This window comes from Aethalodelphis obliquidens, unplaced genomic scaffold (genome assembly GCF_003676395.1).
Source record: "Aethalodelphis obliquidens isolate GAN/ISIS:26980383/991018 unplaced genomic scaffold, ASM367639v1 scaffold6, whole genome shotgun sequence".
NCBI lineage: Eukaryota > Metazoa > Chordata > Mammalia > Artiodactyla > Delphinidae > Aethalodelphis > Aethalodelphis obliquidens.
This window is the reverse complement of record NW_020837950.1, coordinates 26,815,650-27,104,007: the sequence shown is the minus strand read 5'-3', so window position 1 is coordinate 27,104,007 and position 288,358 is coordinate 26,815,650. Positions and strand designations below refer to the sequence as shown.

At 39.3% G+C, this 288,358-nt stretch overlaps 1 protein-coding gene, 1 non-coding gene and 1 pseudogene across 3 annotated transcripts; 2 read left to right on the top strand and 1 right to left on the bottom strand.

Moving 5' to 3' along the window:
- Window positions 1-67,592: 67,592 nt before the first annotated feature.
- On the bottom strand, window positions 67,593-186,085 carry ADGRA3 (adhesion G protein-coupled receptor A3). 2 transcript variants are annotated; one of them, XM_027103237.1, is made up of 20 exons: window positions 185,582-186,049; window positions 153,939-154,010; window positions 139,747-139,818; window positions 135,595-135,666; window positions 128,551-128,622; window positions 126,453-126,613; window positions 124,603-124,816; window positions 117,677-117,841; window positions 114,542-114,743; window positions 113,454-113,609; window positions 103,247-103,408; window positions 100,460-100,663; window positions 95,864-95,926; window positions 91,711-91,924; window positions 91,292-91,500; window positions 81,733-81,857; window positions 80,554-80,677; window positions 72,594-72,739; window positions 69,352-69,447; window positions 67,593-69,210 (listed from the first exon to the last, which is right to left on the bottom strand). In XM_027103237.1, the coding sequence occupies exons 1-20, from the start codon at window positions 185,821-185,823 to the stop codon at window positions 67,968-67,970; spliced, it is 4,014 nt and encodes a 1,337-aa protein (XP_026959038.1). In that variant the 5' UTR covers window positions 185,824-186,049; the 3' UTR covers window positions 67,593-67,967. The 2 variants fall into 2 exon arrangements, with proteins under 2 accessions (XP_026959038.1, XP_026959040.1); XM_027103239.1 differs by lacking the exon at window positions 95,864-95,926 and having other exon boundaries at window positions 185,582-186,085.
- On the top strand, window positions 132,949-135,578 carry LOC113618901 (60S ribosomal protein L35a pseudogene; annotated as a pseudogene).
- On the top strand, window positions 141,778-141,903 carry LOC113619343 (U6atac minor spliceosomal RNA). The gene has a single exon (XR_003432369.1). It is a non-coding gene; the product is annotated as a U6atac minor spliceosomal RNA (small nuclear RNA).
- Window positions 186,086-288,358: the final 102,273 nt, after the last annotated feature.

The window sequence follows — 288,358 nt, the reverse complement described above, 5'->3', positions numbered from 1 at the left end:
TAGGAAGCAGGTGTATTTGGAATCAAAGGGAAAACCAGTGTGGGAGAAAAGATGCGCATTGTCATCTATCTTTTCCATCAGGCTGCTCTGACACTAAATTCGGAGTTTTCAACGACCTTTTTATATTCTACATTTAAGCTCCTGTTCATAAACAGCAATGAATTTAAAATATAAAAGATAATACCCAAAGATTCCTACATTTAAAATCCTGCAAGAATTCCTGGTTCCAGATTTCAATATAGTCTACGCCTGTGGAGACTCCTGGGTGCTTATGTTTAACCAAATCGTATTTTATCTTTGGATTCTCTTCTGCTACAGGTAGAAGAGCTTAACTAAGGCAGTTGCAGCCACCTTTTTATCCAAGTGGGTGCTATTCTAAATTCTAAGATTATGTACAGACAAAGCAATGAGGATTGGTCCTCAATGTTCCCTTGACTGTTATTCCTTCTGAGTGCCAAAGGGAGTCGGGGAGCTAAAAGGCTGTCAGGGACACTCTCTTTAAAACCAGTAACATATCAAGTGCCTCAAATATCTCCTGCTTTCAGCCAATTCCTTTGGCAGACAGCGCAAGTGCTACTGTCACTTGAATTTCTCTGACGGAAGCAAGGAAAGGGCCAGCTAGGTTTTCTTGCATCCGTGACCACGTGGAAACATTGTCATTACCTGTGCTTCCTCCACTGGATTTGGCAGCTGTTCAAGCTACAACAGCCAGACCTAATTTTTGCTCAGTTCAAGTTAGGTTGTTTTTGTCATTCTTTTTATTATCACAACATGGGGAGCAAGTGGGATTTAAGAAGAAAAGGACATGCATCTTTATATTCAGCTACTTTCTCTTTTCTCTGAGAGGTTCTCTGTTCTCTTTCTCAGAGTTCTGAGAATCTTTCTGTTCTGGTTCAGGAAACCAGAGCTAAAACCAATAGGAAATATGTTTCAATCTCTGCAACAGCACTTCCTGCCATTCTTTTTCCACACTAATCACGATGCACTGAGAATGACAATATCAACTCTCCCCATTATCCCTTCCATATAGTGTATAAATCCCAAATCACCAATTCATTCTTGCAATAATATCCTTTAAGCCCTGTCAGGATTAGCACTGTCTTCTAGGGATATAAAGGTAGATGGAATATGGTTCCCCGCCCAGTAGGAGCCCCAGATTCATGAAGAGGACCGTGGAGAACCAATAAAAGGTGCAATGCTAGGAAGGCTGTGTATGGGAGCACAGAAGGGTAGCACCTGGCCCAGCGTGGAGAAATGAGAAAGGTCTTCCTAGAGGAAGTGACACACCAGCTGAGTCATAAATGAGTAGGAGACATCCAGCTAAGAGGAGAAGGGAATAAGAACAGACCGGACAGAGGGAATGAGAAGCACTAATGCAGGATTTCTCAATCTCAGCATCACTAACATTTTGGGACAGATAATTCTTTTCTGGTTGGGGGGAGGGCTTGTCCTGTCCAGTTCAAGATGTTTAGCAGCAGCATCCCTGGATTCTATTCATTAGATGACAGTAGCATCCCCTTCCTCAACTGTGACATTCATTAATGTCTCCAGATAATGTCAGATTTTACCCCTGGAGGATGAAATTGCCCCCAGTTGAGAGTCATCGCACTAAGCGTGGAAGGAAGAACTAGAAGCAGCTTGGTATAGCTGGAGCGTAAATCTTGAGACAGAGAGTGACTGGCGTTGGAGATAAGCAAAAGTCAGATCTTCAAAGGTCTTTATGCCTTTCAGCTCCAGGAAAGTTACTTAACCAAATAAGAGTATTTCCTCTTTTGACAAATGGGAATGGCAATACTTTTCCCTGAGGAATGTGGCGAGGGCTAAATCAGATCGCATATGTAAAGAACTTAGTACAGTGCTTGTCATACATAAAAAGATTTGTTCCCTCTCTCCTGCTTGGCTCTGCTGTCCGGACTGGGAGTTAGGGTGATGAATTGAAGGGCAGTCAGAGGCTGGAGGGAGCGGTGGGCAGGGCCTCGGAGTCAGGAAGAATTAAGCCACAGGCAGAGCTGATGACTGCAGAGCTGGATGTGCTCCCACCTGGCCAGTGGAAGCGTGAAGTCCTCCATCCCCACACATTGCCCTTACCCAGGGTTTATCTTTCCAGAACACCTGGCTCACGTGTGTTAGTCAGACACACTTCCTTGTCTAATATTTATCTTAACCCAGCAAACAGCTGCAGTGTTCCCTACATAGACACGCCAGGTCATGGAAAAGAGGGGAGCAGACATGATAACAGACAGAAATTTTAGCCTCCAGGACTTTCATCTCAGGGCTAAGGAAAATAGCATCCCTGCTCCTTTTGTCAGCAAAAGCTCCCTGTCTCTTAGCCAACAAGGTGAGGTCCAGCTCAGGCAACCATTCCTCTCAGAAGCCTGTCCTGGTGGCTACCCTGCCCCCGTCAGAGCTGGCGCTTCCTTTCTCTAAGCGAATCACAGCACTCGCAAAACCCCTCTGTCGGAGCCCTCGGCACCTTGCCCTACAACTGAACTGTTGGTTGGTTTGTTCACTAGTCAATGACTTAAGTCACTTGAAGGTAGATTCTGTATTTCTCAAATGAGGATTGAATTCATGCACCAAGACACAGAGCTCTGATAAAGCATCTTTCAAGACCCTGTGAATGCAAGCAAGGAGACATTTTAAAAATAGGGCATCTTTGCCCTCTCCACAGGCCAATGCTTGCATGTGAATTACATCCTAGCTAGCACACAACTTGTTTTCATTTCTTTGTCTCAGAGTTTTAACCGCCTGTATTAGTTATCTAGGGCTGCCGTTAACATATTGCAAAATTAAAACAATCTTGGTGACTTAAATTAACAGAAATTTACTCTCTCACAGTTCTGGAGGCCAGAAGTCTGAAATCAGTATAACAGGGCTGAAATCAAGATGTTGGCAGAGTCGTGATGCCCCAGAGGCTCTAGGAACCTTCCAGTCCTTTTGCCTCTTCTAGCTTCTGGTGGTGGCCGTGGGCATTTCTGGGCTTGGGGACTGCATGACTCCAATCTCTGTCTCCGTGGTCACACTGCCTCCTTCTTTTCTTTGTGTGTAACTCCTCTGTCTCTTATAAGGACCCTTGTCATTAGATTTAGGGCTTGGATAATCTAGGATGATCTTTTCATCTCAAGATCCTTATCTTAATGACATCGGCTAAGACCCTTTTCCAAATAAGGGTGCACTTACGTGTTCTGGGCATTAGTCATGGACATACCTTTTTGGAGGCTGCAACTCAAGCCACTATCCCATCCTGTACCCATGATGCAGCATTTAGAAACCCAACTGGCTGTGGCCACATCCTGCATCCGTTTAGCCTGTTGGGATCCAGATTCATATAGTTAGAATTAAACAGATAATGTGGGTTCTTTTGAGCATACTTATATATAGTTACATTATATAACATGTGCTTTTTATAGGTATCTCTCTTTGCTTGAGCCCATTGAAAGATTACTGTGCTCTGAGTTAAGCACATGAGAATGGAGTCCTGAGTTTGTACATTATAAACAAGTCAGCTGCATTTTCTCAGTTGTAAACTGAGGGACTTGGATGAGTTCATGTTTTTGTTTTTGTTTTTTTCACCTTGTTATCCGTATCTTCTTTCATTTATTCTTCCTAAGAAGCCTACAGGGTGGGAAGTATTGCAATACTGTTTCTTAGAAATCAGGAAACTGCAGTTTAATATATTTAAGCAATTTGCCCATGATCACAAAGCATGTCAGTCTAAAGCGTGGTCTGTCCTTTGAACCCAGTTTTTGCTCAACTCCAAAATCTCTCCTTTCCATTAACCATGATATCCATTTTGTCAAGCATATCTGGGACAGGAAGTTCTCTATTTTATCCTGAGTTGCTCTAATATAGGATTTCATCAGAGATCCAAACCCAAAGTATTTACTACACACACACACTCTATCTGTAAGAGTCTATGAATAATTAAAAATGAGCTTTGACAATCAGTAAAGTTGCTGCCAAACTGCACACATTAAAAAAAAATCAGTTTTCATCCACTCGATACAAAGTGTTGATGGCCCTGAACAGGGCCTGTGTCAGCATTCTACAGAGGCTTTGCCGGTACTTGACAACTGCTTGCAGCTAAACTAATCCCTGTCAAGAAGGCTAGGTTTGGCATAAAAGTTTCTGCAAAGGAAAAATCTCTTCTCCTGGATTGTCAACCCAGCCTCAACAAAGAAGTGATCCTGTGATGACTGTCTTCTCGTCAGTGCCGGCCTTTATTCTGATACCGTGGTATGGCAGACAAATAGCCAACACCATTCGAGGGCGAAAGCTGCAGGGAGCAAAGAAAGAGCACAGTCATAAGAGCTGTAAACTGAAAAGGAAGCTGCCTTCCTCGGATACATGGGTATTCCCTCCAAAGAACATGTTTTGAAATATTTGGTCCTCCATATTGTACTTGCAAAGTTATAACTCATCATTTTTATTAATTGCAGATCCAAGTAAATACCAGAGATTCTAATCAGCAAGAGTTCATCAGTATTTTCATTCTGAGTTAATGTACTTTTACCCAAAAAGTTCCAACTCGTAGCTCCAACGTCTAATACAGTCCTAGGCCTCAACATCTCAGAGGATGAGAAAGTCAGAATATTAAGGGGTGGGACGGGGTTGGTGAGACAAGGAAGTGGCGGGAAAAGGAAATCTTGAGCTCCCTTTAGAGACTGGAGTGCCAACCCCTCACGCGTGGGGCTCACAGATGGAAAACCACCATATTACGGGGAATGGACATCATTCTGGAGAAGGGCCTGCACTGATGGCTCATGCTGACTGCAGGTAGGTGAACTGTCAGGAGGAAGCTTGTGACTACCCTAAGGCAAAGCTAGTGTGTCACTGAGAAAGGACAGGTTACACTTTTAATTTTCTCGAGTCTGATAAGGCCAAGATTATGGGACCAAACTGTACATAGAACCCTTCCCTCTGACTTTGCCCAGGACCACAGGCAACCCTGAGTCTCCTAGGCCAGGCATCTAAGATCACTCAGCCTCCGGGTCACATGACCACCACTACCCATCAACACACAGGGTGCATTCCCTTGCTTCCAAGTCTTTGTTCAACTATCACCTTCTCAGTGACACTTGTACTGATCACTCTATTTTAAATTACCACCTCCCATGCCCACCAAGGCACACCTGATGCTTCTTACACTTCTTTCTTTTTCTTGTATCTGCAGTAATGATCAGCTTCTAATAAATCCTATAGCTTACTTATATGCTCTATTTATTTTCCATTTTCTATCTCCCCTGGTATAATATGAGATCCATTAGGCCAGGGATCTTTGTCAGTTTTACTCCTGATGGAATCCAAGCACCTAAAATTGTCTGGCATATTGTAATCACTCAGTAAAAAACATATTGAATAACTGAATGCAAGCATCAGCACAAAATGTGAAACATAGATTATCCTGACATAGAGAAATGGTGAATGGTAGAAGAGTTATGCTCAGAGGCTGATCTTTTTCTGTTTTTTAGGGTGAAGTCGCTTTTATTTATTTATTTATTTGGCTCCGTTGGGTCTTCGTTGCTGTGCACAGGCTTTTTCTCTAGTTGTGGTGAAGGGGGGCTACTCTTCGTTGCGGTGCACAGGCTTCTTATTGTGGTGGCTTCTCGTTGCAGAGCATGGGCTCTAGGCACGTGGGTTTCAGTAGCTGCAGCACACAGGCTCAGTAGTTGCGGAACACAGGCCCTAGAGCGCGCGGCTTCATTCGTTGCAGTGAGTGGGCTCAGTAGTTGTGGTGCACGGGCTTAGTTGCTCTGCGGCATGTGGGATCTTCCCAGATCAGGAGTCGAACCCATGTCCCCTGCATTGGCAGGCAGATTCTTAACCACTGTGCCACCAGGAAGTCCTATTTATTTATTTCTTGTCACAGAAGTGACTGTCAGTAACTCAGGAACCAGATATATGGGGTGAGAAAAAAATTAGAATAGTCCATGGTAAGGCCAGGGTACACCCTACTTTTGTAGACTGCTAGTTTAGAGCCCAAACCTTAGAGTCAGTTTCCAAAGATTCAGGTCCTGAATCTACCACTTTCCTTACCTTGTGCTTGATACCTAAACTCTCTACACCTCAGTGCTCCATTTATAAAATGAGGGTAATCATAATACCAGATTTAACTAAGATAGTCCATGGAAAAGCCTAGAACTCTGCCTGGTATATAGCAATCACCATTATTATTATTATTTATTTAAACTAAATTCTAAAACATTCTCAGTCCATCTTGACCTGATAAACTTTCAGCCCATAGAACATACCCACATATATATTAACAAGTAAAAACTACAACAAACACCCACCCCTGCACACAGTGATTTCCTGGAACCCTCCTAAATTATAGCCAGCTCATTCCTGAATCTGTTGCACCATGGTCCCAGTTCTTAAGTCCAATTCTTATTGATGATCATGTTCTATCACTTTGCTTTCTAGCTCTTAATGCTGCCTCAGAGAATTTGACTCAAATCAACTTCATCAGCTCTCCCAACTTAGACCAAGTAATTAAGATATGCAGCCAAAATAGCACATCAAGATCTGAGTCTTGGGCTGTTGGGCTTAACTCTGGCCTAGCCAACCCACCTCATTCTCCTTGGCCAGAAGATTTGAACATTCTCAAGCTTAAAACTTGAATGTTGAATCCACCACTTACTTTCTTTGATGTTATACAAGCTATTAACTCAATCATTCATTCACTCAGTGTCTATGGTGCATTGTTCTACGTGTCTATGTACTGATATTGACACTGGGATAAAAAAAACTTAATATATAAAACCAAAATACACTGTGTAAATTATTCCGAAGACTTGTAGTATATTCAATGACATGCAATGTATTTTTCTAGCATAGTCAATAGAAACTGGGTGACTATACATCTTTCTACCTGTGAATCACAGTAATAAACTATCAAAGCAAAAGGCAGATATACTAATTCAGATCAATAGAGCTTAAGGTTGCTGCAACTTATTAAATGCCAGGCCACCGCTGCCTGTCTCATGAAGGAAGAATTGCCTAAGGAATATTACTAAATTTCCGAAATGAAAAATATTATAGAACGCCATACCTAACTAAGACATATATCATTCCTTTTACAATTCCGATTTTCAAATGCATAAATGGGACAATCACTTTTAGGGAAGCTGTTCAACATGCAATGGCTTCAGCTCTTGCTCCCAGCATTCTCTGTTAGCTACAGTATCATTAACGCAAGTCCAAAGAATTGAGCTCTATTTTGACCTTTGGGAAAAATCCAATTTTAGAACAGCAAAAATGAATTACTCTCTCCTTTTACCATTACCATATATATATGTATGCATACATGTATATAGATATACACGTCTTTGATTTGATATGATTAAATGGCAATCCTCGTTTTGTTATTACTTTTGCTCCTCTCAAATTGGATTTTCCTAAGGGACTCATTCTTTGTGAAATGCTAGTCATGGCAGTGCCGCTTGGTGCCCAGAGAGCTTTAAGAGTGTTCCTTTCAGCACTCTGATGACATACACTCATGTGGACAAGACTGCAGAAGCAAATGACTGAGTCTGCAGGCTTGGAGATAAAGGCATTTAGTTATAGTTTTAGTTCAGAGTCTGTATTTCTTGGGGCACATCCAAGGTTTCTGTCTCAGTGTGGGCACCTATAAAACAGGTAAAGCACAATCTTCACCTATCTTCTCACATGAAAATTATTTATTTTTTAACTTATTTTTTCAACATCTTTATTGGAGTATAACTGCTTTATATTGTTGTGTTACTTTCTGCTGTATAACAATGTGAATCAGCTATACGTATACATATATCCCCATATCCCCTCCCTTTTATGTCTCCCTCCCACCCTCCCTATCCCACGCCTCTAGGTGGTCACAAAGCACCGAGCTGATCTCCCTGTGCTATGCAGCTGCTTCCCACTAGTTACTTTACATTTGGTAGTATATATAAGTCCATGACACTCTCTCACTTCATCCCAACTTACCCTTCCCCCTCCCCATGTCCTTAAGTCCGTTCTCTACGTCAGCATCTTTATTCCTGTCCTGCCCCTAGGTTCTTCAGAACCTTTTTTTTTTTTTTTTTAGATTGCATATATATGTGTTAGCATACGGTATTTGTTTTTCTCTTTTTGACTTACTTCACTCTGTATGACAGATTCTAGGTCCATCCACCTCACTACAAAATAACTCAATTTCATTTCTTTTTATGGTCACAAGAAAATTATTACCCACATCAATTCCTATTCAGAAGTCCTGGCTCTTGCAAGGCCAGTTAGGTGGGAATAACAGTTTTTAAAATACAGTTTGATATCTGGTTGTGAAATACGCCAAATTAAACTGTCATGATTATTAAATGTAGAGAAAAGACAATAGAATTAAGACAAGAGTAATAATGGGCACCATGCATTGAACACATTGCAAATTTGAGGCATTCTGCCAGTTGCTTTACGTACATCCTTGGAAATCCTCACTGTCAAATTGTGAAATAAGTATTCTTATTCTCACCTTTTCAGACAGATGAGCCAACCGAGATTTATAGTATTTATAGATATCAAATACTTTGGCCAAGTTCCCACATGGAACAAGTAGCAAAGCCTGTGATTGAACCCAGCTTCACCTCTGACTCTTACAAACAAGCTATAGCTAGGTAATCAATTGCCATAAGATTTAGAAGAATTTAGATGACAGAGGCGGGCTTCCATGCATCTTGCAGGTATCTGAACATCTCAAGTGATCAGGAATGTGCGTGTGTCTGTCTGTTTGTAAAACACCAACTCACATGCTCCCTTCTTCCTTTTTAATCGTTTCCTAAACCATGGCAAATCTTCAGCCACCTTTGGGCTCTTCCACAAAAGATGGAACTACTTAGTTCACTGGTCTTATGCATTGCTCCTTTTTTTACATTGAGGTATAATTGACATATAACATTATATTAGTTTCAGATGTACAACATAATGATTCTATATTTGCATATATTGAGAAATGATCTCCACAGTGTCAGGTTAACATCTGCCGGTGGGACAGCTCTTCTTATATGTTCAACAGTTATTATCGCTACCCTTCTACGCCACAGTTCCAAAGTCTCTGGTAGCCATAACTCTCCAAAAGCAATGGAAATAACCATTTCTGAGGCCATGGTGTCCATATTTGATTTTTTAACTTGTACTAAAATCTCCTGTTGGAGAATGAGCAGTTAGGCCACTTGTCATTCTCCCCAACACACAGCACCCTTTGTTAGCTCTAGACTTTCAACCAGGCTGTTTTCTCTATCTGAAGTGTCTTTTCCCTTTCTCTATCTGGTGAAATTACATAGACTGTATTCATTCTTCATGGCCAAGGTCAAATACCACAGCTTCTAGAAAGCTTTCTCTAAACTTCTCAGATAAAATTAATCAATTTCTTTTCTGTGTTTCTATTAATATATTGTGTGGTCAAAAGGTTTGTTCATTTTTTTCCGTAAGATGACTCTAAAAGCACTTAGTTGTCTTTAACTTCATTCGAAACCATTTTGTTAGATTGTATGTGACAGCTGTCATATCAGCATGCATTTAAAAAAAGACTTATCAAAATTGGTGAATTTTTGTGTAGCCATTTTAATATTGAAGATGGAAGAAAAAAAGCAACATTTCAGCATATTATGCTTTGTTATTTCGAGAAAGGTAAAAATGCAACTGAAATGCATAAAAAGATTTGTGCAGTGTATGGAGAAGGTGCTGTGACTAATCGAACACGTCAAAAGTGGTTTGCAACGTTTCATGCTGGAGATTTCTCACCGGACGATGCTCCATGGTTGGGTAGACCAGTTGAAGCTGATAGCGATCAAATCGAGACATTGAGAACAATCAACATTATACCACGCGGGAGACGGCCAACATACTAAAAATATCCAAATCAAGCGATGAAAGTCATTTGCACCAGCTTGGTTATGTTAATTGCTTTAATGATTGGGTTCCACATAAGTTAAGCGAAAAAACCTTCTTGACCATAATTCCACATGTGATTCTCTACTTAAACGTAAAAAAAGTTCTGTTTTTAAAACAAATTGTGATGGGCGATGAAAAGTGGATACTGTACAATAATGTGGAACGGAAGAGATCATGAGGCAAGCGAAATGAACCACCACCAACCACACCAAAGGCCGGTCTTCATCCAAAGAAGGTGATGTTGTGTATATGGTGGGATTGGAAGGGAGTACTCTATTATCAGCTCCTTCTGGAAAACCAAACGATTAATTCCAACAAGTACTGCTCCCAATTAGACCAACTGAAAGCAGCACTCGACGAAAAGCATCCAGAATTAGTCAACAGAAAATGCATAATTTTCCATGAGGATAACGTAAGACTGCATGTTTCTTTGATGACCAGGCAAAAACTGTTACAGCTTAGCTGGGAAGTTCTGATTCATCCGCCATATTCACCAGACATTGCACCTTCGGATTTCCATTTATTTCGGTCTTTACAAAATTCTCTTAATGGAAAAAATTTCAATTCCCTGGAAGACTGTAAAAGGAACCTGGAACAGTTCTTTGCTCAAAAAGATAAAAAGTTTTGGGAAGATGGAATTATGAAGTTGCCTGAAAAATGGGAGAACGCAGTGGAACAAAAAGGTGAGTACATTGTTCAATAAAGTTCCTGGTGAAAATAAAAAATGTGTCTTTTATTTTTCCTTAAAAAAACCAAAGGCACTTTTTGGCCAACCCAGTACTTTAATATGAACGCTTAGCATCTGAGTAGAATCAGTAGAATCATCTCCTCTATTGTACCTCATCCCTGTATTCTCTGCACCTAATACAGGGCTTTGCACATAATAGCAACTCATAAGCATTCACTGAGTTGCACTGACAAATGATTTCATATTTGCAAATGTTTAGAGATTGCAAGGATGGTTTGTCAATGATCATACTGGATACACTGAAAAGGATACCTTGGGGAGTAAACACTGAAGTTGCAACTTCCATGTAAGGATTATCTGGAGATAAAATTCTGAAGAGATTGAAGAAAGAGAAACAGAGACAACTTGCACTGGGGTGAGCAGAAGCAAAGGTAGCGCAGTGAGGCAAAGATACGGAGATGCCATGCATGCAATGTAAAAGTCAGCTTTGCATCAACGTTCTCATCTGTAGTCTTTGACTACATATTTGTAGAATGCTGGGCAGTTCACAAAATGTATATTAAAAGAATCGTCTGATGCAAAAAGTATGACTCCCCTTGGATAACCAAAAACACTGAGTCTCAGAAAACTGATTAAAGGTCACAGGTCAAAGGTGATATAATTACTCAGAGACTGAGCTCAAACTAGAACTTAGGTGTTTTCCTTTTTTTTTTTTACGCCCAACTCTGTGCTCTTTGCCTTACAGCGTATACTGTCAGGCAGCAACTTTCAGTTGGCAGTTGGCCTCAGCTCACTCTTCTTCATTATCCTTTTGTATCTGTTTTTCCAGTTCCCTTCACTTTTCTCCTTGAAATCCCTGCACAGACTCTGAGATTGTCACTGTGAAGAAAGAGTGCTGTAAACAATGCCAGGTGTTGTGCCTCACCTTAAATCACTAAACCCAGAGTCTGCAGCAGGAAAGTGACTAGTGGCAGCAAATTGGTCTTTTCAGATACACCTGTTCACACAAAGAACTGTCACTCATTGGAGAACCATTCTAAAATATTGACTCTTCTACTTTCAGTGTTCTCCAAGGTACTGCCATTTAACGCACTTGGAAAAAAAAGTTCAGTTTGCTAATAGTATTTCATGTCTACTGCTCCATAGCTCCACAAATTTCAAGTCAACAAAAGTATATTGAGCATTTAATATGGGTCATGCTCTGTTTGAACACTGAAGAGTCTTCAGGTTAAATGAAACATGGTCCCTGTCATCCCTGTGGCCCTAATGATAATAAGTCATAATACAATGCAGGGTCAAGTTATGCATCACGAACTGAGCAGAATGGTACCACTGCCAGTTTATGGTTTCCTTCAGTCCTTTCAAAGCCACTAACCTACCCAGCCACTGTCTGTCTCTTTCTAGGCTACTTCCCTTTCTTTCTTTTTTTTTTTTTTTTTTTTGTGGTACGCGGGCCTCTCACTGTTGTGGCCTCTCCCATTGCGGAGCACAGGCTCCGGACGTGCAGGCTCAGCGGCCATGGCTCACGGGCCATGGCTCTCCGCGGCATGTGGGATCTTCCCAGACCGGGGCACGCACCCGTGTCCCCTGCATCAGCAGGCGGACTCTCAACCACTGCGCTACCAGGGGAGCCCTACTTCCCTTTCTTTTGTGCCAACAGTTCAAACCTTCACTCTCCCCGAGTTTCTTATCTAACACCTTGGTCCAAAAATCTTGTCTATTACCTCTTAGAGAAAGTTCAAAAGTCTCTCAGCCTTCTAAGCACTGCTACCCCATCCACTATGCCAGCACGGACTTACCTGCATCCTCTTTCCTCTTTATCTTCTGATCTCCCACCTCAGTGGAAGGGGTTTCTCCTTCCACTGGCATCCCAGGTCCTCTTGCTTCTCCAAGACGGACATCAAACAGCCTTCCTCTGTCCCATCTATCCAACATTTTCACCACCACTGGTTCTTTGCTCTTAGCAGACAAACAGATGCAAGTCTCTTCCATCTTCCGGTACCCAAGTCAGAAACATAATAGTCATCCGTGTCTCCTCGACTTCCACATATTGAGTTGGCCAAAAATTTCATTCAGGTTTTTCCATAACAGCTTACAGAAAACCCAAATGAAATTTTTGGCCAACCCAATACAATCAGCCACCATATTTATAGACTCAAACACCTAAGGTGGACCTCTTACATCCACTCCCTTGTCCCAACTCATTGCTACTGCCTCAGTTCAAGCCAGCATCCTCTCTTACAAGGATTATTCCAGTAGCCTCATGACTAGTCCTCTCTTGTTCCATTCTTACTTCTTTCCAATACAGTGGCCACCATACTTTCAGTGAGCTTTCTAAAATCTGAAACTAATCATGTTACTCCTCTGCTTCACATCATTTCATGGCTTCCTTTTGCCTATAGAATAAAATTAGACTTCTTTGCATAATGCAGAAGTGTTTCCAGAGCTGCCTCTGAACTACCTGGCCAGGTATTCCACGTCTCACACTTGGCGTCCCAGCCTCCGGAAACTTCTTTCCTCCCACACCTATCTTTTTGTTCATGTTCTCCCTCTGCCTAAAATGCATCACCCTTCCCATATTATAGCCTTGACAAGTCCTCTCCCTTCAAAAATCCTTCAGGAAGGTTTTGCTGATTTCTGTTAGGTCCCTCCCACATGCTCAAACACACTCTGACAGGGTGGTCAGTAGTGTCAAATGTTCAAGGAAAAGGAAAATAATTTCACCTGTTAAAATACTGTTTGTTTTAGGTACGTTATCTAAACAGTTTCAGTCCATGTACTATTTGGGCCTGCTTCTTTGAACATCTAGCACTAAATTATTACACCCTCTACTCATTTGCCTTTTTGATGTGGAACTTCTGTTTGTATGAAACCTAATTTTCATGTCAGGAGGGGCTGCTTTTTGGAAATTTCAGTTGCAAAGCACAGCAGATGCAGATGGCTTTGGGAAAAGCACAGTCAAAGGCAGTTAATCATGAGTTCCTGCTTTTCTGTAAGCAGAGCCAAATGCTATCTTTGTAGGTCAGTGACAGGTAAACTGCAAATAAAGTAAATTATCACACAGGCCACATCAGGTATCAAAGCCTTTACTGAGGTTGAAGTTCTTCATTCTTCAGTAGAAAACACATACCTCTTTTCCATCGGAAGTGAATAAAGACATAATAAAGACATATCAGTCTTCTGTCTGGATCAGAAATCACACAATCGACCTACAACACTGTGCTAGCTCCTGTTGACAACATGGTGATTCAATAGGTCTGTACATTTCAGAATGATCACCACTATAAACCTAGTTGCCATCTGTCACCATACAAAGATATTATATAATCATTGTTATATTCCCCATTGAATATTCCCTGTACATTTCATACCCATGACTCATTTATTTTGCAACTGGAAGTTTGTACCTCTTAATTTCCCTCACCTATTTCTCTCCTCCCCCCACCTCCTTCCCCTCCGGCAACCACCTGTTTGTTCTCTGTATCTATAATTCTGTTTCTTTTTTGTTATGTTTGTTTGTTTTGTTTTTTTAGATTCCACATATAAGTGAAACACACAGTATTTCTTTCTCTGCCTGACTTACTTCACTAAACATAATACCCTCTTGGTGCATACATGTTGTCACAAATGGTAAGATTGCATTATTTTTTAAGGCTGAGTAGTATTCCATTGTGTGTGTATTATATATATATATATAAATATATATATAAATATATATATATATATATATATATATATATATATAAAACATATCTTCTTTATCCATTCATCTGTTGATAGACAACTAGGTCATTTCCATATTTTGGCTATTGTAAATAAGATTGTAAATCATGCTGCTATGAACATAGGGGTACATATATCTTTTCAATTAGTGTTTTCATTTCCTTCCGATAAATACCCAGGAGTGGAATTGCTGGGTCATATGTACACCTTATACAGTGCTGTATGTCAATTATATCTTGATAAAACTAGAAGAAAAAAATAAAAATAAAATATTAAAAAAATTTTTAAAAAACCTCCCAATCATATATAATCAGTCCACTGGTAGCCCCCGTCCTAAGGACAGATTCTGATTGCTACCAACGTGAGTTGCAATGGCACACAGCATAGCTCGTGGCCTGAGGAATCCATTTGCCTGGACTTAAACCCTGGCTCAGCTACTTACTGGCCGCACAGCACGAGCATGTTTCTTGATCTCTCAGTGCTCCAGTCTGCTCATCTGTAAGAGACGAATAAGAAAGATAAGATTTACTTCACAAAGTTGCTGCAAAGATTTAACATGCAAAATTCCTGACACATGTTAAATGTCTAATAAATGTTAATAGTTACCTTACTGTTAAATGACAAAATCTAACAAAATCTCTTAGGAGGGAAGTATTCTTATTTTGAAAGTTTTGCTCACATTTCACCCCTATCCTAAAATTTACCTCTAACCATTGTTCTTTATAGCGGAGCTTCATTAGGGCCCTTGGTTGAAGAGGGCTTTGAACTGATGCAGTCAATTTTACCACCGAGATTTTTTTTTAAATCCCAACATTTATTCAACGATTTTAATTTTAAGTGGGAGATCTCAAGTCCCTGACTATACACTTCAGGAAAAGATCTCAGCCCAAGATTTGGTTTGCTTCCTGTTGGAAGATGGCTGGTCAACAGTGCACCGGTGTTTCACACCATCACTCTGGGCACTTGAGTCATGGAGGAATGTCTTTACAAAGATTAATGTTGCTCAGCCTGTGAATAAAGGAAAATGCCCAGCAATCGTCAGATGTTGACGTCAGCAGAACTTACCTTGGCACTTACTTTAAAAACTTCATTGTGGCCCTTTGTACCTAAAACAAAATTTTAAGTTCATCAAAACTGTGTAAGATATTCCAAAGTTACAGGAAGAAATGTTTTGATATCTGGTCACTTCAAAAACAAAACAAAACAAAACAAAAAACAAGCAAGGACGAAGAGGAAGAGAAGGAGGAGATTTCAACTTTTTGTTTACAAAATGTTGATTTTTACATATTTACATATCAGTTGCTAAAAAGTCTACCACTAATTAAAATACATGAACAAATACAGACAAATGCAGTCTGAGATATGAATGGAAAGAGAGATACAGACATATAGGTACACATAGACATATATAGGTACACATAGACATAGTATTTAGGATGGGATGACATCAGAGGAAACATATTCTAGTTCCTTTTTGCAAGGCTTTGAATGATTTTTGAACATGTACAATCGGATCTGCTACACTGTGTTTCGTATTTCCCGCTTTTTTGTTTTCTCAGGTTTGTTTCATCATATTCTCTTAAAGAATAGCCTATGAGTTCGTGAATTCAGAGAAAATTGTGAAGAGGGTGAGTAGCATCTTGTGTAGAAACCAGGGACTGGGTTCAATGCCTCACATACACAACCCCAATTAACCCTAATGTAAGGGAAAATGGCTATTATCCACATTTTATAGGTACAAATGAAATAAGACAGCCAAGAATAGGCATGTCTCGTGTCACAGAGCTGCCTCATTCTATAACATTCTTATCTCTAATTTCACAACATCAACTGTGACCTTTTCTTCTCTTAGCACGTATTTTCCATTCCCTTTATGGGTTTCAGTGTTTTTCTCTGAGACTGTCCTATAGTCTTCAGGTCTATCCAGAACTTTAGTACCTGTCTGTCTGTCTCTCACATGCATGGGTGTACACACACACACACACACACACACACACACACACAAACACACACGTGTGCATGCGTTTGAGTATAGACCTAGAATTCCTCATTCATTTAACAAACCTATATTGAGCACCTACTATGCTGCAGGCTCTATTCCAGGCATGTGGGACACAAGAAGGCTTCCTGAAGCTTGTACTTTGCAGGAGTAACAGATATTAAAGAAACATGGGAAACAAAAAATTATTTTATTATAGTTGTAGTAAATGCTAGAGTAGAACACAGTGTGAACTGACAGCTCCTAACATGGGGACCTAACCCTAAGATTGAGAAGAAGAGAACTAAAATATCATCTTTGTTAAGAACATATTGCAGTGATCGCTCTGTGGGCAGATCTGCCTGCTTCCTGACGGTGGGAACTAGTTCCCCTCCCCCTTGCTTTCCACCTGCCTGAAGCAACTGTACAATCTTGCTCTGTGATATTTTGTCCTCCATGCCAGACCAAAGGTAACAGAAATCTCGAAGCTTTTGAGCTTTTTGAGGTGACTGGATTCTGACTGTCATGAGTCATCCTCCTACACGAGTTTTTTTAAACATATATATGGTGTGGTTTCTATTTTAACTCATGGATAGGTAGCATTGGATTTGAGATTCTACCCTAGGTATTTCTTTCTCTTAATTACCCTTACTTGTTAAATGAGCACTATAAAAACTGACAGAGGACGGTTTTCACTGTAACTTGCGAGTCTCTCTCAGCTCTTATTCATTCATTCTCTGAATCACAAGATATATATTGGACACCTGTTATGGGCCAGGCATTGTGTTACCCACAGGATACATAGCTGGGAACAGAATAGGCATGACCCCAGCCCTCATGGAGCTTATATACTAGACTGATTCTTTGTTGCTGTGTTTACTAACATTTAAAAAAAATGTTTAGCACTGTGGAAGATGCAGAGGTTGCAGAACATAACATCTTTGCCCTGCAGAATTCATGTTCTTATGAGGGAGACAAGATCCAGGCACACAAAGCAACACATGAGAATATACGGTCAAAAAAGAAATGAATATAGAGTTTAGTGTCCAGGGAAGACTTCCTTGAAAAGATGAGGTTTGAAAAGTGACTTGAAGGAAAAGTAAACTTGGAAAAGTGATTGGAAGAGAGTAGATCATCCAAGGTGAAAAATGACACAGGATCATCTGAAAAGGTCAGGGAGAGGACAGCAAAGAGATGTGATTGTCTAGATTGCAAGCTTACCAAAAATAAGGGAAGGTGGGGCCTTCAGAGCTAAGATGTGTTGTTAAAAATTGTCTTGACAGGTAATGCAAAGCTCTCCTTTTCGTGGTAAGTGAAGAGTTCTTGGATCCTTTTCTATCATTTTTTTTTTTTTTTTTTTTTTTTTGCGGTTTGCGGGGCCCTCCCTTTTTTGGCCTCTCCCCTTTCCGGAGCACAGGCTCCGGACGCGCAGGCTCAGCAGCCATGACTCACGGGCCCAGCCTCTCCGCGGCACGTGGGATCTTCCCGGACTGGGGTACGAACCCGTGTCCCCTGCATCAGCAGGTGGACTGTCAACCACTGTGCCACCAGGGAAGCCCCTTTTCTATCATTTTTATGCTGCTAATACTATTTCTGAAAATGTATCTGGATTTGAAGGGCAAAGGAATAAGAGGCAGGGAGACAGATGGGGACATTAATGACTTGATTTACGTGTGATGATGTCTGTACAAATGTGTACCCAATGGGACTAGAAGAAACAAATCTAAGAGATAATATATAAGACTGTGCTACAGTCTGAAACAGAAGGGATGAGGAAATGATGGAAGGGAATATAGGAGAGGGAGTGTAGGGGATGAGGGAGTGAAAGATAGACACAAGTGTGTGGCAGAGTAGCCTTGGTTAAGTTGGGTTTGTTGAATTTTATACAGTGGTTGAGCTTTTGCATGAAAATATCCTGGGATCATTTAAAGCCTGGTGCTTGGGTAAGAAGTCTAGCCTGGAAATCAGGATGTCACTGGGACAGAAGTGATTGTATAGCTCTGAAACCAGATGAGCTCTGTGGATGGAGGGGATGCAGAGACAAATCCAAACTCCCAGAAACCAAAAATGTTAGCAATAGCTAGTTATCTACTAGAAAAAAGAAAATAGAATAATTAGACTTCAGATGATAAGAATGTCTATGCCATTATCAGACATTTATTATGGTTATATAAATTTCTTGGGAAAATATAAATGCTAATTGGAAGAAAAAAAATCTCTTCATTAAGTCATCCACATTCTAATTTTGTGGTTTCTAGAGAGGTCAACACTTTGGACTTCGAAGAGGCCAGATTCCATAATTACCTGACAAATGCTCACGATTCCTGGGAAATGGGTAAACTCCCCATAAAGACAATGAGAAGACAGAAGCTGATTTATTTCCAATAGCTCCATAAATCATAATAAACTTGAAAGATTCAATTAAGAACAGGAATGGCCCCCTGAAAATGTAATAAAGGTGGTGGGGTTTTTTGCAGATTCTTGTCACTGTTAGCTCAAGTCTCCCTACGTTAAAAGCTTTTGTGACAGATTATTAAATGAGCTTTTATTTCCGAGACTCTTGCAAATGATTTGTGATTTTGTCACTGAATATGTTCGGTATATGCCAGATTTGCCAATAAACTCTCACGACCCCTCTTCTCAATCATGCACACATACAAAAACCCCATAAAAGTATTTAAATTTTAAATTGCAATTTCACCTTTAAAAATACCAGAGAGTGACAGTATAATTGGAAAGATATAAACCACGTGTTAACTCCTGAGTGTAGACCCCAGTTCTGACACCCCAAATTTTTTAAAAATGAAAACATGTTCCAAGGGTACTCTGTCTTAGTCTGTCCGGCTGCACAGAGCGAAGCTTATTTCAATCCATACCATGCCTGCTTATCAGAAAGTTATTCCCAATTGGAATGTGAGCCATGATATTGCCAGTTCCTTACGTTTACATTTCTCTCTCACGAGGCAATTTGGGAACAAACGATAGCTTATAGTTTTAAATGCACACTCCACCCTCTTGATCTAATAAGAGTTTACCTAGCTCTAATATCATTTTGCTTATGAAATCATTCATTCCACGAATATCTAATGCTAAGTGCTTACCTAGTGCTAAGAGGCCCTTGATCACATTTGAGTGTGTGTGTAGAGGGCAAAGGTAAGGAGGGATTGGGAAGGAAACAGAAAGAAATGATATACCAAGATAATTTCAGATATAGGAAAGTGTTGTGAAGAATTAAAAAGAGTGAGTTGATAGCGAGTGAGGACGTAACTTCTGGGCTGAGATCTGCAAGTAAACAAGGAGCCATCCATGGGCATATCTGGGGGAAAAGAGTTTCATTCAGAAAGTCTGAGGTGAGAGCAAGCTAGACATAGTTAAAAACAGAAAGAGGGTTGATGTCCACAGCCGCATTAATATAACTTGTAGCAACCAAGATGGTGCACTGTTCATACATTTCACCACTATTATAAAGTGGAACTGAGCAGAAAAGGGAAGGAAGTGAAGAAGGAAAAGAAGGCTTGGGATAAATCATGCTGGACCTTGTAGGTCAAAGTCCAATGTTGGGTTGAATTTTAAATGTAACGGGAAGCCACTGAAGGACCTTAGGCAGTAGAATGACATAACTTGATTTACATGTTTACATATCCTGTTTACGGCTGTGCGGAGAATGCATTGTAGGGTGGCAAAGATGGAAGCAGGGAGACAAAGGAAATTGGTAAATTGAAGAGGACCAGAGGAGATATGATGGGAGCTGGAATTTGAGGGGTAACAGTGGGGAGACAGAAGTCTTGGCAGGCTTAAAATACAGCTTAGGGAAAGGTTTGGCTGGACCAGCTGGTGGATTGAATGTGGGAGATTAAGGAAAGGGCCGATTCATGGCCGATGCCTAGATTTTTGGCTTCACCAACTGGGAACACCCAGGGAGAACAGGTTGTTTGGAAGAAGCAGGAAATCAAGAGATTCCTCCCCAACTTTCTCTTCTATATCTGTAGTAGCCTCCTCAATACCTTAAACACACCTTTGTTGCTGTGCCTCCCGTGATTTATTGTAATTTGTATGTTTAATGGATTTTGAGTCCCGGGAGAGTAAGGATCTTGTTTTATTCATCTCTCAGATACTACCAAAGTGTCAGGCACACAGTAGGTGCCCAAAATATACTTATTTAATACACGTACGAACTGAAGTAAAATATTTCAAGTCCAGCTGCTTGCATTTTTGGAAAATTAGCATCTTGCATAATTGAATATATCCTTCTACTCTGATTTATGAAGTATCTTATTCACCCTGGGAAATACATGCCATATAAAATAAAAAGAGCTATGATTGCAATTTGGATGTTCCATAATTAAAAGAAACCTCTATTTATATGTAAAACAGATTGTATTTCATGTAGAGAAGAAAGGAAATAAGTTGTTTATGAACAGGAAATCTTTGGAGCCCTGTAGGGGTTTAAATTAGTCCCTCTGAATTTAGTAGTGTTTCAATATAAATTTATTTAATAAATGGAATTGAATGCAATAGAGTATTTTACCTAAAAGTCTCCATTGGTCTATAAAAATTATATATGAGCAGAGTACTTTGGAATAAACCATGAAAATATCGGGAGGATTTGAATTTAATATACTGGGAGAGAGTCATTGATATTTAAAGGAATCAGTCACTTCTCATGTGAATTGGCCACTGGAGATTGTACAGCATGTTATTTCAATATGGTATTCATCTGTGTAACTTACTGTTTGTGTTGTTGTTGTTTCACTAAATCTCATACTTACAGGAAAATGAAATGTTTAAACCCCAAAATCCCAGGTGGTTCAGCTGACAGGTACAAAAGGCAACGTGCTACTGAAATAAAACATTAAGTCAGTTTTTGATTAATGGGAGGAGAAGTTTTGATGTAGCATGCAGCCTTGATTCTTTTTCTCTTTCCTGAGTCACAGTGTTCTATAAAATTCCCACCCACACAACTACTACCAAAAAGCACAGAGAGAAAGAATTCTCTGCAGTAGGGAACACATTTGAAAAAATACTGGTCCTTCTCCAGTGTCAGCATCGCAGTAGCTAATGGACAAGAAACTATAGAAACACAAGAGCCAAGATGGAGGAATAGGACTGATGACAACTCTGTGGTTAAGAGCTGGAAACTTGAGTAAATGCAGGCTGTGAATTCTACCTTTCCTGTCTACCAGGACCTGACCAATCTACCACACAGTAGGGTGGGCCACAGAAAAAGATGATGTTAAAAAGAACAACAAAGTAATAAACCATAGCGTTATTCATGAAATCTTTGTATAAATTTGAGCTCTGTGACACACATCACCATAAGTTTCAAATTTCTTATCACCCATTCTCACAATCATCCCATAAGGTAAAGTTATTTTCCCCACTTTTAACTGTAGAAACTGCAATTCAAAAATGGTGGATAGGGCTTCCCTGGTGGCGCAGTGGTTGGGAGTCCGCCTGCCCATGCAGGGGACACGGGTTCGTGCCCCGGTCCGGGAGGATCCCACATGCCACAGAGCGGCTGGGCCCGTGAGCCATGGCCGCTGAACCTGCGCGTCCAGAGCCTGTGCTCCGCAACGGGAGAGGCCAAACAGTGAGAGGCCCGTGTAGCGCAAAAAAAAAAAAAAAAAAAAAAAAAATGGTGGATAAACTTATTCAAAACTATATTTCTAGTAAGAAGTAGGCCCGAATCCAAACTTAAACACACCTGGATCCAAATGCACCACCCAAGTAGTGAATGATGCAGAAACAGGTGACATGTGAGGGCCCAGGCAAGAATCAGAATAGAAACGCCTCCCTTAGCCACCGCTGTTAAGGGTTTTTTACCAGTTCCTAGGAGTACACCATCCTGATAGCGAGCATATGACAGAGTACTTGTTATGTTTCATGTATTTATTTAGTGAATACAGCTTCTTTCTAGGTTTAGGTTCAGTTTTCCGCAACTAATCCTTGCTCTCTTTCTAAGGTACCAAGTAAATCAACATCTGGGGTATTACTGAGAAATGTACCTGAAATGAACTAACCCAACTGATCACAGCAGTTGGGGTTCTCCTTCCCAGAGGGGCGGACCAGGTAAGCAGACCCCCTCAGTGTAACAGAGTCCATTGTTACCTCTGTGCCACGTGCTTGAATAGATAACATTATTCTCCCTCCTCCCACCCCCCAAAATGACTAAATGTCTGTAGCATTTAGCACCTATGTATACACGTTCACACCAAAATCGTTTCTATGGGAATGTATTCCCTGAGCCTATTTCTGGTTCATTTTCAGGTACTCTCGTTGTATGAGCACCATCAAGTTCAGCATTTATGGTAGTTCAACAACCATAATTTTACGGGCCTTTCTAACCCTGAAAACTTATGATCATAAATTACTAACTCTGTATTCATTAACTCTCTAGGTACCCTGGAGTTTATGAGAAGTTTTTCTTAGAGAGTTACAATCATGCTAGTGAGTAAAGGCTAATTTTAAAAACTATACAGCACAGGGAAACATAGCCATTATTTTATAATAACTTTAAATAGAATATAACCTATAAAAATACTGAATCGCTGTGTTGTGCATCTGAAACTTATATTAGTTTCTTTTTTTACTTTAATGAAAAATGAAAAACTACATTCTTTGACAAGAGAAGGGAATATCGGAGTTTAAAGAAGTGGGGAAAGGAGCTGGCATTATCAGAGAAGAAAGGATTTGTGAAAGCAGTAAGGATCACCTTGGCTGTGAAAATTATGTAGGGATCATGATGTTACAAAGATGTCAACACTTACTAAGCAGTTATTATGTACCTAGCACCTTTCTAATTGCTTCACGTAATTTCACTTTGTCAGATCTCACAAGGTAGTTATTACTATTCCATCTGACAGAAGTTGTGGAGAATTATGACCATGGCCAATTGTCATATAACAATAACAGGCACTCCAATATTCAGACTCAAATCTGGATATCTGAAAATCCTGTGCCATTCTCAGTGTGCCAGTAAAGGGAGCACCATATCATGGCCAGGGTTAGCTAACAATATCCTGGAGCTTCTCTCTGTTCTCAGGTGTGCCCCCCTTTGTAGTGTGTCCTTGGCTAGCAGAGTCTTCTTCCTACTTTTCCCTTGGCTAATGTCTAACTTGCCTTTCACGTTTCAGCTTAAACATCAATTCATCAAGAAGTGAAACATGGAAAAACTGTGGAGAGTCAGAATGTTCCCTGAACTCCAAAGTGGATTAACCTGCCCCCCGCCCCCATAGCCACCTGTACCTTCACCATGCATTAGTAGGCTTAGCTAAAAGCTCTGCCCTTTGATTTGCTGGTCTCTGATTAGGCGTGGCGGAGAAGGCAGCTTCCTAAATCTGATGTTTGCTTCAGGCCTGTCTCACCTTGCCTTCCAGAGATTTCAATATGACATTGTGGGAGAAGGTTAGGGACGCCAGTCCTACTGAGTAAACTCTTTAGAGCCACCCGTCAACTGTTTCCATTGGGGTGCGGAGCTCTGCTGCACCTCACATGATTTAACTCTGTCATTCAGGATTTAATCTGAAGTAAGAGAGCCTCCATCCGCGCAGAGGTCTGTTCCCTCCCTGCTGTACTCGCAGGCTGGCTAGCTCTGGTCTCAGTGCATTGCTCTCTCGTAGGGCTTTGCTGGAATGACCAATAAGAACGCACACCAGCATTCTCAATGTTTTTCTTTTCCCTAAAGCTGCAGGCTTAGTCAGCGCGTGGTCAGCTTTCCAGGGTATCACAAGGAAATGTTATACCCACGCTTCACCACAACGCACGAGGGTCACCAGCTTTCCAGCCCGCACACCTGTACCCTCCCTTCACAGCCTCACTGCTAAGCCAATGTCGCATTTTTAGGTTAAGTCCAGGGATCCCATTCAAAGTGTGCAACTCTGGATAAGGAGTATGTTGGGGAGGAGTATTATGGAAAGCAATTAAACCAAATTTCTCACCTTAAATCTGTTATTAGGTACTGTGAATACGCTAAATTTTAAGTTCTTATGCAAAACAGTCCTTAACAATAATGAAAACCACCATTCAGCATGCTTACTCATGAACTTCCAACATTTTTTTCTATCATTATCAAAAGTCCTTCCATACATTTTGTATATTTTCCCTTAGATCACAAACCGCAAGCATGTTTCCTGCTAACAAATGACAACACCCCCAGGAGATGAGCCTGTGAAATGTCCTCATTCCTAGGTGCAGTGTCCCTCCACCCCTCTGCTTAACCTGGCTAGTAGCCTTGAGTTTAAAACCCAAATTAGGTAAAACCTAACTTTTCACTTGGGTCTCAGGAGTGACCTCAGGTCTTTATGAATGCGTGTGTCTGCGTGTGCTCCTCTGACATCATACTGAAAAGTGATATATCCGTGTGTGTGTGTGTTTATTGACATGCAGCACTTAATATCTGTTGGCAGAATAATGAATCTCTTAATTCCAGCTTGGATACCAAAGGAACAGCTTTCAGGATTTGACCCATTTCTTCTTGTTCCAGATAATGTGGGTTTGACTTTGTCTTTTCATAGATAGATAGACAGATAATAGATTGACAGATAACAGATAGAGAGAGAGAGAGGCGTGTAAGTGTGTGATCTGGTTGACTCTAAATCTGGATTGGGTCATCCAGAATGAACACCTATTTTGGTGCTGAAGCTCCGGAGAACGTTTCTTCTCTCACCTCTGGGTCCCTTTGAGCCATCTGACTCTGGTCTGCTTTCTTTCACTGCAAAGCAGCAGGCAGCGGTAGCAGCTCCTCTGGAAACTTTGGCCTGCTGTTTCCTGCACTAATTTATCCTCTCTCTGATTTCACCCCAGCTGTTTCCCCACCTCGTGCTCCCTGACTCACTGCCATAACAGCAGAGGTCCAGGGCATTCTGTGAAGTCTGCTCTCAGAAGGCACGGCAGGCCCCTAAATTCCCCCAGGCCCTGCCTTAAGCTTGGAGAGTGCAGCAGACAGCACTGCAAATGCCAACTGACAGGTGAGTTTTCTTTCTGTGCAAGGCCTGTCATCTTTGCCCCTTCCCACCACGCAATGTGTGCCATCACTTCCGAAAGACATCAAGCAGGGGTCCTGACGCTGATGAGCCTGTGGGTTCTGGAGTAAACAATGGGAAAATACACTGAACCACCAGCTACGACCCCTGACCCAGAACAGACTCGTAGGTGCAGGCAATGTGTCAGGAATTCTCTTCCTCCCAGGGCTGGATGGTACATCAATTAGAGACTTTTTTTTTTTTTTTTGCTATGTGGTAGATATTTCCAAATCTGTTTAGGCAAAAAGAGACTTATTCTTATTGACAAGCGCCTTAGTGAGAACTCTATATTCAATTGAGTTCTATTCAATAACTAAACATAGTTATCTTCATTTTCATGGAAGCAAGGGATATTGTTTAAGGGGAAAAGAAGAAAACATTTGGGGCACATGGGGTATTTGAGGAAGAAAGTTTAAGTCCTGGGTAAAACTACTATAGTACCTTATCAGGGAATGTGGGAAATAGGGATGCAGACCCTCTCAGTCTTGGTGCAAAAGCTCCAGGACTCAGAGAGGGTGGCGAGAGAAAGGGGATCATGTCCTTCCACCGTCACTACACGTTTTTTTTTTAATCAAATAAACCTCATTTTTCATTTCTCATTATTTCTGTTCAGATTCTTCCTTACCCCATTCAGGCCTCTCCAGCCTCCCTGATGTCCGTGCCCCCTTCCATCCCAGACATGCCACCTGCTTTTGCAACAGGTCACCATGTAGCTCACCTCTCACCCTTTCAAGTCTTTACACAAATGTCACCTTCTCGTGAGGCCTTCATTATCCCACCGCCCCCCACCTCCAAAAATTCCTGAGGCTCTTTCCTAACTTATTTTTTGCTTTATCACTCAGTGCCCTCTAACATACATTTTACATATTTTACTTACTTGTAAACAGACTTTCATCTGTTTTGCTCTCCTCTGTAGCCCCAGAGCCTGGAGAAGTTTCCAGCCAAAGCACTTTTTGCTTGTCCTACTGCTTGTTGACAGACTGCATGAATGAATGCACGAATGATGGCCTGGCTGTCAACAGGGAACCCATACCAGAACTTGACCCATTCCCTCTCCCTTCAGATGATGTGGTTTGATTTTTTCTTTTTTTCTGTTGATCAGAAGCAAAAATCAACATCTTGATCACCTATTTCTAAAACAAAAGAAGGTGTCACTTTCCCTAGAATCTCAGTATTATACTAGACACATCGAGTGAAGATAAGGTTGTAGAGAAGGGTTTGTCAGCCTGGGCACATGACAGATTCCACAGCCAGCAAGGATGAAGTCTTGAAGTCACCTGCAGGCTGGATTTTAGATGCCAGAGGCCTCCTGAGATGCCTGCTGCTCCTAAAACCCTGGTCGATATCACAGGTGTGGAGGAGAGAGAATGGAGGACTGGAATAACAGTGGTTGCTTGCTGGCAACACTGCAGGGCCCAGAGTCACCTGTGCAGTTTCTGCACCTGACACCCACCTGCCAGGATTCTGATTTCCTCCTTTGAAAGATGCTGAGCGGCAACTTCGATACCCAAACAGGACTGAGACCCAGGGGTTTAGGGAAATAATACATCCCTATTCTTTACTTTGTCTGCAGTTCCTCCAGATCAGCTCTTCAGCTTAAGAATCGGCGTAGTTTCGGATTTCCTTCCCATTTAGGTCACCACAGAGCATTGAGTAGAGTTCCCTGTGCTATACAGCAGGTTCTTATTAATTATCTATTTATACATATTAGTGTATATATGTCCATCCCAATCTCCCAATTCATCCCACCTCCCCTTTCCCCCTCTTGGTGTCCATATGTCTGTTCTCTACATCTGTGTCTCTATTTCTGCCTTGCGAACAGGTTCATCTGTACCGTTTTTCTAGATTTCACATATAAGCGTTAATATATGATATTTGACCGAAATGGGAAGGAAATCCAAAAAAGAGGGGATATATGTATACATATAGCTGATTCACTTCGCTGTACAGCAGAAACTAACACAAACATTGGAAAGCAACTATACCCCAAATAAAAAAAAAAAATTGGCGTAATTTCTCCGTGCGCAGGTGTGCGCATGGATAGATGTGCTGGGCACATGAAGCACAGTCTGTGACCACTGCAGGGTTAACCACTAAGGGTAACTGCCAGACTTTTCAGAATTTTGCTTAGAGTGGGCCCAGTGCCCAGGAAAGTGGGTTACACCACTGACAACATTCCCTTTATGGGAAAAGACACTCTCATTTCTAAACAACAAGGTCACAAAATAAATTTTGAAAGAAAATTGATTTTTAATTTGGGAGTTGCCTATAATAGAGATTTACAGTTTTAAACACAAGCCCAATCAGAGGTCAAACTGGCAGAGACATGTTCTGAAAGGTATACTAATTTATGAACTGTTTACATTGGTTTTAGTGGAATATGTGCAGAAGGGATGGCTTACAGCTTGTGTATCCCAAAGCACAGTAAGAACTTAAGCAATAGGCCAAAAACTGTAGTTAACGTCTGATGTGAAAAATCTAAGACACCGTGGTGGTTTTTAGAAACTGAACTTTATAAAGATCTGCAAATTGTTGCCCCTTTTAGTTACTTAAGCGTAAGGAACTATTTTTTCCCCCTATGCTCTCAATTTCTTGTCTGGCCCTAAATGTGCTCTCCTGTGAATCTGTACTTCTCATCCTCATTTCTGAAGGAACTCCCTGCTCAGGCGCTCTGAGGATCCAGGTGTGTTACCTGCACTGGAGGCAGAGGTCTTCTCAATGGTCTTCAAGCCTTCAGCCATAACTGACACGTCATACACTGGTCTTGCAGCCTACTTCTGGTGTTGGAGGCACGCCCCCACTAAGAAGTGGTCAGGTGCAGAATCACTAAAAAAGAATCAGGAGAATTATTGCTATGAATGATCTCTGTTTTCACTCTTCTTTCCTCCTCAGTGGATGTATATGCTTTACCATCATCATAGATCTCCAAAGGCCTTTCTCAATTTATGAATCTATGAATTTATGAAGAACTTCCCCCTTCTCTGGTCCCTGCATCTCTGTTGTGTATATGTCCTTGGATATGTATGTATCCTGATAAGATTACAGGGGTTGATTCATATGAATATATGGTCTTACCTTATATAAATTGTATCGACCTATAAATCTGGTTCTCTTTATTATTTTCCACTCAACAATACACTTTCAAGATGTATATAGCTACCTACATGTCACACCCTGATTATTCCTTCTAAATGCTACACAAAAGGGAAGGGTAAGCTGGGACTAAGTGAGAGAGTAGCATTGACATATACACACTACCAAATGTAAAATAGATAGCTAGTGGGAAGCAGCCGCATAGCACAGGGAGATCAGCTCGGTGCTTTGTGACCACCTAGAGGGGTGGGATAGGGAGGGTGGGAGGGAGACGCAAGAGGGAGGAGATATGGGGATATACGTATATGAATAGCTGATTCACTTTGTTATACAGCAGAAACTAACACCTCATTGTAAAGCAATTATACTCCAATAAAGATGTTTAAAAAAAAAAAAAGTCCTCGTGTGCATCGGCCTCATTTTACCTATTCTTTCCCCAGTGACAGGTTCCTCCAGTTTCTCACCACCACAAACAGGGATGCAGGAAACATCCTTAGACATGTGGAAGAGGAGTCGGTAACCAATAGCAGGGTTGCAGGAGTGTTAGAGTATACACGTATGTTATTTCATGAGGTATTGCCAGATTTCTCTCCCCAAGGTTTCTACCAAATTCTACTCTCTCCAGCAGAGTATAAGGGTTCCCATTTCATTACCACCACCAGTGTTTGCTAGCAGCCTAATTTCTAATTACCAAGCTGAGGAGTTTAAAGGATTGTATCAATATTATATTACCAATCTGAAAAGTATAAAGGATTACATAAATTTTTTTTTTTTTTTTTTTTTTGCGGTACACAGGCCTCTCACTGCTGTGGCCTCTCCCGTTGTGGAGCACAGGCTCCGGACGCCCAGGCTCAGCGGCCATGGCTCACGGGCCCAGCCGTTCCGCGGCATGTGGGATCTTCCCGGACCAGGGCACGAACCCATGTCCCCTGCATCGGCAGGCGGACTCTCAACCACTGCGCCACCAGGGAAGCCCCGGATTACATAATTTTTAATTTATATTTATGTGATTATTAGTGAGGGTAAGAATCTATTATAAGACATTCAGGCTTCCCCGTTTATGAATTGTCAACTCACATCCATTGATTATTTTCAATTTTATCTTAACTGCAGATCAACAGACATTTCTATTATATTCTAGATAATAATCCCTTGGTTTCTGGTGTTGCAAATATGGTTCTCAGTTCCCAGTTTATCAGCTGTTTGTTACCTTCAGTGTCCTTCACTTACAAAAAAAACCCTTAATTTAGATGTAGTCAATTCAACCCACTTTTTTTCTGAGATCTGTAATTTTTTTCACATTTATACATTTACTTCATGGAAATATGTTCATAACAAATTGTTAAAGAAAAAGGTAAGTTATAAAACAGCATGTATACTATGTTCCTATTTATATAAAATGATTCACAATATCAGTCTTCTTCATCAGTTTGGGTATAAAAAGAGTCATATTTCTTTTATTGTTCAAATTATAAAAACCCCAATCTTATTCTGTTCAATTTAGGGAAAAATACAATTTTCCTTTTTGGGTCTCCTGCCCCAAGATTCCTCAGGGACATTCCTCAATGTCAGTTTTGTTGACCTTTTCACAGAACCAACTCTTGGTTTTGTTGATTTTTTTCCTACTGTTTTTCTATTCTCTATTTCATTTATCTCTGTTTTAATCATTATTTTCTTCCCTCTGCTAGCTTTTCCCAATCAACTTTTGACCTTTAGGGTATGTGAATTAGGGTTTTGTCTAAAAAATCATATTTATAAAATTTAGCTTTCTATTGGTGTAGATTTTAAAAATATCAATGTACATTTTTCCTATATAAAAAGCCAATTTCTTCAACAAGTTTAATTAAAAAGCCCTTCTGTTTCCCATGATTTGTGGTGAAATTTATAGCATTTAATAAGGATTAGATTCTGGGATATCCATTATATTTAATTGGTCCTTTTGAATTCATTTATTCTATTATCCATTAATGTACTTAAGAAATATTTATTGAGCACCTATTATAACCCAGACATTATTTTATGTCCTGGGGAAACAGACAAAAGTTTCTGAATACCACAGAGCTTATCTTAGGATAGGGAGATAGTGTAGAGCCTTAAAGGTCATTATAAAAATTTGGGCATTTACTAAAATAACAGTAACTGCTGACACATATCTTGCATTACTATTTGTCAGGCACTGTTAGAAGGGTTTTATCTAATCCTCTCAACAACCCTGTGAGATACTAACTACTAGTATCCCCCACTTTACAGATGAAGACACCATGGCACATACAGCTTAAGTAATTTGCCAAAGGTCAGGCAATTGATGAGTGACAAAGCTGGGATTCCAACCCAGTCAGCCTAATTCTGGAGCCTCTGCTCTTACACACTGTCCTGCACCACCTTTGAGTGGGATGGAAAACCATAGGAGAAGAACCATGACTGACCCACTTGTCAGGTTTACTTAGGCTACTGTGTTGCAATTAGGTGGTAGGTGGGGCAAGAGTAGAAAAGAGAGACCAGTTAGGGCCTATTTCAACAGTGTAAATGAGAGATGATGGTGATTTGGATGATTTAGTAGCAATGGAGGAGGTAAGGAGGAGTCAGATTCTGGATTCGTTGACAAATGGGCAGTGGAGTCTGGGAAAGAAGGAAGGATCATTGACGATTTCAAAGTTTTTATCCTGAATGACTTAAAGGACAGAGTTGCCACTTACTGAATGCAGAAGACTACTTAAAGAACAAATTAAGGAAAAAACTCCCTTAATCTTTTAGATGTCTTCTAAAAAAGGGATCTAAAGCGTCATTTTAGATGTCATTAGACACTCAAATGAGATTGGAATAGACAGTTGTATATGTGAGTCTGGAGTTCAGAGGCAAAATCTGTCTACAAGATATAAATTTGAGCAACATTACCATATAAGCTTAAAAGACTATAATAAATCACCAAGGAAAAGAGAAAAGGGGAAAAAAGAAGTCCTAGGACTGATCCTGGTGTACTCCAACATCACTCCAGAGATGCAGAGGAAATGAACAAATATTAAGAAGGGTGGCCGGTGAAGGTGGAGTAAACCTGGAAGGTTACAAGTTTGTAGAAGCCAAGTGAATAGAAGTTTAGGGGAAGTAATCTACTTTGTCAAATACTAATGATAGGTCAAGTTAGAAAAGATCTGAGAAACCATTACTGGATTCACAACATAGAAGTCAGTAATCATCATGGAAAGAATGGTAAAAGATTGTTGGTTCAAGAGACAAAGACGGGAGAGCAATTGGAGATAGCAAGAACAGGCAACTCTTTCAAGTTTTGCTCTTAAGTGTAACAACGAAATGGGATGGGAGTCAGAGGTGGATGTGCAACCAACAAACAGAGGACTATTAAGATGTGAGAACTTGTAGAATGTTTGGGTGCTGATGGGAAATATTCCAGAATGAATAAAAAATGGAGAGTTGTAATCTGTTTGAATAAGTGAGAGAGATTAGAATCTGGTTCTGAAGTGGTCACGAAGCACAAATACTTCATCCACAGTTAGAGAAGGCAATGGACATGAGCACAGGTGTGTTTAGCACTATTATTTGCTTTGTAAACTGATCATGTATTCAGCAACATTGCTACAAGATCTTATTCGTTATGATAATTGGGCTGTTGGTTTTCTTGTATTTCTTGTTGGTTTATGTAAATACTCTTAAATCTACAAAGAAAGACAGTTTTGTGTCTTGTCTTCTTTTTCAATTAATATGTTTCTGTGATAGTCATTAGTAACATCCACCAATATTTCCGTATCTTCCCTTTCTGGGTCCACGTTAGGATTTTAATTCCTGGGTCTTCTATTCTTGAGTGGAGCCATGTGACTATTTCTCACCAACTGAGTTTTGAGACAAGTGACATGTATCACTTTGGAACCAGAGCATTTAATTGTGGATACTAGACCCTGCCAAGTTGCCATGTTCCCTTGGATACAATAACTGGCAATGTTTAAGATGGCGGCTATTCCACCAGTCTGCCTCTCCGAGTGTTAATGAGCCCAGCCCTTCTGCCAACCCATAAAGAACATTAAGCATGAACAAGATGTAAACTCTTGTGGTTTATATAATCTAGCCCATCCTGATTAATATGTCTCTTGTTTGTTTATCTTCCCTGGTTGCATTGGTCAGTACTTCCAATACCATGATGAAGAGTAATGATGGAAGTGGAGATTTTTGTATTATTAAACACCACTAAGTAATGTTCGCAGTAGATTTTTATTGAGTTAAGTAATTTTCCATTTATTTCTAGTGGTCCAGATTTTTTAAAATCACAAATAGTAATTGGATACTACGAAATACATTTTCTACTTCTATTCGGGTAATGTGATTTTTCTTCTTTAATCCATTAGTGTAGTAAATCTTTGTTATTAAATCATATTTGAATTCCTGGAATAAACCCTACTTTATCATGATATGTTACATTGTTAGACCTAATTCATATCTTATTTGCATTATAGCACTTATATTTCTAAGTGCAAGAGGCCTAAAATTTTCTTTTTCATATCATTTTCATGTTTGGAAGAATGGTTTTTCTAGCCAATTATACTATGAATTGAGCATATGTCTCTCTGTTTTCTGGAAAAAAAATTAGTGGAGTAGGAATTATCTGTTCCTTGATAATCAGATAAAGCTCAACAGAAAAATTATTTATTTTAGTATTTTTTAATGGTTATTTAAACTTTTGGTTTGATTAATGTTCTCTACTATTTTTACCCAATTTCATTGATTTCTGCAGTTGTCTTTATTATTGTGGATCAACTGAGTTAAACATTAATTAAATGCCTGGGTCAATGTTACATATAAAAATTACTGTCATAATTTTAATTTTCTTCTTTATTTCTTACTTGGGCTTAACTCTTTTGTACATTGTTAATTCTTTTTATAGGTGAACAATCAGTTCATTTGACTTTCGTTTTTACTGTAGTAAATGTTTTAAAGCTATAAATTTTCCACTGAATACCACCTTTAACTACATTCCATAAATTTTGTCATGTAACAATTTTATATATTTGTTCTAGTTATGAAGTTATTGCTAATGATTTATGAATAATACTTCATAGTTATTCTAATTATGAAATATCGACACAAGGGTATTTAATAGTATGATTTTAGCTTCTAAACGTGTGCCAATTTTTTAGCTTTCCTTTTGTTATTGACTTCTAATCTGATTGAATTATTTTGTGTAGTGTTGATTTTTTATTTATTGAAACTTCTTTGTCACATAGTATTTATACAGTTTTGTGAATGTTTTATGAGCATTCAACAATACTAAAAATTTTCCATGTATATTTTATATTTCTATTTCTGTATAAATCTATTATCCTGGGTATATTAACTATGTTGTTCAAATCTTTCCTAATGCAATGTATATTCCACAATGATTCACATTCAGTGGGTCACGGTCAAACTCCAATAGGTATAGAAAGGCCTGGAAAGTGACTAAACAAAGTATTGAATAAATTTGTCTAGTACCTACTCACCCCATAGCATCTTCAGATTTGAGTTCAGGGTAGGAAGCCAGCAGCAGCACACGGAGTTCATCCATTTGTCAATAACAACACTCAGCAAGTCCTTGTTACTTGTCACCTGTTTCAGAGTAAGGATTGTCTTTAGTGCAATACCATGCCATTTCTCCACTCTGGGGCTTTGCTCCATTAATTATCCCCCTTTTTTTCTTTGCATCATAATTCTCTCTACTGGCTTCATCTCTTCAGCCAAAAAACAAGTTCAATATCCCTCCATCCACCTTTTTTGTTCCTTTCCTTTCCTCTGGCACTTCATTAAATGATTTTTAATGACTGACTCCACCACGTCACCTCTAGTACCTCGTATGTGGGCTACAGCCATGAGATGGGGCAATGACAAAACAAGGGTAGAATCAGCCTCTAATGAGATACTGCAATAGTCCAGGTGGAAGTGAAAGGGAATTGGGATTGATATGGTAGCAGTGAGGATGGAGGAAAGGCTTAAAGGTCAGAAGAATTAGAATTTAGACAGTGGAAAGAAAGGTGTGAAATACTCATCTCAGAAAGAGCATTGCTGAAGACAGCGAAATAGGATTTTGCAGCAGTGTTGTGTACCCACTCGAGTTTGACGAACATGAATTTATCAATATAGCAATCTGCCCCGTTGTATGATTTCCTCTAAAAATCTCAAATGCATGGATACTGTCAATCATGAAATTAGTAAATGATTTGGGAACCCATGATTTGCTAGCCATCTCTTGTAGACTGATCTTCTTAAATTAGTGTTGGATTTACTTATTTCTTTGCAGAAATATGTGCAACGGTTATCTATCCATTGCCTACAAAATAAAATCTACATATCTCTTAGCCAGGCATTCAAGTTCTCTCCATAATCTGACCAAAATAAAAATGTTCAGCTTTACCTTCTCTAAAATTGTCTGTGCACTTGACTTGTTAGTTAGTCAATATATCACATGGTAATATAGGGACAAGGGATCTTTTGTTTTGCTTTATTTTCTTCCAGAGTTCATCATCTCCCTTTCTTTTAGCAACTGCACTTAGATTTTCCTTTGGGAAATGACTTCTTCTAGACTTTTAATCCATACAGTTCCGGAAGAGCACCCTTTTGGTGAGAGGGATGCATAAATAACCGAGACCAGCACACAGTAATTGGCTCAGGAAGCAAATATGTCACTAAAGTCATGAAAATTAGAATCCATGAGCATCAATCCTGAACTGTTTCTGGAAACACGGAGGACAACCTCCTAACTGGTGGTGGTAAATGGGCAGAATGTAATTCTGAAACTTCTAGGGGCAATCTGGCCCACGTGAAGAGGACCTTGCTGAGAATTAAGCCAACAGAAGAAGGCAATTCCAGAATAAAGAAGGGAATATTCTTGATAACATCATTTGCATTCTGTGACAGCCATGCCAAAAGGTGAACTCTTGGGTTTTTAAATTATGTCACTAACGAACCCCCTTTGTTTCTGTAAGTTTGGGTTTGATATTTGAATCCTAAACGTTCTATAACCTGTACAAGTAGCCACCTGCAAAACTGTCTCCCAGCTCCAGGCCTCTGAGGCAACCACTGTGTATAGCACTATTTCAATATTTAGGACAAAGTGGGTTATATGGTCATTTACATGGTTATGGACATTTCCCGCCTCTCCATCTAATAGCAGGTTATTTGAGGGCAGTTTATTGCAGAACCTAAATCCAGACTTCCTATGATTTAAATCATGGCTCTGCCTCTTACTGGCTGAGTGACACTGAGTAAGTGTTTCACCTTTTTGTGTTTCTGATTCATCATCCGTAAGATGGGAATTTGAACAGTAACACCTGAAAAACAAAACAAGCAAACAAGTAAAAGAATGGAAGCACCACAGAGTTGTCGTAAGCAGTTAATATATGGAAAGCCCTCAGAAAAGTATCTGGCACATAACAAGTAAGCTCTACGAGAGTGTGAGCTATTTTTGTTACTATTATTTTCACAATGATGATGATGATCACTATTATTATTTGCAACCCCGTTGCCTACTGCAGTGCCCTTCAATTATAAAGAGTGTATCATTCTTAATTATTGTATAAGTGGATTTTAATGTAGTATTTGTTTGCCTGATCCTGCAGTTTTAACATGGATCAAACTACCAGTGCATCAGAAGGCAGCCCCTGTCATCTCAGCTCAGAATACTGTAAAAGTCCAAATCTTCCTGCCTCATTCCTGCTACTTGCAGCACCTTCCCCTCCATCCCTGCCTATACTCAGTTCCTGCCCTTTTAGTTTCATCTTTCTTGCCCAGCATCCAATAGGTGCTAGAACTTGATGATAGATAGATTTCTCCTTGGTCATTTTTGGGTATCAATCCTCTGTCTTCCATCTGATTCTCCATCTTACAGTGGTTTCTCTGCATTACCACACCCTGGCCTTCTACCTGGAGGATCAGCTAACACTTAACAAAGAACAGCCACTCCACTTTAAGGCTTTAGAACATACTCTAATCAGGATTCAGTATACAATCCCCAAGACACAGGAAGTAGCTAATACTATGTATTTCAAAGGGTTAAGTATAAAAATATATCTTCTCTTCACCTAAAAATTCCCAAGTCTCTTTCCCTACAAGTTAAAGGAGAATTTCTAGGTTAGGGAGCTCCATTCCATGTCAGCAGTAGTCAGTCTCATAAGTAGGATTAGAATGAAGATGGGGTCACACTGGTCACTTCCAACCTAAGGGTAGGAAGCCAGCAGCAGCACACGGAGTTCATCCATTTGTCAATAACAACACTCAGCAAGTCCTTGTTACTTGTCACCTGTTTCAGACAGGAAGGAAGGAAGAGGGGCCAGTGAGTTTGCAGATCATGAGGACTACTGAGTCTACTTAAAGAATGCAAGACATATTTATGACCTGGCCATTTTGAGATTTCAACACCATCGCCAGCCTGGATGCAGAAGAAACTGTCATCATTCAGAATGTTACCTGAAGCAAAGTGTGGGGTAAATTAGCAAAAGGCACAAAACCCATAAAAAACACCTATGATTTAAACATGAGATGTTTCCAATGTACTAAATTTGAAATGATGTGCTTATCCGTGGTCCTGCTGGAGGAAATAAAATGTTTAGCTTGGGAAATGAAGAAAGGAAACATATCAATGTTTTGTTCATCATGCTGGAAGAAATGGAATTATCTGAACCATGTAAATTCAAAATGTACCCACTTTAAAAAAGCACATTTGCTATATTTGGAATACAATTTGAGAACTCAGAATTTCAAACTCCTAGAAATTCAATAGTGAAAATTTTAAGGCAATTTCTAGTTTTCATACAACAAATATCTATAAGTTGCACTTTTGTACGTGAACACACTCAGTAGAAAACTTTTACATGGCTCGCTACAAAAATTATCACAGGTCAAATCAAATCTCGTGAAAAGTTATATGATAACAGAGGGTGTCCTAACATGACACTGCATGTAATGTTGGTTGATTTTTCTCCCACCTAAAATAAAGTAAGAAGGCACATATACCATGTTAAATATTGAAAAGAAACTAATATTTATTTTAAAGGGAAATATTAGCATGTTCGTTAGATTTTAATGTAGCATTTTTCCTACGTTATTTTCCCTAGAAGCTGATCCTGAAATGAAAGTTCATATGTAAGTGATGTATCAAGGAAATCTCATTAGCAAAACCAATAAAAGACTGAAGGAGGCAAGACAGTGAAGGGAACGAAGCCAAATGAGGGTGTGATCTCAAACAAAGTCCCACACAGGGTAGCTTCAGCTTGATCCCAAGGAAAACTCTGGAGAGGAAATTACCCCTCAGAGTTATCTGAGTCCAGGGAGCTGGGCTTTCAAACTCCCACATCCATTGGAAAAGGGTCATCAATATAGGATCAGCCCAGAAGGCCATAATTTCCCATGTGTTCAGTCAAAGAAGGCTCCAGTAGACTGAAGAACCTTCTCCCCAAAATTGCCATAGTCGATGGAATGATGGGAATAAAAGCATATTAGAGTCTGGGGATACACAGGAACAGGAAAAGAGATATTAGGGAATATGGATATAGCTCTGACATTTACTACTTGGTTCTTTAATAATGTTCATTTATATAAGTAATACTTCATACCATTATTAACTTTATTATTTTAAAATACAGAAAGACACACTTTGCACAACTCAAACAAAGATACCTTCCCAATATGAATGGATACAGTTAATTGCTATATAGGTCAACTCAAACGAACAAGTCTTCATTCTGTGATATACCATTTTTATTTACACAGTCATTCAAAAGTATTCATTTATTGGCCACCATGGAGAGAGCCCATTTAACGTTGTTGTTAATAACTTTGCAGTCACAAAGAACTTGCTTTGAATCCTGGCTCTACTGGTTACCAACTCCATGATTTGGAGCAAATGACTAAGTTCTCTAAGTCCCTGTTTACACATGTGTAAACTGGGGACAATCATATTCAAGGATTAAGTGAGATAATGCATGTAACTGATTTTGCATCGTGTCTGGTATGTGGTAAGTGCTCAATGTTACTTAATATAACAATGAAAATTGTGATGATAATGTACAGGCAGGGTGATAACATCTGTGTATGGGATAGTATACTTGAAAGAAAAATAAGATATGGTTCCTGCCTTAAAGAGCTTAAGATCTTAGAAGGCAAGTCATGAACAAATATTTAGCATAGAAAAGATAATATGAGAGAACGACATATGATTGATACTGATAACTTAAAAAAAGACGCCCCACCTCTACTCTCCCCTCCTCCCTAATGTGTTCTCCACACTGACACTGGAGTTCTCTAATACACAGCTTTAATCATGACACTCTCTCTCCTTTAATTGTCAGACTCCCTTTTACCTACATAAAACCAGGCAGGTTCCATAGCATTAACCTATGATCTGTGCATTCCCCATCCCCTGCAATCTACTACAGTTCAAATCTTTCACTTCATCCTACTGTTCATTCTTCATCCGAGAACTATTAAGAAGATGTAGTATTTTTCTACATCTGTGTCACCACTCAAGTAGTTTCATCCATGTGGAATATCTTAACTTCTTAGTGTTGAAATTTCTCCATCCTTAGATGTCCAACCCAAGTGTCACCTCCTGTATAAAGCTTTCCCATCTGTCCAATTTAAATTACTTCTACCCTGTCCATGTTCTTTTAGTAGATAGTTTTACTACTTAATGGTTTTTACACTTAATCATGTACTAGTAGATTATATAAAGGAAAATGGCTGGGGAGAAGATGTTATGCACTGACACTGGGTCAGCCACTCAGCAATGACCACCAGAATGTTGGTCTTTGCACTAGAGTATAAGTTACTTGAGGCCATGGATGACCTCTAAGATGTCACAGAGGAGCTACAAAGAAAGGAAGAAAATCATCGTGGAAATAAAGTAGTGGAAATACACAATGTAGTGCAAATAAAGGGAAGATAATTTCAAGAAAGTATACAAGGGAATTGGTGTCAAATATTTCTGAGAAGTCAAGGAAAACAATGAATGAAAGAGACTTGCACAGGTTAGGGCTTAGTTAATTTGGAAAATGCAATTCTCCAAACAAACCATACTTATATAATATATAAATATAATATACATATTTAATTTATATAATTTATATATTAAATTTATGTCTATGTATAGATATAGGAGGGAATAAATAGTGAAAATATGGAACTAGCAGTGTACTTTTATCCACATACAAATAAAAGCTATGAGACATGGTAGCTGGTGGTGGGAGGTTGACATTTATGTCATGAGAAAGAAATTTGTGAGTTTTTTTAAAAACTGTTTTTGTTAAAGGATAAGGGGAAATGATTCATTTAAGAGGGAAATATTAAAAGTGCTAGAAAGAAGAATAATTTGAGAAGGAACTGTTTTTTTTTTTTAACTCCAAATTTTACTCTATAATTAATTGGTGTATCTGCCTAATTCTTATAATTCTACAATACGGAAATTAAAAACTCCAGCTTGACCTTTTTGCACTGTATCATTTTTCCATTACGTAGGTAGATTCATGTATTTGAATTGTAACAGCAATTCTTTGTCCACTGCTCCATTCTTAGGGATATTCCCAACTGGTTCAATACAGAACTAACTGGGTCTGCAAGGCTGATGTTCTCCGTTCAAGCACCTAAGCCCACACAAGGTGGCCAGATTCCCCAGCCTGTTAGCAGAAACTTCTGGGTGTTCAGGGCTGCTGGAGAGCAGCTTGGCTCTCCATGGGAGGTGAGTCGGCAGGTGTCCACACTGGGTGGTGTGCTTACTGGGAGTCATTTCCAGATCAAGGGCCTTTCCTTTCCCTCCCACTCTGGGGATCTTAGTCTCTTCCTCCAGTTCTTTCCCTCCAGAGTCACCACTCTGCCCTTCTTTTACCTCTCCCCAGCCCCAAGGCCTCAATCTTCTGATCTATAATAAAAAATTGACCCACGAATCTTTGTTTAGCATTCAAGTTAGTGGTTACTTTTAATCTTTTTTCAGCATTGGTGTGGGCTGAAGGGGGAAAAAAGAACCCTCAAAAGACACAGAGAACAGATTGCTGGTTGCCAGAGGAGGGGATGGGGGATGAGCAAAATGGATGAAGGGGGTCAAAAGGTACAAATTTGCAGTTACAGAATGAATAAGCCATGGGGATGTAATGTACCACATGGTGACTATCCTTAATACTACTGTTTGCATATCTGAAAGTAGCTTGGAGAGCAGCTCTTGTAAGTTCTCATCACAAGGAAAAATTCTGTTAACTATGGATGGTGACAGACGTGAACTGGACTTATTGTGATCATTTTGCAATATATACAAATATCAAATCATTACATTGTACATCTGAAATCAATATAATGTTATGTCATTTATACCTCAATAATTAAAAAAAAAGAACACTCAAGATACTAGAGAGACCAAAAGAGTAGGAAAATATATTAAAAACAGATTAATGACCTGAAGCATCATTTTGACATGTCATCACATAGATTAATAATAATAATATAATGTCTAACTTTATTGAGTGCTACTGGTCTTATATATAAGACTTATGTAATCATAAGCCTTGGGCAAATCAATGAGAGAAGTGCAATTATTTTTTCTATTTTATAGGTAAGAAAACCGAAGCACAGAGAAGTTAAATATTCTGCCCAAGGTTACTCAGTGAAGAAGTGTTAGAACTGGAATTTTGAGTCTAGACTGTCTAGTTCCGGAGTCTATACTGTCAATCATCCCACCATCCTTCAGGGATATATTAGTTTTGCTGAAGTACGGTTTCTCCTAACACAATACTTTTGTATATTTCAAATATATATATATATATATATATATATATATATATATATATATATATATATATATAAAATTTGGGCTTCTCTGGTGGCGCAGTGGTTAAGAATCCGCCTGCCAATGCAGGAGACGTGGGTTCAAGCCCTGGTCCGGGAAGATCCCACATGCCACGGAGCAACTAAGCGCGTGCACCACAACTACTGAGCCTGCACTCTAGAGCCCACATGCCACAACTACTGAGCATGTGTGCCACAATTACTGAAGCCCACGCGCCTAGAGCCTGTGCTCCACAACAAGAGAAGCCACTGCAATGAGAAGCCTGTGCACCGCAAGGAACAGTAGCCCCAGCTTGCAGCGACTAGAGAAAGCCTGTGAGCAGCAAAGAAGACCCAATGCAGCAAAAAATAAAAATAAATTTAAAAAAATTTTAAATACATATAATTTTATATTATTACTTTGTAGACAAAGATTATTTCATACAAGTCAGTGAATTAAAAATTAAGATTTTTGGTTCCTATATTGGTCCAGCTACAAAAGTACACAGTATAATTGTTGCTGTCTAGTGAATGTAATCACATAGAGAATATTTTCTGTAAGATTCTGAGTGGAGCAACACTAACTAGTATATTAATTACTCTGATTTACATTAATGATTTATAAAACCACATATAACGTGCCATGGAAGTGTGTAGGGGGTTTAGATGTATGGAGAAATGTGGGAACTGACAAAATAGACTTGTCTCAGTTGTATGATTTCAATTTAGCTTTTAAATAAGTGCTTTCCACATTGCTTGAGTAATTAGAAAACCACCTGCAGATATATAGTGTAGTTCTGTCATATAGGTTCTCAGGTAGGTAATTATAGTTTACCTCCATACACATATTGTGAATATTCTCAACATCAAAGTGAAGCCTTCCTAAGAAAATCATTTATGGATACAAATAGAAGAGTTCCTATGGAAATATTAAAAACTGGTAATTATCTCTTGGTTTCCCAAAGAATTTCTGTATAGAATTCATTCCCCTTAATGTTGGCAGAATATAAAACAGTAGTTCTCAGTCTCTTGTTTGCTCATTCAAAGCAGCTTATTGTGTCTTCAAAATGTAGATTTCTGAACACTCCCAGAGATTCTGATTCATTATATCTTGTGGGGCAGAGGGGGGAGGTTTAGAGTCTGTACGTTAAACAAGCCCCCTCTGGGAATTCTGATGCACATGATCAGCCCACCATACTCTGAGAAACACAGATCAAAGGATGTCACAGCAACGTATGGCTGTGTCCTGACATGGATGCTTTGCTCAGGGAGCACCTGTACAGAAGGCCATGTACCCAGTTCTGCCTACTAGGCAGATCAGCCACTTACTGATGGGTGAGTTTGTGAGTACAGAGTTGAGGCACCTCCCTCAACCACTGCTGAAGGATTCAATGACAAGATTTTGGAAACCAACACAAAAATTAGTTAAGAAGGACTGAACCTGGAATATAGAATGAACTACTTGCTATTTATTCAACAGTTAATGTAAGAAAACATGTATACAGCAGATTTTAGGAGCTGTCATTAATTCCTATCCTTCCTCATTCAAGGACTAATGAAAATTGTATCCAGGTGAGGTTGGGGTCATGTTTTTGTCCTATTACTGCATAAATCATCCCCTTTGTCTTGCTATCATGGAATCTGCCGATTCCCATCTTGTCTCCTAGGTGTTAATGTTGATTCTGCCATTTGCTAATGTAAAAATACTTTTAGACTATCTTAATTGTTCATTAAGGTCCTCACCAACTATGTATCTGTAACTCTGGTTATTCATATTTTTCTTAGCTACTGCACAGATCTGTGTAGAATCAAAATGTGTTTATCTTTCAACTTGGTGAACATGTTAGCCATGTCCAGTTGTGACAGCCTGGGAACAGGTATAATCTTTGTTATGACAAAGTGAGGATGATAGAAACAGCTTCACCTTCTCACAGGAAAAGAAAGGCTGCTAAACTGAGTGATGTCTGAAACAGTTTCCATCAATGGACAGAAAGTTTCTACTTTAGTATGTGGCAATTCAATGCCCAACTGGATGCTGCCATTTAAACTTAGCATTCCCTCCTCCTGTGGGTTTTATGAGCTGCGTTAACGTTACCATGTTGGTTCTTTTGTGACACAGAGTTGCATCAAAATCTGCTTGTTGGGGTTGCCGTTTGTGATGGAAAAGATGTTTTTAGTGTTTTAGGAGAGTTGGGATTTTACATATTAGATTTTTTAGGTGGGGACATACCATCATATAGGTGAAGTTTTCAACATACCGAGACCTGCAGAGACACAGTGGATATTTTCAATCATTTTTTCCAGTAATAATTTAATTTCCTAGGAAAATAATCACAGGAAAAAAATCTTTCTCTATATCCTTCATTGTATAGTTTTTAATGCTAAAAATTTTAATTCATAAATGGTGCTAAAAGGAAGAGTCAGATAGTTACACTTGTGCATCTACCACAGGCATCGAGTGTCCAAGGCACGTCAGGTAAATTGTGCCCAGAGGAGGACCCTTAAGTAACCTGTATCGCAGGAACTGCAGTGTGTGTGATGGGGCACGAGGTAAAAAATCTGCACCTGAAAGCCTCTCTGGGAAGTTTCTGCTGCCAATCAAAGAACTGCCGAGTTTCAGAAAGGACAGCCTTTTCAATAAGTGGTGCTGGGAAAACTGCACAGGTACATGTAAAAGTATGAGATTAGATCACCCCCTAACACCATACACAAAAATAAGCTCAAAATGGATTAAAGATCTAAATGTAAGGCCAGAAACTATCAAACTCTTAGAGGAAAACATAGGCAGAACACTGTATGACGTAAATCACAGCAAGATCCTTTTTGATCCACCTCCTAGAGAAATGGAAATAAAAACAAAAATAAACAAAGGGACCTAATGAAACTTCAAAGATTTTGCACAGCAAAGGAAACCATAAACAAGACCAAAAGACAAGCCTCAAAATTGGAGAAAATATTTGCAAATGAAGCAACTGACAAAGGATTAATCTCCAAAATTTACAAGCAGCTCATGCAGCTCAATAACAAACACAAACAACCCCATCCAAAAATGGGCAGAAGACCTAAATAGACATTTCTCCAAAGATATACAGACTGCCAACAAACACATGAAAGAATGCTCAACGTCATTAATCATCAGAGAAATGCAAATCAAAACTACAATGAGATATCATCTCACACCAGTCAGAATGGCCATCATCAAAAAAATCTCGAAACAATAAATGCTGGAGAGGGTGTGGAGAAAAGGCAACACTCCTGCACTGCTGGTGGGAATGTGAATTGGTACAGCCACTATGGAGAACAGTATGGAGGTTCCTTAAAAAATTACAAATAGAACTAGCATATGACCCAGCAATCCCACTACTGGGCATATACCCAGAGAAAACCATAATTCAAAAAGAGTCATGTACCAAAATGTTCATTGCAGCTCTATTTACAATAGCCGGGAGATGGAAACAACCGTTCATCATCGGATGAATGGTTAAAGAAGATGTGGCACATATATACAATGGAATATTACTCAGCCATAAAAAGAAAAGAAATTGAGCTATTTGTAATGAGGTGGATGACCTAGAGTCTGTCATACAGAGTGAAGTAAGTCAGAAAGAGAAAGACAAATACCGTATGCTAACACATATATATGGAATTTAAGAAAAATTGGACCTAATGAAACTTCAAAGATTTTGCACAGCAAAGGAAACCATAGTCACGAAGAACCTAGGTGTAAGACAGTCATAAAGACACAGACTTACTAGAGAAAGGACTTGAGGATATTGGGAGGGGGAAGGGTAAGCTGTGACAAAGTGAGAGAGTGGCATGGACATATATACACTACCAAACGTAAGGTAGATAGCTAGTGGGAAGCAGCCGCATAGCACAGGGAGATCAGCTAGGTGCTTTGTGACCACCTAGAGGGATGGGATAGGGAGGGTGGGAGGGAGGGAGATGCCAGAGGGAAGAGATATGGGAACATATGTATATGTATAACTGATTCACTCTGTTATAAAGCAGAAACTAACACACCATTGTAAAGCAATTATACTCCAATAAAGATGTTAAAAAAAAAAAAAGTAGGGGGAGAAATCTGCCATCCTAAGCACAAAGAAAGCAAAATAAAATCTGGCTTCCCCATGAAGGTTAAGTTTTTTAACAAGCAAAAAATAGGAGAAGAGCAACTCTCTGCATTCTGCTTTAACATAAGTTCATTCTAGTTACATTCTGGTGACAGAACTTCAGAAGCAGCTGTCTTGCTTCTTTTTTTGTTGCTGTTTTTTCCCCTCTGATATATATCATCATTTCTTATGTTCTTCACAGTCTCCATTTTTGAGGTATCTACGAATTCTCAAGATTCTAAAGCTTTTGTCCTGCCCACTTGGGTGAAATCTGGGGGGTAAGTTTTTGCTTTTTCCTCAAAATTTCTTTGCCCAGTTAAAACTCTAAGAAGCAACCAGCATTTGCATTTTTTTTTTTTTTTTGCAGTACGCGGGCCTCTCACCGTTGTGGCCTCTCCTGTTGCGGAGCACAGTCTCCAGACACGCAGGCTCAGCGGCCATTGCTCACGGGCCCAGCCGCTCCGCGGCACATGGGATCCTTCCCAGACCGGGGCACGAACCCGTGTCCCCTGCATCGGCAGGTGGACTCGCAACCACTGCGCCACCAGGGAAGCCCCAGCATTTGCATTTTTAATAGTTACTTTCAATACAAAGAAACGTGTCAGCTTGATTAAACTAAAGACAAAGTTGAAAGTTTTTCCAAAAAAATAAGTTTGAAAGGTCAATGGGATATTGGTTCATTAATTGGAACAAATACCATAGTAATGTTAAGATATTAACACAAAGGAGAACTGGGTGTGGGTATAAAGGTACTCTCTGTACTATCCTTGAAATTTGTCTTAAATCTAAAATTATTCTCACAAAATATATGTTTTTAAAAAACTCAGTGGTCACAAAGAGCAGAGAGGTAAGAATTGTGAGACTTACAGATTATCTAGTCCAACCAACTGCTAAGCACTGAACCCTTTTTATCAACATCACCTATAAAGGTTCATCCAGCCTAAATACAACTGAATTGCATTTTAATCAGAAATCTCTCTAAGCCAAGGGAATTCAAAAAGGATATTTTTGGAGACCGCTTAGAGAAAGTTCTTCCCTTTACTGAGTCTAAGGTTGTCTCTCTGCACCTTCCGTTTTGGAGCTTTCTTTGGGGTCCTCATAGGCCACTAGGTCAAGGACAGGGGCTCCTCCATCTCATACTCTCAGCTCAATGCTTGTTGAATATAAAACAAATCTAACCCCTTGTATTAGTTTTCTAGCTACCATAACAAAATACCACACACTAGGTGGCTGTAACAACAGCAATATATTTTCTCACAGTTCTGGAGGCTGGGGTTCAAGATCAAGGTGTTGGCAGGTTTGGTTTCTCCTGAGACCTCTCTCCTGGGTTTGCAGAGGCAACCTTCTTGCTGTGTCCTTTTCTCTGTGTACACACCCCCAGAGTCTCTTCTTATAAAGACACCAGTTCTACTGGCTTAGAGCCCCATCCTATGACCTCACTTCACATTCATTACCTCTTTAAAGGCCTATTTCCAAACACAGTCACTTTGGAGGTTAGGGCTTCACCATATGAATTTGGGGGGAAAACCATTCAGTCCATAATACTCCATTTAAGTGTTAAAGCCCTTCAAGTATTGGAAAATTTCAATGAGGTACCACAGGATACTAGTTAGGAGTGTGGACCAGTTAGTCCACCTGGGTTCAAATCTCAGTTCAGGCACTACTTAGTAACATGGCTAACCTTGGGCAGCCATTTAATCTCAGGGAGTCTTCATTGTCTTACATGGAAAATGAGAATAATAATGGCAATTACTCAATTAGTATTGTGAAGCTTGCATTCACAGTTCATGTATAGCACTTAACAGTATCTAGCACATGGTAGGGCTTTACTTAATACTAACAATGATAATAATCTCTCTTGATCTTCCTGTGAACCAAGAAACACTTACTTTCTATTTGATGTGGTTTCAGTCCCCTTAACCCTAACTGTGTATCCTCCAAGGGATCGCCTAGTTGTCCCTGTACATGGGTTAGACTAAGCCTATCATTTCCAGGGGGTTGCGAACAATATCCTGATACTAGAAGCTAAGAGCCCATTTACTCTTTTGGCACTTAGATCACAATACATTCATATAAAGGTGTCCAGTAAAACCCTCGAGTTTTGTTGACTCCTGAGTCTTTTTCTTTGGAGATTTCTGCCAAACCAGGTCTCACTCTCACCTATTTGGAAAGGTCACTTCCCCCTGACAAAAGTCATAATTATATATTCATTCATATTAAATTTTACCTTGTTAGCATCTATATCTTTAGCTCATTACCTTTGTGTTTACAAATCATCTCACCTTTTTTTTTGGCAGTACGCGGGCCTCTCACTGTTGTGGCCTCTCCCGTTGCAGAGCACAGGCTCCAGACGCGCAGGCTCAGCGGCCATGGCTCACGGGCCCAGCCGCTCCGCGGCATGTGGGATCCTCCCGGACCGGGGCACGAACCCATGTCCCCTGCATCGGCAGGCGGACGCTCAACCACCGTGCCACCAGGGAAGCCCTCATCTCACTTCTTATAAATAATATGTTTAAGATTTTTCTCTAGATCCATCCAAGTTTATTGATTTGTGTAGAGAAACAGCTCTGCCCTGGTGACCCTGCAAGTACCTGTATAAGCAAAGCTTGAACTGCAGCTTACCTGAGTCCTGGCAGAACACCGTCCTGGAATGGAGAGAGGTTTGCAGGTCTCTAAGGAGCTGCTATGATGCCATCTCCCACTTCCCTCCTTACCTCCCTGAAAGGATGCTATCAGACAGATTCTCATCATCTCCTAGGTTCTGACGAAGCACAGGCAACTTAGCAATGTGACATCCCACAACTAATGTTGGAATCATTGCCCCCTCCTATTTTTGGTGCATGGGACAAGGACTCGGGAGCCAGCACCCTGCCTTACTACTCTTCTCTCCACTGTCTGTAACAGATTAGCTAAACCTCATTGTATCTCAACTGTTTGATTAGTCAGATCTTGGCTTTGCCTTGTCTTCTACGTGTGGGTGAGCTTGACAGTGTGTGGAAGCTTCTCATTTTTTAAATATCAGAAATAAACTTACCCAACTCAGATTCTTCCTGAATCTTCTATTCCTCATAATTCCTCAAACAGCAGTTTGATGGTTTCACTTGCAATTTTTCAGTAGCCTGCGTTGCAAGTCACTGCGGCCAGGATGCTATAATTTATATCAGCTGGTGGTTGCTAGTTGCTTCCTTATCTTTTCATCCATTTGAACTTCATTTCACTCTTATCCAAGTTCATTTCACACCATATAGCCTTTGTTGCCTATGCAAACTTCACCTGCCATTATTCCACCGAATATTTTAACTCTAGAGTTTCCCAACCTATGACTCCTGGATAAGCTTTTTTACACTGAGGTACACATTCATTCTTTTATCCAGACACTCACCAAGTGGTGACTAATAAGGGACACTAGGGCACCAAGTAAGGGGTTAACACTTACCTAAGGTCCTTAATAGGTGTCAGTTCTTTATGTATATGAACCTTTTTGAACTTCACTACAGGCTTATTTAGTATGTTCCATTATTGTTGTGTCCATTTTTATAGATCATTAAAATGACACTGCAAAAGGTTAAATATCTTCTAGTTATTACAAGATGCACAAAGCACGATTCCAGAGCTTCAGGGACTTACAGTCCAGTTACTGTTGAGCCTGTGACATGTAGGTCACTGGTCCAGATGACCTTAACTGACATAGTAGTGAAGAGCTTCCTGAACTGGAGGCTAACAGGAGCAGAGGAAATGGTGCAACTGTGGGGAAACAGGAAAAAAAAAAAAAGATGATGAAAAATAGAGGAAGGGGACAAGAAATGTACCAATGAACAAAGGGCAACATCCGTGGTTATGGATTGAATTATGTCCCCCAACGAGACATGTTCAAGTCCTAACTCACCATACCTGTGAATATAACCTTAGGTGGAAATGCAAAAGGAGCTTTGCAGGTGTAATCAAGTTAAGATGAGGTCATACTTAATTAAAGTGAGCCCCAATCCCGTATGACTGGTGTCCTTATAAGACGAGAAAACACAGAGGAAGGAGAATGCCATGCGAAGACAGACACATAGGGAGAAGAGGGCCATGTGAAGACGGAGGCAGAAATTGGAGTTGTGCTGCCACAAGCCAAGGAGTGCAGGCTACCGGGAGTTGGAAGAGCCAGGAAAGATCTCCTCTCAGAGGCTTCAGAGGGACTCTGGTCCTGACGACACCTTGATTTTCAGGCTTCTAGTCTCCAAGCTGTGAGAGAACAGACGTCTGTTCAAACCAAACAAAAACAAACACCTTAGAGACTTCCCTGGTGGTCCAGTGGTAAAGAATCTGCCTTACAATGCAGGGGACCCGGTTCTGATCCCTGGTCAGGGAACTAAGATCCCACACACTGCAGGGCAACTAAGTCCATGTGCGACAACTACTGAGCTCACACACCTCAACTAAGAAACCCACAAGTAGAGAGAAGCCCGTGTACCACAATGAAAGATTAGACAAATTTATCCAGAAAAGTAAGTTTCTAAAAGCCATGTAAACCAAGAATTAATGAGTGCCCCAAATATAACCAAGTTCAGCCTTTAAAAAATGATGAAAATCAATGACATTATTATAAGATACGTGGACAACAGAAAAAAATGTTTTGTCAAGCTCAGAAGAGCGAAATCACATACATTCTCAACAATTATGCTTCCTCAAACAATCTAATGATCCTTTATTATACAGTTTTGTCTCATTAACTGAAAAACATTCTTAATAGCAACTGAGACTTCCGTTTATGAATAGGAAATGCCTGTTGAGTAGTTTCATACACCTTAGTTACTTCTGGAGGAAATTTTTAAAACACATAATAAGTTCTCTTAAAATCTAATGTAGTGGGGTCTTCACTTCTAGCTATGCTAGAGTAACTGGGATCATACTTGTCCACCATGATAAAGACCTACAAAAATGGACAAAATATATGAAACAACTGTTTTTGGACATTAGAAAACATGCAGCAAGAACTATGATTCCCCAAGAGAGGAAAAAACAATCAAAGTGAGCACTACAGTCACCCCAGTTTTCTGCCTGGAGGCACATTACAGACCATGCTGGAACAGAAAACCCAAGTACAACTCAGGAGTGTCACTGAGTTCATGAGGGAAGACTGGAATTCAGGGGAGCCCATGTGGTTGGAATTTGTGGTAAAGAACCAGAGTGGAGGGAGCTATACAAAGAAAAAGCACCAGGAATCTGCATAGGAATCTGCTCCAGACTACAACTGAATACTCAGTTGTGCACTCATAGGGTGAAATTTCACAAAATCAGGAAAGAACAACTGAGAAACAATCAGAGCTTAAGTAGGGCTGAGAGATGTTTGAGTGTAGCCAGCCAGGGTGGACAGGCCTCTTTGCCCACTGAGAGTAGAGACCTGAGAGTGTCACTGCTAAGTGGTAGGGGTAAAACAGCCTTACAGTGAAGGCTACACTAGACAAGCCCTTACAAACAAGCCTCTAAAGAATCAGACAAACCCACAAGTAATTTAACTGCCTTAAGACAGAAGCAGCAAACACTCAATGGCAAAGAATCACAGTTCACAGCCTTCAGTTAAAATTAATAGACTGAGAAGCTGAAAATTGTGGTCCAACAACTTTGAAAAAAAGCAGTCAGTAGATGATAAGTAGAAATGAGTTATATGATGGAATTACAAACAGGGACTTAGAAGAGGTATTATAAATACATTCAATATTTTAAAGAAAAACATACACATAATGAAAAATACAAAGAAGAACTAAATTAAATCCTGGAGATAAAATATACAATATCTGAAATAAATAATCCAATGGATGAGTTTAAGAGAGATTAGACACTTTGGAAGAAAAGACCAGTGAAAAGAACAGAAACTATCTAAACTGAAGAACAGAGAGAAAACAGATAGAAAATGAACAGAACTTTGATGATTTGGGGGTAACTGTGGGCTAACTTATGTGTAAGACAAAGAAAAATATTCAAAGGGATAAGGTTGTGGGTTTTATGAATTTTATGAAAACAATAAACACAGAGATCCAAGAAATATACACACAACAAAAACCACACCAAACACATAATGAAATTTCTGAAAACCAATGATAGAGGAAAGTCTTAAAAGTAATCAGAAAAAGACAAATATTTTATAATAAATTAATTCATCAAAGGACATAACAATCTTAAGTTTGTATGTACCTAATTACAGAGTTTCAAATCCACTAGGAATAAAATAACAAAAAAGAAGCAGACAAATCCAAAATTATGGCCAGAGACTTCAATAACGCTCTCTCAGCAAGTGAGAGAACAATTAGACAGAAATCAATAATATAGACATCTCAAACACCACCATCAATCTAACTAACCTAATTTACATTTATAGAATGCTCTATCCAACAACAGTAGAATGCACATTCTTTACACATGCTCATAAAACATTTAAAAAGATAGATCATATACTGAGTATAAAATAAGTCAAATTTGAAAAGACTGAAGACATACAAAGCATGTTCTCTGATGACAAAGGAATTCAATTAGGAATCAGTAACAATAAATATACCTGGAAAATCTCCCAACACACTTCTAACGAACACATGATCAAAGAAGAAATGATGAGGAAAGTTTAAAAATATTTTTAAATGACTGAAAATGAAATAAAACATAAAAATTGTGGGGAACAAGCTAAAGCACAATTTAGAAGAAATTTTATAGCTCTAAATGCTTATGCTAAGAAAGAAGAAAAATCTAATATCGAACAAAATTTCCACCTTAAGAATAGAAGGGAACAGCCTCAACTTGATAAAGGGCATCTATAAAAACTCTATACCTAATTCATATTTAATAGTGAAAGACTAAATGCTTTTCCTTTAATATTAGAAATGAGGAAAGAGAAAGAAAACACATACAAATTAGAACTAAAACTGTCTTTGTAGGCAACATGATCACCTAAAGAATCTCAAGAAAGTTACTTTAATTTTTAAGTAAATTTAGCAAGTTGCAGATCTATATATGTGTGTGTGTATATATATATATATGTATATATGCACACATAGTTTTTCTATGTTATCAATGAAAGTATTCCTTCTTTCCTTGCCTGTTAACCCTGTTTTGCTTTGTTCCACTGACAGTTCTCTGCTGTTAATTTGTTATCCAGCCTTCACACGTACTATATACAAAACAAAACCCTCAGTTAATCATCACTCAGGAAAAGCCTCACACTGCTGTAGATTACAAAAATGGCCACAAACTCTTCCCATCTTGTATGCACACTCCTTTGAAATATGACATTATCCTTCTTGCTCTTCCCATCAAGAAGGGTAGTCTATTCTTTACCCCTTGAATTTGGACTTGGCCATGTGGCTTACCTTAGTGGATGGGACATTAGTAAATGTGTCAGAAGGAAAGGCTTAAAAAGTGCTTCTACAGTGAAGGTTACTTTCTCTTAATGCTCTTTGAACTCTGCAATCACTCTATGAAGAATCCAAAGTTAGTCCACTAATAGGAAAGAACATGTGGTCAAACAAATCATCTCAACTGAGGTCTTCCTACACCATCCAGCCACACACAGAGCTGCCAGCTGACCACAGAGATAAGCCAAGCTGTCTCAAACCAAAAGAAATTCCCACCCAACCCACAAAATTGTGAAAAATAATGCTTGTTAAGCTGTTATATTCTGCGGTGGTTTATTACACAGTAATAGCTACCTGATACATGCTACTTCTGTTTTCATTTCAGTAGTGAAAACAAATCACATGCCCACAACTCACTTCAATGACCAGCATATCCAGCAGGTTTGGGAAGCGAGATCCTAACAGATAGTAATGATTACGCCTCAATGGTTAGGTTATAAGTCACCTTTATTCTTCAGAGATGTAGATGTTTAGAAGTAAAGATCATATGATGTCGAAGTTTGGTATAAAATAGTCTTCACAGAATGAGCAGACGGGAGGAGGGGGACAAAAAGGAGAGAATAGATGAAGGAAGCATGACATGTCGATGATAATTGATCACAGGATATGGATGAAGGGTGTATTCATCTGCTTGGGCTGCCATAACGAAACACTACAGATGTAGTGGGGGCTTAAACAACAGATGTTTTCTCACAAGTCTGGAGGCTGGAAGTCTGAGACCAGTGTGCCAGCATGGTAGACCTCTGGTGAGAGCTCTCTTCCTGGCTTGCAGGTGGCCGTCTTCTGTGTCCTCACATGACCTTCCTCGGTGTGTACATGTGGGGGGAGAGAGAGAGAGAGAGAGAGAAGGATGGCTCTCTCTCTTCCTGTAAGTCCAGCAATCCTAAGAGATTAGGACTTCATACTTATGACCTCATTTAACCTTAATTACCTCCTAAAAACCCTATTTTCACAGAGTCACACTGGGGTTAGGGCTTCAACATATGAATTTGAGGTGGGGGGCACACAAGTCAGTTCATTACAGAGGGGAATTCATACTACTATTTCCAATTTTTTACATGTTTGGAAGCTTTCCTAAAATTTAAAAGTGTTCCTGTATTTTGTCCCCTATTGTCTGTTCATACATTATTCAGTGAGAGACAAAAATATTCCCTGAGAGAAAATTCTGGAAAGTTCTACAGTCCCTTTATACCATTAACAATTCTTGATTAAGTAGTTAGAAAGTCCAGTTCAAGATAATAAAGCTGTGAATCTGCTTTGGTATCCAATCTTCTACTCTCTTCTAGGTTGTTGTAACTACAATAGTTCCAAGGCAGCAACAGGAAAGGCATGGAGACCACCTTCTCCATTTCCACTGCTTATCTCCCCCATCTACCTGAAGGCCACTTTAGCTTCTATCAGAAATGACACGTTGGGGAAAGGGACAAGAAAAATTTTAACTGGAACTGTCATTCATTGGCCTTGACCTCTCTGGGCCCTACTCTGCTACAGTTTTGTTGACATAGATAGATGCGCATGGTCATTTGAAATTCCTTCTTTAACAGGAAGTCAATGGCTCCAGACTCTTCCTGCGGAGACCTCCCTGCTCCTACAGAGGGCACTGCTGGATAAACCTGATGAAAACCCCATACCGGGTCTCTCTCCTGTGAGGTCCACAGCTAGCCCATGGGAAATATTCACCCATCTTTCTCCCCATATTCTGTGCCTGCTAACCTACCTCACAGCAGCAGCACTCTCTGAACTCTGTCACCAAAGCAGCACTCTGTGTGTTAGTTTCCTATTGTCACAAATTCATGATTTTACTGTTCTGGAGGTCAGATGTTCAAAATCAGTTTCACTGGGTAAAATCAAGGTGCTGGTAGGATTATGTTACTTCTGAAGGCTCAGAAACCATTTCTTGCCTCTTCCAGCTTCTGGAGGTTACCTGCATTCCTTGGCTCGTGCCACACTACTCCCATCATCACACCTCCTCTGACTCTCCTGCCTCCCTTTCAGAAGAATCCTTTTAATTACACTGGGCTCACATGGATTATCCAGGATAACTTCCCTATCTCAAGATCCTTAATCACATTTGCAAAGTGCTGTTTGCCATGTAAGGTAACATGTTCACTGGTTCCGGGGATTAGGATGTAGACATCTTTGGGGGGGACCATTATTTTGCCTCATCCTGTCTACTACATTTCTTAGAGGTAGGGGTGTGTGTGTTGGACCCTAATTCAATATGCCTCAATTTCAAAGAACACATAAGCAGCCTTTCCGGGTTTCCTCATGGAAGTCCCTCCCACTAGGCTTGAGGTAAACAAGGTAGCACACTACACTCCTCGCCCAAGGATGGCAACTGGTCCTCCAAAGATCTCTTCTCCAGTCTCTTCACAAAAGCCTATCTGACCTCTTCTTTGATCCTTACAACTGTCAGATGGATATAGTTGTGGAATGCGTTCCTTTACAGTTCTTTAATAAAATTTACACGTGATGCTTTCAGTCCATTTGGCATCCTGATATTGCCAATACTTCAAATTGGCACCTTAGTTGAAACGGAGGCAGGGAGCGTTCCATTCTAACATCCTGTACATAACTATTTTCCTAAAGTAGAAATATGAAGTAGATCTTCAGGAATTGTTAAATTCTTCAAGCATGTCTTATTTTGTGACAGAATAATGTATTTGATGAGTCAAAAGGAACTTCATTATTCAAAGGTGATTTCTAAATGAACAACATTCTGTCGAATGCAAAAATATTTTTAGGAGAGTATTTTTGCTTCTGAATAGCTTTTCAGTTAGTTATGCTGTTCCTTCTTGAATTAAGAACTATCACTCAGCCAATCTTCTGTTCATGTGAAAAAGAATAATTTTAGCTGGAGAGCAAATCTCACCTGAAAAATATTAAACGTGCTACGTGATGTTGGCATACTCTATTTTGCTTAAAGAAATGTATTTTTTCATTCTTAAACCTCTTTCTATTAGTGTAATGGCTAAACTCATTTATAAAAATCCACAAAATAATGGTGCCAAAAATTACATTCACATTATTTTTAGGCATTTTTACTCAAATGATGAAAATGAATTAGTGTGTCTATCCAAAGATGTAATTGCAGCTTTCACTTGTCAGATCTGGAATATTTCTTCCATCAAATATTTCATTAAAATAAAGATGTCTAACCTTTGAGATCACACCAAAAAATGAGACGGAGTCTCTACTGGTATATTCGCTTGAACTCACTGGGGATATAGGTAACAGAAATCAAATATAGTTTCAATTAAAAAAAAAAAAAGGTGGTGGGAGGGGACCCAGTGGTAGAAAAATTCAGTGATAGAAGGTATGTCACAGAGCTCACAGGTAGGGAATGCAGCTGACTTTAGGATAACTCTAAACCCAGGAACTCAAAAGCCTTTGGGACTCTCTTTTGTTGCCACTCCCTCTGGTTATCTGCATCATTCTCTCTCGCTGCAGGGTTACATGTCAGAATGTATGACAACCAAAGGATCCTGAGTCATCAAATTATCAATCAAGTGACTAGGAGAGACTTCTCAGTTCAAATTCCCAGGGAAGAGACTGCCTGCCCTGGCTTGGGCCATGTACCTGTTCCTGGAATAATTAACTATAGCCCGACGTGACACTGCATAAAGATGGTATTGATGAAATGGAGGGGTGCAAGAAAGACAACTATAGCAGGTCATTCCAAAAGTGTTTGGATAGACTGATGCTGAATACCCAAGAGACAGCTCAGACCTGTGCACATAAATCCCATAGGCTGTTGAGTGTATACTTTCCATATTGCATTATGTTTGCTTCTTCCATCTGTGGAAGTGGCATCTAGCAAGGCCACGTTTTATGCTACCATCTTTGGTTGGGGATAAGCACACAAGGATGCAAGAAATAAAAATGTGAACACCAAACCCATGTGGCTATAAACTTGCAGAGGCAACAAACCAGAGCCCAGGTCATTACTGATAAAACTCCCCTGTTCTCTGTCCCTAAATGTAGGTAGGATTTCTTCCTGCAGATGTAGCACATTGAAGGGCTCAGTTTCATGTGGTCATCTTGGCTACAAACCCCTGTCTCTCCAAGCACCAGGCTTTCAGTCCTGTCCCTATATGAATGTCAAGAGCCAAGCCCTTTACTCAACAAAACCTGCCAAACCTTCCAGGCCTGTCTTGGTACCAGGTTGCCAGTTTAACCCTGAAGGCAGTAAAATGTATGGAAATCTCATATGAAAACCATTTATCAAACACAGTTTGCATTCAATGTTAGGAATGCTTAAGTTGTAATGAAAAATCCATTTATCTGACTCAAACCAGTCTTTTAGTTTCCTTTTGTTGTTGATTATAATAATTCTAAAGTTACAGGGTTTTCTTCAGCTTTTCATAAAGCTAAACTATTTTGGGGAATAGTCTATGTGAGAAGATGATCTAAATGTCTTAGAAGCACTGTTAGAATTGCTCTACGGCAAGATATTCTCTTTAGTGTCCTGCCTACACTGAGGAGACGCCCATGCAACGTATCTTCAAATGGGAGCACGTTCAGGCAACTGTATCTCACAATTCACACCCAGAAATTTCTAATGGCATGGAAGAAAAACTACTAAAACAAGCAGTTATGAAATTTAAGCAGGTAAGGGGATCCTAGGTGGGAAGGTTAAAAACAGAAATAATGAATAAACTTTAAACAGTACAGTAGTTTCTCACTATACTCTAGGGTAAACAGAAATAGCGTATTATTTTCTTCAAAATAAACAAAAAAGAAAACAATATGAAGATTTTTAAATATAGTTTATAACGTTTAGATGGATAATCTTATGGTCCTCATTGTTTCTAAACAACATTCAGAGGGAAATATACAGCTCTAAATGTATATTACAGGAAAAAAAAAGGATTAACCCCATTTAAAAAGCTAGAGAAAGAACAGCAATGCAAACCCCAAAAAACATGGGAAAAAGGAAATAACGAAGAGCAAAAGGCAATGAAAGTAGAAAGCAAACACACACCGGAGAAAATGAACAATACCAGAGTTGATTTTCTGAAAAGGTTAATACAAGTGACAAACCTCTAGGAATACTGAATTTTTTAAATGGAGAAAACACAAAATAGCATTATCAGGAATGAAAAAGGCGAAATTAGTACATACCTTAAAGGTTGAGAAGATATTAGGAAGTACTTTATGACAGTAAGTGTGTCAACTTACATGAAATGAACAGATACCTTAAGAAAATTATACGACTTACCACAACTGAACAAGAAGATACAGAAAATCTTTAATGACTCAGTATCTTTCAGAAAATTTAATGTGTAGTTTAAAACTACCCATGAAAGGAAAACTGATGCCCAGATAACTTCCTTGAAAATTCTTCCAAATTAAGATGTAAAACTAATACCAATCTTATAAAAACTCCTTCAGAGAATAGAGAATAACTAAAGTAGCACCATTCATCTTAAGAGGCTGGTATAGTATTAATCTAAAACCTAGTAAGGATTATTAAAAGAAAATATGGACCAATTTCTCTAATAAACATAAATGCAAAAATCTAAAAATGCATATGCAAATAAAACCCAGTAATATATTGAAAGGATAATATTTTATGATCAAATAGTATTTATTCCAGAAATGCAGTCAGTGTACTTGACTATAATATCAGAATAAAGGAGAAAACCATTCAAACATTTCAACAAATATTGAAAAGGCACTTGATAAAATCCAAATCTCATTCATGGTAAAACTCAGCTAATTCAGCTGAGGTAAAACTCAGCTAACTCATGGTAAAAAACAAAACTTTCTTAATATCATAAAAGCTATTTACAAAACACCTAAATCTAATGTCATATCAAAAGATGAAATACTAGAGGACTATGAGTGTAAAAATCTTCAATAAAATAATAGCAAAAAAAAATTCAACAGCACATTAAAAGGATTATATACCATGATCAAGTAGGATTTATTCCTGGAGTGAAAGTATGATTCAATACATGAAAGTCAATCAATGTACTATACCACATTTACAAAATAAAGGGGGAAAAAACCCATGAGCACCTCAACTGATGCAGGAAAAGCACTGATAAAATTTAGTACCCTTTCATAACAAAAACATTCAACAAACTAGGAATAAAAGAAAACTACTTCAACATAACAAAAACCATATATGAAAAGCCCACAGCTAACATCACACTCAATGGTGAAAAACTGAAAGTTTTTCCTCTGAGATCAGGAACAAGATGAAAACACTAATTTGAAAAGATATATGCACCCCAATACTCACAGCAGCATTATTTACAATAGCCAAGATATGGAAGCAACCTAAGTGCCCATCAACAGATGAATGGATAAAGAAAATGTGAGAGAGAGAGAGACAGATAATGGAATATTACTCATCCATAACAATGAATGGAATTTCACCATTTGCAACAACATGGTCAAATCTGGAGGGTATTATGCTTAGTGAAGTAAGTCAGACAAAGAGAGATGAATACTGCATGTTTTCACTTATACGTGGAATCTAAAAAATAAACAAATGAATATAGCAAAACAGAAACAGACTCACAGATACAGAGAACAAAACTAGTGGTTACCAGTGGGGAGAGGGGTGGGGGGAAGGGCAAGATAGGGGAAGGGGATTAAGAGGTACCAACTACTAGGTATAAGATAAGATACAAGGATGTAATATACAGCACAGGATGTAATGTATGAGAATATAGTCAATATTTTACAATAATTTTAAAAGTAGTATAAACTATAAAAACATCGAATCACTATACTGTACACCTAAAACTAATATAATATTGTAAATCAACCATACTACAATTTGAAAAAAATTTTTTAAAGACAAAGATACTTTCATCGCTTCTATTCAACATAGTACGGGAAGTCCTAGCCAAAGCAGTTAGACAAGAAAAAGAAACAAAATTTACCCAAATTGGAAAGGAAGAAATAAAATTATCTCTGTTCAAAAATGACATGATCTTACATAAGGAAAATTTAAACATTGAAAACAAACTGTTAGAATAGACAAATTCAGCAGTTACAAGGTACAATATCAAGTCACAAAAATAAGTTGTGTTTCCACTAACAGTGAACAATCCAAGCAATGAAATTAAGAAGACAATTCCTTTTATAATATTATCAAAAATAAATAAAATACAGTTGACCCGTGAACAACACAGCACAGGCTTAAACTGTGCAGGGTTCACTTATACATGGAGTTTTTTTCAATAAATGTGTACTACTGTAACTACTACTATAACTACTACATGTCCTATAATAAACATGTTGTAATGTCAATATGACCCAAAGAAACCTACAGATTTAGCTCAATCCCTTATCAAAATCCAAAACATGTTTTTTGCAGAAATAGAAAAACCCATCCTAAAATTCATTTGGAATCTCAAATAATCCCAAATAACCAAAGTAATCATTATGTGCGTTATTATGTCCCCCAGAACTCCTATGTTGAAGCTCTGACCCCTAGTAGCTCAGAATGTGACCGTATTTGGAGACAGGACCTTTAAAGAGGTGACTGGGGTGGGCCCTAATCCAATCTGACTGGTGTTCTTAAAAGAGGAAATTTTGATACATTAGAGAGACGTCTAGGATGTACATAAAGAAGGGCCATGTGAGAACGGAGAGAGAAGGTGGCCATCTGAAAGTAATGAGAGAGGCCTCATAAGGAACCAAACCTGTCAATACCTTGATCTTGGACTTGTAGCATCCAGAACTGTGAGAAAATAAAAGTCTGCTGTTTAAACCACCCAATCAGTGGTATTTTATTATGGTAGCCCTAGCAAACTAAAACTACACTCTTGAAAAAGGAAAACAAAGTTGGAGGTCTCACACTTCCTGATCTCAAAACTTATTACAAAGCTACAGTAATTAAGAGTGTGGTACTGACATAAAGAGAGACACATAGGGCTTCCCTGGTGGCGCAGTGGTTGAGAGTCCGCCTGCCGATGCAGGGGACACGGGGTTCATGCCCCGGTCTGGGAAGATCCCACATGCCACGAAGCGGCTAGGCCCGTGAGCCATGGCTGCTGGGCCTGTGTGTCCGGAGCCTGTGCTCCGCAACGGGAGAGGCCACAACAAGTGAGAGGCCCGTGAACCGCCAAAAAAAAAAAAAAAAAAAAAAAAAGGAGAGACATATAGATCGATAGAATAGAGTAGAGAGCCCAGGAACAAGCCCTCAGAAACAGGATCAAATGATTTTCAACAAGGGTGGCAAGACCATTCAATGGAGAAAGGACTGTCTCTTCAACAAATGATGCTGGGAAAACTGAATATTCACAGGCAAAAGAATGAAGCTGCATCCTTACTTTAACATAAAATGTATCAAAGACCTAAATGTAAGACTTAAAACTACAAAACTCTTAGAAGAAAACATAGGGGAAAAGCTTTATGACACTGGATTGGCAAAGATTTCTTGAATATGATACCAAAGCATAGGGAACAAAAGTAAATATAAACTGGACACCAAATTACAAACTTCTGTGTGTCAAAGGACACAATGAATAGAATTAAAAATAAATCAATGAAATGGAAGAAAATATTTGCAAATCACATATCTGATAAGGAGTTAATATTCAGAATAGATAAAGCACCTACAATTCAACAACAAATAACTCAATTAAAAAATGGACAAAGGATGTGAACACACATTTCTCCAAAGAAGATACACAAATGGCCAACAAACATGTGAAAAGATGCTTGATATCACTTACCATTAGTGAAATGAAAATCAAAACCAAAATGAGATATCACCTCACATCTAATCAGGTAAGCTACTACCAAAAAAAGGAAAGAAACAAACAAAACCCCAGAAAATAAGTCTTGGCAAGGATGTGGAGAAACTGGATCCCCTGTGCACTGTTGGTGAGAAAGTAGGATGGTGCTGCCCCTAGGAAAAGCAGTACAGTGGTTCCTCAAAAATTTTAAAGTAGAATTACCATATGATCCAGTAATTCCCTTCTGGACCTAAACCCAAAAGAACTGAAAATAGGGACTAGAAGAGATCTCTGTACACTCATTTTCATAGCAGCACTATTCACAAAAGACAAAAGGTAGAAACAACCCAAATGTCCACTGGCGAATGAACGGATAAAGAAAATGTGGAATATACGTGCCACCTTAAAAAGGAAATAAATTCTGACATATGCTTACAACATGAATGAACCCTGAGGACATAATGCTAAATGAAATAAACCAGTCAGAAAAAGACAAATACTGTATGATTCCACTTACATGAGGTGTAGAGCGTACTCAAATTTACAGAAACAAACTAGAATGATGATAGCCAGAGGCTGGGGGCGGGGAGTGGGGAGTTGTTTAATGGGTATAGAGTTTCCATTTTGCAAGACCAAAAAGTTCTAGGGATTGACTGCAAAACAACTGTGTATATATTTAACCTTTAGGAAATGAACCTTCCAATATAATCATTTTTATATGAGAATATGAAGGACATAGTTTAGCAAAATGGATACTGAATTTCTAGTGAATTCTTTTCAAAATTGACCATCACATAATTTGCAAACTGACCTAAAACCTAGCATTTTTGTTTGGAACTCATAAAGGATCAGTGCTTAAAAGTAAGATTTTAAAAAAGGTAATGAAGGGCTTCCCTGGTGGCACAGTGGTTGAGAGTCTGCCTGCCGATGCAGGGGACACTGGTTCGTGCCCTGGTCCGGGAAGATCCCACATGCTGCGGAGCGGCTAGGCCCGTGAGCCATGGCCGCTGAACCTGCGTGTCCGGAGCCTGTGCTCTGCAACTGGAGAGGCCACAACAGTGAGAGGCCCGCATACCGCAAAAAAAAAAATGGTAATGAAGACTAGGTGGGAATAAAGCTCACTGTTGAACATACCAGGAATTTATCCCTGTGACAATCTGATTAATTGCTCACTAAGCCATCTCCCTTTCCTCCCTGGACACACACCTAGACTACATTTCCTGGATTCTGTGTAGTTAGGTGTGGCCACAACTGTGTTTTGGCCAATGGATTGTGGGTAGAAAAAATATACGCCATCTCCAGGCCTGATCCATAAAACCCTCCCATGTGCCATCCTCCATCCTCTGAGGAAGTACCAAGAGAAGGGCAGAAACCTGGGTGAGAACTCCTGGGGAGAGGTGCCATGCTAGGAACGTACATGCCAGACTATTTCAGCAAGAAACTTTCATTGCGTTAAGCCTCTAAAATGTTGACTTTTTAAAAAAGTTTACCCAGACTCAACATGAAAGTTAAAAAAAAACTAAGCGGTAAAAATTTGTTAACCATGGTTGTGGCCACCAAATTGACGTTTTTACACAGTTTCATAAAGGAATTGACACTGATAACAAAAAATACCTGTTTAGAACTGGAGTTCATTACTTTCATACGGAGTATCTTCCTAGACACAATCTTCAACCTGAGTTGGTACACATGACTAGACCTGGCTTTGCAAGCAATCATAACTTGCATATAATTGCTCATCTGAACACTCAATTTTTCTGTACAAGCAAAACATCAATATTATATGCCAAGACAGAATGAACACAATTATTGCAAAATTGAAAATATGATTAGCTGAATTCTTTACATTGTTGCAACAATCCCATTAAGGAATGCATCTGAAGAGCCCTCTGAAAATATTTTGAACTTTTTGAATATACTTAGAAAAGTCTTGTAAACAAAAGCCTTCATCAGATAGGCTCAAACTAGATGGCAGCAGCATACAATGGAATTTAACTTTTTCCTTCTACCATTTTAAATACATGACACAGAAGGACAGTACATGTTTCAAACAGAATGAAGCAAAACTTTGTTAAACAAGTTCTAAGCTAATTCTAAGCATCCAACTCTATAAGCAAATGTAGTGGTCCATTGCTGACTATATAAATGGGGGTTCCTTAATATTAATATTATGGTCCTGTAAGTTCACACTCAGTATCCACCTATGAATCAGTGACATCCATGGTGAAAAGATGCTGAAAAAAAGCTATGACCAGAGGCTGCCTGAGACTTCATCCCACACAGAGCTGGGTACGCCAGGGAAGGTAGAAAGACAGGACTCATTAACCTACAATAATTAAGTTAATACTCAACTTGTGTTTCTCAATTGATGCCTCCAGTATTCCAGTATTACCACTGGCTATGAGCCTCTAATGGCCAATATAAGACATGGTTCTAGACTGGAGACCCATAGGTAGGTTGGGAAGAAAATTCAATTAATACCAAAACTTAAAAAAAATCTTATTGATTGCTATTTCATCTTTGTCTAAAACCAAGCAACATACAGTCAAAGATTTTTATTACTGACAAATTTATAAAGTTACAAATTTCTCCTTGAGGAGTTTGCTTTATTTATACAAATAAATCTATTGGTTTTATTATTACTTATATTTCAGTGGGAAAAAAAGTGAGTTGATCCATGTGACAGTATTAATATAAATTTAGGGAAAGTACAGCAAAATTGGCGTAAGTGATAAAATGACTTAAGTTCGGGAAATATAAGTAGTTATAAATAATCAAATCATTTCTTAGCTAAGAGCACTGAAGTGAATATTAAAGTAATTGAATGATTCTGGGAATGTGAAAGGAAAAACAAAATTAATGTTTGTTTTAAATTTCGGATTGCTATTGTATGCAACACTTAACTTGATGATTTAGTTTAATTCCTGCATCAAATGTATTCAGTTAATTTTTTTTTTTTTTTTTTTTTTGCGGTATGCGGGCCTCTCACTGTTGTGACCTCTCCTGTTGCGGAGCACAGGCTCCGGATGCGCAGGCTCAGCGGCCATGGCTCACGGGCCCAGCTGCTCCACAGCATGTGGGATCCTCCTGGACCGGGGCACGGACCCGTGTCCCCTGCATCGGCAGGCGGACTCTCAACCACTGCGCCACCAGGGAAGCCTTCATTCAGTTAATTTTTTTACTTCCTCTTTTTTTATGGTCTCAACCAACTTCAGTTTGGGTATTTGAACTCAATGCCTGAAATACACAGGCCTAAATGTTTTAACATTGTTACTTCTCAATAATAAACACAATCTAAACCTTAGCATCTACACATAAATTGCCATCTGTTTATATTATACCTATTTATATAAATAGTGAACATGGAGTTACATTAAGTTACACGTGCAAAACAGCCTGAGATTTAGAAATTAGTTGCCACCTATTTACAACCTGAAATATTAACATACTTTTACACATGTATATAAATCACAAAAAATACTCATACACAAACCTAATTTCTAATTGTTACCTAAAAATAGATTAGTATATAACATCATTATATACGTATAAAGTGTGCATATTACACACATTACATAGTATATAACAGCTTGATTTAAAGAAAAACTTTCATGGAATAAATCATGTGTGTTTCCTTAAGTAGATACAACCAATTATACCTCATTATGAAATTAAAACTCAAAATAGGGACTTCCCTGGTGGCACAGTGGTTAGGAGTCCGCCTGCCAATGCAGCGAACACGGGTTGGATCCCTGGTCTGGGAAGATCCCACATGCCGCGGAGCAACTGGACCCATGCACCACAACTACTGAGCCTGCTCTCTGGAGGCCACGTACCACAACCACTGAGCCCACGTGCCACAACTGCTGAAGCCTGAGCGCCTAGAGCCCATGCTCCGCAACGAGAGAAGCCACCGCAATGGGAGGCTGGCACACTCAACAAAAAGTGGCCCCTGATCTCCGCAACTGGAGAAAGCCCACGTGCAGCAACAAAGACCCAACACGGCCAAAAATAAATAAATAAATGAAATTTAAAACAAAACTCAAAATAACCAGGATGAGAAAGTTTAGTAAAATTACAGATAATAGACACTGTGAAGAGCACAGGTGCTTGCCTTCAGAGAAGCAATCAAAGCACAGCGGACGTGGCATCAGAGAACATGGACCTGGTCCTGGATGTGGCATAACCTGCTGGTACTTCAGCAGGTAAGAAACTCTTTGAGCCTCAGTTGCTGAAAATTTAAAATGAGGAAAATGAATGAGCCAATTTTTAAGACAACTGAAGCATACCTTAAGAGTTTATGATTCTATGAAAAACAGAGAAACCTCAACTAGCAACAAGCCATAGATTATAAAAGACAAATATGGGAAGGATGCAATGTTTATTGCATGTTTATTGCATGTTTATTGCATTGCATGTTATATGCAATGTTTATTCACAAACATGAAATTTCAATTCAAATACTAAGAATATAATGCATCAAGTCATCACTCATCAACTATGCTTTGTGTATCAAAACACTCTGAATATTTTTAGTGGAATCTTCATTTTATTCCAAATATTTGATTTCTTTCCAGTCCCCAACTCTACCAGTCCCAGGCTTCTCTTCCTTCTGTTACCTACAAGAAGCTCTGTTTAAATTAATAAATGCTTACTGAAGGGTGAACATTTCCAAGAAGGGAAAGCCCTCATTTCCTGTGGAAGTAGGAAAAAGCAGAAGAACAAAGTTCTTTTTCTATTTGACCTACGGGTCAAATAAACAGATTAAACGTTGGAGTGATATACTGAAAAATAACAGAGAAAAATTTAAATAACAGTAACAATTTAAAAAAAGAATTATTTACTCCATTCCTTATTAGTTTGTCTTGGTCATTTCTAAACATCATCCTGCACATATATATCAACTTACCTGGAGACCCTAGGCTAGGCAGTAGTTAAAGGGACAGGTGCCAGATCTATCTACTTAATTGCCTTGTTTCCTCCATCAAAAAGAATGCCTTTAAAACAACACCTAACAAAAGGCTTAAATAGAACCACCAGTTTTATTATTGTGCAGCAAAATAATTTCTAATGCAGTAACCCAATGCAAAATGAACACTTAACACTATAACGCGTGATCACCTGGTATCATCTCTGAGAATTACTCTAAGTAAGCAGTAAATTGCTCAGATTTTGAGGTTTATCAAGCTTGACTTTAGCATTTCTTGGATATATATTTTGAATCTGATCTGATTCAAACCTTGAGACTAGTGCCAAAAACAGATCTAAGCTGTGCCAATCTTTTCAGGCGTTGACTTGCATATCGGAGAGAAGTGAATGCACAAAGGAGCCAGGGCAGACCCGATCTAACTTTCCCGGAAAGGACCCCAGTGAGCCTGGAGACAGGAGATAGATAAGGACTGCAGTGCATCACTGACCAACGATAACTTTTGCATCAGACCTGTGTTTGCCCTTAGAGAGGAATTTAAAAATTAGAACTTTAGCATGAACCTGAGGAACTTTATCTGTTTAAGAACAAAGTAACAGCCAACAGATAGGAGCCAATATTGAAGAATCCAAAGTAAGTGAACGTGAACCTTGTATGACACCTTTTCATTTACGTTCATATATGGGAAGGGGATGAAGAGGCAAACTTCCAGTTATAAAATAATTAAGTCGTGGGGATGCGACATACAGCATAGGGAATAGAGTCAACAATATTTTAAGAACTTTGTATAATGACGGATGGTAACCAGACTTACCGTGGTGATTACTATCTTCATAATGTATAAAAATATCAAATCACTATGTGGTACACCTGAAACTAATATAATAAGTCAATTATATTTCAATTAAAAAGAAATAACATGTGCTGGGGAAAAAAAAGAATGAATAGGAAAACCAAATATAAACCACTGAAAAGCCACAAAAATATCAAAAATAGTATTAATAAGATGGGCAAAAGTAATGCAATTTAGGAAAAACTTTTTAGGCATCTCCGTTTTCGAAAAAAATTCTGTGAGATTTAAAAAAAAAACTTGTAGCATATAAAAAACTGTATTTATAAAATACAACAATCCAAAAGCTCTTTGATTTATATGCCATCAGTGGAGCTAATCATGTAAAAATCTGATAACTGATACGTGTATAATTCTCATTAAACTATCCCAATGCACAAACTTCATTAAAATAGCACTAAATGCTCCTAAAATGTAAAAATATAAGATTGACACAATGACAAACACCTATTTATTGTATTACATACAAGCCTGAAATGTTAAGTAGATATTACAGATCCCAAGAAAATTACATTTCAGATTCTCAAAATGTCCTGCTGGTGCTCTGACAACTAAAACAAGCCACCAGCGGGTTTTTAGAGGGTTGTTTTTTTTTTAAGAGGGTTTTTTTTTTTTTTTCAAAATTCATAAAAAAGCAACACGTGGGGGATATAAAATACATAAAATACAAAACTTAGAAGTTTATTCAAAATTCTTTTGAATCCCTAAGGTGGCTGTAAACAGTCGGTTTTTACATGTTCATAGCTTAAAGGAATTTGAGTATCACAGTTTATATGGATTTCTGCCCAGGAAGCCCACCAATGCTACACAGTAGTTTCGTGTTTCCATAATCCAGTCCTCACATTGCCAGTGCTATCCATACTCAGCAAGGGTCCATCCTGCCCAGTGCTTTTGATTGGTCCGTTCTGAATGGCTAAGTTGAGGCCATAAGATTTCTGCTGACTTTCAAGTTCAACTACAGTTGGCTTCCTTAATGCATCTTTCTTACTACTAGTTGAAACAGGCTTTTCAAAATTCCTGCTGCTTTTGGGAAGTGTGCTACAAGCATCACTGCTATCTTGTTGAGGCGGGTTGTACTGTCTCTCTCTGTAGGCTAAGTAAGCCCTTCGACTCCGAGAGTGTCCTTCATTACTGCCCGGCCGGCTTTTCGACAGGCCATTCTGCACGCTGCCTTCCACGCTCGTGGGGACGTCATAGGCATATTCTCTGAGGACTGTGAGTCTGCTGGCCCGGTGCCCTTTACTTCTGTTTTTATGATGGCGGCTTGGGTGTACGTTTGTTCGAAATGGAACTTCTAAAGGCGCCACGTGCATTTTAATATCATTGTCCATCGAATGCTCCGTGAGACTATTGTCAAGCTGAGGCGTGGCGTTCAAAGGTAGAGAGTTGGTATGGCACTGAGCTGCAGCAGCCTGCAAGTTTGTTAATTTGCAGCCCTGGGAGGAGTTTTTGAAGCTCGAGGCACTCTTGTTTGTGCATGAAGATTCTGTGCTGCTGTTGGTGCACTTGGGGGCCTCCCCGCTCGGCCCACTGGAGCTGGGGGGCTGCACGTTGACCTGGACCGAGTACGCGCTCCGGCCCGGGCAGCAGGTCATGATCCATGCGAGCCGGACGTCCTCCCTGTTGACACAATGGTGAACCACGATGAATGCACTGAGGCTCAAACACGTGGCTCCGAAAAAGAAGCTAAAAACCAAGTCCAAAGGGTAATACAAAGAAACAGCCAAGGCCCCAAACATCCACAAAGCGACATATAAGAGCAGGGTGAGGCTGGCTCCCAAAAGTTGAGAGTGGAAAGTATGCTCATTTTCCAGGGCTGATGTCGAGATGAGCGAGAGAGACAGGGAATCCTGATGATTTACTTCGCCATTTTCATTGGCTGCCAGCCTCTGCTGCTCCTCACTGGGTTCCTTCAGCTCGTATTTGCGCTCAGGATGTCTTTTCAACTGAATAAATATGCTTAGAAAGTACATACAGTTTACAAAAGTGATGAAGCTGGCAGGCCCGTAGAAGGCTCCCAAGGAGGGTTCCCATGCCATCCAGCAGCTAGGAAAGAAAATGGGGAACCAGCTCAGTTGCTACACATGTCAACACACCGTGTAAGAAACTGCAGTAAACTTTAGTGCTTAGGAAACAGTTAGAAGAGAAGCAATCGACTCGGGTACGCAGAGGACACTAAATACTCACTAGGGCGCGTTTGGCCGACTACCGTAATTCTTGATGTTTGCCGCCGCTGTTATGCCACAAACTATCACGGGTATACCGCCACCGATCAGGTAAAACCTAGAAAGGGCAGTGATGGAAATAAGAGCACATCAATCCAATTCATTAAGGTGGATACATCACAGTATCTCAGTACTGCAGAAGTTATTCCTTAAAGAGTCATTACTATTCCAATAATGCATTGAAGGTTAACACTTAAAGCCTGCTGTGTTAACAATAACATTTTTTAAAGTTTTTATTTACTGTGGATTTCTTTTTTTTTAAAAAAGCGTATAAGGTTTCTGAGTTAAGGAAAGCTGATCAGCTCCTGCCACCCTGTGGACAGGCAAAGTAACAGTAAGCTACTACAGGTAGAGCTTCAGTTTATACTTTTTTCTTTTGGGGGAATGGGGCTTCTTTTAGATTCAGCTGATGAAGCAGAAAGTTAGTCCACTACATAATGGACTTTAAGATCTTACTGCGCCACAGGTCAGACTAAATATGTGATGACGTTATTTATTTATTAATGTCCGGCTAAACCTGCATATTCCAGGATGTTCTACTGCTGTGTGTGCTTATCTTCAGTCAGCTGAGATTGGGACAAGAAAGATACCTGGATCCCAGCAACGTCCTGCAGCACTCAGGCCCTTCGTGACCCCTTTCCCATAGACTAGCTGGTGCAGGAAGAAATGAGGGAGACAGAGTGGCTGGTCCTATGAAGAACAACTTTTTGCGGGGAGGTACAGCTTCTTTGAGTTCTCTGAAAAGAGAACAGGGAACGTCCTACCCCGGCTAGCTACCCCTGGGTACAGCCAATCTTAATTCTGTATTTGCCAGGTCCAAAGACACAGTCCAAATGCTAACTGGCTGGATAAAGGCAATACTCGTAACACATTTTCCATACATTTTTTCTTAGTCATGCTCACAGGTACTAAAATCCTTCAATATGATATCATTGCTGAAAAAGACAGCTAATTACCCTATAAAACTATAACCCTGTCTTCTAATTTCACAGATTAGAGGCAGGCCAACATCCGTGGCCCTGCCCTTCTTCCTGCTATGCTAATTCATAGCTGCTTCTTACCTGAAAAGAAGGCATCAGTTCACCCAAATTTATCTCGGGCTCCACATTCCTCTCTCTCTGCCACTCCTTCCCCACCCGACTCTGGGACTGCCTGTTACCAAATAACCCTTATTTTGCAGCTGTAAATCTTCTTCTCCACGGCATATTCCTTCCAGCCTATACGTCTATTCACGTTTTCCCTATCTTCTAAAACTTTCCTTCAACCAGCACCTTCTTTCTTGCTCCCTTTGGTGACAAACCCCTGGAAACAATAGCACCATCAAGTGCCTCACCTTTGTCACCTTATTGTGAGATGAGGCCACTTCCACCTACCATGCTACTGAAACCGCCCTCTCTGAGGCCAGCAGACTCAAGGCAAGCCCCACATGCACCCTCCAGGCAGCCGCGATGCTGGGGTTTCTTTAAGCTCAGGGACATGGGGGAAGGAGAGCATCCTAAAGGGTGCGCCTGCAGTGTCTACAGCAAAGTGGGTGCCTGCAGGTCACTAGGGACTGCACAGTCTTTGCAGCCCAAGCCGCCTTTTTGTTTTTAATCACCTAACAGAAAGGAAACCTAACAGAAACCTAACAGAAAGCTGCATGAGGATAGGTAGGATTCCTATCTCTTAGCCAAACGCCATCCCTCAGTTCCTTTAATACCACTGACAGGGGTGTCAAATCACATCCTGCAATCTGACCATGGCCCAGCACTCCTGCTGCCCCTTCCCACCCATGGAACCGCTCTCCCCCGAATCTTCAATGTTCTCTTTCAATTCTTCCCTTTATCTGCTATGGCCCACTGATACGGCCCAGGGATCATTCTTAACTAACTTTTCTCTAGGAGAGGTTGCTCGTTATCAGTGCTTCAACAAATACACGTGAAGACATCTCCTGTCCTGTCCAGAGTACACGTAGCTCGATTTCTCTGCTGAGCACCAGACTCCCAAAATGTAAACTTTCCACGACAGAGTACTGGTGAGCCCACCTCCCCTGCGTTTACCCTCCCGGAGTCCCCGCATCTGCTTTTCCTCTGTGATTTTCTCAGTTGATGGACGCACCATCTGCAGAGGGGCCTTAGCGAACTGGAGTAAACACTCCACAGCCACCTTCGAATCCTGGCACACACCCTCAAATCCAGCTGGCCATCAATCCTGGAGAAACTGCCTCAAGTGTCTGAACACGTATCCTCTCTAATCTCCATGCCACTGTTCTAGCTGCAGTCCTCACGGGGACCCCCGAATGACCTCAGTGGAATTATTAAATATGCCCCCTACCCTCCAGCATTCCAATGTATAGCCCACATTTTAACCTGGCCCCCCACCAAGGCCTGAAACGCAGTTTTCACTCTGAGTCCTACTACTGTACACTGTATACCCTAGGTTCCTGCCTCAGCCAAACTGCACTTCTCAAATTTGCTCAGCTCGCCACGGGATCCTGTATCTGTAGTGCGACCTCCATCCTTTGTGCCGGTGGTCAAGCAACTCCTAATAGCCTACCATCCCCCCGCAGAATTAATGGCTCCTTTGTTGATACTTTCAAATAACACATCTCCACTCCAGCTCTTACACAGCTGCAGCGGGTTCTTCTTTCAGATTGTCTCCTCAGACTGTAAACCCCTCAAGGGCAGGAGGTTTTCCTTCAGTCCCTGGCCCAGGGCAAGGTACACATCCAGCATTCAACACACTCAGAGACACTGATCGACTGACTTCTACTCATCCAGCACAAGAATCCATTGACAACGGATTCAGATTGTAATGGTAGGAACAGCATGACCCCAAAACTGTTTTGTCTTTTGTAGAGAATAACCACATGGATATGTACTTGACTAGGTTAAAATCTATCCCATGACCTCAAGGAAATAGAAACAGCTCATATTTTCACAGAGCTTACTCTGTGGCCAGTACCATCTTAAGTGCTTTACAAAGTCAGTCGCTTATTCCTCACAACAACTCTGTGAAGGAGAATCATTCCCACTTTGTATGAGATAGAAAGGCATAGAGAGGATACATAACTTCACAAAGCACTCCCAGTTGCAAGGCTACTTACAAGTCCATTTTTTTTACTTTCCAAAATTCACTGAGCAATTTTCTGTTATGACCATGCTTCATTAAATTTAAGATGTAATGGACATTTAACATAAAACAGTACACAAAGATATTAGATACCTGAGCATTGGTCTTGGTGGAGGTGGCAGCTCGTCAGGATCCTGGCATCTTTTAGCTTTTCTAGTGACTTGTTTGTAGATATTTCGAGCTGTCACTCCCACCCAGAGAACTGTAGCAAGGGTGGAATAATGAAGAATTATTCCAACCTAGAAAGAAGATTGAAGAATACATGAACTAAAACAAACAAAATTCCCCTTTACAATCATAAAGTACAGTAGCTGCCAGTAAACTTTATCAAAAAGATTGGTAAGTTACTTTTGAAAATCTGACTCAAGAACAGTATGAAGGTGTATTCTAATGATCAATTCCTTCGCCTGCTGATAAAACAAAGAAAGCACTCTAACAGATGTATAATAGAGGATCAAATCAACAGCTGGACCTAGGAGGCCCACAGACTACAACTTATACCCAAGATGACTCTAAATATATCACGGAATTCGCTCCTGGACAGCAATAAGCCAAAGACATGTTACTCATAGATGCTATGTTATAAATTAGAGTTGAGTTCCTACAGCCCATTTTAAGGAGGAATATAGAAGTCAAGGGTAACTAGAGGGTGGAAGTCACAGCACACAGAGTCAGAGACCTGAGTAGTTCTAATTCAGAGCTTTTATATATCCAAATGGTAAGTGAGCAATATAACAGATTGATTATTTTAAGTGAGTGAGCTCTGAAATCAACAAGTTTGCCTGGTTTTAAAACAAGAATCCCTTATGACACCTTAGCAAGCTTGCATAACATTTCAAGCATTGTTTTCCTCATCTGTAAACTGAGAATATAAAACTACCATGAGGCTTTGAAAAAGACAGTCTATACAAAACATTTAGCACATCGCCTGGTCCCTGATAAGCAATTAAAAATACAGCAACATTTTTATTATTACTTATTAGGAGTATGGTTTTAAGAAAATAATGTCAACCTTTCCGAAATTAATGTTTCTCATTTGAACAGTGGAAGGATTATCAATAACCATCTCTAGGGATTTTGTAGGGACTGAATGGGCACAAGACCTGAGACATAATAAGTGCTTGATAAATGATGGATAATTGAAATATATGTAAATGACGCCAAGTTTCTTCCCAGAGGGGTGATGAGGGGCATGTTTATCATGTAACCTGTGTTTGAAGCAACACCAGTTAAAGATAAAATTCTAGATGAAGATATGTATGGGGCTAAGAGAGGTTTAAAATCTGTTTTAAAAAAAATAAGTACATGGGTCATTGGAGCAGAAAGGACATAGTTCAGCTTTCTTATCTAACTACTTACTATCTTTTTGATTCTTTCTTCTTATACAATGATTACAGGTAAAATCCTATTAATGAAAAGCTCCAAGGGGAAAAAACATTTGTTTTTAAAGGATGGCTCTCCAATTTCAAGAAAATCAAACTGACTGACATTATCAAACCTAGGTCAGTAACAGAAGCATTTAGACTGCTGCCTAAGGCCCATTTTAATGAGAACCGATCTGCAGTTAAACGTGGTGACATAAAAGCTCAGGTATTATTTTGCAGGGCAAGATACTAGGGTGGTCACTGTCCTCTTAATGACTGGAAGGACTAGGAGGGTGGATCCAGCCCGGCCAAACCAGAGCGGTCGGAGTATCTTCTTATTAAGAAGAAAAGTGGCTCCTTGGTTCTCGTTAGTTTTACTGACTGCACTATAAAAGCGAAATTTACAGATATAAGTGGAACAAATAGCATAAAATAACCCTTTGAGCTACCTGGAGTCACACGAAATATTGTAAATAAAAATAGTATCCTTGGATTTGGTGCATAGAAACCAAACATTCAAAACAAATCACTGATATTGACTCAAAATGGTATACTCTACCGTTGCTAGTTTTCTCTGACACAGAGGTCAAAAGAATGAGACAGGGCTGTAAATAAGTTTAAAAACAGAAGTTAAAAATACTTTCAACGGAGGTACAAGATGGAGAATTTTCTTGTTTTAGATCTAAGAGGTAAAACTCAACCTTTAGATTTTGAAGTGTTTCTTATGGCATTTCAAAACATGCAGAAGAAGTTTGCACACCTGAAAGATACTGAAGTCTTCTAGTTAAACAATTATTACCAATAGTGGAATTTCAGAAGTCTGATGTCACCTGCTAACAGTCACATAAGCAAATCACCGAATATTCCACAAGAACCAGAATAAAGTAGTAGGCACTGAGAACTAGCAGAGAGGGTGTCCCTGTCTTTTGAAAGGAGGGAGGTGCTTCCTATTTTATTCTCCATCAGACACTTGGGCTATACTTGAAATATAACCTCACTGTCACAATTTCTTCCAAATAAACAAGAAATACATGTGGGAAATCTGTAAACAGTTTGGAAATAAATAATCTAATTCATTAGGGCATGTAGACAATTCATTAAATGCAACAGATTAGAACTTAAGAAAGTCACCTTACCTCAGGGACGTCAACATCCAAAGTTGCAAAATGGATACAAAATACTTATCCTGAACAGTCGCACTTTATATACTCGTTACCTAACCATAAACTGCTCACATACCAGAGACCAGACATTGTAACAATTGGATTTTTAACCACCAATAAAACTACAATAGTACAGCATGCACAGCCAAGTGTGCAAAAAATGATCTTTAATACTCAGTCAGATATGAATATATATAAAAATTAAGAGCTTCCACTTGTGAACGCCTGCTATGTATCCCAAAATGTATCAGACAATTTTGTGCATGCTTCTATTTCATCCTCTTAGCATCCCCATTCATTTAGCGTTACAGACAAGGAGGCTGAGGCTGAAAGAAGTTAAATCATCCACCGGAGGTCACATGGTCAGTGGCAGGGCTGCAACTCACAGTAGACCCCTCTACTCTGCGGGTCCTCTCTCAACAGGCAAGCACAGTTATTGGGGTGGGGTGGGGGACAGGACACACAGAGTCAAAGAGACTGTCGTCTGAATCAGGCCTCTGCCACCCAAAGGGCCTAGTGACTTGGGGCAAGTTTTTTCAATTCTCTAAGACTCAATTTCTGTACTAATAAAATCTGTGAGTAAGAAATACTTCCTAGGGTTAATATGAAATTTAAGATGACAAACTTGCAGTAGTTGGCAAGTAGAAAGCTCTTAATATCCACGGGTTGAATCTTTCCCGATGCATTTCACATGCCACTGCAGCGGTCCTCTGGATAAAAGACATCAGAGAACACCTGAGAAGGTCAGCTGGCACAATATTTAATAGATTAAATCATGAAGTGGTAGAGCAACAAGGTAACTTAAATAAGATCCAGCCAAATCCTTTCACTGCAGAGCTAAGGAAACCAAGGACCGGAAAATTAACGCTCAAGCAGTTATTCGGCAGCCCGGCACGACCCAGAACCCAGATCCTTTCCCACCTTGAGTCAACAGCCCCTTCTACTCTATCACTCAGCTTCTCCGTTCTCCTTTGGCTCCTCTTGCAAAAAGAGAGTTCAAGGCTATAGAATGTGTCCACGGCACCACCCAGAACGGATGACAAAAGCAGCAGAGGGGGAAGTACCTGGCCGGTGGGGCATTTAATAACCTCAACCAATCACTTCGGGGAGGAACCTGTATTAGAACCTGTCCACACTGTTCATAAAATACGTGAGCTCTGAAACGGAGAGAAGCCAAATCTACACCGATCATGTGCACATACAAAAACTGCCTGTGAAAGGTGGACACTTTAGGGTTCAGTTTTAGAGGTGGAAGAAGAGCCCAAGAAACATGAAGCCCCTACTAAGGTTAGGCAACTAGTCATACGGGCTGTTCTGGCAGACACAGCTGGCTACTAACTGAATTAAGTATTAGAATAACAAAGTGAAGTAAGTCATGTCTGGGTCAGAAATAACAAGAATGATGTTATGTCTTTCACAGAGGAAGGAAAGAACACTGTTAAAAAGAAAAAAAAGAACAGAAGAAAACAACATATAAAACCTGTCCATCCCCCACCCTAGCTTTTCTGGGTAAATCCTTAACTAACAGACATCTGTTATTGAGACTCTAATAACTCAGTGCAATTCCTGCCCTTTTCATTCTAGAAATGGTACAAAATACCATTTAGGATGATGAAAGGCAGTCATCTTTACTATGGCCTCTTTCTGTTCATTTCCTTAGTGAAATAAATTTGTCTATTGCAAGAAATCAATGAATATTTTTTAGATAGAACTGAGACTATTACTACCATTGTGTGCTGAATACACTCCTAATTGTTCATGCTCAAAACAGCTCCAGGTGGAATGATTTCTACTATTAGCAAACAGAGGCCTTTTTTGTTCATTTATCCAATATCTGCTGAGCACCTACTATGCGTCAGGTCTTACACTGATTCTTGGATAAACACTGGTGAATCGAATCAATATAATTCCTGCTCCTGTAGAGCTCTGAGTCCAGAGACAACAAACAGGTAAACAACAGTCAGTCACAAAGTTTTGTAGGCACCATGGAATTTTAATAAGCACCAGAGGATAATGAGGGGAGGGGGGTGGAGGGACTGCATCTCTGAAACAGTGACAGTAAACTGAGACCTACAAAGTAAGTGGGAGTGGGCCAGGTAAAGAAGGGGAGAAAGACTGAGAAAAGAGAAGCACTGTTTTTTGTACATGTATTAAGTTGGTCCGAGATCCATTACCTAACTTCTCATAGGCTCCCTAACAAATTTGTTTTCAGATGCATAGTAATGGCCTGAAACAGGGAAATACTCTGCACTGCTAAGAGGTAATTATATCAATAACAATAGTAGTAATAGCTAGCGTCTAACTGAGCATTTACTGTATGCCAGGCACTCCTGAGTCATTTAATCCACTCAATTCTTATGTGCGCGCACGCACGCGCGCATACATACTTTCAATTGGATCTCATGAATACAATATTGGATGAATCATCAGCCTTAGGTTAATGACCATCCTAATGATTGGGCCAAGCACAAAAGCATAGCCTGCCTTTATTTAGTTATTTAATTACCTATTGCTAATAATAGGTGTCCAAGAATCTTTCAATAAGACAAAAAGTAAGATCTTGACAAAAGCCTGTATCAAACCATACGGTCCCCTTCACCCAAGGTAATCATCACCCTGTATCCTGTGTTTATCATCCCTTTGCTTTCCTTTTTTATACAGTTTTGTTGCACTTATATATTTTCATTAAAAGTGTGCTGTTTCATTTTAGTTACATTCACCTTTATTTTAAAAAAAGATTGCAGGGTGAATGTCACTTACGGGACTTAATTTTTCACTTATATTCCTGAGATTGACTCACACTGCTATGCCTTGTTGTAATTCATTAATTTTGACTCTTGTGTAATATCACCGTTTATTCATTCACCCTCTCAGTGATCGACACTGGGGTTGCTTCCAGGTTTCTGCTACTGTGTAGAGTGCTGCTATGAATATTCACAGGCACACGCCTGTTCCACGTGTGTCAGCTCACTCTGAGCCCAGGAGTGGGACTGTGGGTCCAGGGTGTGTGAATGCTTACCTTTAGAAGGTAAAAGCCTCCTGGAGTCATCCGCTTACATTCCCACCATGTATAAATAAAACATGTGGATCCACATGTTCTTCAATACTTGGCATTGTCAGGATTAATTTTTCTGACAGAAAAACGCATAGTATGGTAGCTATCTGAATTTGCATCTCTGTGACCACCAATGCCATGGAACATCTCTTCAGGCGTACCCTGGCCCTGTGTTTACTCTGCTGTCTGTCATTCTCGCCACTTTTCCTACGGTGCTGTGTGTGGCATTCTCACTGATTACAGTTTTTAACATATATATATATATATATTTTTTTTTATTCTAATGCTCTGTCAGTGGTTATGTATTGGGAATAGTTTCTTCTAATTTGAAACTTGTCTTTTCACTTTCCTTAGGAATCTTAATTTTTCAAAAAGATCTTATTTTTAATTTAGTTCAATGTATGTCCTTTCTAGTCATATTTAAGAAATCCCTCCTTATCCCAAGGATTATGCTATTTTCTAATATAAATGTTCACTCTTTGGTTTGGACTTATGTAAGTTTTTAACCTACCCAAAGTTGACTTTTTAAAAATGGCTTGAAGTATAGATCCATTTTAATCTTTTTCCAGATGGATTTCCCCAGGTCCCTTAACTGTACAGTGGTCTGTCTTTACCCAACTGATGAGGCAAGTAACCTCTGTCTTGTACCAAAGCTCTGCGTGGGTCTGCTTCCAAGCTTGCTCTTCTGTGTTGGTCAATTTATCCATCCCTACACCAAACACTACAGTTTTAACTACAACAGCCTCAAAAGTTTGGATCATTAGAAGTCTTCCTATTCTACTATTTTCCAGAAGTGTCCTAGCTATCTTTGGTTCTTCTTTACTTTCATATAGATTCAAAGACCATTTTATTGAGTTTCATGAAAAATTCTCTTATCTATAGGTTAATTTAGGAGGAACTGCCACCTTTCTGATTTTAATTCTTCCTATTCTTGGACCTAATGTATCTTTCCATTTATTTAGGTCTTCTTTAATATATAATAAATTTTTACCTGCAAATCTTGAACACTTTTTATTATTTCGAAGTACTTGCTATTTTTTGATACTATATAAATGATACCTTCTCATTAATTGTTTTCCCATAGTTGCATTTCTGCATACTAGCAGCAAAATTTTGTACATTAAACTACATTTTAAAAAAACTACATTCACTTTTGCTAAACTTTCCTATTTTTTTCAAATAATTTACCTGGAAATTATTTTAGCTTTTTTAATATAAATAATCACATCATCTGACAACAACTCGATTATTATTCCCAATTTACAGGTGAGAAAACTGAGACACAAAAATGTTACATATTGAAATCGGGATCTAGAAAAGATAATTGTATTCCTATGTTCACTGCAGTGTTACAACATCCAAAAGTTGGAAACAATCTAAATGTCTATCGATAAAGAAAATGTGATGTATACATACAACGGAATATTTACTCAGCCATAAAAAAGGAAATCCTGTCGCATACTACAACATGGATGAACCTTGAGGACATTATGCTAAATGAAATAAGGCAGTCACAGAAGGAAAAATACTGCATCATTCCACTTATATGGGGTATTTACATAGTCAAGCTCACAGAGACAGGAAGTAGAACGGTGGCTGCCAGGAGCTGAGGGGAGGGGGAAATTGAAGGTTGCTGATCCGTGGGTATAATTTCAGTCATGCAAGATGAAAAAGTTCTAAAGATCTGCTGTACAACATTGTCCTTATAGTTAATAACTGTACTACACACTTAAAAATTTGTTAAGAGGGTAGATCTCATTATGTGCTTTTCTGCAATTAAAAAAAGTTAAATAAATTGCCCATAGAAACACTGGAAACAGTAGAGCTGAGATCCAAATCTAGGTAGTCTGAACTCAATACTCTGTGACACTGCTTGCTATCATGTACATAGAAAAGAGTATGCAAATAAATAAAATTTTACATATTTCCTATTCACATATTAGTTTTGATTTTTTATACTTACACTGCAAAAATACTGTTTACTAAGGCTACATATGTAATAATTTATTTGAAATTAAGAGTTGACCATATTTTTAAATTCTTTATATGTACCACAGGTAAAAAGTTTCTCATTTTTACATCTTACAGTTAAAATTTTTTCTAATTCCTACTATTTTCATAAATACATAAAATAATTTTTAAAATCCTACTGTCGGAAAATGTCACTTCTCTTTCAATCATAGTCAGGATTTTATAAATTTTTTTAATTAAATGTTTGGCATTATAACAGGCATGACAAGTAGCACAGAATTCCCCAAGACAAAAAGACAAGCTCCATAAGTCATATATTCAGTTGTGAAACGATAATTCAGAATTTGAAGTATACTGGTAAACTGTTTAACTGACATACAGTTTGACTTTAATTAGCTAAAGAAAAAAGCTTTAAAGAAACAATTTTCCTTTTATAGTTAATGAAACATGACATTTCTAATAGCAAATTTTTTTCATTTCAGTTTTTTACTTTGACTTACTGCTTGGCAGACGCTGGCATTTCTGGTTTGAGTTACTCCTCCCACAAAGATCACACATGTCAGAAAAATATGAAAGCATAAGTTCACAAGCATGTGCCAGCCTTTGAGACTGATTCTAATCAAACTGTTAAAAGAAAAGGGAAAAAATAAGACCCAGGTTAGTATACTTGAAGCTGGACATCTTCAAGTTAACATTTCCAACTCATAACAGGCCAGATGTAAACGTTTAAACATTTTATTAAAACATACTATCAGACACACACACACACACACACAGGGTTTGAGAAATCACTCAATACAGTTTCTTAACATTTAACTTTGCAGTACAGTAAAAAAGACAAGTCAAATGGAACTACTACATCCACTAAAGGCTAAACAAAATCTCCATAATAAGAAATATGTGAGCTTTTGTTAGTTACAATGTCTTATGACAGATGGATTACTTGTTTGCTTCCCAGAGATTTCTGCAAGGTGCCAAGCTCTATTTTTCCTGACTTACTAGGATAACATGGTCTAAATGCCCAGTGCATTTCTTCCTGGCCTTTCATAATGAAATGCTGAAGTCTCTCTTTTTTACATCAAAATCTCCTTGTTTCTTAACTAAATATCAGGAAATGTCACATATGTCCAGCTTAAAGAGGAAAATACATTCTAGCAAAACCTCTTGTAAAGTGAATTTCTGCTTAGAAAATCCTTTCAGCTCATTATTTCTCACCATAAAATAAAAATTTCTGTAGCTTTGCCTCCAATTAACAAAAACCATATCCCACACTTAAATTCCACAAACATTCTTAAATGCTGTCTATAAAAAAGAATATCACAACAGGCAAGAATTTACAAAACAGAAATAATACTCTGGTTCTGGGAGACACATCTGCAGGTAACCAGGCTCCACCTTATCTCCCCCCCATGCCCCACCCCCCAGCCACCAACACAGACTTCCCAGATTCTTTCCCAGGTACAAACCCAGCAAAGTGACTGAGTGCTGTAGAAGATGAATTCACCATCAAAGGCACTAATTATTTATGTCTTGAATTGCATGAAGTGAAGAAGGCCTGTAGGTATTCTGAAGTAATCGTCCTTACTTTGGAAGGATAGCATGGTATTAAACTCAGTTTTATCCTAATTAAATGTGAAATAAACTCCACAGACCTCTATTCACCAAGTGTTATTTCTTACCTGTGATGGTATATGTAACTGACGATGACCACTAAGAGGCAGAAGAGAAGAATGACAGCCGTGGTATAGACCACAGGGTGCAAGAGATTGGCTGCCTGGGTATAGAGTTCAGATCCCGTCAAATCCTAAGGGGGGGAAATGAAAGCATTATTCTAGGAGCACTTCTCTGGACATCTAGTTACTGAGATTTTCTCAGTGACTAAAACCTACTGATAAACAGAACTCTGGCCCTTACATCTCTTCATTTTATTCAAGGACTATGGTTCACGCTATTTTCCTCACACATTACTTTGCCCTCCTAACTCCCATGTGTTAACTACTCATGCAGTGTGTGTATACACATACACACACTCTCTTGTCTTACCATAGACCATCTGCTTTACAAATCTGAATACTGACTCTCCTATGAGGGTAATGGAGAGAGAACAGCAGTGATTCAGAAGGGCAACCACAGACCTCATCCTTTTTGATGCCCTTTCACCCACTTATCACTCTGTGCATTCACCAGCTGATAAAGCACAAAGCAGCAGCATCTTCAAGTCAATAAAGCCTAAACAGATCTCTCTAACCTCCCACAGTCAAGTTCAACAAATATGAATGAACCAGACATGGTGCAAAGCACAGGGACAGAGTGGTAAACCGTGGTTCTTGCCCTTGAAGAGCTGAAAGTCACAGGGCACTAAGATGCACAATCAGATCACAGTAATGTTTGATGAACAAGAGAGCAGCCCGGTGATGGGAGCAAAGAGGTCAAAGATCAGTTAACAGTAAATAATAATAGCAAATCACTTACATAGCATTTACTATAATCCAGGCACGGTGCCAGCACCTTACACAGAGTAACCCTATGAGCTGGGTATATTGTTAGCCCATTTCATAGCCTGAAAAACTGAGGCACAAAGAGGTTAAGTGCTGGGAAGGAGGATTAGATCCAAAAGAGCTTGGTTACCAAGGTTGTGATCCCAAAACCAAGGCAGACAGTGCCTTCCTAAAATGAAAACAGTGGATAGCTTAATGCTTCCTTCCTTATAAAGGACCAAAGCAGGCTGGGAGGACGCCTGCACCCAGGCCGGACAACCAGGGTTTCAGGGTCAAAGCTGTAGATTTACCAGATCCTAGCACTAAACTCTCTTTCTAAACTGATTCTGAAAGCTGCAAAATGGTCAGCTGGATGTGAGAAGGCGTTCATAATGGGTGCACCACCAATCCGGAAGTTCTTGAGACAATTCCGGAAACTAGAAAAACTAGATGAAAGACAGGAGGGAATGGGTGACAGACAAGGACACTGAAGACGGGCTCAACGGAGTAGGGAAGGAAGCAGCACATTTTCCCATAGAAGAATCAGAGACTGACTGTATAATTACAGATCCAAAAAGATCCTATTAGAACACCTTAACAAGCCCCTCACCGTAACAAATTACGAACAGAGGCCACGGAGCCTGACAAAAATCAGAGTTAATGGGCAACTGTGAGATACCACACAGAAAACTGCATTCCAGCCCAGGCACTCGACCCCACTGTGATGAGTCTCGAACATACAGTCCTTCTCTTTATTCGATAAATGTTAACTGGGTACCCACCATGGCAAGGCGCTACGCTAAGCACTGGGCATCAGCTAAATGCAGGACCCTCCAGGGCTGACAGTCTATAAACTAAGACTCGAAAAGGAAAATACAAGACAAAAGCCTACCGCCACCATTCTGAACCTGCCCTTGTGAGATGCCCGCGGGATCGGTCTATGGTAAACAGCTTCAAGGTACTTGCATTCTGCTAAAAGTCCAGAATATTAGAGGAGAAATTCAAAAACTACTAGGGCAACTGGAACCAGTTAAACGCTAGCTGGAGTGCACACATTTCCCCTCGCTTCTATGAAAAGCTCCTCTTCCCATGTAGACTAAATAATTGAGGATAAACTTTCAGTGTCCAGAATGTGGTCTCTAGACTCTTTCCGTGCGCTGCCTGCTTTCCATTTCCTCCAGGAAATGTTCAAGAATACGTCACCACTTACTAGCTGTATGATTTGGGGCAGTTACTGAGATGGAGATACCACAATTATCTCATCTGGCAGGATCTGAGGAAGGGGCAGAAGGTGTGTACGCATGTCTTCCACCAGCCTTTGCAGAGAATAACAAGACACAGGCGGCTGGATATTATCTAATAAAACATCAAAGTGCCAGCTCAGTTCTCAAAATATGTCATATACAATATTTACATTTAAAAGAAATTAGGGCTTCCCTGGTGGCGCAGTGGTTGGGAGTCCGCCTGCCGATGCAGGGGACACGGGTTCATGCCCCGGTCCGGGAGGATCCCACATGCCGCGGAGTGGCTGGGCCTGTGAGCCATGGCCGCTGAGCCTGCGCGTCCGGAGCCTGTGCTCCGCGACGGGAGAGGCCACAACAGTGAGAGGCCCGCATACCACAAAAAAATAAAAAAGAAATCAGTCGTTTTTCAAAAGCCAAATGTGATATAGTATGAGAAAGAAGCTAGATGTTGACACAGAGGACCCAGACTCTTAAAATTCCAAGGTAGGACTGCAGGAAGGAGCAAGTACTATTGACTGGTCACACAGAGCACTGCTTCTGCAGGGGCATTTTTGTTGTCACAACAAACTGAGCTTCCCAAGTGAAAGAGAACCTCTACTGAGAAAATGACCTTTGGAAAGGTGTGAAGAGCCAGAGAGTAAAACGGTTTAAGGCTTTGCGGGCCAAGAGCAAATTGAGGCTATTATGCAGGTACTTGTTAACCACTTAAAATATAAGCATTAAAAAATTAAAAACCACTCCTAGCTTTCCAGCATTTAGAACATCAAGCAAACAAACAAATGGCAGCTGACTGGAACAGGCCTGTGGGTCAAATGTCTGCCAGGGTTTGCAGACCCGCTGCCCAGTATAAAGGAAACAGATCAAGTTAAGAAAAACCTCCTATCTTGATGACAAAAATACAAGAGAATACTATTTAAAATAACTGCGAAGATCGGGATAGGAAAGAAGAGAAGTTAAAGATTAAAACAAAAGAGGTAAAGTAGAAATCCGAATCAAAATGATTTTCAATTACATCAGTCAACAATATAGGCTTTGTGATACTATAACGAAAACATTGGTGAATGGGGTCAAAAGGTACAGATTTCCAGTTATAAAATAAAGTCCTGGCAATACAGCGTGCAGTATGGGGATTATACTTAATAATACTATATTGCATATTTGAAAGCTGCCAAAAGAGTAGATCTTAAAAGTTTTCATCACAAGAGAAAAAAATTGTAACTGTATGGTGATGGATGCTAACTAGGCTTACTGTGGTGATCATTTTGCAATATACACAAATATCAAATCGTTACACTGTATACCCGAAACTAATACAATGCTGTATGCCAATTATACCTCTACTTTAAAAAATTCAGTATCTACCTGTACAGGGAGAGGAGGTGACATCTCAAATACCCTCAAATCCTATAATTTCACTGCTACCTATGATTCTTCATTCAGTTTGCAATACAGTGATATATAAGATAGGAAAAGTCTGTGCCTCTGGTGCTTACTCAACAGTCCATCACTAAATGGTGATCCTAGTCACTCTCTTTTATATGGTGCAAAGTTTAAGAAAATAGGCCAGAAAACGGAAAGTAAAGTTTTCCACCAAAATAAACTGCATCAATTCAGAGAATATTAGAATACCAGAAAGTATGTTAAAAACTGCAAAGATAGTTATTATTAAGGAACTGAATAAATGGAAGAAGAGTTTTTGAAATTCTTTGTTTACTTGACAGAGATTCACACATTTACAAGGGTTTACTTTTAGCCTAAGAATTACTAAATATGAAATTACTGGCAGTTTTAAATAATTCGTTATCATCATATCAATAATAAGAATAATTATAAATCAGTAATTGTTTAAACTCACCAGGATCTGAATAATGGAAGGAAGTCCAAAGAAAAACATCTCAGGGTACCCTCTGTTTGTCAGAGTATAAGTATTTTGAAGAGTTTGACAATAAAATAAAATTTTAAAATAGATCTGAAATCAAAAATGTAAAAAAACCCACAAAAAAACAAAAAAAACCCCCAAGACTATGACGTCTACGTTGCTTTTAATTTTTCCCCTAAGAAACAAAGCATAACTTAAAGATTTTAATCCTCCTACCATACACCATACACAAAAGTCAAGTCCAATTAAATCACAGACCTAAATGTGAAAGGTAAAACACACTTAAAGCTTCTTAAGGCAAACAAAGGAAAATATCTTCATGATTTGGGGGTAAGCAAAGATTTCTTAAATAGGACATAAAAAAGTACTACTAAAAAAATTTAGAAAAATTAGAAACTCTGCTCATAAAAAGACAACATTAAAAGAAAAAGGCATGTGTATAGACTGAATGTGTCCCCCTCACAAAATTCGTATGTTGAAATCTAACCTCCAATGTGACGTTATTTGGAGATGCTGCCTTTGAGAGGCGATTAGGTCATAGGATGGAGCCCTTATGAACAGGATTAGTGTCCTTTTATAAAAGAGATACCAGAGAGTTCCCCTGCCCCTTCCACCATGAGAGGACACAGAGAGAAGACAGCATCTATGATCAGGAAGCCAGCCCTCATTAGATACTGAATCTGCTAGCTTCTTGATCTTGGACTTAATTAAGCCTCCAAAACTGTGAAAAAAAAATTTCCGCTGTTTGTAAACCATCTACTCTGTGGTATTCTGTTCTGGCAGTTGAACTGATTAAAACAGGCATGAACTGAGAGAAGACATTTGCAACACATAAATCCAACAAAGAGCTCCTATTCAGAACTCATGAAGAATTCCTATAAACCAGTAAGAAAACAACAGACAACCAAATTAAAACTGGCAAGACTTGAGCAATAACTTCACAAAAGGGCATACCCAAACTGCCAATATGAAAATGAAGAGGTACTCAACATGATTAGTCACCAAAGAAAGGCAGATTAAAACCACAATGATCAATCACAACACAACCACTAGAAGGCAAAAACTAAAGATTGACAATATCAAGCATTGACAAGGATGTGGAGCAATTAAAACTCATTACTGGTGAGACTGTAAACCAATAAAACCACTTTGGTCAATTGCATGGCATTACCTACCAAAGCGTATGGGTGCCTAGAACCTAGCAATTCCACTCCTGAATGCACACGTCCATCAAAAAACATGTGCATGCATATATACAATGGAATATTACTCAGCCATAAAAAGAAACGAAATTGAACTATTTGTAAACAGGTGGTTGGACCTAGAGTCTGTCATACAGAGTGAAGTAAGTCAGAAAGAGAAAGACAAATACCATATGCTAACACATACATATGGAATTTAAGAAAAAAAAAATGTCATGAAGAACCTAGGGGTAAGACAGAAATAAAGACACAGACCTACTACAGAATGGACTTGAGGATATGGGGAGGAGGAAGGGTAAGCTGTGACAAAGCGAGAGAGTGGCATGGACATATATACACTACCAAATGTAAGGTAGATAGCTAGTGGGAAGCAGCCGCATAGCACAGGGAGAACAGCTCGGTGCTTTGTGACCGCCTGGAGGGGTGGGATAGGGAGGGTGGGAGGGAGGGAGACGCAAGAGGGAAGAGATATGGGAACATATGTATATGTATAACTGACTCACTTTGTTATAAAGCAGAAACTAACACACCATTGTAAAGCAATTATACCCCAATAAAGATGTTAAAAAATTTTAAAAAAAACAACAAAAAACATGTGCATGAATATTTACAGCAGCTTTTTCTTGATACCAGATCCTTGCAACAACCAAAATACCCATCAACAGTAGAATGCACAAATTTTGATATCTTTGCACAATGGACTACTATGCAGCAAAAAAAAAAAGAATAACCTGCTGCCACATGAAAAAACGAAGATGAATCTCACAGATGTAATGATGGGAAAGAAACCAGACACAAAGAGTGCATGCTATACATTTCCACTTATATGGAACTGGAAAAACTTATCTACAGTGATAGACATCAGAAGGGTTATCTCTTGAGATGACAGTGGAAATTAACTAGAAAGAAACATACCAGAGCCTGTGAGTACTCAAGTAAAAGTCTTTATCTTGATGGCAGCTAAATATGTGTTCACAGATAAAAATATCAAGCTATATAGTTAAGATCTGTGCACATTGCTCAATTAGCTCAAGTTAACGAAAAAAGGAAAGTGTTGGTCCCCCTTTGATTACCAATTCTACTTCATATAATTTATCCTGCACATTTTCTAATGTGTAAAATAATTTTGTACACGGAAATTATTGGAAACAAATAAAATTGAGGAATATGCAAATAAATTACGGTGAGATCATAAAATAATATTCAGAGGTGGAAAAGAATGAGAAAGCTTTTTAATACTGATATGGAAACTTTCAGAAAGGAAATTTAGTAGTGGGATTAAGAAGACATTTCTGGAGCCTGAATTCCAATTCCAACACTAACTACCTTTGAAAACTTGGTCATGGTCCTTAGCCTCTCTATGCCTTGGTTCCTCCACCTGTAAACTGGGGGTAATAATAGTAGCAGTATACTTCATGATGTGGTCATGACGACCAAATAGGTTAATGCACATAAAGACTTGAGAGCACCTAGTATATAAATGCTTAATGAAAATTAGCCACTGCCATCACCACCCTCATATCATCCTAAAAATACCACCTTCATAAGATATCAGCAGCAGCATAAGATATATTGTTCCATGGACATCATTATCATTGTCATAAGATATACTGCTTCCCAGAAAAAAGCATGGTTTAGAACGTTTATAGCATGCAACCTTCGTGTAAAAAAGGAAGAAAATAGGACCATGTATTCATTTTGTTGTAATATACATGAAAATCTCTTCAATAATCTGTAAAAAAACTAATCAGGGGTTACCTATTTTGTGGAGAAGAGGTGATAAGACAGAGGGTTGGGAGTTCAACTTTTCACTGTACATCAGTGTTAGAAATAACTGAAACATTTGATCCATGTGAATGTAGTACCTACCTAAGAATTATATAAATAAAAACATTGCTAGCATTCACGTTCAATTATAGAGTAAATGAAACCAAAGTTCACTTTCATTCAGCAAGTTTTATATAAACAAAGTTTAAAAACTAGACGTGTAAAAACAAACGAGTGCGCTCTGGTTTCATGTATTTCTAGGTGAATACAATAACAAAAGGGGAATCAAGGTATAGTGATTATTTTATCTTCACTACCATTACCAATTAAGTAGTAAGTACTATCATAAATAGTTTGGCCCTACTCATTCAGTTTTTTTGTTCCCTACTGACCCCAGCTCCTAGAAAGTTTCCTGCTCAATTGGCTATTTCCAATCGTATCATTCAAACAAACCCAGTTTCTGCTTAACTTTTTTCCTTGAGAACTTGGGATATAAATGGCTATCGCAGGATGTCTACTGAACCAAACTATGGTATCTCTTCGAGATTTACAAACAAATACATTCTTTTGTATCATTTTTTAAATACAAAATTATTTAAAACCAGAGCAGGAAAAGTTTTATGGGCTAGCTGCCAAAACAGGAATTTAGATGTGCTATATAAAACCCAATATTAAGGCAGTTTTCAAGAAAAATAGCATTTTACCTATTGTTCATAGTGTCAGGCAAGGAAAAACAGATGTTGACTTCTAATTTTTTAAAGCTATTTCTTCTATCTTAGGCATGACTTATTTAAGAGTATGTATGATTTCATTAACTTTGCCTTCATGTTTCATTAGCAACTCCAAAAATCCCATATACTAACTTTATTACAATTTTGTCAACAATTTCAGATACATCTCACCTTGCTGCCTCTAGGTGGCATAGCTATATTTAAGAAAAGCGAAAGGATATTCTTTGAAAATAGAAAAAAATCTTGGTGCTATTTCTTAGTTTTAAAGAATTGTGCATCACATTTTTTAAAAGATTAAAAGTATGAAAGATAAAAGACTGGCTTATTCCTTCAAGAAAAGGATTATACTAATTTAAATTGTTGAACAGCTAGGAAGTTCAAAAATAGATGTTTTAAACTGGTATTAAATTAAATAAAAATAAAAGTTTCACATGGTACAGTGTCATGTCTTTAACAATGAAGTTTATAAAATGCCTTTTGTGTGTGTCTGCGTTTCATTTTTCTTGCCCAACTTTTTCTAGTTAACTACTAAAAAAACTTCAGATGCTGCTGCATCTCTCTTCTCCTTCAGTACTTCTCAGTTTCATGTTACTTTATAATCAAAACCTGAATGAGAAAACACTTTCAAAGTGAAAGAGAAAATGCTTCGTATTTTAATTACTACTTCAAGCTTTCTTTGAAAGGTGACTACAAAACAATAGAATGTGAACTTACAGAAACCAGACTCAGACTTACAGAAATCAAACATCTATTTGTGAAGAGAGTCCTAAACTATCAACACTAACTTTAAGCCCAAAAGGACAGATGACTGATACAAACACAGCTGAGTCTTTGCTAGTGTAGACTTTACCCACTGTCAGCTGGGCTGAGTAACACACACATTAATCCTTCTGCCCTGCCAGATAATCTACTTACTCCTCTGCCTGTTTGGGACACTAGGTAATGTATCCTAAGTTGAGGAGCAAAGAGAAAACTAAAACACAGAATTGAGGAAAATCTACTCTAATTCAAGCTTGCTTCAAGATCATTTCCAGTGGTAGACGCTCTTTTGTCTTTTTAAGAAAATAATACTTCACCTAAAGTAAAATATATCACGTTTCAAGATTATTTGGTGCTTTGATAAAATACTGTCTAGATGAGCTGGAGGCAGAAATCAGAATGCAGGCGTCCTCACTCCCAGGCTAGCCTCAAGCCATTGCTGGGAAATGTCCTTCACAGTCATCAGTAATTCCTTATGCTCTGAATGCATGTATACATACTCCAGGATGTTAGTATCTTATAATAACCACAATATGAAATAAAAACTAGCATGGCTAATTTCATAATTATCAACTCAGGAATCAGATTCACTTAAATGACTCATTAATAAAAAGATCTGTTCCTATACATTAATAACTGGTTATTCTACCAAAGATTAATAGACATGTAAAATGGTAAATAACACAAGACATTAACACTGAAGATATTTGGGTCAATACTGTCACTTGCAGCAACTAAACTGAAATTATCACCATTACTCTAAATTCAAAAGGAGTCTAAAAATTATGATGTGTAGTGGGATAAGGCACTAGATGGCAAAGAAGGAAAACGTCTCACTGTTCACTGTGCATCTTTGGGCAAAACGAGTCACGCTTTCTGGGTTGAGAGTTGGACTGCATACACCCAAGATGTTTCCAAATTTTAAGGTCAAGGTCTAGTTGAATGGATTTGCTTACAAATGTTACTGAAAATTCCTATGCCAAATTCAATCCCATACATTTCACTTCGTAGTAACTCAATTTCCCTTTAAACTCAGAATTACACCAAAAGTCGCCTCTTACTTAAAGAGAGCAATTATGTCAAAAGTTTTAAAAAAACATTCTTCATTTGAGGTTAACTACGCATAGGGAAAAATGAGAATACTTAAGTGTTTATGCATAACGTTAATGACTGCCGTACCATTAAAACCGCATAGTTACTAAGGGAGTAGCACTGAATGGTGGTGATATTTTCATCTGAGCAGAGTATACGGCACCCATCTGACGTCCAGCCTCCTTGTCCGTTCAGCAAATCAAAATCCCACTGGGCGGCCACAGGATCTGCTCCGTGCGCAATACGACGCAGTGTCACATTAACAGGGATGTGGTGGGTATCGATGTTCACACCATCTGGAGGATATGGGAAATAAAAATATTTCTGAAACAAACTTCATAAACAATTAAATGTCAACTTATCCACGAATGGGAACTCTGCAAATACCTTTTCTTCACTAGTGACTCATTAAAACGAGAAGGAACAAAAATAAGCATCTTTAGGGACAGGGCATGATAAAGTCGTATTGTCCAGTGACTACAGGATGACATATGCCACAGACAAACCTATTTTGGTGAGAATCACTGGGGTAACCACTGTACGCCGTTTTCCATCATCGGCCAAATTCGTCGAATTCCCGGTGGCTGGAAAAAGCTTTCCATTGCGGAATGCGATGAGTTGAAGCTTATAGAGAGAGTCATCACTTGGTCTGACTTCTCTTTTTTGCTTTGGTGAGAAAAGGGAAGGAGGAAGCTGAATAGAAGCCTCTACAATAGTATTCTGAAAATATATTAAAAAAAAAAACAAAACAGAAACAAAGAAGAGTTGTCATATTAGTAGGTAAAAACCAGGAGTATTTTAGATAGTTATGAATGTTGTCTAGTTATATGCTGAATATAGTTTTTAAAGGTAGGTATGTGAAATTTAATAGTTAGAACAATTTATCCGTTAAGTAAACATCATATAATAGCATAGAACAAAAGAAGTATAAAATGAAGAGAAAAGCAAACTCTATTTCAGAGCGCTAAAGTAGTGAACAAGGGATTATTTCAAGCTATAAAGTGAATTTTCCCGACAATGTACATTGCTGAAGTAGATAGCATTAAACAGAACAGGGATCCCAGTGACCACTCTTCACATGAATTTTACAATGACAAAATATGGTAAATGAGCACAAAGGGAGCATATCACAAATGTGAGTATAATTAATTTGGGTTTCTGAAACTTTAAGGTGATGTATGATGGATTCCAACTGTCAAACGACAGAAGAAAGAAATTATACACAAACATAATAGAAGTTTAGATTCAGCAAACTTATTTTAGCAGAAGACTAAGAAACACATCACGTTTAGGAAAACACAGTAACAAAGAGGAACAAGTGAAAATTCTGGCTGGGCACTGAGTGTTCTTCAGATTTCTTTATTAGGGATTTTAAAATTATAAATTATTCAGCATTTCATAAAAAATGAATCTGTACACCAGGGAGGCAAATAATTATCTAAAAACGTCCTTATTTTAAAGACATCACAAAGCCGCTTTCTTGGCACTCACTTCTCTCTCCAATCCAACACACACGATGCCAACAGAATTTCCTCTTCAACAAATCTGTTGTTATTTCAGTTCAAATAACACCTTGGTTCCCAAATGTTTAGAAACTATGGCCAAAAAATCCTAAGTATGCCATATAATTTGGCTAATTTCCTTGTCCCAAATTCATCCCCTAACTCTCCCTACACCACAAGACTGGGCCACACTGAGTTTATCACTTTTTGAAATCTCCTTCTTTTTAAATGCCACTGTGCACGTGTCAGCATCTCCGGCTGAAATGCTCCATGGTTCTTTTATCTGGTAAGCTCACACGGGTCAGATTTGATTTTCAGTAAGTTAATTCTGCTGGCAATGCAAAGGACAGAGGATCGGGACGAGAAAGGCTGGCAGCCAAGAGAAGGACGCTGCAAAGTTCTATAAATAGGGCTTTTGGTTGGGGGGGATGATTAATTACACGACTCGTCCAGATACTGCTTTTACAGGTAGGTGCTCCCTCCTCTAGACTCATGCAGCATTCTGTACACAGCTCCATGATAACTAATACTTAAAAGCAGCACTGTGGATCTCACTGTCTGCTCCTCTTAACTAGAGTAAGAGAATTTTTGAATGCAGATAATCTCATTTATTTTTGGATAGCCTATGTTAATAATAGTTCCTGGCACTAGTATTTGATAAAATAGCCCATTGTTTATGAAATTAATGAAAGTCTGTGTGGCATTTTTTTAAAAGGTTCTACTGAAGCAAATGATTGACTTCAGATTTAGTTTTTAACTGCCGTGCTTAGAACAATGTTGTAACACAGCAAATAACCATAAATATCTGTTGGAAAAAAGTATTTCAGAAGTTTGAATATTGACAGTTGGATATTACTTTTAAGTTGAGGATGCCAAGAAAATATTCAGTAGAAATATTTCACCTAAGAAAACATATGAAAAGGTTTCTACTATTCTCACAAATATAACTTGATAGGAAAACAAAGTTTATTATAAATTCATTCACTAATATAGTATATTTGTATCAAGTATATAAATTTCTCCTAAGTATATAAGGATGCATGTAAAAAAGGAAAAACATCAGTAGACTGATTTAATTAGAAGGTCAAAATCCTGAGGAACTGTTACATACCAGACATTTATTAAGCTTAAGTACTTTAAAATTCATAAAATAATTCTGTTGTGAACACAAAATAACTTGAAAACAAAGTGTAGCTCTCTGGAAAAGTTTTATAATAAATCAAATTAATTAAAAAAAAGAGGTCATACTTTACTTTCTAAAAGAGCTGAAAAAGGAAATGACAACTATACTTTCTAGAAGTATAAGCTTTTTTCTACACAAATTCAAACTTGTAAAACCATCCCGACAACAACAAATGAAAAACCTCAGGTGTACTGAGATTCCTGAGAGATGGGAGCTAAAAATTCAAGGCTGTTAGACACTTAGATTTCTAAAACATCTTTCAAAGTCCAATAAAGGATATTACTAAATAATAATTATAGGTCCCCTGGGGTGGCCTGGGGTGCTGGAAAAGCAAACTTCACCTATATCAATAATATTTAATTTTTATAGTAAAAAAGTAACACCTGCATATTTAATCTCCTTAAAAGATGTACTGATCATTTATTCCAGAAAGGTTGTAAATGTAATGAAAAAAATCACTAAGGAACACATCTGTCACATTTACTGTGACTATACTTTTTGCCAGTTAGCCTTAAGACAAGAACACAAAGGTAATAATTTCATTTAACCATATATTCATTTTTGAACATATGGATTACAGCAATGGAAATAGATATAAAACATACAAATTATAGCTAATAAATCAGAAAAATCTCTCCTAAAAACCTCTGGGGAACCCTCGTACACTGTTGGTGGGAATGTAAGTTGGTGCAGGCACTACGGAAAACAGTATGGAGGTTTCTTAAAAAACAAAACATAGAGCTGCCATATGATCCAGCAATCCCACTCCTGGGTATGTATCTGACAAAACTGTAATTCAAAAAGACAACCTGCACCCCCATGTTCATATTCATAGCAGCACTATTCACAATAGCCAAGATATGGAAACAACCTAAATGTTCTTCAACAGATGAATGAATAAAGATGTGGTACATATATACGATGGAATACCACTCAGTCATAAAAAAGAATGAAATAATGCCATTTGCAGCAGTATGGATGGAACTAGAGATTATCACACAAGAAGGAAGTCAGAAAGAGAAAGACAAATACCATATGATATCACTTATATGTGGAATCTAAAATATGACACAAATGAACTTATCTATGAAACAGAAACATAGAGAACATACTTGTGGTTGCCAAGGAGGAGGGAGAGTGGGGAGGGATGGACTGGGAGTTTGGGGTTAGCAGAAGCAAACCGTCATATATAGAATAGATAAACAACAAGGTCCTACTGTAAAGCACAAGGAAGTACATTCAATAACCTGTAATAAACCATAATGGAAAAGAATATAAAAAAGAATGTATATACAGGTATAACTGAATCATTTTGCTGTACAGCAAAAATTAACATAACATTGTAAATCAACTATATTTCAATTAAAAAAAAAAACTTTCGGAAAGACATGTTTTTGTTGTCTAACATCTATTATTGAAGACCATGTGCCACCCATAGGGAGAGGAACATGGGATCTGAAAGAAGAAACCAGAATTTGGATCCCAGCTTCACCATGTGGTAGCTGCTTAACACTGCACAACTTTGTCTGCCCTGTGAGTTGCATCTGTCACGTGCAGCTAATGATCTTCCTAACAAATGATTATGAGGACCAAAGGAGATCATGACCATGACAAGCACAAAAGGCTATGGAACTGGGGGTAGTATTTTTATTATTATTTCAGGCATACCTCGTTTTATTGCACTTCACAGATAACTGCATTTTGGGGGGCAGGAGGTGGGTTTTTTTTGTTTTTTTTTTTTTAACAAACTGAAGGTTTGTGGCAACCCTGTGTTGTCAGACAGTTAGCATTTTTTAGCAATAAAGTATTTTTTAATTTAAGGTTTGTACACTGTATTTTAGGCATAATGCAACTGCACACTTAATAGACTACAGTATAGTATAAACATAACTTTTACATGCACTGGGAAACCACAAACTTGTATGACTCGCTTTATTACAATATTTGCTTTACTACAGTTATCTGGAACCGAACCTGCAATATCTCCGAGGTCTGCCTGTACTGCCACAGCGTGGCAGGTCGTTCGTTATCTGGAGGCTGGGGAGAGAGAAAAATGCCTTAAAGTAATTGACTTACCAACAAGTATCTAAAACCTCGTCCTGTTTTGACTTTTACAACTCAGCTTTAGTTTTAACTTCAATACTAAAAAATTGACAAACTATACACACATGAAATATGTTATCATAGAGCTCTAATCATGAATTTATTTGCTGAATTCATGCATATTTTCTTATTTAGAATGACACTAAGAAGAAAATGATAAGTATCATAACAGATGTTAACTCAAATATTTTCACTAGATTTTAACATCATTCCTTATTAAATAATCTGCACTTCTGACACTACATAATTAATAAATCAAAATTTTCTGAAATCCTAATTTTGTTTAAGTCTCTAGAATTCTAACAATAAAATTAGAATGGGTCAAAGAGCCAGCTGATTAAAAACAGTAATTTGTTCATGTCTCCTTGACTATCGACTCACTAGATTTTAAACAGATAGATGTTATGATACATCCTAATTATTTTCTTGTGTATAATTAGTTATCAACTTCATTCCACCTTTTGATTATCTCACTGTTGAAGATTAACAGGGATTATGTTTGCCTTTAGAATTTTTTTTTAACTGACTTTCTTTGCGAATTAAGTTTGGCTGTTAATTTTTGTTCAACGGCATTTATTGGATGTTTCATTCCTCCATGCATGGCACTGTGCAGAATCTAGAGATATACAATGAAATAAGCCATGGTCCTTGCCCTCAAATATTAAAAATCTAGCAAGGAAAAGACAACAACAATAATAAAACCATAAGAGCTAACATTTATTAAGTGCTAACCCTGTGCCAGGCACTGCTATAAATGTCTACATATTTGCCTCATTAAACCCTCTCAATAAACCTTTGAGTTTAGTACCACTTCATGATCCCTATGGAACAGAAAGGAACTGACATTCAGAGAGGTTAAAATACTTGCCCAAGTTTGCATAGCTTTTAAGTGGGGGAGCCGAACAGGAACACATTTAGGTAACCATACCCTCTGGCCTCTCACTATAACTCAACTCACCAGCATACCAGCTTCTCATTATTCTAGACAGTGAACAAAGCACTATAGGGCTAACAGGCAATGATGAATTCTGTCTGAGGAAGAGAAGGAAGCTGCCAACCGAATGGAGTCTTAGAAGACAGTAGCAGGGATCTTCCCAAGCAGGGGGGACACTGAGGGCAGGAAAAAGGGCACAAATGAAGGCAGGAAGTGTGACAATGTATACGACTGGCTTGGAAATGAAAAGGACTTCAGGTGGGCTAAAGCCCTAGATGGGATGAGAGAAATATGGGATGCATAAAGAAAACGTGATTTCTAAATTCCAGTCAAGAAAAATTTTAAAGAACCAATTCTTTCTGGCTACATTAACAGCTGTATTCAAAACACCAACAGCTACTAAAAGCTCTTAGCAGTTAATTGAAAATAGGTAATATTTTGGATGCTAACAAATCTGAATTATGGTAGCAACAGTGGAAGGAAGCATTTGGTTAGGAAAAAAATTAGATTAGGTGCTGTAAGGGTCAGATGACAGGTAATTCAATCTCCAACTGGCTGAATGACTGAGACCAGGCACTGGATTTCATCAATGAATCAAGCACTAGCTCTGACCTCGAGTAACCCTCAGTCCAACGCAGGAGTTGTAAGAAACCCATTTGGCTCCTGTGTGTAACATGCAATGCCAGAGATGAGCAGAGTGTTATGGGCAAAGCGAGGAAGAGAGATTAAGATGAGGATGGAAGAGATGAGGACAGACCAAATGGTATTAGGTAAGATTCTTGAAGTTGACATTTCTTCTGTGTGTTATCATAAAACCAAGGAGCTGGGGAGGGGAGAGGAGAAGCAGGGTTTCTAGTAGAAGACTGAGCATGAGCCTGGCCTAAGAATGGCCAGTACTTGGAAGAGACAACAAGGGAAGTTTTCTGTTACTAGACAAGGGCAGATAAATGAGGAAGTTAACTGACAGCCAGCCTCCAGAGGGACACCAAGCCTCCACGGGACACCATTTATCGTGGGATCTGCAAGGTCCATTTCCACGTCGGGTCGATGCAGGGATAACGTTCACAATATTAACAATCTGAGCAGCTTCCGCAGAGGGGAAGTCTCGTACAGGACCTCTGCTCTGTAGGTGCCAGCCCTTCAGTTGCTAAAGGGTGGACAGACGGGGTCGTGTTCCTGAAAGAAGGACCAGGATGCCAGCTGAGGAGACTCAGGGGACTGGGGCAGCAGCTATTCGCTAAAGGGTAAGGAAGTACTTCAATATTTTACTAATTGGTATGGTTGGATTGGTACGTGTTGGCTGAAGACTGCCTTAGGCAGACCAATCTGTATGAAAAGGATGAATTTTTAAGAAGAGCCTGGAGACACAGAGACTAAATAGGAGCTCACGATGGCGTGGGCAATGCAAAACGGAAGTCCAGTCTGGGCTGTGAAGGTAATAAAGACAGGACAATAGAGATTCAAGAAATATGTAGAAGGCAACTCAAGCTAGGCTCCTACTGCTAAGGACTGTCTTTTTATGGGTTTAACTTCTTACGCTAGCATGTTCTCCCATCCAAGGGTAATGCAATTATGAGATGTTCAAGGTGTCTAGTTAGTATATTCAAGGCATTAAAAAAAAAAAACAGGCAAAAAGAGTAAAAATTGCCGTAGTATACAGTCTACAATGTAAGTTTCCTGTTAAAATGCTAAGGCATTTGGTACTCTCAACATTAAAATTTTTAACTAATTTTGTGTCATGAAGGATATGTTCCATTTTCACTAGGTTTAAGCATGTCCACCTATAAAGCATGAATAATAATGTGATGTGTCCCTGGTTTCTGGCCACCAAGATGATCTTAAAATGATAGAACAGTAAGAAATTAACAAATTTGAGAGTATTCATTAAAAGCTTTCTACTTCAGCAGGTAGAAACTCTCCTCACCCAAAGGGATAGGTTGTAAACTTGATGAAACGTTGGGTTTCATCATTTTTAATTTCTCTCAGACGATCATCTAAGATAGAAGGGTTCATCAATTTTAAATATTCCTAAAAGACATACACTTCTCATGGGCTTGTGTGTGATGCTGTTTTGATGCCTTTTGTGGTATGTTTTTACCAATAAAAAATACTCTAAGGAAAGGAGCAGGCATTAAGGAGTAGCATCGCTCGGTGCGTCAAATACTCTCATACAGCCAAGAGCAACAAATCTTGCCAATTTTCGTCTGAATATATGGTGTCAAGTAAATATGTTATCATTAGACATTCTGACATAGTTGAGATTGTCTTGGGCAGTGGGGGAAGTTGGACTATTATTAAATTAGGCAAACTGGCTCTCCTTATGGAGGTCACCAGGGTCAAATATGACAAAATATATTAATTCTTCATTCATTCATTCATTCAATATTTGAGCCTCCACAGTGTACCAAGATACCTAACACCTATTTCATTGATTATTCTGCAGGCATAAAATGACTGGAATACTGTTTGCGACATAATTCAGGAACAAATCAGAAACACAGAAAGCACTGTGTAATTATAAACTACCAAACACATAGTTACACGTGGCCACACAAAGCTCAACAAAAAATCGTGACTCCAGGGTGTTGAAATTGCACTTTCACCGTTTGCTTCAATGCAGTTTAATGAAACACGCCTGAACCGCAAATTTTAAAAATCAATAAAAATGCTTTTAAATTTTGCGTACTGCAATAAAACACACAATTTGTGAACACATGTCACACGCTTGCACTTCTGTGCTAAAAATCTTGATCTACAGCTTGCCTGATTAAATGGCCTGGATTTTCCCATTAGGCCCAGAGCCAAGGGCACACAATACTTTTAGGAGGTCTACGAAAACATTTTTCTTTAAAATCAGAAGCATAAAAATGAACTTTAAAGTCAAAGAAAATGTCTTAATATGTAATATTAATATATTCATCTTTTTACCACTGCAGTTGTAAAATATAATTTTGACATATTTGTGTGGAGAAAGGAGTCCAGAGGGCAAAAATGTCTAGGCCCATGAAAATCAGGATGTGTCCCTTCTTGGTCTAAGTTTCTTTCAAAACAACAGCAAAGGCAATACCAATATCCCCTCCCTCCAAATAACTTTTAGTATGGTTACCTCTGCAAAGCAAAACATTCTGAGTACAGTCATCCTCCACATCCACAGAGGACTGACTCCAGGACCCCCTCGGATACCAAAACCTACGGATGCTCAAGTCTCTCACGTTAACATGCCATAACAGCTGCATATAACTAAGCATACCTTCCAGTATACTTACTTTAAATCATCTCTAGATTACTTATAATACCTAATGCAGATGCGATGTAAATAACTGAAAATACAATGTAAATCCTACGTAAATAGTTGCCAGCATGCAGCAAATTTAAGTTTTGCTGTTTGGAACTTTCTGGGATTTTTTGTTTTTGACTGAATATTTTCAATCTGCAGTTGGTCGAATCTGCAGATGCAGAACCTACGTATACGGAGGGTCGACTGTATTCTAATCTAACTGTAGAGCCTTAAATGATTACAGAATATAACGTACCTTCAGAGCCAGACTTGAAAACGTATTTGAAACGTTGCACTTAAAGCTCAGCTGTTTATCCAGGTTTCCATCCGGATCCCGCCTCCCATAGTCAGAAAAGCCTGTCCGGTCAGTAGCTGCCACTTTCTGGAACACGGTACATGTCATCCCAGTGAAGCCAGCAGCCTTGATGACATAAGCCTCCAGAGCAATATTGGGTGAATACTTCAAAAGTCAATCAAACAGGAGTTACAAAAGATGTATAAGATGGGAAAAAAGCACTTTCAAAGAGTTTCAAACACAAAACACTATACATAAGCTAGAAGAGAAAGCTCACATTCTTACTAAACAAAGACACTGTAGATAACTGGCAGAATGAAAAAAGACGCTGGAAACAAAAGGATGTCCTAAAATAGAAAGATACCCATGCAGAGGAAGAGCAAGTCCCAAAGTATGGAAGATCAGATACAAATGAGAGGTCAGTTTACAATAATTTGAAGAGTACACTGCAGGAAACTATGAGATGAAGATGGAAGTGTCTTACTAAAAAAAAAAAAAAAAACAAAAAACCCCACCAAGCTAGAAAAATCAGTAGACACCCTTAATGATCATAATACACTTAAAAGTCGCTTCATTCAACACTTCATGCCATCTTCACTTTTTTCTTTCATGGGGACAACAACTCTCAGCATTAAGTTTCACCAATAAAATCTTTATACAGAGTCGCTCCAAAGCTGTTTCGTCAGAAAAGGAAGGGAGGTGCTAGGCCAGACAGAAATGAACAGATTTTAAAAGCAAATTAGGCCAGAAAATCCCCTAAAAAAGATGGCACGTGCCCCAACAATTTTAAGGAATGCCAAGAGTGAGACTGAACTCGAGGGTCCACCAAAATGTACGGCCTGCCGATACAAACAGCCACCAAGCCCATGTCCGGAGGACTGCTGCCACCACTCCCTCTGTGAGAACCACGACAGAGAGGGCATGAGAAGTGACAGGCTGACGGGTCTCTTTCACATCCATCAAGATGACAGCATGTGCTGTAAATTTCAGGGACAAGATGACATCTCCCTCCTTCAAGGATGATTCATTCTATGCCTACTATAGAGGGAAGGCATCATTCTAAGTACCATATGTGGACGAAGTCCTCTTTTAAAAAATTTTTTTAAACATAGGACTTCCATGCGAGGCATCTAAAATCTATTGGGAAAATTAAAATTTTAAAATATAAGAAGGCAGAATTTTCCAAGTACCATATGCACAGTAGAAAATAACTGGTGGCTTCCTAAATTTTTAAGACTAAGGAATCTTTGCATTAGCTTTTGTCCCACAGATGACACATTGCAAAAAATCTTACTAAATTCAATTATATTTAGCAAATTATATTCGAAATTTTTTTGTCAATCAAAGACATATATAATCATGATAAACATGTGAAACCTCAGTTGAAAGAAAGAAAACTGCCATTTTGAGATGGCCTTGAAGCCATATCGTAAGTAGATATATAGTTTCTCAGAAACCTTTTTATACTTTGAAATGCTGTGCAAATACCCACTATACTGCCCCCTATTATATCCTTGGGTTCTCAGAAGAACGAAGGAAGTTCTCTGTGCTGAGTAATAAGCAAGGCTGAAGCACAGGATTGAAAATGGATCTAAATGACCTGGAGGACCAAGTGTGGCCCTAAAACTGGCAAGCTCATTTCAAGTAAGATCATATGCCTGAGAGGGCAACTACCCTGAACTATGTTGTCAAGATGGGAGTCATGGGCTTCCCTGGTGGCGCAGTGGTTGAGAGTCCGCCTGCCGATGCAGGGGACACGGGTTCGTGCCCCGGTCCGGGAGGATCCCACGTGCCGCAGAGCGGCTGGACCCGTGAGTCATGGCCGCTGAGCGCCTGCGGGTCCGGAGCCTGTGCTCCGCGACGGGAGAGGCCACGGCTGTGAGAGGCCCGCGTACCACAAAAAAAAAAAAAAAAAAAGATAGGAGTCATGCTAAGCCTCCATTTTGTTTATTATTCAGGAAAGCAGTCCTAAACTTAACTGAGCAAAAGGACCAATAAAACACAGTCTCATCAAAAAGGTTCCACTGATCAATGGAAAGACAGCAATCTTGAATTGTGTAAAATCACAGGAGGAGGTATAGAACATTCGATGAATCCATTAAAATAGTTAGAAAATGAAAATCATGGGTCAGATCAGAATATGACTGCTAAAAGAATAAAGCATTATTTATTATATTTACGTTTGTCATATTTACCACATTTTAGAACAAAAAAAGGAAGCAGTACACCAAGAAATTTAGGACAAATAAAACAATACTATTTAATGCAGTGACTATTACATATAAATAACTCATTATCCCAAGAGTGAAATTGACTGAAAAATGCCCATATGTTCAGAAGGGTTGGGGATTGGAATCCTTGTTCCCTTTTGAAATTGAAACCTGGGCAAGAAATCAAGCACTGTTTCAAAACATCCTTCAGGGACGGGAATAGAATACCAGCTAGGGTGGACAGTGGGTATGTGACAGGAGGGCAATTCTATAGTGCTGTTATTTGTGTTGTAGCAAGTTTCAGAGGATGAGACAGTGCTAACCGTTCAAATTACAAATTAAGATAGCACTTTCCAGTTACCAAGGACACAGACTATTCAGAGGCAAAATTCTCTCTTAAAATGTCTAAGAACAGGAAATTCTGTAATAATCAGCAATAACAAAATACCCCATAATGGGGAACAGACTTATCTCTTTTGAGCTAGAGCTGCTTTACATGAACCTTTTCGTTAGAATTCTAGGCTAACGTTGCACTTACTGTTGAATAAACATGAGCTCCGTTTGCTAGCCGGTACGTGGCGATGCGCTGTAGACACTGAACGATCCTACTGCAGGCTTTAGCTTCCCTCTGCGCCAGCCCCAGGACACGATCGTCAGCCAACATGATGTTACTTGCAATGTCAACCATCACATCACCGAGCTAGCAGGCGTGCAGGAGAGAAAAGGAAGCTCTTTAAAGCCAACGCAGGCGGCTTAACACCATCAAAATCCTAATGAGACACCAAGATGGGCCTTCAGTCTACATTTTCACGTGAAAACCCAACAGGCATTTGACTTGCTTCTCATTAAAACATCTCCAGATGGGAAGAGCACAGTCAGTTATAACCATTTGGTAATATTTAGCTCAAAACAGTACACGTAAGTAACCATCAAATCATTGGTGAAAAGACTGACATGCAGTACTGAAACTGATGAAGGATGCGGGCGAGGGGGAGAAAGGCGATTAGATTAATCAAGGGGAGGGAAAAGACGTCACGTGATTCTCGGAATAAAAAGATCTCGACTCTGTCTGGAAAAATACTTATCTTCCTTTTGCGTGTTACTTAACATTTTTATTAAGAAATATTTGCCACACATTGTCAATCAACTATACTTCAACTTAAAAAAATTTTTTTAATTAAAAAAGAGAAAGAAACTTACACTGGCTCCCTCTTTAGTATCCTGTCATGTTCAAAACTCTAGGTATGTCCAACTACTGCAAGTTCCCCATATGCGCTGGGCCATCACACGTGTCTATGTACATGTGGTTACCTCTACCTCGCATGAGCTGCTTCTTGCTTTCCTCCCAACTCAAGGGATGGTTTAAGACCCAGTGCCACGAAATAAATGGATCCTAAGAAGTGTCCACTTTTCCACCGCTTGTTTCGTTTCATTTACTCAGTTCTTTTCATTAGCTCAGTTCATAATTTACAGACGTAAACATCTGTCGGGCAATGCCAGTGGAATGTCAATTGGCCGTTGTTGATGGTGACTTGTGTGTCCCATATCAGAGAAGTGCACTGAACAGTCCAGGCTAAGGAGGCAGCCTGTTGTCAAAGGGGTTTGCTACTGAGCAAAATATCCACAAGAGGGAGAGCCATGGCAGAAAGAACACAAGCATTCCAGAGGTAGCACCGGAGGATTTACAAACTGGCAGGTCCTCTAGCCAAGAAAGAAGCATCAAAAGCCCCAAAGCCAAGCCAGAAAGCCAAGGCCGTTTCAGCAGACCTTTAGATCATCCCAGAAGATCCCAGCTGAGCTTGTCAACCCTGTTCTGCCTCCAATACTCTTGCCAGAGCGTATAACTATGACAGCTGAGAGGGGTTTGGAAAAAGGTCAGTCCTTTCCACCCATGGTGCACTTCAGGAACAAGACAAGCCTGCAGAAATCCACCAGATCCCACCCCCGGAGCCTTGGAGTGAAGCAACTGCAGTAAGAACAGGGGAAAGAACAGAACCGCAGATCCTGACCGCGAGCAGGGCAGGCACCTCCCATACCTTCCTTTATTTGTGAAATAAGGATAATAACCATCCTGTCTTTTCTGCATGTTGTAAAGATTAAGTTCCACTAATAACTATAAGACTCCTGGGCTTCCCCAGTGGCGCAGTGGTTGAGAGTCCGCCTGCCGATGCAGGGGACACGGGTTCGTGCCCGGGTCCGGGAAGATCCCACATGCTGCGGAGCGGCTGGGTCCATGAGCCATGGCCACTGAGCCTGCGCGTCCGGAGCCTATGCTCCGCAATGGCAGAGGCCATAACAGCGAGAGGCCCGCGTACCGCAAAAAAAAAAAAAAAGACTCCTGAAACCATGCCTGGCACATGGCAGGTACTCAAAACATAGCTCTTCTTGTTATTTTTATTGTTTTTTATTTTCATTTCAATCCCAGAGTAGGTCTATTTGAGGATGACAGGCTCTAGAAGAAGTGTTAAGAGGGGTACATTTTTAAAGTCTATATGTTCATACATATAAAGAGGAACCATACATCCAGCAAAACTGCCACTTCCTCCTCTGGAAAGCCCCACCGCCTCACCCAATTAAAATATAGTTAACTGACTTCATACTGACCTTACCACCGTGTGTCACAATTCTGTCCTTATTTTAATTCCAATGTAAACATCTTGGGGGCAGGGACAGCACAACATCCTATTTATATCCACACCCTTACTCATTAGTGTAATAACTCTTCGTATAAAAGCCAATAGCTGTACAATATCCATTCACTCCCTGACTAAATATTTATTGAGGACCAAGGTGAACTAGACACTGTCCCAAGCAATGGAGATTCAGCAGTTAAAGAAACATAAAAGATCTGTTTTGGAGTTTATACCTAGTAAAGAAAATATATAACAAGTAAATACATTTTTAAAAAGTGACTAGGTTGTGATACCTGCAATAAAGGAAATAAGCAGAGTAGTATATGATAGACAGTAATGGAATATAATTCAAAAACCCTATTCCAATAGACTCACATGTTCTCAAGAGGCATTTCACCCAAACCCAAGACATTAACAAGATCAAACTCTGTAGAATCCTGAGTCTGTTCACTTGACACAATTTTTGAAAACATCAACACCTCGGAACATATTCCCAAAAACAACAGGTATGAGGGTAAATTTCATTTTAACAGAAGCCCTTATTTCTGGAGTTATGAAGACGGGTAGTGACTCCTGAATATGTCAATCAGCCATTTATACAGCAACTGAAATAATAACTGCCACCTCTTGATGGGAATTCAGAGTAGCTGGACTAATTTGGTTATGTTTTTATCTCTTATTCTTAACTTTTATTTCAAATTTGTACGTGAAAATAAATAAAAAAGAGATGATGTGGTAAAATATACCTACTGCAGTGGTCCCCAACCTTCTTGGCACCAGGGACTGGTTTCCTGGAAGACAATTTTTCCACGGACGGGGTGGGGGGGGGGGGGGGGGGGGGGGGCGGGGAGCGACGGGGAGGGACGGGGAGGAACGGGGAGGGACGGGGAGGGACAGGGAGGGACGGGGAGGGACGCGGAGGGACGGGGAGGGACGGGGGAGTGATGGGGAGGGACGGGGGAGCGACGGGGAGCGACGGGATGGGACGGGGTGGGACGGGGAGGGACGGGGAGGGACGGGGAGGGATGCGGAGGGATGGGGAGCGACGGGGAGCCGCAAATGAAGCTTTGCTCACCTCCTGCTGTGCAGCCCGGTTCCTAACAGGTCTCAGACCGGTACCGGTAAGCTGCCCAGGGATTGGGGACCCCTGCTCTATAGCTATAAGAAAAGAAATGACCACTGGCTGCAAAAACTTAGAAGATAAAATACAGGAAAATACCAATTCTCCTCTGAGGCACTACTCAAATATTTCTGTAGTGTTTAAAAAAATAAGCACAAGTACAAGTAGTTTCATAATTTCTTTAAAAGTTTTACATGTATGGACTTTATGAAAATCCAACATGAGACCTGACTGATACATCATCTCTTCTGAAAAACTATGTTTTGATCAAAGAACTACAGCTATGGGTCACTAGATAATGCCGGTAAAGGAATTTAACATGTGTTAATAATTGTAAAGAAGAGAAATATCTCTAAGAATGTACAGAGCTAATATGAGTGGTTGCCTTAGCTGAGAACAAGCTATTTTTCTCATTATTTCATTACAAATGGCTAAGAACTAAGGAAAGGGATTTGTTGCCAATATATTCCCTAGGGCAGGTAATCACGAAATGCTACACGCTTCTGTAGCTTGGTTACGGAAGTAGTTCTGAATCCTTCACAGTGGCAAAAAAGGACACAGAAAGGATAACAGTGCATGAAGAATTACACTGGATTTAAAAAGTATTCCTGAAATCTGACACACAGATATAGTTTAATAACTGCAACCAGCGTTAGGAAGCACTGCCTTCTCTCTCTGACCGCATTCCCTGAAGGCCACGCCAGCCGCAAAAGGGTCAGAAGGAATCATGCACCTGCTCTTCCACCTGTCACACTAAACAGTGAGGATCAAATGCAAACACTCTGAACACACTTTATCCAAGATAAAAGGATAAAGAAACGAAAATGCCACATTAATAACAATGAAATTGTTAAATGTCATCTGCTGTAAGAGACAGAATATTTCATATTCTTTTCTGTATTCATGTTCAGAACCCTGGGCAAAATTAGTTCAAAAATCGTCCGTAAATTCCATGAATTTCTGATGTTAGTTCATGAAACACACAAGATAATACATAGACTAAACTTGATGATATTTAATTTTAATGTAATAGAAGCATAAAATAACACTGCAGCTAGAATATTTATGTGCCTTGGAGTTAAGTACTCCTGGGTTAAGATTTCAACTGTCCTGTACATGTTAAATGCCCATAGCAGATTATTTAGCGTCTCCAAGACTCAGTTTGCCCATCTGTAAAATGAGACCAAGAACCCTATAAGAAGTGCCCAGAATGTCTCATTTCATAGTAAATTAAGGACCAAAAAAAAAAAAAAAACCCAGAAGGCAAATATCTTCATTAAGTAATTCATGCAGTTTGAGAAAAGTCAAGAGATCCAGGCCCCTCCCCACATTTATGTTTTCAAGCACGAATCAGCAGGGGGTACCCTCAGCAATTCTATAATCCAGAGAAGCAAAAATTACAGACACATGTATCAGCAGGGCAGTATGCTGGGCAGTTGTTTGGGGACAGCCATGATGGAGATGGGAAGTGCAGAACTGACATGTAGTCCAAACCTGACTAAATAATGACAAGAGCAGTTGATATCATTATTTAAGTTCAAGCAGTCTTCATGGTTTTCTCCTAATTACAATCTATTATATTGAGATCATAGCTATCTCAAGGTATGTTATGTTGCCCTGATTACTTTTAATGAAGGAATTGCTCTGTTGTGAGAGTCAAGTTTTAAGAGTGTTATTTATGTCACTGTTAACTGGCTTCAGCATCCTGGGGGGCCTGGGGACCCCACTGAACGTGTCTCAGCTTGTTTAGTTAAGTAGTCAATATTCAGTGAGAGGTCTAATTGTGATGACCATGAGGACTGTGGCAAAGGTGAAAGCTCTGACGTCACTGTGGTACAGAAGTAAAGAGGATGATGATGGGGAAATAGGTGGGAAGGGAAGAGGAGAAAAAGACTGAAAATAATGTCACATGGAATAAATGTTGCATTTATTCTCAATTTCTTTACAGAAAGGATTTGAAGCAGCCTAACACAATTAAAAAGGTTATTTATCTTTTAATTTAAAAAGAATTAAGAGTGAGAAATACAGACTTGAAGAGACACAGATAAGTCAAAAATACACGTCAATGCAAATACCATATCATAACACTTATATGTGGAAACTAAAATATGACACAAATGAACTGTGTATGAAGCAGAAACAGACTCATAGAGAACAGATTTATGGTTGCCAAGGGAGAGGGGAGGAGGGGGAGGGATGGACTGGGACTTTGGGGTTAGCAGATGCAAACTACTACATATAGAAAGGATGGACAACAGGTCCTACTGTAGAGCACAGGGAACTATATTCAATATTCTGTGACAAACCATAATGGAAAAGAATATAAAAAGGAATGTCCATATATGTGTGTGTGTGTGTGTGTGTGTGTGTATAACTGAATCACAAATTAATGCAACATTGTAAATCAACTATACTTCAATAAAAAAATAAAAAATTACATGTCAATGGCAGAGCTGCTGGGACTGGGGAAAAATTGATGCTTACTAGGTTTCTAGTCAAGGCAATAAAGACAAATTTACAATTCACAGAAAGAAGAACATTTCCTCCAGGTAGACAAACTTGCTTTTATAAAAAAAATTCTTAGAACACGTGAAGAACACTATTCAAGGGCGGCAGAGCATAATGGGCAACACCCTCAGCCATACGTTCACAACAAATGGAAAAGCTGAACTTCCAAGATTCCTCCAGTTCTCCCGATGGAAGCAGATTCTGTTTTTTTCTGATTACAGAAACATTATGTGCATCTCGTCTTCTGGAAGTATGAAGGTCTAAGTACTCTGGACAATTCTTATAAAAGTGAAAAATGCTAAAGGAAAAAAGTTACCTTTTAAACGCACCACTGGTCAGTGAGAAAATAAAGGCTCCACCAGAGACTAACAGCAAAACAACAGGAATCCAAGGAGCTCTGAGGGTGAACTCAGCTGATCACCGACTATGTTTTGACTTCCACGCAGGGCCTAGGCCCCGCCAACACAGGCCTAACAGGAGAAGACCACTGCGTAAAGCTGATAACACAAAGGAGACACCCCCAGGGTCAGTACAAACCAGCATTAAATTAGCCTCAAGGAAGGAAGGGAATGGCAAGGAGACTTGAAACTTCCCTGTCTTGACCCTGGCATGAGGTGGGAGGTGAAAAAATCTCTTCCCTGACAATCTGTCAACACAAATCAACCTTCACACAGGACTGAAAGCAGAGTTCACCTTTTTTCTGTGGTCTGTAAAACCTCAAGCGAACAACTAATTTCAAAGTGACCCCCTTACCCCGCTATTGCCCCTCGGCTCTTAGCAGCAGCACATAAATATCACGCTTAATAATGATACATTAGAGCATTCTCATTAAGACTGCTCATCACCAACATGAATCAGCACTGTTCTGGAGGTCCTCACCAACGTATATACAACCAGAAAAAAAGAAGGATGTATTTTATATAGGAACAGAGAAACCAGCTGTTCTTTCCTGGTGACATAATTGTCTACAAAATCCCACATAACCAACTACAAAATTATATGAATGAATGCCCAGACACGAGGTCCACATGTTTTTAAAAAAAACCATAATCAAGGAAAACTGAACATGGACTAGATATTTTATGATATTAAGGACTTAGAATTCATTTGGGTGATATAATGACAGTATCATGGTTCTATTTTAAAATTCCTTATAATTAAAAAAAATTATGGATGAAATGTGACATCTAAAATTTGCTATTAAATGTTCCAGCAATGAAAAAGACAGAAAGATACAGAGAGTGAGACAGAGAGACAGAGGTGGGAGGGATAGAAGACAAAGGAGATGAGTGGATAGGAGAGATGAAACAAGATTGGTAAATACTGAAAATTGTTGAAGCTTTGTGAAAGGTATTTTTAAAAAGTATTAATAATAACATTCCTTCTCCTATGTTTTTGGCATTTTCCAATTAAAAAAAAGTTTCTGGAAAGTTTTTAAAAAGTTAAACGCAAAGAGAACTTTTTTAAAAAAGCAAGATAAGGATGGAAAATGAAGATTCTACACTGGTTCTCAGAGCCTGTGCCAAAGACTTGTTGCCCAGCATCACCTGGAATTTGTAGAAATGCCAATTCTCAGACTCCCTCACAGACCTGCTGAATAAGAACCTCAGGGCATGGGGCCTACCAGTCTGTGTTTAACAGACCTTCCAGGTGATCATGACACACACACATTTGAGAAACCATGTGGTGGAAGGATCAAATGGCCAGAAGCTGGCTCTTTGAAAATCTTTACAGAAAAGTCTGACAAGTAAGATGAAGGAATAAAACATTAAAAATACCGAAAATGAAAAGGAAACATAACCATCAATACTGAAGTGATTATGTCTTAAAATGAATAAATGAAAGAACTTTACATTTTTAAAAATCTGTACATAAAAATGCAGTAAATTAGCATTAAGGTGCATGCCTCACTCACATATTTAAAATGAGAGCACAGGAAGGAGACTATACCATGTAACCAACTCTAATCTTCATAGACTTTCTCATCTTCTGAAATGGATGTACATTTGTTTTCACGAGAGAAATCACTATCGTAAATATGGAACAGACACTGCCTGACAGACAACCTTCAGCTCTTTTTAAAAGACCCCAGGAAACAAATCACTTAGATCTGGCAGTTTGATAGCTTCCAGCACCCACCTAAGACCATAGAGTACCACCCTGTGTTGGCTGGATTCAATCACAGGTTATTTTAGTTATAACAAAATCCACAGCAGAATAACTTTTTGGACATAATAGAAAAATCAATTTAATTGTCCAATTATGCTATATGCATTTAAGGATACCTCAGCACAATTTTATGCAGTGGTAATTAACTTAAAATGAAGCCCTTAAAATGAAGCCTCATGATTGCCTCTTAATATAGTAATAGACAGTGAAAGCAATGGCCTGTAGTCTAAGTTTCCAAAGAATCAGATATCTGTCACTGCATCATAGGTAATATTACATTTATACCTCAATTGTTCAATCCTGAATCATTTTCCTGTTTCTTCTATTTATACTTAATAAGTTGCCATCATTTGTTTCCAAAGATGATTAAAATTTTACCTCCTATGTTAGCCAGTGAAAGTGACAGCAATCTCCTTCAAACTAAGTTTATAGATAAGTAACTAAAGCAGTCTCGTGATTTTTTTTTTAAGGACCTCTTTCGTAGTCTCTGAGATCATAATAATGTTAAATTTCCCAACCCTATAAAAAGTATATCCTAGCTTTGCAATGATTCTGCAAAATAGTTTCACCTATATTTCTCACTTGCACACACAAACTTTGCACGTTACACAGGGCAAGTATCATCCCCCATTTTAAAAACAAAGGGCCCATGGTTAATAACTCACGAACCAGGTCCACTTCCAGTCCTCAACAAGATGCTTCCCCCTAAGAACATACTAAAGCAGCAGACCATTTTTTCCACACACCAGCAAACATGGTGGAATGTACCGCATTGCTCTTCCCAAGTTGGGAGGTGTGCAGAAGTCCCTCACACCAAAACAGGGCAGCATGGGCATAAACATCTATTACATGATGGCAAAATCTTTCTCCAGGTCCACATTCCAAATGTCATTCCAATTACTCTAGTGACCACCTTCCATGAATGACTTCTAATCATGTGGGCAGCTAACCTGTGATTATAATCAACAAGGGAGAGCAGTATTACCACAGAAGCAGAATTCACACGGCTCCTCCCAGGGCTAGAAAAATTTACCATGCGAAGCAGGCTGTGGCCCAAAGACACAATCAAGCAAGAGAACAGTTCATTAGGAAACTGTGGTCTGAAGTTCAGATAACAACACAGAAATGCTAACTCATCGTCAAGTGGTCCGTTGACCTGAATCCTATCTACATACATGTCACTATTTTCTTTCCTTTAACAGTTACATCACATCAAGTAAAGTACCTAATGTACTAGGGCTGCAGTTTCAAAACTTACCACCAAAATGCAAGATATTAATAGATACTATACAAAAAAAATTCCTTGGTTAAATGATTTAAGGAAAAAGGCATATTACTTACCTTTTTGCACATTAATGAATCTGAGATGTCCCACATAAAGAAATAAATTAGACTTTGTTTAGTCTTTTCCCCACAGTACTTTTGGAATACAATGGGCAACACTGTACTAGAAAGTAAATGTTATACAGCAGAAACTTCTGAATTAGACAGCCAAGGTTCTTGGGTTCTGTTTTCAGCCCTGCCCTAACCTAGCTGAAAAACCTTAGGCAAATCATTTAATTTTTCTCTGGGCTTCAGTGTATGACCTAATCTAAGTTTCTTCTACCTCTAAAATTCATTTTTATGTAAGTGATTTCATCACAAGAGAAACAGTTTGTATAAAGCTCTCACCTAGCTGGAAACTTAAAGTTTAAGAATATGTTAATCTGCATCTAAAAACTTATTCAAAACATTATTTGCTGCTCATTCATTCTGAAAACCATGGTTTGTTGAAGTTTTCCCTTAAAGGATATCATGTGGACAAGCATATCACAGTTTTAACGTGGCCCCTTTTCAAAGCTATTAAATTTTCATAACTTGTGTATTTTAATCACATGGAATTTTTTTTTTAAGTTCCTAAAGTAGTCTTTCACTTCTCTAGGACATTCCAAAATCAGTTAAGCAATTTAACACAAGATCTGGGGGCCTAAAACTCTCACTAAGAAGGATGGACACCTGACAGTGTGGAGAAGAGAAATCCCAGGCAGCCTGAGAGAAGCAGCCAGGCTGACCTACAACGTGGATGCAGGACGTTGCTTTCTCACAGGCTGGCTGTGCCCCATCACGGTAATTTCCGAGAACTGACAGTTCACCTCTACTCTTCCCAACAAGTCACTATAATGGAGCATAGGTTTTTCAATGACAATTTTAGAAGTTAAAAGGTATATTTAGTTCAAACACAGCAAACATAAACAGCCTTTCAAAATACAGATTCAACCCTATCACATGACCATTTGCTGATATGCTATATGCTACAAATCTGAACCAGAAAATACCTCTTTTGATTTTTCCTCTTTAGTAAATCTTCCAAATTTCTCTATCATTTCAGCCACAAATATAACATCCATCTTGTCAGAAAAGTTGGCTGCTTCCACAGTGTAAGCCAATAATTGTCGGGCTGTGGCCACAGCGTTGGTAAGGTTGAGGGGCATCTATATTAAAAAGGCAAAAAGAAGCACTTAGCAAAATGATGGACAAAATTTTGACATCCTACCTTTGCATTTCAAAACATGGCAATGAATTCAAATTTTTTATCATCTACTCACTATGACCTTCTTAAAGTGCTTTTCCAAAACTGAGAAGACTGAAATATTATTGGAAACTTACCTGAAGGAATTATTTTTAACTTGGAATGGGATATAACAGTACATAAATGGGCTGCACCATCTCTACCTAGCCAAATTCTATATATACTCAATTCCAATTGCCTAGTAACACCTTTCCCGAGTATTCCAGCCAGGAAGGATCAATATCTGGCCTGGAACTCCTGCCACATGGGAGCATGAATCACTCATTTGCCTCTTATCTGTACTGTCATGCACTGCCAGCCATGCTTCCCATTTGTTTATTTATTGACTTAAACACGACTCAGCACCAACCATTACAAAAAGGGTATATCAGGTGCAGAGGAACATAAGAAAATGTGTAAGACACAGAAAGCACCTGCCAGCAGCTTATAATCTGCTATGGTTTAAAAAAAGACACACAGAAGCAGAGATAAGGAAAAGCATACGAATAGTACAAGTGCAACAAGGGATCACTTGTGACAAAGGATTTATAAAAGGAACTAAAGGGTAGCTTCCCAGGTGCGTTTGAAGGATGGTTGGGATTTTGCCTGGAGATACAGATGATGAAGGTATTCAGGCAAAGGCACAGAGTCAGGTCGTAACTGGAAAGGAAGAGTGATGCCAGAGATGCCCTTCTCTGGTTGAGAAGGACAGGTCTGATCCCAAAGACACAGTCCACTGAAGTATAAACACCAAATCCTATGCTTTACTAGCAATAAAAAAAAAAATCTTATGTATTTGGTGTGAGTACCACGTTTTATTAGCACCCTCGGCCGATCTGAAGACTTTCCAGTTACCTGATTAAACATATAAAGAACTCTAGTGACATCATTTGCATACTGGCAGCGAGAATAATCATCATCCGCCCAAAAGCCACCTCGATCACATCTGCGCCAGGCCTTTCTCTCATCCTGGGCGTTTCCGGGATAGATCCCACCGCTGTGGGTATTCCGAGTACACTGCAGATGTGCGGTAATGCCTGCCAGCGTTCTGGGCCACCTAGAGAGACGAAGACAAAATGGCTTAAGAGAACCTACGCTGACACTAGTAACAGCAGAGGAAAATCAAGGTTTAGAACATGTCACACAGAATCAGACAAAAATCAAGAAGAAACAAAACTCCTTGAATAATAAGGACCCCCAAAAAATTTCTTTAAGTTAAAATGGACTAAACCGTTTTAAGCTATCAGCCAAGTGTATTTTATTACCCTAACAGAATATTTTCCTAAAATATTCTAAATATAAACAGACAGGGAAATTGTACCTTACCCAGTAGAAAAGAAAAATGGTACACCAAATGGTCCTGCGTTTCTTTTTAATTACTGTTACTGTATTGCTGGCTTATATAACCATTAGTTACATAAGGTCAGAATCTTATCCAATATAAATAGAATTTGCCCTGTCACAGAAGGAGAGTTAGGATATGTGTAGAAAAGAGCTACTATAGCAGGCCCAAGACTGCTCTCCTTAGAAAGGCCTGCTTGCAATGCCAGTCCTTTGGTGGCACCTAGGAACTTGGGGCTTGGAGTGTTCCCATGAACAGTTAACTGGTAAAGGTGATTCACTGTACCTAGACTGTCTGGACAAGCAATATGGTGTATGCTAAGCACCTGCTTTCTTCCTGGGGGTCTGAAATTTTGGTATCAGGTAGGCAGAGGATGCCTACATGACCAGCCCCCAACAAGAACTTTGGGTGCTGTGTCTCCAGTGGGCTTCCCTGGGCAGAAACACTCTACAGAGGCTGCTGTCTTTTCAAGGCTGGAGGAGTAGTGAGCTCCGTGTGACCTTCCTGGGAGGCAGAGATAATCAAGAACCTTACACGTGGATCTCTCCAGAACCCACCTGTGTCTTTTTCCCTTATTATCCAGCTATGTATATTACTGGATCACTATATCTTAAGATGTCACTACAGCTATACGCTGAATCTCATAAGTCCTTTTAGCAAACTTCTGCACTTGGCTGGGATGGCGGGGGGTGGGTCTTGGAGATGTCCAATACCATATACAACCGAATTTATCTGGGTGAAGCCCAGATTAATTGTACAGTCACGGTGCAAGTGAAGTGACTACACTGACCTGCTGGTATGAATCAGCACTAACTGGATTGAGAGAAATCTTTGTTATTTGAGCTTTATTTCTCCAAAACTGGGAATGAAAATAATATATTTGATAATATGTTATATGTCATATTTATATATTATATATATGAGTCAGTTATAGCTGACTCATAACATATGAACTGCTAAATTATAATATCAGCCACACCAAAACAGAATGCATTATGAAAAACTATATAAAAGATGAAGCAAGACTAAACTAAATCTTATTAATGCAGTGGAAGTTGTAACTGTATAATATCTTACAGAATGTCAAAAGATAAATAATTCATTAATCAGTTAAATGATTAGACTCTACTTCTATTTTTAAAAATGGAAAACCCTCCAAAACTATGAGTAAAAACAGAAAATCCACCATAAGCAGAAAACATACTATGACTATTTAATGAAGATGTTGAATTTAACAAAATTAACAAATGTTATATATTACAGTTTAACGTATACTTTAAATATTTAAATATTATAGATTAACAGTTAATCCACATAAAAAACTTATCCATTGGCAATAATAAATTATGATTTCCACACATTCATGTCAAGGAGAATTTTAAAAGGGGGAGGGGGAGGAGGACAAAAGACAATTTTTAAAAAATCAGTGGAGAAGTAGCTGAGGTAAAGATGTTATTGCTTCTTTACCTTTGACTTGAAAGATTAACACCAAAGGGTTTTTTTTCTTATCCTTAAAAATCAGACTTACAGCCACAAGGCAGCAATACCACCAATCATAAGACAGCTATAAACTGGGTATTCAACAATCTTTATGCTGCTTTGCAGAGCTACATATTTCCCTTCATTTATATTAACTATGTAACTCATTGCTAAAATTCTAAACATAAAGAACTTTAGGTAAATAACATATTTAAAGATAATGTTTTAAAGCAACTTTGAAAGTAAGGAGAGTCTAAGGTAAAAGTTTTTAGCTCTCACAAATTCTAAACTTTCTACTAAAAAAATAGCAAACAAATCACAGTATTTAATCCATTCTGATCATCTTAACAGAGTCCAACACTAGTGGCTCCCCAGCTTTCAGACCACCCAACAGCCTTCCTTTCTCAAAGTCCCTCTTGCTTAATTGCCAGAAGAACCAAAAGGGAGGAAAAATGGTTATGTGTTTCTGCTAATTATGATGTCCACTTAACTGCCTACGGTTAAAAGTCAATTAGCACCACAAAACCTTCCAAAGGTCATCCAAAAAGAGCCCTTAAAAAAAAAACAGGAAAAAAAAAAAGAAAACAGGAAATGCTATTAGCACACTATTTTAGTAGAATTTCCAAACTGTTTCCTAAAGTAGTGGTTCTTAACTTTTACAATAAAACCACCTGATAAAAATGAACACTTCTCGGGCTTCCCTGGTGGTACAGTGGTTGAGAGTCCGCCTGCCGATGCAGGGGACACGGGCTCGTGCCCTGGTCCGGGAAGATCCCACACGCCTCGGAGCGGCTGGACCCATAAGCCAGGGCTGCTGAGCCTGTGTGTCCAGAGCCTGTGCTCTGCAACGGGAGAGGCCACAACACAGTGAGAGGCCCAGGTACCCCAAAAAAAAAAAAAAAGAACACTTCTGGCTCAACTTTCAGAGACTTATAAATCAATAGATCTCAGATAAAGTTCAGGCACCTCTTTTTACTTTTAATCTCCATAAATGATTCTGAAATCACTTATGGGTAGTCCTTAGATATATAAGGATATATATGTGAATACACATACATTGCTCAAATTTTCTTTCTGATGACAGGAGACTGGTCACATATGTCTATGCCTTTGAGAATAAAAAGACGAGGGGCCAGTCAGCCCTTTCCAGCACTCTCCATGTCACTGACCTGAAATCCCCTTTATTGTTTACCACCCTCTCGGGAGGACAGTACTGTGCAGAGCTTTCTAAGACCACAATATCGACGGTTCTCGTATTGTTCCCACGTTTGGACTGGACATGGCAGCCCCAATTTCCAGTCGATCCAGCCTGAATATTAGAAATGGTTAGGGCACTGCATGAAGAAAGAGTTTAAAGAGAGAGAAAATATGGTTAGGCAAGAAGGAAGACAACATGTGCTTCGATCATTCTTTGAGCAAACATGAATGTATGCTGTAGGACAAGCGCTTGCTTGCTAGATTAATAATAATAATAAAAAAATAACCCCTCCATTTAAGTACTTCAGCAGCAAGTCAAGACAGGCAGGTAAAGGGAGACCTAAAATACTACGGTAAAAGCTATAGCATAAGAATGAATGGAGTGGCACTGAGACTTCTCCCTCCAAGAAAAGGGAGGGCAGGCCACCACAGGGAGCAGAAACCAAGTGCCAAGGCAGAAATATCATGGCACTTCCTTCAGCAAAACTAAAGGAAAGTCAATTTCTGTTTTGTATATAAGTTCACTTGTAACCTTTTTTTTAGGTTACACATACAAGCAATAAAAACAGAAACAGACCCACAGACATAGAAAACAAACTTATGGTTGCCAAAGGGGAAAAGGAGGAGGAGGGATAAATTAGGTGTCTGGGATCAGTATACACACACTCCTATATATAAAATAGTAACCAGCAGGGAACTTCACTCGGTATTCTGGAATAACCTATAAGGGAGAAGAATGTGAAATAGATACATGCATACACGTATAACTGAATCACTTTGCTGTACAACTGAAACTAACACATTATAAATAAACTATACTTCAATAAATAAAGAAAAAAATCAAAAACAAAATGATAATTAAAAAAAAACTAATAGTTTCCAAGTTATATCTACCTTTTCAGATCCATACTCAAGCATGAAGAAGACTACTATTATGAAGTGTGTAATTAATATTTAAGATGAAATATTTTGTGGAAAAGGAGTTAAAACCTGTTAAGTCTCTAAAAAGATTTAATAAATTACCAATTAATGCTTTAACAAAAGTAGCTTTCCATTTAAAAGTACACTTCAACTTATAGTAACAGCTATATTTCTAAATAGCTGTCAGGAAATTCAACTTTCAAGATGAAATCATAATTCTCTAATATAAAACCTATTAATTAAAGAGCAAATGTCAGAACCTTCAATTAAACTTTATTCCCCCCACATGATCTACTATACTTTGCTTTCATGTAGAAACAAATAAATCATTAGACATAAAGCATGTATAATTTTAATTAACTTAACAAAATAATGCCTTGAAATTAAAAGACATTTTTCTAGCTTCCTAAAATCATTAATGGCTATACAACAACAAATGTTCTAATAAAGACTTTGAGGCACTGTGATTCTGAACCAAAGAAAATATTTATCATCTTTACTAAGTTAGTAAACAAACTAAAACATTGAAATAAATATATTCAAGGTAAAATGACACAGAAGAGTTTGACATTAAATTTAAATAACCAGAAAGCCTGTCAAACATTATACTTTGCATAACTCTATCGAACTAGGAAGTGTATAAAAATTTTTGGCAATAAAAAGCATTCCCTAATCCAGAGATCCCCAAATTTTCTTGGTTCATGGTTCCTTCACTAGATAACTTCCACAATGCCCCTAGCCTCAAAGAAACACCTAGGGTGAAAGCAATCTACAGATTCAATGCAATCCCTATCAAACTACCACTGGCATTTTTCACAGAACTAGAACAAAAAATTTTACAGTTTGTATGGAAACAAAAAAAGACCCCAAATAGCCAAAGTAATCTTGAGAAAGAAAAATGAAGCTGGAGGAATGAGGCTCCCTGACTTTAGACTATACTACAAAGCTACAGTAATCAAGACAGTATGGTACTGCACAAAAACAGAAATGTACATCAATGGAACAGGATAGGAAGCCCAGAGATAAACCCATGCACATATGGTCACCTTATCTTTGATAAAGGAGGCAGGAATGTACAGTGGAGAAAGGACAGCCTCTTCAATAAGTGGTGCTGGGAAAACTGGACAGGTACATGTAAAAGAATGAAATTAGAACACTCCCTAACACCATACACAAAAATAAACTCAAAATGGATTAAAGACCTAAATGTAAGGCCAGACACTATCAAACTCTTCGAGGAAAACATAGGCAGAACACCCTATGACATAAATCACAGCAAGATCCTTTTTGACCCACCTCCTAGAGAAATGGAAATAAAAACAAAAATAAACAAATGGGACCTAATGAAACTTCAAAGCTTTTGCACAGCAAAGGAAACCATAAACAAGATGAAAAGACAACCCTCAGAATGGGAGAAAATATTTGCAAATGAAGCAACTGACAAAGGATTAATCTCCAAATTTTACAAGCAGCTCATGCAGCTCAATAGCAAAAAACAAACAACTTAATCCAAAAATGGGCAGAAGACCTAAATACACATTTCTCCAAAGAAGAGATACAGACTGCCAACAAACACATGAAAGGATGCTCAACATCACTAATCATTAGAGAAATGCAAATCAAAACTACAATGAGGTATCACTTCACACCGGTCAGAATGGCCATCATCAAAAAAATCTACAAACAATAAATGCTGGAGAGGGTGTGGAGAAAAGGGAACCCTCTTGTACTGTTGGTGGGAATGTAAATTGATACAGCCACTATGGAGAACAGTACGTAGGTTCCTTAAAAAACTAAAAGTAGAACTACCATACGACCCAGCAATCCCACTTCTGGGCATATACCCCGAGAAAAACAATTCAAAAAGAGTCACGTACCACAATGTTCACTGCAGCACTATTTACAATAGCCAGGACATGGAAGCAACCTAAGTGTCCATTGACAGATGAATGGATAAAGAGGATGTGGCACATATATACAACGGAATATTTCTCAGCCATAAAAAGAAATGAAACTGAGTTATTTGTAGTGAGGTGGATGGACCTAGAGAGTCAGTAAGCCAGTCAGAATGCAGTAAGCCAGAAAGAGAAAAATAAATACCGTATGCTAACACATATATATGGAATCTAAAAAAAAAAAAAATGGTTCTGATGAACCTAGGGGCAGGAGAGGAATAAAGACGCAGACGTAGAAAATGGACTGGAGGACACGGTGCAGGGGAGGGTAAGCTGGGATGAGTGAGAGAGTAGCATTGACATATACACACTACCAAATGTAAAACAGATAGCTAGTGGGAAGCAGCCGCATAGCACAGGGAGATCAGCCCGGTGCTTTGTGACCACCTAGAGGGGTGGAATAGGGAGGGTGGGAGGGAGATGCAAGAAGAAGGGGGTATGGGGTTATATGTATACGTAGAGTTGATTCACCTTGTTATACAGCAGAAACTAACACAACATTGTAAAGCAATTATACGCCAATAAAGATGTTAAAAAAAATGCAATTGACTATAACAGAATAAAATAGAAAAACAAAAAAAAACACCTAGGGTGGTTCCAATGACTAAATGCAATCCTAAAACTGTGTATATATGTCCTAATAACTTAGTAGCCATTTGAAAAAAAACACACATCAATTAAAATAAGTATTTCATTCTTAACCACAACTACTTCCTAATGGGTTGTGCATGCCTATTGGGCACTCCAAAATTAATCAAACATTAGATACAGATCAAACAATGATATCCATATTCCTTGTTCCAAAAGTATTTTCACACACTACTTGCTTTGCACCATAGTAACTGTCAAAATCCCATTATCTAAAGTATGGCACCAGCAAAAGAGATGCAGCATCATGTAAATTCAACACCCTAACTGCCTGGAGCTGGTAGCTGTGTCGTGTCTCACTAATGTCCAGTATCACTATGCTCAAACACTTATAATACCACACAGCACCTCCGTTAACACACTGTGGCACCCCAGGACACATTAGCATACCCTCTGGGGAAAACGGTCCTAACCCAACTTTCAGCAATACCTTCAATGTCTAAAACCAATTATCGGAACAAATTTTCCAGGAATCCTCAACACGACATATTAGGAGATTTAAGGAGAAGGAGGTAGCTTCAATTTCAGTGTCTAGGAAAAATACAAACTCTGATTCTTACTAATGAAGTATCAACGACATGAGGAGACCAATGAAGAATCAAGAGCTGTATGAGGTAAACCAGTCCAATAACCACATATTTCCTTTTCCTACAACTTCTTTATTATTCTGGGATTAACTCTGTGTAAAGGACTTCTCAGTCTTCATATGAAAGATTTTCACTTTGGTAAGTGTCCCTACCAACAAAAGAATGTTAGGTGAAGTTGCTATCCTTAGAATTAATTTTTTTGTAATGCTAAAGGAATTTAGATTAATTTAAACATGACTTACAGAAATAAATTTATAAAGTAAATCTAGTTACTTTATAGCTACAAAATTTAAGAGTTAAATTAAAGCTCTTGGAACTATATTCAATATCCTGTGATAAACAATAATGGAAAAGAATATGAAGAAGAATAATATACATATAATTCAGTCACTTTGCTGTAGAGCAGAAATTAACACAACACTGTAAATCAACTATACTTTTCAATAAAATTTTAAAAAATAAGGCTCTTTTATTCAGAAAAGGGTTCTATTACATTTTTAAAGCTTTATTATTGTATTATATGTCAATTATTGTCTACTCAGAAAATAAACTGCTTAAAATATACAATTTGGGGACTTCCCTGGTGGCACAGTGGTTAAGAATCTGCCTGCCAATGCAGGGGACACAGGTTCTATCCCTGGTCCGGGAAGATCCCACATCCCGCGGAGCAACTAAGCCCGTGCGCCACAACTACTGAGCCCATGGGTCTGCGTGCCGCAACTACTGAAGCCGAGCGCCTAGAGCCTGTGCTCCGCAACAAGGGAAGCCACTGCAATGAGAAGCCCACGCACCGCAACGAAGAGCAGCCCCTGCTCGCCGCAGCTAGAGAAAGCCCGCACGCGGCAACCAAGACCCAACACAGCCCAAAAAATACATATATATACAATTTGGTAAGTTTTGACGTATGTATACACTTGTGAAATTATCACACAGTAAAAATAATGTAACAATTAGAATCTTCTCACTGGAACTTAATATTAAGTGCAAAGAACATATAAAAAACTTTCCTAACAATCTTATCCCCAATAAAAGAACTCTGCTTCTGGTAATAGCAGAGTGGTTCCTATCAAACCACCCTCCCCGCAATTAACAGTTAGTTATAAGCTGTGAACAAAACTACAATATGATAACTATCTGAACACATGGAGAGTGATCCAAAGCAAGCAGAAACCGAAGAGGACCTGACAGTAGGAAGAAGGGAATGGCAGTGGGGAGTAACCAGGAAATTTTTTTAATGGCTTTTGCCCAAGGGCAGGCATTATTCAAATAGAAACTCAAAATCTTACCGGTTGAAAAATCAGAGGACAGAGGGAGAAAGGAGCCTGGCTGGAAGCCCAAACTTCTGCATATAAAATCCACCCAGCTCTTTAACTGACCCTGACCCTGACCCATGCAGACAGGGCAAACACCAAGCAGATTTCAGTGGCTGCCTAATACAGAAAAGCCAGATCTAGGAGTCTGAATTTAACCAAGGTAACTTCAATGAAACAAAACTAGCTGTCTTGAGAAGAATACAAAGGAATCCAGAGTCAGGGATCAGCAAACTTCTTCTCTGAAGGCCAGACAGTAAATACTTTAGGCTTTGCTGACCAAGAAGCAACGCTGAGAATATTATGTAGGTACTTTTATAACCATTTGAAATGTAACCATTTAAAACTATAAAAAAACATTCATAGGCCAGATTTGTCCCATAAGCTGTACTCTGTCTACTTTTCTATAGCAAATTATTCACAATGTCCAGGATACAATCCAACATTACCAGACATATAAACAATATTTTTTAAATAGGGAAATATAAACCATATTTATAAGAAAAATAGTAAAGGTGACGATCCCAAGATGACCCAGATACTGGAATATGAAAGCAAGGATTTAAGGGTATCTACTATAAAAGTTGAAAGACACAAATGAAAATATGCTTCTAACAAACAGTTAGGAAATCTCAGAAGAGAAAGAGATATTATAAAATAGAATATTCGAACCTCAAAATGCCCAAACCTGAGTCTAAACTCAGACAGCTTTTAGTTTCTTGGTAATTTTTTCATGATGCTTTTGTAATACTACCCTAAAGTGCCCCAGGAGAGAGCTAAGAAACTACAGATCTACTCTTCAATATTCAAGCTGAGGTCTATCTTTATGAAATTGGTAGGAAGGAAAGACAGAGACAGAAAAAGGCTTGGAGAGATACACAGAGACAGAAAGAGAGGCAGAGAGAAGGAAAGAGAAAATTCAATACCTACAGATTAAGATTTTACCAAAATAAAACATGATAAGTGATAACATCATATTTATTTTTATCCTGTTTTTTGTACTTTAAGTTCATTCGAATTAACTATTGCTATGCTTGCACCAATCGTGGGTTGACACGTGTTATATTCTTTTATACTAGTGGGGTGAAAAAAGGAAGTATCTTAAAATGTTACATTAATCTTAAGACAGTGAAAATTAGGTGATTCCCAAAAGTGAAATTCTAAGCTTATTAGTAGCAGGAAATTATTAGAAATTAAGTTTGGCACTAAAAGTTTACATTTTTTCCTCGAGACTTTAAACAAAAAGTCTCTCACTTTTAAACAGTGTTTCCCTTTTATCCTATGCTTTTTTCCTCCAAAACTGGATGGAAAAGATAGTTATTTAATTTTAGAAGATAAGTAACAATCAGGAAAAGAAATGTCAAAAGTTTGCTTTTTTAAATGCAAGAAGGTAAAATATTCATTCAAATTCTAACTAAACAGTACAATTCTGAAATGATAAAATCCAGAGACAATTTCTCATCTAAAAAAAGTTTACCTTGCAATCAACGAGCAGTTGTGAATCATGTTCTTTTCAACAAAGATACCTTGGGATTCATCAGTTTCGACTATTCGCCCATCCTGATACCATAACACTTGCATGTCTTGATCAATATATGAAGCCATACACTGGAAAGGAAGGCTGTCTCCTTCAAACACAACTTGACGATGAGATGGAGTCATGTAGAAAGATGGTAATTCAAGGGGAGGATCTAGAGACAGTAAAATAAAGACTCAGTTAACAAATACAATACTATATTCACACTCCAAAATTTAAAATTATAGAAATTCTAATTGAAATTTTAAAAATGGAAAAACAAATTTCTCAGTAATCAGCATTCTAATGTTAGTATCAACAAAGCTATTACTGAATTAAGAGGGTCCAAGATAAAAACACCGTTAAGTAAAATTAAAATGAAACCATTTCATATCAACTTTTACAAAGCTGATATATTTCCTTCCAGTAAGAAAAATAAAAGAGAAATTTTAACTACATATGCAAAAATGTACACAAATCTTTTGGCTCATTAAAAGCCTTTAAAATATTTAGTTCCTTTGTCTAACACAATAATTCTACTTTTAGTAGTATTCTATCCTAAATAGCTAATATGTAAAGATGTACACAAGGAAATTAATCCTTTTAATGTTTATAGAGTGAGAAATTATTAACCTAAATCTGCAGTAATAAGGAAATTGCTATGGCTACATCTCTGTAATGAAAAAATAAAAGTTATGGCCACATCTGTATAATGGAGTGGTATGCATCTTTTATATGATGAGGAAACAAGTTTACACCATTTCCAGTTACAAAAGGTTACAAAATAACATTAGAGTATGATATTTTGGACAAAACATAATAAAAAGGTATAGAAGATGATACACCAAGGTATCCTTGACATTAGCTACCTATGAGTGATAAGAATGTAAGTACGGGTTTTGTTTTTTTCTTCTTTTAGTTTTTCATTTTCCCCCCAGCTTTATGGAGGTATAACTGACAAAATTATAAGTTATTTAAAGTGTACACCAAGGTAATTTGATATATGTACACATTATTTCTTTTCATAAATCTTTAATCCAATGAGCATATTTTACATGTGAAACAATAATGATAATAAAAATAAATGGAAAAAACAGATACGGTTGTCTATTTTCAAACACAAAGACTAACCTAGAACCTACCTCTATCATTTTAAGGACTGTGTTTGGTTTTCTGTTTGTTTTCCGTTTAGCACATGGTAAATGTGTTATTTCCCTCAAGCCTTCAGATATTCTTAAAATTCATGATTTTCAACAGCTGCATACTATCTCACTGAATTGAGGTACCATAATTAAACCAATGCCCTATTTTTGAGAATTTAGGATATGTTCACAAAGTCTGAAGACTTACACACACAGCTGATGATTTCTTAAGAATCAACCCCTACATGCAGAATTACTATACGAAGTTGTATCAATTCTTTAAGAACACCAATACATATTGCCAAACTATCCTTCAAAAAGGCTGTATCAATTCACACCCCACCAACAAAAAGTGTGATTGTATCCTGAGATTTTATTACTATCAACAAATTCCTGATTTGCTGTTAGAAAATCTGAAGATCTATACTATTTATTGAAACTGGATTTCATAAAGAAAGCTGTTCAGAACCTAAGAACTTTAAACACCCATCGAAAAAATGTTTTTTAATCCAGCTGACTTAACTATCAGCAAAAACTAAATATTATCAAATCCATGAAGACTGACAGTTGTAATCAGTCCCAATGTGTAAACAGAACTCCGCAGTTTGTCAGGCAAAACAAGATAGCAAGTAAAATACAGTTAACCCTTTCTCAGTTTGTCTTCCTTACCGCACGTCAACAACTCCTGCTTCACACCTGTGACTGGCTGGGCCTGAAGAGACTTAGGATAAACACACCGTGTGTCCCGTACCGTGATGTTTCTCTCCTTTACCCAGCGATGCATCCACAGTATGTTACAATCACACAGCAGATACTCAGTCTGAAATTCTCTGTAGCATACAAAATGCAATTTAGAGGTTATGGTGAATGAATTAAATCGCATTTTTGCTTTATGTTGGCTTTACCCTTTGGGTGGCAAGCACATTCCTGCTCACTCTTACCATGCTACGGCACATACTGTACCATCAACTGGTTATGGTCTCCTTTCCCTTGAGATGACGCCAAATGCCTGACCCCAGCTCCCTTCCCCACTGATTCGGGGAGTGACTCCAGTTTCAATCAAAGTTGGCACGTGAACAAAATCTATTCCTCATCTATGTAACAAACTCCTGAAGCCCAGGGTACTGGAATACCACATCCCCATCCTTTGTGTCTATCAAACTGTTACCCTTTCATCAAGTCTGTGGTACAAATACTGGATCCTGAAGCCTTCCCCAATTTTTCCAGCATCACTGCCATGTTCTTGGCTTAAATACCTGCAAACTCTGTTAGTTCTGGCAACATAAAGCAATATATGACTGTTTCACATGGTTATATTCTGTTTATCTGACTAGGATGACTGGCTGACTTCTAATTCCTAAGCACCACCTTCTGGTCAGTTTCCAGCACGATCAGTTATAAACACTGGCAATTTTGCCCAATTTTTGGATGAAAGTACTTCCTACATTGCTGCTATCCAGGGTCTCAAAAGCCAGATTATTTTTACAGCCTTTATTTCCTAAACTTCACAGAAATGGCTGACATGAGCCCACTAAAAGGAGATGTTTTCACTAAAAAGCAGTTTTCTGGATAAGAACCGTAGCAGTACCAAAAAGACCAGAGAGAGTTTGATGCCGTGTGATTCTAGAAGTACATACGTATGTCTGCCATGGGGAGAAGCACCGTGAGCACCTAACCTATCAGCTACATCCCAGTGAAAACTGCTAAATGAGATTGAAATGATAAATTTAGAAAACGAAAGATGAGGAGGAGGGAAGGGAAAAAAGGGAAGAAGTCAGCATACATCAAACAGAGACATCTGGCAGAGAAGACATTTGTCACTGGAAAAAGAGACTCAAGCCCATATGTTATATACCATAAAAATTTGAAAAACATTATATTTAACTGTAATTCCAACAGAAGTCATTATAACTTATACTTTGAAATATATTAAGGTTTATCTGAAAATACAGTTAGCTTCAAAAGTAACTCCTGTACAATCTCGCACTTAATAAAACTGTATTTTGGGGGGAAAAAATCAGCCAGTTCTAAAGCTACAGAGAATTATGTAAATATGACCTTACGCTGACTTCATAAAGCAGGCATTCTATGTAAGCATGCCTAGAAATGTCAGTAATAAGTTGTGAAATCAGTTTGGGGGATGGAGTTACAGGATAAAATTAAATCGCTAAAGCATAACATAGTCTTAACTATAAATTCTTTTTTTTTCTTTTTTTTTTTTCTGCGGTACGTGGGCCTCTCACTGTTGTGGCCTCTCCCGTTGCAGAGCACAGGCTCCGGACGTGCAGGCTCAGCGGCCATGGCTCACGGGCCCAGCCGCCCTGCAGCATGTGGGATCTTCCCGGACCGGGGCATGAACCTGTGTTCCCTGCATCGGCAGGCGGACTCTCAACCACTGCGCCACCAGGGAAGCCCTATAAATTCTTCATAGGGAGGGAGGCATATTTTATACTTTGGGAATTTAATTAGCTGAACAAAATATTTTCTGATTTGGAAATACAAAGAGAAAAAATTACCAATTTATTTACTTTAAATATAAATTAGAGAGATAGAGTAGTATTCTAAGGAGAAAATGGCTGTCCCAGCCTGAGACACATTATTAAGGTTTATGGTATGTTTTTCAATGTGAATGCAAGTTCTCAAGTGAGATTCTAATTATTGCAAAATCACAAGCTTTTCCTATGAAGTCTCTTAAGCCATATAATAACTTTTTAATTTTAAAACACTAAAATATATCTACTAAAACAGGAGAAAAATTCTTACTTACAAAGATCGTAATGAGCCAAGATAATCAAAAGTTCCTTGAGATAATGATGAAAACAAATTCCCTGAAAGGTTCCTGGAAAAAAGGAAATAATTACACTTTAAGCAATGCTAACAATTATATACCGTTCTATCTATTTTATATTTCCTAAAATGTCCTATCATTAACTACTGTTATAAAGAATTTATGAAAGTTGTTTTAAATCTTATGAAGAGAAACATCTAGTAAATATTTTCTCCAAAGCTGAAGAAGAAAATTGTTCTTAACCTTATATAAGGCAGTAAACAGAATTATTTAAAATTACTGCTGGATAAGGATTTTTCTATCAAATATCATGTGAACCTCCAAGTTGACTTCCTGAACTAGATCTTCAGTCATACTCTCATTGAAACAAGAATTATTCTTCATGTGTTCACTCAGTATCACATAAGAAAGCAAAAATTTAAAAAAACATGGAAAAGGAGGGTCTGAAGGGCCAGCAACAGCTAACAGTAACCCAGTAAAATACGTTGGCAGAGTGAAATGAGTCCAGGGTTTAAGACGAAAGACTTGGGATAGAATTCCGTGTTGGCTTTGGGCCAATTACTTAACCTCTCTCGTTTCCCCCTGTATCATGGCTTTAATACCTAAACACTTGCAGAATTTTGTATGAACTGCAGAACAACTTATGCTACAATGTGAGTAGTTTGTTACACCCATCATGCTTTGACCAAATCATTTTTTGTGATTTCTTCCATGCTTGACTATAAGCTCCAGGAGAGGAAGGACTTTTGTGTCTTATTTACTGGGGTACCTCTGTCAGCTAGTAACAAACTGGGGTATATAGTAGGTGCTCAATTGTGGTGGCTGACTGTTCAGACCCCACCTTTAGGAGGCGCTAGCAAGGACTCTGGGAAAATGGCAGCATGGTCCAACCATCACAAGATCTTTTCTGTGCCTATTGTAGTAACAAGAATGATAAAATTTTGGGACTTCCCTTGTGGCACAGTGGTTAAGAATCCGCCTGCCAGTGCAGGGGACACGGGTTCGAGCCCTGGTCCAGGAATATCCCACATGCCACAGAGCAACTACACCCGGGCACCACAACTACTGAGCCTGTGCTCTAGAGCCCGTGAGCCACAACTACTGAGCCCTCGTGCCACAGCACACCTAGAGCCCGGGCTCCGTAAAAGAGAAGCCACTGCAATGAGAAGCCTGCGCACCACAATGAAGAGTAGCCCCTGCTCGCCGAGTAGCCCCTGCTCGCTGCAACTAGAGAAAGCCCACATGCAACAACGAAGACCCAATGCAGCCAAAAATAAATTTAAAAAAATAATTTAAAAAAAAAAAGAATGATAATATTTGGACCTAGAGTTCTCAAGGAAGAAGTCCTGAGACCTGCAAGGAGGCCTGCCTCTCCTCCAGAGTCTGAGTTTCATCCTTCAAGTGTGGAAGAAAGTGACAATTGGGTAGATGGATTCTCCAGTGAGGAGAGGAAAGAGAATTGATGGGGGAGAGGTCAGCTGTTACCATGACACCTGCAGCAATGTATTCCTGGATGGGAAGACAATATTATACAAACACCAATCCCTCACAAATTAATATACTGATATAATGGATTTCAGTAAGAACATCACTAGATTCATTTTTATTGCCTTAGGATTTTTTTGATAGAAAAAAGGCTGGATAAAATAATTTTGATCTTCATAAAAGAATTGCCTAGGAACTTAAAAAACAAAAAGAATACTTGCAAATCAAAAGAACCATGAAAGCGATGCCCTTTTCTTTTTTGGCCTATCAGAGTGAATACTGAATGTGGATTTCGAAAAGGGTACAGCTGATGGAGTATAAATCACTGTAACATTTTAAGAAAGTAACCTAGATGCAATTAAAATGAACAACTATACTTTTATGAAGGTACCCTATGTGAAATTATATGACTTCTGGGATTTACTTTAAAATATACGCAGGAAGACAAGAGATGTGAGGTGTAACTAAAACAAGACTGGCTATGAGTTACTAAGTGTTGAAACTGATTGATGGGTCCATGGAGATTCCTTATACAATTACCTGTAATATTTTTTTCGATGTTCTGAAAGAGTCCATAGTAGTAAGTTGGAAATAAAAATACATTCTACAAATATAGGATTTAAGTATAAACAAGATAATTGCAGCTTACAGGGACCATTAGATTCTAATTACTATGTGACTTTATTCTAATTATTAGGTATTATAATTTTTTTTTCCCTTGGAAATCACAGAGGAGGCAATCACATTGGAGACAGACATGCCATCCTCTCAGTAAGTACCAACACAAACCAATTCTTCCTCCAGTGTTGGAACAGACTGCTACTTGTTTGGCTGAACACCTATGAAGTAATTGGCTTCGGCTAGTGGCCATAAAAACCTACACATACTTTAAAACATTAAAATCCCATTCCAGCTCTGAGGTGCTTACACCAAAAGAAGCATAAGGAAACTGAGAATGACAACCTTCACAGCAAAGACACCGCTCTTGTGTCCTAATGTAGTTTACTGAATGGGGTGGTAGGTGAATTACCCACCTACTCCCACTCATGTTGTTTCTTACTCTGTCAATTTTTCTTTACTTACTTTTTGCTACACAGATATATTTGTATTCCTATAAGTTAAGTGTGTATGATGCAGCACCTGTGTATATACAGGAATGTTTACCAGGGCAGATTTGTTAAAGGAGGAGGAAAGGAATCAGATAGTATCTACATTAACAGAGGAATAATTGACTAACTTATGATCTGTTCTATACTTGGAATGTTCTATAGCTATTCACATGAACTAAATCAATATGTATTCTCCTGAAAAGATATTAAGGATACGTCAGTAAAAAATGTTTTAAGTAAAATGTCAAGTAGAGCACATCTTTAAAGCCCTATGTGAAAGCCTGCACATTTCGGGGGGGGGCGCGGGGAACGACAGAAAAATCTGAGAATATATACACCAGTTAGTACATGCTATCTCAGAAGGGTGTGTCTGAAGTGATGAAGGGGAGATTTAACTCTTGTTTCATATCTCTCTATATGGTTTATTACTTAACAGCACCAATAATTTTTAATTGTAAAAAGGAAGTTCTTATAAATATCACTCACCTACTATTTCTGATAGAAAAATATTAAAGGTATAATTTTCTTAGGGGAAAATAGGCTTTAAACTGACCAAAATTCATAAAGAAAAAAAAGGAAATCTTTGCTTTTTTTGATCTCCTGACAATTTCTCTGTCAATTAACTTCCTAAGTGAAGGACAGAGACTTCACTGAAGTCCATTATTGGGTCCCATCTTTGTCTGTCAGTTACTCCTAGGGTTACAATGGGAATCTCTGGGAGGATGGTTTCACTTCCCAGAATTTCTCCATCAATAAAGGCAGAGATCAATACATAGAATTAATCAATTTTACCCACCACACCCAAGTCCACTGAATCCTCTGACATATTTTTAAAAAGCCATTTTTGAATTTTTACACTGAATCGCCAAAGCCAAGATGTTTCGATATGATAAGAAGTATGGGTGAGAATGCAACAGGGTGTCTGCCAAGGTTTCCAGCCCCTTTGGCTAAGAGGCCAAGTCAGTCTGAGATCCCAAGTTCCAGGGTAAGCCAGAAAGTTCAGCTGAAGAGGTAGCTGAGGAAATAGCTAGAACAGTGATCCACTCTAGACTGATTTCTTTTGTACACTTACTCTTTGGGGTGGGAAATAGTAATTAGGGAGCTTCTCTGATTCCTAACCTAAAAAATGTACTACATGCAGTGGATGGACCTAGAGTCTGTCATAAAGAGTGAAGTAAGTGAGAAAGAGAAAAACAAATACTGTATGCTAATACATATATATGGAATCTAAAAAAAAAAAAAAGGTCATGAAGAACCTAGGGACAAGACGGGAATAGAGACGCAGACATAGAGAATGGACTTGAGGACACGGGGAGGGGGAAGGGTAAGCTGGGACAAAGCGAGAGAGTGGCATGGACATATATACACTACCAAATGTAAAATAGATAGCTAGTGGGAAGCAGCCACATAGCACAGGGAGATCAGCTCGGTGCTTTGTGACCACCTAGAGGGGTGAGATAGGGAGGGTGGGAGGGAGGGAGACGCAAGAGGGAAGAGATATGGGGACATATGTATAGGTATAACTGATTCACTTTGTTATAAACCAGAAACTAACACACCATTGTAAAGCAATTATACTCCAATAAAGATGTTAAAGGGCTTCCCTGGTGGCGCAGTGGTTGACAGTCCACCTGCCAATGCAGGGGACACGGGTTCGTGCCCCCGTCCGGGAAGATCCCACATGCCGCGGAGCGGCTGGGCCCGTGAGCCATGGCCGCTGAACCTGCGCGTCCGGAGCCTGTGCTCCGCAACGGGAGAGGCCACAACAGTGAGAGGCCCGCATACCGCAAAAAAAAAAAAAAAAAAAAAAGATGTTAAAAAAAAAATGTACTACATGTCCCTTAACTAATCAGATTCTCTTTTCCACCTGTTAGACTGAGAAAATGCTATTCTCCATGTCTGAAATATAAATTGTTATCAGCCTTCACAACCGGCATACAGCCTGGCTTAGAGAGCAGCCCACACAGAACACCCATTCAAAGTTTCCTGATCCACAGCTCTAGAACTATGTCAACCCAAATTATCACAAGCAACTCCACTGCAATGCATTCTTCAATGTTAAGAAGCTACCTCAATTACCAATTTTTCTTAGAACAGTATTTAAAGGATATGTCAGGTATAGTTCTATATATGCCATACTGTTGCATTTAAAAGAGCCACCATCACCCTTTCTATTTCAGCCTTCTTGGACCCTGTGGAAGCCTGCTGGGAACAGGACTTCTAACAGGACAAATATGTCTGGAAGGCTGTGGTCCAAGGCCATTTTTGCTGGCTATAAGCGGGATCTACGAAACCAGAGGGAGCAAATGGCTCTCCTGAAAACTGAAGGTGTATATGCTCAAGGTGAAACAATTCTATCTAGGCAGGAGATGTGCTTATGTGCGCAAAACAAAGAACAACACAGTAACTCCTGGTGGAAAACCTAACAAAACCAGAGTAATCTGGGAAAAGATAACTTATGCTTATGGAAACAGTGGCATCATGGTTCATTCTAAATTCCAAAGCAACCTCCTTGCTAAGGCCATTGGACAGAGAATCCGAGTGACGGTATACCCTTCATGGATTTAAACTTAATGAAAAGTAAATATATAAAACTGTGGACTTGTTTTCTTAAAACAAAGAAAAAAAGAGCCACCATCATCTATTATTGCATGAGCTACAAAATCATCTCAATCAATCTCAAAGTAGGAAACGTGGTAGTGCTATTTCTATGTTTTAATGATTCACCTGGATATATGTCCACTGTGTTCCATGACCTGTAAATTTTCACAAGTATCAGAGAATTGGTAAAAATGTAAGATACAACCCAAGCTCTAAAACTTCCAAAAATGTTTGCTTTTAAGGCAGGAGGCAAATAATAATAATGATAGTAAGCATATAGTAACTTGCCTTAATGTAAGCACTGTCCCACACAGCTCTTTTGCCTAAAGAACATTTGCTGATGGGTCAAAAATCTCTAGACCAAAGCTACATATCCATCTGAAACTAAAGTCAAGAAAATGGTCAAAAAACTTCAGACTCCCTTTTTCATTATTTGATTCATAGCTACCCAAAAGTATAACAAATTTTCTCCATAAACGCCTCAATTTGCCAATTCTTATACATTCCTTAAAACGAAAAATACAAAACTCTCGAGATAATGAAAGCACTGAAATGAAATTGTTTGTAATCCAGCTACAAAAAGGGAAACCGTAATTGATTTAATTAATTTCTCGCTATGAGTAAAGCTGTACACCAAATCAATCTTTTGTTTAAAAACATAAACTTGGCCAACTATCTTTCCTCCAGAATTAAAGGGCACACTGAAAAATACAAATTTGCTGACTAAGAAGCAGGAGTAACTTTATTCTGTTCTGGCAAGTGATTTGGAGACCCTCCCTTACTGTATAGATGAAATGATCGCACTACTTAAGCCGCTATAGCTTTTTCAAAGTTAACTTGAACGAAACAGAAGAAACATTCTAAAAAGCTACAAAGAGAAAGAAGCAGGCATAGGTGATCTCAATACTAAAACTTCTACCCCTAAATCCTGCATTTCACCCTGCACCCTATTTCTAGATTGCTCTTCTCTAAATCATGATTTTATGCCATTTTCCCACATCAATGTCTTTCAGTGGCTTCCTAGGGTTGAATGAGTTCTAAGCTTCAGTCTGCTTTTCATATGGTCTTGTATAAAGCTCTATTATAGATAACTGAACTTACTTCTACTTACTCTCAGAGTCTATTTTAAAAATAAAATTAAAATATATTTGATGGCATATACAAAGTTCTGCACTTATATTAGATACAAATTATAAGATACAGGTATAGATAATTCAAATGCTAATTAATCCTTATAATAACTTTGAGGTATTATTAATCTTACTTTATTTATTATTTACGTTACTTACTTACTTTATTAATCTACTTTTTCATCTGAAAAAGAGAAAAGCTAAACAACTCACCTATAATCACAAGGTCAGAGGTGTGATTCAGATGGTCATTTTACTCATAAGTCCAACGGCCTTCACCTTGACAAACTGGCCTCACTCTTATTTCTACCTCCTTTTATCATTTGCTTGACTTCTTTTCCTTTCTAACGATCTGGACCATCAGCTCAAGTTTCATCTCTTCCAAGAAATTTTCCCAAAGTGGCAAAGCTTTGATCATGTCTCTCAATGTGGACATGTTCCCTGGGGTATATACTACATCGTGTGTGTGTGTGTGTGTGCGTGCGTGCTGTGTGCGTGTTTGGGACGGAGGATATAATGCATTGTTATGTTCTGATGACATTATATCTCCATGATTAAATTGCCAGCTCCTTATATCCTACCACTTCTGTAACCTCTACAGTTGTTATTTTAATATTAAACATATAGGTGGTCATAAAAATTTGGGTACTGGTTCAAATGCTTCCTTGTATTATAATACAAAAGAAAGAGGTACTTACAGCCTAACGAGATTGGTGAGTCCTCGGAATATGTCTGCATTCAGACACCCTATTCGATTGTTTGTCAGATCCCTAGAGAGAAAGGGAAAAAGTGTCTTCAATTAGTTCTCTTGGTTAATGAAGGTTTCATACATTCGATATTCAAGAATGGCACCCAGGTATCACACAAGTCCTATCTCTTAAGCATCTATCTATCTCTTAAGCATCTCTGTGCAGCACTATCTCAAGTGCAGCACTGAGAGAAGAAATAATCCTTGCTTTCACTTACTTCTGGCACATACAGGCTAAACGCTGTTTAATTACAGTGCCCTTGATATTTCAAGCATTTACTCCTGTCAAATGACTCAAGATAAAACCGAAGTAGTAAAAATGAGACTCCATCTTATTGTCTGTGATGATCTACACAGCTAATCATGCTAGGTTAAGTTAGGGAACAGAGCCTGATCTCAGGCAACATCCAACGGACAATGGGTAAAAGGGCAAATTACCAAAATGCTGAAACTTTTATTTCCTCAAGAACATCTGAAACTTAATGCTTTCTAATTTCATTCCTTAAATACTCAGAAGTTTTGACTGTAATGAAAAAAACAACTGAGTTAGCTTTTACTTTACAGATCTGTCATTTATGCTCCAAGTCAAATTACTTTATAACTGTATCTAGGTAACGGCCCATTTTTTCCAGTCACTCCTAACTTCTTACATTTCCTATCAAATGTTACTTTCTATCCATTTTTTTCTTCTCCTCAAGCCATGAAACTTTTTTCCTTTTAACTGTGTGATAATTTTAGTAAGTATTTTGTTCTATCTTTCTACACTATTTTTCTTCACACCAAGCACAGTGAATACAATTTTACATTTCAATCAGATTACATTTTAATTGGGAGGTAACTGACAATTTCTTCAAATGAGACAGCATGGCTTGCAACATTTTCCATCAGTGGATTTAGTATGAAAGCCCTAAAACAATTAATCTTAATTTTTCTCGGTTGTTAGATTTGAAATTATTGATCATTCTGAATTTCAATAAAAGAACTAAAACAAACTTTCTAAACCGAATTTTAAAAATATTTTTATCATATTTTCTTCAATGCCCATATTATTCTCTGTAATAGAAAAGCATATATTCTTTGAATTTCACTCTGAGTTACTCTTTAAAGACTTGTACCACCCATTTCTAAATTAAAACTGATTCTAAATTGTATACCTGGTAATGGGGAAAAAAATGTATTAGTCCGAGAGAAATTACAAAGACTTTGCATTTGAATCCGGTACCTACTCATTAACTTTTTCCTCTAGATATTTCAAAAGCTAGTTTAGGTAATCCTGGTTTCCAAAAATTTCATAGCACTGCCTTCCCTTTCTTATGGAAACTTTTGATTAAAAAAAAAAAATCTTAAGCAATGAAAGTCTTTATCTGCATTCGCTGTGCTCCAGCTCCTCAGAATATTAACGCTAAGTATTTTTAATCGTGTGGGACTTTTTTAAAATTCCAGCTGATTTTCCTCTATTTCTGGGCTTTACTGTTTAAGAAAATTAGGCATCATCTTGTGAAGTGTTGCTTAAACAAGCATTTCTGTGCTCTATTCATTATCTTGTCTCAATTCTGAGCTTTAAATGGTGCAACTACCACTGATTCTTTGGGAAACAATTTCATTATAGCTATACCTATTTAAAATGGAATTTAGGTATTGGTAATGGGTTTTAATTTGAATTGAGAATCAGCTTGAATTTGTTGATAAAGCAAAGGAGAAACTGAATGGGTCTAGGTTTTACCTACTTCTGGTAGTTTACTCTTCAGAAAGCCACTTAATCTTCCTGATCCAAATTATCTATAAAATAAAGGCAAAGGCATGGGACACTTACAAAAATACTTTACATGTGGCTGCCGAGTGAGATGCACAATTGAAATGAATGAATGATTGAAGGCCTCATAAGAAAAACTGCCTATAACCTAGAAGCAACTAGCAGAATATCTTTATATCTCATTGAGTTTATGTATAGGACTCTCTCAGCTTACAAGCTGTATACCATAAGTTCAATTACAAGTTAGCTGTTTGGAATTAAGAATGAATTTTCTATGGGAAGAACATTATAAATGACAATTACCTCCCTAGGCAAGAACACAAGAGACTACTTAATGTGTAATGCAATGAAAAAATGCTAAGGCAACATCTGGGACAATAATAGTAATTAAGTGCTACTGAACAAGAATTATATTTATTTTGGATAGCAGTACTTGAAAAATTATTTACTGAAGGATAAAGAACTGGATGGAGAACCTAAGATATTCTACAGTATCCTTGAAACATCCTGATGAACCTGCTTTTTATTAACAGTCAAGTTTCATTCAATCTCTACCTTGACATGGAGATATTATCAGTATTAATCTCCCTATTACCAGAAAACAGAACACAGTGGTGTGGATCACAGAAGGAGAAAATGAGTGGACTTGTCTGGCCATATGATGCCACACTCCTCCCTCCTTTTGGAAAAACAAGTTGGAAGGAAAAATATTCTAGAAGTTCTCTAACTTCAGCATCAAAATCACTAGGAGGGACTGTGGAAACAAAGGTGGTTTAGCCTCAGCCCCAGAGTTTGATAGGATAGGTCTAGCACCTACACTCCTGTTCCCCACATGAGGACTCACATTCCATCCAAACATGATGTCAGTTTGCCCCAGTAAGAAACAAGAAAATGACTCATTGTTATACATCAAACTCAGTTAGCTGCTGGCCCTCCACTTCCTAATGACTGTTTCTGGAGATGCACGTAGCCTACTGATGGCCGTGTTCCGTGCCCCTGCCTGTGTCAGTATGGCTGAGTCCTAACAGCTTCAAAGACTCTTAGCAGCTGAACTCCAGCTACTGCTCCATCTCTCCGGAAGTATATTCCAATTCCATATTCAGGCTCTTGGTTGGTATATAACGATTCCACTGAACTGCAAACCTTCCAAGCAGTTCCTGAGTTCCCTTTGTATCTCTAGAGCCTGGCTCACTACTGGGCACACAGGATAGAATCAATGAATTTTTTTGTAACTGAATTGATGCTGATCTCTGTCTTCCCACTTCGATTACATTGCTATACCTGGTTGATACATTACTTTTACTGAACTCTAAACCCAGCTTGATCCACTGCAACTCTGACGCCACAAATCTCATCACATCCAACTCCACAATGAAAAAGTTCTGCCAGTCCCTACTGTCTAACAAATAGATTCGAAATTCTTCAACGTGGCAGGAAAGCATCAAAAGCCTAGTTCCCCCCTGACCAGCTTATCTCCCAACGTTTTTTCCCCCTTTCTACTTGAAGCTCTGGCCGAAGGACATGTTCTTTCACACCTATGTCCACTCTGCTTAGGATGCTCGTTCTGTTATTCTTCAATATGTATTCACCCCTCAGGGGCAAGGTCAAATATAACAGCTGGCCGCTCTCAAGGCAGGTCATTCCCCTCTAAGGTGGTCCCCCTCCTTTCCCTGGCAGACTACTATCATTATTATTTAGGATGTGTTTGCATCATCTATTTGCCCCCAAGAGTCTGTGTGCTCTTCCAGAGAAGTCAGAGCATAAGTAAGTAGCCCACACTTAATAAATACATTTAGAAGGAATAAAGGGTGGTGGGACAGTCCACATGGCTTGAGCACAGGGTGACCTCTCAAATATGAGCATGTTCACACAGCAACCGTGACATGAGCACAGTAAGGGGAGCAGGGGTGTTTAGCTTCAGAAATAATAAAAACTGGTCTTTAGGTTTTGAAATGATAATACATAGAGAAAATATATGGAAAAATGGCAAGATTTTAAATCATTAATAGAAAGGGGCCTCAATTTTTAGGGCATTTACAAGAGACTGTTTAAACGTATTCATAACCTGAAAATCATCTACAGATTATGGCAGCTGGCAAAGCCAACCATCATGATTTCATTACCGTAAGAGGGATGCAACCATCTATCACCAAACAAATCATATTACTGTAAAAATAAACTGCCTTCTAAGCTACTTACATTAAACACTCTGTTTCTCTATCTGGGACCTGGCTAGATGAACTTCTAAAAATTATTAAAAAGCCACTTTTTTATCGTGTTAAAGTTTAAAGTAGGTTAACAGTTACTTATAACGGTTCAAATTCATAAGTCAGCAATTCAAACACTTACAATCGTTTTAGCGATGACAGTCCCCAAAAGGCACCTGGATCTATACTACTAATAAGATTGTTTCGGAGGTCCCTGTTAAAAATAAAATAAAAGTTATTTATATCTTGACACTGCAGGAAATATTTAGGCACACTGCACCTATCTGTTATACAGAAAACAACAGTAACAATAATAATAATGGGAGGAAACTGAAGCCAAAAAGGTTAGGCCAAAGTCATCCCAGCAGTAGAGCCAGAATTCAAAATCAAGAAATCTGTTTCTGAAGCCATTTGTTTTGGTCAATATAAGAATAAAGGTATATGTCAAAAAGATATGTGTCCTAATATTATTCCAATTCAACGTTATGACTAAACTACAATCTTACACATTATTTCTACAATCTCTTCCTTAGTATGCTACATTTCAGTTATCAAAATAAATCAGACTATATTTGTCACAAGCATAATTAAATTTTTTAAACCATTTTCAAAAACATACACTCTAAAATTCATGGCATTTGCTTATTCATATTTTTTCCTCCCCAGGCTTCTATGGCTAGGTTCTCTATAAAACAACATGTTCATTCACAAAATACAGCTCAAAGCAATGATCCACCAGCTCCCTATACAATGGCATCTGATAGCAGTCACAACTGACAGCAGTCCCCTGCTTATCCATGGGGGATACATTCCAAGACCCCCAGTGGATGCCTCAAACTGAAAATAGTACCAAACCCTACATATACTGTTTTTTTCCCTATACATACCTATGGTAAAGTTTAATTTATAAATTAGGCACAGTAAGAGATCAACAATAGAACAATTATAACAATATATTGTAATAAAAGTTATATAAAATTGGTCTCTCTCTCAAAGTATCTTATTATATAAATGTATTGTCTTCTCCATCTTAACTAAGGGTTTAACACACACTGTGGCCATAACTTTTGCCAAGTGAGGTATGACGACAAAACTAGTACAAATTTTCTTCCTTTTTCAAAATTTCACGGAGAGAAGATTCATTCTTACCATGAATCTAATCAACCTCAGCATACAATTTTTTTCCTCTCCTTATTCAAGTCAAGAACTTTCACCTTCCACCTAAGGTGCTTCACTTAAAGGAAGCACCTTACAGCTTCTCTTAACACATCCAAACTGTCAGCATCAGTATTCTCATGCTTTGGGGACACTATTAAGTAAACCAAGGGTGACTTGAACACAAGCACTGTGAAACCTCAACAGTGGATCTGATACCCGGGACAGCTACTAAGTGACTCGTGGGCAGGATATGCTGGACAAAAGGTTGATTCACATCCTGGGTGGGATGGCGCAAGATTTCATCACGCTACTCGGAAGAGTGTGTAATTTAAAACGTAGGCATTGTTTATTTCTGGAATTTTCTGTTTAATATTCTCTGACTGTGGTTGACCATAGGTAAATGAAACCACGCACAGCAGAGCCTCGGATGGGGTGGGGTGTCTTTTGTATCCCCGTTCTTCTCCAGTGCTCGGCTCTTCCATGCCAGCACACTACCACTGGGGGCACCAGTGAGCGTCACAGCCAGATCCCTCCTCCAAGGTGGATGTGGACCACCCGCTAAGGCGCTGCTGTCCTCTGGGTGCCTGGGCTCTGCTGAGACTCCCCAGTTGCCCCACACAAGTGTCCAGCTAACCTCTGTAGAGAGCTGACCATCAGCCACAGGAGTGCTGAGAAGCAGAACAGTAGCCCACTTCCCACATGCCTGCCAGTGGCTGGCCCACAGTTCAACTCTGCTAGACACCCGAGGTAGGCCCATTCATCAGGACTCACTCATAACCTTGCCCAATGGAGGCCTGAGTGGCCTCTGGTCATCTCTCAGAATGCCTCAGGTCAGACTGTGAACAGAAACTCCAATTTCTCTTCTTCTGGGAGTCTTTCTGGAACAATGGCAACACTGCCTCCTCCGTGTGTGAGCTTCTGACGCCAATCCTCGTAATTATCCATCACTGTCTTCATAATTATTCAGCTTAGGGATACACATGGAGTTGGTGAAACAATACAGAAATGCAGAGCAGTGTTGTGTGAAAGGAGAGGAGGTTAGCACTCCCCTTGACAAGGATGGAAGAGGCCTTCGGGCCTGACAACATGCATACGGTTAAGGCATTGCCACCTACTTCGTGGCATCTAACCACTGTTTTTGTCATACAGAGTGAAGTAAGTCAGAAAGAGAAGAACAAATACCGTATGCTAACACATATATACAGAATCTTAAAAAAAAAAAAAGGTTCTGAAGAACCTAGCGGCAAGACAGGAATAAAGACACAGATGTAGAGAATGGACTTGAGGACACGGGGAGGGGGAAGGGTAAGCCGGGACAAAGTGAGAGAGTGGCATGGACATATATACACTACCAAATGTAAAATAGATAGCTAGTGGGAAGCAGCCACATAGCACAGGGAGATCAGCTAGGTGCTTTGTGACCACCTAGAGGGGTGGGATATGGAGGGTGGGAGGGAGACGCAAGAGGGAGGAGCTATGGGGACATATGTATATGTATAGCTGATTCACTTTGTTATAAAGCAGAAACTAACACACCATTGTAAAGCAATTATACCCCAATAAAGATGTTAAAAAAAAAGAAATGCAGAGCAAAGCGCAATGCAAACCCAGGGTGGCAGGTACCTCCCCGGGTACCTCACTTAAGTTGAGAATTAAAAGGCCTTTCTGAAAGTAGTTCCTAAACCACGGGTGCCGCCTGTTATCACAACACTGAGGTGATGTGTCTCAGGATCTTTTATAATTATTGCCCCATCATGGCCATTCTAGCCTGTGAGAAGCAGCCTAAATTCTCAATAGAAAATCCTCAGTTTGCTTTCTCAAGCATCCAACTTGTCTACTTGTGCTTAAGAAAAGGACACTGAGGAAGGCTGACTGCAGTGAGCACAGATCCACATGTTTCCTCCCAGTAATGAGGGAGGCACATTCAATTTTACTGACACCAGCTAATGAAAACTAACCATTGTATGGCCTGCTTCATAACTTGCTATTTTTTTTCTAATGGCTCATTCTAACTACATCTAACTAATACAGACAAGCTACAGAGTTAGGGCTGGTTTCTGGACAGGTTTCCTGGCAATTTCACAAAAGCATCCTGAGGAAACTGGCCCTCTGGCCCTCACAGTGCTGGTAAGTCACTGCTGTAAACCCAGCATTCTCGATGAGCCATCAACCACGGCTTCCAGCACTATCCATGCTGTTTCATACAGGGTGACAGAGGCTGACCAGAAATTCTCGAGAACTCTCCTCTGGAAGCACAACCACAAACAGTGACTCCTGTGCACGTAAACGTCATACCCACCAGCAAACCCTGTCCTGCCTTTTCCGTGTCTCACTCCCACCCTAACACATCATTCTTCCCTAGCTGGACACAGAATTGCAATTGCACTCCCGATCCTCCAAATCAGAGCCAGGTTCTTCTAAATAAAACTGAACCCTCGGGTACCTTGAAATTCTTTAAATAAAGGAAATGACTATTAAACATAGTATAAAATCTATGCTCTGGTTATCATTACTAAATTAGTATTTCATTGACCCAAACTCAGATTTTATGTTCCACAAAGATGGGGCCTTTGGGAGGTGAACAGGTCATTAGAGCAGGGACTTCATGAATGAGGTTAACGCCTTCGTAAAAGAGACCCAGAGAGCTCCCGCATGCCCTTCCGCCAGTTGAGTGAGGCTGCAGCAAAAAGACAGCCAACTAGGAAGTGGGCCCTCACCAGACACCGAATCTGCTGGTGCCCTGATCTTGGACTTCCCAGCCTCCAGGACTGTGAGAAATAAAGTTTTGTTGTCGATAAGCCACCCAGCTTATGGTATCTTATTACAGCAGCCAGAATGAGCTTAGACAGATGATAAGTGGATGAAAAAGTAAACCATGGCTGAGAAACAGAATTACATTACCTGACCTTAATGATAAAAATCTTTTTAGTAAGAGTTAGCCACAGAATTATTAGGATATTCATAGTCAGACAATGTAGAGACCGCTGCATCTCATTCATAACCACTTACATTTCTCAATAAAGGTAGAGGGTCATGATGCAATTGACCTTCAAATAATTCAGAAAACGTGTACATGTAGGCATGTTCCAATATAAAGGGAAAAACTAATGGCATGTTGTTACTAATTACTGGGTAAGTAAATTTTTGATATGGGAGATTACTATAGGAGATTATTCTTTCAATGTTTCTGTATGTTGAAAATTTTAATTAAAAAGTTGGGAACAAAAATATTTTTAAGTCCCAGGAATTACAACGAATCATCAGGCCCAACTTATTAGTTCCCATCTCCCCTCCCCAACCAACCCCAATCCTACACCTCAAAGAGATAAGATGATTTTAGGAGAAAATTCAATCAATATGTTTTTGACCTATATTACACAAGCAAAAAAGTGCTGCAAAAAGAAATATATAATGTCAGTTCCATTTTTTCAAAACATGTTTCCCTTTTCAGATTTTAAATAGTATCTACAACAGGAAGTGATTTAGATAAAGCAGTACATAAGTCTGTGGTCAGTGATGTACTGCATGTGTTTCTACAAAATATCTCTCATGAATAACAGAGGACTATAATATGATTTAAACATAAACTTTTTCTTCAATAATAAAGAATCCTAGACACATTATATAATATTTAATAATAGCCATATTAATCAGGTATTGCCAAAAGATATTTATAGTCAGATTCTTTAACATCTCCCACTACCCTTCACCAACCCACAGCTTCCCTAGTGAACACGAGTCTAACTTTAGGATCTATGGCTAAATCTGAATATGCTGCATCATTAAAATATAAATGAAAAGGCGCACAAGAATTGCTTAAACAAAATTAAAGGAATATCTTAACTGTTGTTAAAAGAGCTAAGTCCTTTAGGAAAGAATGCACGGTGTATCAGATAAGATGCTTTTTAGCTGCAAGTATCAGAAACCTTTACTTCAAAAGGCTTTAACAATAAAACAATAATTCTCACGGGGCTTCCCTGGTGGCACAGTGGTTGAGGGTCTGCCTGCCGATGCAGGGGACACAGGTTCGTGCCCCGGTCCAGGAAGATCCCACATGCCGCAGAGCGGCTGGGCCCATGAGCCATGGCCGCTGAGCCTGCGCGTCCAGAGCCTGTGCTCCGCAACAGGAGAGGCCACAACAGTGAGAGGCCCGCGTACCGCCAAAACAATAATAATAAATAAATAATAAAATAAAATAATTCTCAGGCATTACAAGAAATCAACAAGTAAAGCAGCTTAAATGGGTGGTTCCATCCATCTCTCAGATCCACCCTTCTCAGAATGCCAAGTTTGCCTCCAGGCTGACCCTTAATCAGGGTGTGACATCCAGGTCCAGAAATCACCTCCAAGCACAGAGTCATGAAAAAGAATGGACACTCTCCTTTTATCTTCTTAGGAGCCAAGAAATCTTCCTCCAAGCCTCACAGTTAACTACTCTTCATCTCTTATTGGCAATGCCTCTATCAACCCCTAGAGAAAGAGATGCTGTGGTGACCTAGAGCCATCATTTGGTGTGGAACGAAGGCTGGAAAGTCAAACACATTGGCCACTAAGCAATTCTAGAGTCAGGAATTAAGAGTATATAGGGGAGGTGTGTCACTAAATACTGGCAAATATATAACACAACCCAAGAATAACAATAAAAAATGAAGAGGGAGGTGGGAGAGAGGAAGGATAAATGGGTCGATGGATGAATTGATGGACAAGGTTAGAGACTGTAAACCACGTTTGGTTCCCTTGAGCAATGCCTAAGACACAGTAGTCTCAAAGGCTCTCTGTTCAATAAAGGATCCTCACCTTATTTATCTGATCAGCAACAACTGAGGCTTGACCCACACCCACCTCTCACTCCTCACACACTATACTTTCTCTGAGGCAATCTCATCACTACCTTGTCTCTAGACTCAAATTTGTATCTCTAGCCCAAACTTACCACTCCTGTGAGTTCCCTATCACATACACAGCTATCTAACTCAACATCTACATCTGGACATCTCACAGCCACCTCAAAAATCAGCATAGCCCAAGTTCAATGCCGTATCAGAAACCCTAATCTGTGCTTTATCGAGCCCCCCAAGTGATTCTGATGCACATCAAGTTGGATAACCACCAATCCAGGCTAGGGCACTGGTCTCTAAACAGAGATTATGGGCTTTAAATTATCTTAGATTTAACACAGCTCCCTACTTCCCCCTTATCCTCACCCCTCATCCCAGCAGTCAGAGCATCTTCTGCTCACCGTGGCTCAGAGTAAAAGCCAAGGTCCTTACAATGACCTACAGGGCCCTCTACAATCTACCCCTCACCCCTCACACCTCTCTGGCCTCACTCAGCTCTCCTTGCTGTTCCTCAAACAAAAGCAGCATGCTTCACAGCACAGCCTTTGCACCTACTATCCCTCTGCCTGTAACGTTCTTTCCCCAGGTGACTCAAGGCTCAATCATTTGTGCTAAGCCCCTGCACTATCACCATGCAAAACTCGCATACACACACAGTGCTGACACACCCAAACTCCACTCCATGTTTTCTTTACTCATAGTACGTCATCCCTCAGTTCCAGAACCCCCACAAATACCAAAACACAGATGCTCAAGTCCTTTGTATAAAACGGCATAGTACAGTGGGTCCTCCATACCCATGGAAGGTGGAACCCTGGGCAGGGTGGGGAGCCGGGCAACTGTACTTATGCTATAAAGCTGCTTGCTATGTTTACTATTCTGTTTCTCCCCACTGCAGCAGAAGCTCCATGAAGACAGGACCTTTGCTGTGTTCACTAATGAACTGCAAGCCTAGGACAGTGTGGGCTATTAATAAATATCTGTTGAGGGCTTCCCTGGTGGCGCAGTGGTTGAGAGTCCACCTGCTGATGCAGGGGACACGGGTTCGTGCCCAGGTCCGGGAAGATCCCACATGCCGCGGAGCGGCTGGGCCCGTGAGCCATGGCCGCTGAGCCTGCGCGTCCGGAGCCTGTGCTCCGCAACGGGAGAGGCCACAACAGTGAGAGGCCCGCGTACCACAAAAGAAAAATAATAATAAAAATAAATAAATAAATATCTGTTGAACAATTTTAAATTAGCTACTCAGAAAAGACTTAATAATGGTTGAGGCAATATTTGTACCAAGCATTGATATTAGGCCAGTTACCCTTTTACTTAACATGATATAATAAATCTACATCAGTTATCCACTGAACGCACTTTTAAAAAAATGCAAATTAATCCTTAAAAAAGGCAGACCATAACCTAGTTTCTAAGATGTCATAAAGATTTAGGTATTATGTCCTAAAAATAAAAACCTCAAACCATAAATTAAAGAAAAACTCAATCCAAATATTCCTACTTAAAAAGAAAAAGAAAAGCACACACACTCTGCTACTTTCTTATAAGGGACAAAAACAAATATTGGGTTGGCCAAAAGGTTCGTTCCGTTTTTCCGTAAGATGGCTCCAGTAGCGCTTAGTTGTCTTTAACTTCATTCGAAACAATTTGTTAGATTGCATTGTGACAGCTGTCATTATCAGCATGCGTTTAAAAAAAAACACTTATTGGGCTTCCCTGGTGGCGCAGTGGTTGAGAGTCCCCCTGCCGATGCAGGGGACGCGGGTTCGTGCCCCGGTCCGGGAAGATCCCACATGCCGCGGCGCGGCTGGGCCCGTGAGTCATGGCCGCTGAGCCTGCGCGTCCGGAGCCTGTGCTCCGTAACGGGAGAGGCCACAACAGTGAGAGGCCCGCGTACCGCAAAAAAACAAAAAAAAAAAAAATCAAAATTCGTGAATTTTTGTGTAGCCATTTTAATATTGAAGATGGAAGAGAAAGCAACATTTTCGGCATACTGTTTTATTATTTCAAGAAAGGTAAAAACGCAACTGAAACACAAAAAAAGATTTGTGCAGTGTATGGAGATGGTGCTGTGACTGATCAAACATGTCCAAAGTGGTTTGCAAAGTTTCGTGCTGTAGATTTCTCTCTGGACGATGCTCCATGGTCAGGTAGACCAGTTGAAGTTGACAGCGATCAAACTGAGACATTAATTGAGAACAATCAACGTTATACCATGCAGGAGATAGCTGACATACTCAAAATATCCAAATCATGTGTGGAAAATCATTTGCACCAGCCTGGTTATGTTAATCGATTTGATGTTTGGGGTCCACATAAGTTAAGCGAAAAAGACCTTCTTGAGCATATTTCCACATGCGATTCTCTACTTAAATGTAATGAAAACGTTCCATTTTTAAAACCAATGGTGACGGGCGATGAAAAGTGGATATTGTACAATAATGTGGAACGGAAGAGGTCGTGGGGCAAGCGAAATGAACCACCACCAACCACACCAAAGGCCGGTCTTCATCCAAAGAAGGTGATGTTGTGTATATGGTGGGATTGGAAGGGAGTCCTCTATGATGAGCTCCTTCCAGAAAACCAAACAATTAATTCCAACAAGTACTGCTCCCAATTAGGCCAACTGAAAGTAGCACTCGACGAAAAGCATCTGGAATTCGTCAACAGAAAACGCATAATCTTCCATGAGGATAACACAAGACCGCATGTTTCTTTGATGACCAGGCAAAAACTGTTACAGCTTGGCTGGGAAGTTCTGATTCATCCGCCATATTCACCAGACATTGCATCTTTGGATTTCCATTTATTTTGGTCTTTACAAAATTCTCTTAATGGAAAAAATTCCAATTCCCTGGAAGACTGTAAAAGGGACCTTGAACAGTTCTTTGCTCAAAAAGATAAAAAGTTTTGGGAAGATGGAATTATGAAGTTGCCTGAAAAATGGCAGAAAGTAGTGGAACAAAACAGTGAATACACTGTTCAATAAAGTTCTTGGTGAAAATGAAAAATGTGTCTTTTAGTTTTACTTTAAAACCGAAGGAACTTTTTGGCCAACCCAATACGAATGATGGAAAACAAGCAACCTCCCAAATGAAAACCAAACGTTTAGAAGAACAAAGTGGTAAGCCTAAAGAAAAAGGATCCATTCTAGATGGAGTCTGTAGGAGTGTGTCCACCTGCACCTGTTTTACTTTGTGGCACACTTAATACATCCAAAGAAAGAAAAACAGAAGATTAATCCTCTTAAGGAGTCCATTCTTCATCCCAAAAGAACTGCCAGGAGAGCTTGCCTTGCAGGTTTACTCGATCTCTGGGGCTTAGCTGCTAGCTAGCTCAACCCACCCAGCCCTGTTATTCTACCCTACGTGCCCTACCCCACACTACTAAGCCTATCCCTTATTCTGCATGGCTTGGCTACAGTAATTTTAAGGCCAGAGCTTTAAAGTTTGGGCCCTAGGCTGAATAATTTCTTGACCTATCACTTGCTTTCTACACCAAATCCTTTTCTGCCATATTTTTAAGTTGTCTGATTTGTTTGTTCTCACTTTCAGGAGTCTCTAACTAGCCAAAGCAGCTGCAAACATTTGGCTGGCTATGTCTCTCAGGCAGAATTCTCCCAGGCAGCGTGTCAGTGCAAGTGGCTTTATTCGGGAAGGGACCTCAGCACACACTAACAGGAAAGTGGGGAAGTGAGCCCAGAAAGAGAAGAGAACCAATAAAGGGGGCATTGTTGAGGCGATCTCTGCTGTGCTCAACTGATACTCAGGCCCCTGGGCACCTGTGGAAGGCAGCCTAGAACACACACAGGGTCGTTCCTCTTGGAGTGGTTACCCACCATCTGCTTTCAGTCACTGTTTGAGGGTTGCTGAGGCAGGGGTGGGAGAGTGGGGCAGCTTTCATTCCAGCAATGGAGCAAAGAAAGCTCTCAGGTTTTGCATTTGGAAGACTTAGGGAGAGACACTGAAGGGCGAGTGTTGAAGGAATAAAGTCCGCTACAGTGTTTTCAGGTGATTTTGAAAATTCTGAAAATGATGTCATTATACAAACATCAAGTCATTTATTTGGCTAGCTATGTCTTAAGTTGGATTCCCCCAAAGCAGCTCAGGACACTTCTAAAGCACTTCCTGGCAAAACAGCAGGCTGCTGTAGAAAGAACACTCTCTCTCTCTCTGCTAACAAACCCCAGTGGCTATTCTGCTGCTCCCCTGGGAAACTCTAACAGAGGGTCCTAGCCCATATGCCTCAACGGCCACACGACCAGTTCTCCTGCTCTACATCATGCTGGATCCTGCGAAATTGGGATTTTGCTTCCCCAGGAAAGAAGCCTCAGATGCCCCTTGCCCTTGGATCCAGAACCTTATATTGGTTTCATGTGATCTTTTTCCCTCCCTCCCCTCATCCCAGGTAGGGACGGGGAGACAAGCAAAGACAGAGCCCTTTCCTGGGGACCCACCAACATGTAAGCTCTTTCTACACTCCCTCTAACTCTCCGGTTAGCCCAGGGAAGGTGTATTGAGGTGAAGAGGAATTTTCTTTCTTTCTTTTTTTTTTAAATCTGTTTCAAACCTCTTTTTTACATTTAGGGTAGGACTTCAGGAACTCACTGGTCAAAAACTGAGTACTTTTTTCTGTTTTGTCATCCCTTCTCCTGAGGTAGAGTAATTAAGAAACAGGCAGGGAAAATACACATCTGTTAATCTATCAAAACGCTACATCATTGTCACAGGCTGAACTGTGTCCCCCCAACTGTCTTATATTTAAGTCATAACCTCCAGTATCTCAAAATGTGACTGTATCTGGAGACAGGGTCTTTAAAGAGGTAATTAAGTTAAAATGAGGTCACACAGGTGGGCCTTAATCCAATAGGACTGGTGTCCTTACAAGAAGGGGAGATTAGGACACAGACACACACACAGGGAAGACTTCGTGAAGACACCAGAGGAAAACAGATGGCAACTTATAAGCCAAGGAGAGAAGCCTGGAACAGATCCTTCTCTCATGGCCCTTAGAAAATACCACCTCTGCCAGGGCCTTGATCTTGAACTTCCAGCCCCCAGAACTGTGAGGAAACAAATGTTTGTTATTTAAGCCACCCAGTCTGGGGTACTTGTTACGGCAGCCCTAGCAAACCAGTACAGTGATTACACTCACAGAGATTTGTTTTGGGCTCTATTTCAGACACAAAGTCCTAAAGTCTCTGCAGTCCTGGAAGAGAAGCCACCTAGATACACTATTGATTGTGTAAGAGCCAGAAGCAAACTGGAGTCCACGAGAAGCATCTTACAGGGATGAAAATCACAGAAGGGTACAAGACATATTCTTTGGGTTCAGTCGCAGGATGAGGACAGCAGTGCAAAGGCACAGAGCAGGTTAGAAAGCTAGGTAACCAGGCAGAGAGGGAAAATGAGAAGCATTATGGAAACAGCAGAAAGTATGAATGAAGAGATTGTTCAAGGAGTTGGTATGGAAAGTACTAAACTTAGAGAGTCTTTAAAATTAGCAAACCAAATCAGAAAGCAGCAACATGGTAGAAACTATAAATACGAAAGATGGTGCTGTGCCCTAGGGGAAGGAAAGCCCCCAGTCCTCTCCCACACCTTCCTCTCCAAGGCCCCTGCACCAACACCCTACTTCCAAGCCCAGGTGGAATAATGGGGCAGCGCTAGGGAAGGTCTAGAAGCCGGCAACCAGCCTTGGGTAGTGAACTCCCACAGAAGGGTCAAGCAACTGGCTAAGGGCTCTCTTTGGTCTACCTTGTGCTCTGGAAATCAAGTGAAACAAAGGCCAGGGTCATTTCCACGAGAGGCCGCAGGGCCCTTTGCAGCCTCTGGTCCCAGGAGGAACGTGGAGGAGGAAGGAGCACCACCCGGCTCGTGCCCACAGAGGAAGGCCCTGTGGGTGGGGTGCTTCCTCTGGGACGCTTGCCCCTCTCCTTCCTTCTCGGGGCCAAGTCTTCCAAGACTGCAGTCGGAGCCTAGCTCTACCATCCCTGTCCCCTTCTGTCTCAAGTGGGCGGCTCTCCTGCAAAGACAGTGTGAGAAGCAGCCATCCCCCCAGGCATGCGCGACCCTCCTCCGTGGCAGTGGTTAAGGCCAAGGTTCAGGCCTAGGCTTGGAAGTGTACATAGAAAATGCCAAGCATAGGGCATGCTTAGGTAAAGATGATCCCGGACAGAGGAAGCCCAGTCCCAGAGTCATCACTGGGATTTCAGGCTGAAGCCCCCAACAATATAACAGTCTTTCAAAGTCCCCCAGTGTGTGTGTGTGTGTGTGTGTGTGTGTATACATACACGTATATGTACATGTATATACATATATGTACATATATACATGCATACCTGTACACACGTGTGTGTGTTTCTCTCTGGCCCTATATAAGAGAGATGGTGCTCTGGGATTCTGGTATAAACAGCCCCCTGGCTGAAAACAATAGCAACATTTTAATATCATCTAGTATGTTGCTGGCAACCTAATGTTTCTAACATGTACAGGGATTTATTTTCAACAAATGGCTAAAAATAAGGCCAAAGACAAAGGAAATTAAAAAATAGATGTAAAAAGGACGGTAATTCACACCATAGCACAGAACTGTAGCTATGCTGTCCACACTTCGGATGCACATGAACCACCACAGCAATCCTGGTGCCAAAAGTAACTTGTGTTTCTAAACACAACAGACACCACTTAACACCTAGGAGTGCCTGTCATCCTTCCTTGGAAAGGGCAAACCGCACTGACCCTGCCATCATTCTGAGCACCTACTCAAGGCCTGACAATGTGCTACATGCTAAGGGTATCTGTCAGGCACAATGACTCTTCTTGCAAGGAACAGAAAACCAAACAGGAACAGGCTGCCTCATTCAACTCTAACAGTCCAGAGGGAGTCATACTTCGGCGAGGTCCCGCCAGCTCCCCTACGCTCACCCTGATGGGCCTACCCCACACTCCTCAGTGTGTCGGCTCCGGCCCAAAGCCCGCAGCACGGTGGCTTCTGTACCAGAAGTACAAGCATCTTTTCTGATGAAAGTGAGGAAATTCCTCTCCCCAAAGCCCCAAGCAAATCTCAACTCAGTTAAATTGGGTCAAATGCCCATTCCTGAACCAGTGACCATGGAATGTGTGTGGACTCTCTTATCAAGATAAGGCCTAGAAATGAGATGCAGCCAGCATCCTCTGAAGCACATGGACTATGTGGAACAGAACAGGAGGGCTGGAATGAAAACAGAAAAAAAAAAAAGAAAATCTGAGAATTAAGCACTGCTGTGCCGAGATCATTTTACAGGTGTGTGTGTACACGTGTATACATACCCATGTTTATATGTATACATATGCACACATGAGTGCATTGCTATATATGTAAATGCACACACACACACACACACACATATATATAAAGCCTAATTTAAAGATGTTTGATCTCAATGAAAAGGACAGACCTACATAAAAGGATGAAGAACTCTGGATGTTACATGCTTAAATAACACATCTATGATCAAAGCAATAAAGTCCTGTGGGATTCAATTGTGGCAGAAGACACTAAGTAAAACAGTCAAGGAAAGGCACACAGAAGGAGAAAAAGTGAAGCAAAGAGAACTAAGAAAATGAGGAAAGTCTGTTATCCAACAGAAATGGAGATGCCCACTGTGACTGGCTCCCTGATGTATCGGAAACGTTATCCTAAGTGTATGAGTAAGATGCGCATTTGAAACTTGATCCTAGAATAGCATTCAGCACACAAGCAATTCAATATCCATTTTTAATCCATTAAAAACTCACCAAGGCAAAAACTAAGTGCTACTTGGCACACATCTTATCAGAAGCAAAACTAGACCTCATCATTAAACAAAACAGAATTATCACATTCAAAGATGGCTGAATAAGATAGTCAAAGTTTATCCGAAAGTACTTCTCCTGGATGTGTTTTTTTTTTTTTTGATTCTACCGGACTATCTTATAAGGCATAAACATTATGACAGAATTTCAAAATAGCATTGAGGCTTTAAAACCCACTATCATGCATGGCCTGTTTTGTAAATAAAGTCACATCCACGTTGATTCGTGTATGCATTCTCAAGATACTGGCATAACTGGGTCACTGTAACAGAGACCATATGGCCCACAAAGCCTAAATTATTTAATATCTGGCCCTTTACAGCAAGTTTGCGCTTCTGTGCTTTAATGAATTGTTTTTTAAAATGCAATTCTGAGATGTTTTATGATAAAATATTGGGAAAACTCAATTTTTATTTTGAAAAGTTGAGAGTTTAGTAACAGACTTACCATGAAAGTGCAGTGAATAAAATATCAATAAGAGATGATAATAAAAGAATACTCACAATCTTTCAAGGAGACTTAACCCAGAAAATGAGCCATTCTTCAGCTCGGATATTTTATTGTTACTCAGAATCCTAAAAATGACAAAAAAAAAAAAAAAGGTAAGTTGCCTAATATATGTACACCATCAATATCAAAGTAATTTAGCTTGTTAGGTTTCAATCTAAATATGAGGAATTCTAAGAAGTCATTTATTACCCAAAGAATTTTTGAGATGCCTGACCAAAAAAAGGAGCTTCTTTCTCTGAGAAACGACCCAAAATAGCTAACTTGCACATCTTGTCACATCTTGAATTGTTCCTGTCACACTGAACCAAAAACTTTGAAATAAAAAGGGAGAGAAGTCAACACAAAATAGCTCTTAAGTTCAGAATAAAAATAAAGAATGCCACGTACATTTACATAATTAATCAACTTACATAAGTTGAATACTTAAAAACTGGAAACAGAAAAATGCAGAACAAGTGCTCTACAAAATACTGACTTTAAAAGAAATACAGTATCTTCTAGATACCATTTCAATAATGCTGAATATTACTTGTAACTTAACCATATGCAAATCTGTATTGTGTGAAAATATGCTTTTTGCACACACGCACAGACACAGGTAGCTATATTACAATACTAAATCTCATGTATTAGGACGATGCTCTTAAAAAAAATGAACTGGAAACAAAAAAAAGATTTAAAAGAAGTCCTAGTTGGCAGGACTTGCCTAAGAGCAGACAATGTGTACACGACCTTGCTTCCTCTCAAGGCTTTGCAACTACGCTCCTTTTGCAGCTTGGATGCCAACACAGTAAGTCCCCTACGTACGAACCTTCAAGTTGTGAACTTTCAAAGATGCGCCCATGTGTTGCACAAGTGGTTGCGCTTTTAATGAAGACCTGATGGAATTGGAGGCCCAGAGAAAGGACTAAGAGAGACAAGAGGAAGAAGAAGTAACTGAAGAGATTTACGACACAGGAAATGGCATGGAGATTTTCTTTACTTCAGGAGACACTGCTAGTTTTTGAGGCACAGGACCCGATCATAGAACGGTACACGAAGGTTGCAGCAGCCATTCAGAATGCAATCCAGTGCTACCATGTCATCTATGAAGAGAAAAAAAGACCTACTATCCAGACAGCACTGGATCGTTTTTTCAAGAGGGTAGATAGTACTGAATCCAGCAAGGAACCAGAACCTGTGCTGTCAACGTCAGGCGTGAGTGAAACAGCAGCTTGCCCTCCATCTCCTATCGCTGACGATCCTTCAGCTCTACCATCTCCCACCTCCTCTCCCTCCTCCAGTCAGTAACTCTTCTTGCCTGTTCACTAGATGCCAGCCCTGTATGCCAGCTGTTGTACTGTACTACTGTACTTTTCAAGGTGCTGTAAGATTAAAAATGTTTTATTTTTTGTGTTTGTTTTTTATGTATTATTTATGTGAAAAGTATTATAAATCTATTACAGTATAGTACTGTAGAGCCAATTGTGTTAGTTGGGTACCTAGGCTAACTCTGTTGGACTTAAGGACAAACTGGACTTACCAACGCACTCTAGGAATGGAACTCGTTCGTATGTACGGAATTCCCATACAGGAGAAAGTGCAAAAGCTACCTTATTTGGGGGAATGATACCCAGATAAGGTAAATGAAAAAACCAAGGCATAGAAAAGTTAAATTAATGGCCCAAGATCACACTAGCGGAGGCAGAGGCAGATGTGAACCCCGGCACGCTCCACTCCAAACCCCACATTCTTCAATATACACCAACGTTGGTCAAGAGCCACTCTTACCGGCATTTTAGCAGAAAATTCTCCATCCCACACAGTGTTGCAACTTCAGGGGCACCCTCACACTGCGTACAGGCTGAGTGCTGCCCCCCACCTGGGACGGTGCAACACTGCATAAACAAATGATAACAGAGAACACCCCTGGGTCACAAGATTTCAGGTATTCATTTTCATTTTGTCTACTCTCATCTTTCTTTTTAAAAAAAATCCACTATGTGTATGAAAACAAGCAAAATCAGCCATGTGACTGATTTTCTTTGGCTTTAAGTGGAATTTTTTTTTTAATCCCGCTAATGCAGGTTAACATTTCACAGCATTTTGGTGAGATGATGAGGGGCTTCTAAAGTCAAGCATACTTGTGCTTGAAGGCCAGCTCTATCACTTTCAAATTACACTAGTCTTGGGCAAGTCACTGCATTTCTCTGTAACAGAATTCCTCATTCATGAATGGGAAGAACAGTATCTACCTCATATAACTCTAGAAGGAAAGCAGAAAACGCCTAATATACTCAGTGAGTATTAAGTTTAAGGTTCTATTTCCTTGGTTCTAAGACACATATCTTCCCTCATTTTAATGTTTCTGAAATCAAGATGTATCTGGCAATCAAAGTACATTACTAGGTAGCATTTTCTCTCTCCAAGCTGTTACTAAAGCCAGGACGGTGATCAAAAACATGCCGGGTTGGGGGGAAGGGGGGAGGGATAAATTGGGAGATTGGGATGGACATATACACACTACTATATATAAAATAGATAACTAATAAGGACCTACTATACAACACAGGTAACTCTACCCAATACTCTGTAACGGCCTATATGGGCAAAGAATCTAAAAAAGAGTGGATATATGTATATGGATAACTGATTCACTTTGCTGTACACCTGAAGCTAACACAACATTATAAATCAACTACGCTCCAATAAATTTTTTTTAAATGCAAATGAAAAATGATTCGTATCCTCAAGGAATTTACACTTAGCAAAAAAGAAATAAACATCATAATCACATTCAGAAATGCAAGCTGGAATGTGAACTCTACATACTCAATCAGCAAAGACAGAATTTAGGTGCCAATATAAAGCTTAATATTCCATTCTTACACCTTCGGGCAATTTTCACATTAAAAAGACCAATAGCATGAACTGCAAGATTTTGTTCATTTTAACTAAGCATATGTAATCTTAAAATAAAAATTCAAAATCAAAAAAAGCCAATTAGGGCTTCCCTGGTGGCGCAGTGGTTGAGAGTCCGCCTGCCGATGCAGGGGACACGGGTTCGTGCCCCGGTCCGGGAAGATCCCACATGCCGCGGAGCGGGTAGGCCCGTGAGCCATGGCCGCTGAGCCTGCGCATCCGGAGCCTGTGCTCCGCAACAGGAGAGGCTGCAACAGTGAGAAGCCCGCGTACAGCAAAAAACAAACAAACAAAAAAAAAGCCAATTAAAACACCATTTTCTCTAATCAAAATTACAAAAGGTTATTTCAAGTAAGGTGGTAGGCACGGGCAAAAGCAAACTTGGACTTGGACATGGCCACAAGGTAACTGGAACAATATTTCTCCAGCTGCCTAGCAGTCCACACCCAAGAGCCACCAGCCTTGCTTTCCTAAATAGGCACTGATCCTAAGCTAACAAGTTACCAAATCTGACAAAAAATGTATTCAATGACCTTATTCAGACATGATTTATAACAGACAAAAACTGGAAACTACCGAAGAGTTCAGTTTGTGTAAGAGGAGTAGTTAAATGATGGTACACCAAACAACAAAATGTTATATACATCCATTAAAAAATGATGCTTTTAAAGGAAAGTTAATAAAAAGGAAATTGTTTACAATCAGTTAAAAAGCAGAAAACAAAACTGATATCATTGATTGAAAAGATGCAGAGACAAAAAAAAGACTTAAAAGAAATACATCATAATGATCACTATCTTAGTGATGAGGTTTCTACTTCTCTTTTATTCTTTATAATCCTGCAGTATCTTTTGAAATATCTAGAATAACTCTTATTTTTAAAATATACTTTCTGATGATAAACCTAAGAATCTTAATTACCAAATACAGCTTGAAATTGACTTAATTTTGAGTATAATTATATCTTAGAAATAAACACTGAAGTAAGGAATACTTTATTTGTGCTTTGAGATTTAAGACTCGCATTTCTTATTTACATTCCAAAAAGATTTATGGGGCTTCCCTGGTGGCGCAGTGGTTGAGAGTCCACCTGCTGATGCAGGGGACACGGGTTTGTGCCCCGGTCCGGGAAGATCCCACATGCCACAGAGCGGCTAGGCCCGTGAGCCACGGCCGCTGAGCCTGCGCATCCGGAGCCTGTGCTCCGCAACGGGAGAGGCCACAACAGTGAGGGGCCCGCATACCGCAAAAAAAAAAAAAAAAAAAAAAAAAGATTTATGTAGTGACTATTTGCAACTTAAAAGGCAGTAGTGCAAAGAACAATAGTGTTGATATCTAGAGCCCAAAGTTTTAATTGAGACCTCACAAGTAATAAATGATTCCATCTGTGACAAGTCACTTCACTTTTCTAGGTAGACTTCATTTCATCAATTTTAAGACAGAAAAGATTAGACCAGAATGATCACCAAGCTCCTTCCAGCTTCTTTTAATTTTCTATAATTATTCATGTTGTAATGAGCAAAGCTGTCGAATTTGATGGTGACTGAGAATTTACAACCAATAAACCAAAAGTAAGGAAAACAACACAATCTACCAAGCTCAGTGCCATTGCTATCCTGTTTCTGAATGAAGAATGAAACCCACATATAGAAGTAGCTTGGGAAAAACTGCCAGGGTGGTAACTGAATTATACTCACTTAGATTCGGTATTGCTTCAGCAAAAGGACTGTCATTTGCTCAGTCATAAAGGCTTTAGCAGAATTAATGATAGATTTTATTGAGAGTAAAAGGGAAGACATTTCATCACACTTAAAAAGTTATAACTGTAACCTTAAAGATAGTTTCAATATATTCAGTCTACATATTACTTGATGTGTTAAAGGATCTTGTGCAAGAAAACAGGATCGGTGTGAATAAATCTACTCTTCAGACAGCTTTTACACTCAATTTTGAGACGGAGGGACTGTGGAACTAAAAAATGCATAATATCACGTAACACGTAAACCTAAAACCTATTCATACTCAATATGTTTGCTGACATCTTTGAAATTTCAAACTTTCTAGGAGGTAACTAAATGAAAAATATAAAACTTGACCAGAGTTATAAAGCTTATTATAGATACCCATTTCTGTTCTATACTAATGATGTTATCACCACATTATCTATAGACAACACCTCTTGAATTTAAATACAAGAACAGTTTGTTGTCCATTGCTACCATTTAACACAGAAACAAGTTAGTTCAGTATATCATGTATGCTGAAACATGAAAAAAGGAGTAAGACTTAAATGCAGACATGTTTTTTTAAAAAAATCAAAACTTTATGGAGCAGAAAGAAATAAAAATTAAGCATTACAATTTCTCAGTTGCATGCTATTCCAGCTCCCAGAATGGAATGCTGTTCACAGGATCCACACCCTGTATGGCAGAAGACACAGAATAATTTTCCTTTTGAGAGGAAATGAAAATATATTTCAAGAGCATTAAATATTCAGAGTAAACGTTAGGAATATAATTCTTAAAGGCAATATGATTTCCTGAAGGAAAAAAAAAACAGATAACTAATCAAATAGGGTCATCAGAGTGGGTTGAATGATGTTCCTCAAAAAGATACATCCTTCCAGAACCTGTAAATGTGACCTTAATTAGAAAATGGCTGTTTGCAATGGAAGTTAAGGGTTTGAGATTGTCAAGAGATGAGACTGTCCTGGATTAGGGTGGGCCCTAACGCCAATGACAAGTGTCCCAGAAGAGAAGGGAAGAGGACACAGAGGGTCATGTGAAAACAAGGGCAGTCTCAGAGAGGGAAAAAAAAAAGAAAATGGAAGGCAGGTAGATTTACAAGCATAATAACCAAAGATTTTCCAGAACTAAGGAAAGGCGCAAATGGGACTATGTTTTTAAATGTAGTATATTTTAAAAACTTCTTTTTTGGGACTTCCCTGGTGGTCCAATGGTAAAGAATCCGCCTTCCAATGCAGGGGACGCCGGTTCGATCCCTGGTTGGGGAACTAAGCTCCTACATGCCGCAGGGCAACTAAGCCCATGTGCCACAACTAGAGAGAGAAAACCCACACACCACAACTAAAGAGAAGCCTGCGCACCACAACGAAAGATCCCACATGCCGCAACTAAGACACGACACAGCCAAAAAATAATAAAGTATTTAAAAAATGACCATTAAAAAAAACCTCCTTTTTGACATTTTTAATGCTACAATATAAACAATATTTACATCTACTATCAAAGACAAAGGACTAATTCCCCAAATATATAAAGAGCTCTTTAAAAAAAAAAATTCCCAATAGAAAATCTAGCAAAGGCCATGAAAAGATAGTTCAATAAAACTAAACACTAATGGGGCTTCCCTGGTGGCGCAGTGGTTGAGAGTCCGCCTGCCGATGCAGGGGACACAGGTTCGTGCCCCGGTCCGGGAAGATCCCACATGCCACAGAGTGGCTGGGCCCGTGGGCCATGGCCGCTGAGCCTGCACGTCCGGAGCCTGTGCTCCACAATGGGAGAGGCCACAACAGTGAGAGGCCCGCGTACCGCAAAAAAAAAAAAAAAAAAAAAGTAAACACTAATGGATCATAATCATATGAAGGGATATACAACCTCAATCACAAGAGAAATGTAAATTACTAAAATAAGACAGCATAAATCACTTATCCGAATAGGGAAAGATGTGATAACACATTTTATATTCAGAGAGAAAGAGCCACTCATATTTTGCTATAAATCAGTAAAATCACTATGGAGGGCAAAAACACAAATGCATATATAATATTTGATTCATTTATTCCTTCTGGAAATTTACCCTAAAGACATACTTACACATGTGCAAAATAGAGTACATATGTTATATATTAGTTATATATTTAGATAACAAAATTATTCATTGCACTATAAAAGCTAATTACTGGATTTAAGTTGGTCCGAGGAATATGGGATTGGGTTAAGTTATCCATTAAATGGATACCATGCAGAATGTGAGGCTGGGAAGCTCTTTAGGTATTCAATATAGAAAGACCAGAGACATACTGAAGACTGAGGGCATACATTTACATATTAAAAGTTACCATCCCTTGACATTTCTGATTTGCTCAAATAATAATACAAATGGATTCTGTACCAGATTTATCATGTAGAATAACACCTGTTACCGCTACATCTTGATCAAGAACAAGAAAAAGAGGCAATATGGCTAGGCTACACTTCTGAGTCACTAACCTCAACGGGCACACAGCCTAAACCTTTAGGGCCAACTGTGATAAGTTAAAATCATAAATGTTACCTCCTCAAAAGTAAATGTTTAATGCTTTGCTTCATTTATCCCACTAATGAAAACTGGTTACTCCCCACGTTCTCTTGGGGGCAACCAAATCCAACCCCCCACCTGTCTGCTTGACAACCCATGGGCTCTAAAATGGTTTTTATGTTTTTAATGGTTGAAAGAAAACCAAAAGAATAACATTTTATGATACATGAAAAAATCTATGAAACTCAAATTTCTTAAAGTTTTATTGGAACACGAACATGCCCATTTGTTCACATATTGTCTACAGCGGCTTTGATGCTATGACGTCAGACTTGAACAATGCCAACAGAGACTGTCCGGCCAGGGAAGTCTAAAATATTTACTATCTGGCCCTTTACAGAAAAAGTTTGCCAACTCCTGTTTTAGTGTACTCTGTCTCGGCTTATTCTGTGTTCAGGCAAATGAAAATCATGCTGATTTCTAAATTAATTCCTCCTAGCAAGTAAGAATAAGAGTATCTACTGGATTTCAAAACTCTCCATCGATTTGAATAATCTTTATTTTAAAATCACATTTAATTCCGCATGCCATCAGCAATTACACACATTTTGTCCCCAGTATTATCAGTTTGTTCACCATTGTGTCCTTCTGTTAATTGGATGCATTCATTCATCCATTCATTCATTCCTGCAGAAAAAATTCTGGGTGTTATGCTTCAGTCCCTGTGTATCAAAAAATGTTTTGCCCTCACTGTCATATCATCACATCATTTTTTTTAAATAAATTTATTTATTTGTTTATGGCTGCATTGGGTCTTCTTTGCTGCACGCAGGCTTCTCATTGTGGTGGCTTCTCTTGTTGCAGATTCCGGGCTCTAGGCACACAGGCTTCAGTAGTTGTGGCTCGCAGGCTCTAGAGCACAGGCTCAGTGGTTGTGGCACACGGGCTTAGTTGCTCCACGGCATGGGGAATCTTCCTGGACCAGAGATCGAACCCGTGTCCCCTGCATTGGCAGGCGGATTGTTAATCCGTGAGCCACCAGGGAAGCCCGTATCACCTTGTTTTAACAGCACTTTTCATTATCGGAAATTACTCTTCAGATATTTGCCTATTTACCATGTCTCCCACGACAAGGTAAAAACTCATAAAGCGTAGGGATCTTTTCCAACTTGACTGTCACCACATCCCCACACACACACACACACAAAAAAATCATAATGGTGGACATTTGAGAGATTCTATCATGCAGCCATTCTTTTTTTTTTAACATCTTTATTGGAGTATAATTGCTTTACAATGTTGTGTTAGTTACAGCTGTATAACAAAGTGAATCAGCTACATGTATACATATATCCCCATATCCCCTCCCTTTTGAGTCTCTCTCCCACCCTCCCTATCCCACCCTTCTAGGTGGTCACAAAGCACTGAGCTGATCTCCCCGTGCGATGCAGCTGCTTCCCACTAGCCATCTATTTTACATATGGTAGTGTATATATGTTTTGTTCCAGCTTACCCTTCCCCTTCACCGTGTCCTCAAGTCCATTCTTCACATCTGTGTCTTTACTCCTGTCCTGCCCCTAGGTTCATCAGAACTTTTTTTTTTAGATTCTACATATATATATATGTATGTGTGTGTTAGCATACGGTATTTATTTGTTTTTCTCTTTCTGACTTACTTCACTCTGTATGACAGACTCTAGGTCCATCCACCTCACTACAAATAATTCAATTTCGTTTCTTTTTATGGCTGAGTAATATTCCATTGTATATATGTGCCACATCTTCTTTAACATTCATCTGTCGATGGACACTGAGGTTGCTTCCATGTCCTAGCTATTGTAAATAGAGCTGCAATGAACATTGTGGTACATGACTCATTGAATTATGGTTTTCTCAGGGTGTATGCCCAGTAGTGGGATTGCTGGGTCATATGGTAGTTCTATTTGTAGTTTTTTAAGGAACCTCCATACTGTTCTCCATAGTGGCTGTATCAACTTACATTCCCACCAACAGTGCAAGAGGGTTCCCTTTTCTCCACACCCTCTCCAGCATTTATTTTTTGTAGATTTTTTGATGATGGCCATTCTGACTGGTGTGAGGTGATACCTCACTGTAGTTTTGATTTGCATTCCTCTAATGATTAGTGATGTTGAGCATCCTTTCTTCTTTGTGTGGATACACACTCATTCACTCCTCACAAGAACACTATGAAACCAATACTATTCTTTTTTTCTAAAACAGTAACAACAAAAATTTGCAAGTTAGGCAACTTGCCCAGGTTCATATTCAGACCAAGTAGCAGACTGAAGATTCAAACAGTGCCTGATAGGTAAGTGGCTTGTGGGGCTAGGGAGGTGCACTACTCAGATCTCCCTTCCAGAGAGACCCTGCACAGGAGAGCAGGCAGCTGACCACTTCTGGCTGCAACTGTCCAGAGAATCTGCCTCAGTTTCCAAGCAGAGGCCACCCACTTTGCAGGCAATGCCAGCCCAGGACTGAGCACAGCAGCGATAAGTAGGTTCTCTGTTCCTGGACAGTACAGACTCCCCAGCAGTCCTGCTCTGCACCAGAGTTCCCTGCTGGGCTGGCCAAGACTTTCCCATAGCTGCATGGTAGTCTGCTCCACCCAACTGTCCTTCCTTCCCCCTCTCCTTTCACAGGGGCTAGCCCTGCATCTCAATCCAGAGGTGTTCCATACCCACTTCTGCTTCATCTCCCTTTTTTCCCATAGTTATTTCCCCGTGTAAACATCTTATTCTTCTAACCCCACTCCGGCATGCACTTCCCAGAGGATCCAACTGATAAGATGCCCACAATATCTGTTCAATAAATGAAAGAAATAAAAATACAGCTGGGTTTAATGTTCTGTGTTCAAATGTCCCTCTATAAGGAATTAATGATACAGTATCTACAATGTCCGGGCATGCAGCTGTAAAGATGAGACACAGAAATCTCAGTCCCAAGCTCATTCCTTCTCTGAGACTTACGGGAAAACAATGGGAGTGGGGGGAGGTCAAAAAACCTACCAGAATATGTCTAGTTTCTTCATTTAATATTGCAGTAAAAGTTGTCCCAAGATACTTTTTTCCACATTTGAACCCTTCTAAAATTAGAACCATCTTAAAATGGATATCAAAAGAAATGTCCAGCTACTAGGAAAAGTTGTCACTACTGGCAAATACACAAACCGTGGCTGAAATGTGAAGTCTGGATCCTTAATTATAGCTTAATGTTCATACATTAAGATTTGACTATGATACAGCACTGAAATAAAAAGTTGTGTAATAGAAGACTGAATATTATATGACAGTCAGCATAATTAAAGGCAGCAGAGTAAATCTCCCAGAATTTAACATTTAGGAAAGACGGGTGGGATTCATTCATGAGCCATGGAGAAGTATCACTCAAGCAGCTGATGTCTCTCATAAGCCGCCAGCTAATTTATAAGGGAAGCAGTTTAACTCCCAGTGAAACATGATTAAAAGGGGGAGGGAGGAGCTTGTTAAATTAACCAAGTAAAAAGGACAAACAAAACCCTAATATTCTTTATAGACAGACAAACCATATTGCCAAGACTAAAGATGCAAAAGAAAAAGTCAAGATCACTTTTATAAAAAGCTCAGTGGGTTAAGATATGCATCAGGTTATCAAATGTCTTAAAATACATTTATCATACCTACGTAGAAAGAAAAAGGAACTGATATAGGGGTAAAGTGTTATTAATAGAGAAATCTGGCAAATCTGGATATAAAATATATGAGGGTTCTACAGATTATTATTATTCTTTTAACTTTCATGTAGAGTTTGAAATTATTTTCAAATGAACAGTGTAAAAAGCTTTGTGTTAAAATGACACTATGTCTAACAAGAATGGTCAAGTGATTCCGAGGACCTCTGAATGAGAAGGCGGGGTGTCCACTTAAACATTGAAGCAGTGGCATTTCATGGTGTGGGAAAAAGAAATAGACACTTACAGAGGAACCAGCTCCCTCACTGAAAAGCTGTTTGCCATCTGACTGCTGATGGCATCTACCGGCTGCTTTTTCCTTCTACGTCTGTTCCTTAAGTTGGTTGGATACTATGTCTCAGAGACCCATCCTTCACATCTCTCAATTCTTCTTCATAATTCTTAAACCTTCTGCTTTCAATTTTGAAATAAATCCTCAGCTGAGTTTTCCCGACCACTAATCTTCTCAGCCTGAAGTGGTTCCCATTTTGCTCTTGGGCCCATTTACTGCCCCCAGCCAGCACGTTCTAACATTACAATCTCACAGTTAACTTCTCAGACAGCCTCCTTTTCTCAACAGCTCCTTTCCCACACCAACTCCTGCTTTATAGATTGCCCTTCTCCTGGATCTGAGACTAGGAATTAGAAGTTTCGTTTATTAACTTTTCCTTAATCACGCTGTTGATCACATGCCTGATGACACGCGGTTGCTTGCTCATCTTTACAAATGGGGGTCTGGGCTGATGTGTATTCCTCGCTGCACAGGGTTTCTTGAGCGCACTTGAAAAGAATGGGGAATGGGTAGGAAAGGGAGGTGAGCAAAATGCCTTTATTTCAAGGCACAGAAGCCTCATATCCTTGGAAGGAACAAAAGAAACCTGAGGTCCCCGACGTAAACTTCAACTTCCAGCTACAGTCACCCATTGGTATTCTGCCTTGTCAAATCTCCCAGCTTATTTAAAACTCTGCTAAAGGGCTTTGTTGCAGAGGCAAACCCTACCACCAAGCCCTCTGAGTCAAACTCAATGAGAGCAGAGCTGGAGCAGCTGTTTCAGGGCTATGAATTCCTGGCAGAGCACTCTGCTCACCCACTTCTGCTGCCACTCCCTAGAGTTTCAATTCTTGGGAATCTTCCAAGATCCTGTTAAGAATATTCATTTGTCTAGTTATTCCTGCTTTTGTCTCTATTGGGTTTTACCTTCACTGTGCAGTTTCGCCATCAATCTGATCCCATCTGTTTTATTTATTCCATAGCATCCTCAGAGCTTCTGGAGCACTGCGGCACCTTTCTCAGTTTTCAGCCCCATTAGTTATGGGTTTGCTCATATTTTTATACTACTTCTGTCATTTTCCACAGAATTTTGGGAGGAAATGAGAAAAAGTAAACAAGCATGGTTCAATGCATATCCACTGACAGGGTTGTAAAAGAGTCACTTCCTAAGAGTGGAGGCTCCTTCCTCTCCCGCATCCGGATGCTGAATGCCTGGGGTCAGGCTTGCTGCCTAGCCAATCCCGTGCCGTCACACAGGGAGGCTAGCCTTTCCCTTTACGAAGTTGCCAAAACCCAGAGAAAAATCTCAACCACCTTTCACTTAACAGAATGATGTTTTTTTTTGTTTTGTTTTGTTTTTTGCTGTACGTGGGCCTCTCACCGTTGTGGCCTCTCCCGCTGCGGAGCACAGGCTCCGGACGCGCAGGCTCAGCGGCCATGGCTCACGGGCCCAGCTGCTCCACGGCATGTGGGATCCTCCCGGACCGGGGCACGAACCCGTGTCCCCCGCATCGGCAGGCAGACTCCCAACCACTGCACCACCAGGGAAGCCCCAGAATGATGATTTTTAATCACAAGGGTACCTGTTAAAGCAACGCCTCATATGTCAACCAAACGTAAAGCTCCAGGTTCCCTGTAAAACAATCAGGTGTCGCTGAGCACACCCGTTTGCCAGTGCCACAGCCATCCTGGTCCAGCATCCAACTGCCAAGGGCAAAACAAGGGAGTTGGATGGGGGCCTGCTGGCAGGAAGCTGTGGTTCTGTTCCCTGGCCTGGTGACTATTAAACAACAAAATTCACCTGATCAAATTTTAAAGCTCTTACTTGCTTTACCCAGTGATGCATGGATTTGTTGAAGTGGGGGAGAGTTCAGTAGACTAAGCCTGCCTTCGTGAAGCTGTAAGCAATAGTACTGTCACCTTCAATCTCTGCAAGGTGAACAATTTTTTAAAAGTAGACAGCAAGTCAAAGGTATCACCAGCTAACATGCTATTATAGGGTCACAATATAACTTATCACCAGACACCTGATGTTTACATTCACATTAATAACTACACCAAGACAACAGGTGTCAACCTGGGCATATGGTCACCCTTAACGATTCAAATGGTTCATTAACCTTTCAAGTTATTGAAAGGCATTTCTATCAAAGACCTATCATTTTTTTAAGGCTTGTTTTTTCCTATAATTATTTCAGAGTCTTTATTCAGTAGTTTTATAACTAAAAAGGACATAATCTATTTTTCTGCTTCCTCATTAAGCCATAAGTTCGCATGTAATCAAATAGCATTTGGTTAATTAATAAAAACTAAAAGGTTTTTTATGACATACTAGCTATTCTTTCCAAAATGCCTAAAAATGAAAAACTGTTTATTAAATAACACTTCATTTTATCTTAAGAACACATCAGCTTAATGAGAAAAGGGAGCCCATTTTTCAAGGTGTCTGTAACATCATAAAGAACACTGGGCACTTAATATTTATGAATATAATAAAAGCAAGCTTATTTGGCATTTTAATCAAATAAAGAGCTTTCTCCTGGGACCAGAATGAGTTTTTTCTAGGATTTCAAGTCTGATTTTTAAGCTGAAATTCACGATGAACCTACTACGCACTGAGAGTACATTTGAACATCTACTGTGTGCTGGGAGCATCATTAATTAAAGGACACAAAAATAAACCTCAGACTAATATGACACATGAATCTCAGTGTGAAGTGCTACAAGAAGGATATATGATGATTCAAAGAGAATACAGAGTTTAAATGTTGCTGAAGTGCAGAATGATTAAGGGAAACATTTCTGATCTTTGTTGTTAAAAAAAAAAATGAATTCAAAGGGCAGACAGGGAGGGGAAGATCCTTTTAAACAGAGATAACTTCTCTGTATTAGTTTTCTTTTGCTGCATAACAAATTACCACAGACTGCTTTAAATCAACACCTACTTAGTGGCACACAGTTCTGCAGTCAGAAGCCCAGGCACGGAGTCAGCGGGTCCTCTGCTCAGGGTGGACGCTAGCTGCAGAGAACCTGGGTACCAATAGTGGGGATGCTCCTAAATTAATGAATGAGGCCCTAAGTTAATGAATGAGGTGGAGGGAAGGAAGGATGTGACTACACACATTACGTGGGAAGTATTCTTGCCAGGGTCACGCTTCAATCTGAGTGGTGAAAAGTGGTACCTCGTAATTTTAATTTCCACTTCCCATTGTAAATTTGTGTTCCCTTCCTGTGAAGGTCTGGAACTGTCCTTTGACCATTATAACACACTAATTTTAAGTATGAGCTCTCAAGTCAGACTGCCTCAGCTCAAAGCCTGGTTCCACCACATACTGCCTGGGTGACCCTGGGGAAATTAATGAGCTTCTATGCCCCACTTGCTCAGGCACAAAAGAGGGATCATAATAATAATGACCTCATTAAGGAATTATGAGAATTAACTAATGCAACACAACCCTTCAAACACTTACGACAAGATCTGGCACACCCAACAAACATTACCTATTATTATTGGCCCATGTTTCTAATGGATCATTCGTCTTTTCTTCCTAATTTGTAGGAGGTTCTTAATACATGGGAACCAGCATCTTCCAATACAATCTTCCAAAAATTCTTAGGCAGCTGGTCCAAATGCCAAGTGCCAGTCTCTATTAGAATATACTCAGAGAGCACATTTTGGAAACTATTACCAAGGCATGAAATCATCATTTCTGACAAGGACAGTGCTTACTACTAAGCATAGAGTCTAAATAATTCTATTGGTAAGAAATCTCCTGAGACCTTTGTAAATTTAGAGCCACGCTTTTAAGGTAGCTTTTGAAACTATATCAAACAGGGAAGAACCCTGATATGTACAAAAAGCCATATGACCCTAAGATTATAAAACCAAACAATTAGTCCCGTCATTAACAGAATTTTAGGCTTCCAGGGCCATTGGCAAATAAGGGCACGTGTGCCACCACATCCCTGTCCCATGCCAGATCAGGAGTGAGTCCTGGCACTTTCCTGACAAGCTCAGGCAACACTCCTAATGGCTGCTCCCAATTCACAGGTGCTGTCATTCAAGTAATCTACTTGCCATACTGGTTCTATTGCAGAAACTCTATCATAGACAATTATGACCTCAGTGTACTTTTTATAACTGTTGGGGGGATCGTGACCAGGAACTGACCTGCCCACTGATAGTGAGTTCTGTGTACAGAGTCAACAAGGAAGTGCTGTGAAAGAGAATCAGCCAGAACACTGGCGTCAAAAGATGCGTAATAAACATGTGGTAATACGGGCAAAGCAGTAAGGCGGCGGGGGGGGGGGGGGGGGGGGGGGGGACAAAAAGGAAAAAGAAATAATCATGTGATACAGAACCTGTAGGACATCAATACAGTCTGAAAATAAAGGAAAAATACATGTGTGTCTGTGTGTATGAAGTCAAAAAAGGCATCTTCACTTTGCTAAAAAAAAAAGTATACGTTTCTGAACTTTATGGACAACTTGTACATTCCTTTGATACTCAGAAACTCAGATAAGCAGGCTGGTGGACTCACTGAACTGAGGTTTAATAATCTATATTCCTATAACAGGAAAGAACGGGATCTGCAAAGAGACAACCAGAGTTCAGTGCTAGCGCTCATCAAGGGTTCAGATCTAACTCAGGAACTCAGGGACCAAAAAAAATTTAAAAAAAAAAAAACAGTTAATAGGATGAAAGCACAAGGTCCCAATATTGGGATCAGCCCCAGGGAACGAGGGCAGGTCTCAGTCAGTGAGTGAGGGGCAATCAGCCTAGAGCGGTGAGAAAAGGCATGCGGCCAAGAAAACATCCCTGCACTTGGTTACTATTATAATGAAATGAATTCCTTCTAAGACATAATTTGAGCTTCATTCAATGTGCACATGAACTCTGTGGATTTTTTTAAAATATCACAGTAATCTTGAATTTCAGCAGTTAAAGAGCCTTAAAGATAATCTAGTCCAAAACCTCATTTTCCTCTTCAGGAAAGTGAGAGCCAAAAAATTATGATGTGCTAAGGGTCACCATTCTACTTGGTAGCAAAGCTAACGTAAGGCCCCGTATCCATTCAGTCTCGTTGCTATTTCCTCTGTATCCTGCTTTCTGGTCATCTTTATCAAATATGGGATAGGCGTGCCAGTTCCCTGCTTACCCAGGCATAACTGTGACAGGTAGTTGGGAGCGTTCCCTAAAAAAAGAGTGTTATGCATTCTTTTCACTTCCCACGGAGACCCACCAAAAATGCAACTACCCGCTATGATGTGAGTATTCCTTTCATCTTAATAGGGCAGCTATATTTGAGATAGGTCATTTATTACACCAGGATAAAATTTTCAATCTCAAGAATGCAGGTAAGAGGACTATTTAATAATCAATAATACTACACTGCAGTCCTAAGTAGGACGCTCTGATCGTTCCCGCAACCTCCTGATGATAGCAAATGAGATGTTAAATTTCTTTCCTTCAGTTACTAGGACACAGTAAGTACTAGTTACTTTGTTTTCCCATCAGTCAGCCAGCTCTAAGGCAATGGTTCGAAGTAAACAAGTTCCCGCATATCTTTTGTTCTACTAACGCTTATTCTCAAACCCTACTGCCAACATGAGCATTTAGGTTGTCTGTGACTTTTATGAGCAGAACAATAGTGAGAATTACAGGCCTAAAGGCCACAGTCCTAGGCCAGAAGCCGAAAAGGTGTGTAACTTGAGAAGATCAATTTACCTGTCCACGCTCAGTTGGCACACCTGAAAAAATAGGAACAATGCCAACCTTATGAGATTGTTTTACCAGCTGGGATGTGTATGTGGGGCACGTGGCACAGTACACGGCACACGATAAACATCGCAATGTTGGCAGTCATTAGAACTTGTAAATCAGCTCAGGGCACTGACACATAGTGGACCCTTGAAAAACATGGAGGTGAGGGCAGCAACCCTCCACTCAGTGGAAAATCTGAATAATAACCTATAGTCAGCTCTCACGATACATGGTTCCTCCACAACTACGGATTCAACCCACCTCAGAGAGTGCAGTACTATAGTACTGAACGCCTGAAAAACTTCCACTCATATAAGTGTAACCAAACAGTTCAAATCCATGTTGTTCAAGGGTCAACTACATAAAGTTCTGGAGGCCAAGGCGCTTTAGACACCTTAGTTTGCACTACTTACAGTAGTTTAAGATAATTACCAAACCGGATTTGGGAGAAAGTCGAACTAGCATTAGAAGTTTTTAACCACCTACATTAGCTAACTCAATCATGGATGCTTTAAGGTTTCAACAGAAGTAGAAATAGAAACAGCAGGTCTACCAAATTTAATTTCAACAGAAAGCTAAGACGTTTCCTGAAATGCCACACTCTTTTTTTTTTTTTGCGGTACGCGGGCCTCTCACTGTTGCGGCCTCTCCCATTACGGAGCATAGGCTCCGGACGCGCAGGCTCAGCGGCCGTGGCTCAAGGGCCCAGCCACTCCGCGGCATGTAGGATCTTCCCGGACCAGGGCACGAACCTGTGTCCCCTGCATCAGCAGGCGGACTCTCAACCACTGCGCCACCAGGGAAGCCCAATCCCACACTCTTGAAAGAACAATGAGAAGGATCTTCACATTGGCTTTACTATCAACCTCCCAACAGAAAAATAAACACTTTCCATTTACAAGCTGTCACCATCTACTCTCACTCTGGACGTACTCAGACTTAGTATAGGAAGTCTCCATCATCCCCCCTCATCTCTGCTCCATGCGGTAACAGGACATCTCCAATTTTTAAAGTTCTATAAAATCTAAGATGAAAAATGATGGAAAGACTAACAAAGCTTAAAAAGGGAAAATCTGACAAAGTTCTTACATCATGGCCCCAGTCTGTGGTTGCTAAGCTGTTCTAGCTAAACTGATGGGCAAGTTTTTCAACTTTATCCCTGAGGGAAGAACTCAAAGACATTTTTTTTTCTTCCAGCAAGGAGCCCTGAAAAATCAAGTCATAGCAGACAGTTAACTAGGGTTCTCTAAGTAGGCCATAATCTCAAGTAGACAATCTCTACTTATCATGGTTCAGAGTAGATGACACCCACTCCCTAGGGCTTTGCCTTCAAAAGCACACCATCCCCTAAGGAGGTACTGCTCTTTGTGGCCCATCTTGGCAGGAAACCATGCAACCAAGCTAGCCATTTCCCCATAGGAGCTTCTGAGCCCAAACCATGTCAAATTGCTGAAATTCAATAATTAAGTGATCATGGTAACAGATGTGGTGACCAGAAGAAGACTATATACACGCAGTGGAGGAATGAAAGATCTTTGAATCTAAGCAGATTCCAGGCAAGGCACAGTGCAGAAACTAGACAACAATGGACTGAAACAAATAAAAGGTAAGGTACTGCAGGGATGGATTCACGCCTCCCTTTCAAGAAGGTTAATTGTGAAGGAAGAAGAGTAACTACTCCAACATGCTACAAGGGTGGTTTGGGGGAGGGGAGTTTTTTTGTTTGTTTTTGGGTTTTTTTTTTAAACAGAGGCTATGTATGCCAAGGAGAAACATCACAAACTAGGAGAGAAGCTGAAATGATAAGTGATAGTTTCTCAAGACGTAGGAGGGAAACAGATCAAGAAAAGGGGAGGAAGAAAATGAAATAATCTGGGCAAAAGAGAAGCACTTTTCACTATCGAAAGCAGAGTGGGAGTTTAAGCCTTGACCTTGTAGGTAGGGTATTCTGCTTTGAAGACTCTCGAGCTTATCTACAATAGATTCATCATCTTGTGTTAAAAATAATGTAAGATTCTTCCCCTAATTCTACCTGGGGAAAAAAATAGTGGGGAAAATGATACTTCTTTATACAAAGACTTACTGCGTGTTTATGTGATAGACACCGAGAATACAGACATAAACATCACCATCAAGAGTTCACAATCTGGCGCGGCCACCATGGAAAACAACATGGAGGTTCCTCAAAAAATGAAAAACAGAACTACCATATGATCCAGAAATTCCACTGCTGAGTATACATCTGAAGAAAATGAAAACGCTAATTCGCACCCTAATGTTCATAGCAGCATTATTTACAATTGCCAAGATATGGAAGCAACCTAAGTGTCCACTGACAGTTGAATGGATAAAGAAAACGTGGTATATGTATACAATGGAACATTACTAAGCCATAAACAAGGATGGAATTCTGCCCTTTGCAACAATGTGGATAGACCTACAGAGTACTACGCTAAGAGAAGTAAGTCAGAGAAAGACAAATACTCTATGTTACCACTTATATGTGGAATCTAAAAAATAAAACAAAGGGATGGATATAACAAAACAAAAACAGACTTTCAGATACAGAGAACAAACTAGTGGTTACCAATGGGGAGAAGGAATGGGGAGAGGGGCAATACAGGGGAATGGGATTAAGAGATACAAACTACAATGTATTAAATAAGCAACAAAGATAGATTGTACAGCACAGAGAAATATAGACACTATTTCGTTACAGATTATACTCCATTTAAAGTTATAAAAATATTGAATCACTATGTTGTATATCTGAAACTAAATCAATTATACTTCAATTTTTTAAAAAAAGAGTTCACAATCTGGTAAGAGAGCGGGAACCGTAAATAAATCATTCCAAACAGTATGACACCTGCAGCAATGCAAGCAAACGTGAGGTAGGATGTGGTCACAAGGAGCGGAGGAGTCAGCCTAGCACTGATTGCCAGGGTGGACTGCAAGTCACATGGTATCCGAAAGACTTAGGATTCTCATCAAATCTTGGCTAGAAAGGGAGAGATCACACTTGGTCTTGTTTAAAACAAACAAATCAAAGGTTAAAACAAATAATCTAATAGAAAGCCCATCTGTCTTAAAACACAGTACTAGAGATGAATACACCCCTAGTCAATTTCTCTTTGCCTTTTCATGAGAAAAGAGTTGGGAAGAATTGCACTTAAAACAAAGAATTGCTTTTAAGTCTTATCTTGATGGGAAATGAATCAATTTAATTAGACTTAGATTCAAGCAGTCTTAAAGAAAGAAAAGTTTAACAACTGCATTACAGAATCTGTATTACAGTTACATCTCCAAAGCCTGCTTTAAGTTTCCTTCATTTAAATCTCAGGAGGGTTTAGACTGAAGTGTCATCCTCAACACAATTTACAACCTGCTTTCTACCCGGCTCACGATATGAGGCCATCACAGAAATGCCAATTAAAAGCCTACCACTATTCTAGGTGCTACAGTTGCAGGAAGGAGCAAAACAGTCTCGCTGACCTCGATGGAACTGACATTCTAGGGGAAGCTAGGTCACATACCTGGAACTATTTATTTTAATTCAGAAATGTCTTCATATAGGGAATGAATTTAACTCACAATCACATACTATGCATTATGTCCTGTGCTGGGGGGATGCAGGGGAGAGGGCTGGGGATAAGGCTGGAGGAGCTCAGATTACCCCAGGGATCCTTTATTTCCCCACAGCCTGGGTTGGGGACATGCTTATTCCTCTTCTGGGGAAACATTTTGGTCTGCAAGTACGGTAGTCCCTCCCTATCTGCAGGGGATATGTTCCAAGACCCCCAGTAGATGCCTGAAACTTTGGGTAGTACTGAACCCTTTATATACTGTACTATGATTTTTTCCTATACATACATAACTCTGATAAAGTTTAATTTATAAATTAGGCACAGTAAGAGATCATCAACAATAAACTAGAACAATTATAACAATATACTGTAATAAGATTCTATGGAGGTAGTCTCTCTCAGAATCTCTCATTGTACAAATGTAATGTCTTATCAATCTTAACCAAGCACTTATCAAGCACTGTGGCCATATAACTTTTGCAGTCTGAAATGCAACAGCAAAATTAACACAAATTCTTTTTCCTTCACTATTTCATGGTTAAAGGATTTGTTCTTACTGTAGATCTTAGCAACCTCAGTATATTTCTTTTTCTTCCCTTGTTAAGTCTAAAACTTTCACCTTTTCACTTAAAGGAAGCATTTTACAGTTTCTCTTTGGCACATCTGAATTGCCAGCATCACTACTCCTACACTCAGGGGATCATTATGAAGTAAAATAAGGGTGACTTGAACACAAGCACTGAGATACCAGGACCGTCGATCTGATAGATGACCCAGACGGCTGCTAAGTGACTAACAGGCGGGTACGCTGGACAAAGGGATGATTCACATCCCAGGCAGGACAGAGCGAGGTTTCATCATGCTAGTCAGAATGGTGCACAATTTAAAACTTATGAATTATTTCTGGAATTTTCCATTTAATATTTTCGGACCATGGTTAACCATGAGCAACTGAAACTGGGGAGGAGAGGGGACTTGTGTACAATTCTTGACTAGGTGAAAGCACCGCTTTTACATGTAGGGCTAGCAATCCTGCCAAAAGATTTTCTTCATGTTCACGCCACTGTCATCCAGAAGAATTTAATAAAAATATTCTAAGAAGTAGGTAGTGAGGGTGATGGACAATTTAGCCTTCTTTGTATAGGATTATATTCCACAGATTTGCCCTTCCCCCTCCCCCATCCTGATTTCTCAGGAACAAAAGATTTCAAATATGCACAGTTCAAACATGTAAATTTAAACTTAACAAGGCAAAATATGGGAAGAAAAAAAGGACAAAAGGTATTTTTTATTTTAAACTAAGAACCAAGAATGTCAGTCATGCGAATTGATAAAGAGCTAACAGCAACTAGCAAATGGCTGCCTGTTATATGAGTGGATTTAGCCTAGCAACGAAGTTATGTGCCCTGCTAGAGGAAATCTCTTGTCCTCGTCTGCCCAACATGCCTGTCCGTTCTCAAGTCAAGAATAGGACAGAGATGCCCACAGTCCTGTCTCCTTAGTCCCAGCCAAAGCAGTAAGAAAATAATGAAAGAAATGTATTATCAGATGAGGAGTGGCTTCTTAAACAAAATGTGTCAACTGGGGAGGGAAAAAGCTACTAGAAACTAAAACTGTACAGAGAAGGCAGCCAAATACAAATGACTCTTTTGTAGACATGTCAAACTATATTAAACTTCACTTATAATCAGAATGTACATTAAAATAAGCATTTTTTTTTTTTAACTTACCAGACTAGTAAAGACTGAAAAACAAAATTCCCAGAGCAGGCAGATATTTGGGGAATTGGGCCTCTCATAGTTTCTCTATACTATTTTATTATTTTATATTAGTAATGAATTATTACTGGAAATAAATCTCTATTTTAAATTTAATATAAAATAAAGGATTTAAGGTAGACGGAGGCAGGGGCCATATGTGTTTCGTTGCCTATTCCATTTGAGTATCAGGCCCTCAAATACTGGTTTGGACAAATGCTTGTGCCCTTAGACTTTCTCAGTTCATTCCTTTAGTACCACAACGCATCTCCAAAATTTTATTGCCCTTAACCCCATGACTTGGTATTAAATCCAACTTCAGCACATCACTTGCCACTTTACAAAGTCATTTTTCTTCTCTCTTATGAATAAGGCCCCACTCTAAAGCTCTCAGCTCTGTCCTAAAAATGTCTCTTGATTTTCACCCATCCTTGCTCCACCTGGGAACAGTCCCCTCCCTCCCTGCCCCCCTTTTGAGACCGTGTTCCTCAATCTGTTCCTCTGCTCCTTCTTCTGCCTTCTTTTGTTGCAGCAGATGGCAGCTGGTGAAGACGGTTACTCCTTCAGGTCGCTGTGCTGCTAGAAAACAGGTTCTCAGCCCAGGTGACAACAGAAGCACCTGCAGAGCCGTGAAACATACCAACTTCCAGGTCCCATCCTGGACCAGTCAAATCAGATCACGAGATCTGTGGCCCAGGCATCTGAACTTTTAATGTTCCCAGGTGATTCAACACAAGGTGGAAAATCTCAACAGCAAGTTCAGCAGCCAGGTTTGGGGGAGGTGGAGATAAACGCCTCTGCCCCACCCCACTGGACCACCCGGGGCTGGGATGCAGGGCCTGGGGCAGTGGGACTCTGGCCTGGAGCACCCTCCACACAAACATAATCACTGTGTGTGTGTGTCACGACATGAAAATGCTTGGAAAGAACTGCTGTAAATAATGGAAGTGATTATGCGCTACCGGAGATCTGAGACCTACTAGGTTGGGGAAAGGCTTTGTGCCCGGCAGACAGATGGGACGGGAAAGCAAAGGTGGTCACTGACCAAAAAGGTCTATCAGTCCCTTTAGCGAGGCTGTTCCTAAAACCAGTCTTGCAGATTTCCCTTTACAAACCCTATTGCCTATAATAATTCCCGAAAGTCCACCAGTTACCCCCCTGCTATCTCCAGCTCTCTTAGCAGAGTGTGGCAATGGAAGAAGATGCAGGTTAAATCACATCAAAAAGAGCCAGATCCAGGAGAAGTGTGACAGATATTGTGCATCTGGAAGGCCAGAGGTGGAGTTCCAGGATGGGATACAAGCACACAAGACTAGGATAAAACTGGTCTAATGGCCAAAAAAAAAGTCACACAGGGGCTTCCCTGGTGGCGCAGTGGTTGGGAGTCCGCCTGCCGATGCAGGGGACACGGGTTCGCGTCCCAGTCCGGGAGGATCCCACGTGCCGCGGAGCGGCTGGGCCCGTGAGCCACGGCCGCTGAGCCTGTGCATCCGGAGCCTGTGCTCCGCGATGTGAGAGGCCGCAACAGTGAGAGGCCCGCGTACCGCAAATAAAAAAAAAAAAAAAGTCACACAGGCTCGCCTAAATCAAGCTGCCCACGAGCAGAGCAGGCAGTGGGTATCTGCTGAATGAACGCAAAAGCAAGCACTTTTAAAAACTAGTGGAGGAATTATAAAGACAGCCACTCGAGAAGAGTGATTATCAGAAGTCAGCTCTGGTCTTTGGGAGGTCCCTGTTGTAGGTAGGAAAACAGATTTAAGTCCAGGCCTGCAGACAAAGAGGAAAAAGAAGACCAGGGTGTTGGGGGAAGTAGGGTGGGATTATGAAGTGGGGAGGGGGTAGGCCTGGATAATTCTTATACCAATCCCTTCCATTTTCTCCCTTCAGGTCCTGAACTGGAGGGATCTGAGGACAAGAAATGTTTCCCTGAGTGAAAAGCCCAATATCTGCAATGTGCCCAGCATGGCACTACCAGTGGCCAGGAGAAATGTGTCCCTTCTGTGAGGCACCAGCTACAGCTCTGGCCCACCCCATCCAACATGCAGGAGATTCCCTCACTACACAGGCAAAATTTCTTAAAAGATTAGTGGTGGGGGAAAGAAAAACAGCTTGGGCGAGACTGCTTACTTTAAAACCCCCTCTTCAGACTAAAACTGTCTGCACTTGAACATAAATGCAAGCTAAACCGTGCATAAATCATAAAATGATATTAGAATAAATTTAGTCAGGCAACAATTAAAAACTCATTGAGCAAGTCTGCATCTACAGCTTCCTAATTTTTGCAAAAACTGACTTAATAAGTTACGAAAATTTAAAGAATTCTGTATCCTAATTTTTGTCTGTTTATGAGAAAACTGTTGACACAACAATAAACTAGTTATGGTCTCTGGACTTAAAGATTCCTCCACAGGAATACAGACAATACAGAAAACAACTGCTTTCAGAGAAGCAGCGAAATGGGAAAAAAAAGTCACTGAGTACTACTGTAAGAAATTTCACCTGTCATTTCCTGACTTACTTTCAAGAGTTTTTACTCTCGGTTTTGTTTTTGTTTTTGTTTTTTTGCCTATTTTTAAAAGCCATCTTTACAGGCTCTTGGGAATAGAAGTTGTAACTGGATTGGGGCAAGGACCTCCGAAAGTTCCTGTTTACTTTCTATTTTTTTTAGATGTTGGAGGTAGGAATTTATTAGTTTATCTATTTATTTTTTTTGCTGTGTTGGGTCTTCGTTTCCGTGCGAGGGTTTTCTCTAGTTGTGGCAAGCGGGGGCCACTCTTCATCGCGGTGCGTGGGCCTCTCACTGTCGCGGCCTCTCTTGTTGCGGGGCACAGGCTCCAGATGCGCAGGCTCAGTAGTTGTGGCTCATGGGCCTAGTTGCTCCGCGGCATGTGGGATCCTCCCAGACCAGGACTCGAACCCACGTCCCCTGCATTAGCCTAAAGATTCTCAACCACTGCGCCGCCACCAGGGAAGCCCTCCTGTTTTCTTTTGTTTCTGGTATTTTATTTCTGATTTACTGCCAAACCCACCAACTTCTCTCATCTACTCCTGATGCCAGAGGACTCCAAGCGGGCAAGAAGCAACAGGATTCAGGGGCTGGGTCATGCAAAACCTTCTCATCACACTGGAAAAACTTAAGACTTGCTTTCATGGACCAAATGCCTAAATCTGCCCAAAATTCTGCAATATTTCTGAGCAACTTGCCAGCACACTGCCTAACGTGTGTGCTTATCATACACATAAGAACATGCAGTTCAAATGTAACTGTCCATAGATTTACTAGACCCGTTCTTGAATAGGGGATCCAACAGCTGTGAAATGCTGACCTAAACTAAATAAATGTTCTCATTTGCCATAGTAGGGTAAAAATTTGAATTCACATCCCTCTACTTGTCCTGACCTCCCAAGATACAGTCCTACCTTTATTGGCATTACGCTTACCAATAAAGACAATTATGTTCCCACCCACTGAGGTCTCAGAGCCCTTCCTTTGAGGGCCTGTGCATTATGAGAGCATCAAGTATCTATAAAGTGACAGAAGAGCACAGATAAGAAGCGCTAGGGAAGGATCAGAGCACTGGAAGAGAGAAAGAAGAGTTCATAGCAGATGAGCTGGATTGAGAAGGACCCACAATTTACCAGAAAAGGGATACTAGGAGAGAGTGGCAGACTTAGCCAAGGCACACAGGAAGCAAAATACAAATCTGCTCAGGGGACAATGAGATGCACACTTTGGTTAAGCGGAGAATTTGTGTATAAGACTGATCCTTGAATGAAAGAATCATGTCTTATTTTATCCCTGAATACCTAGCACTCAGCACTGAGCCTACAAAATTAACAGTGTCTCAATCAATGTGCATGGGGGGAAAAGCTGTGCTGAGTATCGGGAAATACAGCTACAGAGGTATAGGAGACCTTGCATTCAAAGATTAAAAACCTTACCCATTGGGGGCTTCCCTGGTGGCGCAGTGGTTGAAAGTCCGCCTGCCGATGCAGGGGACATGGGTTCGTGCCCCGGTCCGGGAAGATCCCACATGCCGCGGAGCTGCTGGGCCCGTGAGCCACAGCTGCTGAGCCTGCGCGTTCGGAGCCTGTGCTCCGCAACGGGAGAGGCCACAACAGTGAGAGGCCCGCGTACCGGGGGAAAAAAACCCAAAAAACCTTACCCATGACCCACTAGAATTCAGGCCACGACAGCTTTGGGGGCTGTTCATTAAAATCACCCTGCTCTTTGGGAATTCCCTGGCGGTCCAGTTGTTAGGACTCTGTGCTTTCACTGCTGAGGGCCCGGGTTCGGTCCCTGGTCGGGGGACTAGGATCCTGCGAGCCGCGCAGCGTGGCTGAAAACAGCAACAACAAAAATCACCCTGCTTCTTCTTCTCTCCCTCTGTTGCCCTCACCTGGCAAAGCAGCAGCCTGGCTAATCCCAGCGCTCCTCATCTCTAAACTGAATGCAGCTGGAGAGAAATAACAGCGCTGACCATCTCCCTTTGAACTGGATCACAAGGCAAAACTGACACAACTCCACTCCAGTGACATTTCTGCCATCCCCAGCACGGTCACTCCCTCACTTTCCAAAAGAACCACTTCACTCCTCTTTCACCTTCCTCTTCACACCATCTACTCACTCCTCCTCCCTCACCCTGCCTCTAGGTCTTTAAGAAAATAAAAGCAAGGGGGCAGCAAAGCCCTCTTCATCCCACCTGCCCTGCCCACAGCCTCCTGCCTGCCTCTCTGCCTGCGCTCCCTCCTTTCACCATGTGAGGATGGGACATCCTGCTGCATCAAAAACCAAACCTCCCACCTGCACTCCAGCTCCCATCCCATCTCACCTTCCATCGTGCATTTCACCCTCTCCCCAACTATTCCCAACCATACTCAGGCGCTAACGTTCCCTTTCCATCACACCAAACTTCTTCCTCATCGAGGTGCTATCACCACCATCCTCACCCTGTTCTCCCTTCAATCCACCCCAACCTGCCTTCCGCAGCCTCTAATCCACGGAGGGCACCAAAGCGCCAGGCTGTCAAATCCAGCTTGGTCTTACTGTTCCTCATCTCTCAGCATCTCTCAACTGGGGCGCCCCCAATTCCTGGCTTCAAACCTGAACTTCTCTTGGCTTCTATGACCAGATACTCCCCAGGTGCTCCCCCTACCTCACCAGAGGCTCCTTCCTTCTCAGGCTCTTCCACTGCTCCAGGAGGCTTCAGCCTGGGCCCCCTCCACCTCCCATCTGTACACTCTCCCCTAACTGACCTTGGTCAGAACCGTGCTTGAAATACCATGGATAGACCAATGGTTCCAAAAACCCTCTCTGCATTTCAGTGGGGCCAGTCCGTCACCACCCCTCACTGTTACTGCAGAATGCCCTCCCCCGCCCCCAAAACCCCATCTTTCACTCCCCTTGAGCCATGCTCAAGTCCTAACTTCTCCAAGAAAATGAAAAACTCTTCCAATGCCTCCACAGCCCCACTGCTCTCTCCTCTTTTCAGGCTTCCTAAAGCATTTAAACAATCAGCAGTACAGGATTTATTACTTAATTACAGACATTCTGTGATTGTTCCTGAGATATCTGCTTTGCTTTAGTGCAAATCTTCTCTCTCCAACCAGGTTTAAGTTTCCAAACAATACAAGCACTTCTTTTTGTGGACCTGGCACTGAGCTACATACACTGGTGACGTCCAATTATGTTTTCTGATAGCAAACAAACATAACATTTGATGAAGTAGAATCGCCACGTAGCATCATGAGGAAAACACCGTTGGAAAGGCAGGGCTAAATCTGTACAACCTTCTACCACTGATGTCCTCAGAATTTTTAAAACTTAATATTGAGCATCTCATATAAAACATAGGAATAAAGTAAACAGATTTCCAACAAAAACATTAAATGCAGTTAAATTTTTATTCCACGTGTGTATAAGAATAATAAACGGAATTTAATCCTTTAATACAAAAGGCTACATGAGATACAAAAAACAGGTCAAGCTGAGGATTTCTGCCAGACCTCTCTAGAAACATGGCTATGAAAATGTGTTGTTTACTAAGACAGTTGAGGGCTTCCCTGGTGGCGCAGTGGTTGGGAGTCCGCCTGCCGATGCAGGGGACGCGGGTTCGTGCCCTGGTCCGGGGGATCCCGCGTGCCGCGGAGAGGCCGGGCCCGTGGGCCATGGCCGCTGGGCCTGCGCGTCCGGCTCCGCAACGGGAGAGGTCACGGCAGTGAGAGGCCCGCATACCGCAAAAAAAAAAAAAATAGTTGAAAGATCTGAGCTTTAAGCTATCAATATATTGAGGTCCAGTTCATCCACTAAGTAGAAAAGGCCTTATTTTTCATTATTAAAGAAAGAAAAAAGAAAACTTCAATCCTTGCCATCCTTTCAACCCCTATCAACTTTCCATGCAACACCTGCATCACAGCTCAGCTGAAAATGCTTGGCCACACCTAAGGAATGAAAACTCCCACCAGAGAGCCTGTCCAACCTTGACCTGCCCCCCACCGCGCCCCAACGCCACCACCACCACTCCAGGCACTAGATACTTGCCGTTGACTTTCAAGCAATATCAAATGCATGGCTTCACAAGCATCTCCACACCTGTGGGCATGCTGGGGGCTCCCACCTTCCATCCCCTCATTGCCTCACCATTTCCTTCACTATCATCTTTCTCATCCTTCTCAAATTGGCTCTGGATCCTCAGATCCTCCATCCCACCCACTATGCCCTAAAGGGGCCTCGGTTGCCCTCTTCTGGGTTCCTTTTTCTACTTGTGCACCCTGATATTAGACCGTTTACCATACTGTCCTGAGACTTATTCATGAATCTCTCTCCCCAAATACCGTAAGTTCCTGGAGAAGAAAGATGTTTTTAATCTATATTTTGTAGTGAACCGAAAGGTGTCTCCCAAAGCCATAGGTCCAAGTTCTCAGCCCTATACCTCTGAAAGTAACCTTGTTTGGAAACAGGGTCTTTGCAGATGTAACTAAGTCACAGATCTCTAGATGAGATCATCCTGGACTTCCGGTGGACCCTAAATTTAATGACTGGTGTCTTAGAAGAGAAAGAAGAGTATTTGAGAGACACACAAAGGAAAGGCCGTGCGAAGACAGAGGCAGAGATTGGAGTTGGGTTGCCACAAGCCAAGTAATGTCAGAAGCTGAAAGAATCAAGGATTCTCCCCCAGAGCCTTTGGAGGGAGCATGGCCCTGCTGAAACCCTTGATTTCAGACCTCTGACCTCCAGCACTGCAAGAGAAGAAATTTGTCGTTTAAGCCGTCAAATTTGTGGTAATTTACCATAGTCCTAGGAAACTAACACCTAGTCCAAACCTCAACATACTGCCCACGACCTCAGTTCAATAAAAAACCGTGTTGAACTAAGAAGGAAGATGAAGACAAGGGGTGATGATGAGAAAACTTCTGAACTGCAGGGCAGGGATCTGGGACACGGACCCCTTGCCAGGCGTTCACCATGGGAACTTGGACAAGTCCCTTATCCACAGCGACCCTCTGATTTATTCCCTAATAAAATGAGGAAACTGGCCCAGAAGACCCTCCACCAGGTCTGATACACCTTGAACCAACTTCATCCAGAACATCAACTTTATATGATCCTTAAATAAATTATAATTTCTTCCCATTCACTGAATAAATTTTATTAATTTTACTTTTATCTAAAGAGCTTTCAGGTGAAAAAAAGGATTAAAATGGCATTTCAAAGGCACTTATATTTTAATCAGCTCAAAAAAATTCAGTGAAATAGTTTGATAATATGCTGAAAAGTGATTTTCTGTAATATCAACTTTTTTCCCCCGCAAAATCAACAATTTAAAGTAGCTGCTTTAATCCACTGCTGACAGTTCAGAAAAACTCGACCTAAACTTGAATCAGCTTAAGTGCCACTGATCCAGAACCCAAATGTATGATGACTAATTTCTTCAGAGTAACAAGGGAGTTGGGCAACGCAAAGGTTTTCTCCACATGACTCCAGACTGTAATTATGGTCCCATACCCAAAATATCCACTTCAAAGAATCTGGCTAAGAAATAAATACAGCTGCTGCCGCTACCAAATGGTCGAGTGTTGGTAAAGGAAATCAAACAAAACAAAAACTCTTTTACCATTTTCGGGCCTCCATAAACAGAAACACACAATTTTCCTGTGTTAAATCTTTCCTAATTCAAACAAATGGCAATGAAGAACAAAGGTGTTGGTAATGAAATTTGTACTTGTCTTACCCATAAATCCTGCTTGGGTTAATTTGGGTTAAATTAAAAACCATATTTGGGGCTTAAATTAAAAACCGCAGTTTAAGTTCTTTCACAGGTCATGCTGCTTCCCTTGCCTTCATGTTTTTATAGTGGCAGCCTTGATTCTTTTTTAGGGAACCAACCAAAACAACAACATAGAGGAAGACGGCGCCGAGGGACTCATATTTCAGTTCGACAAAATACCCATTAGAAACACTTTCAAGCCTTCCCAAACCAATTCGTCGTTCAGAAAATAAAATCAAGAGTCACTGGGGACACGGGTTCAGCTAGAATTGGCAGAACCACGCTTGCAAAACTGGACCGTGAATCGTAACACAAACTGAGTAACGAGACCAAAAATTTTTCCTTCCAGGTGGAAACTCAATCTGAAAATCAAGTCCTTGAGTTGCAAGCCTCAGCAAACCCACAGTTTGCAAATCCGAAGTTCTCGGCTTTTAAAAAGATGAGCGCTCACACCCAAGAAAACGGAGCTGGAAGTTGCACGATTTCATCTGAAATATATTTCTGGCCCTTAAAAACAACTCTATTTTAAAAGGTGCTCTTTAACTGTAGTAAAACTAAGATAGCAAAAGCGAAGAAAACAGTCTGGGGGTTTGGGGATCACACACCGGGGCGTTCAAAGTCCTCGTGCTGCTTTAGTATCCTGCAAACTTGCGTCCAAGTAACTTAAGTTGGAAGAAGCTGAAGGACTGGCGAATCTAACCTAGCACTGTGTTTTCCGGCAGCCCACGCACTGGATGAATGAGCTTTAACTCTGCGGACTGCCTGTTTACTTCCATCCTCACGTGGCACCGCGCAGCTCAAAAGCGCCGCGCCCGGACCGCGCGGGGAACCCGAAAACTTTTACTTGGCAAACTAGCGGAGCTCGGAGGCAGCTCGGGGACACATCTGCTCGCCTGCCGCAGAAACGTTCCCAGGCCGAGCCCCCCGGGCCTTGCCCAGCACCAGCCCTGCCCGCAGCTTCATTCACACAAAGGCACAGGAGTGCCGGCGGGACCCTTTTGCAAGTCGGGCGGAGAGAGAAGCGGCACGACAGAGAGCGCCGGCAGGGAAGGAGGGAGGGGACCGGGCGCTTGGGCAGAGCGGCGCCCCGCGGGCTACTCACAGGGTGACCGTGCGGTTGGGCAGCGTGTCCGGGGGCAGGACCTGCGCGAGCTCCAGGCTGCTGCACACCACCTTGCCCTCGGCGGCGCCCGCCGCCCTGCCGGCCCCTCGGGGCCGCCCGTCGTGCTTGCAGCCCAGAGGCAGCGCCGCGGCCCCGCCGCCGCCTCCCAGCAGCGCGAGCAGAGCCAGCGGCAGCAACAGAGGCGGCGGCGCGCGTCCCCGCAGGCGCTCGGGCGGCTCCATGCTGCGGGCTGGGCGGCGGGTCGGGGCCTGCCGGCCGAGCGGCAGAGCACTGGCCTAGCGGGCCGCCCCGGCGCCAGGGCGGACGGGAGCGCAGCGCGGGCCCGGGGGCGCCCGGAGCCTTGTGGCGGCCAGAGGGCGCGCCCTCCTCCGCGCCAACATGCTCCTTTGTCCGCTGCAGCCGCGCTCGGCCTCTGGGTGGCCGCCGGGTCACGGCCGCGCGGGTCCCTGCGCCGCTCTACGGCCGAGCGGGAGCGCCGCCTCCACCGGCCACTGCCTGCGGCGGCTCCTCCCCGCCTGCCACCGCCCCCGCCCTTTCTCCTCCCCCTCCTCCCCCTCCTCCCCCCTTCCTCCTCCTTCTCCCCCCTTCCTCCCCTCCCCCCCTTCCCTTTTTTCTCTTCCTCCTTTTTCTCCTCCTCCTCCACCTCGTGGTCTCCTGTCCCCTCAGCGCCCGCCACCCGTGGCTCCGGGAAGGATGTTGGCGCTCCCAGGCCAGCGCCGCCAGTCGCGTGTCCACGACCCCACGCGTGCCCGGCTTCCGGGCAGGAGTTGTGGGCCCGCGGGAGTACGGTAACTCGTGGAGAGGGCGGAAGAAAGTTCTAGCCCAAACTCCAGCCACAGTGGCCACTGTCTGGCACGCTTCCCTCCTCCTCCTTCGCCGCCCTCCAGACAAAGGCGCCCTGTGCGCCCCTGGGGGCCGCCCGTACCACCCGGCGAGCCCCAGTCCCAGGCTTGGGGTGAGGGAGGAGAGCAGGGCTGAATTTCTTTGGTGAAAGGCAAGGAGAGAGGTAGTGCCCCAAACCAACTATCTTCAAAGGACTCGCCTTCCCACCTCTCTCCCCACGCAGGGATCGCGAGCCTTCTCTTCGCACACCTTGGTCTCATTTGTCCCGAATACAGGAGAGCTAGGAACAGGTTCCTCTCCCGGAAAGAGGACCCTCCAAAGCCGTTTCTGGCCTTCAGCAATTCCACTTATAACCCTTTCAAAGGATGCATCGGGGCCTCGCTGGACCGGCAGCCTTTGGAAAAAGAAATTTCCCTCTGGCATCCAAAGATACCTCAGATGTAACCAGTTAGAGCAATTGTGAGCAAACCAGCCAAGAAACCCCAGCTGAATGGATTATTCTAGGGAAGGCAGTCAGCCCCGCCCTAACATTTGCAAGACGGGGGTTCAAGTACCCTATGTTTAAATATTTACAAAGAATATATCAAGCTTACAAATAAAATATATTCTGTGCTCCTATCTTGAAAAATATACCTTAATAACGACCTGGAAGGCCAGGCATGTGCACAGAGCTCTTAGTTACGTTGGAGCTCCACCCCATACATGGCAAGGAGGAAAGAGCCAGACCCCAGCCCTCAGTCTACACATACTTCCATCACTTTTGCTTCCTGTTCCAGCTCCGTTGATGAACAAGAGGGGCTTTCCGCACAGGTGTGGATGCCCCAGCCCACTCAGCCAAGCTCCCTGCACACCCTCAAACAGCCACCCCTTGGCAACCCCTCAGGCCTAGGAGTGCATACACTGGTTGTGAGGTCCTCCCTTGAGAGAACAGTTCTGGGAAGAGGCCTGCTCAGGCCCTGGAAGTAGCCTTGGGAATTTTCGATCAGTGAATTCCAGGGTCCTGGGCTCCTTGGACAAGGTCTAGAAATAGAAAGGGAACACAGGCTCTTGGGGACCACATCCCTTGGCCCTGGAGATTTTTCGCCCCTTGGGGAGGAGAGCTAGGATGATGCCCTCTAAAATGCAAAGCCAGGGCAGGGTTTTTCTTCCCTGAGTCTAAGGTCATTACTGCCTAAGGCCCCGACAGAGTCTATCTTAGGGACCGATTCCTAGGAATCTCTGTATGTCTAGAACTTCCTTAACAGTAAATAAATGGCCTTTGTTTAACACACACTATTGCATTAAGTTGAATAATGCTTCATTTTATCGACGTTTTTTGAAAATCAACGATGTGAGCCCATGTGTCCATTGCTAATAGTGCGTTCTGTGTTAGAAATGTTCTAGATCTGCGCTGTCCAATATGGTGGCAGCAGGTGGCTATTTAACACTTGAAATGTAGCTAATGTAGGGTCAAAGATAATTTTTCACCTTATTTAATTTTAATTAATTTAAATTCAAATTTAAATAGTCCAAGGTGTTTAGTGGCTACCCTGTTGAACAGTGCAGTTCTTGACACTGATGGATAGAAAAAGTGGGAGGTCATCATCACCACTAAGTAGCTTTAAATCTATAAATAAACTTAAGTGGTGAAATTAAATAAATTATCTTGAATTTATTTAAAGAATTCTTATTCCCTAACAAAATCATCACCATCATCATCTGTTTTCTTTATAAATATAAAAACTTCTTACTGTAGCAATATGGAAGTTTATTAGCCACATTACTATTGTCATAGCTACAAACTGTCATGTGAACTCAGAATCTGTGAATATCTTCACATACTCTGTTTCAGCCTATAGTTGAAATAAATGTGCATGTCTGTTTTTATATTTGTTTACCATGAGTACTAACATCAGTTTGATACATATCCTCTTTTTACTTCACTGTAGTTGAGAAAGTTGTATAAAGTACAGAATTATAAAAAAGAGATATCTCAAGAAGTATCATGAATCCAAGGAGAATTATGGAGGAAATGCTTTATTATATGGATAATTTCAACCATTCTTGCACAGAAATCACTAATTCTATCTTTGAAAATAAGAAGCACTACAGGTCGCAAAATAGTAGTACAGTATATTAAAGGGCTTCAGAAAGTATATCTTTCAACCCGGTAGTTCTTGGAATGCACACAACACTGAGTTATCATTCTGTACCAGCATGGGTTCGTAAGGACATAGCAAATGGTCCTTTCCCCACTTACAAAGATCTTTGAGGATGATACTGCTGAAACTTACCATCATTTACCCTCAGTCACACCAGAATCTTTGCTTTAATTAAGCTGCCCCAGCCCTGACAGCCTCTTGGTCTATTATTGCTGATGCCCCCTCAGGCATCAAGAACATCATACCATTTGAAGTTACAGGACTTAATAGGTCCTTTCAAAGTTTTCACAGTGTTTTTGATTATCCCACTTGAGAACATCCTATAGGAACCCTTTGAGAAATCACTCATTAACCATATTCTTGTACATGTAGTCCTATAAAGCGTCAACTGTTGCTTTAAGGATTGTAGATGGACCACATTCCAAGGCTTCTAGGCTGCGATTCCTGTCTTGCTATGTTATGTAAGGCTTGTAGGAGATACCAGAGAAACACTCAAAGAGGCTTTGTTTATCTTCCTACTATAGATTCTGTATTAACTATGTATACGTGTAAAAATATACAATTTATATATGTAATAAATATGTGGATGTATATACATATATACCACCCTATTTATTAACAATTTATTTTCCGTGCCTGTCTTCCTCCTCTTCTACCAGACTATGAGCTCCTAGAGAATTTTTCCCACCCCTTCTTAAATTACTCCCTCCCACCTTCAATCACTCCCTATTACATTAATCTAGAATCTAAACCAATCATCTAGACTGAACTAGATAACAGGGCTTGTTCAAACCTGAAGATGGCTACCTGTTAAAATTTGTATATAGTTTTATGTTAGCCTCCCCCATTACAATACCAGCTCTATGATGCTTTGTCTTATTTGCTTTTTATGGCGACTCCATTAGTTGCTGCCAAAGAGCCATCCCCAAACTTTTCCTCCCTTGGAGGCTGGAAAAGCTACATAATCATTTCCCCAGCCTCCCTGGCAACTACTGATGGCCATAATCTAGTTCTAGCCAAAAAGAATCAAAGGTTGTGCAATATGGTAGATACTAGACACATGTGTTTAAATTTAAGTTCAAATTAATTAAAATTAAATAAAACTAAAAATTCTATTCCTTAGTCACACTAGCCATAATTCAAGTGCTCACTAGCTATATGTGGCTGGTGGATACCATTTTGGGCAACACAAGCTATGGAATAGTTCCAACATCACAGAAAGTTCTACTCTTCGATACCAATCTGAGGGGAAGCCTGCTGAGAATCTTCAGGATAGAAATTCTGTGTGTGATAAAAAAGAGACTTACAAGAGAAGATCCCTCTCACCACCCTCATTATTCTTGCTTTGGAAATGGTATTGTGAGGACATGATACATGGAACTGAAGCAGGTCTTTTGAGACCACAAGGCAGAAAGCATAAAGGAAAACTCCAAAATCATAGGAAGAAATGGAAAGCCCCCCCCAAAAAAAATTGGGTCCCTGAGGTCATAGTTGAGCTGCCACTCAAGCCTCTGGACTTATTTTTATTGATTATGAATATTCTCTGGTTTAAGCCACTGTTGTTATGGTTTCCTAGTGCCTACAACAGTGCCTGACACATAGAGGAAGTCCAAAGTATTTGTTGATTCTTGAAGTTTAAATCTTACTCATTTTTATGTTCTAAACATCTAACACAGTTCTTCATATATATTAGCTGGTGAGTATTGAGCAGATTGACTAATGTTCAGTCTTCTAAACAAATGGAAATGTGTAATATCATGATTAAACTGACAGCAGGAAAGAACAGCAACTTTTAGCGCTTGAAATGTCTCAGTGACATTTATAAACCCTGTTAATAAACAGACATTCCCTGTTTATTTTTGCATCATTTAATGTTAATCTATTAATTGTGACAGCTGTAGTTCATATTTTTAGTCATTACACGGCATGTGCCAGAATGCGTGCTTGGTAATTACCCTAGACCCAGACAGAAACAGCACTAGCAGCTCAAATAACACCCTAGCCTCTTTAGACAGCATTGGCTCCTGTTCTGGCTTACTAGTTACTAGAAATAGTGACCTTCGGCAAGTCACTAAATCTCATCCTTCAAAATGAGAGTTTGAACTGGAACCAGCTTTAAAGTGCTCTGATTTTATCCTGCTGAACCATGAATTCTATTTTGTTTGTCTGCTGCAGCCAGACTATTATTGGAATGTATCCCTGTGACAGTTAAATGCTCTTTTTAGACGACCAAATATCTTTCTCAAATGGTATATTCTCTACCCACTGCAATGTAATTACCATCAGTTGTAAATATAAAGAAGAAATATGAGGCAAAAATTGACCAGCAGTGCCATGTGGGGAATTACCTTGATGTAATAGGAGTCTCCAAGTACACAACCAGGCAGGTTAGCACAGAGGTGGTGGAACAGGAAGGCCCACAGTGCAAATTAAGATGCTCAATTCACACAGTTTATTATATCCAGGAAGAGTGAGAAGCAGGGAAAGAGTTGGGGTAGGTTAACCCACAAGGGTTAGAATGCAAACAGATGAAAGATCTATCACCTGAACATACACAATGTGCCTATGAAATCTGAGTTAGTCCATCTGTCTATCTCTTTCTTCTGACTCAGACACATCAACCTTCCCCACTGTTGGTGCGGTTACCAGTACCAGAGCAGAAGTTTAAGCAAAGTGACCCAACAGATTTAAGGTATCTGGGGCCAACATCTCACTTGCTCTGTCAGAGATGCAGGGGCAATTGTGCCTGGTCACAATTACAACCTGCCTGATAAACAGCTGCGGACTTTATTTGTGCTTCCTGGACAGAGGGTACTTGGGGCCAGACTTGATGTTACCAATGAAGAGATGTTTTCAACCCAGTAAATACTGAGCGCCTCATATGCCTTATGCATATTTAGTGAATTATAAATACTTATCCTTCCATCCTTTTCTAAATGAGTGATTTTCTCTTTTGTCCATCATTTTATCTGTTCACCTCACACGACTCTACTTTCTTTCTCTACGTCTACCACGTCTCACAGGTTATTTGCTTCTCTACTTAGTGTCATCAATTCTCCTTCCTTTTTTCCTATTATTTTTATATCAGAATTAAGTATTTTAAAGTAATATAGAAAATACAATACATAACAGAGGAAACGACAGACTTTGGGGAAATTTAGAAATAGAGTCCACACCAGAGATGTAAATAGCTTCTCCAAATAGCAGTATTTCCTGAGTGTTTATCTCCCAAATATAATGAATATAACCTGTCTTGTTATATCAAGTATCTGTGTTATTATAAATTTTATTCCTATGTGCCAATATAATGATTAAAATCTATCAACCAACTAGTAATTATTAATGATAGGCATAGTAGCAAACATGCCAATCATGAATTTTCCATCTAAAATTTTTTTTTAAATAGTAGCTTTCTTCCTCCTTTGTGTCAGTTAACATTAAGATCCATTTGTTGAACTGAACAGAATGAGAAAGTATATTTGAAATTATGCATTTCTCAACAAAGAAATTACTACTTTGAACCAACTTCTGAATCTGCATGTTGATAACGCATTGACTATCTTGTTATTTGGATTTCTGTAATATATTTTTAAACACACTCCTATGTCACTTAGAAGCCTCAAACATTATTAAGTCATAAACAGTTTGGTCATATAAACTCAGTCAAACTTTAAAATTTTAATTTATATATATTAATTATTTTACTCATTACATTACATGTATTTTGGGTAAGAGAACTATTTTAGTTTATATGTCAATAAATCAAAACTCATGTACATGTTTTATAACTTTATAGAATGCTAAAATACAAAGGATTGTGCTAAAGTATAGAGGAAAAAGCACTGATGTTTTTAAGTCAGGAGATTCGCATTAATATGTTAATCCAAATTATTTTTTATTATTTTGGATTAATAAAGATTAATAATTTTAATTATATTTAAATAAATTGATTTAATTATTTTAATTTAAATTAATTTTTATTAATCCAAATTAATTAATTCTTTATCTTAGGCAAGTTACTTAACTTCTTGGTGCCTAGTTTTCTTCACTTGTTATAAGGTTTAATTTAAATTTAATTAAAAATTTAATTTAAATTATTATGATTACATTGAAAGTTCCTAGCACATGACTTGCACTTCATAGGTGCCTATTGAAGGTTAGTTGAACCTGAATCTAGCCCATTGCCTCATATTCCACATGAAGAAGCTGGAACCTAAGGAGGTTAAATGAATCTGTCTAAGGTAATACCCTTGGTTCATGTGAAAGCCTGAATCAGAGAGCTAGGAAAACTTTGCAGGTGTAATTGTTTTCCCTTATAAACCTATAACCAGACTTTCTTATAAACCTGGTCATGAGTCATGATTTAAGCAAATCACTTGCTAAATATCTCTGTTTCCCTACCTGCAAGATGAGAAACTAATAATTGCCCCCTACATTCTAGTATTATCGGAAAGGTAAAGAAGTGATGTGCGGAAGAAACCACTGGGAAAAACTTTCTATGTAATTATAACATATCATTATAAACATTATAAGCTATAAAAGAGTTTCATCTTTAATAACACTACATTACAATTATATATACATATATATATATATATATATCAGCTCCTTTCCTCTCTAGATCTCTAAATGCCTCCAAAATAAGTGCCATGAACATTCTTAGACAATGCTTCTACTAGGAAGACAAAATGGAGAATTGAGGTAATCATAACAGTTTAGGAGAAAGCAAGCCCATGTCTCCATCCAAAGACTCCAAAGTCTTTCACCATCAGGAAACTTACTCATCTATATGAAGCCTGTTTGGCTATAAAAGCTCTGTATATTAAATTCTAAATTCACTTAACTTCTCTAATCTTCATTATATAAAACTCAGTCCCTTCCGATGGGAATATGTAATAAAAACAGCCTCTCTGGCAACTAATAATACAAGATATAAAGAGTCTTAAGGGGAGAGGGAGATTCTATCCAGTGCTGTGTCTCACCTTACTTGAGCCTCTCAGGGTTACTCATTACACAGTTGGCTAAGAATATTTTCTGCTTTTATTTCCTTTTTATGTGTGTGTATTCGTCCCCCTCCTCTGCTCCTTGCAGCAGAACTCTGAAAGGAGGAAGTCGAGAGTCAGGCATTCATGGATCCTTCACCAAAACACCATGCAATTCTATCAAAATTATTCCTATATTAGTCAAAACTATTTCAGGTGAAAGTGACAGAAACACAATTCCAACTAGTTTAAACACAAAAAGAAATACATTCATTTATGTAGATAGAAAGTTGCTTCAGGCATAGCTGGATCCAGAAGCTGAAACGATGTCCCCAGGTTTCTCTCTCCATCTCTTAGCACTTTGTTGGCTTTGTTCTCCATCAAGAATTACTCTGTAATTGGAGAGCCACTGGCAGCTTCACCTTTATGTCATCCTCACATTGTAAAATCCCAGCAAAAAAATAAAAACAAAAACAAAACAAAAACAATAATTGCCCCTTGCAGCATTCCCAGTGAGGGATGTGATTGGCCTATCCTGCATCACGCATCCCTGAAGAAGGGGTGGAGGCAAAGAAGTCCTCTGACCAGCCTGGATTGAAAATAATCCATCCCCTGGAACAGGTGTTAAGATCAGCTGAGCTCTCCAAGTACGTTCCTGATGGTAGGAAAAACCCTGTCCACTATGCTATCTTTACCCCTAATGGTACAATCCTCCCTCAGTATCTGAGGGCAATTGGTTCCATTGGTTCTAGGACCCTCACCCCATACCCAAATCTGCAGGTGCTCAAGTTCCTTATGTGAAACAGTGTAGTGTTTGTATATAACCTGCACATATCCTTCTGTATACTTTAAATCATCTCTAGATTACTTATAACACCTAGTACAGTGTGAATGCTATGTACATACTTGTAAATACAATGTAAATCATATGAACAAAGTTGCCAGTACTTGGCAAATTCAAGCTTTGCCTTTTGGAACTTTCTGGAATTTTTTTTTCTAATAATTTTGATCCACTCTTGGTTGAATCTGTGGATGTGGAAACCGTGGTTATGGAGTGCTGACTGTATACATCATAGACAAAATGATAGGAAGGAAAAGTCACAAAATGTTAATCATAGTTATCTCTAGGATGGTAGGCTTACACGTGCATTTTAAGGTCTTCTTTATATTTTTCTTTATGTTTTTATTTTACATTATTATAATGTACATGCATTATAATTTTAAAATTAAGTATTTTTTAAAAATTTATTTCTTTTATCAAATAAATGAATGAATATTATCACTGAGCCTACTGTGTGCAAAGCACTCTTCTGAATGCTAAGGACAAATTAAATAAATAAAATAGGCTTAGTCACTACCTTTGAAATTGAGAGTAATCATCAGTTAGAGCCATTAAATTATAACTTGCTTAATAAACAATAAATTGCCTTCACTGATCAAGCTCGCTTTAACTGTTTTTACAAAAACTTGCATATCTTCCAAGCATCAAGTAGCCTCAACAATGAGATGATTGCCTCAGTTGTTTTTTTCAGAAACTTGGAGTCAGCTGTGTCCAGTAAAAGCTCCCAAGCTTGTTGAGACTGCTTAGGACCCTCCAATGGGGCATGCATGAGTATCTGCTCTGGGACCTTTTGACATCAGTGGATCCAAAACTCCACCCTCAGAACATACTAAGGCCGCCATTTTCCAAACGTGCAGTCCCTGGGGAAGCAGGTGACTTAGTTGTGCCTGTGCAGAATGATGATAAGTTCTGTCTTTTCTTAACTCTAATCACCTTTCCCCTCTTCCCCACACCTCAGCTTTATCCCATAAATACCCCCAAGACCCTTGTGTTTGGGGAGGTAGATTTGGGATGCATTCGCTGTCTCCTCCTTCGGTTGCCTCGTGAATAAAACCTTGCTCTGCTGCAATCCTTGGCCTCTCAGTGTTTGGCTTGGTGAATTGGGCAAAAGAAGCTTTGGAAAAACCTTCGGAAAAACCTTCAAGGTATTTGTTGTCAGATGGGGAGGACAAATACACACTCATTTAATTACTACTGTAAAGGTCCTTAAATTCCTTCAGCAAAGGATAATTACTATTTAAAAGTTACCAGGTATTATTGCTGCTTATCACCAAATTCCTCTCTTCTGTAACAGAGATCAAAGGTTTAAATATAAAAATATAATCTAAAATGTTTTAAAAATTATATTTATATAGATATATATAAATCATATAGGTGTATATGTGTGTGTACACATATATATCACATCAAGACACAAAGCTTGAATAGATCAATTTTATCTCATAAAATTATAAATTCTTCCTGAATAAATACCATTAAAAATATCAAAAGTCAAGTTGCTAAAAACTTTGCAACATAAATGGTAGAGGAATAATTTCTTTATTATATTAAAAAATTTACAAATCAGTAAGAAAACCTTCAACTACTTAAGAAAAACAGGTGAAATATATACATAGCTAGCTCACAGAAAGAAAAATAAAATGTCTACAACAAGGAAGGATGTTCAGCCTCACAAAAAATTAAAGAAATGCAAGCAAACAAACCAACCCACCAACAAAAATAGAAATACTAATTTTCACCCATCAAAATTAAAAAATAAAATAGATAATATGTGGTGACTTCCAGGTGTAGAGACGTCAACATTTTCCTACATGGTTGAAGGCAATACAAATTGATACAACTTTTTTTTTTTTTGCCTCTTTCCTCCCAGCTTATTGAGATATAACTGACACATAACATTGTATAAGTTTAAGGGGTCAACATGTTGATTTGATAAATTTATAAATTGCAAAATGATTATTACCATAGTAATTAGTGACTACCTCTGCCTAATCATCATGTAGTTACCATTTCTTCTTTGTGGCAAGAACGTTAAAGATTTATTCTCTTAGCCATATTCAAGTATATGATACATTATTATTAGCTATAATCATCATGCTCTAAATTAGCGATACAACTTTTTTGGTGCATTTTTTTTTTTTGTAATGGCAGAAAACTGGAAATAACACGTCTATTAGCAAGTTGAATAAAACAGTGGGTTCAATACATTATAGTAAACTACAAATGGGGGACCCTTCACCTCAAGTGAAGACTTGAGGGAAAATAAGAGGATCTCTGTGTGCTGATCTGTGATTATCTCCCAGTTAAGTGAAAAGAGAGATATCATTGATCCCCATTTCTATAAATAGTGTGTATATGTGCGTATGTGTACTATATATACATGTAATATTTCTAGAAGGATATAAAGAAACAGTTAATAATGGATACCTTACCTCTGAGAGGGATTGGTGGTGAGGAGACTTACATTTCATTGTGTACTTTTTTTCATTATTTGATTTTTTTAAAATCTCTACATGTATTTACTCTTTAATAAAAAGGCAAAATGATTTTAAAGATTGAGAGCAAAAATTGTAAATATACTTTTCAATATTTTTGACATCAGTAGAGAGCAAATCATCAGAGTATGTCCTATTTGTTCCAGGAAGAGTTTCTTGAAGGAATCCTCTTAATTTTGTAAGTGTAAAAAATATGATTATGTAAGTGTAAAAACTATAAACCAAGCAGGTACCCATTGCCCTAAGGGAGGGCTTTTCTTTTGTAATGTGTTGGTCAAAAGGGCTCTTTTTAATATTCCTTCAAATGTAGATCAGGTCACTGGGGAAGGGTGAGTAAATCTGCATAGGAACAAAGGAGATTCCTGGGTAAAAAGGGATGAAGGCTCTGAAGACCAGCACCCTTCTGAGGCTCAAAGGCTTTCTATCTCTGAAGGACAGTTAAGTAGTATTTTAGCTTAACTCAGAGGACAGAGACCTGCCTGTTGAAGGCTCCTGCAGCTGGAAAGAAAATGGAACATTTGGGAAAATACAGAAGACCAATCTGGCAGGGACTCAAATTGAAGGGAAGAGAGCCATCCAATGAGACTGGTTAGATAGGTAAGGAAAGATCTGGCAGGGGCTGTGGCTTTTTCATTGAGAATGTTGTTTTTCACCTTAATAACAGTTGGAAACCATTGAAGGGTTTAAAACAGAGGGAAGACACCATATATGTTGGAGTTTTATATGCTTCTTTTGGCTCCTACACCTTGGAGAATGGGGGACTGTCAAAGAATAGATTCTGGGAAGTAATTAGGTGTCTATAGCCAGAGATGAGAGATTATTCTGGTAGCTTAAGCCAGGATGGTGGGAATGGAGATGAAGAAAAGTGGGTATATATGATTGACATTGTATTTAAGAAACCACAAGACTCATTTTTTTGGTTGTTTGGTTGGGGACATAAGGGAGAGGGGGAATGTCAAAGATGCCTCCCAGGTTTTACTTTGAGTGCATGAGGATGCCATTCACCAAGACAGGAAACCCTGGAGGAAGAGCAGTTCTCCAGGAGCATCACGAGTGCTGTTGAGACATGTTGAGACTGAGGTTTGTTTTAATCATTCAAGTGGTGCTGTTGAATGTGCACTATTATAATCTGGAGTTTTCAGCAAGGGCTGGAGACTAATTTTTTTTTATTTTTGGCCACACCGAGCAGCTTGTGGGATCTTGGTTCCCTGACCAGGGATTAAACCTGAGCCCTCAGCAGTGAAAGTGTGGAGTCCTAACCACTGGACCACCAGGGAATTCCCACTAATTTTTTTTTTCAGTCAGAGCCTATAAATTTTATTTGAGGAATGGATGAGGATGAGATTTCCTAAATAGAAAAGTCAGAGTGAGAAAAGAATAGGGATTAGCAGACATCTGTCCTAAAGAAAGTCAACTTTTAAATGTTGGGAGAGGAAGAGGCAGCAGTGGAGAAGGAATAAGAAAAGGTGTTGACAGCAGAGCAACAAGAGAAAGTAGTGGCTACTGAAAAATCAATGCACAACCTAAAAGTTGAGAGCAATGTTTTGTTTAGGGCATTACTGAGAACTATAGCCTGGGAAGGCAGCCTCTCAGATAGCTCTGAGGGACTGTTCCAAAGAGGTAAGGGGGGAGCCAGGATATATAGGAGTTTTTCCTGGGAAAACAAACAAATATGCAGTCAAACGTTAAAAGAGTACTGCTAATCATAAAAGACACCTCAAGTTAACTATTTTAGTGCTTTTCTATGTATGGGAAGATGCAACAGTCTGGGCTCATTGAAATTGTTCCTTTGATATATATCTTAACTATTGAGGGCCAGTATCCTGTTTTTCCACTGTCCTGAATTCCCCTCAGGGTGCACCATATGGGGGCTGCAGTGGCTGAAGGCTTGATGGCTGCAACACCCTTCATTTACTGAAGCATCAGGCATTTCAAAAACTAATAATGTAATAATAAGTGACTGGTGATAAATCCAAATGATCACTGAATTTTTATTCTACTAAGTTAATGAGATCACTTAGTGACAAATAAGGTTTGAAGATCCTTATCTGAAGATCCTTACTTGAAGGTTGGAAGGTTATCAACAACAAGATCTACTATTTTAAATTAACCCTTCTTAAATTGCCTTCTGGAATGCCAAAGGGGCTGAACACCCATTTAAACACCAAAGGAAAAAAAAAAAAAACACTAAAAGCACAAAATCACCTGTCCTACCTACCACATCCAGCAACACTCTATCCTCCACCCCTGGCTCCACCACTGAGCTAACAGAATCCTTTACCATTGGTGGCACAACTTTTTATGAGATTGCTCTGAGTTTTACTAATAAGTATGGAAATTCCAGCTGACTCCTCTTCAGCTATTGCAGGAATCAAGAGAATGATTATTTTCTATTCTTTGTGTCTCTACTCAGTTTTTAGGAGACAGAGCTAAAAATTCCATGCCAGATGGTGCTTCTAAGGATTCTGTTGTCATCAAGTCATAATGGAAGACTATTTTATCAGTCAATCATTGAGTCAGGGCCATCTTTTTGCCAGTTTATGTCTTTTAAAGATAAATATGTAGTCTAGTCCTTTACAAAGTCTCCAGCAAAATTTTGCCCTTTGGGCAAAAATAGGTAAAAATATTAGGGCTGACTTCCAAAGCTAGTTTTTCTTTCTCTTCGGCCCTCTAGAGCAGAGGTCAGCAAACTTTTTCTGTAAGGGCCAGATGGTAAATATTTCAGTCTGTGCCAGCTCTGTAGTCTCTGTTACAACTACTATAGTGATGATAAATAATAGTAGTAATGATAAATAATAGTAATGATAAATACTATTAATAGTAATGATAAAAATTAATGATAAATAATACATAGATTAAAGAGCACTCTGTTCCAGTTAAACTCTATTTATGGACACTGAAATTTCATGTAATTTTCATGTGTCATGAAATGTTATTCTTTTTTTTCCCATCCATTTAAAAATGCAAAAACCGTCTTAGCTTGTGGGCACCATAAAACTAGATGGTGAGCTGACCTCTGCTTTAGACGAGGACCGTCACAGCAGGTCTTGACTTGAATCGTCACCACCATCTTCCCTCTCCACAATAATTAATTTAGAAAATTCAATTCCAGTTGTTGAAAATGAAAATCTTAAACCCTGGAGACAAAAAAATCTGGCAAATATTGTACTCCAGTTCTTCCAACATTCTTATTTAAGGCAATTTTCATAGTCTGTAACATCCGGGGATGGCCATTTGCTTGGGGTTGATAAGACAAAATGGTGACAGCTCAGATAAGGCTCCCGCCTACAAATTCTCACCACTCAAACTGAGGTTGAATCAGAACTATTGTCAGTAAGGACGGTGTCTGTCAATCCATGTGTTGCAAAAACTAGCTGATTGTTGCAGCAGATGTTTGAAATGTAATTATAAGCACTTAGAGCCATTTTGGAAGGAAGTCTAACCCAAGAAGTTCTTTTGGTATCAGCCTGCAAAATCAACATGAATTCTTGAAATGCATTTTAAATGCTTCTGGAGCCCTTAGCCTGAAGGGACCTTGGGCCACTATAATGTCAAATAGGCTAGAATGTGGTTCACCTCTTTTTACAGTCTTTTTATGATCTGTACTTGTTCCAGGCTACCTGACATAAATTTAAGCAATAGGATCATGCAAATTTCTTCTGAACATTTGTACCCAGGATGATCTGATGATCCCCATTCAGAAAATCAATATTATTTCTCCATAAAATTCATCCTTTATGTAAAATAACTTATACTGATGAGTTGGGATCAAGTCTTTATTTCCTATTCTCACTCTTTACCTACTTTGAGATATAGACCAAAATGAGATCTTCTACAAAAGTAATTCTGTAATAGGATCAGTCAAAAGATATAAACATTCAGAGGCCCTCAGACTTTGATGACAAGGGCACAATAAAAATGTGTAATTTCCAGGCTTTCTAAGAAAAATTATCAAAATCGAACCACGGACTAATAGGCAGACTCCTGAAGCTAAGGAAAACTCCTTGGCTGACAATATGCTAAGGAACTGCTTCCCAAGAAAACTTTTCCTCAACATAATTCCCCTTGCTCAAACTCCTTTGGAGACAGAAACTCTATTTAGGGAATTTAAGGCATAACAACTGCTAGCACCTGAAGCTGAAAAGGCTACTTGGAAACTGGGTGGATTTTTATCCATTCAAATGAGCTTTGGAGACACCAACTTGGTCTCTTTCCATCTCTCACCTGAACTTTAGCCCACAGCCTCTGTAAGATTACACAGCATGGCAAAGACAATCTTAAAGGTCTCCTGCAGAAATCGTGATGAGACTGCATCAGCCCTCATATTGAGCAGGTAATCTCAACGTGCGCCATCCACCAGAAACAATCTTGGTAAACATGTAAAGGAGGGGCAAGAATGGAAGCCAGCTCCCTCTAGCAAGTTTCTCTGTTGGTAAATGGATTGTATTTAATTCTCAAAGTTTCATGGCTAGGAATATGTTCTAAACCATAGTCTGCATATTTTCAGGGTGGCTAGAAGTTTTCCCCTGCAAACAGGCTACTGCCACCACTGTAGCCAAGATCACCACTTGGACAGTCTCCTTGCTCCTCTCTAGCAATAAAGGCACTCAATTCACTGGCAAGGTTATTCAGGATATTAAACAAATAATTCCGCTTTCACAAAAATTGCACTCTCCTTATCATTCTCAATTCTCTGGAAAAATAGGAGGAGCTAACTAGTCAAACTAACCAAATTCCCTGAGGAACTCATATTGCCTTGGCTCTAAGTGTTGCCTTCAGCTCTGATCATCATTTGTTCTTTTCCATCAGGCATTTGTGAAATAATTACAGCAGACTGAGGAAGATCCCTTACCCATCCTGGACCTTGGGAGACTCTAATCTGATTCAATCCAATATACAGTTGACCCTTGAACAACAAAGGTTTGAACTGCGAGGGTCCACTCATACATGAAACAGATTTTTCAATAAATACCTACTACAGTACTACACAGTCTAAGGCTGGTTGAATCCGTATATGTGAACTGGTGATATGAAGAGCCAACTGTAAAGTTATATGGGAATTTTTGACTTTGCAAAGGTTTGGTGCCCCTAACCCCTGCATTGTTCAAGGGTCAACTGTATTCAAAACTGCCAAGGTCTTATTAAATACATTCATAGTTATTCGATACATTCAGGTCAGTTCTGTCTTTCCCCTAGACATCCCACTGCAGCCCTTACATGACTTTCAGGTTGGAGACCTAGTCATCTGGAAAAGATAGCCCTGAAAGATTGATTCTGAATCCAGGTGGAAGGGACCCACCTTGTTTCTCCTAATTGACAATACTGCTGCAAAACTACAAGGAATACAACCTTGGGTTCATGTTTCATAATTTAAAAAAATACAAGCCTTACTCTGGATAGAAATCCTTCTAACAGAAGACCTTAAACTGAGGCTCTTTCAAGCGCCCTTAGACAGACAACAGCATGGGGTAGAATGCTTTCCCAAGACCCACAGAACAGGCATGACAAAGGGGTCAGTTTCTACCCAAGACCCAAGAACAAGATCCTCTAGGATTTCTCTGCTTAATCTCTGTCCTTTTCCTTCTTTGTTTTCTCTTTGTCCTACTATTTCTTCTTTTCCATCAGACTCTGACCTAAGTACTCCCTTATCCAACACCTTACAATGACTTTGCCCACCTTTGTTCTGTCCTTTTCCTCTTTTGCATTCTCATCACAGGAAGGGCAAACTCCCTTGTTAAGTTTACTCAGTTTTTTCAAACTATCCCTACACACTCTCCACTCATCTGCCACCTGACCACCAGGATGGACACCCAGTTGTCATTTCCCTTCAACACATCCCCAGGAGGCTTTCCCCTTAATGATCCATATTGGTATTTCAACAACCCCCATGTCATCAACCTCAACCTCACAGCAAGTACTAACTGGAACTTAATTCCCAACATAATTAATGCTTCTCTTGAAATCTCCAAGCTCCAAACCTTTACTTCCTCAGGATCAGCTGTAGGAAAAAACACAGCAGCCTTTTAATCCCTGAGAACCATTTTTCCTCCATCACTTTTCAACCAGCCTTACAAATTTTAATTCTAAGCAAGACTCTGTCTTCCTGAGGGATATACCCCATGGTTAACTGTGGCTATTATTAATAATTCCTACCCCCCCAAACTTCCTGTTCCCCCCACCCCAGGATTTTACTATTTATTGTGGTCAGCAAGCCTACCCCTGCCTTTTGCACACACACCAGCTTTCCCTGTGTCTTTGGAAACCTTATATGGGACTTCCACTTATTCAATATCACCAGCCCACGTGTTGACCATGTGTCCCTCTGGATATTTAAATAATTATTTCCAAATGAGGCGACTACAGAGTATTCAGGAAAACTCCTAGGGGAAGTCATCAATTCTCTCTTTATGTTTGCTATGAGGGTCATTATACCCAGTATGGGAATTATACAATTTGAAAAGGTGGTTAGAAATCTCTCTTTAACCCTTACAGAAGTAAATAAATGATATTATTTCTGCCCTAAAGCACAGCAATAAGCCTAAACTCATTGGTCAGTGTTGTTATGGACAATCACATAGCTCTTGACTTCCTCCTCGCTAGTTTGGGAGGTGTCTGCTTCATAGCTAACACTTCCTGCTGCACTTGGATTAATGTCACAGACCAAGTAGAGTAGTCCATCACTAAACTCAATGACAAGGCTACCTGGCTCTCTAAGTTTGATCCAAATGGCCTAGAAGATCTGTTCTCCTGGGAAGGAAATGGAAAGATAGGATCCTGGCTTTGAGGTATATCGCAAGGATGACCAGTCCTTCTGCTTGTAATCTTATGCCTTGCGGTTGGGCAATGCATCCTATCCAGAGTCCTAAATACTATCATGCAGCCATCATCTTGAAACAAGATTCAACAATGTGTTACGATCTATCAGAGTTAAGAACAACTCCACTTCCAACTGATTTCTCATGCAGAGGCTGAATTTGAGCTGATAACTTTTACACATCAAGATCAAATCTAGACTGACAATGGTGTTGATCTGGACATTCCCCATCTCCTTGTTTCCAGTTGTAACTATTTAAGGACAACCTGTGGTTGTCTTCAACAAGAGAGGAAGGAAGTGTGATAAGGCCAAACACATAGCTTTCGCCTATTATCTGAACCTGCTAACAAGGCCAGACACCCTTCCCCTTTTGCCCCTTGCTAACTTCCCATTCTTTGTCTCATGAGTGATTAGCTAAGATTAAAACTATGTGTCATCTGAAATTAACTAGACACAGAGATAAATATCTCCCTGTTCAGCTGACTTCCCTTGACTACAAAGCAATTTCGACCGTAAACCACCCCATCTGTTACTTGTCTGCTACTTCCTTTAATAGTCTAGGGCAAAATCAACCTGATGAGAAACTCTTATCCTCAGATCTGGCTGTTCTCCCTATTGCAATAGTATGAATAAAATCAATCTCCTTACTTGTCCAGTTTTTGTCTTTGACAGGTCTTAGGCAGGGGGGAAGGAATATTTCATGTTTCTTTGGCTTTGGTCCCCAAAGAATCTAGTCATGCTTTAGAGTATATTTCCAGGTAGTAAGGAGAAAATTACCTTTGTTCCATTGAGGCAGATCTTGGGCTAGGCAAGGACTAGGAATGAGTCAAGGACAAATTTCTACAAGGAAGCCCCAGTAGAAGATAGATAGATTATATAGTGGAATATTGATCAATTTGTACCAAGTTACTTTTGGTATTTCTATCCCTGTTAGTATCTCCTAACCCTTAGTACTCAGTAAATTATTTTTAATCTTTCAATCTGGTTCTAGCTGCACTAGCGGTGGAGAATTAAGGGATGAGTCCTGTGTTCCAACCTGGAAGAAAATTTCAAAGAGGGAGCAGCAGTCTCTTTAAGTGGCAGAGGAAATTATTGAGAAATCTCCAAGAACAAGACCAAAGCCTCTGAGATACGACTGTGTCTGTCCATCAGGTATTCTTCCTGAGTTGACAATTTGGGGTAAGCTGAGTTTGGATTTTATTACAAGTAAAAATGGTTTCCTTACACAAGAAAAGAACAGAATTGGTGACCCCTTACATGGAGTTTTTTTTTTGTTTTTTTTTTTTTTACTTCTTTTAAGGAAAGTCAAGACCAGGCATCCAATCAGTAAGGAAAAGTCAGTGGTTTAGAATCATGCCCTGACTATTAGGGAGACTGAGAGGTTGTACAAGATAAATACAGGACAGATGGTCAGGTAATTGGGAAGCTACGGTCTATTAACAGGGGAAAGATTGTCAAGCTAAAAAGCTGAGTGAGTCAGGTAAGGATTGAAAGGGGCTGCTGTGGTTGACGTTCACAGTAACCAGTATCTTCCTTCACTGGAAGCTGTAGAGTGAGTTGGTTCAGGAATCGGTAAGAGTCCCACTTCAGGAGTTAGTTCTCTCATGATTTAAGAGACTGAGTCCTCCAGGTGAATTGGGTTCTAAACTGAAATGCTAACAACCTAAGGAAAGCTTGGAATTTTCTCCCTTCAAGGGTAGGTGGAATATACATTGCATGAGTCTTGAGTAAAGGTGACCACTAGCCATATTGATAGGATCACTAAAGGAAGTGACCCCAGAAATTTTTTTTCAGATATTCCCACTCATTACTGTTACAGCAAAATGATTTAGCACCTCTCAGATGTCTCTGTAAATCTTCATCTGCTGATACCAGAAATTCAGTGTGGAAATATGGGCTTAATGTTAACAGGCAGGAGCACTGAACTCTAAGCCTTAAACATTCTCTGAGGGAGAATGTTTGATAGTGTTAATATCCATGACATCGTAGAAATGCTGCATCACACAGAGGAAGAAAAAAAAACCATTTCTGGATTCTGAATACCAGGAGCAAGCTTTATATGGAAAGAATTAGATGAAAGATCCAACCTTTTTTTTGCGGTACGCGGGCGTTTCACCGTTGTGGCCTCTCCCGCTGCGGAGCACAGGCGGGCGCGCAGGCTCAGCGGCCATGGCTCACGGGCCCAGCCGCTCCGCGGCATGTGGGATCTTCCCGGACCGGGGCACGAACCCGTGTCCCTTGCATCGGCAGGCGGACTCTCAACCACTGCGCCACCAGTGGAAACCTAGATCCAACCTTTCATTACAGTTGATGATGCATCTCCATTAACCATCTGAACTTTGAGCAAGTACGGATGCAGAGGCTGGGAGTTCTCTGTCAATACTGGATGTTCTGCACAGTGGGCAAGAAACCTCTGATGAAGGATATTGAAAATTAAATAGGGCCACACTTTTGGAGACACAAGAAAGAAGCTTGGCAGAACTCCAAAATGAAGAAGAAAGACACCTAATGAATCATATTCAGAGTCTCTTTCCTGGCATCTTAACCACAAACCTGGTAGACTAAACACTATATGGACTACATTATATTGAAACAGATACATATAGAGGGAGATTATCTATCTCTCATTATATAGCTTATCTACTATCTGTAGCTTATTTAAAGACAAATTTTCTAATTTGAAGATGAAAGTTGAGAACAGAAACAACCAAATCTTACCCACAGCGAGGATACTGAGGAATTAAAATGCTTACTCTCTTCACTCCCCACAGCTGTTTACTTTAGTATGGCTTTACTATTCCATTGCCTTCATTGGCATGACTTTCAGAAGACCCACCCATTCTTCAATGGAAACTCTCAACAGACAGTTTGTACTCTAAGATTCTTTCAATGTCTTGCCTCAAAACTCCTTGCCTTGGGGCTTCCCTGGTGGCACAGTGGTTGAGAGTCTGCCTGCTAATGCAGGGGACACGGGTTCGAGCCCTGGTCTGGGAGGATCCCACGTGCCGCGGAGCAACTAGGCCTGTGGCCACAACTACTGAGCCTGCACGTCTGGAGCCTGTGCTCCGCAACAAGAGAGGCCGTGATAGTGACAGGCCCGTGCACTGCGATGAAGAGTGGCCCCCACTTGCCACAACTAGAGAAAGCCCTCGCACAGAAGTGAAGACCCAACACAGCAAAAATAAATAAATAAATAAACTCCTACCCCCCAACATCTTCTTTAAAAACAAACAAACAAAACAAAACAAACAAACAAAAAAACTCCTTGCCTTGCTGGTTTCAACAATCCTGGACTGTTGTATCTTACTCCTTACACAATTCTCATCAAACCCTCATGCACGGAAAGACCTAAACTAAAGAACTAAACTTCCAATTCCCAATTCTCGATTAATTCTGACTTTGCTCCCCTACTGAGACATTACCAAAACTTTGCAGAGGCTTGTTCTCCGTTAATATGGTAAGCAATATACTTAGCTTTGTCTTACCCACAAGTGGTATTTGAGGATATTTGAGGAACCAGCATTCAACAAGTTCTCTTTTTAGTTATTTTGCATAGAGTAAAATCACACTTGTACCTTTCAAGAACATTTGTAAATAACCAATTTGTGCTGGCCTCTTTAAACAATATATTATAACTTCTCCCTACACACTTAAAAGGCAGCTTCCAACAGCAACAGCTGTATTGTTGTAATCTTGAGAAATATATAATGAATGGTTTCAGTAACCTTGATATAGGATCTTTCAGGAATATATGGCAGACAGTATATTTATTGTTTTTGTTGGCACACCATGACCAGGGTTGACTTCTTTCTGGCCCTGATGTTCATTTATTCCATGGACTCTCTCTTATTCCTGACCCTCTGAAGATTCACTGTTGGGTGATTGACTGAAATCACCTGAGGCCATATGATGTAAACTGCTCTGACAGTTCCTGAACTCTTTTCCTAATGGAGTTTGAATAGCATGTTCTCTTAAAGCGGCCCTTGTTTTGACAGAAAATGTAGTAAACATTATTGTGCCTACAAGCAGAGAATTAGTATGAATATCTGAATTTGAGCAGAATTACAGGTCTGCAGATATCAAGGAGTATATCATTCCTATGTGCTGGTATCCTATTGGTATATTTTCCCTGCCTCTGTGTTAACAACCACTTTCAGTATCTATGGCTGAAATGATACGATGTCTGCAATTTGTTTCAAATGGTCTAGTGGGGATTGGGGGTTCAGGGTTTATAAATGAAATAAAATTAGCCTTGACGATGGTAATTTTGAAGCTGGGTGATGAATATGGGGAATTTCAGTGTACCATTCACTCTACTTTTGTATATATTTGAAAATTTTTATAATATAAAGTAGACAAAACTCTACCTGCCATTTGAAGGCTGTTCCTTACAGTTGTACTATTCAGGAATTGTCTTAGTTTGTTCAAAAGGTCAAATCTGTTACAATCAAGAGGCACTACCTAAGGGATTTATTGGAATTTGAGAACAATGCTGAGGCTCTAGGGAGAAAAAGAAAAGGTAAACGCATTATAGGGCTGTTGAATTTTTTTGTTAAATTAAAATTCTGAATAGAGGAGTATACCTCAAAGAGTCCCAGCTTTTTATCTTGTCACCCAGTGTTAAATGAAGGACCAGATTTGAGTCATTTTTTTGGCATGAGATGGGAACGCTCAGAGGTTCAACTGAAAGAATGTTGCACAATGGTTTTCCCTAGAACAGAGGTCACAGACTTTTTCTATAAAGGTGCAGACAGTAAATACTTTCTGCTTTGCAGGGCCATGTGGTTTCTGTCACAACTGCTCAACTCTGCCACCGTAGTGAAAAATAGTCATAAACAATGTGTAAACAAATGGACATGGCTGAATTTGGCCTGTGGGATGTAGTTTGCCAACCCCTGGATCAGTGTATTAACTCGGGAATTAGACAGATCTGAGTTTGTATCCTTATTTTTCTACTTGTTAACTGTGTGACCTTAGGCAAATCACTTAACCATTGAACTCTACTTTTCTCACCTATAAAATGGGATATTATAGTATTTGCTTCATATGACTGCTGAGAAGAATTAGATGGTACACGTGAAGCACTTAACTGAGTGTCTAGGGCTCTTTAAGTGCTAAGGAACTATTACATATTATTAATCAATCCTCTTGGTATTGTAGAATTTATTACTTATCTAGTTAACAGACATTTAACCATTTTCTTCATCAGAATGCAGTAGAAGTTTTTGACATTTAGGGAATGGGGAATCCAAGTGTAAAATATCTGAGAATTATCCTGATTGACTAGTTTTTTCACCATTGTTGTCATCTTATTGTTGAGGTTCTAGTTGGATGATAAGTAACACTTTTTTCTCCAACCCCAACCCTAATTTTTTCCCCCAATGACACAGATATAAGAGTCAGACTTAGATGGAGATCAGAATATCAGCTTTATTGTTGATAAAACTAAGGAATGTGTTTTAATCTGCGGCCACCAGGGCTTCTAATCTCCTCCTACATTAGGTCATTGTATCCACCCAGTCATAGGCAGTGTTGGACAACCATGTGCCTTCCCTTTGCATGAACCAAGCCTGCCCAAATAAGCTTTCTGCTTGGCAGCAAAGGTGACCAGAATGCTTGTGTCCCTCAGATAGACTGGTTCCAAAAGAGAAGGAAGAAAAGGGTCATAGCTGGACAGGCCCACTTCCTTCACCCATGTACACAAATAAGGGAATTAAGAATAGGGAGAGAGGCAGAGAACACTGCTATAGCTGAAGTCTCTCTCCAAGGGAATATAGAACCACAGAAATGGAGGATTTCCAATAACACATCACACTAAGTCAACTATGCAGAGTGCTTCAATTAGTCTGCAAGATCTTCCTAATAGCTCTTTGAGGCATTATTATAAATAAACAGAACTTGAAGAGAGTGAAGAGCGTTCCTCAGGAGCTCCCAGGAAGAGAATGGCAGAGCCAGCATTCAAATCCATGGTCAGCTCTCTGCCTCCAAAGCTTAGGGAGCTCTTTCTAGCAAGCCCGGATCTTCTCAAAAGAAAACAAGCAACAAACCAAAAGCAAAACAATAATGCAAATTAGTTCAGTTTGGACCTTGTGTTTGAGAACTCCGATAGCTGTGTAACTATCACTACATTATGTTCTAGATGTTTAAAATGGACATGCTTAATAAATCCACTCTTGAATTTTGCCTGCAATCTGTATCTGCCACTTAAAAAAATATATGTGTATGTGTGTGTGTATATATATATAGATATATAGATATATATAATTTTCTGTAAAACAGAGCAACATAGAGCTGCCTTCAATTTTCTGGCTTCTACCTCTTTCTTTGTACCAAATAGAGGTGCTGAGATTCCATCTACAAATTCCTTCAGCTTCTGAGGATGTAATTTGCTTGGTCTTAGAGACTTAAATTCACTTAAAGTGGCTATGTGCCCTTTTTACTATCTTCTCAACTATCTTGAGCTATAATTCCTTTCTTTAAATTGGACCTTTCCAACTTGAAGGAGACTGAATAGAAATATTTTAGTGTTCTATCACCTGTTAGCATTATACTCTTTAAACAGTAGGTCATCCCATAATTTTTCTCATGCTCCTAGCAGTTGAAAACTCCCTTTCTGTCATTTTTAATGCCTGTAGATACCCTGATTCACTTCGTTTTTCACCTTGCTGAGTATTCTTAGAGGTTCTTCTTATTCTTTTATATTCACCTTCCAGTCTTAAAACATTACATCCTAAGGTAGATGCAATGGTAATTCTACACAGGGCTATATATTATACCTTTGACCCATTTTCAATATATGGTATTTGTACTGAAGGGCAATTTGAATCAAATTGTTAGGTTCCATAAAGAAATGAGTAAGATTTTCTGACATTTGATAAAATGTTGTTCCCTTAAATAGCCATACATTTTGACGTTCTATCAAAACAACCAGCAAGATTGCCTTGTGTGATTTGTTTTTATACTTTTAATTTGGTTGCTTTCCCAACTGCTACAAATTCTTTCCATGTTAAAGTTTTGTTAGATAATGTTAGTTTTTGCTGAGAGTAGTTACCAAAATTTTGCTGCATTTTAGAGAATTTGGTTTGGATTGCCCTTCAAGTACAAAATTGATGCTACTGACCGGCCATTAGTAGGACACGAAATGTGAGTTATGTCCCTGGTGTTGGTGATGGATGGTGCTGCCTGAGCCACCAGCACTCCCCTTCGCATTGCCCATTGTGACTAATCGCAGGCATTTGCAAGATGATTAGCCAAGGTTAGGGGTAAAGTCTGTGATTATGGAACCGATTTTTTTTCTTTATGTGAAAAATTACTAGCTTATAATAGCATTAAATTATAATTTTGCTCCATATCCTAACCAATGGTAGGTTGTTCATAGCAATTCATATACCTCTGGCTATTTATGTGTTTGTTGCTACACAATTCCTGAGTAGAGCCCTGTCCCACCCTCATTCTTTCCCATTAAGTGTTTACAGCTTTCAAATGTATCATTTCTACTGGGAAAGGACCAGAAGCTCATTCATTTATTTGACAAACTGAGTGCTTACTTGGTTTTAAGCTCTGTTCTAGTGCTGGGGATATAGCAATGAATAAATCAGTTCTTTCCTTCCTGGAGCTTTTATTTTAGTAAGGGGAAAAGGATGATACACTAATATACAAGTAAAGGTATAGGTTACATGTTATAAATAGGGAGACAAATAAAATATGGAAGAAAAGTAGACACTGCCAGGGAAGGAAACAGTTGATACTTTGTAAGGTCATCAGGGAAGGCTTTATTGGTAAGGAGACTTCTGAGCAGAGGCTAAAAAGAGTGAAGGAGAAAACCATGTGAATATTTGAAGGAAAGCCTTCCAAGCAGATAAAACAACAAGTGCAAATACTCTGAAAAGGGGAGGGTGCCTGCGTGTTCAAAAACAGCCTGGAGGCCAGTGTGAAGCGAAGACATGAGAGAAAGACTCATAGGAGATACAGTCAGAGAACTAAGAAGAGGCCTGATCAGGTAGGACCATCTTGGCTATTGCAGGATTTTAGCTTTTACTCCAAGTGAGATTGGAAGCCATTGAATGATTTTAAGTGCAGGAGCGCCTTGATCTGATTTTTACAAGAGTCAGTTTGGCTGCCATTTCAGAATAGACTTTGGCGAGACGTGTTAGTTATCTATTGCTGTGTAACAAATTGTTGCAAAATTTAGCGACCTAAAACAACACACATTTGTTATCATATAGATTCTATGGGTCAGGAATTCAGGCACAGCTTAGCTGGGACCTCTGCTTTGGGGTCTCCCAATGTTTATAGTGAAGATGTTGCCAGGGCTTCAGTAATCTCAAGGTCAACTGGGTCAGAATCTGCTTCCAAACTCATTGAGTGGTTGTGAAGAGAGTTCAGTTCCTTATGGGCTGTTGAAATGAGTGCTTTGGTTACTTGCTGGCTGATGGCCAGAGGCTGTCCTCAGTTCCTTGCCAGCTAGTCCTCTCCATCAGAGGAAGCAAGCATGAAGAGTCAGAGACAGAAATCTCAGAGAGATGAAAGTCAGAGTCTTTGTAACCTAATCATGGAAGAAACATTCCCACTTCTACTGTGCTTGGTTCATTAAGAGCAGTCATTAGGTCCAGCTCACGTTCAAGGGGAGGGTATTACATGTGGGCATGGCTACCGGGAAGTGGGACACTGGGAACCATGCCAGCAGCAGTTGTCCTAGGAAGCAAGGACAGACACAAGGAGACCAGTTAGGATGTTACTGGTGTATTGTTAACGGCTACTGATATTTCTATGGCAATTTATGGGGTGCTAATTAGTTCCAAAAGCTTTGCTTCTTATGCAGATTCTGGATATATTTTGAAGTTTAAACTAATAATATTTACTGAGGTATTGGATATGGAGCGTGAGAGAAAGACAAGTCAAGGCTGACTCTAAGGTTTTTGGTATGAACCATGGGAAAGATGGACTTACCCTTTTCTGAAATAGAAAAAACTCTGCGAGGAGAAGATTTTGAAGGGGGAGGAAGGAATCAAGAGTTATGTTTTGGACATGTAGACTTTGAGGTACCTCTTTGATATCCAAGTGAGGAGTTGATTTGGCCGTGAGATATAGGAGTCTGGAGCTCAGAGTAGAGGCTTGAGCTGTACATAAAAATTTGAAATCACTATTTACATTGTTTTTAAAGCCATGATGCTAGGTACCATCACTAATGAGGGTGTATGTCAGAAGCTCTAGAGACTGTGCTAAACTGGGAAAGAATACCTCTATGTAAGGTTCACGGATGAAGAAGACTATGTAACACTTGTAAACACTATGTTTATCTCTGCGGTCACCTCTTTGCCCCTAACTAGGACAACATTTTACATTATGCAATTCAGTCTAGCTTCTTAAGGGTCTGAACTTCTAGAACAGGTCTCCACCTTTGAATTTTTTCTAGCTAATAGTTATCCAGAGCGAGAGTCTGGATTCCCCAAAGGCAAAAGCAAGCCTATGCTAATACAAAATGGAAGTTTTGAAATGACAGACCTTTCTTAAAAAAACTTCAGATATAATTTGGTGGGGCAAGGCTCAAGGTTATTTAACATGAGTGTAGTTCTTGCAATACTTTTTTCTAGCTCTTCTCTCTTTGACCAATTTCATCCACTACTTTTACTTCAAATGTCACTTACATGCTGACAAGCTCCAAAATCTATATTTTAAATCTCAGGCTTTCTTTTCCAAGTTTCTTGTCCGTATTATGAACTGTGCCCTTGGCACCTCAACCTGGAGTCCTACGGAGACTGGAAATGAATTCATGCTTATTATCAAGAACCTATTCTGTCACTTTGTAAGTTCATGGCGTTATCATCCATCCAGTCTCCTCTGTCAAAAACCTAGGAGGCATCTCAGAATTTCCTTCTCTCTTATACTGTGATTATTAATCATAATAAAACTAATGATATGGAGATTTATAAATATTATGTCTAATCATCACAATAACCCATTGAGCAGATATGGTTATATCTGCCTTATAAATAATAATGGTAAAATAATTCATGAGATCAAAAAGCAAATTAATGGCAGAACCTGGAATCAACCCAGCTCTCCTAGGCTGCAAATCTAGTGTTCTTTCTATTATTCAATGTTCCTTCTTCATTCATTCACCAAGTCTTATTAGTTGTAAATTCAAAAGCATCTCTGCATTCTAATCTCTCCTTGCTGAACTCTGTCATGGACTTAATGCAGAACTTGATTGCTCACCTGGACTTTAAAGCCATTCTTACCAGAGTTTATAGTCACACTCTACTGGGGTCATCCTTAAAAACAGAACCAATTACACCATTTCCTTCTTAAATTCTTTATTGGCTTTAACGGCATGTAAAATCAAGTCTCAAGCCTTAACATTTTGGCACTCAGTCTTTTTCAGACCCAAACTAACTCCAGGGTCAGAAATCTCCAAGGACCCTTTGCTCCAGAAATTCCAGATTTTCCTTTTTCTTTGCCTGTGTTGGACTTTCTTCTTAGAATGCCCTGCCTGCCTTCTTTCTTCTTAGTGTAAAAGTCTTACCCATACTTTAAGATCTAGTTCAAATGTTACCTCCTCTGCGTGACTTTTATAAATTTAGGTAAAGCTAGTCTCTCTGACTCCTGTGCTCTCGCGGCTAATTTCTGCTTACATCTCTGCCTCTAACAGTAGGTTGTGAGACGCTTAAATACAGAGACTGTCTTGTTTATCTTTGTATTCCCAGTGCTACTGCACTGAGACATTCTATAAATATCTGCTTTTTCAAATGATAAAATCATTCATATATCTGATTCAAATTTTTAAAAAATGTACAGAGGAACCATTGCTGTATGAAAGGGGGCTACCTCTTGACTGCATTTTTTCGATTCCATTAAGGATGGCATTAGTCATCCTTGTTTATCAAAAACTTAGGTATATTTTGAAACTTTTTGTAAGGTGAAAATCCTTTTTGCTCTTTTTAGTATGAATGAATTAGATATACTGAATAAGAATAATAATTAAGTTGCATATTTTATACCAAAGACAACTTAAAATTAACCAATTTTAAGTACCAATATTATGCCATCAGCATTAACTGGAAGAAGTAGCTAGTAAATTAATTTGTTGGAATCTAGATCTATAGAAAGTACTCAGTGTTTAGAACAGGCTAATATAGACATTATGGAGGTCTTGAGGCTGTTCTTTTCATTTTTCTTGCCTTTGGCATACTGCAAGCATATTACTTTCTACTTATTTTGTTCAAATCGGTACAGAGATTAACCCACATATAACTGACACTATCATCTATCGACTGTTTCAAGTCATCTCTCATCACCAACTTATTTTTGGGAATGGAAACAACTGAGATACTTTTGAAGTTGCTGTAATCTTATTTACATTACTTTATCCAGTAGTACTTTAACAATTTAAAGGTTTTTTCCCCCCAGAAAGTAATTACAATGATGATGTGTTTTACAATTGTTGATGGCAATGACATTTTCCTTAAAAAGAGTTTTGATGTACATTACTTTAAATGTGGTTCTAAAATAGTGGTTCTGCAAAATGCATTGTACTAATTAAGTAAGCTAGAAGTAGTAAGAAAATTTGTGATTATTATGTTAATTTCTGGACAAAAATAAAAATGCAGTCAATTCTTCATTGCACAATTTATGTGATACTTGCAGCTGCCTCTCCAGTACCCATTCACTTCTTCTCATAATCCCTGATTTCTGTTTGAGACTCCATGTGGTTTGAGGGAAGATAATAACTCCATCCCTCAGCTCTAAGAATACAGCACATGGCCTTGACCAAGCCAGTTGGAACAACGCACTCCCCTAGCCACCATGATAGGCTCAGGAGTTGTCATGTGACCAAAGCTAGTATAATTAGAGAGAGAGAGAGAATGCTGGGAAAACCAAGACCTTCTTTTCCTTTGGATGGAGTGACCCACAGATATGAAGTGTAGAACTCTGGAAGCCATAGTGTTTCATTGGTAAAGACTGTGTGCCAATAAGAAGGATACACAGAGAAAGAAAGGGGTGAAAGAATCACAGTAAGTCTGATATATAGACTGATTACATTTTAATTAAACCATGACCATTGTAAATGACAGACCAGGAGACCAGCTCCTGGTTAAAAATCGAGGTGTGATATTTTTCATGCCTGACCATAGCCAATTACCTAGGTCCTACCTAGCAGGTCCCATGGGGGAAAGCTGCCCTCCCCACACCAAACCTGGTGCACAGCCAGTGCACTGCAATCTCTGAAGGGAGTTGCAGTCAAGAACTCAGGCCCCCTCTGGCTGGTCATACGTTTATGCTTAGCTTATCTTCATTTCTAGCCCAAGCTCTTATATTCCAGACTGCAAATCCGATGGTCTGTCATTAAGAGCAGTCAAAAAATTTCCTAATTACTTTGGTCACTTTGTGTTGTTTTCTTTTACTTGAAACCAAAACCATTCTGAGATATCCATATTAATGTGTGGCAGAGTGGATAAGATTCTTTGACTGCAAGAAATATGTCTTGGTGGGCTTCCCCAGTGGCGCAGTGGTTGAGAATCTGCCTGCTAATGCAGGGGACACACGTTCGAGCCCTGGTCTGGGAGGATCCCACATGCTGTGGAGCAACTAGCCCCGTGAGCCACAGCTACTGAGCCTGCGCGTCTGGAGCCTGTGCTCCGCAACAAGAGAGGCTGCGATAGTGAGAGGCCCGCGCACCGGGATGAAGAGTGGCCCCCGCTCGCCGCACCTAGAGAAAGCCCTCGCACAGAAACGAAGACCCAACACAGCAAAAATAAATAAATTAATTAATAAACTCCTACCGCCAACATCTTCTTTAAAAAAAAAAAAAAGAAATATGTCTTGGTATTTATATTTGAACACAAATGTTTTTAATCCATAGTTTTGCAAGATAAGTAATAAAACCACATCAGGAAGTCTCAACTCCATAGACTATGTGGCCAGGTTTGCTCATCATACTCTCTTGCTCAGTGTCCATTCTGGTTTCTTTGTTAGGAAGAATCACCCTTGGGAAACTCAAGAGTAAAGCATGGCAGAGCTGATTTAATAATGTTGCTTATGATATATGATAACCTGAATGCACCAGTGGGGTATCAGGAGGTCAACTGAGCTGGGAAGAAGAGAGCTGAGCTGGCAGATATCAGAGTAACCGATTAAAGCAACAAGTGAAAGATAAAAGAGTTAAGTCTTTAACCACTTGCTGAGATGATATAAGCAAAGAGGCTAAAAGCAGAGAAATTGCCAACTCCTCCTGTTGCATTTTCCCCCACGGATCAGTGCACTGGTCCAGGGTTGAGTGCAAGTGTCGTCTTACCTTTGAAGGAGCCCTGAACAAAAGGCTCTGTCATTTTTATGGACCCCAGGTGGGGGGAAGCACTACAGGTGGAAAAAGTACTGAATACTGAGAGTAGGGAAAAGTGTCTTCAAGGGTTGCCTTTTCACCCACTAAGAAGACCGTGGCACCTTAAGAGGACCTCAGCCCAAGGCTTCAGTTAAAGAAACCTAGGAATATCGGAGCCTGGGGTAGGAATGCAGATAAGTATAAGAGCATGACCAGGCAGAACAGGCCTGAGTTCTTGAGTGCAGCTGCCTTCAGAGATTGCAATGCACTGGCTGTGCACCAAGTCTGACGTGGAGAGGGCAGCTTTCCCCTGTGAGACCTGCCAGGTAGGACCTTTTTAATTGGCTATGGTCAGACCTGAAAAATCACACATCGATTTTTAACCAGGAGCTGGACTCCTCAAGAGGAAAGCCAGATTATTTTTTATTCTAAGACCCTGAGTGTTTTCATGAACCCTATTTAATGTAGTATTTGAGTACCTGATACATCACATGAATCAGATTTAAGTTATATATTGTTTGAATACTCCTGCATTTGTGGGTTTTATTATTCCATGTTAGAAGCCTTTTGGTTCAAAAACTTTTAAGTAGGTTACAATTTACATGGCAAAAGTAAAACTCAGTAAACAGTACTCTAGAGGAAATCAGCTACTCTATAATTAAAAAACTTTGTGTCACATATTCGAAAATTTAAAAATCTCAAAGAATAAAGAGATCCCTAATTACTTGCTCCCTGGACACTTATGCAAATCCTAAATCTTCAATATTTTATTTCAGTGGGCAAATACTATAATCCCTTTACAGATCCTAAGTGTTTTACCTGATAATTATTATAAAATTTTCCAAATATTTGTCAACACTCCTTTCAAATGGCCTTTTAAAGTTTACCAACTCATGACAATAAGTTCTACTTTCCCCATCCCTTGCTGAACACCACGAAATCTCAACTTTCTGAGGGTCCTAAGGTCTCCTCCTCTGCTGAGCACAAGGCAAATCTTAAAGGGAGTGGGACTTCCTGGGTATTAGAAAAATTCCCAAAACTAAACAAACAAAAATATTTTAGCTTTGATATGTTAAACTGGGATGTGAACTGAGCTGTAAGACACAGAATAAGTGCACACGTGGTAAGATGCTGTCTCTGTATGGCACTAAAAAAATATAGGAAATAAACTGTTTTTAAAACAATAATCTACTTTTCTCACAGAATTTTAATCTCAAACATGGTAAATTTAACTTTTGGCAGCTAAGAACAAACCATAGGGTAATTAGTGGATAAAAGGTTTGGCCTAGGAGGGGGGTGGTGGTGAGATGAATTGGGAGATTGGGATTGACATATATACACTAATATGTTGAAAATAGATAACTAGTAAGAAACTGCTGTATAAAAAATAAGTAAATAAAATACAATTTTAAAAAAAGGTTTGGTCTAAAGTCAGGGTCATAAAATGAGTGAAAAAAATGATGATCAAAAATCTTGTCTAGGTAGAGATGGTAAATTTTATGCTATATGTATTTTACTACAATAAAAAAATTTAAAAAGGAAAAACATCTTGCCTAGTAGCAAAAAGCCCAGATTGTAGGATGGAAGGTGGGGGAAAGGGGAGAGCTGAGTCAAACCAACTTCTTTTTGGTTGACTCATTTTTGAATCTCATTCATTTCCCACAACAAGTACTTCAACTTTTGATATTTGAAAAATGTGTTCTATATTTCAAAATCTGATTTAAAAAATTGGGAAATTTATTGGTTCTATAGTGGTAAGTACAGTTACTACAAAATGTGATGTTGTGAATTTGGGGCACTGTGTATTTGGTTTCATGCAACGTTTAAAAATTTTGCCCTAAAGTTAATACTTTATATAAAAGTTCTGAGCAGGACCCAGGTAACCTGGAAAAAATGCATAGAGAAGTTTCCCTTGAACTTTCTTGGATAGGTATAGTCATTTGCTCTGAATGCCATAACAAAATACCACAGGTTGGGTGGCTTCAACAACAGATACTTATTTTCTCACAGTTCTAGAGGCTGGAAGTCCAAGATCAAGGTGTTAGCTGGGTGGTTTTTTCCTGAGGCTCTTCTCCTTGGCTTGCAGGCAAATGCCTTCTCATCGTGTCCTCACATGGCCTTTCTTCTGTGCACACATATCCCTGGTGTCTCCTGTGTGTGTCTAAATTTCTTCTTCTATAGGAACATCATTTAGATTGGATTAAGGCCCACATATATGACCTCCTTTAACATTCATTACCTCTTTAAAGGCACTGTCTCTAAATACAGTCACATTCTGAGGAACTGGGGGTTAAGGCTTCAACTTATAAATTTTGATGGGACATAGTACAGGCCAACAGTGTGGTATAATAGTATAATATCTCATATAATTTCCAGATTTTACAAGTTTAATTGTAGTTTATTTTGATGTATTCTTTTGTAACACTCTTAATTGGCAAATTTGAATGTATATAACATTAAAATAATAGATATTTGTATATATCTATTATTATATATAATATATCTATTTTTATTATGTATATCTCTTTGTGACTTCTGAGTTCTACATTTGGTTTATTTGTAATTGAAATAAAAATACATATATATGTATATAATATAAGTAATATATATGTATATAATAATATATAATATTAAATTACACATGTATATAAATTAATTCTTACATCTTGAACTTGAGGCAAACAATATCCTGGGCAAAGTCTCAACACTCCATATTTACATGAATTAGCCTCTGTTAATCATATGCAATTCTAAGATACAAGGTATATCCTTGAGTCTCCACCAGGAAAATTTGAAGATTTTTTTCAGGTTATATTAGTTATTTATTGTTGCATAACAAATTACCCCAAATCTTAGGGCTAAAGATGATAAACGTTTGTTATCTCCCACCTTAGCCAGGTAGTTCTGGCTCAGAGTCTTATGAGATTGCGGGAGAGATGTCAGCCAGATCTGCAGTCATCTGCATATCTGACAGGCTGGAGGATCCACTTCCATAACAGCTTTCTCAAGGAGCTCTTGGCTGGATGCCTCATCCTTTGCTAGCTGATGGCGGGAGGCCTAAGTTCCTGCCATGTGAACCCCTCTGTAGCTTGAGTGTCATCTCAGCATGTCAGTTAAAATACCCCAGAGAGAATGATCCAAGACAGAGAAGGTAGAAAGCCGCATGCCTTTTACGACCTGGTCTTGGGAGTCACACAATATCACTTCCATCATGTTCTGTTTGTTAGAAGTGAGTCACTAAGTCCAGCATTACTCAAGAGGAAGGGAATTAAGCTTCAAATTTTAAAGGAAGGAAAATCAAAGGATTTATGGACATATTTTAAAACTACTGCACGGTTACTGGGTCAAGATAGTACTAATTTGAAGGATCATCGGATTTATATACTGCAAACTTTGGTATGATAATCCAGAACATGAGGTATCAACATGGTTAAGAAATGTTATACATTATAAAATGAAAAAATATATATAGCCCCCAGAAAAGAGCACCAAGTCATGTTAGAAACAACATCAATTAACTAGGATGGTTGCTCTCAACCTTAAAATTTGAAATTTTAAGGCTGGAAAGATTTAAAAATAAGTATAAAGCATATAAAAGAATCAGAGCAGGGCTTCCCTGGTGGCGCAGTGGTTGAGAGTCCACCTGCCAATGCAGGGGACACGGGTTCGTGCCCCGGTCCGGGAAGATCCCACATGCCGCGGAGCGGCTGGGCCCGTGAGCCATGGTCTCTGAGCCTGCGCGTCCGGAGCCTGTGCTCCGCAGCTGGAGAGGCCACAACAGTGAGAGACCCGCGTACCGCAAAAAAAAAAAAAAAAAAAAAAAAAAGAATCAGAGCAATGTGTTAATATTTTTCATTAAGAAAATAGCTGTGTATATTTGAAATTTCATACACTGTAATGTGTAGTAGTGGCCTATTATAGTCACAACATTTTAACTATAATTTGAAATGTGTATTTAAGAACTAGATTTAGACATAATTTTTAGGTGAAATCTTACAGATAATTCTCAGCAATGAAACAGCTAAGAGAACTTAGGTTTATTGTATTTAAAAATCTAGTTCATTGGGTTTAGAAGAGCTTTTAGAATTGAATTCTTTTCCCTTAAATCAGGCAATTGAAGTTTTTAAAGAGCAGATGCTCAGGTGCCTTGATCTTGGACTTCACCACCTAGAGAATTGTGAGAAATAAATGTTGTCTAAAGCCCCCAGCCTATAATATTTTTGTTTGAGCAGCCCAAACAGACTGACACTGAACAACCTGTAAAACAGACGCTGATATTTAAAATGCTTTCTAGTTGTCTGAGGACAGCTTCCTCTACCTTTCAGACCTCTGGCTATTCCCACATAGTTTTTCCATGGTCTCCCAAACCTTCATTCATGTCCTAGTCCAGGCATTCAAGTCAGTGGCACCCACAGGCAGAAGTGAGACAATAGAAGAAGGAGAAAATGATTGGTCCAGGCCTGGCTTTTCTGATATAGCAGCTTCTCACTGTGCATGCTACCCCACTTTTGCTGCATGTAATTCAGAGAAGCCAGACCAAGTATCATGCATGCAGAAGTCATTGGGAAGGTAGGATTCCTTATCTACCTGCAGATTGACTTGACTGACATATCCAGGTAGATCGGATACTCCCGTGTCCTAGTTATCATGTGCCTGTTCTCTGCATGGCCCCAAGCTTTTTCCTGTCAAAAGGCAAATGCCTTACTCTAGGGGAAAAGCTCCAAGAATACTTGCTGGAGAGTTTCTCCTAACATAATCTAAAACCAAGATTCTCATTTTAAGGGCAAGTTTCCTATAACTATGTACATAGGCCTAAAAGATTGTTTAAATGCTGTACTTCATACCATCCCAAGAACTCTGAAAAAGTAGAATTGAAAAACGATGATATTAAGAAATAACTGTCATTGGTTAAAAAATGGTTCCCCCAAAGATAGCAGGTCCTGATTCCTGGAACCCATAAATGTTACTTTATATGGCAAAGTCTTTGCAGATGTGACTATATGAAGAATGTTGAGGTGGGGAAAGAATCCTGGATTTTATAGGTGCACCCTAAATGCAATTACATGTATCCTTGGAAGAAGGAGGCAGAGGCAGATTTTACTACACACAGAGGAGAAAGCTGTCTGAGGACAGAGCAGAGAGGGAATTGAAGATGCTGGCCTTGAAAATTGGAGTCGGGTGATCCAAGACAAGGCGTACTGGCAGGTACCAGAAATTGAAAAGAGGCAAGAACAGATTCTCCCCTCTAGCTTTTGGAGGGAGGAGGGCCCTGCAGACACTTTGGTTTTGGTCCAGTGAAACTGATTTCTGACTGCGGGCCTCCAGAACTGTGAGAGAATAAATTCCTGCTGTAAGCCATTGTTTGTTGCAAATTTATGATAGCAACCATAAGAAACAAATAAAGTAACTTTGCAACAAAACAGGCTGTAGGAGGCCTGAAGTACTTCCAACTAACATGGTGAACATGGGAGATGTAATTCAAAGGACTATGTGGCTCAGAACATATAAAATTATCACCAGATGGGCCTCAGTACATATTCCCACTGTTTCCTTCCAATGCCCGATGGACAGGTTGTGGCCCCTGTCAAATATGCATTACCATTTCAAGTTTGTTTTCAGCATGAGAGTAGGTGGGGCAATACTGGACTCCATACTCACACATCTCTGCAGCCAAGGTCTATGTAAAGAAATTCCAGAGATACACCTGCCTTGCCCTGGGCCGGCCAGGCCCTATGAACCCTCAGAACTGGGTGGTGTAGCAGACCATGTTTCTGCACACATCAATCTCGTTGAAAGTCTGCTCTGTGTAATAAGCAAGAAAGCCATAGAAAATGAGGCAAATTATATTACAACCACCACCAAAACAGGGTGCAAATAAAAAAATAACTTCTACAATCTCCAAAGTTTAGGACAGAATAATCTTGCCCCTAACATTTTGGGACCCTGGACCTTTTCAGTCTAGATTATTTAAAACCAAAATACAAATAATAATAAGCATCAACATTTTAACTCAAAATTATTAAAGTTGAAATATATTCATTTTTGAAAATATAATTGTCATATTAAATACATTTACAAAAATAAAACTTCACATTCCTTGTGTTCACTGTCCATCAAATTGCTATTGTAAAGGTTGTCAAGCTTCACACATTTGTGTCTCAAATTACATAATGCAATTTTGAGAGCAATTACTCAAAATTTTAATTACTATTACAAAATGTCCATCAGCTGTCACGTCCAATGTTGCAAATACTATGCTAATTAATTCCTAAGTACTTCCTGAAGCACATATTGGAACACTGATTGGAAATGGTACTTTGTTATGGGAGTTATTTATGGCATTCACGCTGAAAGCAAGGATCTGATAGATTATTTTGACTCCCTGAGTGGAAATCCTTCCTGCACACTGAAGCATTGTCTGTCTTCAACATCAGCAGTTTTACAACACAAATTTTCATCCCTATCCCTACCAGCAAGGACACAAAGGAAGAGGAATGGAAAAGTGTTTCCCTGGACCCTGAACAGTGTTATTCACAAGAGGGACTGTTTAGCATTTAGCAGCAGTAAGACTCTGGTCCTAAGTGATGCAGGAGCCCAAGTTCTCTTTCACTGTTTTAGGGGGTTAGAGTGTTTCGTGATTTAGAGCCATCTAAGCCATGAGAAGTAGGGCAAGAGTCCTTACTGCCCAGGCCTCAGGGCAATATGGGAAGGGAATTCCCAAAGTTTTCACTTCTTTGTTGCACACAGCTCTAACCTAGGAGAAAAAGAGGATGCCATGTGGTTACCCCAAATTTCAAAGACCTGCCTTTTGATGCAGCACCATTAACCTCAGAACTACTTTATGAACTAGAAAACCACTGGAGACTTCATAACTTGTCTTTACCTTGCTTGCATTTGTAGTTTGCTGTTCCATACAGAAACCTTCCCTCCTACTGCATCTGACCCCACCCAGTTTCCTCAAGTTACATTTAAAATGATAGTGAGAAATGACAGTCCTTGGAAAGACATATTTACAGGTAAATAACTTATAGGAAAAAAAGAATATGTGGTAAAATATGCGGGTTTATACACTTCCAGAGTGGAGACTGACAGGGTTATCAGAACTCTCAGGCTCCGGACGCGCAGGCTCAGCGGCCATGACTCATGGGCCCAGCCGCTCCACGGCATGTGGGATCTTCCCGGACCGTGGCACGAACCCGTGTCCCCTGCATCGGCAGGCGGACTCTCAACCGCTGCGCCACCAGGGAAGCCCCCAAAAAGATTCTTAATATTTTTCTCCCCTGGAAAAATCCTGTGACTTCTTTCAAATCTGTTAAAATCGTCCTTTTGAAGTCTGTTAATTTTTGAGGATATGATTAACTTTCCCCTCTCCCGATAAGCATCAGCGTGTCTTAGGGACCCTCTCTCTTGCAGATCACAAGACAAATCCTGAAGAGGGTCTTGGACATACTCAAGTATAAAAAAAGTTTATAATTTTAGTGTGTTAAAAGCTGGGAGGTGGTCCTGGATGAGCGCTTTCCTTCTTTTCTGCAATGCAGTTCTTGGAAATGGAACAAGTCAGTTGCATTTGTCTTAAAAGTTTTTATTTTACTTTAATTTTTAACAGCTTTATTGAGATATAATTCACAAATCATACAATTCATTCATTTAATGTGCAAAATTAAATGGTTTTTAGTATGCTCACAGAGTTGTGAAACCATCACCAGAATCAACTTTGGAACATTTTCATCTTCCCCAAAAGAAATCCCTTGCCCAACAGCAATCACTCCCCATTCCCTCCCAACCCACCTCCATCTCTACTTTCTGTCTATAGATTTTCCTATTCTAACATCTCATATAAATGGTATCATGCAATATGTGTCTTTGAGACTGATTCCTTTCACTTAATATGTTTTCAAGATTCCTCTGTGTTGTAGCATGAGTCAGTGTTCTATTTTTATTGCTGAATAGTATTCTGTTGTATAGATACATTTATTTCATTTATCCATTCATCAGTTGATGTAAATTTGCATTGTTTCCTTTTTTTTGCTCTTATGAATAATGCTGCCATAAACATTTGTGTACAGTTTTTGTATGGATATATTTAGGAATAGAATTTCTGGGTCAGATGGTATAACTCTTTGTTTAAGTTTTGAGGAAGGCCAAACCGCCACATTTTGAATTCCCATCAGCAACGTATGCAGGTTCCAAATTCTTCACCTCCTCTCCAGCTCTTGTTATTGTCTTTCTTTTTTCATTATAGCCCTCCTAGTGGATATAAAATATCTCATTGTGGTTTTGATTTGCATTTTTCCTAATGGCCAATGATGTTGATTATCTTTTCATGTGCTAACTGGCCACGTGTATATCATATTTGGAAAAATATCTGTTCAGATCATTTGTCCATTTTTAATTTAGGTTTTTATTACTGCATTATTAGAGTCCTTTACTGCATGTAAGTCCTTTATCAGATATATGATTTGTAAATATTTCCTCTCATTTTGTAGGGTTATCTTTCACTTTCTTAATTTAACACTTACAGCACAAAATTTTACAATTTTCATAAAGTTTGTGTGATGGTTAATACTGCATCAACTTAACTGGGCCATGGTAGAGGGGTTGCCCAGATATTTGGTCAAACATTATTTTGGTGTATCTGTGAGAGTATTTTTGGACGACGTTAACATTAGCATTAGTAGACTGAGCAAAGCAGATTACCCTCTCTACTGTGAGTGGGCCACATCTATTCAGCTGAAGGCCTAAATAGAACAAAAAGGCTGACCCTCCTTTGAGTAAGAAGAACTCTTCTTGCCTGACCATTTGTGCTGGCACATTCATCTTTCCCTGTCTTTGGACTCAAACTGAAACATCATTGTTCTGGGGTCTCAGACCTACAAGCTGCTGGACTTGAACTTAAATCACCTCTTCTCCCGGCTGTCCAGTTTGCTGACTGTAGATCTTGGGATTTCTCAGTCTTCATAATTGCATGAGCCAATTCCTTTCTCTTTCTATATATGTATAGAAATCTCTTTCTATATGTATATACATGCTGTTGGTTCTGTTTCTCCAGAGAACACAGTCTAATTTATTTCTTTTTTCATTGCTTATGATTTTGATGTCATATCTAAGAAGGCTTTTCCTAACCCAAGCTCATGAAGATTTACTCCTACATTACATTCTAAGACTTTTAGAGTTTTAGCTCTTACATTTAGGACTGTGCTCCATTTTGAATTAATTTTTGTGTATGGTGTGAGGAAGGGTTCCAACCTCATTCACTTATATGTGGATATTCGATTCATTGCCCATTGAATTGTCTTGGCACCCTTGTTAAAAATCAATTGACCATAAATATAGGTGTTTATTTATTTTGACTTTCTATTCAATTCCAAGAACATGTACGTCTACTGTGACAGTATCACATTTTTTTTTTTTTTGCGGTACGCGGGCCTCTCACTGTTGTGGCTTCTCCCGTTGCGGAGCACAGGCTCCAGACGTGCAGGCTCAGCGGCCATGGCTCACGGGCCCAGCTGCTCCGCGGCATGTGAGATCTTCCTGGACCAGGGCACGAACCCGTGTCCCCTGCATCGGCAGGCGGACTCTCAACCACTGCGCCACCAGGGAAGCCCTACATCTTCTTGATCACTATAGTTTTATAATAAGTTTTGAAAATGGGAATTGTGAGTGTGATCATTTAATCTTCCACCATTAAGTATGATGTTAGTTGTGATTTTATAGTAGGTGCCCATTATTTAGTTAAGGAAGTTACCTCCTATTCCTAGTTTGTGGATTGTTCTTATTATGAGAAATTGTTGGTTTTTGTCAAATGATTTTTCTAGGTCTATGGAGATGATCATGTGGCTTTTGCCCTTTATTCTATTGATATGCTGTATTACATTAACTAATTTTTTAGATGTTACATCAAACTTGCATCCTGGGGCAAGTCTTGTTTCAAAATTCTGAGCCTGTGTTTTTTGACACTAAAATGCTGAAACATATCAGGAATACCAATTACTGTAATAATGTGATAGAACTTGTTCTATAATGCATTGATTGTTGAGGTTTTCCAGTCTGAAGGTAGGATATACTTTGATAATCCAACTGTGAATAAAGATTCACTTTCCTACTTCTGCTCTCATTCTGATTTTTTCATCCCTGGTATCAATGAGTCTTCAACCCAAATAAAACTACGATCAAAATTAGAAGTCCCAAAGTTAACAAGTGGAAATAACATAAAAGTTAGATATTGTATTATAGTTTTCCAGGGCTATCATAACAAAATACCACAAACCAAGGCTTAAATAACAGAAATTTATTGTCTCACAGTTCTGGAGGCTAGAATATTGAGATCAAGGTGTTGGCAGGGTTTGTTCCTTCTGCAGGCTTCGAGGAAGAATCTGTTCCATATCTGTCCTCTAGCTTCTGGTGGTTTGCTTGTCAATCAGCGTTCTTTAGCTTATAGGTACATCACTCTGATCTTTGTGTTGATGTTCATAGGGGTTCCTTGTGTGTGTGGTGTCTGTCTCCAAATTACCCCTTTTTATAAGGACACCAGTTATATTAGAATAGGGCTCATCCTAATGCCTTCATTTTACTTGATCACCTCTGTAAAGACCCCATCTTCAAATAAGGTTATGTTCTGAGGATCTGTGCATTAGAACTTCAACATATAAATTTGGTGGGGGGGACACAATTGAATCCATAACAACTACCTTCTGAGAAGTGAATAAAATTGTTTTCTAAAGCTTTCACGTAGAGCCTTAAAATAGGTCCTAAAATAATAAATTTGAAAGTGACATCTCCATATTTTCAGTAGTTAATTCTTATTCATGGAATAAAGTTGAAATATGACTAATTCTTGTTATTTGAATTTTCTTGTTTGATGCTAGAAACATTCTAGATTAAAACTATCATATATTCTAAAACCCATTATTTTTATGAAGGTAAAGACTTTAATTATGGAATTCTAGGAGGTCAGGCATAGTAGCTGTGGCTTAATTAAATAAGCTTTCTTGGCATTAGGAAAGAAAAGGATGAAAAGAAAGTGGAAAAGTAGGAGAGAAGGAGAAGGAATAATAGCAGCAGATAGAGGAGAGAAAGAAGAGGAAGAGACAGCAACTCTGATATATTAATTCTTCCCTGGTGATATGACTGTCAGAGACAAATGGTATAGAATTACCATAGATTTTAAAGTTGGATTCAAAGAAAACTCTATTATTAAAGTCTGTGTTCTGCACGGATAAGGCTTTTAAAATGATATATATATTTTTGCTTTTTTAGATTTTAGGGTGCTGTCAGAAAGGAGTCAAATCTTTTGCATCTATTTCCAAGATTTACATATTCATCTACACTGACATTTACCTAAATGTTTTATCTTCTTCACCCCGTTAAACAAATTATATTTGAGCTTGCAAAGTAGAAATCCAAGTTTAGCAATAAAAGCATAAGCTAAGTAAATACCAAATAATGATGAGACAATTTGTTTGGGAATTTAAAAACTAGGACAATAGCTTAATATTCTAATTATGAACAATTATATAACTCAGAACATTTTATTGTTTCAGTCATGTGTATGTAACCTAATTATATGAACTAATATGCTAAATAAGATTAATTGTGATTTATGGAACATTAGTTTAAATGATTGTCCAAAGCATGACATTTTCCGAAGAGTCAATTTCTTTGTATAACTCTTTTAAGAAGGGAAAATGTGTTAGACTATGTAAATTTACTTAATTTTAGAATTGTATTTACTTGAAATGACTTTGAAATAATATATTCCCAAGCTTTGCTTTAAATAGATGCACTGAGGTTTGTGTGTTGTTTTGTTTTTTTTTCTTGTCATTTTTGGGCACTGGCATTACTTGTTCATAATAGGAAATCATACATTTATTTAAAAGAAAATCTCTATTGACAATGACATACTCAGAGGTTCACAAGGATCAGACTGTTAAGGTCAGCCCTTAGGGCATGCACATTTTGGAATGTATTAATGACTAATTTACAAATCAATGGGTAAAGTTAGGATATGTACAATACATATATTTAAAAATTATAAACAAAGTAAGATTGTTCCTGAAGATATTCCCCATACTTCTCAGATTTTTAGAAAATAAAATCTGAGGCTTCAGGGCAATAACTCAGGATAATAATAGGGTTATAAACCTTATTATAATTTTTTAAGCTTACAATTTGACTCAGATTTTCAGTGCAATAAATCTTGTAGACCATGAAATTAATTTTTCTTTCTTTCTTTTTTTTTTTCCTTCTTGTAGGCATGGAAGAGTGTCCACTTAGAAATTAGTGCTTCTTGCTCAAGAATGGAGGATGAAGGAAGACATAATGTTAGATGTGTATTAGCTAATTATTTTTTATTTTCACAAAAACATGTTGATGTAAATAGAGCAAGGATGCTTTTCTAGGTTATAGGTTCTGAAGGATCCCCAATCCACTTTTAAGTTATTAGTGCATATATATTGCATGCTTATTGTCTTACATTTTATATGACTAAAATCAGCTACTCTAACATTGACATCTGAATTAGGGTACTTGTGTGTGTTTTCTATTAATTTCTGCATTTTTTTTGAGAGTTATGTTTTATTCGACAGACATACTGAGGACTTCAAGCCCAGGAAGCAGCATCTCAAGTAACCCTGAGGAAACTGCTCCGAGGAGGCAAGGGGGGTGATCTAGGATATACAGGAGTTTTGCAACAAAGGGCAGGTAGTAGGACCAAAAGATTCCTGTTAATAAAAGAAAACTAGATATCACAAGTTTAGGAATTTAGTGCTTTTCTTTGTAGGGGAAGTTGCAAGAGTCTGGGTTCACTGAAATAATTCCTTTGATATATACCTCAGCTATCTGGGGCCAGTATCCTGTGTTTTCACATCCTGAGTTTCCTCAGGGCTCACCATTGGGAGTGGCTGCAGTCTGATGGTTGCCAGATGGCAGGTATTCTTTGTTTCCTTCCTGAGCTCCCTCAGGGCTCACCAGCTCACCATTGGAGGGCTGCAATCACTGATGACTGTGACATCATTTGTTTACTGATATGGCAGGCAATATTTTATTTCTCAGTTCCTCCTCTTGGTCCAAAATTTGACCAATGTTTGGGAGATATTTCATGACCAAGTTTTGTCCCAGGGTGCAGGGAGGCTCTTCCCAGATCAGGCGAAAATTCTTGTTGATATCCCCACTCCAGGCGCTAGTTTCTGGATTAGGCCCTTCTGATAATTAAGGATTCTCTGTCTTACTAGTCAATTATGATCCAGGAGATATTTTCTCTCGTTGCTTCTTCTCATACCTAGAATCACACTGTTATAATTATTCTATAAAAGTCATAAATGTGATCTATTTCCTCAAGATGTTTAGCCATCATCAATTTTGTTGGAGGTCTGGTTACACACTGGGTGCTGTAAGAGACAACAGTCTTATAAAATAGGACGTAAGTAGTACCGCTAGTAACATTGACCTAGTCATAGGGCAGTAGGGGGACACAAAGCATAAACAATTTGGAAACAAAGAACAAATTAAAACAATGATTAGTATAACTAGTTGTAATCTGGTTGCAATAAACCATCAAGTCCACAGGAGAGCCAGGTGCATTTGTTTTACCAAAGTGATTTACTCTGGCATCATGAACATGGCTTTCTAAGGTTCGATTTCCATCTGAAGATTTAGGGACTGTTATGGACTGTGTTGTGTCCATAAATCTGTAACCTTCAATGTGACTATATTTGGAGACTTTAAAGAGATAATAAAGGTCAAATGAGTTCAAAAGAATGGGGCCCTAATTCAATACGACTGCTCTCTCTATAAGAAGAGAAAGAGATACCAGGTATACATGGGCACAGAATAAAAGCTATGTGAGAACATAGTAAGGAGATGGCCATCTGCAAGGCAAGGAGAGGTCTCAGAAGAAACCAAATCTGCTGACACTTTGTTCTTGAACTTCTAGCCTCCCTCAGAATGGTGAGGAATAAACTTCTGTTGTTTAAGTCACCTGGTCTGTAATGTTTTGTTATGGCAGCCTTAGCAAATGAATACCAGGATCTTTGCAGAATGTGACCATAATGTGATTAGAAACATAGACTCCAGAAGACTTATTGCCTGGGTTAAAATTACCACTTCAGTTCTTACTAACTATGTGAACTTAGGCAAGTTATTTAACCTGTCTATGCTGCTCCTTCATGTTCTGAAAAGTAAATGCAATGGTAATATCTATCTCATGTGGAGTTGTTTAAGAATATGAATGTTATTATAGAGAGAGAGATCAGAGTAATGCCTGGCACATAGTAAGCCCCATGCAAGTGTTCACTATTTTTTCTCTCCTTCTTTTCCTTCTCCTCCTCTTCTTGTTCCCTTTCCTTCTTTTTTGTAAGGAACGCAAATGTCCACAAATAAACTCAAGTAAAGGTGGGAGTTATTGTAAAAGCACAAATCCTATGGACACACACAAAAAAGTTTGATCAGTGTAGTAGGGAGAGACTCTAAGGAAAATTGCCATTCACCAAAGGCTTTCCCCAGTCTATAAATTAACCTAGAATTCTCCTATCAGAGCTTAAAAACAAGCATTGAAAGGCCAAAATGGAGCACAACTCTTGTCAAAGAAGACAACAGAGTTCACCCACTCAAAAATGTAACATTCAAAAGGTCCAGTATACAATAAAAAATCCCTAGGCATTCCAAGAAGCAAGAAAATGTAATTCATAAAGAGTCAAAAAGTCAGTCAACAGCAATAAAAGCAGATATGACAGGATGGAGTTAGCAGACAACATTAAAACACTAATGTGATTAAGTTCAAGTATTTAAAGGAAAACATCAACATGAGAAAAGAAATAAAACATTTAAAAATGAAAAATTTACACAGATGTAGGGAACAAATGTATGGACAACAAAGGGGGAAAGCGGGGAGGGAGGTACTGGTGGTGGTGGCGTGAGGAATTGAGAGATTGGGATTGAAATATATACACTAATATGTATAAAATAGATAACTAATAAGAATTTGCTGTATAAAAAAATAAACAAAATTCAGAAATCAAACAAAAAATAAAATAAAAATGAAAAATTTAGAGACGAAAAGTAAAAATCTCTGAAATGATAATATCATTTGCTAATTTCTGTGGTATGAATACTCCCAGCCTAGCTAATTTCAAACTATCAACTTGGTGCTGCTGAATGCAGATTTGGGAAGAAATGCACACACTTGGTTCCTGAAAGCTGGCATAAGTCAGCTCCAAGCCCACTACTCTCCTTATCTGTAGGAATTCAAAGTAGATTGTGACAGGAATCTATTCTTTAGAGGAGACTGGCTTGTATTTTTGTTAGGTACCTGGGAATGTTCCCAGTTTCAGACCACTTTAATTTCTTAGCTTTTTTGGAACATGCAGGTAGTTTTGAATTGTAATCCCAAATCCATTTGAGGTCTGCTTCTGTTAACAGATTCTCAGAAGAAATATCTTCTTAGTATTTTCCTTCCTTCTCTTGGAGAATCGATGTACTCGATCACCAATTTCCATTGTCATACCATGGCATTGTTGCTTCTTTTACCTGGAAAATATATTCAGTTTGTGAAATGGTTCACCTAATTTACGTGGAAATGATAGGCTGTAAAGGTTTTCTAAACAATTGACATTATATTACCCACATAAAGCCAATTAAAATAAATTATTGTTTTAACCAACATGAAATTTTTTTGTGTGTGTGTGGTACGCGGGCCTCTCACTGTTGTGGCCTCTCCCGTTGTGGAGCACAGGCTCCGGACATGCAGTCTCAGTGGCCATGGCTCACGGGCCCAGTCGCTGCGCGGAATGTGGGATCTTCCCGGACCAGGGGATGAACCCGTGTCCCCTGCATCGGCAGGTGGACTGCCAACCACACCATTACTATTTAAACTATTCATTTTCTTTATGCATTCACCTATCAGTGGACATTTAGGTTGTTTCTATATCTTGGCTATTGTGAGTCATGAGGCAATGAACATAGGAGTGCAGATATCTATATATCAGTGTATGTCTATCTATATACAACAGAATATTATTCAGCCTTAAAATAGAAGGAAATCCTGACAACTGCATCAACATGGATGAACCTGGAGAACATTACACTGACTGAAATGAGCCCAACACAGAAAGACAGGTACTTGCATAATCAGAGTTATATGTGACACCTAACATAGTCAGTTTCATGGAAGCAGAAAGTAGAATGGTGGTGGCTGGGAGTTAGGTGAAAGGGAAAATGGGGAGAAGTTGGTCAATGGTTACAAATTTTCATTATTTCAGGATGAATAAATTCTGGAGGTCTAATGTGTACGGCATGGTGAGAACAGTTATAGATACAGTTAGCAGTACTGCATTGTGAACTTGAAGTTTCCTAACAGGTAGATGTTTCACATACTCACCACACCAAAAAAGAGAGAGAGAGAGAGAGAGAGAAAGTGAGAGAGAGAAAGAAAGATAAAGTAATGGTGAGGTGATGAATATTTTAATTGGCTTGGTTGTGGTGAGTGTTTCACAATGTATACAGATCTCAAAACATTAAGTTGTACACCTAATTATATACAATCTCTATTTGTCAGTTTTACCTCCATAAAGATGAAAAAAAGAACTCATGCTGTTCTGTGGGGGAAATATGTCATTTTTAGTCCTGTGTACTGACATGGCCCAGGAGCAAGGTCATTTTGTGATGTGCTCTAGTGCCAAGGAGCATGGGGCCTCTTGGAGCATGGGGCAACCTTGCTCCAAGGTTGATTCCATGTCTGCACTGGAAGGTTTTGTGAGAGACTGGAGCATTTAGTTGTGCCAGAAAGCTAGGAAGCCTTCGAAGATTAATGCTGTTATGTCAGAAGACCACAGGAACCAATTTAAAGTGTACTTGAGACAATTTGAGCATCAAAAGGAGGATAATGGCTGTGGTCAATTGACACACATTAAATCTGAAAAAAAATGTTAATATATAATTTTGTACAAAGGAGAAAAGCTAACAAAATGTCGAGGCGTATTATGCAATCATGTTGCCATTGTTGACTAATTTATTATATTGTTAAAGAGGATAGGGACAAAAAATGTAATCGTTTCTGGTAAATGTATTTTCTGACTCAAAGGGAAGATGAGTAGAATGATACCATAAGTTGTGACCTTAAAGCAGACGTGAAATATTCAAATTAAATTGTGTATGTATACACTTATATTAGTAATACATAATACATAATTATGTAATATATGTTTTATATATATATATATTAGTATTTTAAAGAGTTTTATGGTCCTAAGAATGAAAAAAAATGCAAGAGCCGTCAGATCTAAAGGATTTAAAGTTCTGCTTCTCAGGATCGCATCAAGTGCAAAGTCTCTAAGGTTAGAAGGAGAAAGACATTTACTTACTTTGAAGTTTACCAACTCGTGTGAAGGAACTGTTGGTAGACTGAAGAATTAGGTCTTGTACATAACTTGAATCCCAGAGAATGAGCTAACTGATCATCTTAGAGTTATGAAATCACTGATGTAGCAAACAAAAATTGTATTCAGCAAATCACGTCAGAGTAGCAAATAACATCCTTCTAGCTTAAATCTCTTTTAGTAATGTCAGTGGTGGGGTATGATCACTGTTTTCCTTAGTGAAATAATGTTCTTTCAACTTGAGAAAATTTGGAATTAAGTGCAGAAATGTTTAAGAAAATCAGACTTTTAGGATTAGTATTTTCATGTTGAGACAGAAGCTGTGCCTATCTGATATTGCACATGCTAATAAAAAATGGGAAAATTTGGCCTAATGGAGTGACAATCTTTTAACTAATTTGAAACGGCTATTTAAATACTACAGTTTTATGATTTTAAGAAATAATCATGTACAGTAATATCTCATCTAAGATATTAGGTTCACTTTATAAGCTTTTAAAATTTAATTAATAAGAATTATTTAATACTCAGGAAGTTTCGCTACCAGGGAAGCCCAGAAGTTTCTACTTCTTGAATGAGCCAGTGTAGTATTTAAAAGGGGGAAGCTTGAGGTGATCCAGGTGAAAATGTTCTATCACAGAATATCATCCCTCTACATTGTCACCCATAGTGTCTTCCTTGACACCTAACTGCCTAACCTACAAATTGGAACCCTGAGTCTTAAAAGGCTACCTACACGCAACAGGTTACTTAGTCCTCCCTGTTCACAAGCTCTGGCTATACCCAGATAAGCTTACCAAGGTCTTATTCCCCACTCCTGTTCTCGTCCAGTTATTCCACTAAGGGACACACTTGGGCATAATAGAATAACAACAACAACAGACTGCTCTGTTTTCTCAGAATCCTACCTCATTGTGTGCTCTGCCCCATTTTTGCCTCTTATAATACCGATAAAACAAGGAAGCCAGTACAGGTGCAACAAAGCATCCCATTGGGTGGGGTGGGGGGGAGGTCCCTTACTTACTTAGAAAATGACTATGATTTTTCTATCCTGGGAGTTACAACCATGTCCTGCTTGTTCTATACATGCTCTTTGGAGGGACCAAAACTTTCCAAATAATATTAATATCAAAAATAGGGCTTCCCTGGTGGCGCAGTGGTTGAGAGTCCGCCTGCCGATGCAGGGGACGCGGGTTCGTGCCCTGGTCCGGGAAGATCCCACATGCCACGAAGTAGCTGGGCCCATGAGCCATGGCCGCTGAGCCTGTGCTCTGCAACGGGAGAGGTCACAACAGTGAGAGGCCCGCATACTGCAAAAAAAAAAAAAAACCAAAAACTTGGGAGATTGGGATTGACATATACACACTACTATATATAAAGTAGATAACTAATAAGGACCTACTGTAAAGCACAGAAAACTCTACTCAGTACTCTGTAATGGCCTATGTGGGAAAAGAATCTAAAAAAGAGTGGCTATATGTATATGTATAACTGATTCACTTTTCTGTATACCTGAAACTAACACAACATTGTAAATCAACTATGCTTAAGTAATATTGAAAAGAAATAACTTTCTTTAGAAGTAGGTTTCTTGCTGGGGATTGTAGACTTAGATCAAGGTTCTCATCTTATAGGATACGATTTCCATATGTATGTGAAATCCTAAATACATCAATTATCAACATAATTTTCCCCTACCCTCAGCGCTCTGACAAAGTAGAGAAAGGAAACTGACATGTTAAGGAAAGACCAAGTAACTTCTCAGTGAATGTGGGTGAAAGTGGCCTGCGAACTTCTAGTGATCAGGATGGAGGTGTGAGCTGCAATTCTGCCCTCTGGTGAACTCAGGGCACTGAAATCATCGGGAATGATGCATAAAGGTTCCAGCTCACATTGTGACTGTTTTTCTCTGAAGTGGAGATCGTGGAAGTGTCATTTACAAAGCCTTGTTCTGACTGTAATCCTGTTCTGCTTGTATGTGTGCTACCAGGTCAATCGTGTTCCACAGCAACACGGTCGTTCCAGTTGGAGACTGGATCTGTGCAAAGGAATTCTGGACTAAAAGTACCTTGCGCCTGGGTGGACTGTGCCCTGTGAAATTCTCCTGACCACCCCTATGGCTGAACCGTTCTTGGAATAACCCTTAGGTATCCACACATCTCGCAAATCTCTCCAACACTGTAAACCAGAGAACTGTGAACTTGAAATCTTTGCTATGTCAGAATGACCACAAAAAACGAGGTGGGTTTCTTTAAATCACAGATACCACTTAAATTTGGAAAGTCCAGAAAAGGACTCTGAGTTTTTACCACTTTTTGTCGGCCTCAGACTTCAAATGGGAAAAGGCAAACATCTTGGGGCATTTGTCTCTGGCTGAGGGGAGTCCACAACAAATTCTCAACGATTTGGGAGGTGATGGGCAAATAACCTCAGGACCACTGCTGTGAACTAGAAATCCACTTGGTTATTTTGTGGCCGCCAGTAGGAAGGCCTTCCTTCCCTGGCTCTACTGTGTTCACCACCCTCAAGGGGAATTTAGAGATAATGAACAATTACAAGCTTTGGAAAGGCAGATTTATAGCCTCATAAATGTCCAAGTAAAAACTGGCAGGTTTGTTTATCCCGAGAGGGGCATTTGATGTGGAACTCACCCCCTCCACAATCAACAGAAGTTCTTGCCACGTGTTCTAAAAGTTAAAAACAACATCTCAGTTATCAAAGAAATCCTTGAGTTTATACATCTCTGCACAGATACTATAATCCCTAGAAAGCCTAAATATTTACCAGATGAATACTGTAAACACCTCTCAAAGTCCATCTTTTTCTCCCCTGCTGAACGTCAAAGTGTTTCATCTTCCCTGTCTGACTGGCAAGAGACCTTTCCTTTCCCTGCCGACCACAAGGCAATGTTCGAGGGGGTCTTCAGACATAAGTGGAAACCTTTTTTATGCATTGAGCTCTAGGCATGTGGTAGTCTTCAGCCACAGGGTGATGAGACCTCTTCTGCCTTCCAGTAATGTAATTCTTATCAGTAGCCACATCTTGTATTCAAATTCTGAGTCTGTGGTTTTCTTTTTTATAGCACTTGTCTACAACAATAGTTAATATCCCCTGTTTTCCATCTTCCCTCTATTGCCATCGCACTTCCCTCTTGCTGGTAGATTTCACCGCTCAAACTCTCCCTTTCCAACTCCTTCTCTTGTTATCTCTGGCTCACATAACATTTTTCTTCAACTTCCAGATTTCCCTCCTAGCCTTTGGTTATGGAAATCACCATGAAGTCCTTTCTATCTAACACCATGTCATCCCTTTCCCAGGTTGATTTTAAACAAAATTCTCTGCTAAAGGGGCACACTTCTGACAGGTAAGTTTCCTTGTAGATCCCTGAGGATATGGAATGAAAGTTTTACTTCTAGTTTATCCTTATTTTGAGGATTTGGGATTCCAGCTTTGGGAGAGAGTATTTCCTATTATTTTCCTTACTTTGGGTGGTCCTGGGCCTAGTTTCCTATACCTGTAAGGCTGTGACAAATGAAGAATTCATTTTCTAGGATTCAGTGAATGCTCTCCCATGTAAGGCTGGCTCAAGTTCCATTGCTCTCTGGGTGTCCACCTCTTTTTAGTTTTTGGTCGATGTGTTACTTACTTTCCATCTAGCCGTTTAATGCTTAGAAGATGATTTTAAAAGCCTGTTATCTTGGATTTTCAGTTGGTTTCAGAGGAAGCGTCAGTTAGTGACCCTTATTACTTACCTGACTGCCCAACCTGCCATATTACCAGAAAGAGTTCATGTCAAGATTTTCTGAAGTTCAGCCAGAAACCCACCTTGGTCATGATGTCTTTTTTTATTCATTGCTGCATTTGGTTTGCCATTGTTTGGTTTGGGGTTTTTGCATATGTGTTCATATGTCAGATTTGTCTATAATTTACTTTACTTGAACCATCCTTGCCTAGTATTTGTGTCAAGTATTTAGCCTCACAAAATGATTTGGGAATTGTTCCTACTTCTTCAATTCTTTCATAGAATTTGTGTAAGATTGAAATAAAAATTAGGTAGATGATTACTGTAAAACTGACATAGAGCTTCTTTGTGGACAGATCTTAAATGAGTGATTTTATTTATTGGTTTTAGGATCATTTAGGTTTTCTATTTCTTTTTCAGTCAGCTCTGGTAATTCAATATTTTCTAAAAGTTTGTCTTCTCACTTAAGTTTTAAAATTTGTTGGTTAAGAGTTTTTAAAACCTCATGGTGTTTTCATCCATAATGCATCTGTGGTTGTTTTAAATTTCTAAAGTTATTTATTTGTCCTTTCTTTTTTTTCTTTTTTTTTTTTTTGTGGTACATGGGCCTCTCACTGTTGTGGCCTCTCCCGTTGCGGAGCACAGGCTCCAGACGCGCAGGCCCAGCGGCCATGGCTCACGGGTCCAGCCGCTCCATGGCATGTGGGATCTTCCTGGACCGGGGCACGAACCTGTATCCCCTGCATCAGCAGGTGGACTGTCAACCACTGCGCCACCAGGGAAGCCCTGTCCTTTCTCTTTTTCCTGAGCAATCTTTCCAGTGTTTTGTGATTTTTATTAATCTTTTCATATAATTTACTTTTGGCTGAGTTGAATGTTACTACTACATATTTGTTTTCTAGTGTATTAATTTCTTTTCCTATGTTTGATATTTTCTTTTTTAAAAAAATCCTTTTGGGTTTATTATAGTTCTTTCTTTACTTTCTTATTTTGAATGCTTAAAACCTAATTTTCAAGTTCCTTGTTTTTCTAATATACATACATTTGGGGCTATAAATTTCCATCTAAAAACCACTTTAGCTATATACCTCAACTTCTGATAGTTGGTAGTAGTATTTTAAAATGTTTATTCATTTCCATTTTGATTTCTTTTTGTTCTTGTGCATTTTATCTTAATTACATTCTGGTCAACTAATGTGGTTTGACTGGTACTGATTATTAAAAAATATTTGATATTTGCTTTATAATTTGGTACATGTAGATTTGTATAAGCATTTCATGTCTTCTCCAATTGTTAAGTGCAATGTTTTACATGTACCCATTAGATCAAGCTTGCTAATTGTGTTGTTTAAATGTCCTCTATTCATGCAGTTTTTTGTTTTGTTCTGTTTTGCTTTGCCTACTTTAGGCATTGTTGGGGAGGAAACAGTCTTTTCCTTCTACCCATCTTAGTTTCATTGGCCGGGGCTCTGTAAATTAGACTAACAAAATACAGATCAACAAGAGAAAAAGAGACAAAAGTTTATTAGCATGTGCATTGTACATACACTTGGGAGCTTTCAGAGATGAATAACTTCAAAGGGTGACTAGAATTTGGGGTCTATGTACCTAACTTAGTAGGGGAAAAGGAGGGGGAGAAAACTTATGGAAAGGCAAATGACTTTTTGGCAGGATAAATAGGCCCTTAGGAGAATGGATAGAAAAATATGATAGTTTTATAACATGTCTGTCTGGGTGTGCTTGCCACTCTCTCTTCAAGAAGAGAAGGCTAAGAGTTACTCTGGGAAGGGGATTTATGACAATTGAGCTCTTCTGGGAAGCTCTTCTTTTAGGCATACAAGAGACTGAAGAAACTCAAATGCCTTCAGAACAAAATAATTCTTAAGTCAAAGTGTCATATTTTGGGGTGGCATATCCCGATCCTCTTTATAATCAGTCATTGAGAGAGATGTCTTAAAATCTCTCACTATGTTGGTGTAACTGTCAATTTTGTAAGGCAGTTGTAAGTCTTCTTTTACGTAAAGATTTTATAAATCCTTATTTTTTTCCAACTACAATAGCGTACATAATTGTTATGGAAACTTCAAACAATACAGAAATGTATAAAAGTTGAGAGTGACTATCTCCAGTCTTTTCACATAATCATTGTTACCATTTGGTAATTTTTCCATAATGTTTTCAAGGTGTGTGCATGTTTGTGTGTATGTATTCCTGGAAAGTGTTCTTATGTTTTAATTGGGAGGCTACATGGGGAAGATGTTTACAAAGCAACGGCTATTTGCCACCACTTCATAAAGGTAATTTTAAAACAAACAAATAAAGTGTAATCCAGAAGTCAGCTGGATTCTCCCAGCTCGTTGAGGACTAGATAAATCTAACTTAAACTCAACCTCAAATCCATGTGCAAAACTCTACTTCCTTAGTCTAGATTTCTTTGAATTCCTGGATAGCATATACTCTCACAGCTACTTCTTCCTCTACATTTGTCCTCTCTCTGTTTTGTTCACAGTCAACCTAAGGTAAAACCCAGCTTCTTCCAAAACAGCAACAACAACAATAACAACAATCTACTCACACTATGAGTGCAATAGGCAAAATTGAAGACTGTGGGTAGTGTCAGTGGATTGGTTATGATACCAACCAGGGTTCTTGGCCTTCCTTAATCAATAGAAATTGATAAGAGGCCAGACAAGAAATTCAGACAAGGCTTTATTTGGGGCCCCTGCTGCAGCAGGGGGGAGTGAAAACAAATAACAGGTTCCCTTGCTCACTCCCCAAGCAGGGGTGAGCTGGTCCCTTATACGGGGTGAAGGTAGGGGTGGGTCAAGACGTTGGGCTGGAGGGGTGGCTTAGGTGGTCTGCCCACCCCTTTGGTGGTGTTGAGTGCAGGAGGCATGCGGCAGTACCCTGCTTTTGCTCCTGATACCCTGCTGTTTTTGCTCCTGGCTCTTCAGAAGTGGCAGTTGGTCTTTTTTTTTTTTTTTTTTTGCTGTACGCGGGCCTCTCACTGTTGTGGCCTCTCCTGTTGTGGAGCACAGGCTCCAGACGCGCAGGCTCAGCGGCCATGGCTCACGGGCCCAGCCGCTCCACGGCATGTGGGATCTTCCCGTACCGGGGCACGAACCTGTGTCCCCTGCATCGGCAGGCGGACTCTCAACCACTGCGCCACCAGGGAAGCCCTTTTTGTATCTTGTTTTCCAGAATTTGCCCCAACCAGTGGAATATTAGGCAGCTTTAAAAAAAGTGATGAAGGAAGCAGCTTATCCAGCAGGATACCCCCATCATTGATGCTGGAGGTGTGGAGACAGTGAAAGACCAGTGTTGGTTCCAGAACGTCTTGTGGATTCCTCTCAGCCTCAAAGGTTCTTATATGTACTTATTTCCTGATTTCATGCTTATCTCCTCTTCTAGACTGCTGAACTTGCTGACTTTGGGCTATAGCAACAGACACAGAAGGAACAGCCTCACGTAGATGGTCTAATCAGCTCCTTCAACTGTATAAGATAAAATCTCTGGAATAAATCATCTATCCATATACCTATATCTGTATCTGTATCTCTGTCTCTAACTCTATCTCTATCTCCCTCTAGTAATTCTGCTTCTTTGAACAAAACCTGAATGATACAGGCTGAAGTGTGTTTATATACATTTTTATATGAAGACACTGGATCTTAAGATGTTAAGTACCTTGTTCAAGGTTATATAAATAGTGAGTGGCAGAAAGAAGCAATATTTGATTTTGGTCTCTCTACCTCTGAAAACCACCGTCAGACTAATCTGTCTTAGGAAATACAGTGGGGCAATCACACATATGTGGAACATTAATTGATTGATGAATGTCACATTCCAAACAAGCAAGGTAATTAATCTAATTCAGCACTAGTGATTAGGTCTCATTAATACTATATTTAGTAAGTGAGCATCTAATTTCTTCTAAGAGACATAGATAAATGGGAGAAATTTTTAGAAGACCAACCAGAGAGGGATTTAGACGGAGGAAATGTTAATGAAATAATGCAGGCAATGAAGTAGACAGCAAAGAAGAGAAGTCCTGGTTGAAGCATAAGGGATAATAACACAGTTCGTAGAACTGGGCAGAGAAAAAATTTAAATCCCAGAACACTAACAAAGGATTTTTAAGAGGAGCAGGTTCCTTACACATCATCTGCCACTCCAGAGAGCTGCAAGATGTGCTACCATTCGCAAACTAGCAGTTGAACACTCAAGTGCCTTAAATTATTTCAAATAAGTAAAATGGCCAGCCCAAAGACCTGGCCCCATCACTCCCTCATTTCATCAATTCTAAGATGCATTTTGTGTTTTTCATGTTTTTTATTATTTATTTATTTATTTTTGCGGTACGCGGGCCTCTCACTGTTGTGGCCTCTCCCGTTGCGGAGCACAGGCTCCGGACGCGCAGGCTCAGTGGCCATGGCTCACGGGCCCAGCCGCTCCGCGGCATGTGGGATCTTCCCGGACCGGGGCACGAACCTGCGTCCCCTGCATCGGCAGGCGGACTCTCAACTACTGTGCCACCAGGGCAGCCCGGTGCTGTACATTTTATAGAATAATTTCACTGCCCTAAACTCCTCTGTACTTCATCTGTTCATTCCTCTCTAACCCCTGGCAACCACTGAAACAGGAAACCATGAAATTCTTCTTTATGTTTTGACATCTCAGAAATTAGGACGTGTCTTATTTTAAATTGCACTCTACCTTTCTCAGTGGAATATAAAATAATGGTGCCTCTTGCAATTGGTGATGTCTTATAATATGTAAAGTATAGTAGTTTTGTGATTTGGGGCAAATTAAATTCTCTATGCCTCAACTTCCTTATCGCTCTTGTATAAGGCTGTTGTGAGGAGTAAAGGAGAAAACCATATGTGCTTAGAGCGGATTAATTATCTACTGTCACAATGATGCTGTGTATCAGACCAAGCCAAAATTTGGTGGCTTAAAGCAATATCCCTTTATTATTTCAGCATGGTGGTTCTGTTGAGCTGGGCGCCTGGGGTCTCACTCCTGCGTCTGTGGCGAGCTGTAGGTATGTTAGGAAATGTGCTGATCTTGGCTGGGCTCTCTCACATGTCTGGAGTGTTGACTAGGAGAACTCTCTGCATCATGTGTTCATTCATCTCCTGGCAGCTAACCTGGGCTTCTTCTGGTGGCGGCAGAGTTCCCAGAGCTAGCACAGAACGATGTCTGTCGCATTCTGTGGGACAAAGCATGTCACAAAACAAACCCAGATTCAGAGGCGGAGGAGATTGGTTCTACCTTGTGACAAGAAGAGCTGCAAAGTCATGTCACAGCGAGCATGGATATGCGGTGGGACTGGGAAATTGGGGCTGTTCTTGGAATCAATGTACGATAGTCAGTGCCTGGCACACAGTGAGTGCTCAATAAATCTTACTTGCTACTATTCCCATCATCATTAATTAATGAGTTGAACTGGTTTAGTCCAACTTGGTTGAAAGAAAGAGCATGGGTCTACCTTGCAATGAGTGCTTGCATGCCGCCCAGTCTGCTGACATGCCCGTCAGATTCTCAAGAGCATGAGGTCTTAGAATATAAAAAATGGAAAGATATTCAAGTCCAATTACTCTCACATCTTTATTTTATTGTGGAGAAAAATGAGCTCAAAGGAGGTGAAATTGTTCAAGAAGGCAGAGCAGAAGAGCTTGGACGTCCAATTCCCGTGTCAATGCTCTTCATCATAAAATGCTTCTTCCTTTCCAAGTATAATGGTGTGAAACTAAAAGTTCTATTTCTTTTAAAATCTACAGCAAAATAAAACTTGAGATAAATATAAACTGTAATAAAATAAGCTTTTAAACATATATTTGTTCTTTTTACCATTTTAAATGTAAGCTTTTAGTCTGTTAGAACTTGTAAGTTCTTTTTAATGATGTCTAAATATTGTATAAACATTAAAATAATTCTCAATTTTAAGACAGCTATGTATTTTGTATTTCAAATACATGCAATAAGTAGATTTTTTATTGGACTTCAATAAAAATGGCAGTACATGAAATTCAGATACACTTTTTTTTTTTTTTTTTTTTTTTGCGGTACGCGGGCCTCTCACTGTTGTGGCCTCTCCCGCTGCGAAGCAGCGCGTTCCAGACGCGCAGGCTCAGCGGCCATGGCTCACGGGCCCAGCCGCACCACGGCATGTGGGATCTTCCTGGACCGGGGCATGAACCTGTGTCCCCTGCATCGGCAGGCGGACTCTCAACCACTGCGCCACCAGGGAAGCCCTCATATACACTTTTAATGGAGCAGGCAAGGATAAAGTTTTGTTGGTTTAGAGTTAGAAACAATGAAATTAGCCATTTAGTATTTTAGTACTTAGCAAACCTGATTTACCATTTCAAAGAACAAAGTCTGTAAGTACACTTAAAATTATTGGACCTCAAAGACACTTTGAAAATACTTTTTGTTTAAAAATATATTGGTTTGAAATTCGCAAATCCAAGGTAACATGAAAATGCTCAGCAAAATGCATTTATTACTTTGTCTCCTAATAAAAACCACACACACTGTACTTGTATTTGTGTGACTGTGTATATGTTATTTGCTCACATATACTCAAGTGTACATTTATTAGAGTTAATAGGAGAGCATTGGATTTGAATTCAGGAGACTTCTATATGAAATTGGCAGTTATAAAGCCCTGGGTAGTCACATAAATTCCTTGTATGGAGGAGCATATATTTTAAAGATTTCTGTGAAGGAGCTGTGTGGATACAATCAGAAGTTCTTGTCTTTCTACAAGATGTGTTTTTTTTTTTGTCTTAATCTTAAAAAAATTTTAATTGTAGTAAAATACATAGAATACAAAATTTATTATCTTAACTATTTTTAAATGCACTGCTCAGTGACCTTAAGTGCATTCACTTTGCTGGGCTACCATCACCATGATCCATCCACAGAACTCCTGTCATCTTGCAAAACTGGAATTCTGTATCTATTAAACAATAATTCCTCATTCCCCTTTCCCGCAGGTCCTGACAACTACCCTTCTGCCATCTCTGTGAATCTGACTATTCTACACTCCTCACAGAAATGGAGTCATACAGTATTTGTCCTTTTGTGACTGGATTATTTCTTTCAGCATAGTGTCCTCAGGGTTCATCCATGTAGCATGTGCCAAAAATTCCATATTTTAAAGGGTGAATAATATTCTATTGCATGTATATATACTACATTTTGTTTATCTATCTGTGGACTCTTGGGTTGTCTCCACCTTTTGGCTGTTGAGAATAATGCTGCTCTAAACATGAGTGTACTCTACAAAATATTTTTGTCTGTGGCATATTAAAATTATTCAAGCTGATATTACTCTTAGTCAACATACCCATTTTTCAATTCATTATGATGAAACTTCCAATCCATTTTAGCGAATCTAGAAAGGCTTAGACATCTCTCCAAAACAACTGATTCCCCTGTAGGGAGGGCATAATAGTTTATAGAGCACAAATGCAGGCATTAAAAAAATACACTTTTAAAGAAAGAGATAACTATGTGTAAATGTTATCCTGAATGGTCACACTTGATGAAGAAAACTTCATGTAGTTCCTCCTCATTGTTGCTAGTATCAGGTTAATGCACTCATTCAAGATCTGTCCTGTCCTGATGAAAGTTCCCTTCCATTTGCTGTCCCTTCCCACACACTTCTCTTATCCTCTCAAGAACATGAGACACTTCTGGATGCTTTTTCATGCTCCCCAGAGCTGAAGAAATCTCAGTGGGTTGACTCACGTCCTCTCTGCCCAGAAGCAGCCTGCCACTGTTTCCAATGCTGCTTCTGATGCAGTCGCACACTGGTGCTGCCACTGGTTGTGGTGGTGACATCTTTGTGTCACCACCAAAGTGTGCTGCACAGGCTGAGGTCCCTTTGTCCTGGGGCTCTCCCTCAACCCACCTGTGCTTTCTATCATGCTTCCTTTCTACCTCCCCAGCCTTGCTTGCCTCACTTCCTCAGAGACCAGCAGTTGACATTATTTTCTTCTCTCAGAAGGACACCCTCATCTACTTATCCAGATTGGATTCTGGTTCCTCCACTACCTATTTTCCAATCTAGTGTTAGACATATAGTTTATGACTCAGTTTCTTTGGAGTGCAACTTTCCATATGTAAAACCCAATTTTTGCAGGTATTTTGAGAGAGAGAGAGAGAAGAAAAAATCCTGGCACTCATAAATTAAAAGAATGTAATTTCAAGTGTATTGTTTAAACTATGAGGTTCAGGAGTGAATTCTGGAACTCCAAAGGCAGGATAACTCTTAGTTCCCTATATTCCAGGTAATTCCCACCCTCAGACAATGCATACGGTTGACTGAGCAGGGGCAGGGTCAAAGGGAAAAAGGAAAATGAACCCTAGGTTTTCACTAAGGCCAGGAAGACCCACAGACAGCCACACACAGGGAGGAGCAGAGATGGTGAGAAAGTGTGCAGCTTGGGGGATTTGACCTGGCTGACTGGGACTGGAGGCTGGAAGGCTGACTAATCCAACACTTGGACACAGCTCTTGTTTCTTCAGTGCAGTGAGGAAGGAAGTGGGAAGGAGAGCTGATGGGTGTGGGTGTAGAGGCGGAGGGAGGTTGACTAACATGCGTGCTAGCCTATGTCAACACACACTGGATAAGTTATCTGATTAATCCTCAGAACTCCACAAAGCTGTATGAAAGCTGATGTCCAATTTCAAAATAAGGAAAGAAAGGATCTTGGGTTAGAATCTTAAATCCCTAATTAAGGATTCTTATCTTGAAGCAACCTAAGTGTCCACTGACAGATGAATGGATAAAGATGATGTGATATATATATATGTGTGTATATATATATATATATATATATATATACACAATGGAATATTACTCAGCCATAAAAAAGAATGAAATAATGCCATCTGCAGCAACGTGGGTGGACCTAGAGATTATCATACTAAGTGAAGTAAGTCAGACAGAGAAAGTCAAATATTATATGATATGGCTTATATGTAGAATCTAAAAGAATGATACTAATGACTTTATTTACAAAACAGAAATAGACTCTCAGCCGTAGAAAACAAACTTATGGTTACCAAAGGGGAAGTGGGGGTGGAGGGATAAATTAGGAATTTGTGATTAACAGATACTCACTACTATATATAAAATAACCAACAAGGACCTACTGTATAGGACAGGGAGCTATACTCAATATCTTGTAATAACTTATGACGGAAAAGAATCTGAAAGAGAATATATACATATACACATATATCTGAATTACTTTGCTGTACACCTGAAACTAACACAACATTGTAAATCAACTATATTTCAATAAAAATTAAAAAATAAAAGAAAAAAAAGAATTCTTATCTTTTATACATAGCAGGCAGTTCTAACACAGGGTTATTCAGGATCAAACCAAGAAGAAATTTGGATGCTCCTCATTCTTTAAAATGTGTTTATGGCTTCATTCTATTTGCGTCTCTATTTACCTACAGGATAAACCAGAAGATAGGAAGTGCTGGAGGAAAAGACTTGCAACCTTTATTTGGGGCCAGCTGGTGATCATTTGGTGTTACCTCACGGAGCTACAGCTCACCATGTGTTTCTGTGAAGCTGGAGACCAAAGTCTGGACTCTGGGTCCCAGCTCCTGCCCCTGTAGTCAGGGTGGACTCCCATCTGCCTAACTCCTCCAGCTTCCTGGTCCTCTGCATCCCTGCCTTGACAGAGGGTTTTAAGGATGGAATTGTTTTCTGGCCATTAGTTCAACAACCAACGTATGTTTGATATTTTAAGCTCGTGTTTTTTATGGCTATCATATAAGGCAATTAACAGTAATGAAGTTAGAATATTTGTACACATAAACCTGTAATTCATACTCGTGCAAATCTCTTTCTACTTTATAATTTTTACACATAATTTGTGCTTGTTAAAAATATTTTCACACTACCCTGGAAAAAGAAGTCGAGTCAGATGGTTGTATTAAAGTTGTGGGAGGAGTGACAGAGGGAAGAACAGTAAGGAATTTGAATCAAACCCCTCAGTTAAAAATCTAAGGTCACCAGCTTGGTGTGTTTGTCCACGCTGGTGCCCAAAGACCATGTGTTCTGCTATTAGTTCTGTAATTTCCTAAGATACTATATATTGGCCCAGTGCTCCTTGAGCAAATTACTTAACCAGACTTTCTAAGTGGGTAAAATATAGATAAAATAGTCCCTAACAGGTAGGGTTGTTTGGAGCTTAAACAAGAAAATCTTCAACAGTTGTTAAAATAGTACATGGTTTCATAAAATATGGGACATGAAGGGTGTGGATCCTGAGACTAGGATCCTGAGACTAGACTGCCTGTCTTCAAATTCTGCCCTCTGGAAAGACAATTTCTCATAGGAATTTACAATGATTAAATTAGCCAGTCTATGCAAAATGCTTAGAAAATGGCTAACCCATAGTAAATATTTAATAAATGTTAGCTACTACTATTCATACTATTAGCATTGTAATCTACCCCCGGGATGCTTTTGGATTGTTTTTAATACCTATAATCTCTATTATACCATCTACATACTGTTCATAAGGTTCCATTACCAGAAAGTCTTTTAACCTGCCCTGTAAGGTGAAAAGATACAATTAGAGAATAAAAAATAATTAGAAGAATTCTTAGTACGCTTATATGTTAATTTCTCTTTATTTAGTTCATTACCTGCAATTAAAAGCATTTTAATCACGTCTCTCAGTTTCAAACTTCTCCTTTTGCATTTATGCAAATGCATAATGTCTGTTATTTCTAATAGATATTTGCATTATTTCATTATTTTTCCCTATTTAATTTATTAATGTTCTTCATGAAATTGGTTCATTTCATAGAAGGCTCCCTAGAGTTTTATTAGTTGATGATTTCTTTGTTTTTGATAGTTGCTTTTTCATCCTTGGAGAAAGTTTCCTACACTATTAATGGGAGTCTAAACTGATCTTCTAACCTTCCTAGATGCCTAGAAACAAGCTTTTTGTAGAAGGATAGTGATTATAGAATCTTTCTCAATTTTGCTAGTCAGACACCTTGAAGAAATCAATTAGTAGGCAAATTATTAACTAATTGAGCATTTAGAATGTTCTTACTTTGGAAAAATCAATTAGGCCTTTGCCCTTAGTTTTCCAGCATTACTTCATTATTAATTGTTTTAAACAGCAGTTCATCAGCAATGGACCCAGATCAGCTGACAGTTGTTTTTTGTTTATATTCTGTGCTTAATTGATTAATACAACGAGCTGAAAACCTTTAACATCATTGATCATGTCACAGAAAGCTGAGTAATTGGCTGGCAAAATGCGATTTTTTAAAATTAATGATTCAATGGTTCAAAGGTTCAATTCAGCGGCAGATTGCAGTCAGCAAAAAGAGAAGATTTTCAGTATTTCTTCAACATGGATGATCTGAATGATAGGCCCACCTCATTCTCGGAACCAATACTATTTTTCTGTTTTTGTTAGTGATAATTTCTTGTTCTGTATAAAGCCCAGGAGGTCACATTTATTATCTTAATGACACTATTTTATTACCACTGGGTAAACAGAGTTTTCAATTCAAATTTTGAAGAGATTGCCATTGTTGTCAGAGGTACAAAAAGAAGATAAATTTATAGAATGCAATTCCATGCTTTATAATCTTCAGGTGGGGGCAGTGGTGGGAAGCGGGTCTCAGTTCAGTAACCTACTCTTCTGGAAACACTTTCCTGAAACAAATCTCTGCAAACCTCTGGGTCTCTTTCTTCTGCTCCCGTGGCTGCCTAGACATAACTTTGTCCCTACAGTTATCATCATACTGGGTTTATTTGTATGGCTGCCTCACCAAAGAGACTACAAACCCTTAAAGGTCAACTCAACTGTCTTTGTATCCTTAGTACTACAGTACTTCTGTTGTGGGTATAGAATTGGCACAGAATTGATTGACCAAATGAAAGGAAAACACACACACACACACACACACACACACACACACACATTCTTTCATTCAGTTAGAGAAATATATTTTGGTTATGTATATAAAATTCATTGTCATCATCATGAAATATCTTTCCTTGACATATAAAACCAAAGTCCCTGCATTTGCAAATTGTCCCCAACAATTCTCAGAGCTCAGCCAGGGTCTTATGTCAAATGCTGAAAAACATTTTAATCCCCACCCTCTCTGTGTCTCCAAGCACTTGCTGAGCTAAAATTTGAAACCAGTATTCTCCAAAGTGTGTTTGGTAGAAAAATACCCCTCAAGATATTTCTAACAAAAAGAAGACCTATGGTCAAATAAATTTGGTGAAACACAGCAAATTCATCTCTTTTGGAAATGTACAATAGGCATTAGAATGTGAAAGGTTCTGAGAAGCCCAATTACAACTTTGTAGAATCCAAGTTTTTTTGACTTTGAAACATTTTTTTTGGAAACGTTCATTAACATCTCTGGGAACTAATAGTCTATAGAGTATGCTTTGAGAAATGCCACTCTAAACAATAACCTGAGTCAGAGAACGTGATTTTGGCTGTGCTTTATATGTGGGAAAAATGTGAGGAAAGTCAGGATCTCAGTGACAGCTCACAGGCATTGTACTGTGCTAGTGTGGCAACTTAAACAACTTTGTTTCACTTTCCGTACATTTGTTGCTTTCCTTTCTAATAATAGTTTTTCATTGCAGAAAACTCAGAAAACAGATAAAAGTAAAAAGGGGAAAGTCTTTATAGCTGTTTTGTTTAAAGGATTTCATGCTCAAGTAAATTTGGAAAACAGTATGGAGTTTCCTCAAAAAAACTAAAAATAGAACTACCATATGATCCAGCAATTCAACTTCTAGGTATTTATCTGAAAAAAGTGAAAACACTAATTTGAAAAGAAATATGTAACCCTATGTTCATTGCAACCCTATTTATAATAGCCAAGCTATGGAAGCAACCTATATGAATATCTCACATATATATCTATATATATGTCTCATACATATAATGGAATATTACTCAACCATAAAAAAGAATGGAATTTTGCCATTTGCAGCAACATGGATGAACCTGGAGGGTATTATGCTGAGTGAAATAAGTCAGAAACAGAAAAAGAAATACCATACAATTTCACTTATATATGGAAACTAAACAACAGAACAAAGGAACAAACAAAACAAAACAGAAACAGAGTCAGATACAGAGAACAAACTGGTGGTCAGCAGAGGGTCTGGAATGGGGGTGGGCAGACGAAATAGGTGAAGGGGATTATGAGGTATAAACTTGCAGCTATAAAATAAGTCATGGACTCCCCTGGTGGTGCAGTGGTTAAGAATCAACCTGCCAATGCAGGGGACATGGGTTCGAGCCCTGGTTTGGGAAGATCCCACGTGCAGCAGAGCAGCTAAGCCCATGCGACACAGGTACTGGGGCTGTGCTCTAGAGCCTGCAAGCCATAACTACTGAGCCCACATGCCAAAACTACTGAAGCCCGTGCACCTAGAACCCATGCTCCACAACAAGAGAAGCCACTGCAATGAGAAGCCTGTGCACCACAAAGAAGAGTAGCCCCCGCTCGCCACAACTAGAGAAAGCCCGCGCACATCAACAAAGACCCAACAAATAAGTCTGAGGGATGTAATGTACACTTAGGGAATACAGTCAATAACACTGTAACAACTTTGTATGGTGACAGATGGTAACTAGACTTTTTGTGGTGATCATTTCACAATGTATAAAAATATCAATTCACTATGTTGTACACCTGAAACTAATATAATATTGTATGTTAATCATAATTCAATAAGAACTATACTATACCTGAAAAAAATTTGGGAAACTTTGGGTTAAACAAAGTTGGACAGACTTTTCATGCCTTCTCCGAGCCTTACTATGATCAGTAATATAAAAGCTGAACCTATTTACAAAATGGAAATAGGGTCACAGATGTAGAAAACAAAATTACGGGTACCAGGGGGAAAGGGGGAGAGGGATAAATTGGGAGATTGGGATTGACATATACTTACTACTATATGTAAAATGGATAACTAGTAAGAACCTACTGTATAGCACAGGGAATTCTACTCAGTACTCTGTAATGACCTATATGGGAAAAGAATCTTAAAAAGAGTGGATATATGTATAACTTGTTGTACACCTGAAACTAACACAACCTTGTAAATAACCATACTCCAATAAAAATTAATTTTAAAAAAAGTTGGCTCTCCACTGGGGTTGTAGTATACAGCTCTTCCCAATTTTGACCACTAATTTTTAGGCATTTGGGGGGCTAGTGGTGGTTGGGATTCACTATGGATTATGAGGAGACATTTAGAAGGCCTTCAGTGATTGCTGCCTAGTGTCCCTCACTGGACGGAAGAGCATGCGCTCAGGAAGGTCATGGTCTCCAAGAGTTCCACAGTTACACTTGGAATCCATTTCTCAGATCCCCATAACAGCTGTCTTTATCCTAGGGCTCAGGGACCTAGAGAGATTAGAGCTAAAAAATAACAAAAATACAATTAATATGCATTTGGAAAACAATTGCTCAGGCAAACCAACACACACAGATCATGGATTCTGTCCAAAGCTTCATTTTCCAAACTGAGGAACAATAATATGCATATTAACCCAGGTGAATTTCTGAACAGATTTTTGGCAGCCTATGATTAGATAAAGGAGCTCATGCATCCTGAATGCAATTTACGTAGTTAAAATTAAGCACCATCACAAAGGGAAGCACTTAAGTTCAACCAGAACAAATTGTTACTTTCATGGTATATTTTTCTCCATCCTTTTACTTTTAATCTGTATGCATCTCTATATTTTAAAGTGGGTTTCTTGTGGACAACGCAGAGTTGGGAAGTGTACAAATTGTTACTTAGCATTTTTCCTACTCACTTTTGTAATTCCAACTAACTTTCAAGTTTAAACATAATTTCATTCCAAAATGTTTATTAAATCTGAGTTTTAACTTAATTGTTGATTGTTCAGGAGGCTGGGGTTGTGGGAGTTTTTAATTTCTTAGAAACAAAATTGAGGAACCTATAAAGAAAATTAAATTACATAACCTTCTTATGTTCTCATGAATTCACAGTTAAGGAAAAATGCTGGTTTACATGCTTCTGCAGTTTGTAGACGCAACAGTTGCTGGTAAAATAAAATACAAAGAGATTCCTTAAACGAAAAAATTGTGCACACGATGAAAATATTTCATATTTAGAGGAGAGGAACTTTGTTTCAAAACACATTTAGTGAATAAATAAAAATCTGAACATACGATTTTGGAATGGAAAGAAAAGAGTGCCTCTTAAAATTACAAATTTAAAAGCAAATGAGTAGAAAATTAAAAGGAATTATGGGAAAATGATAATAAATATTTTATTAAGATAATGCTGTTGTACATTGTAAGCATGGTAGTAAGGTATAAGTTTTCAAGAGAAAGGACATCTACGGTGAGAGATGGTAAAGAGGTTATTTTTTAAAACCTGATTTTGAAATAGGAATTATCATTTGCTAAGCACTCACTATACATCAGGCATTAGCTAAATATTTTATGTGAATTTTTCCACCGAGGACTGTCATCAACACGGAAAAAAAAATTTTCTTCGTTTTACTTTAAACCTGAAACATGAAGTAAGAACAAACAGCACAGTAAGGGGAATTAGGATTTAGCACAGTTAGTGACTGGCTCTCATCCATTTTGCCGCAAAATGATCACAGCATTACCATATCATACTGTATTTTTCCTTTTGCCATCAAAGAGAGAATCAGAATGCTGCATGTGATTCTCCTCAAGGAAGAATTTTCCTTGCCACTGTCATTCAAGACCTTTAATTCTTCATTTCTTAAAAAAGACACTTCATCACTTAGAGTTCCTTTCTTTATGTCATCAATAAAGAACTGGAGAGATAAAGGCTTTTTTATCATGTGAAATTATAATAATTAAAATCATAGTAATTCTTTCCATTCTCTACCTAATGCAGCCTGTATAAATGAAATTGGAAAGCATTTTGTGTATAAAATCCGTGTGAAGAATGCTACCTTCTGAGGACATAAATCCATACCCGGAGGGTGAAAAGGTCCAGGTGCAGTAGCTTCCAGTGAATGTAGTGGGCACGTGGGGAAGAGTACGTATATTTTGTGTTCTCTTTCTCGTTCTTAAATAAGGAAACAAAGAATTATAAAATTAAAAAAAGAAACTAACTCAAGTACAAAAAGCAGCGACACTTTTATGCAGTTGTGTTTAATATATTATCTCTCAATATCATTGTAGTTTAGGGGGGTTCTTGCTTCATAGAACAAGAACGAAAAACTTGTGTATGTACATAAGCACACAGAGACAGGAAACTAAGTACACAAAAGAACCAGAATATAATTATAGATGCCCTTCATTTAAAACTCACATTTTATATTCATGTTTATGCAGGTGAGGTTTAAAAACACAAAAAAAGCCATTCAATTCAGAATTATGGTTTCCCCAGAAATTGCAGCATAATTCTAGCTCACATTTATTCATATTTTGATAAAACATATTACCATTTCCAAAACCTCTGGGTACCATAACATATTTAAAAATACCAGCATAATTACCAGGCTGAAAAAGAGTACTAACTAGGCATTTTCCCCATAGAAAACCATTTCATATACCTATTCAGAATTGTATATGTAGTCAAGAATTTAATATTGTAAGTCTATAAAAGAATGAGTTATCCTTTCTTTGGGAGTCATAACTTTGGGTTTTAGACTCCTATCTAGTGAATATTTCAAACATGGCACCTCATTTATGTAATTTTGGGGTGGGTACTGAATATATAAGCTTTGACAATAAACTGGCTCACCTTCATTTCCTTGAAACCAACACAGAAGTGTGTACCCATTTTAATATGTGTTGTGCTTTCTGCATACAAACGAAGCATTACTAACCAATTCCAACTGAATTTAAAAAAGAAATCAGCACAGTTCAATGTTTCCCTAATTCTCTGAGTCTAGGGAATATAAATAATCATTTTAATTTTCAGGTAGACACTGAGTTACATGGTAAATTATATCAAGACCAAGAAAATTCCGTTTTTTAAAACTCACATATTTCTTTTATATGAAGAACCTGAGATATGAATGAACTCAAAATGGTATTTAAAGTTATGACTAAAATTAGCTGTAGCACCTAAAATAATTCTTACTATTTTAAGGAAAAAGCTCTTGAGGCCATTTGAAAAAAAAAGTGTTATATTGAATAAGAGAAAGGCAGAGAGAAAGACAGAGATAATTAATAGGATATATGAGAGTTGAATAACTAAATGAGAATATACAGATCTGCCAGAACCCAGTGCAGTCAGAATAATATTAATCAAATCTTACTGACTCTTAATTCGAATAATGAGGAAACATTCTTAGCCTGCTTGATCATGTTGGCATTTTAATTAAACTTTCTTGGATCCCAGAGAAAACAATAGTTTTTTTGTTGGAACTCTTTTAGTCTAACTGTTAATAAAAATACTTTTGAAGACAGTAACCAAGTAGTATAATTGGGGTCTTTATGTATAATAACAAGGCAGAACGTGATGGCATTGATTCAAAACTTTTTTTTTTTAATTGTCTATAAATCTGTAACTATAAGAAACCTGAACAAAGAAACGTAGATTTAATTAGAACAAACTTCCCCCATTTTCAGAGATAATGTATGGTTATTCTGCTATAGCGTGTACCTAATAGAACAGTTCTGGTTTAGAGGAATATTTTCAATAAATAAATAGTTGATAATTTAATATACTTATATAGCATACCTTGTGCCAAAGGCACCATTCTGAGTGCTTTAGAAATATTACCTCATTTAATCTTCATAACTACCTTATAATATAGGTACCATTTTTATTCCCATTTTAATGATGAGGACACAGAGGCACAGAAAGGTAAAGCACTTTGTCCCAGATTATATAGGTAACTAGCTGGAGAACTAGGATTTAAATTAGGCAATCTGACTTCAGAGTCTGTGTGCTCAACCCCTACACCTACATGCCTCTAACACTTTTCTAGATCCCTTTTGCAGGCTCTGTGATTCAGAGCTAGATGAATCTCATTTCATTTCATCCTCAGAGTAATTCTGTAAAGTAAGTATTATTATCCTCATATTACAGATGGGGAAAATGAGGTCCAAGAAAATTAAATAACTTGATCAAGTTTAAATTACTAAGAGGAAGGATATAAACTCATTTCTATCTGACTCAGAAGTATATGCTTTTCCCCAACGTTTTCTGATATCCTGAAGTGGTATTTAAAGATTCAGGAATTTAATTTACCCCCTTAAATTTTTAATTTTTTAATAAAATTAAACACTAAACATTTACTGAATCTCTATTAGGGACATATCTGGGTTTTATGGGGCCAGAACCTAATATAATTTTGGAGATCTGCTTTAGGATAAAGAATACAAATTCATACATGTAAAAATTAGATATGTAAGTAACTACTTATCATGAATGAGAAAAAAACCATCACAAATGATTACACCATCATTCCTTCACGCAGTCTCTTACTCTGGCCTTTGTACTGTCATGCTGGGTGAGTTTGCACAGTGGGTGAAAGGAGAATTTCTTCACTGGAAAGTTAGCAACAGCTTAATTGTAGATGATTGCAAATCATGTAATTATATCTCCCTAAATACAAATGAAAAGGATTCCAAGTCAGCTTTCCCTTAGCTAGATTAAAAAAAAAATGCCCATAGCCATTTCAACATTATTTTGTGTTAACAAGTGTATGTGCAACGGGAGAAGTCAAATTAGAGAGGTGGGACCCCACTTTTGCAAATTTCATGAAAGCACATGACCATGAGAACATGTTGCTAGGGCCTCTTCTAGGGCTTTGGAATGTACGTGTGCAAGTGAGAACTTCTGAAGCAAGCCTCCTAGGGGGGCCAGTGGTGCAATGGATAATGCGTCTAACTACAGAGCAGAAGCTTCTGAAGCAAGCTTGCTTAGCTTCACAGTAAATCCAGCATCTTCTGACATCACTCTGTTCTGGGCAATGTTCTGCCTCTCAAGAAGTGATGTCCTTGCCGGTGTAAAACAATACTATTAAGCCAGCAGCATGAAAGTGTGGGCACAGTGGAGTAGGGATGTACATAGCAAGAGAGAGAAAACTGTTCCTCATTCTGTCAGATTATACAGTTCTGCAAAATTGGAGAAAATTCATAATGAGTTACACCTAAAATTGAGAAAGTAAGTCTTTGTTCTGTGCCTTTTCTCCCCTGTTCACAAAGAACATTAGTAGTTAGAATCTGATCTAGATTAAGACAGAAGAAAACAATATTCCAAGATTCTCTTGAAGCCTTCTAGAATTAAGAATGGTGAGCAAGTTTAGAGTGGAAGTTATTGTAAAGGTCCTAATTTCTATGCATACGAAAAGCGTTGTGGAACTGAAATGCTCTGCATAATGGTGGAAAACATTATCTCCACTGTGGGCTGGCAAGGCTGTGGAGGTTCACTGACTCTGTAAGTAATTCTTTTCCTTTATATATAATGATTTGTTGACTTGCTTTGGGGAATACAGAAAGCCATAAAGTGAAAAAAAAGTCCCCTTTTTCCCAGCCCCATTTCCTTCTTCCCTCAATATATGTTAGCACTGGTCAACCGTTACCCATGGGAGACAGAAGACAGTAGGAAGAACCAAGAGGTATTATCTCCTGTCTAGAGTCATCAAAGAGAGCAAGACCTATCCTGTTAAAGCAAACATGAGGTTGTTGCACCAAGTGATTCTTGCAGTAGAGGACAGGTTTCTGGGCTCCAGGCATATGGGAGCATTTATCTTTTCTCTCCTTACATGTACAGAGCCCTGGGCATGAGTAAAAATGGAGACCAAAATACCATTATCTAGTTATTTGAAAGATATAAATCAAATAACAAATCATTAAATAAAATACATAGTATTTCCTACCTTGGAAAAATGGACCTTCATGATGACAAAAGGGAAAAAAATGTATGTAAAACTAGGAATTTCAGATGACTGAAAATTGGCAAACTGTATTAAAGATGACTGATTTTAATATTTTTGCAAGTGGCTGGACGTTCTGTTGATGGATCAAAGATTTAAGAATAAATAATGACATATAATTTGTAAAATATACTTATCTTATAAAATGTATTTTTCTTGTCTGCGTTTCACTAATTATATTGTTGTAATCAAAATTATACATAATTTGTGTTCTCTTGGCAGTAATGGTCTAAAGTAACTTTCTCTTACTAAGTTAAGTATATAAGCCTCTAAAAAACTTCAGTCATATAATGAAACAGCTACTTCTTTTGTTGGCTTCTGTGTGTACATGAAAAAACTTTTTCCTCTTAATCTATCTTTTGTCAGTTTAATTTGCAGTCCTCATAGCAGACCTAAGAGGGTTGAGGTAGAGTTTTTCCTCCTAGGTATGTGTTGCACCTTGTCAGTGCTGAGCACCAGTACCTGAATGACAGAGACACTTATTGTTTTAAATGAAGTAAAATTTGGATAATTTTTTTCTTAAAGTTAATATTTTTTTAATCCAAAACTCATTTTTTATTGTGCACATCTTAGTATAATAAAATGTAAGGTTTAGGTGTAAAATTAGATGACTTTTGACAAATGTGTACACTTATTTAACCACCATCTCATTCAAGATATTGAACATTCCACCACCACAGAATGTCTTTTCTGTCTCTTTTCTAGTCAATCCTTAGAAAAACCAGAGGCAACCACTGTTCCAATTTCGAATGCTGTTGATTTGTTTTCTCTCTTTTAGTGCTTCATAAAAATGAAATCATATGGTGTGTGCTATTTTGTGTCTGGCTTTTATTGCTCGATGTAATATTTGTGAGGTTAAATCATTTTATTTTGTGTAGTTTGTAGTTGTTTTAATTGCTGAAAAAAATATATTTAACATATATTTATTGTATTTATTTAACCTTTCTCTTGTTAGTAAACATCGGGTTGTTTCAAGTTTGGGGTTATTGTGAATAAAGCTGCTGTAAACATTCCTATACTATTCATTGCATGGACATGTGATTTCATTTTTCTATGATAAATACCTAGGAGTGGAATTATTTGGTCGTAGGGTAGGAGTATGTTTAACTTTATAAGAAACTTCCAAACTGTTTCCCAAAGTGATATCATTTTGGATGAGAGTTCCAATTGTTCCTCATCTTTGCTGACATTTGGAATTTTTATCTGTTTTATTTGGCCATTCTCTTGAGTGTAAATCAGTATTTTATTTTGTTTTTTAAATTTATTTATTTATTTTGTGGTACGAGGGCCTCTCACTGTTGTGGCCTCTCCCCTTGCGGAGCACAGGCTCCGGACGCGCAGGCTCAGCGGCCATGGCTCACGAGCCCAGCCGCTCCGCGGCATGTGGGATCTTCCCGGACCGGGGCACGAACCCGTGTCCCCTGCAACGGCAGGCGGACTCTCAACCACTGTGCCACCAGGGAAGCCCTTTATTTTGGTTTTAATGTTTATTTCCTTGATGATAAATGACATTGAGTACTTTATCATGTGCTAACTGGCCATTTGTATGTCTTCTTTTGTGATGTGTTTGTTTAGGTTTTTGGCCCACTTAAGAACAACTGACTTAGGGACTTCCCTGGTGGTCCAGAGGTTAAGACTCCGAGCTTCCAGTGCAGTGGGTGCCGGTTCAATCCCTAGTTGGGCAACTATGATCCCTTGTGCCGTGCGGCCAAAAAATTAAAAAACAACAACAATTGAGTTAGTTGTCTTTTATTCAATAATAATCTGTAGGAATTCTTAATACATTTTTTGTACACCAGGCCTTTGTCTGATACAGGTATTGTTCATATTTTCTCCCAGTCTCTGACTTGTCTTTTCATCTTAATGACATTTTATAATAAAGAGAAATTTTACATTCCACTTGACCCATGCGTTCTTTCAGGCATTGTTGTAAGGGTGAGTTTATGCTGTGAAGGGCCCTTGAAAGCAGAGAGTCAGGTCAGCCATCCCTTTTGTCCAGGTCTAAGCCTGAACTGGCTCCTTTATTTATTGACATTTCACAAAAGAGACTCATCCTGCTGTTGGAGCGTCTCTAAACCCTATTCTTGCTGATAATGTGTTTTTCATACTAATAAAGGGCCACATATAATTTGCTTGGCCAGAATACGGCAGAGGAAGAAGGAAGGGTCTTTCTTGCTGTGGTAGTTCCATCTGGATGTCCCATATACAGGCAGCCAAGGTATTTCAGCTCTGGTACCTGGAGTATCATTTCTTTACAAAGACCTGCAGTATGTTTGGGGACCCCACACCTGAGTCCTTTTAATAAATAATTTCTTAGTTTCCTCTGGAGCTGTCCTCCCAGAAGGCTCGAGCCTGAGTAATCTGAGGGAGACCTTGTTCTGTCCTCTCTAGCACCTTTTATTCTGAGCACATGAGCCAAGTCCTCTGGCATGTCCTTCTTTAGTCAAAAAAGTTTCATGTAAATCACCTCCTGGAGACATGGCCACAGGTCCTTTGAAGCCTTTGGGCTTCTTTTATATTGATATCTGAGGTCAGAAGGTATGAGTTATGAAAACAAAGAGATAAGGATTAAAACAACAAAAACAACAAAATCCGTGAACCATTCTACTTGCTTTCACACCAACCTCATTGCATTTTTTCGCATTTCTATACAGGTCATCATTTCTCCTGTCTCAAGACATTTGAACAATTCTTACTCCTGTTCTAAAAACTGCTCTCTCTTCTCTTTACTTGGCTATTCCAAACAAGCATCTTTAGTTTTTATTTTAATATATGTAACATTGACATCAATGCTGAGACATGGGCATAGAGCTTATAAGAAGTGGCATTTGTTTGGGGGGGACTTAATGATACTGTCTGTAATTGGCTCTTTACTTGTCTAGCAGCCTGACAAATCACTTGAGTCCAGATACTGATTTATGTTCATGAATAAACTTCCTAGCTAGCACCCTGTCGTGACTAAGCAAAGTCCCTGAATCAAGCTTCCACCATGGCAAAGGCACTCCTCTCTAATGGGCCCCAGGAAAATCCAGCTCTGCACCCTTTGCTACACTTGTCTGGCTGTTGCGTGCACCCCTCCATGGAAACCCATAACTAGGACTATTCTAAGGTTTCTTCCATCTCCGAGGATGCCTGAAAGTCTCTGTATCTTTTTCATTCCTTAGAGATTTAGGGCACTGTTATTTTCAGGTGCACAGTTAGCCATTGAACAACATATCTGGGCTGGTTCATGTTAAAATTTACCATTGTGAATAGAAAGGGACAACTGATATTAATAGAGCGCCTAATGTAGGCATCCACTCTCCAGGAGCTTTAGTTTCATTCACGATAATGCTGATAGGACATTAAGTTTTGATGAGGAGAAAAGGGGTAGGAATATTGATAGTTTAAGTAGTGATTAAAAGTGCGAACTCCGGAGTCAGAAGATCAAGGTTCAAACCTTCGTCCCAAACATGTAAGCTGCCTGATCATTGGCAAGCTGCTTCAAAACTCTAAGCCTCAGTTTTCTCAGCTCTGAAATGGGGATGATAATAGTATGTACATCTCAGGGTTGTTAGGTGATGTATGACTTAAAAGGTGAAAGGGCCCTAAGAATCATGCCTGACACATAATAAATATTAGCTATCATTATTATCGTTGATCTGCAGGCTAAGACCTTTGGGGCATGAAAGCTCTAGATTAGATGAGGGGAGGGCTGCAAAGTGGAAGGATGAGTTGGCAAGGTGAGACTCTATTGAATAATTTTGTATACCTGAAACGCTATCAGTTTGTGTGTGTGTGTGTGTGTTTGTGTGTGTGTGTGTGTGTGTGTGCATGTGCGTGTTTTGATGGGAGCTGAAGAGAGCAGAGAGGAAAGAAGGTGATCTGAAGTTTGGAGAAGGAAGGGAACAGTAAAGGAAGTCACCTATTTCCCTCCTATTATGTCTGGTTCTTTGATCCCTAATCCGTTTCTGGGGTTTTCTTAGGCAAAGATTCAGAAATTAACAAGCAGGAAGGATTGCGGACACCCATCTTTCTTTTTCTTTTCTTTTCCTTTCGTTTCTTTTTTTTTTTTGGCTGTGTCGTGCAACTTGTGGGATCTTAGTTCCCTGACCAGAGATTGAACCTGAGCCCTCTGCAGTGAGAGCACGGAGTCCTAACCACTGGGCCGCCAGGGAATTCCCCGACACATCTTTCTGCTCCGCTTTCCTGAGAACTTCCAACACGTTGTCGCCCGGCCAGTCTGCACACACCTCCCCCACCCTCACTCTGACTTGGGTGCTGAGAATTCGAATATCTTGGATTGGGCCTCGGAAACCCTGCTGAAACAGCTCCCTAATTCTACCAGGATACTGTGGTCTCTGGGTGGACAAGAAGTAGCCTTCTTGCTTTTTGCTTCTCTTTACTGCATCTTAGCCCTGATCACAGGTAGGGGTGTGCTTCCTCTGTATCCCCAACTTACAGTCATCAGAGCAGGAGTGGTTGTGTGGGCAGTTTGCAACACAGAGCAGAATTACAACCCTTTGACAGGAGAATAAGGTGGGAACATGCCTCATATCACAAACCAGAAGAGGCAAAGGGAAAACTCGCTGGGCAAAGCTAATGGCATGTTGTTGCTCATCTAAGCATCTCAGATATTTGGGAGAAAAGAACACATGTATGCAAGCTCCAACGTGCATAAAAGGAGATTCCATTCCTCATTAGCGATGTTTTCTAGCTTTAATCTCTCATTTCACCCTAGATTCCTTTATTCTTATAGTTCTTTCTAGCAACCAATTAATACTTTTTTTCTGATAAATGTTCCTTTTTAAGAATAATCTGTCTTTGATGTTTAAGCTCAACATTCTTCTAACTTCTAAAAGAATAGAAGCTGTGTACGACTAAAGAGCTGGGGAGAAAAATACAACGTGTTTCCTACCTGGATCTTGAAATATCAGCTCCAACTAGTTGGATTTAAACACTTCTAATTTTTTCTTTTATTCATGACAGTCCCTCACAAAGTTAGTCAGAATTTTAATGTATGTCCATACAGGGTAAAACGGAAAGGACAAAATTTGGAATCCACTTTCATACGTGGTTTTGCCTAGAGAATGATGCACGTTTAGCTATGCTCAGTGTTCTCCAGGAAAATTTAAATAGAAATATAAAAAGAGATCTGAGAGGACACAGAATAAATTTTTGTGTTGTGCTGATTAAAATTAGAGCATGTTGCCGGGCAAACAGTGGGCTATAATACGTCTAGAATTTAAACTAACTTATGGTTTTGTTAATTTTTGGAGACAGAGCTTGGTCTCACCATATTTCAGCCTAGAATTCAGAAAAGAATTGTTAAAATCGTTCCCAAATTAATTGTGAGATTTTCTGTCCTTTTCATTTTAAGGAGTATGCATTGCTTTGTTTGGTTTTCTCTGCAGAGCATACACTGGCAGTCACTGAACTAGCCTGTATATTGAAGATGTTGGGTAAGATGCATAACTTCATTCTGTTCTCATTATGAGAATTTTAGTGGGTTTCATCATTAGAGATAATGATGACTCTGCCTAATTCACTATGGTATAGATTACAGAACAGGGTGGCATTCATTGTTTCATTTAATGATATGCTGCAGGAGTTATATCATAACTACTTTGTAAAAACCTGTGCTCCTACTTGCTTTTCATTAATATGCTTCTGGAATTAATTTTTGCAGTTTATACACACAGTCTAGACTTAGAAAACTGGAGTGAGACACGTTTGCTAGGCTGTGAGACAATCAGGATATGTCCCAGTGATCTTGGTACCGATGTGTTTAGTTTTTCCAGGACACTTGATCATTTGCATTTCATCAGAGACTTCGGATCGTACTTACAGGCGTTCTCTATGGACTCAAGGATAAAATCCTCCAATATTGTCTTGTTTAAGGTGAGTCCCCTCTATGATCTGGCAGCTGTGAAGCTATTCACACATTTTAAAAACTTGATGCACATTTTAAAAACTTCACACATTTTAAAAACTTTATATATTTCAGAGCTAAAAAGGAAGAAAAACTAGACCTTATCTTCTCTTTCATTCCTTTGACTTTCCATTCTGTGGGCACAAATTAAATTCTGTTTTTACATCTTTAATGATACAAGCATTCAGGGCACAATGAAAAATAAAGGCCTTATTACTTCATAATATGTTTGGAATTGTGCATAACTACTTTGAGTTGATTAGATGGCTATAATAATTGCAGGACCATAGAGTAACTGAAATTAGAAATGGAAAATACCCATTGGGTATCATTATCCTTCTTCCTGTCGAGGCAAGACTGTTTTCTGACATGTTGTGTGTGTGTGTGTGTGCTTGAAAATTCTCTCTTAGCTACATAAATACACAATTTGATACACTTGTTTAGCAAAATTGTGACAGGAACTGAGCATCAAACCAAATAAGATAGAACTAATAGAGTGTTGAATAAAAGGATAGAAAATAACCACAAAAATAGCAGTAGCAGCAGGAGGGGTAGTGGTAAATATTTATAGAACACCAACTATAAGCCATCTCTAATATAAATATCAATCATTCCAATCAGATATTATCACTCCCATTTTATACATGAGGAGGTGGTATAAATAATACATGGGAGGGGTGGTGGTGGTGGTGTGATGAATTGGGCGATTGGGATTGACATGTATACACTGATGTGTATAAAATGGATGACTAATAAGAACCTGCTGTATAAAAAAAAATAAATAAAATAAAATTTAAAAAAAGAATTTACTGTATAACACGGGGAACAATATTCGATATTTTGTAATAACATATAGTGGAAAATAACCTGAAAAAAATAATAGATATATATACCCGAATCACTTTACTGTACACTTAAAACTAACACAATATTGCAAATCATCTATACTTCAATAAAAATGTTCTTAAATTAAAAAAAAACAATAAGAATACGTGATTTAAACAAGGTCAGATGATTTGCAAAAGATCTTACAGCTATAGGTAATGGAGCCCAGATTCAAACTCTGGTCACCCAGCCTGCAAGCTCTGTTCCTTCCCCCAACTATGGAAGTGAGGGGACAAGGGATGACTTTGGCAGCAATAGGCCTCCTGGGTAGGCCCACAACCTAACGCAGAACAGAAGGTGAGAAAAGAGTGTTGTCAGGTGATGTCACCAAGATGGTGGAGTACAAGACCCCAGCCTCTGTCTTCCCACGAAGAACAATAATTAGACAGCTACCCATGAATGAAAGAGCTCTAGGAGAACTCTGGAGTCCACCTAAGAAACTTCAGTGTCACAATGGAGCAAAAAACCTGGGAATAGCCACACAAAAAGGGTAGGAAGAACAGTTTCATTTTGCCTGCATCATCCCATCCCCCAGATAGCACTGTCCAGTGCCGATAGGGAACTTCCTGGACCAGGAGACTTCCCCTCATCAGGATGAGCTCCCACCTTCCCCAGTGTTTTGGGCACTGCCTGAAGGACCCACTTTTGTTTCACCTTCCTCAAAGACTGGCAGAGTGAGACATCTAGAGATGGTTAGGATCAAGGAAGAAGGTCAGAGGTTACCAGTATCAGTCACAGGGTTTGAGAAACTGCAGCTCCCAGTGGACTGCTCTGCAGAGGACTCCAGCAACCTTCACCACTGAGGACCTCAATAGCCCTTGTGGATCCTCTGTAAATTTCATCCCTGAGGACTCCATCATGGACTCCAGGGAACTGCTCCACAGAGGACTCCAGCAGCTTTACGCCACTGAGGAGAGCAATGGCCAGCAAAGCCACTGTGGATCCCCTGCAGATTTCATCCCCAAGGGATGCATGGGTTTTTGCATTTGTGGACTTCAGCTACCTGAGTCCCTCCCTTTCCCCACCTCCTGCCAGAGCCCCCCCCACAGCCAGCGCTGCCAGAGATGCCCTGGGCTCTGGGTCCTGGTATTCACTCTGCTGCAGGCAGCCAGCCTCCGCTCTGTAGCTGTGTGTGTGCACGATGCTAATCCAGGTCCCCACAGCCAACCCTCACTGCCACTCATGTGCCCGTGGCTAACCCTACAGCCACACAAGTGCACATCAGCAGCTCAGATCCCCACAACTGCTCATGAATCAGACTCTGGTCCTGACTCCTGACACTGCCACATGCCTGCAGCCAGAGACTGGCATGCTATCGGCCCTGACTCCTGTCATGGGGACTCACCACTGTGCATGAGCTCAGATCTTGCCCCAAAGCTGCTTCTGAGCCCAGATCTGGCCCTGATTCTAGCCACTGACCTGCACTACCAGTAAAATTGTCTGTTTGCAGATGACATGACAAATGGCCATTAGGTATATGAAAAGATGCTCAACATGACTAATCATCAGGGAGTAAAATATTAATAAACAGAAACTTCAGTTAAATAGAGTTAGAAGACCTGCAATAGGAAGAAGTAGAGCCCAATAGGAAAAAGAAATTCTCCTCTTCTTTCCTGGCAAGAACTCAGATGCTAAAAAGCCATGATCTCTATTTACTATAGGGTAATAGTAAACAGAGTATAGTATGCTATAGACTCCCAACTTCCTTTTCCTTTCTATAAAAGTGTTCTCCTTCCCTTGCCATGTGGGAACTTGCATATGGCTTGCCATTGTTGCAGACCTCGAATTGCCATTCTCTGCTGATCTTGAATAAACCCATCTTTGCTGGAGAAATACCTGGTGGTCTATTTCTTTTAGGTCAACACGGGACATGCAAATCAGAAGCATACTGAGACATCACCTCATACTTGTTAGGATGGCTTTTAACAAAAAGTCAAAAGATACCAAGTGTTGGTGTGGATGTGAAGGAAAGGGAATCCTTGCGCATTGCTAGTGGGGATGTAAATTGGTACAGCCAATGGAAATTAGTATGGAGGTCCTGTAGAAAATTAAAAATAAGACTACCATATGATCCAGCAATCCCATTTCTGGGTGTATATCCAAAGGAAATAAAATCACAAAAAGATACTTGTCCTCCCATGTTCGTTGCAGCATTATTCATGGTAGACAAGAAACAGAAACAATCTAAGTGTCCATCCACAGATGAATGGATAAAGAAAATAGCAGGTGTATTATGGTATTATTATTAAGACATTTTGCTAACTAAAGCAAGTCAGGCACAGAAAGAAAAATATTGCACGATTTCACTTATATGTGGAATCAAAAAAATGTTGAACTCACAGTAACAGAGAGTAGAACAGTGGTTATCAAAGGCTGGGTGGGAGGTGAAGGAAATGGGGGGCGGGGATGTTGGTCAAAGGCTACAAACTTTCAGTTATAAGTTAAATAAGTTCTGGAGACCTAATGTACAGAATGTTGATTATAGAGTTAATAATAATGCATAGTATACTTGAATTTGCTAAGAGTAGGTTTCAGGTCTTCACCCCTCACCCCCTGCACACACACACAATGGTAACTACGGGAGGTGATGGATCTATTAATTAGTTTGACTGTGGTAATTATTTCACAATGTATACCTATACCAAACATCACATCGTATACCGTAAATATATATATATATATACTTTTTATATGTCAAAAACAAATAAATAGAAATTAAAAAAATAAAGTGTATAGAGTGTAGTCTACTTAACAAAGACTTGTTTCTTGACCAAAGTTGAGTCAGGTTCCTCTGAGTCCTCTTTTGACTTGACTCTGACCTGGGGAATCTGTCCTGGGCCTGCTTAGTCCCGTTTTAGCAAGAATTCTCCTGGGTCAGTTTAGCAAAAGTCCTCCACCTTTGATAACTGATCAAATTTCTTATCCCCCATCCTCAATATCTTATTACCGTGGCTTGCCTTCCCCAAGGATCCTGTCAAGTTGGACTAGTCTTGATGTATCCGTCCACTGCCCTCCACCCTGCATATTGGGCTCTCTCTGCCTGGTCCTAGGTTGGAAGCAGGGGAAAAAGTAGGGAAGCTGTCAGTTATTATTCGAATCCTGACCACTTGGGGCTGACCATTACAGATTTTTATTTTAGCTTCCTGGATTGTCACTGGAGATAACAATCTGACTTTCTGCAAGTCTGACTTACAGCTGGCTGGCTTCCTGGGCTGTTTATTGTAGATAAGGGGATTGATCTCCTGGGCAGGTTGCTGAAGGGTGTGGGTCAGAGTTCTATTTTTATACCTGGTCTGGCCATTATCTGTTGGTATATTCAGTCTCTCAGTGTTTAGGATTAAGGGAAAGGGAAGCAAAGGGTGGCTGTGAGGTGTAGACAGAGCTTGAATGCGTGGGCTGTGGAGTCTACACACACTAGCATGAAACCCTCTGGGTCTGGGATGAAGCTAGGGGTGGAAAGAAAATGGGATCACACCACAGCTGGGAACTGGGAGCCAGGGTCAACAATCCCTACGGAACAGAATTTTAAGTCTTAGACTCGCCTTCCAGTAGTTACAAAGGAATATTTTTTTCAAGGTGAGAGGGCAGAACATGTTTTATTTTCTTTAAGACTTTGTTAACGTTTCTTACAACTTCTAATATTCAGCCATGTCATATGTGGCCCTCCAATTTTACTCTTGTCCTTCACTCTGCAAATATAAGGAGTAGAACTGTGCACAAGTCCCAGGGTCTTTGGTAAAAATTCTGATATTGGGGCAGCCTCCCAGGTTACCAGTATCTGATCTCTCTTGTCATACCAGAGCGCCATCGTCTGAATCAAAATGGTACCTTCAGGTCAGGGCCAGGTCCATAATTTGTGGGGGTCAAGTGCAAATGAAAATACAAGGTCTGTTTGAAAAAGCTGGAAAAAAATGTTAAAGGTGATAAAATAGGAAGTTTTTTTCCTTTCTTCCACAGGCTTTCTCTTAAACCTTCATGGTGTTTTTTATTTTCCATATTTCATGTCTTCCTAAGTGAAGAAAAATCGAAATTTTAAATGATTAGCATAGATTTTGCCATTCATCTTTATAGTGTACAATATCAGTTTTAAATGTGACTTTAAGAGCAATTATCTAAGGTGTAGAATCACTAAAATGACATAACTTTTAAAAATTGAAGTATAGTTGATTTATAATTTTGTGTTGGTTTCAGGTGAACAGCAAAGTGATTCAGTGATATATATATATATATATATATATTCTTTTCCATTGTAGGTTATTACTAGGTTTTGAATACAGTTCCCTGTGCCATACAGTAAATCCTTGTTGTTCATCTATTTTATATGTAATAGTGTGTATTTGTTAATCTCATACTCCTAATTTATCCCTCTCCCTGCCCTTTCCCCTTTGGTAATCATAAGTTTGTTTTCTATGTCTGTGAGTCTGTTTATGTTTTATAAATAAGTTCATTTGTATTATTTTTTTTAGATTTTTTAGTGATATCGTATAATATTTGTCTTTCTTTGTCTGACTTGCTTCACTTAGTATGATAATCTCTAGGTCCATCCATGTTGCTGCAAATGGCAATATTTCATTCTTTTTTATGGCTGAATAATATTCCATTGTTTATATATATCACATCTTTTTTTATCCATTCATCTGTTGATAAACACGTAGGTTGCTTCCATGTCTCATAATTTATTTTATAGCTTGTACATGGATATTAACAAGGGAGGTGGACAATGAGAGGAAGAATATTGTTGATACCATGAGGTACTGTGTTGGCCAAAAAGTTCATTTGGGTTTTTCCGTAACATCTTATGGAAAACTCGAATGAACTTTTTGGCCAACCCAATAATTCGGTTTGAGAGTTCAGTTTATGAGTTCAGTGAAATACTTACATGGGCTTTGAGTTAATTATGGAAGACTTTGCAGAAATCAGGGAATCCAGTAGGAACAGATAGTTTTAAATTTAGAAAATTTGGGCCATCAGTTAGTATGATGTCTTTTTTACCCAGTGGGATATGAACACTAAGGGAATTTTAGTGAAATTAAATGTAAAATGAAAAAGTGGAATAATAATCACTTCTTTATATTTCTTTATAGATTCATCTCTAAAAACTTCATGCTAGGTATCACAGTTCATTCTTGCTCACTTATTTAATATGTTTTTTGTGTGTGTGTGGCACGCGGGCCTCTCACTATTGTGGCCTCTCCTGTTGTGCAGCACAGGCTCTGGACACGCAGGCTCAGCAGCCATGGCTCACGGGCCCAGCCGCTCCGCAGCATGTGGGATCTTCCCGGACTGGGGCACGAACCCGTGTCCCCTGCATCGGCAGGAGGACTCTCAACCACTGCGCCACCAGGGAAGCCCTAATATGCTTTTTTTATCTCTCTCTTTATGTTTTAACAGCTTTATCAAAGTACAATTTACATACCATAAAATTCACCCATTATAACTACAATTCAATAATTTTTAATAAATTTACAGAGTTGTGCAACCATCAACACAATCTCACTTTTGAACATGTTCAGCAACACAAAGAGTTCCCCTGAATCTATTTGCACTGTCCAATTCAGTCCCAGGGAGCCATTGATCTGCTTTCTGTCTCTATGAATTTGCTTTTCTGGAAGTTCGATCGACATCATACAATATTCTAAGTCATCTGTGTCTGACATTTCACTAAGCATAATGTTTTTGAAGATCATTCATGTAGTAGTATGTAAAAGTAATCCATTCCTTTTTGTTAGTGACTAGTGTTCCATTGTATGGCTATACCACATTTTGTTTGTTTATTTACCAGTTGATAGATATTTGGACTGTTTCCAGTTCTGGGCTATTATGAGTAATGCTACTATGGTCATTTACATCTTTGGGTGGACGTAAGTTTTCATTTCTCTCAAGTACGTACCTAGGGATGGAATTACTGGGTTGTATGGTAAGTCTATGTTTAACTTTTTAAAACACAGCCACGTTGGTTCCCAGAGTTTCCAGACTATTTTTCCACCAGCAAAGCACAGGAGATCCAGTTTTTTTCATATTCCGGCTAATATTTGGTACAGTCTTTTTTTATTATAGCCATTCTAGTTGCTATGTAGTAGTCGTTCATGTAGTTTTAATTTCTCTTTCCCTGATGACTGCTGATGTTGAACATCTTTTCATGTGTTTATCAATCATGTGTATAGTTTTCTTTGTGTCTATTCAAATCTTTTGTCTATTTTTTTTTAGTTGGGTTACTTGGTACCTTATTGAGTTTCAAAATCCGTTTTACATCCTGAATAAAAGCCCTTTGTCAGTTATGTGTTATGGATATTCTATCCCAGTCTGTGTGCTCCCTTTTCATTATCTAGCTGCATATTTTGAAGACCAAAATGTTTTAATTTTGGTGAAATTTGTGAAAAATATCCAGTTTATCAATTCTTTATTTTATAGATTCTACTTTTGGTGTCATATCTAAGAAATATATGTCTAGTCCAAAATCTCAAAGATTACCTTCTATGATTTCTCTAGAAGTTTTGTAGTTTTAACTCTGACATTTATGTCCATGATCGATTTTGAATTAATTTTTATATATAGTGTGAATATGAACCAAACTTTATATTGTTGGCATATGAGTATTCAGTTGTCTTGGCACTGTCCTTTCTCCATTGATTTGCCCTGAAATCTTTGCCCCCAGATCTCTTGACCATTAATGCGAGGGTTCAACTTCTTCTATATTACATTTAATCTCCTTTCTCCTACATTAGGAATTCTAGTTCTCAAGGACACAGAGGATGGCTGAATATCCCACAGTACACTTGTGTGTTATCCCCTATTATACCCAGTAGTTTCATAATAGCAATATTTTTCATTGAAATATAGTTGATGTACAATGTTATATAAGTTACAGATGTACCATATAGTGATTCACAATTTTTAAATGTTATACTCCATTTATAGTTATTACAAAATTTTGGCTATATTCCCTGTGTTGTACAATATATCCTTGTAGCTTATTTTATACATAATAGATTTTATTTCTTACATCCCTACCCCTCTATCGCCCCTACACTCTTCCCTCTCCTTACTGGTGACCACTAGTTTGTTCTTTCTATCTGTGAGTCTGTTTCCTTCTTGTTATATTCACAAATAAGTTTATTGTATTTTAGATTCCACATATAAGCAATATCATACTGCATTTATCTTCTCTGTCTGACTTATTTCACTTACCATAATAATATTAATAATAGCAATATTAATGCTACCAATGCCAGTATGATTTTCCATTCATTTGTTTTTTCAGATTTTAAAGTTATGTTTTTTCTTTTTTTAACATTTTTATTGTAGTATAATTGCTTTACAATGGTGTGTTCGTTTCTGCTTTATAACAAAGTGAATCAGTTATACATATACATATGTTCCCATATCTCTTCCCTCTTGCGTCTGCCTCCCTCCGACCCTCCCTATCCCACCCCTCTAGGTGGTCACAAAGCATTGAGCTGATCTCCCTGTGCTATGCAGCTGCTTCCCACTAGCTATCTATTTTACATTTGGTAGTGTATATATGTCCATGCCACTCTCTCACTTCGTCCCAGCTTACCCTTCCACCTCCCCGTGTCCTCTAGTCCATTCTCTAATAGGTCTGTCTTTATTCCCATCTTGCCCCTAGGTTCTTCATGACCTTTTTTTTTTTTTTTAGATTCCACATATATGTGTTAGCATACATACAGTATTTGTTTTTCTCTTTCAGACATACTTCACTCTGTATGACAGACTCTAAGTCCATCCACCTCACTACAAATAGCTCAATTTCGTTTCTTTTTATGGCTGAGTAATATTCCATTTTATATATGTGCCACATCTTCTTTATCCATTCATCTGTTGATGGACACTTAGGTGGCTTCCATTCATTTTTAAAAGTGATGCACTGAAACACTGACTGGAAGCTCTGGAGCAAGGGTGGAGCTTTCCAGTTATGGGCTCCACTTTGGTGTGATGTGGCTGCTCTGTTTCATTGAGAAACTCCCCAAATGCCCTGTCTATTGATCTTTCTTCTTGGGTTTCAGTTTGCTCATAAAGGATTCTCCAATCTCCAGCCAAGAGGAAAAAGGGGCTGTACCATAAATACATTTCCACGTAGTCCTCCTTTTCAGTGCTGTGCCTCCTCCCTAATAAAGCCTCAGTTCTCCGAGTGCTATGTCTCTCTGGAATGTTTTCATAGAATAGCTGCAGAAAAAGAAGGATAAATCCTCTGCTGCTTAATTGGGTCTAACCGGAGGTGTGCTGGAGCCAGCGTGAATCAGCTCTCTAGAGGTGGTGTGCTCATCCCTTCCCAAGTCTGAGCTCGGTAACATTATATTAGTAGCTTGAAATTACCCATGATGGGAGTATTTACACCATGAAAATTGGTAAACAGGGCTTTGTGTGTGTGTGTGTGGTGGTGGGAGTGAACAGGGGCAAGTAGAGAGCTGGGTACTGCACACTGTTTGCTCTTGCTTCTTATTAGAAAACCTTTCAATAAACTCTCCAGTTTTCAGCGCTATCTGTAATGTCACTTTTAGATTTTGGAATTCCAAGGATTAAATCAGCTTGCTTCTGGGCTGGCTTCCACGTCTCTTGTTTTGTTAAGTCTGTTACAACTTGTCCATTTGCTTTCTGTCTTCTTAAACTTTGTTGCTACTATCTCTTTTTCCATTCATTTTGACCTTGTGAGTTTATCCCTACATTGTTATTTCATAGGATATTGAAAAGAAGCATGCATTGAGCACAAAGTAAATAAGTATTCACTTCACCATATTTAATTTTAAGTCCCCTTTAGTTTTAAATGTTCTCTTTGACTCTCTACACACATGCAAATACAAATGGGTACTGGGTCCCATCTTTTTTGCTCCCTCGGATCTACTCTGTAGATATTAGAAGTGGGTTTTAAACAAGTCATTTTGTGTTTTACGGAAGGATACTGTGAAAAAGATGTAACGAAATGGGCTTCTTATGTTTAAATGAACAAAACATAACACACTAAGGGACAGGATGTATTCCAAGATGTTAAATGTTAACTACCTCCAGGAGTGGGATTTTCTCTTCTTATTTTTGTTTCTCTATTCTTTCTCATGTATCTACAATAATTTTTCATTTATTTTAGAAATAAGAAAAAAAAGTTATTTTAAGTTGACTAAAACCCACACACACATGCACGTAGACACGCATTTAAAAGAAACTGACAAGTGTTAAGGTAGAATTATTGGGGGGTTTACTGAGCTCAGAAAGGCAGATGTAACATTAGAACATAATGTTATTCTAAGGTCTAATTCCAAGACATGTTGTGTATTTCTGGCCTGACCCTCATTCCTCAAGCATACATACTTTTCGGGGTTTCTAAAAGTACAATATTATTACCTGAGTTGTGGTGGTAAGTGACAAGTTGCAAACTGTTGTCACTTTGAGTTTCACATTTCTCAGAGTAAATGGAGGAAACCATTATTTCTCTTCCTCATCAGGTGAAAATTCCATAAACATTGAGCACACATGTAATGTAACACAAAACCTTTCCATGTGTCAGTATAAACTCCTAGGGTGGCAATATCATTATCCCTTTTTCTGTAAAAGGGTGGGATTTTGAAACTCAGGACTTTGCTTTTTACTCTGAGGAAAATCAGGAAGAAAAAATCTGAAAGGGACCCTCTAGTTTCCTGCCAATTCCAATTTTCTAGTCTCTGTCCCTCCCAGGGATGCCCAGTGTTTTAATTGTAGTAGAATTTTCTAGGCATTTCCTACTGGCTGCAGCTCTGCTAGTGACCAACCTGACAGCTTTATTCTTACTTGTTAATGTTAAAAGCACATTTAGATTACATTTGGACTGACCAAGAATGAATAGCTACAGTCCATTTTGAGTGACAGTTTTCAAATGCTGCCAAAGATATAAAACCCAGACATGAAAACAGGTAGAATTTGCAGAGGTCAAGGAGTTTGGACCGATATGTCAGTTGTCCACAGAGGACCTGTCTCTGAGATCCCCCCAGGGGATCAGTCATTGACATCCTTTCTTGGCTACACTCCTGAGGCCAGAAATCAGACCATCAGCTACTGGGCAGCGCTGGCAGGAGGAAAAGTGTGTTTAGAGGAATCAGGACAGTTGGCCAAGGACTCCGCCATCCAGGAGTTTGACATATGGTAGGTTAAGAGTAATAAATCTCTTGTTTAAGTGAGAGGTGGTTAGAGTGTCTACTTTGTTCTCAGCAAATCTCTAAGGAGAGAAAAAATTATTTCACAGGATCAAAGGAATAGGACTAGATGCTACAATTAGGCTCCAAGTCCTGAGTGGGCCATCAAGAGACGAGGTAAGCAGGGAGCCTGTGTGATTCAAATGAGGACCTCCAGGCTCTGAAGAGGCTCCACATTTATTAGAATCGGAGCTGATATGGGCGTGCTTGGCCTTGGGCAGGCTGACAGTGCACACTTGTGTTGTGCTTGCTATGATTAAAGGTGATGTTAGTGTAAAGGCTCTGTGCTCTGTGCCAATGGGCAGCAGCCCTCTGCCATTCTGGTTTCTGAGGGTTCCCTTTAACGGCTCCCAACCTTAATCTTTTCCTTTTCCTCTGAGCTTTTAATTTTTCTCAAAAGTCAATATATATATTTATTTTTTTTTTTTTTTAATTTATTTTTTGCGGTACATGGGCCTTTCACTGCCGTGGCCTCTCCCGTTGCGGAGTACAGGCTCTGGACGCGCAGGCTCAGCGGCCATGGCTCACGGGCCCAGCCGCTCCGCGGCATGTGGGATCTTCGCGGACTGGGGCATGAACCCGTGTCCCCTGCATCGGCAGGCGGACTCTCAACCACTACGCCACCAGGGAAGCCCCCTATATATATTTTTTAACATCTTTATTGGAGTATAATTGCTTTACAATGCTGTGTTAGTTTCTGCTTTATAACAAAGTGAATCAGCTATACATATACATATATCCTCATATCTCCTCCCTCTTGTGTCTCCCTCCCACCCTCCCTATCCCACCTCTCTAGGTGGGCAAAAAGCACCCAGCTGATCTCCCTGTGCTATGCGGCTGCTTCCCACTCGCTATCTATTTTACATTTGGTAGTGTATATACGTCCATGCCACTCTCTCACTTTGTCCCAGCTTACACTTCCCCCTCCCTGTGTACTTAAGTCCATTCTCTACATCTGTGTCTTTATTCTTGTCCTGCCCCCACGTTCACCAGAAGCATTTTTTTTTTTTAGATTCCATATATATGTGTTAACATACGGCATTTATTTTTCTCTTTCTGACTTATTTCACTCTGTATGACAGACTCTAGGTCCGTCCACCTCACTACAAATAATTCAATTTTGTTTCTTTTTATAGCTGAGTAATACTCCATTGTATATATGTGCTACATCTTCTTTATCCATTCATCAGTCGATGGACAGTTAGGTTGCTTCCATGTTCTGGCTATTGTAAATAGAGCTGCAATGAATATTGTGGTACATGACTCTTTTTGAATTATGGTTTTCTCAGGGTATATGCCCAGTAGTGGAACTGCTGGGTCGTATGGTAGTTCTAGTTTTAGTTTTTTAAGGAACCTCCATACTGTTCTCCATAGTGGCTGTAGCAATTTACATTCCCACCAACATTGCAAGAGGGTTCCCTTTTCTCCACATTCTCTCCAGCATTTACTGTTTGTAGATTTTTTGATGATGGCCATTCTGACCCATGGCCAGAGTGTGGGTGTGAGGTGATACCTCACTGTAGTATTTGATTTGCATTTATCTAATGATTAGTGATGTTGAGCAACCTTTCATGTGTTTCTTGGCAATCTGTATATCTTCTTTGGAGAAATGTCTATTTAGGTCTTCTGCCCATTTTTGGATTGGGTTGTTTGTTTTTTTGATATTGAGCTGCATGAGCTGCTTGTAAATTTTGGAGATTAATCCTTTGTCAGTTGTTTCATTTGCAAATATTTTCTCCCATTCTGAGCGTTGTCTTTTAGTCTTGTTTATGGTTTCCTTTGCTGTGCAAAAGCTTTGAAGTTTCATTAGGTCCCATTTGTTTATTATTGTTTTTATTTCCATTTCTCTAGGAGGTGGGTCAAAAAGGATCTTGCTGTGATTTATGCCATAGAGTGTTCTGCCTATGTTTTCCTCTAAGAGTTTTGTAGTGTCTGTCCTTACATTTAGGTCTTTAATCATTTTGAGTTTATTTCAAAAGTCAATCTTGATCGAACTTCTTAATCAGGCTAGCTTCTCTTCTTTGAAATTACTTCCCTTTGACAATCTCTTAATAGTAACTAAGGCATTTTTGCAGAAAATTAGAAATGTGTTGCCCATCCACCTCCCATGCTCATCCCCCATTCAGTGAATGGGCACTGTTGGCTGGACCCCAAGGTTTTGAGAGAAGCAGAGGGATGCCTTCAAGAAAGAAGAAACCATATTATGTCACTATACCATTCTTGGAATCCATGTCTCCCTCCCCCTCCCTCCCACCACCATTTCTTCTTCTTCTTCTTCCTCTTCTTCTTCTTCTCCTTCTCCTTCTCCTCCTCCTCCTCCTCCCCTTCCCCCTCCCCCTCCTCCTCCTCCTCCTCCTCCTTCTTCTTCTTCTTCTTCCTCTGCCTCCTCCTCTTTCTCTTCCCCTCCTTCTCCTTCTTCTTCTGAATTTATTAGCTGTTAGGCAAGGGGTTCTGTACTAGGCATTAGAAAGAGATAAAGAAATCAGAGAAATTTATTGTTTCTGTTCTAAAGAAATATTCAACCTGGTAGGAAAGCTACTAAGATATAGTAATGAAAGATTAAGGATTTGGAGTCAGAGGACCTGAGTTCCAATCTTGCTCTTCTACTTCCTGGCTATAGGTCCTAGGGCAAATTATGTACCCTTAATAAACCTATGTTTCCTCAGCTGTGGGATGGAGTTAATAATAATAACACCTTTCTTATATGGTTGTTGTGTGAGGATTAAATGATAGAGAGTGGTGTCTGATACATATTAAGCACTTAAAAATGTTGGCTGTTTTTAGGGGAGGTAGGATGAATATACACATCATTTAAATAGTATAAAATTAACATTATATAAGTGAAAAATAATGAAAATGAAATAGCTACAAAGAATCAGTTATTTAAGAACATTTTCAGGAAGGCACCCAGTAGCATACATTTTACGAAATAGGTAATTTACAGTTCAAAAATTCAAAACTAAATTGTGTCCTAAAAGCTCTTCTAGCAAGAGTCAAAAATAATAATATGGTGCTTCATTTGCTTGTTAACACTAAAACTCACTGTTACGTTTAATGCAGCAATATTTGAAGTGAGTGAAGAGACAAGTGTCCAAGATAATGTGGACTGGGAAAGACGTTAGAATCTACAGAAAGTGAAACATGTCAGAAGGTGACACCCTCTGTTAGCTGTCAGGACCATAAGCAAGATGCAGTCAGGAGATGACCCCATTGAAAATGTCTCTCCTATAAAACTTGGTGTTGAAATTGAATATGTGATATTGTAATACATAGAATACTGGGGAATAATGAAAAACAGTGGCTCAGAGTAAGAATACACCATGTTTTCAGGCTTAAACTGAGAACCAATTGACTCTAATTCTAATGAGCAGCTCCTCTTTATTTCCTATTTAATTTAAAAATATAGTTCTGAATATTATGTACTCTTTGAAGGAAAGGAACATGCCTCATACTTTGTCATCTCTCCATGGAACCCAGCAAGGTGCTGAACACTTTGAAGTCCCAGAAGGACTCTTAGAAAAGAGTTAGGTAAAAAGGTCTTGCTTCACAAATGCCAAACTTGAGACCCTCAACAAATATCTTGGTTGACTGTAGAGACTGAGAAGGGTTTTTAGGGGGAAAAATATCCACAAGAATATATGAGGCAATATTTTTTGTTTTGACTCATAGGGAGATTGCTGATAGAGAATTTGATAGATTATTTCATTGCATACAAAGAAATTTTGACTATTGGTCCAGATACATTTTTCAGCACATTTTGAAAAAAGATGGAATCTCTTTTATCTGCATTCTGGAGCTCAGTTCACAGGGACTGGAGTGAATGATGGAATCAAATTTCCTGCCCAAGCAAGGCTGAGAACAGGCTCTTGCAGCTGAAGTAATCTCATCAGGTCAATAGAATAATTATTAATATCTGTAGAGTATTTTACAGACTACTCATTTCTTCATTTAAGAAATGTTTATTTAGCATCTTCTATGTTCTATATTTAGCTACTATATACTATATTTATTTGTAACAAAGAAGTAATAACTGCATATGTTGAGAAGTCTCTATGTCCTATACTTTTTTCCCCAAACTTCTTATTTATACTCATTGGATCCTTGTAACAACCTTCCCACATAGGTAGTATTACCTGCATATTACAGGTAGTAAAATTGAGGCATAAAGAGATGAGGCATCTTGCTCTGTGACGCACAGCTCATAAGTAACAGAGCTGATATTTAAACCCAGGTGTGTGTTTGTCAGGCTCTAAGACACTTATGCTCCGTGATAGCTACCTTCCGGGGGCTCATGATACAGAAGGAACACCAATAAAAAAGCAATTGTGATGTATGATAGGAACTAACACAGAGTTATTTGAAAATATGTATGATTTATTTATTCTTTAAATGTGCATGTGCTTTATTCACAATGCTGCAAATTCTCATGACTTTGTAAGTTATCGTAGTAGTCGCTTCTGAACATTAATATTCTCTGTTTCAATCTCTTGCTCTATTTTTGGTGGAGGAAATTGACTTTAGAGTAGGTTTAACTGACAATTAAAATTATCAGAGTAATAGTGAGTGAGCTAGGATTCAAACACAGGGTTGTCAAGTGTCAAAAACTACCTTCTAGGGCTTCCCTGGTGGCCCAGTGGTTGAGAGTCCGCCTGCCGATGCAGGGGACGCGGGTTCGTGCCCCGGTCCAGGAAGATCCCACATGCCGCGGAGCAGCTGGGCCCGTAAGACATGGCCGCTGAGCCTGCGCGTCCGGAGCCTGTGCTCCGCAACGGGAGAGGCCACAACAGTGAGAGGCCCATGTACCGCAAAAAAACAAACAAACAAACAAAAAAACTACCTTCTACTGATTTTTGAAGGGCTCGGAGTCTTTGGTGCTATGAGATGATAGGAAGGGTTTACTCAACCCTTCCTGGGGGTGTCCTGGCTGACAAAGTAACTCTTGGACTAAGGTTTGCAGGATTAGAAGCCAAGTGAATGAGAGGATGGAGGGCATCTCAGATTGTAGAGTCAGCATGTGCAAACTCTCCCAGGAGAGAAAACTAGAGCTGATTTGGGGAAGAGCCTGTCATTTGCTACAGCTGTTGACATGCAGTAGCTTTGATTTCCCACGACATCATAAATAAAGCACTGGCACAGTTCAGAGAAGCTAAGAAAGTAATGTTGACTCTAGGAGAATTAGATAAGATCTCATAGGAGTGACATTTGAGCCTTGGAGGATGAGTAAGAATTGGACAGATGGAGATGGAGAGGAAAAAGCATTCCACATGTCAGGAATGATATTAGAAAGGGAATAAATAAATATTCAGTCTGTGAGCAGAAATCATGACTAATCACTCAGTTTGACCAGACTTGGGGAAATAAGACTGAGAAGGATACTTTTCCAGATCCGGGAAAGCCTTGACTATGGGCACAGGAATTTTATTTTACTTGTAGAAATCACCAGAGGAGAGACATGAACACAACTGTGCTTTAAGATGTCGGAAGTTGATATAGAATTAATTTATAACACCCTTTAATAAAAGCCATTGTTGGAATAACTTGGTAAAAATTAACACTAAGACAAATAACCGAACTGAATTTTGTATCACCTGTTTTAGTTTATGACCTGTTTCAGCTAAGGATTCATTTGATCCTTAAGCAATTTTGGATGCAGGCAGATGAGGAACCTTGAAAAACAGAGATTTTAGGAGATGTTCCAAAACTCACCCTGTTCTTACAGAGTGCATTCAGATCTTCTGACTCCAAGTTCCCTATCTTCTGAGTATTGTCATGGTAGGCATTGGCATTTTACATTTCTTTCTTTTCTTCTTTAGATCATCTTGTTCTTCCCACAAAGAAATTGATAAAAGTCTGCAATGTCTATTTCAGCATAAATGATAAAAGCTAATATTAATGATTATTTTATATATCAGGCACAATGATAAAAGTTCTCTGTGAATGAGATAAATTAATCGTAACAACTATCCAAAGTAGGTAACTTTTCCATTCTATAGTTTGCCCCAAGTACTTGAAGCTATTAAGTGACAGAGTCTGGGTTTGAACTCATAGAGTAGGGCTTCTGTGTGTATTGTATCACTGTGCCTTACTATTTTTCTAAGGGCAAGAGTTTTTTGAGGGTTTGGTTAATATAAATGCAAAATAAGCAACATTTTAAAGACAAAAGAATTATTTCTGGGCTTGACAGGATATATATAACAATACTTCGCAATAATAATCATAATATAAATCTATACAGTGATTTATTTGAAAGTAGCAGTTCAGATTTATAGGTTTTCCAGGGGCTGTTGAGATGATCTTTGTAGCATTTTGATCCCTTTATGAGTACCTGCTAGCCAACCTAGAGTTGTGCACTGGTGAGAGTGAGAAGAAGGCAATGCTTTATAGGATCTATTGGTCTTAGTGTTGGTAGCAAGTGTCTTAAATTCATTCTTTATAAAATAAAGAAAGCAGAAATAATCTCTAAGAAACTTTCTGATTGTAGATAAAAGCATCCAGTATTCTCTCTTTATCTGCTTTCTCTTTATATCATTATATCAATAGGTACATCCACCCACTGATGTGATACCTGCCACGGGCATCAGATCCAGCTTGTTGAACTATTTTCCCAGAGTGACTTATATAATCATGAACAGGTCACAAATCATGAGATCTTAGGGTCTGGGCTTGTCTACTAATAGAAAATTAAATTTTGCTGATGGAATAATTTGAGCCACATCTGAGTAATCGTCTATCTAATTTACGGTTTTAAAAAGATAAAAGGAGGCATCAAGATGAGAAAGAGAATAACCAAGATGATTCATGGAAAATGAATTTGAAAATGTGTGGCAGAGCTTAGAAAGCTTGGAAAAGCAGTAGCTTTTTTTCCCCCTTTTCTTTTCTTTTTTTCTTTTCTTTTTTTTTTTTTTTCCTGCGGTACGCGGGCCTCTCATTGTTGTGGCCTCTCCCGTTGCGGAGCACAGGCTCCGGACGCGCAGGCTCAGCGGCCATGGCTCACGGGCCCAACAGCTCCGCGGCATGTGGGATCATCCCGGACCGGGGCACGAACCCGTGTACCCCTGCATCGGCAGGCGGACTCTCAACCACTGCGCCACCAGGGAAGCCCTCTTCTTTTTTGTTAGCCAAAACTTGTCTCTTTCCTTCTAATCCTCCCTCCCCTACTTGCCTGCCTTATTCAAGAGAACTATCAACGTGCAAGTTCAGGTTCTTTGTAGATGTCAAGTCAGTGTGGACAGGGCCCAAGTACTCAATGAGCTTAAAATCTGCCTTTGGAAAGAGACTGCAAGCCTCTGTTATACATAGGAAGCAGTCTCTGAGAGGTAGAGTTTTTTATTTTTATTTATTTATTATTTTTTTAGGAGATTTTATTTATATTTATTTATTTATTTTAAGCAGAGGTCTTCTTAGAAGCCCATATGATTTAAATGTATTTATTTATTTATTTATGGCTGTGTTGGGTCTTCGTTTCTGTGCGAGGGCGTTCTCTAGCTGCTGCAAGCAGGGGCCACTCTTCATCGCAGTGCGCGGGCCTCTCACTACCGCGGAGCACAGGCTCCAGAAACGCAGGCTCAATAGTTGTGGCTCACGAGCCCAGTTGCTCTGCGGCATGTGGGATCTTCCCAGACCAGGGCTCTGAACCCAGGTCCCCTGCATTGGCAGGCAGATTCTCAACCACTGTGCCACCAGGGAAGCCCTATTTATTTATTTTTATTGGCGTATAGTTGTTTTACAATGTTGTGTTAGTTTCTACTGTTCATCGAAGTGAAGCAGAGTTCCCTGTGCTATACAGCAGGTTCTCATTATTTATCTATTTTATACATATTAGTGTATACATGTTAGTCCCAATCTCCCAATTCATCCCACCCTGGCTTTCCCCCTTGGTGTCCATATGTTTGTTCTTTACATCTGTGTCTCTATTTCTGCCTTGCAAACCAGTTCATCTGTACCATTTTTCTAGATTCCACAAATATTTGTTAATATGCAGTATTTGTTTTTCCCTTTCTGGCTTACTTCACTTTGTATGACAGTCTCTACGTCCATCCACATCTCTACAAATGACCCAGTTTTGTTCCTTTTTATGGCTGAGTAATAAAAATAATAATTTTTTTGGCTGCGTTGGGTCTTCGTTGCTGTGCGTGGGCTTTCTCTAGTTGCGGCGAGTGGGGGCTACTCTTTGTTGTGGTGCTTGGGCTTCTCATTGTGGTGGCTTCTCTTGTTGCAGAACATGGGCTCTAGGTGCGCAGGCTTCAGTAGTTGCAGCATGCAGGCTCAGTAGTTGTGGTGCACGGGTTTAGTTGCTCCGTGGCATGTGGGACCTTCCTGGACCAGGGATTGAACCTGTGTCCCTTGCATTGGCAGGTGGATGCTTCTTTTTTGGCAAATGATTGCTGTCTCTTTTATTTTATTTTATTTTATTTAACATCTTTATTGGAGTGCAATTGCTTTACAATGGTGTGTTAGTTTCTGCTTTATAACAAAGTGAATCAGTTATACATATACATATGTTCCCATATCTCTTCCCTCTTGCATCTCCCTCCCTCCCACACTCCCTATCCCATCCCTCTAGGTGGTCACAAAGCACCGAGCTGATCTCCCTGTGCTATGCGGCTGCTTCCCACTAGCTATCTATTTTATGTTTGGTAGTGTATATATGTCCATGCCACTCTCTCACTTTGTCACAGCTTGCCCTTCCCCCTCCCCATATCCTCAAGTCCATTCTCTAGTAGGTCTGCATCTTTATTCCCGTCTTGCCCCTAGGTTCTTCATGACCTTTTTTTTTCTTAGATTCCATATATATGTGTTAGCATATGGTATTTGTTTTTCTCTTTCTAACTTACTTCACTCTGTATGACAGACTCTAGGTCCGTCCACCTCTCTACAAATAACTCAATTTCATTTCTTTTTATGGCTGAGTAATATTCCATTGTATATATGTGACACATCTTCTTTAACCATTCATCTATTGATGGACACTTAGGTTGCTTCCATGTCCTGGCTATTGTAAATAGAGCTGCAATGAACATTTTGGTACATGACTCTTTTTGAATTATGGTTTCCTCAGGGTATATGCCCAGTAGTGGAATTGCTGGGTCGTATGGTAGTTCTATTTTTAGTTTTTTAAGGAACCTCCATACTGTTCTCCATAGCGACTGTATCAGTTTACATTCCCACCGACAGTGCAAGAGTGTTCCCTTTTCTCCACACCCTCTCCAGCATTTATCTAGATTTTTTGATGATAGCCATTCTGACCGGTGTGAGATGATATCTCATTGTAGTTTTGATTTGCATTTCTCTAATGATTAATGATGTTGAGCATTCTTTCATGTGTTTGTTGGCAGTCTGTATATCTTCTTTCGAGAAATGTCTATTTAGGTCTTCTGCCAATTTTTGGATTGGGTTGTTTGTTTTTTTGATATTGAGCTGCATGAGCTGCTTGTAAATTTTGGATATTAATCCTTTGTCAGTTGCTTCATTTGCAAATATTTTCTCCCATTCTGAGGGTTGTCTTTTGGTCTTGTTTATGGTTTCCTTTGCTGTGCAAAAGCTTTTAAGTTTCATTAGGTCCCATTTGTTTATTATTGTTTTTATTTCCATTTCTCTAGGAGGTGGGTCAAAAGGGATCTTGCTGTGATGTATGTCATAGAGTGTTCTGCCTATGTTTTCCTCTAAGAGTTTGATAGGGTCTGGCCTTACATTTAGGTCTTTAATCCATTTTGAGTTTATTTTTGTGTATGGTATTAGGGAGTGTTCTAATTTCATACTTTCACATGTAGGCAGGTAGATTCTTAACCACTGCACCACCAGGGAAGTCCCTGGGAGGTAGAGTTTTTTAAAATGAAGGTGTTAATAGTCCAGGAAGTCTGAAGCTCTAAAGGAAATGATCTCTGCAACAGCTGATATCTAATAAAAAGGGAGGATGGAAAATGTCACTGGAATTTTGATAAGGATTGCACTGAATCTGTAGATTGCTTTGGGTAATATGGACATTTTAATGATGTTAATTTTCCCAATCCATGAGCATCAAATATCATCTATTTGTGTCTTCTTCAGTTTCTTTTATTACTGTTGGTGGGCATGTAAATTGGTGCAGCCACTATGGAAAACAGTACGGAAGTTCCTCACAAAGTTAAAAATAGGTCTACCATACGATCCAGCGATTCCTCTCCTGGGTATCAATCTGAAGAAAATAAAAACACTAATTTGAAAAGATATTTGCACTCCTATGTTTATTGCAGCATTATTTACAGTAGTCAAAATATGGAAACAACCTAAGTGTCCACTGATGAGTAAATGGATAAAGAAGATGTGATATTTATAAACAGTAGAATACTACTAGGTTATAAAAAAAGACTGAAATCTTGCCATTTACTTCAACATGGATGGAGCTTGAGGGTATTATGCTCAGTGAAATAAGTCAGACAGAGAAAGAAAAATACCACGTGATTTTACTTATATGTGGAATCTAAAAAACAAAACAAACAAAACCCAGACTCATAGATACAGAAAACAAATTGGTAGCTGCCAGAGGGAAGGGAATGGGGGTGGGGTGAAATGGGTAAAGGGGGTAGGTACAAGCTTCCAATTATAAAATAAATGTTGTGGGGATATAAAGTACAGCATGAGGAATATAGTCAATAATATTGTAATCACTTTGTATGGTGACAGGTGGTAGGTAGACTTATTTGGTAATCATTTCACAATATCTACAAGTATTGCATCACTATGTTTACACCTGAAACTAATATAATATTGAATGTCAAATATATAAATATATACATACATATATAAGTGTATGTGTGTGTGTATATGTGTATATATATACATATATAGATGTATATATGTATATAGATGGCTTTCTCGGGCTTTTGTCTCAGTGACTACTATACTGGAAATCAGGTAGAGTCCCCCCACTCCACATGGCTCTTTTTTTTCACCCATCAATATGAATTCACAATCCCACCCCAGGGGCTAAGCCTACTCCTTCCCAGCCACCATTTGCTTCGAAGAGCCTGGATTTTCCCAAAATGAAAAATACTGATATTTTAAGAATTCAGGTTCACAGAAAGAACAGGTATGGGCCTGAGGCTTGTCCTCTTGCCTAGGGGTGAAGAGCTAAAATCTTCACACATTCTTCACACATTGAAGATTAGCTTTGAGTGTCATGATTTGGGGCAAAGCCAATAGGTCTTACTGTCAAGGAAATCCGCATGCCACTCTTCTTCAACTTTGAACTGAGCAAGTTGGGCAAGTTGCCAAACCTTGATAAGCCTCCATTTCTTAATCTTTAGGAAGAGAATAAGACTTCTTGGTCTTCAGGATTGTTGTGAAGAGGAACTAAGTTTGCTTGGCAAAGCAGGTATAAGATGATGCCTGGTCTACACCTGTTGGTTTTCTTTACCCTTCTTCATAAATACCTCATTTCACTGTGAAGAATGGAAGAGCTTTAAGACGGAGTGAAGTGGTTAAAGTTGCCATAGGTCTGGGCATTGTGAACCCAAGTCCCATACATATTGCCAATAGTCATTGAAAGGATATCTCTGTTTTTCCAACCTCTCCTCCTTCCTCCAAACATCCGTAGTTTATTTGTGAACTTCTTGCACTTGTGTTAGGTGTTTGTGGAGAGAGAAACGAGGAGAAAGGTAAATGGTCAGTTCTTGGCTTGGAAAACCTACTGTACTCTCGTATCCAAAACTGACCTTGTAGTACAGCTTCTAGAATCAGGCTGTGTTTTGGAACATGAGTCCAAGCTGAAGGGGGAAACTCAAGTGCTAGAACCAATCAGATCTGACTGAGGGAACCATGACTTTTTCCCTCTCTGTCGAAGGCAAGCTATCTGGCTATCTTCAAAAAAGTATTATTCTAGGGGCTTCCCTGGTGGCGCAGTGGTTGAGAGTCCGCCTGCCGATGCAGGGGACGCGGGTTCGTGCCCCGGTCCGGGAAGATCCCACATGCTGCGGAGCGGCTGGGCCCGTGAGCCATGGCCGCTGAGCCTGCGCGTCCGGAGCCTGTGCTCCGCAACGGGAGAGGCCACAACAATGAGAGGCCCGCGTACCGCAGGAAAAAAAAAAAAAAAGAAAAGAAAAAAGTATTATTCTAATCTGCATAAATTTACCCAAGTATAGATTATATTTTTCTCTTTATAGAATCATTTAAATCATGGATAAAAATTGTTACGCATTATTTTTTTTTAAGCATAATGTTGGTCCAACAAAATGGAGTGCCAGAATTCTGGTTGCATGTTGACTCTGGCAAGAGATATTTGTCCAAAATGTGCTGATCACTTGAAATCTCCCTCCTGGTTTGGAGACCCGGTTCCCCGTTTTCCAGTCAGGGTGCTACCACTTCATTTTGGGTGTGCTGAGATCTCATGAGTTTCCTTTATTCAGTGTGTGAAACCCAGTGCCAGGTATATATCAACACATATTTTCAGATTTGTTTCTCCCTTTGCCATTTTTACTTTTATACAAGGGAGAGAGAGGGAAAGAGTAGAGGAGATGATTAAAAAAAAAATGCATGGAGTGCTTTGGCCAGGAGTGGAATTTTCATGATCCTTTGGGTTATGGTTAGCTCTATGCCTTTTAGAAAGTGGAAAGACCAAGTAAAAACAAATGCCTGTAAAAAGCTAAAAAAAAAAAAAAAAAATTAAAGAAATTTTGGGAGAAGCTCTTCTAGTACAAGGGCTTTATGGTAGAAATGAGTTGTGCTTTCTAGAATAGTAATAAAACTGTATTTCCAAATGGAATGGAACTGCTGGAATGAGACAGGACTTGGAATGGAAACACCTGGACCCGAGTTCTTGCTTTGCTGATTTATAACAGTGCTTTTCCAGGCGAGTCTCTGGCCATCTTCTTCATTTATAAATGATTGCATCTACCTAAATGACCTTTAATATGATTTCCAACTCAGAAGACTCCATGATCCTAACTGAGGCTTCCTGTCCAAACTCCATGTATAGGGCCTTTTCAGTTCTCTGCTTTATGATTCTGAATGAAGGTCTCACTTCCACTTCACCACTTTCACCACTGTGTGGAAAGGGAGGAGAAAGGTCTGGAAAGGGACTCTGGGTTGTTAACTGCCATCTGGCACAAAGGACAGCTGTGCTACCAGAATTTCTTATTCCTAAAAAAATACTGATGTGTGGAAGTGGACAGAGAAAGACCACGGAGTAGAAGGACTGGAGCCTCTGGAATGTTTGCTTTATTTAGCCCCCAACGATTGGCAGCCAGCTGTGACATTATTACTCAGTGCATCTATGTTGCCATTCAAAACATTTGTTGCA

Coding starts and splice junctions, on each gene's coding strand:
- ADGRA3 (XM_027103237.1), bottom strand. CDS start 185,823: ATGGAGCCGCCCGAGCGCCTGCGGGGACGCGCGCCGCCGCCTCTGTTG. Junction 128,623..135,594: donor CTCACCAATCTCGTTAGGCT/GTAAGTACCTCT, acceptor CCTTTTTTCCAG/GAACCTTTCAGGGAATTTGT. Junction 72,740..80,553: donor ATGCCAGCGTCTGCCAAGCA/GTAAGTCAAAGT, acceptor TCTTCTTTCTAG/GTTGGAATAATTCTTCATTA.